The 288358-nt window shown below is 41.5% G+C and overlaps 1 protein-coding gene across 3 annotated transcripts; it reads left to right on the top strand.

The window, feature by feature from the left end:
• The first annotated feature begins 92151 nt into the window (after positions 1-92151).
• Positions 92152-205139, top strand: LOC126266990 (carboxypeptidase B-like). Of its 3 annotated transcripts, none has more exons than XM_049971731.1 (8): positions 92152-92418; positions 109262-109361; positions 125277-125486; positions 142957-143044; positions 161925-162070; positions 174540-174596; positions 177219-177303; positions 204841-205139. In XM_049971731.1, the coding sequence occupies exons 1-8, from the start codon at positions 92273-92275 to the stop codon at positions 205047-205049; spliced, it is 1041 nt and encodes a 346-aa protein (XP_049827688.1). In that variant the 5' UTR covers positions 92152-92272; the 3' UTR covers positions 205050-205139. The 3 variants fall into 3 exon arrangements, with proteins under 3 accessions (XP_049827688.1, XP_049827686.1, XP_049827687.1); XM_049971729.1 differs by having other exon boundaries at positions 125175-125486; XM_049971730.1 differs by lacking the exon at positions 174540-174596 and having other exon boundaries at positions 125175-125486.
• Positions 205140-288358: the final 83219 nt, after the last annotated feature.

Below are 288358 nucleotides of genomic sequence, written 5' to 3'. Positions count from 1 at the left end.
ATTTATTTGCTCTGCTCGAGGCTACTACTGCAACTTGTCAAGACAGAGCGTGAAATTTGCACCAGACCAATAAAATTTTCACGTCGCCACCTAGTATACGTCATCCTATTTGTACAGTTCTATATGAGCAATGAATTTGTTGAGATGGCTGACAGATTAGATCGTGAATACGAAACTTCATAATGATGTGGAACGTGTCAGCTTAATAAAAGGTGTCTTAACATGATATTACATTACACTAAATATTACAAGACACTTAATAGTTTTAATTTCTTGTGGGGGTTGTAGAAATTACCCACTTACTATATCCAAAAATTCATCTAATGAGTAGAAGCAGTTGCCGTGAAGAAATTCCTCTAATTTCCTTTTTAATTCTATATGGCTATCTGTCAGACTTGTGATGCTATTAGGTAAGTGACCAAAACCTTTTGTGGTAGCATAATTTACAATTTACCCCCATCTCTTCAAAAGTTAGATTTAACCTTGGGTAGTGAAGATCATCCTTTCTCCTAGTGTTGTAGCCATGTACACTGCTATTACTTTTGAATTCGTTTGAATTGTTAATAACACTTTTCATAAGTGAATAGAGGCTACAGTGAAGATCTCTAGCTATTTAAATAAGTGTCTGCAGAATGATCTTGGATGAGCTCCAGCAATTATTCTGATAACACGCTTTTGTGCAATGAACATTCTTTTACTCAATGATGAGTTCCCCTTAGAATATGATACCATACGAAAGCAGAGAATGGAACAAGGCGTGGTAAGCTAATTTACTGAGATGTATATCGCCAAAATTTGCAATGACCCTAATAGCATTATTAGCTGACATCAAACTTTGAGCAAATCCTCATTTGTTTTTTTTTTTTTCAGTTCAACCCCTCATCGTTGCATACACCTAGAAATTTTGAATATTCTACCTTAGCTACCGATATCTGATCTAAGTCTATATTTATTAATGGTGTCATTCCATTTACTGTACGGAAATCTATATAATGTGTTTTGTCCAAGTTTAATAAGAGCCCATTTGCAGAGAACCACTTAATGATTTTCTGAAAAACGTCATTACAGTTCTCACCAGTTAAATCTTGTCTGTTGGGTGTGATAGCTATACTTGTATCATCGGCAAAATGTACCAGCTTTGCATCTTCGTGAATATAGAATGGCAAGTCATTAATATATATTAAGAACAGCAGAGGACCCAAAACAGAACCTTGTGGCACGCCATTCTTGATTGTTCCTCAGTTTGAGAAATCACAGTTTTTTCCACATTATGGTAACTGCTTATTTTAACTTTCTGCTCTCTCCCAGTTAGGTATGATCTAAACCTTTCATACCACAGTACATGAGCTTATCTAGAAGTATTCCATGATTTACACAATCAAACGCCTTTGAGAGATCACAAAAAATCCCAACAGCTGACTTCTGGTTACTCAGAGCATTTAATATTTCATTAGTTCAAATGGCCCTAGAACTTAGAACTACTTAAACCTAACTAACCTAAGGACTTCACACACATCCATGCCCGAGACAGGATTCGAACGTTCGACCGCAGCGGTCGCGCGGTTCCAGACTGTAGCGCCTAGAACCGCTCGGCTACAATGGCCGGCATTTCCTTAGTGAAAGTATATATAGCATTTTTCGTTCTGGAAACCAAACTGACGTTTTTTTTAAACTTTATTTTTACAAAGGTGTGTAGCTACTCTACAATACAATACTTTTTAAAGAACTTTGGATAAGGCAGTCAGAAGAGAAATTGGGTGGTAGTTGTTAACATGAGACGTATCCCCTTTCCAATGCAGTGATTTAACAATGGCATACTTCAGTCTATCTGGGAAAATGCCCTGCTTCAGGGAGCTACTATATATGTGGCTAAGAATCCCCTTTATTTCTTGGGAACAAGCTTTTATTATCGTGCTGGAAATGACATCAATTCCATGTGAGATTTTATTCTTGAAAGAGTTTATTATCTTCCTAATTTCAGAAGGAGAGATGGGTGGAATTTCAATTCTATCAAATGGTGTGGGTAAAGCCTCTGCCATTAACTGCCTTGCTTCTTCTAATGAACATTTAGATCCTATTTCCTCCACAACATTTAACAAATGACTATTCAAAATGTTTTAGATTTCCGGCTTGTTGTGTGCCAAGTTTCAATTCGCTTTGATGGTACTGCCATCATCTGTACTCTTGGTCCCCTGTCTCCCTTGTAATAATATTCCAAATTGTTTTGAATTTGTCAACAGAGGTATTAATCTCAGACATGATGCACTTGCTCCTGGACTTTTTAATAAACTTTCTTGATGTAACACAGTAGTTTTTATAATATTTGGCTGTTTGTGGGTCATTATTCTTTCTTGTTGTTAGATACAGTTCCCTTTTGCAGTAAGAAGAAATTTTTATTCCCTTAGTAAGCCAAGATTTTTTGCATGGTTTCTTATAATTACTACTTTCTGGGGGAAACAGTTTTGAAATTCTCTTACGACTCTATCATGAAGTAAATTATATTTTAAATTATCATCAGGTTCCTTGTACACCTCATCCCAGTCTAACTGCTGAAGATTTTCTCTGAAATTCATAATTGTTGAGGCATTAATTGAATGCACAACTTTGGAAAATAGTTTTGAATTACTGAATGGAGCTATGTCACATACTGTAACTAGCTGAGCACCATGATCAGAAAAGCCATTCTCAACAAGACAAGAATTTATGTTTTGAAACCTATCTTGGTCTATAAAAGTGTTATCTATAAATGTGCTACGGTCCTTTACTACCCGAGTAGGAAAATACTAACAGATGTCAGAATGAAATAACCGAGCAAGAGTTCCAGGTCATTATTCCTATTACATTCTTTCAGTGTATCCACATTTAAGCCCCCACAAATAATAATTGGCTTTCCCCTATCTGACAGATAGCACAACAAGGCATCCAAGCTTACCAGGAATAAATGAAAGTCTCCTGAAGGGGACCATATACTGTTACAATTATAAAAGAGCCCTCCTTGAGTTTAAGTTGACCGGCACATGCTTCTATATGTTGCTTAGACAAACCTTTCTTCTATCTAAGCTTTTTACGCTGTGATAACATTTGACATATATGGCAACTCCTACTCTCACCTTATTCTCTCTACTCATATGTGCAGCTACTTTATAACCACTGATATTTACCTTTTCCATATCAGACACAATGTGATGCTCAGACAGGCATAGTATACCTATTACATTATCAGATTCAATGTCATCTAAACAAACCAGGAGCTCATATACTTTATTCTTCAATCCCGGAATATTTTGGTGAAAAATGGTAACATTATTTTTTACTTTACTTTTGTGAGAATCTACTTTTTTCTTTAATCCAACAAAATATTTGCCGTATGTGGTAACATTATTATTTACATTCCTGTTGTGGTAATTTTGTGAGTTTTGGACCTCTTTAGCACCTGCCTGCCTAAACGTCTCATTGGACACTGATAATAGTCTAAAAAAGAGGTACATCCATGAGACTTAGTGTCCCCCCCCTACGGATTTTGCTAACAACACTGCCAGTTTACCCTTCCCTTTTCCTACTGAGGAGTAGGCGTGCCCTGTGAAATCCCCCTATCAATAGCCTCGACAGGAACCAATCCAATGTCAGACAGGGTGGCCTCCCTACTCAACTGATCCAACTCCATATTTCCCCTCTGACAGAGCGGTTCAACTGGGGTTGATCATACTGCACGAAAGCAGGTACCAGTCCCACATTGGTATGGGTGGTTGCCAAGGCTATTTTCACCAGGTCACACTCAATACTGTAGCCCTGATCCCAACAATAATGTTTCCCCCTCCACCCACTATCATCTCATGATCCTGCTCTGTGAAACTCTTGCACAAGGAACCTATATCCTCTACCACGTCGCTAAGACATGCACTTGGCTTGAAAAAGTTTGTGACCTGATATCTGTCACCTAATTTTTCCTGTAAAATCTGGCCCATACCTCTTCCATGGCTGCTACCTAGCAACAGAACTTTCTTCTTACTTTCTACTTTTATTAAACAGTTGGTTGTCTATTGAGATTCTGTTGCAGCTTAACTACATCTACTTCTACTGGAGCCTCTTCCTTACTTAACTGTAGTAGCAAGGCCAATATATTGGTTGTGCCAATTGGGAAATTGTCAGATACTGTCCACTTCCTGTGGCTTCTGTTCCCAGCTACCGTCTCCAACCGCTGTTTACCCTCCTCCCCCCTTAACCTCTTCGGTTCCTCCCTCGCTCTGTCCAAATCAGCCTGGAGGGCTCTAATTTTCTCCTCCACCTATAATCGTATCTCTTGAGCAAATCCTGCAAAAGAATGGAAGAGTCTCATTTGCTTCCCCAATTTCCACGCCGATACAGTTTCCCAATGAATCCACCTGTCACAACAGCTCCACAAAACTCCTGAACTACCTTTCCTACTGCAGCTCACAGCCTTAGTATCCAGGGTATTTTGGAAATTAGTCAAGGGATTTACTAAGTGATGCAGATAATATATTAAATACAGATGCAGATGGACACTAAATATGTTTTCGAAAGTAATATGTAAGTAAACTATTACCAAACGCTCTTAAATTAGTGGTATAACGCGAAATATGCAAGATAAAAAAATTAGGCCTAAACAGCCGAATGTAACGAAAACGAACTTTTTGCGATTAGTGGAAGAATACGTAAATAAAATAAAAACCTTTTGGCAAGCTTGAAGAGCACACTAATGAACGTATTTAATTAGTTAGTCTATATGAAATCCACTTAAGATTGCGGTATAACGCTAAGGATGCACACTCGGAAAGTAAGGCAAAACCGCGAAAACGAACTTTTCGCGAGTACTGGAACAGTACGCAAATAAAAGAAAACGCTTTAATGGTGAGTTTGAAAAGCACCCTAATTAACGTATTTAATCAGTTAAACTACAGCAAACGCACTTACCATTGCGGTATAATGCTAAATATGCACACTCTAAATATTAGTCCTAAGCAGCAGTAAGTAAACAAACGAACTTTTGGCGATTACTAGAACACTATAAAAATAAAACAAAAATTTTCAATGGCGAGCTTCAGAGTACACTAAAGAACGTATTTAATTAGTTAAAAGTCTTCAAATACAATTAATTACAACCAAAGTCAGTTATATTTCACGATAGCTCTGTCTCCGTACGTGCGGCCTCGTGCAGGGCTACCAACTGCTTCGTCAGTCAACATGCCGCGCCTACGCATACATCGCATATACAGATGGCGTCGCACTATCTACAACACCATTTTAGATTTTGAGATCAAATATAACATCAACGTTGGAGCTGCTAAGCTTATTGACGTTTTGCAAGGTCTAACAGTTTTTCGTGGTGGAGATTTTGACGTTGTTTTGACCGGTGTTCAAGTTGTTCTAGGACATGCTTTGTTAACTATTGGTCTTGATTGTGTTGAGTGAGCACTACAATCTAGTGCTATACGACAGCTGAGCTTCCTTTCTCGTGATTGTATGATTATCTGTAATACAAGCATGGATTAGAAAACGATCACCATTTCAGCACAATCACACAAAGATGTAGGAAGGCTACCATGTACATTCTGCACTTAATGGTTTTTTTTGTTCAGGAAACGCATTCGAATTTTAGTTGTTAGTGAGAAGGTCGTGTTCTGGCTCAATTTATTAGTGGTAACAGTTACCGGCACTGTCAGGAACTCAGAATTGTGGCCTATCGAGACGAAAGATTATTTTTGTGTGACACTGCTGCTCACATTGATTGAGCATCCTACGAATTCCATGTGAATATGGAATGTAAGGATTGAGCAGGATCGAACTAAATGTCATGTAGGGTATCAGCATGTCTATACGACTCGCACCTAAAACTAGAGTCTTGCCAAATAAATGCTACAATTACACGTTATGGTACTGTAAATGGCAGAAACAACTCGATGGTAGCACAAAGCACGATATCCTTTGCAGAAAGACTTGATTAGAAAAGGAAATCAAATTGCTTTATACCAAGAAATTCATGCTTATCAAAATATAATATTATTATGGTGTAAGACCTTCGGTACACACACCATCAGATTATTTGACTTCTCGTTCTGACGAAGTACCCGAGTGTCAGCAATATGTCTCGTGGTCTTATCGTGGCGTGTTTATCTTCTGCCGTTAGGTCAGAGGATAGAAATGCCACTTGCCCGCTAAGAATAGCAGATTGACGCTGACCCCCTTCAAACAGAACTTGATGAATTTTCACACACATTTATTAAAATAATAAAAATCGTAGATATTACGTAACTTGATTCTGGATGCTGTTTACAATTGACAATCTGAAGTTCCTTTGGTCTTCGTACGTTAATCTTATTCTCACATATTTCTGATACTTGAAAAAGTATCTTTACATTTCTCTTCATGGCTATGTACAGGAATATGATAATATTATTAGGCGCAGACTGAAACGTGACTACAGACTAATGCAGACTAACGCAGACTGACTAATCGGAAGTCTGTACACTTGTTATAATACCTCGAGCGTTCAGGTGTCATTGCGCGTGTGTGATCCGCGAGGAGAAAAGGTTCTACGTTAGCAACAATCTCATTGGCTGCGTTACATATTAATACGCGGATCGGCGGAAGCAGAATTTAGGTCGTCTCTAAGACGGCGCCATCTCGTAGTGCGGAGACGGACGAGCGCTGCACCTGCGCTGTTGTGCTTAGCGGGACGTGCTCTATTGGGAAAGTTGTGTACGCGCTGACTACACAGAACTATGTACACAACAATTATGCTCATCTTATCTGCATCTGTTAAGGATCCAAGGGTGATGATCAACATTATACAGAAAACAGAATACAGCAAGAACAATGCCATGTACATAGAACAAACAGAAACTAAAAATTAAGACCAGAAGAAACACAAAGTATACCACACCTACCATCACAAATTCCATCAAAAACTAATAAGCCACACAGATATGAATTAACAGAGACAGAAAGACATCTGTTATAAAAAGAGTTCAAACACAACATTGGTGCATAGACAGACAACCAATAAACAAAAAATGTCATTGTAGTAACAGAAATAATGCTAACAGATACAGCAAAACAAGAAAATAACACTGTAAATGCTGGACTAACATGGGAAATAGCGAAAATAGATAGAAACAGTGTATTTTCCATAGCAAGAATGAGCAAAGTGGGAAATTTCAAACGTAAAACAACAGCACTATGAAATCAGAAAAACTGCACGCAAATAATATCTTATTCACAATAGCTGACAAAGTGATTGGCACAGTACTGATCGATAAAAAACTTTATACAAAAAAAAACTCCTCTAGCAATACCATAAAACTGAAATCTGATTCAGCAGCGCATTTCGAAAACCACATACTACACAACCTGCAAGAAACAAAACACAATCACAAATAGACAAAAATAACACATCACACTGAATATCCTAAAAGCGCCAGCAATCAAGAGCCAAGCCAAAGTTCACAAACCACTTATTCCATTGAGGTCTGTAATTAATCTCAAGAACGCACCATTATACCATCTGGCAAAACAGATGAACCAAGTCATAATGCGAAACTATGAAATGAAAAACAGTGACAAAAGGAAAACACGTATAAATATTAATTCACTTATACACAATACAAGCACGAAACGAAAGATTAACTCACTCTAGCAGTTGCCACATTACCCACTCTGAACACACACACACATTCAACAGAAAGTTAAAAATGCGTGTAAAGTGCCATAATAAATGTGGAGTTGGTCCTCTAGAGTGTGGTGGGCCAGTAAACCCATCTCCAGAACCACACAAATGAACACCAAATAACACCAAATAATAAGTTAACTTCACAAAACGTGTGCTGCAAAAGTAGTTTCTTAGCCAAAGGGAAGATAATAATATAAGAAAAGGTAACATAGTAACATACTTGCAAGTACTACATAATATATATAAAAAACTGGTACAGGCATGTTTATTCAAATACAGAGATACGTGTGTAAACTGCACAATACTGCGCAGCGGTCGGCTACGCCTATAAAAAAAAAAAAAAAATACCAGATACATTACATATTTCGAAAAGAGATACCACCGCTATAGCAGTAATGTACGCAGTAATAAGTAACATTTCCTTCTGTTGTATATGGCACATACTAAATCTGTATGAGCGGGACAATGCATAAAATTCAGTGAAGCACCTAACAAACTGGTGTAGGCGCGGATATTCAAATGAAGAGATATGTAAACAGGCAGGGTACGGCGCTGAGGTAGGTAACGCCTAATAAGAAAACAAGTGCCTGGCGAATTTTTAGATCGGTTACTGCTGCTACAGTGGCAGGTTATCAAGATTAAAGTGAGTTTGAATGTGGTGTTATAATCGGTGCACAAGCGATGGGATACAGCATCTCCGAGGTAGTGATGAAGTGGGGATCTTCGCTTACGACCATTTCAAAGTGTACCGTGAACATCAGGAATCCGGTAAGACATCTAATCTCCGACATCGCTGCAGACGAAAGAAGATCCTGCAAGAACGGGACCAGCGACGACTGAAGAGAATCGTTTAACGTGACAGAAGTGGAACCCTTCCGCGAACTGCTGCAGATTTTAATACTGATCCATCGACAAGAGCCAGCGTGCGAATCATTCAACAAAACATCATTGATATGGGCTTTCGGAACCAAAGGCGCACTTGCATACCCTTGATGACTGCGTGCTACAAAACTTTAAGCCAAGCCTGGGCTCGTCAACAATGACATTTGGCTGCTGATGACAGGAAACATACTGCCTGGTCAGACGTGTCTCGTTTGAAATGGTATCTAGTGGATGGACATGTACTGGTATGGAGGCCTCATAAATCCTTGGAGCCTGCATATCAGCAAAAGACTCTTCAAGCTGGTGGAGGCTGTGAAACGGTGTGAGGTGTGTGCATTTGGAGTGATATGAGACCTCTGATACTTTTAGATATCGCATTGACAGGTGACACGTACGTAAGCTTCCTGCCTGATAGCATCCAATCATGTCCATTGTTCATTCAGAAGGACGGCAACTACAGCAGGACAATGTGACACCCCATACGTCCAGAATTGCTCCAGGAGCACTCTTCTGAGTTCAAACACTTACACTGGCCACCAGAGTCTCCAAACATGACCATTATTTGGGCATATATGTGATGACTTTCATGTGCTGTTCAGGAGAGATCTCCATCCCCTTGTACTCTTAAGGATTTATGGACAGCCCTACAGAATTCATGGTGTCAGTTCCTTCCAGCACTACTTGAGACATGCCACGTCGTGCTGCGGTACTTCTGCGTGCTCGCGGAATCCCTACACGAAATTAGGCAGGTGTACCAGTTGCTTTGGTGCTTCAGTGTAGTTCATACCTTCATGAACAGACATTTTGTTCACTCAGGGTCGTGCAGCCACGTCAAGAGCCCTAACTCAGTAAGTGAACAAGTTTATTGCAATACAAGTATCGGCACAGAGAGTTCAAGCACGTCTGTACCTTCATGAACTGACAGCACAGTGACCAGTGATGCCGCTTCGTTTTGTATGGCAGCAAAGCAAGGAGCGCTGAACTGAAGTGGGGCAACCTACCGTCCACACCAAACACAATGGTGTCACCATTTCGCAAGCCGCTGCGGCCGAGCGGATCTAGGCGCTTCAGTCCGGAACCACACTGCTGCTACGGTCGCAGGTTGGAATCCTGCCTCGGGCGTGGATCGGTGTGATGTCCTTAGTTAGGTTTAAGTAGTTCTAAGTTCTAGGGGACAGATGACCACAGCAGTTAAGTCCCATAGTGCTCTGAGCCATTTGAACCATTTTGTCATCACTTCGTCTTTTCAGGCGAGACCTAGTCAGCTGAACAGCATCACGGTGGACCTATTTTAACATGGAGGCTTCTTACAGAACGAATGGTGCTCGTCATTGTCATGTCCAGGTCCTGTCGCATTGGGTGCCACTGAATACGTAATACGATCACCTGAGTTTAGAATAGCCAGAAATTTGTACTGCAGCCACTATTTTTGTGACTTATTAATCTTGATTTCTTCGAGGTTACTGTGACCCTATCTTTTAACATTATAACAGAAGACTACAAGTTGCTCCTGCTGTCTCGAAAACGTCGATACACAAAGTATTAAATTATTGCCCCTGCCTGCACATTCTTTATGTCTGCCAGGGGCCGGCCGCGGTCGTCTCGCGGTTCTAGGCGCGCAGTCCGGAACCGTGCGACTGCTACGGTCGCAGGTTCGAATCCTGCCTCGGGCATGGATGTGTGTGATGTCCTTAGGTTAGTTAGGTTTAATTAGTTCTAAGTTCTAGGGGACTAATGACCACTGCAGTTGAGTCACATAGTGCTCAGAACCGTTTGAACCATTTGCCTGCCAGGGAAAACATCTACTGACGTACTGGCTCACCGCAACAAATAATGCAGTGCGACACAGAGCTGAGGCAGTGTGGAATCGTATGCCTCTAACTTTCATCGAAGTTCAGTTTAGAAGCGTTTTCTTGGTCAGAGGTGTGTACTCACAATTCACGAACAAATGTGTTCTCCCAAAGGTACTGTATACTTGCAATAAGCAAGATGTTATTTGCCAGCCTTCCAGTCTCAGCAAGTAAATCAGTGTCAAACGTCACTTAACGTGTTGGAACCACTGGTCATATTCGCCATCCACTTGGTACACCTAACTAATAAATTTATTCGATGTACGTAATCCTCGTTTTTGGCCTAATGAGAAACAGAGCCGGCCGTTGTGGCCGAGGGGTTCTAGGCGCTTCAGTTTGGAACCACGCGACCTCTACGGTCGCAGGTACGAATCCTGCCTCTGGCATGGACGTGTATGATGTCCTTAGGTTAGTTAGGTTTAAGGAGCTCTAAGTTCTAGGGGACTGATGACCTGAGATGTTATTGTTGTGGTTGGCAGGACAGCCAACACCGTATTGTTAAAGGAGGCCGAAATGCACGCGTCTCAGCTCACGCAGGCTGGCGTGAGATCTGGAACATGACAAAGGAAATAGAATTGATAAAAACGGACGTATCTGGTGGAATACTTAACTTTAATCCATTAATGATGAACGTCGCTCTTGACATTATATGATTCACAGTATCAATAGCAATGGCGCCTTGCTAGGTCGTAGAAAATAACGTAGCTGAAGGCTATGCTAACTATCGTCTCGGCAAATGACAGCGTATTTATTCAGTGAACCAACGCTAGCAAAGTCGGCTGTACAACTGCTGCGAGTGCTAGGAAGTCTCTCTAGAACAGCCGTGTGGTAGCGCTCGGTCTGCAATCACTGATAGTGGCGACACGCGGGTCCGACGTATACTACCGGACCGCGGCCGATTTGAAGGCTACCACCCAGCAAGTGTGGTGTCTGGCGGTGACACCACATTCCTCCCCCGCAAATCGGCGTTCGGTTGTGGCATAAGGCTTCCGCCTGCCATGGGGAGGACCCCATGTTGACGTATGCGACGAGGTGGGGAGCCTAACAACAGGCGAGGCTGTGCCACCCGCACTCTGCCATTCGGACCACGGGGAGCTAGGAAACGCCTGAAAACCTGCTCCTGGGTGCACGCCAACATGCGGTGTACGCGCCCGTAGAGAGACAGGAGGGGCCGAAGTGTCGACCTCCATCTAGCCGGGGCACCCGACGGGTGAAGACGACATATGGTCCGGAGCGGGCAAGAGTTCCATGTAGGAGGACAACTGGTCACGGGAAGCGATCGGCAGTGCGTGACCCAGGGAGGCGCCCGGCGGTTGCAGCGTCGCGTCCACTGCGGGCGTCGCCGGCGGGAAAACAGGCGGCGGTGACGATGGCGGCTGCGGCGCGTCGCCATGGGGCCAAATGGAAGGCAGTGTCGGCGAGCCAGTAGATGGGTCCCCAGGGCGCTGACCGGACGGCACCGTCGCTGAAAGCAGACGGCGAGCGGCAGATCCCGTGCGACGACAGAAGCACAGCTGATTGAGATGCCGATAGTAGACAACGTCGCCTGGAGCAAAAGCAGATGTCTGCCGCTGCACAGGAACCTGATGCGGCGGATGTAGCAAAGACATCAAGGTTCGATGATGGCGACCGTGGAGCAATTCAGCCGGCGAGCGACCATCTCGGGGCTGAGAGCGATACGAGGACAAAAAGAGCAATAACGCGTCCTCCCGAGAATGCGACTCAACTTCAACATCTGTGACTTGAAAGTCCTGACCAATCGTACAGCGGCACCGTTTGACTGTGGCGAAAACGGCGCAGACGTCAGATGTTGAATACCATTGGCCTCGAAGAATGAGTGAAATTTTGCCGACATGAATTGTGGGCCATTGTCGGAAACAAGAGTCTGTGGAAGACCTTAAATGCAAAAGATAGCGGATAACGCTTGGATGGTGGCAGATGACGTCGTGGAAGACATCCGGACAACAAAAGGAAAATTACTGAATGAATCTACCACAACCAACCATCGAGCATTCCAGAATGGACCTGCAAAATCGATGTGTAAGCGTTGCCAAGGAGAAGTGGCTTTTGGCCATGCAAAGAATTTCCGCGGTGGTGCTGACTGTTGTTCGGCACACACAATGCAAGAAGAGCACATATTCGTAATCGCGGCATCGATTCCGAACCAAGTACAGTGCTGACGAGCAAGGTGCTTCGTTCTCACTATACCCCAATGTCCTTTGTGGAGAATCTGTAAGACAGAGGACTGTAACGAACGTGGTACTACGACCCTGAACTGATCATTATCAGAACGCAACAGCAAAACACCACGTCGTACAAAAAGTCTCTCCTTGTGAGCAAAAACTCGGCGAACAAACGGGTCCCCGATCCGTGACTTTGACAAGGGCCATTGCGTAGCAACAAAAAGCAGAACGGGAGCAAGGACAGGGTCGGCAGCTGTGGCTGTAGCTACACGACGAAAATCAATCGGAAACGATTCGACCACGTCATCGGTTTCCGCATCTATGAACATGCAAGCAAGTTCGGAGGAATCGAATGCCCTATCCTCAGCAACAGGCAAGCGGGACAACGCATCGGCGTTTCCGTGCTTAGCAGTGGACCGATACAAGATATCGTAGTGGTACTGCGAGAGGAAAATAAACCAGCGAATGAATTTCTGCGCTGTACGTGGAGGTACAGGCTTGATCGGACGAAACAGCGATGTCAGTGGTTTTTGGTCTGTGGTTACGGTAAAGTGACGACCATACAAGAAATCATGAAACTTTGTAACACCAAATACGAGAGCCAACGCTTCTTTCTCGATCTGTAAATAATTTCTTTGAGCAGACGAGAGCAATTTGGACGCAAAGGCAATAGGGCGATCGTGCGATCCGTCTTTGTGCGCAAGCACAGCACCGATCCCGAAATCCGATGCATCCCCCATCAACAAAAGGGGCTTCTGGGGATCGAATGGCGTAAGGCAAGTATAGGAAGCAACGCCGATTTCAACTGGCGAAAGGCGCGTTCGCATTCCGTCGTCCAGACGAACGGAACACCTTTACGATGAAGTGGAGCTGAAATGGAAGAGGCATGCGGCACATATTTATGGTAATAGTTGATTTTTCCCAGCACACTCTGTAGCTGCTTCAAATTCTGCGGCGACGGTAAGTCTTGTATGGCACGAAGGTGCATGGGACTGGGATGTATGCCTTGGGCATTGAGTACATAGCCCAAGTATGGCAAGTCCCGAGCAAAAAACACACATTTGTCCTTCCGGAAGCAAAGACCATTTTGTCGCAAGACCTGAAATAATGTTGTGAGATTGGCCGAATGTTCTTCTTCCGTCTTTCCAGAGATCACAATATCGTCCAGATAATTAGCTGCAGTAGGGACCGACGCACAAACAGTTTGTAGATTTTGTTGAAACAATGCAGGGGCGGATGCACACCCGAATGGCAGTCGTTTGAATCGATACAAACCAAGATGCGTGTTAACCACCAAAACGCGCTGGGGTTCTTCGTCCACCGGTATTTGCAAGTACGCATCTGCGAGATCCTACTTCGAAAAATATTTACCCGGGCACAGTTTGTCAAAAAGATCTTCCGGGCGGGGTAAAGGAAAAGTTGCAATCACTAGTTATGGATTCACTGTTGCCTTGAAGTCCACACAAAGTCTCAATTTGCCGGAAGGTTTTGGCAAAATTACTAAGGGTGATGCCCAGAGAGAAGCCTGCACACGTTCAATTACACCTTGTGATTCCAAATCGTGTAATGTTTTTGCGACCTCATCACGCAGTGCGTGGGGAACATTGCGCGCTCTGAAAAATTTCGGTTGCACGTTTACTTTCATTTCCTAATGTGCTTTATAGTTCGTAGTGCAACCGAGGTCCGGTGCAAAAATGTCTGCAAATTCTTCACATAGACGAGAAACACTGTCTGAAGGCACAGTCTGGTTCACTGATAGGACCTGACTTACTGTAGACATGTTAAACGACTGAAATAAATCGAAACCAAACAAGTTCACTGCAGAAGAAGACCGAAGGACGTAAAATGACACAAGTTTTGTTTGTCTTTTGTATGTTGCAATAAGGCTGCACTGTCCTAACACAGGGATCGTTTGCCCTGCATAGCTAGTTAACATTTGCGGCACGCAACGGAGGTGTGCCCAGCACTTTGTAAGTGTCTTGATTGATCAGTGAAACTGCAGCTCCGGTATCGAGCTGGAATGGTATCACTTTGCCGTTAATGTCCAAGTCGACATAAAGTTTATTGTCCTGCTGACGACAAGAGCGACTGTCTCGTGCAATGTGAACTGACACTGGTACATAATCACTTGCGACTTGACGAGAGTTCCGGCGATGTCGACGCACACTATTTTTGGGACAAACACAGTCACTGTTAGAGAGAGTGGCACTGGGCGGAGTGGAATGAACTACATGAATTTCCATGGGTGAAGTTTCGCGAGCCTGAGTATCCTTGGTTCGATTCCCATTCCGCCGCGAAGCAAAGGGTCTGGAACGGTTTTGAGCTTCCGACCGGAGCATTTTCTGGCAAACACTGTGAACATGTCCTTTTTTATTACAATAAAAGCAAATAGCTTGGCGTGACGGGCAATTCTCATGCGAATGTTTAGTAGCACACCGCGGGCATGATTTGATCACTGCATTTGCTTGCCGTCTCGGCACACGTGGCTGAGAGCCTGGCGGCAGCGGCGCGGCCGGGCGCGAGGGCTGTTAACTGCTCCGTGCAGCTCTCCCGGCGGGCCGGTGAACCTGACACAATGCTGGCGAAGTTTCAAATGATTCCTGATCAAAGTGTGTCCTGTCGATCCAATATGTCCATCACTTGTTGAAGGGAGGGATTTAGTAGCTTCAAAATCTGTTCCCTTATACGAACATCAGAAACATTCTGTGCAATTGCATCACGTACCATAGTATCTGAATAAGGGAGTCCACATTGACACTAAAGAGCACAATCCCTAGTAAAGCCTTGCAAGGTTGCAACCCACTCCCGATTAGTCTAACTTGCCGTACGTTTTGTATGAAAGAAGGTATACGGTTTGGCAACGACATTGACTGATTCTTTGAAATATGCATCTAATGCAGACAATATTTCTTCGTAGGACAGAGTTGCTACGTCGCGTCGGGGAAATAATTTGACTATCACACGGTACGTGTTCACGCCGACCGACGACAACAAAAAAAAGGCTGCCGCTCGTTACCTTGAATTCTGTAGGCTACGAGATGGAATCCAAATTGGCGTGACCACTCCGTCCAGCTTTCCAGTGCAGCATCAAAAGTTCGAAAAGTGGGTGCAACAGCATGTTGTGGCTACGTTAGTGGTGAAGCGGCTGAAGCCGCATCGTTTTGCATCGCACGTTGACCCTGGACGAGCTGTCCAAATGCATCCAGTAAGGCCTGCGTCTGCTGATTCTGTAAGCGATAAAACTCGGACAGTACATCTGGAGATTGTGGCGAAGCCATTACACAAGTAAATCAGGGGAATTTAGATAAGAACACTTTTACTCTCTTCGCCAATGTTGTGGTTGGCAGGAGAGCCAACACCGTGTTGCCGGCCGCGGTGGTCTCGTGGTTCTAGGCGTGCAGTCCGGAACCGTGCGACTGCTACGGTCGCAGGTTGGAATCCTGCCTCGGGCATGGATGTGTGTGATGTTCTTAGGTTAGTTAGGTTTAAGAAGTTCTAAGTTCTAGGGGACTAATGACCACAGCAGTTGAGTCCCATAGTGCTCAGAGCCATTTGCACCATTTGCAACACCGTGTTATTAAAGGAGGCCGAAATGTACGCGTTTTAGCTCACGGAGGCTGGCGTGAGGTCTGGAACATGACAAGGGAATTAGAATTGAGAAAAATGGACGTAGCTGGTAGAATATTTAACTTTAATCCATTAATGACGAACGTCGCTCTTGACATTACATGATTCACAGTATCAATAGCAACAGATAATGGCGCCTTGCTAGGTCGTAGCAAATAACGTAGCTGAAGGCTATGCTAACTATCGTCTCGGCCGATTTAAAGGCTACCACCTAGCAAGTGTGGTGTCTGGCGGTGACACCACAGTTAAGTCCCATAGTGCTCAGAGCCATTTGAGCCCTTTTTGAGAAACAGACCAGTAAAGTACAGATTGGCCGTATGAAACATCAATCTGTTTCCCAATACGCCTTTAGTTGGTTCTTTCCACTCCTAGTTATTAACATGTACAGTTATAACATGTGTAAGACCGTTTCTGATCTATTTTCCTACCACAGCTACGCAAGGACGCTCTGTGAGTTTCTTAGGAATTTGGCGTTGAACCAAAGGCCTGCAAGGTATGAAGATACCATCTCACGCAAGCAGAGTTCAGTAGAGTGCAGCAGTACGGCCATTGATGAATTCAGACAATGGTCTCAATGTCAGTCCCACTACACTCCTTGCAAAAGAAAGGTTATCGCTAACAGAAATCAGTGTATGGGTTCAAGGGTAACTATTTGGTAGCAAGAAAATCTTAGATTTTCTTTATCATGGTTTACTTTTGTATCTAAGTATGACTTCATAATATCATAAGTATAATACGTACGGGGCGGTAAAATCTTGATATTGGGTTTTACCAACTGTGAAGCTAAATTCTTAACTATTCTATGGCTCTTTAATAGTAAGATGGTTGATGACCATGTCTGGGGTGGATAAAATACAAATTAAATACAATTGGGATCAAAGATATCCATTAAACTAAAATTGCACAATTAAAACAAAAAGTTAATGGATAGAGGTCGGTAAGGAACAATCAGAAAGAAGCACACAATCAAAACAATAAGTCAACTTATAAAGTACTCTACAGTGGCTGATCAATTCCTTTCGTTCAATCGGACATCTAGCGTTTATGCTTTAATTAAGCATGACAATCCCGAACTGCAGGGTATGGTTGATACACCAAAAAAAAAGGATAGACGGAGATGACCGCAGTTCTGAGAGTTAATTGAATATCACTTGCTAGCGTAGCGTGAGCGCACTTTCACCTTTCGTCGGCGACGGCAATGGCGGCTGTCGGCGCGAGATGTAAACCTGAGAATCTATTCTAAATTTCTCTGACTGTTAATCCCCAGGACTGCGCAGTGGCTCTGGCACCTCCCTGTCTACTAGATGACCCGCTCTGCGGGTTTCGGCCTAACATTGGGACTGACGTTGTTATCATAAAATTTTCCTTCCCTCAGAACTGCGTCTGATAGCTGAGGTATGGGAAATTACTTGTGTGGAATTACGAGTGTGGGTGTTAGTGGTTCATATTCGCGAAGTGCTGGCTTGTTTATTCACTTTCTCTATGAATAATTTACACATTTTATGTAACTATACCATGTGACATGTCAATTTTACCAGAATTGTTACAGGAATTCAATTTAATGTGTGTTATTTATTTGACACCTTACACAGTATACAAATCTTACTAAACTTTTCAATGGTTGCCCTTCAGTTACCGGTGTGCTGTTTTCGAACCTACATGTTGTTGTTGTTGTGGTCTTCAGTCCTGAGACTGGTTTGATGCAGCTCTCCATGCTACTCTATCCTGTGCAAGCTTTTTCTTCTCCCAGTACTTACTGCAACCTACATCCTTCTGAATCTGCTTAGTGTATTCATTTCTTGGTCTCCCTCTACGATTTTTACCCTCCACGCTGCCCTCCAATGCTAAATTTGTGATCCCTTGACGCCTCAAAACATGTCCTACCAACCGGTCCCTTCTTATTGTCAAGATGTGCCACAAACTCCTCTTCTTCTCAACTCTATTCAATACCTCCTCATTAGTTATGTGATCTACCCATCTAATCTTCAGCATTCTTCTGTAACACCACATTTCGAAAGTTTCTATTCTCTTCTTGTCCAAACTAGTTATCGTCCATCTTTCACTTCCATACATGGCTACGCTCCATACAAATACTTTCAGAAACGACTTCGTGACACTTAAATCTATACTCGATGTTAACAAAGTTCTCTTCTTCAGAAACGCTTTCCTTGCCATTGTCAGTCTACATTTTATATCCTCTCTACTTCGACCACCGTCAGTTATTTTACTCCCTAAATAGCAAAACTCCATTACTACTTTAAGTGTCTCATTTCCTAATCTAATTCCCTCAGCATCACCCTATTTAATTTGACTGCATTCCATTATCCTCGTTTTGCTTTTGTTGATGTTCATCTTATATCCTCCTTTCAAGGTACTGTCCATTCCGTTCAACTGCTCTTCCAAGTCCTTTGCTGTCTCTGACAGAATTACAATGTCACCGGCGAACCTCAAAGTTTTTATTTCTTTCCATGAATTTTAATACCTACTCCGAACTTTACTTTTGTTTCCTTTACTGCTTGTTCAATATACAGATTGAATAACATCGGGGACAAGCTACAACCCGGTCTCACTCCCTTCCCAATCACTGCTTCCCTTTCATGCCCCTCGACTCTTATAACTGCCATCTGGTTTCTGTACAAATTGTAAATAGCCTTTCGCTCTCGGTATTTTACACCTGCCACCTTCAGAATTTGAAAGAGAGTATTCCAGTTAACATTGTCAAAAGCTTTCTCTAAGTCTACAAATGCTAGAAACGTTGGTTTGCCTTTTCTTAATCTTTCTTCTAAGATAAGTCGTAAAGTTAGTATTGCCTCACGTGTTCCAACATTTCTACGGAATCCAAACTGATCTTCCCCGAGGTCTGCTTCTACTAGTTTTTCCATTCGTCTGTAAAGAATTCGCGTTAGTATTTTGCACCTGTGACTTATTATTTTCACATCTGTCAACATCTGCTTTCTTTGGGATTGGAATTATTATATTCTTCCTGAAGCCATAGGGTATTTCGCCTGTCTCATACATCTTACTCACCAGATGGTAGTTTTGTCATAACTGGCTCTCCCAAGGCCGTAAGTAATTCTAATGGAATGTTGTCTACTCCCGGAGACTTGTTTCGACTCAGGTCTTTCAGTGCCCGGTCAAACTCTTGACGCAGTATCGTATGTCCCATTTCGTCTTCATCTACATCCTCTTCCATTTCCATAATATTGTCCTCAAGTACATCGCCCATGTATAAACCCTCCATATACTCCTTCCACCTTTCCGCCTTCCTTTCTTTGCTTAGAACTGGGTTTCCATCTGAGCTCTTGATTTTCATGCAAGGGGTTCTCTTCTCTCCAAAGGTCACTCTAATTTTTCTGTAGGCAGTATCTATCTTACGCCTAGTGAGATAAGCCTCTACATCCTTACATTTGTCCTCTAGCCATCCCTGCTTAGCCATTTTGCACTTCCTGTCGATCTCATTTTTGAGACGTTTGTATTCCTTTTGGCCTGCTTCGTTTACTGCGTTTTTATATTTTCTCCTTTCATCAATTAAATTCAATATTTCTTCTGTTACCCAAGGATTTCTATTAGCCCTCGTCTACATAACCTCGTCTCCCCTACCTACATAACATATCAAAACTTCAAAGTCTCACACTTACCCAAAGCCATTGACGAGATGGAGGCAGAGCCCGAAAATGCTAGACAGATACCTGGGAGTACCATTAGTGCCTGATTCGTATAAGTTTTCGGTGTCACTGTCAGATAACACACTAAGTTGCTGTAAAGCAAAATCCGGTTTTCAGTGAAAGTTAAATATAATGTGACCAGTACAGTTAATTCAATGATATTTATAATCCAACCTACAGTACTCACATTAAAGTTAATCATAGTTTACTACCTCGCATTTCCTAGACTACTGTTAAGTTCGTCTGTACTAATTCAATATAAGTACACACTAAAACAAAACTCCATCCAGATCAGCCTCGAATATCTCAACAGGATCGACTGACCGCCATATCGTCATTAGTGAACTAGTGTCATGGTGTGGAAATTGGGAGAGGTGTCGGGTCTTCACACCGCAGTACTGTCCATTGTCACTTTTATTTTTGTGTATCCATCCTCTACTTCAGATGGAGAGTGGGACAATGCCAAATGTGTAAATTAGAGGTGTCATCTTCAGCCATGTGTTCAAATCTTTTAATAAATTGGCAAACCGGTCACATGGTAAGAAGTATTACTATTAATTACCAGGTGTCAGTTTCGTGACCTGGAACCATTACTACTCGCTAATGTGTTTCCTCAATTGGGATCACAAGGCTCAGTGCACTCTGGCAGACCAACAGCGAATCGAGGCCTGGATGGTCACCCATCCAAGTGCCTATCTTGCCCAACGATGCTTAAATTCTATGATCTGACGATTACATGTGTATCTAGGGCGGCACGGTCACAGACATCCACTAACATTAATATACGGTGTTGCACACTAAAATGGCAACTCCTGAAAGACATCAAATAGTAAAATGTTTCTTATTGTAGATAGACAATGTAGTATGAAGAGTATATGATTACATACTTAGGTGATGTGAGAGTGTACGGGGTACGAAACGTAGTACACAGAGGTGACACCACTGGTACAAATAGCGGCCATAACCCATTAGGAATCAAGCTGAAGTAAGCTTTGAAAAGAGATATGGGAACGTCCTTCCATACTGCCTCAGCTCTGTACCAGTGTTCATGCATCCTAGCGGCCTTTGAGAGTTTCCCGTGACAGTCGCTCAGCAACCAATGACCAAGATCTGTTCAGCGTGTCTCTGATTAACAGAACTTGCTGGGCAGGCAAACTTTGGAATATTCATTGTTTGAAGATAGAACAACTCGAGCATCATGAAGTCTTGTGTTATCTTATTGGAAGGTATAGTGACATGTACCTTGAAGTTATGTTACGCTTTACGGGCTTATAAGTCAGAAAGTAATAGTTGCTTTCGAAATCAGCTGCTGTGCAAACCAGAGTGCATCGTGTGTGAAGCCCATGGCACTCGTTTACTGGACCTGTATGACACTGTTGAATGGTATCTGGCAATGCTCGTCCTCCTTGGTAACTTTACGCAAATGTAGGTCGATCTCGATGCTGTACTCAGAACCGGGGCAAGTCTGAAAAGGCGGCATGGTGCCACTGCTGTAGGTAGGGCGACGTTTGGCGCACCACTGACGTCATACCCAGGTTAAAGGCGAGAACTGTCAGCATGCTGACAGTCTGTGTAGCTCCACTCTTACCCGTACTGTACATGAGGATAATAGCTTGCAAACAAGCCCATTACCTGACTGAGGATACATAACGTGGCTGCTGGCTGCGGTGGTCTAGCCGTTCTAGGCGCTCAGTCACGAACCGCGCGACTGCTGCGGTCGCAGGTTCGACTCCTGCCTCGGGCATGGATGTGTGTGATGTTCTGAGGTTAGTTAGGTTTAAGTAGTTCTACGTTCTAGGGGACTTATGACCACAGATGTTGAGTCCCATAGTGCTCAGTGCCATTTTGAACATAACGTGGCTGCGTAATCTTACTGAGCATAGTGAAGAGTACCTCAGTCCTCTCATGCACTAGCGACTTGGGGCTGTTGATACCTTCCATGGTGCTGATTATAGCTTTCCTAAACGCATCGATCCCATATGCACACGAGAGTCATGAGATACCAACAACTGTGAGCATGTACGTTTGCGAAATATTAATCACAATCTCGACAGGCCACCATCCTGTAACTGTCAACACGTTGATAGACCTGCCTCCTTCTCACAAGGGACATGAGACGGTTTCCTACATTTCTCTGACTTCTGAATCAGAAACACATAATGTAATAATTCCACGTGCCAGATGCCTCAAACATTCTGGGTCAAATTGAAATAGGTGATGATGGTATAGAGAATCAATCGTCGAAACCGCATGTTTATTGTCTTATAGACATACACAAAGTACACCGCATTGCAACAACGTAGCTCATAGTAATTGTGAAAGTAATGACCGCCATTCTCAGTAAATGCATGGCAGTGGCGCATGAAGGTCTACTGCACTCTCTAAAGGATCCTTGGTGCCCATTGTTGCAGGAGACAGGCAGTTCGGACGCTAGCAGGCAGGTCTTCGTCCGTTCCTACGGGGGTTCCATGCATCAACGTCTTGACGTAACTCCAGGAGAAAAAATCCATAGATGTGAGAAACAGCGATCGGACAGGACCTCCCCTTCAAATGCAACGATGTGAGTAAGTGTTAATATAGTGCTCGTGGACATTAACATCGAAATGGGCTGGGGAATCTTCTTTCTGAAACCACGTCGTTTGGCAGTCAACAAGTGTTACAGTCTCCAGGAACTGTGGCAGCACACCTCGCAGAAACATCAAGTAACGAGGACCACTAAAAGTGGAGGCAGCAAATGATGTCCTGTTAGCTAATGTGGGACAATTCCCGACCACACATTGACAGAGAATCGTTGCTGGTGGACACCGATGTGGATGGGACTGGAGATTATCTTTATTCCAGATGTAGCCTTGTGGCTGTTGAACACACCATCGCAGGTGAATGAGGCATCCATCAGTAATATAAACTGTACGAAGTTGAGCACTCCATCACCATGGTAGACAATCAACTGAAAGAAGAGAACGCATGGCTGCATTGGCAGCAGTGGTTGCACACGTTCTTAATGATAGTGGAGAAATACCAGTTCCATCAACACTCTCCACACTATATCCTTCTAAGTGTACATTTCACAGGCAAGTTGATGCGTGCCGGTTCCTGGGCGGACGGTCACACGATCCAACATCATGTCCTTAAAGTCCAGTGTTCGAACATGTATTTGGCGTGAACCGTGGCCGGCTATCTGTGGCGTGAATGGCTACATCTCAGGTAAAGTGGTATCCACTGAAATAAATTTCTTCCAGTTAGGATGACGCCCTTTGGGATCACGTGACTTGTGGATCATGTGACAAATGTACAATGAGCACAGTACATCTCTGTTATGTACAGTATAACGATTTGGTGGTCAGGGGTGTACACTGTTTATCAACCATTCCTTTTCCAGTGTACAACTGACATCCTGGGTCTTTGCGAGAGCGGCAGAACTGCATGCGCAGTAGCAAGACATGCACTGAGATTGGTGGTCGTCGCTTTGAACAATTACTATGAGCTACGTAGTTAGTTGAGTGTACGATATGTATGGCCATAACACAATAAAAATGCATTTCCGACGACTGGTTCCCTATCTCAGTATAATCCTTTCTGGTTCAACCACCACCAATCTCAATATGACCCAAAATGTTTGAAACAATCTGTACACCTAATGGAGATGACATTATTCGTACTTGCTTCCTTCGTTCTCCTGATAACCAAATCTCTTGCATATCCAACCATGTGGTGCATTTCTGTCAGTAAGTACGTTACGTACCACTTTCATGCTGTTATAACGTCAGTGGAAAGCAGCCTGATTTAGACAATAATTGGAGGTTATATTAATACAGAAAGTAAGTAAAGCCAAAGGGCAACCAAAATACGTTTGATGAATACTTGTCAGAGGTAACCTGTGAATCTGTAAAGGCAATTAAGCACAAGACATTAGTGTGAACAGTCCAGGAGTGTTGCCCTATGTTTTGACTCCCAAGCAGACATAGCAGCAGACAGTGAAAGAATTCAGAGATACGTGGCAAGGCTCGTAACTAACTGTACAACACACAGAAAAGAACAAACGGAATGCCGATGGGGCTTAGCAAGTATCAGGTTTGCGTTGCTCTTGAAAATCCTTTTCGATAAATTTAGATCCAGTGTTACTCGAAGTCTGTGCGAAGATTCTGCAGTGAGCAGCAACATAAATGGGTCGTCACTCATATAAATACACTCCTGGAAATTGAAATAAGAACACCGTGAATTCAATGTCCCAGAAGGGGAAACTTTATTGACACATTCCTGGGGTCAGATACATCACATGATCACACTGACAGAACCACAGGCACATAGACACAGGCAACAGAGCATGCGCAATGTCGGCACTAGTACAGTGTATATCCACCTTTCGCAGCAATGCAGGCTGCTATTCTCCCATGGAGACGATCGTAGAGATGCTGGATGTAGTCCTGTGGAACGGCTTGTCATGCCATTTCCACCTGGCGCCTCAGTTGGACCAGCGTTCGTGCTGGACGTGCAGACCGCGTGAGACGACGCTTCATCCAGTCCCAAACATGCTCAATGGGGCACAGATCCAGAGATCTTGCTGGCCAGGGTAGTTGACTTACACCTTCTAGAGCACGTTGGGTGGCACGGGATACATGCGGACGTGCATTGTCTTGTTGGAACAGCAAGTTCCCTTGCCGGTCTAGGAATGGTAGAACGATGGGTTCGATGGCGGTTTGTATGTACCGTGCACTATTCAGTGTCCCCTCGGCGATCACCAGAGGTGTACGGCCAGTGTAGGAGATCGCTCCCCGCACCATGATGCGGGTGTTGGCCCTGTGTGCCTCGGTCGTATGCAGTCCTGATTGTGGCGCTCACCTGCACGGCGCCAAATACGCATACGACCATCATTGGCACCAAGGCAGAAGCGACTCTCATCGCTGAAGACTACACGTCTCCATTCGTTCCTCCATTCACGCCTGTCGCGACACCACTGGAGGCGGGCTGCACGATGTTGGGGCGTGAGCGGAAGACGGCCTAACGGTGTGCGGGACCGTAGCCCAGCTTCATGGAGACGGTTGCGAATGGTCCTCGCCGATACCCCAGGAGCAACAGTGTCCCTAATTTGCTGGGAAGTGGCGGTGCGGTCCCCTACGGCACTGCGTAGGATCCTACGGTCTTGGCGTGCATCCGTGCGTCGCTGGGGTCCAGTCCCAGGTCGACGGGCACGTGCACCTTCCGCCGACCACTGGCGACAACATCGATGTACTGTGGAGACCTCACGCCCCACGTGTTGAGCAATTCGGCGGTACGGCCACCGGGCCTCCCGCATGCCCACAATACGCCCTCGCTCAAAGTCCGTCAACTTCACATACGGTTCACGTCCACGCTGTCGGGGCATGCTACCAGTGTTAAAGACTGCGATGGAGCTCCGTATGCCACGGCAAACTGGCTGACACTGACGGCGGCGGTGCACAAATGCTGCGCAGCTTTCGCCATTCGACGGCCAACACCGCGGTTCCTGGTGTGTCCGCTTAGCCGTGCGTGTGATCATTGCTTGTACAGCCCTCTCGCTGTGTCCGGAGCAAGTATGGTGGGTCTGACACACCGGTGTCAATGTGTTCTTTTTTCCATTTCCAGGAGTGTATATTGACACTCTTGCTGTAGGGGACATCATTGTATCCCTGTGAAACTATTTTTAAAACTACTGATGCCACTAAATTACAGAATTGTGCTTGCGTTAGTAGAATGACTGCATTTGTGAGAAAAAGTGAGAGATAAAGGTAATATGGTCATGTTTGCCGACAATGAAAGAAATTTGAAATCTCTCAGTTCATAGGCCATTTTTGAAGTAGAGTGGGGAACACTCTCTATTCATTTACCTGCCACTCACGAAGCGATGCGCCACAAGGCCCACAACTCACCACATTATACATCTCCATATTTTAAAGACTTTCGTTAACACAACTTGCCACGGGTCTCTATCATCACATGCTCCTAGGGTATACAGAAGAGTAGAATAATAACAACTGCTACTCAGACGGTTAGCGCAGTTACTTCCGCATTTCTATGGGTGCGTTCCCCTGTGTTAATCTCGGGTGGTGATTCCCAGTGTCATTGACACTGGTCAGCGAACGTTCTACGACTGGGATACGTTTGGGTCGTTGAGCAGTGGTTCAAACGAAGCGGATTAAACAGGTCCTTATCGAGGTTAAGTGTGCGCACTAAAGCCAAGAGACTACTCGTACTGTTGTGGTTGGCAGGAAAACCAACACCGTGTTACTAGAGGAGGCCGAAAGGAGCGCGATTTAGCTCACGCAAGCTGGCGTGAGGTCTAGAACAGGACAAGGAAATTAGACTTCAGAAAAACTGACGTAGCTGGTGGAATGCTTAACTTTGATCCATTAATGATTAACTTCGGTCTTGACGGTACATGATTTACAATATCAATAGAAACTGATAATGGCGCCTTGCTAGGTCGTAGCAAATAACGTAGCTGAAGGCTATGCTAACTATCGTCTCGGCAAATGAGAGCGTATTTTGTCAGTGAACCATAGCTAGCAAAAACGGCTGTACAACTGGGGCGAGTGCTAGGAAGTCTCTCTAGACCTACCGTGTGGCGGCACTCGGTCTGCAATCACTGATAGTGGCGACACGCGGGTCCGACGTATACTACCGGACCGCGGCCGATTTAAAGGCTACCACCTAGCAAGTGTGGTGTCTGGCGGTGACACCACACGTACATCAAAAAGGAGCCCATGAGTGGCTTGATGTCATTACAAACTTGATTCACCTTTCCACGATTTTCAAGCCTTCAGGAGAAGACAAAGACCGTTTCCTGGAGTGAATAATGTCATTTTCCAATGAGGGGCAGTCATGTGGCTCTTTGCTGATTCTAATGCCGATCTGTTCCTGAGAACGTCATAGACACGGAGTAGCGTGTACAAAACGTTGATTAATTTATGAAGACATTTCTTTTCTTTTCTTTCTTTCTTTCTTTTGCTACAGGCTGTATCCCGGATTGTGCCCAGGGTCGGCAGGGTTAAGTACGGAGTTGTCATGGTGAATTTTAAGGGATGGCCGGATGCCCTTCCTGCCGCCACCCCATACCCCACTGGGACGAAATTAGTGTACCCCAGCTGTGTGTGTCTAGTGTTAATAGTGAAATAGTGTGAATGTGTTTCAAATGTTGCGAGTGATGTAACTGAGGCGGGACGTGGGGACCACCTAGGTATTCACCTAGATGGATGTGGAAAACCGCCTAAAAACCACATCCATGCTAGACGGCATACCGGCCGTCGTCGTTAATCCGCTGGGTGGACTCGATCGGGGCCGGCGCGCCTACACGAGACCAGGAATCAGCGCGTTAGTGCTCTCGGCTATCCCGGCGGGTGAATGAATGAGGGGATGATTAGAATTAAATTCCTAAACACGATTTACTGTTCCACAAAGACATGTAAGTATGGAAGGCTTCCACGAGACTTTCTGTGGGTGGTAGACAGTGCCCAAGTACTGTTTTAGTGCGCAGCGCGACGTTACAGTCTCTTTACCAGCCAGGGAACCATAGCGCAGCCACTGCTAGTGGTAACCAAAATTACGGGTTCTTTGATCCCAGAGACGTCCCTGAAAGCAAAGTGGTGATTTGTTTCAGCTGAGATTAAACATACAGCTGCTACAATGATACCACCTTGATATGATGGGGGGTGGTGTGTTGGTTGGGGGAGGGGGGGCTGTGGCGTCTGAGGCTTTTGACAACACTTTAGCACAAAAAAATGAATAATGGGATCCTACAGCTCTTCGCATGCGGAGGTAAGTTAATCTACGTAAACATTTTCAAATACAATGGAGAGATAACTTATGCTAAGTTTACATTCTTGTGTTTCAGAGTACTGTCGAAAAAGTGCATGTTAGTATAATGACGAAAAGTAATATTAGAAATACCTAGTTTCTTAAAGTAGCGCTCGTACTGATGTAACAATGTAATCTCTAAATTTGCAGATAATGTAGCAGCAGCCAGACAGAGGAATATGACTAACAGCCTTTCACAATTGTGATACATACTGTTATGATATTTCATCTTAAAGATCATCGTGACGTCACACATCATGATCCACGAGGTGAACATCGCTGGACTGACATGAGAACAACTCGTAGTAGGCTGAGTTATTGTTGTGCTAGAATTTGTAATAATTTTGGTGATACATTATGACCTTGTCGAGTTTATACTCATATGATACTGCTTTGTCATGAACAGACGTAGTGTTTCACCGGAAGAAAAAGAGAGGGAGAGAGATACATCAAACATCAATTTTCAGTTGTGGAACATATAATCAACATGTGGAATAGTTGTTGAAATGCTATTACAATAAAAGATAACTGTGCAAGGCAGCTAGCCTTGACGTTGACTTGATTAACAGAAAAAATAATTATCTGTGCATGTTCTGTTTTCCACAGCCTTCCCCCGCTTCCTCTCCCTCGTCCCCTCTCCGTTCCAGAGACGCCTTTATCCAGAGCCCGAGCGCTTAGAAAGCCGACTTCCTGCAGACATCTCAGACATTTCATTTCTTTTATCAAGTTATGAATTCTGATTGAGTACAGTAGGTGTATGAGAGCACCACAGGATGCCAGAAACATTTGCGCCTTGTATGATGGTAACGCCATTGGACAGAGCACGGCAGGAAAATGGTTTCTCATTTTAGGGAGGATCTTTTTGACATTAGTGACTATCCACTTTTGGGAAGACGTCGGCATATGATGAAAATCGTTCTATTGCGTTAATCCACTGTCATCCACTTTAGTGTACTCCAGATGGACTCCAGAAGAAGATGTGAAACAACGGTGGTCATACCACCATCATGCGACATTTAAATGCAACAGTGAAAGTAAAAATACCGGCTGTATTCAGCGCTACGTGCTCTAAGCCAAAATCACAAAAATCATCCTGTGACTAAATGTAATATCATGCGCCAAAGAATCCGAACGACCTGTATTGTGATCCGCCTGCTTTGCTTGCAACCAACACAACGTAGCTGTCTAGCGGGTCCTCTAATCGCTTTCCGGTACAGTCGTTCGGCTATGCAAACGGGATGTCAGGAGAGACACAAGACAACACTGTTCATTAAGACAATCAGTGCGATGTAACATCACACCATGATTCTGCAAAAACTAGAAAAACACGTAATTAGAGATGAGTTAATCCTTAACGGTTGTACAGGTTACAATGATTTTCAAAAGCGTTACCATCCCATTACAATTTAAACAACTAACTACGGCACATAAACAATGTCCGGACTAATTATTGTGTATGACAGTTCAAAGTATTTTCCCCTGTATAAGGGTTTGCCGCACCTGCTAAATGTCCCAGTGACGATTGGTTTTTCCATACATTGGTCGTTAAAGGAACTTGTTAAGAAAACGCGATAAACACCGAACGCTCTATGAAAACCGCAATACTAATGGAGTAGAATCAGTAACGTCACTGTACTAACTATTCATGAAGAATTATTTGCCCACATATTTGAACTATACATGACATGAATTATTTTGTTCTTTATCTGTACAGAAACCGAGCACTTGAAACGAATCGAGGAAATTGTTTCTACTACATAAAAATCACTATCGCCCTGTTAAGTAACGACGGTGCTGAAAATTGGAGTTCTATGATTTAAAATGTTGTGACGGGGTTTCCTACCGAGCACGTTATCGGATTATTAACTAAGTAAAATCAGATGTTAGAAATCGAATTTATTTACCAGCAGCGAGCCGTATCAATATGAGATGAGAGTAAAATTTGTTTTGCTTGCCCAGAAATCGAAGCCGGCGAGTACTGTCTCTGTTTCCCATCCATAAATAGACGTTAAGTATCAACTACTTGCTCACCAGTAGTGAGATGCTTGCATGTTTCACTAGAAATAACAGTACCTACTGTTATTGCTGACTATTCAGGAACAGACATAAAATATGCAAATTATTTTTCGGTGGTAGGTCAGTGTGCACATGCTAGGGCTTTAAATGAAATTATCAATATTTTTGAGCTGGACCAGGATTGCAACCCAGATACGTTCCATTCCTATAGATCCGAATTCGAATTCCAGTCGAGGACCAAAAATTGCAACGTCTCAAGTTAAAATTAAATTTGAACATTGTGAACGCAACAACCATTCCTAAATTAAATGAAATAAACTTTTTAGTGCTTGTTTACTGCCAGCAGAATTTGTGCTTTCGGCGGCTGCCGCCTTGGTTATGGCTGTTCGTAGTGAGGGGATATTGTGCTTAATGCGAATTCTGAACCACTGTGCGACCTAACATTGAGGACTTGGCGTTACCATAGGTGTATTATATCTTCCCGTGAATGTTAAAAAAGCACGCCACGAGAGAGAATCGAACATATCGAATGTATAGCCCGCAATTATCGAATTATGAACAACCGAGCAGACCAATGCCACTCACAGCTGCCAACTTCCTTATTGTGTTGTGTCCTACGATGCGCCTAGAAGGTGTGAAAAAATCCGGCTCTCTCGATTAAATGGTTCATTACCTGCTAGTTTCTCACGCGGGTATTATTCTAATCTCATGACTGCGTGATATAAGGACCATTCTAGTCTTCATAGCTCAGATTTGATGCCAATATGAAATTTTCTCTGTGACAACTAATGTTTTAGTTCGAGAAATACGAACATAGAGTGTGAGGTTACCAGATATTTCGATGATTACTGTCATGATTGCTATTCTTATCTTCGTTATACTCCCACTATACATGTGACTCAAGGAAAGGTATATGCTCTTTGTTCAATTTTAGAACCATCTGCCCAAATATAGTAATCATGTAGTTCCTTCCACGTATAGGGAATAGTTTTCGATTTAATTTCGGAAATTTCCAGGACATCGTTAATCACTTTAAAATTAAGTTAATTGCTGAAACCTTTACCGGTTCCTGCGAGATCACTGAAATTAAGCGCTGTCGGGCGTCGTCGGTCCTTGGAATGGTGACCATTCATGCCGCCATGCGCCGTTGCCAATTCTCGGGGTGCACTCAGCCTCGTAATGCCAATTGTGGAGCTAGTAGACCGAATAGTAGCGGCTTCGGTCAAGAAAACCATCATAACGACCGGTAGAGCGGTGTGCTGACCCTACGCACCTCCCATCCGCATCCTCCACTGAGGATGACACTGCGATCGGATGGTCCCGGTAAGCCACTCGTGGCCTGACGACGGAGTGCTGAAACTTTTATTTGAGAGTAGAAATCGTGTAGCTTTTCTTATTTATTTGTGTTTAGCAACGATGCTTGTAAAATGCGAAATCTGGACTTAAAACACTATTCAAAATGCCGGGATGTTAATGTCTGCCGTTAAATGTCAAATGTATTCTTTACAGATGACTTGGTCAGAATGTTGTGAATCATATGGGAGTTACATTGCTGCTCATTAATATCTCCCTTATTTTTTGTGTCGTGTTTACTAAACTACCGAAAAGGCCATATGAATCAGTATATAATATAGTGATAAAAATTAATTACAACTTATCATGATAACGGTACAAGAAGTCTGGCCACTTAAGGCAAAATACCCCAAATCATTCCAATTAGCAAGAGAAAGCTAAAAAATCATTCAGTGCCACACTTAAACGAACATTATTGACTGAAGCTTAAAAAAAGGGATTAAGATGTGTGCAATTCACTAAATGCTGTGTCTATACATCCATAGACTAAAGAATAGAGGCAGCGATATAATGGGCGACAGGTTTTCATTCGATGTCCTTACTTATTGTTGATCGCCCTTCGAGATTCTGTTTTACAGACGAGAAAACAGTATTGTCGTCACCAGAATTTGGACCGACAGCAAGCACAGTTTGCAATTTCATGTCCACACTTTTTACTCTTAAACTAGCAGCCATCTGCAACAAACTTTGCCTCCTTGTCTCTTCAATCGTAGATTCGTCAGATAAAAAGCTACGTAAATAGCAAAACCAGCTGTAGTTTCTGTTGAAACGAGTTTCCTGGAATCTAAAATATTAATCTGAAACCTTCTATATCATCATCTAAGGGAGAAACATTCAGGAAATGTAATGAGAATGGTAAGATAATGTGGGCGAGCGTTTCTAGGCGCTTAAGTCTGGACTGAGCGACCGCTACGGTCACATCTTAGAATCCTGCATCGGGCATGGGTGAATGTGATTAGGTTTGTTAGGTTTAAGTAGTTCTAAATTCTAGGGGACTGATGACCTTAAATGTTAAGTCCCATAGTGCTTAGAACCATTTGAACCACTTGATGAGATATTAGTGAGTAAATTTAGAAATAAACTTTTGCACTAGTCCAGGGACTATTTCAAAGGCCACACTGCTGCAAAATATATGCTGCAATATTGCCAATACTCCATTAGACTTGTGAGAGGCAGAAAACGCATGCTAACGCGAAAAGTCTCCTCAGCTTTTAACCACAGGACAAGCTCGTGCATCACAGACGTGGCAGGGGCTGTACGAGCAAGCGTCGGTTGCTACCACTTTGACGGGGACCTGAATTAGCAAACGTAAAGGCCAATTAGCTACCGATTTCAGCTTGTACATAAGATATAAATATCGGGGAATAATTAACGGGGCCCTCCTTTTAAGTATCTGTCGTAGCAATTTTTTATTACTTCTTCTAAGAACTGCAAACTAAAAATTTATTCTCCAGATGCGATTAGATTCTGAAGTATTACCTGACGCCGTTAACAGAATGAGTAAATAATATTCTTTTTGCTATTAAATACGTGAAAATAATTTTTGTTACGTGGGATTTATGTGGCGCTAGTGCTAACACATAATAAAACAGATGAAGACACCATGACACTGATTACAAAACGCGCACATCACAAAGACATTTCACAAACTGCGAATAACACATTGTTTCATCTACACTCCTGGAAATTGAAATAAGAACACCGTGAATTCATTGTCCCAGGAAGGGGAAATTTTATTGACACATTCCTGGGGTCGGATACATCACATGATCACACTGACAGAACCACAGGCACATAGACACAGGCAACAGAGCATGCACAATGTCGGTACTAGTACAGTGTATATCCACCTTTCGCAGCAATGCAGGCTGCTATTCTCCCATGGAGACGATCGTAGAGATGCTGGATGTAGTCCTGTGGAACGGCTTGTCATGCCATTTCCACCTGGCGCCTCAGTTGGACCAGCGTTCGTGCTGGACGTGCAGACCGCGTGAGACGACGCTTCATCCAGTCCCAAACATGCTCAATGGGGGGACAGATCCGGAAATCTTGCTGGCCAGGGTAGTTGACTTACACCTTCTAGAGCACGTTGGGTGGCACGGGATACATGCAGACGTGCAGTGTCCTGTTGGAACCGCAAGTTCCCTTGCCGGTCTAGGAATGGTAGAACGATGGGTTCGATGACGGTTTGGATGTACCGTGCACTATTCAGTGTCCCCTCGACGATCACCAGAGGTGTACGGCCAGTGTAGGAGATCGCTCCCCACATCATGATGCCGGGTGTTGAGCCTGTGTGCTTCGGTCGTATGCAGTCCTGATTGTGGCGCTCACCTGCACGGCGCCAAACACGCATACGACCATCATTGGCACCAAGACAGAAGCGACTCTCATCGCTGAAGACGACACGTCTCCATTCGTCCCTCCATTCACGCCTGTCGCGACGCCACTGGAGGCGGGCTGCACGATGTTGGGGCGTGAGCGGAAGACGGCTTAACGGTGTGCGGGACCGTAGCCCAGCTTCATGGAGACGGTTGCGAATGGTCCTCGCCGATACCCCAGGAGCAACAGTGTCCCTAATTTGCTGGGAAGTGGCGGTGCGGTCCTCTTTGGCACTGCGTAGGATCCTACGGTCTTGGCGTGCATCCGTGCGTCGCTGCGGTCCGTTCCCAGATCGACGGGCACGTGCACCTTCCGCCGACCACTGGCGACAACTTCGATGTACTGTGGAGACATCACGCCCCACGTGTTGAGCAATTTGGCGGTACGTCCACCCGGCCTCCCGCATGCCCACTATACGCCCTCGCTCAACTGCACATACGGTTCACGTTCACGCTGTCGCGGCATGCTACCAGTGTTAAAAACTGCGATGGAGCTCCGTATGCCACGGCAAACTGGCTGACACTGACGGCGGCGATGCACAAATGCTGCGCAGCTAGCGCGATTCGACGGCCAACACCGCGGTTCCTGGTGTGTCCGCTGTGCCGTGCGTGTGATCATTGCTTGTACGGCCCTCTCGCAGTGTCCGGAGCAAGTATGGTGGGTCTGACACACCGGTGTCAATGAGTTCTTTTTTCCATTTCCAGGAGTGTACATCTCACAAGCCGTAGTACGGTGTGTGATAGAGGACACTTTCTACATCACTATCACATCTCCAATAGTTTGCTCCAAGCACGAATATTTCGTGCATTCCAATCTCTCTTCTTTTATCTTCACGGTCTTTTTGTGAGATATAAATGGAAAGAAGCAATTTAATGCCCGACTATTCAAGTAACCTACGGTCTAGATGTTAAACAGTAGACCTTACCGCCGTTGAGGCTGCTTCTGTTGCAGCGTCTTCACCTGGAATTGAATGAAGCTTTCGTGCTTAGTAAATAAAACCAGTAACTAAAGGATTACTTGGATCTTCTCTATTTTGGCTATCCTACTTGGTACGGATCTCAGAATGATGAGCAGTATTTCAGTATTGGTCAAAAGTTTGTAAGAAATCAAGAGTGTAAGAAATCGAGGAACATAGCCTCTACCTGGTCACCTAAGTCTACTGTTTTCTGGAATCTCGTGGACGAACAGAGCGTTCTGAGTTGCACACGATCCTTGTTTACGAACATGGTGTTGATGCTTACAGAGTATATTTTGAAACTCCGAAACTTGTTTAATATGAAAGCATGAAACATATTACGAAGTTCTTCAACAAACCGACGTCAGAAATGTAGACCTACAGTTTTTTGCATCTTTCCGGTGACCTTTCATGAAAAAGAGAATAACCTGTGCTTTTTTTCCAATCATTAGGATAACTCATAAGGACATCTACGGTAAAATTATGTTAGGAAAGGAGCAAGTCCTTTTTCATACGTTGTGTATAATTCAGCTGGTATACTTGCAGGTGAAGTGCCCATTCTTCTGATGACTGGTTTCTGTAGCTTTACTATCCCGTGGTCACGTAGTTCTATATCTATTTTGTCGTTCATGGGACGATTTATAGGGGCACGATGTTTAGTGTACAGAAGTAAATAAAGTCCATATTCAGTATGCACTATACTCAGAAAAATTAAATACAACTCATCACGATAAAGGTACAAAAAACGTCTGTATGATTAATTCAAAGTACCCCAAGTCGCTAAGGATTATCAACAGATTATGTAAATTCGACCCCGGAATGCTCTTTGTCTATATTCAATCCACAGACATACAGGAGCGTCACAGAACTACGACAAAAGTGTGGAATTTTACAGTGTTTGCAGATACATAAAGTAATAAAGTACATGTAAAGGAATAAATCTGAAAATTGTTGATTTGTAATGATATGGCACGAAAAAGTAAATTTTCTTCACCATTTGTTATCCATTTGCCTCTCTTTCCGTCTGCTAAGACCTCTTGTTCTCAGAACATGTAAAGATATGAAGTAGAAATTTGTGCCACGTGGTAAGGTCAGCGGTCGCTCGGCTGTGTAAATAATTTTAATCTCCTAAGTTACTTCTCTCGAAAGAGATACTCGCAAACGTAATCTATAAAAGCTACAGACGACGGTTGGTTGGAAGTATTGGGGCTGCTGGTTTAGCGGTAAACTGCGCGTCTGCAATTAGGAAAGTCTCAGAATAGAATCTCGTTTATATCATGGATTTTTCAGTTTCATTTTAACCTCGTATTCACCTCTCAATGATGTAACGATTGGCCAGAAACAACGCGTGTTTCGGTTTACCCATTTAACTGTACTTAACTTCTCCCCGATTGGATGACTGGAGTAGTTTAGGGTGTGCTGTCCAATAAACAAAACTTGCACCAGCGCACTAAGAAAAATGAATTTCTGTTATCTATGTACGTGATTGTGTTTGTACAGAACTCACATTGTGCGACTCATAATCGCACTTTTCTGATTACTCGCTTTCGGTATTGTGTTTTCCACTCAATATTAAATAAAAATAATCTCTCTTTTATTCTCCCGTCGGTTCTGGAGTCCTGCCTGCACGAATAACTCCAAGTAGTGTACCTTCTTAATGACGTCAAACTAAATTAATTCTTTCGCTTTGATTGCCTCGTCGGATTTGACATCATTTGCAATGTGAAAAGAAAATATTGTTCCCGTAGTCGTCTTGATCTTCTTGATCAATGGTCACAAATAATTTAAAATCAATAGTCCCTTGAATGATTGAAAAATAGTGAAATAGGCTAATTGAGTTATGTGTATATTTTGTTCTTCTTCATTCAATTAAATGTCTTAGCTGGTGATGAACAACCGTTTTCTATTTAGTTATATTACACCATTTGAAAAAAGTTTAAGGCAAACACATCTTCCTTTCGTTCACAGTAACGTAAATGCTCAATAAGAGTAATCGAACAGTAAACAAACCGTTCTTTAGTCAAAGTTTTCTCCCAAACGACACAGTGGATTAAGTATCGTGTCCGGTTTCCATTCTCCTCTACAACAGCATTTAGCTGCCGGGGAACAGAGGAAACAAGTTTCCGGATGAACCTGTTTTTCTGCGACAGCTCTTCCCATGAATCAAGAACTGCTTCGGACAGCGATGTCTTGGTTGTTGGTGTAGGTCGTGAGATCGATGTCTCCATTCATTTGAAACCATTGTTTTACAAAATTCGCTGTACGAACTGGGGAACGATCACGTTGGAATATTACACTGGCTCCCGAAAACCTCTAACGAACAGAAGGAAGCATTATGTTCTCCAGTATCTGGCAGTAGTAATGACTAGCAAGTGGACGGTCCAGTTCCCACAAAACGACACAACCATCAGCTGATATCCATCCCCAAACTATGACAGCAGTTCGGCCGCGCTTTTGCCTCTGATGAACGTAGTTTTTGTCAAATCTCGCTCTACGTGGACGATATACAAAGACAGAACTATTTGGCGCAGAAGAAAAGACCTTCTCGTCCGTAAATATAACTTGCTCCAAGTATGAAAGTGACTTATTACCGTAATCCTGAGGGAAGTTTAACCTGGCAGCCCTATGTTGCTCTTTCAACATTTCCATAAACGCGGATTTTCGTCGATACCTTCCCTTCTCGTTGAGACGTCGTCGTATGGTCGACCTGCTCACGCTTAGCTGAAGGACTTTCCTTATTTCTGTTCTGGCCCTGAATGAGTCGTCATCACTGCATTGGAGTATATTATTGTCTTGATACTCCGTGGTAGTGCGTGGACGTACAGGGCGACGACGGCGGTTGACGTGGCCGTCATTCGGCATCCTCTACGCCCATAGAGAAATCGTAGATTTGCTGTATCCTAGGGGTAGCGTCTTTGATTCATAATCAAAACGTCTTCGGTCCCGGGTTCGATCCCCGCCACTGCCTGAATTTTGATAAATAATCAGCATCGGCGGCCGAGGACTTCCGGCATAAGAAGTCAGCCTCATTCTGCCAACGGCCTTGTCAAAGAGGGCATAGGAGCGGATAGAGGTTCAGGGCACTCTCTTATCCTAGGGAGGGGAAATTGCCCCTAAAGGCGGAAGAATCAGCAATGATCAACGACATGAGGATGCAGAAGGCAATGGAAACCACTGCATTAAAGACACGTAGCGTGTATCCACAGGACATGTGGCCTGTAGTTGAAGAAGTGTCATGATGATCTCTACATTGGCAAAAGATTCCGGAAAAGTCCCCCTTTTCGATCTCCGGGAAGGAACTGCCAAGGGGGAGGTTACCATGAGAAAAAGATTGAATAATCAACGAAAGGATAATGTTCTGCGAGGCGGGGCGTGGAATGTCAGAAGCTTGAACGTGGTAGGGAAACTAGAAAATCTGAAAAGGGAAATGCAAAAGCTCAATCTAGATATAGTAGGGGTCAGTGAAGTGAAGTGGAAGGAAGACAAGAATTTCTGGTCAGATGAGTGTCAACAGCAGCAGAAAATGGTATAACAGGTGTAGGATTCGTTATGAATAGGAAGGTAGGGCAGAGGTTCTGTTACTGTGAACAGTTCTGTGACCGGGTTGTTCTAATCAGAATCGACAGCAGACCAACAGCGACAACGATAGTTCAGGTATACATGCCGACGTCGCAAGCTGAAGATGAACAGATAGAGAAAGTGTATGAGGATATTGGAAAGGTAATGCAATATGTAAAGGGGGACGAAAATCTAATAGTCATGGGCGACTGGAATGCAGTTGTAGGGGAAGGAGTAGAACAATAGGTTACAGAAGATGCACTTGGGGCAAGGAATGAAAGAGGAGAAAGACTAATTGAGTTCTGTAACAAGTTTCAGCTAGTAATAACGAATACCCTGTTGAAGAATCACAAGAGGAGGAGGTATACTTGGAAAAGGCCGGGAGTTACGGGAAGATTTCAATTAGATTACATCATGGTCAGACAGAGATTCCGAAATCAGATACTGGATTGTAAGGCGTACCCAGGAGCAGATATAGACTCAGATCACAATATAGTAGTGATTGAAGAGTAGGCTGAAGTTCAAGACATTAGTCAGGAAGAATCAATACGCTAAGAAGTGGGATACGGAAGTTCTAAGGAATGACGAGATACGTTTGAAGTTCTCTAACGCTATTGATACAGCAATAAGAAATAGCGCAGTAGGCAACACAGTGGAAGAGGAATGGACGTCTCTAAAAAGGGCCATCACAGAAGTTGGGAAGGAAAACATAGGTACACACTAGGTAGCTGCGAAGAAACCATGGGTAACAGAAGAAATACTTCAGTTGATTGATGAAAGGAGGAAGTACAAACATGTTCGGGGAAAATAAGGATACAGAAATACAAGTCGCTGAGGAATGAAATAAATAGGAAGTGCAGGGAAGCTAAGACGAAATGGCTGCAGGAAAAATGTTAAGACATCGAAAAAGATATGATTGTCGGAAGGACAGACTCAGCACACAGGAAAGTCAAAACAACTTTTAGTGAGATTAAAAGCAACGGTGGTAACATTAAGAGTGCAACGGGAATTCCACTGTTAAATGCAGCGTAGTGAGCAGATAGGTGGAAAGAATACACTGAAAGCCTCTATGAGGGTGAAGATTTGTCTGATGTGATAGAAAAAGAAACAGGAGTCGATTTACAAGAGATAGGGGAACCAGTACTAGAATCGGAATTTAAAAGAGCTTTGGAGGACTTACGGTCAAATAAGGCAGAAGGGATAGATGGTGGTGGTGGTTAGTGTTTAACGTCCCGCCCACAACGAGGTCATTAGAGACGGAGCACAAGCTCGGGTTAGTGAAGGATTGGGAAGGAAATTGGCCGTGCCCTTTCAAAGGAACCATTCCGGCATTTGCCTGAAACGATTTAGGGAAATCACGGAAAACCTAAATCAGGATGTTATGGCAAAATAGGCATTTCTGGCCAAGAGAAGTCTACTAATATCAAATACCGGCCTTAATTTTGAGGAAGAAATTTCTGAGGATGTACGTCTGGAGTACAGCATTGTATGGTAGTGAAACATGGACTGTGGGAATACCGGAACAGAAGAGAATCGAAGCACTTGATATGTTGTGCTATAGACGAATGTTGAAAATTAGGTGGACTGATAAGGTAAGGAATGAGGAGGTTCTACGCACAATCGGAGAGGAAGGGAATATGTGGAAAACACTGATAAGGAGAAGGGACAGCATGATAGGACATTTGCTAAGACATGAGGGAATGACTTCCATGGTACTAGAAGGAGCTGTGGAGGGCGAAAGCTGTAGAGGAAGACAGAGATTGGAATAGCTCAAGCAAATAATTGAGGACGTAGGTTGCAAGTGCTACTCTGAGATGAAGAGGTTAGCACAGGAAAGGAATTCGTGGCGGACCGCATCAAACCAGTCAGTAGACTGATGACCAAAAAAAAAAGGGCACGGGAAATGTCGCAGATACAGTATCCATCTTCATAAAGCGCAATAATGCGACCTTTATCAAATTCCTTGAGCTGAGACACTGCAGATAAGAACTTAGTGACAAGGCAAGACGAATCAAAGGGCCATACAAGCGGGACAACAATTTCCTCCCCTCAGATGTCACATTAATTTCCGTCTTCATGCTACGAAAAATATTTCATAAATAAGTTCCTCTTAAGGATTACTTCGAGTATCATAGCAATTATTTTGTCTTTAATATTCATACACAGTAATAATGAAATCGTTTTCAGAGATTCAAAGCAACGTTTAGATACATGCAGTGATTAAGATCATGGTCCTTAGGCTAAAGCATGCCTTACTCGTCTGTAACAACACATTCAGTCAGTGAGGGGTTAGCAGTGTGGCTAAAGCGCTAGGTTTGAAAACTTAGAATGAGATACGAACCCTGCCGTTACAATTAAATTTTAATTTGATGTAAACAACGAGTTATTAGTTAAGATGGACAATGCTACTTTTATCGTTTACATTATTTGTAGTATTGTGAGGATACGCCTTCAAATGCTCTGTGGAGGAAATCAAGAACATTTCATCTCCAGTAGCTTCCGTATTATAAATGCGGCTCAATTTGAAGATGAACTCATCCTTCAGTATATACTACTTCTGTATTTCTAGCAGTACCTTACCTGATGGTGCTAAACGCTGCTTCAGCTGTAGCAGCTATACAAACACAACTTGTGCTCTCGCTTAGGATAAGTACTTCCGCAGTGCCTTCAGACGAAGAGATATACCAGAACCAGACTCTGGGGGCATTGATTTAAAACTCTTTCTGCGTCGGCAATGAGCATTTCATTATTAGGACATCAGAGAACGTTGTTGCTTAAGACTTATTAAGATGAAACTTCACGTACAACAACATTAAAACAGTGAGCTGTGGATCTATTACAGGGTACATTTTGTCGCGTTTCGGTGGCAGGAAGGAAGAGAGCTGACCTATAAGAAAGCAGATCTCCCATCAGGAATGGAGAAACGAAATTAAATCTCTCGCGTTGGGAGGTTATGTGATTTTATTTCAGTGATTACAGAATCAAGTGAAAAAAACAATGCAGTTTGCATCCCGAGCACACTGCTGGTGTATGATGTTGCACTGCCTGAACAGGAGTTGATGCAGAGCCTTAATTTCTTAAATTCTGCAAACAGTATATATCCATTGCACACGAAATTACTATTACAGTATAGTTGTGTATTCTCGTTTGATAATTGCGTGATATGGATTCGATTCTCACATAGGTCGTTCATCTTCAACACTCACCAAAGGATCTACTGCATCTCTAGTAAAGCAAAGTGAAGAATATTATGTCATACCTTAGTTCAGAATCCTCATTAACCCCATATCCCTTCAACAGCAACAGGGTCAGAGCCTGTTTAAATTGCGCCACAAGAAAGGCGGTAGTTGCTGAAGACAGAAATTCTGTTGGGCTAAACATGCACAACTTTTTTTTTCATTTAGTTACCCTAATGGGCATTACGTCCACAGGGCTCATATTTAATGTCAATTAGAGACGCAAAAAATTATGGTGATGGAGTGGTGATCGAATTTGGTTCCCTATAAATGGAACGTATTTGAGTTGGAATCCTAGTCCAGTACAAAAATATTTATAATTTCCTTGTAAGCCATAGTGTGTGCACAACGAAGTATCAGCGAAAAATAATTTTCATTTTCAATCTCCCTTCATGAACTGTTAACAACAACCATAGCTGCCATTATTTCTAGTCAAATATGTAAGCATTTTACTACTGACGAGCAAGCAGCTAATAGTTTATATCTGTTTATGGATGGATAAGGCCGGCAGTGGGTGCCGCGTTCGTTTCTTGGGCAGAAAATGAGTATATCGTTATTACATATCGATAAATATCCCTGCTGGTGAATTCGATTCTAAACATTTGATTTTACTTAGTTACCCATCCGACAACGTGCTGGCTACAGAAACCTGTCACGAAATTTTTCATCAGAACACTGCAATTTTCTACACGTGCTCACTTGGTTACCTGTGAAGGGAAGTATATTAAACGTCTTCCGTGGTTAGTTAACAGGAAGATAAGGATCTTGATTTAGCACATATAATTTCGTCGCTTAGTTTCAAGTTCAGCTGTGCTAACTGATAGCTTACATATCAATCGTTTGACAAATCCTTGAAGGCTACTCATCATTCTAAAAGCGAAACAAGAGCAACACCGTTAGTTACACGTTTATTTAGTAACCACGAAAGCTTCAGAGAGATTCATAGTCACTTTTAGTTGCAGCCGCTTCAACAGGGGGATCCCACATGGCGGCATGCACAGCTGTGTAATATCGAGAGCTTACGACACATGAATAGTCAGCTAATATATGAATTCCTCATACTTACATCACGCTGAAAGACCGTGGGGATAAAATTAGAGAGATTCTTGCGCACACAGAGGTTTACTAGCAATCGTACTTCCTACGAAATATTCGCGCCTGGAGTAAACAAATGGGGTCATGATAGTGGTATATAGTGCTCTGTATCACACACCTTAATGTGGGCTTTTAAAATATAGATGTAGATGAAGTAATGAGTTATTCGCAGTTTATGAAATGTCTTTGTTGATGTGCGCGTTTTGTAATCAGTGTCATGGTTTCATGTGCTTTATTATGTGTCAGTATTAGTGCCAAAGAAATCCTACTTAATAAAAGTTATTTTCACGTATTAGAACATTAGTAACTCATTCTATTAACGGCGTCAGGTGATACTACAGAACATAATCGCATCTGGAGAATAATGTTTCTTAGTTTGCAGTTCTTAGAAGACGTAATAAAATAATTGCTACGACGGCTATTTAAAAGGAGGGCCCCGTAAATTCTTCCCCCGATATTTATATCTGCTGTTAAAGTTGCAATCGGTAGCTAATTGGGCTTACGTTTGTTAATTCAGGTCCCCTTCAAATCGGTAGCAAACGGCGCTAGCACCAACGCCGGCCCTGCCACGTCTGTATTGCGCGAGTTTGTCCCATGTTTACAAGCTGAAGAAACTTTTGACGTAGCAGCAGTCTTCTGCCGCTCACCAGTCTAATGGAGAATTGGAAACATTGCCGCACACATTTGGCAGCTATGTGGCCTTCGAAATTCTTCCTGGACTGGTGAAAATGTTTCCTTCTCAATTCACTCACTAATATCTTATCATTCTCATTAAATATACTGAATGATTCTGTCTTAGAGGATGATATAGAAGGTATCAAATGAATAATATTGATTCCAGGAAGCTCGTTTCAACAGAAACTGCAGCTGGTTTCACTATTTACGTCGCTGTTTAGCTGACGAATCTACGACTGGGGCGACAAGGACGCCGAGATTGTGGCAGATGGCTGCTAGCATAGCGGTAAAGTGGAAACGAAATTGCAAATTTTATCTGTTGTCGGTCGAAATACTGGTGGCGACAATACTTTTTCTTCCTCTGTAAAATAGGATCTCCAAGGCATATCAACAATCAGTAGAGACATCGAATGAAAACCTCTCTGACATTATATCGCAAATTTTATTCTCTAGTACGTGGATGTACAGATATAACGGTTAAAGAATTGCACACATCTTAATCCCTTATTTCTGCTTCTGTCAATATTATTGGCTTAATTGTGGCACTGAAAGATTTTTTAATTTTCTCTTGCTAATTCTTAAGGATTTGGGGTATTTTACCTTATGTAGGCATCCTTTTAGAACCGTTCTCATGATAGGTTGTAATCAATTTTTATCAGTATATTGTATACTGACTGATATCGCCTTTTCCGTAGTTTGGTAAACACGACACAAAAAAATAATGGCGATATTAATCAGCAGAAATGTAACTCCCATATGATTCACAACACTGTGACCAAGTCATCTGTAAAGCATAAACTTGATATTCAACGGCAGACATTAACATACCTCCATTTTCAATAGTGTTTTACCTCCATATTTCACATTTTATAAACATCGTTGCTAAGCGCAAATAAATAAAGAAAAGCAACACGATTTCTGCTCTCAAATAAAGGATTCAGAATTAATTTAATTTTACAGTAATTTACGAAAAACTGGAGGCTTCCGACATTAAATCGAAAGGTATTCTCTGTACATGGAGGGAACTACATAATTACTATATTTGGACAGATGGTTCTTAAATGAACAAAGAGCATATACCTATCCTTTAGTCACATACGTAGTAGCACCATAATGAAGATAATGATAAAAATCATGATAGTAATCATCGAATTATCTGGTATCCTCACACGCTGTAATTCTATCTCTCGAATTAAAACATTAGTTGTCACAGAAAAAATTACATATTGGCATTAAATCGGAGCTATGAAGGCTAGAATGGTGCCTTATATCATGCAGTCATGAGATTACAATAATACTCGCATTTGAAACTAGGACATAATTAACAAGTTAATCGGGAGAGCCGGATTTTTTCACATCTTCTAGGCGCATCGTCGGACAGAACAACACAAACAGGAAGTTGCCGGCTGTGAGTTACAGATGTCTGCTCGATTGACCGTATTTTGATAATTTTTGGTTATATGTTTGATTCTCACTTATGTCGTGCATTTTTAACATTCACAAAAAGATCTAATTCACCTATGGTTACGACAAGTCCAAAATGTTAGGTCGCACAGTGGTTCAAAATCCACATTAAACACAATATCCCTTCATTACCAACAGCGGCAGAGCATGTTAAAATGGCGCCATAATAAAGGTGGCAGCCGCCGAAGGCACAAACTCTGTCGCCAGTAAACTACCACTAAAAAGTTTATTTCATTTAATGTTGGAATGATTATTTCGTTCACAGTGTTCATTTTTCATTTGAACTAGAGACGTTGCAATTTTTGATCTTCGACTGGAATTCGAATTCGTATCTCTAGGAATGGAACGTATCTGGGTTGCAGTACTAGTCCAGCACAAACGCATTCATAAATTCATTTTTCGCCCTAGAATGTGCACACTGACCCACCACCGAAAAATAATTTGCATTTTTAATGTCTGTTCATGATTAGTCAACAATAACGATAGGTACCGTTATATCTAGTGAAATATCCGATCATATTTATGGATGGGAAACAGCGACAGTACGCGCAGGGTTCGATTTCCAGGCAAGCAAAACATCTGATTTAACAATCCTATAACGTGCTGGGTAGAAAATCCCGTCACAACATTTTTAATCACAGCATTACAATTTTCAGCACATGCATACTTGGTCACTTGTGGTTATGTACAGTCAAGTCATATTGATACTGTAGTATATTACAACTCATGCGTATTCATGGCACCTGCTGAAATGTTAATTTATCGCGGAAATAGACGTTATCGGAGAGAACGCTTAGATGAGAAAGTGTTAATAAATAACGTAGCTAACTTAACTCCATAAATACGTAAAAGCTTTGCTAATACCGTTAGAAAGAGCTATGGTGACAGCAGTAGCTGCAGTACAATACTGCCCTTACATGGATTAAAGGTATTTTGTACACCTATTCTGTAGCATCTTGCTACGAAGACCCTAATGCTCTACACGTTAACTGTTAGATTATAAAACAAATTTAGTTTCCCCACATTAGTATGAAAATTATATAATAGCAAATCCAGTTCTGCGTTTGTTTCTTCTCTGTTTAGTTATTAGTTGGTGTACCGAACTCTCTATTTCATTTTCATTACTTACGCTTTCCCATAAATTCATGTATTAATAACGAACGTGTTTTTTTTATTTACTACACATTCAAGTTCTTAGATTATAAAACGACAGTTTAATATTAATTGTGAACGCATCTATGTAAAGGTACATATTAATTTCTGATATATGTCACCCTCGCTTCAATTTTTAGATCGTAACACAACTTTTCATTTTCATTTTCAACGGTTTCGTATAAAGAACATATTACAACTATATCTACATCCACACTCTGCAAGCCACCTGAGCGGAGGGTACCTTGAGTACCTCTATCGGTTCTCCCTTCTATTCCAGTCTCGTATTGTTCGTGGAAAGAAGGATTGTCGGTATGCCTCTGTGTGGGCTCTAATCTCTCTGATTTTATCCTCATGGTCTCTTCGCGACATATACATAGGAGAGAGCAAGAGAACGTATGACAAAAATCCGTTGTCTCCTACATACTCTATGAATTTTTCGGCTATAAAAGGAAATTTATTTTCCCTGTGTTCATTTCTATTGGTTTTCGACAGAAGAATGTATTAACAGAATGTAGTTTTAAGTTTGTCTTATCCGCTGCCGTACACCAAATATGGTTCAGGAACCATATTACATTTTATTGAGAGCAACTGTCGCCCTGTAATGTGAATGAAATCCCATCTTTTCCGGTTGCTTTCACGTTTACTTACAAGTGACTCACTACAATACACCCACTCCATTCGTCAACAACTGTTTTAAAATATCTGCTTGGCAACATTTGGCATTAATAGAGAATAACCCGAGATACGACAAAGTCGGTTATTACAGAGTACCATAATAGTACCTTTTTTAAAACATAACAGCAGTGTGGTTTAAGATTCCAGTAAATCAGTCTTCACGTAATCGGGATTGTTATCGTTTGGTTTGTTGACAATGGCTTTGTACGGCGCGAGAGCTTATATTGTAGACTGTAGGGGTGTTAGTACATTATAGTACAAAAAAGACCACCACTGACGGGGAGCATGGAGACAAAGATCTTCGCCGACGAAAAATTTACGCAGTTTTCAAATGTTGCGCCGTTACTGGATGCGGGTGGAACGCTGAAATACAATCTGAGAATTGCTTGTACACATATTTTCGAATTCCGAGTAGCTATGGATACTTTCATATATTCGTCATACGTTTGTCGTCATCGTCACAGGTGGATATTACTAGCACCTACTGACAAGAGCGAAAAGATGTTCATACAAAAAATAAGGAACACGAGAGTGTGTCTTCAGCCAGTTCCTGTAGTACATCAGCTAGATGTGTCACGAAACAGTCAGGCAGGTCATACAATGAAAGATTGAAAAATATATTTCTTTGGATAAAAAATTGGACAAAGTTTTCTGTAGAGTTCCAGATTAACGCACAAAATTTTACCTGTTTGTAACTATTCCTGTTGCTGTTTCTTTGGTAGAACTCTTACACTTGAAGCTCGTACTTGTAAAGAACTGTCTGTGTAATTCTATGTGCCAAGGCCTTCCATCACAGAATCTACGCTGTATGGTCCAGCTTCACTAGAGATCAAGGTGAGTACAGTGACGGTTTATAAGTACAAAACAATCAAACAACAGATAGAACTATTGGTCCATGCTTATTGATACTGACTGTAAATGTTTTGATATGTTTAATTTTAAATAACATTTACTGGTGTTAGTAATTTTTGGTTAATCCTAGAGTATAGTAAACGAATTACCTCGTTGTTCATATTACATCGGATTTTACATAACACCCCATTAAATTTCTGTACCTACCTGCTCTAATGAAAGTAACGTAGTTAATGATTTGTTATACATTTTATGTTAGCGGTCAGGATTTTTATTTTTGCAGGAGGGTCCGTACCTCTTACGTTACGCTTCTGGGCCTGTGGGCTGGTCCAGGTAGGGGAGAGTTGGCTACGAGTTCCGATTTTCATTTCATTTTGTCAGAATGTGGAAGCTGGTGGCTGAAATGTCACGGAAATAACGTCTACACCTGCCTACGTCTGCCCTGTCTACACCTACAATTTCTTGAGGCTCACCAGCTTCTAACTGAAGCAACAGGTCAAATCTATTTTTCACATTCACCACGAAGATGTCAGACAGATTTCTAGGCCTGTTCCTCCTGTTGCCTGTTGCCACTTCCCACCTCTCTTTACTCTTCTCCCTCCTTGTCTAACTCGGCATGAAGGGCGGCAACTTTCCCTGTTGTTCTAGTATCTTTGTATCTCTACTACATATCCTAAAACAACCACTGGTGAGTCTCATTTACTTCCCCTATTCCCACGCCACTACAGTCACTCACATGGAAAAAATTACAGCACCTAACAATTCTATGGCAAGTGAAGCACTTTACACTCATGATAAACGTAATAGTTTATTAAGAATCAGTCAGATAAATTACACAGCAATACGAAAATATTGTTCTACAAATTTCGATTATAGCCAACTGTGTAAACAAAACCAATAGTGCAAAGTTTGGGAAACAACAACTAAAACTTTACGCTACTTTCCGGAAATGTGAGTTAAATAATGAAGAGGTACGCTGCAGTTAAATTGCTGGAGAGACCAAGGTACAACTAAACGAAATTCTATAGATTTGCTGCAGCAAATCGTTAACAGAAAATACGACTGTACGATATTTTCGCGTTTTCTGCTATATTACGTAATGAAACGTTCAATGGTACGCTCATCAGGCACATTAATACACCCATTTACCACGCGATCAGTACTAAACTGCATGTTTTTTATAATCTAAAATGACTTATCTTTACGGGGACACCAAAACTCGCGCAGTCGCCTAGCTGCAGGGCGGCCAACTGTTGTCCTGGTTTTGTCCGTCTGCCAGAGATTTTGGTTGCTTCAGGATTTCACAGCTTCACCTTTCGACATTTTAGCTGTGTGAGTAAGTCGAATAGTTACTGTTCCGTCCGACTTAACTTTTGTGTGACACTTTGCACATGATTAACCTACATCTTTATCCACACTCCGCAAACCAGCCTACAATGAGTGGAGGAGGGCACCCTGTGTCAGTACTAATCCTGTACTTTTCTGTTCCACTCGCAGATATAGCTAGCTAAAATGGATTCTCTGTATGCCCCGGCATAAGCACTGATTTCTAGTATCTTATTTTCGTCGTCCTAACGTGTGACATGAGTTAGGACAGTGAGATCGTTTTCCATTCAGCTTCAAACCCCGGTTCTCAAAATGTTTTCAGTAATGTTCCTCGAAAAGAACCTTCCAGAGATTCCCATTTGTTTCCCCAGGCATCTCCGTACTCTTGCGTGCTGTTCGAACCCACCGGTAACAAATTTAGCAATTGTCCTCTCAGTTGCTTCTATGTCTTCCCTTAATTTTGAGCGGATCCCGAACTGTAGTCAAGAATAGGTCGCAGTAGAGTCCTATATGCTGTCTCCTGTCCTGATGACCCACACTTTCCTAAAATTTTCCCAATAAACCAAAGTTGACCATTCGCCACTCCTGCCACAACCTCCATTTCATATACCTCTGCAACGCTGCGCCCAGAAATTTAATCGACGTCCCTGCGTCAAGCAGGACAGTACTAACGCTGTATCCGAAGATTAAAGATTTGTTTTTCCTACTCAACCACATTAACTTACATATTCCTACATTCAGAGCCAGCTGCCAATCATCACACTAAGCAGACGGTCTGCCTAAGTCGTCTTATCCTACAGCCACTCATCTTCCACGCTATCCAGTACACCGCAGTAATATCATCACACAACCTCTGATTGTGAGATTTTAGCTTTTCCCGGCGGATACAATGTTCAAATACGGGAAGGCATCCAGGTGACTTCGTCGACAACCCTTATCGATAGTGCAATTGAAATTCAACAGGTGAGATAGCGTCAACTCTGTCCCTCTGTTTTTGGCAACTGCAATAGCAGGATTGCATGCAGAACTTAAAAAAAAAAAAAAAAAAAACACCTTATCTACTTACAAGGTTACTTGCTAAATTAATTTCAACAACTTCCTTAAGAACACTGTCCCAGTGGGTGCAAGAGTGTTAAAGAATCTCCGTATTGTTATATTTTATAGGATGCCCGGTGCCAAAACACTGTTCTGCAATAGCAGATTTGATCGGTTGCTGTAAGAGTGAGCGCTGCTTATACTCAGAACACCGGCCCTCCACAGTCCTGACACACTGACCAATATATGACATGCCACAACTGCAATGAATACGGTAGACAGCCGCCTTACTCAAACAAAGATGATTCTATGAGCATCCTAAAAGGACCGTGATCTTATATGGTGGTCGAAAAACTCGCATAACCTGATATTTCCGCAAAATAAGACCAATCCTCTTCAAAATGCTCCTTGTATAAGTCAAAAAGTCCTTAGTCTTGTGCCTCCTCGACATTATCATCGCTCACCCGGTGCGGAGTTACTCGATAACGCAGCGTCTAATCTGTTGACGACGGCACCTGGCTGCATCCCCTAAGTACTTCGAACATTGAATATGGCAGTGGAAACTAAGGTGTCACAATGCTTATTTCTATTGGTAAGGAATTATCGTTGCCGGTGGAGTGTAATATATCTGTTTCGATAGCTTAAATAAACTTACACTCGATAATCTAACCATTCAGGCTCATAAAAGCCATACAATTTGTGTAAAAATTCTTAGATCGACCGGAGCAGCGACCATCTCATATTTCAAACAATATCTTACGCGCCACAGCACAGAATACGAATTGTTCATCAGTTGTATCGATAGTGATATTTTGTGTTTCTTACTTTTTCGACAGCTGAATATTTGTAATCTTCTTCTGTTACCACATTTCTGATATATTTTTTAAAGACGGCGGACGCGTATGGGGTGGGGTCTGCAATCACTAACTAGTTATTATAAAATATTACTATTGTTCAGTGCTATGAAAAATTTGTGTGTGTAGCTAAGATGAAATATCGAAAATGTTAAAGGACTTTATTTAAAGAAACACCAAGCAAGATATAAAATTGAAATGTTACAGAGCCTATTGTTAGCAATACTGACTAAGGTAATTAAATTGGTTATTGTGCTCTCAAATGCTGTAGCACCTCTTTATTACTTGAAGTATTTCTGTGGTATCCATCTCCTATTAATGGCAACAGAAATAACGGTGGTTTTATAGTATTCATACAGCTACCAGGGATCGACTGCATGTCGGCAAACATGGTAGTTAAGGCAGTAGGCACATTGCCACATACCTTGTTTGTGATTGAAATCCAATTTCTTTTAACGTGTGGTATAGTATAGCAAAGAAAATTTCCAGCTGTGTATGGCCCCTTAGGTTAATCTGTTCGTAGTTGCTATGTCTCATATCCGGTCGTGGTCCAACATGATCACGATACAAATAAATTAAGTGGCAGTGCAAACTCTGTTCTCGATCTTGAGAACGCTACGCCTTCTTCAAACGATTTCAGGTGACATGTAAACTGTCACATACAGTACTTAGGTTTTTTGAAAAGTCTTTGCTCTTCCCGCCAAGAAGTGGTGCAAAATTCAAAACAGATTTCTGAATCTTCTCAAGAGAATAATAATTTAATCAAAATATAATTTTTTTAAAGAAAAAACACCACACTTAGCGTCCGAACAGGGACGCGACCGAAACAACGAAAATCAGTCCTCTTGTGTTTGCTACTAATGTAGATGTATCTAACAATACATTTATTTTTCATGTGCACGCTGCGCGCATCAAAAATTATGGACGAAAATTTCAAAGAGGAAAGACGAGCCGACGGCGGAAAACGGATAAATTTTATATCCAGTTGGCGACTTTCAAGACAAACGTAAGTTCCAAAAAAATTTTCATATGCAGTTACGACGTTTCAGTAGTACAGTTTTCTTTCGAGCTACATTACCATTCTTCCTTTTATTTCCACCTGCACATTTAAAAAATCAGCTTAAAATTATTTTTTACTCAAAATTTAGTAGGATTTGCAACGTAGTGTCTAAATTAAATTCTGGGACTCGCCAATTACAAAGAAAGACGCGATCATGATTTTGAAAACTTAATTGCCCATCTCTACAAGGGAGAAATTAGTTAACGTTTCCGAGGACGATAATGAAGCATTTCTTTCCTTGTTGGACTCACTGGATTTGATTGTCGAAGAGGAGGTAGCAAATGTTGGCAGCGCTCCCAATTACAGTAGAACCCCTCTAATCCGGCCTTGGATGGTCCGTCACTCCGGTTACTCCGACCATGCTGAGGCTCACGATCCTGTGCCGACTTGTCACTGACTGGACGCCTGTCGGGCCATTGTTGCGGTGTCTCTCGCTGTGCATATTGTTATACTTACGTTATTGTGCAGTTTTATCTATTGTTGCGATTAAACTTCGTTGTTTGCTTTATTCCGTGTTCTCTACCGTACTTATTACTGTACATTCACTGTGTGTACAGTTGTCTGTTTTTGAACATGCATGGATTCGAACGTAAACACTTTGCTCTTTCACTATATGAAAAATTAGCAGTGCTACAAAGACTGGACGACGGAGATTCGATCCAGAAAATTGCAAAGAATCTGAATGAAGATGTTACGACAATTGAGGATTGGAGGAAGAATCCGAAAGACATTGACTCCTATACAGTTACGATTGATGGTGAAAACACTCTGAAGAATCGCAAAACATTAAAAAAGCCTAAACTTGAACTACTTGATAACGCATTGTGGATATGGTTTTGTCAAGAAAGAAGTAAAGGAACTCCCACATCCGGGCCAATTCTCAAAGAAAAAGCGATAGTTTTGGGCAATAAACTGGAAGCCGAAAGTAAATTTGCTGCCAGTGAAGGCTGGATTGATCCTTGTAAAACTCGTCAATAATGCATACCTGACTTTTTTTCCAAGTAATTTGTATTCTCTTTTACTGTAAAAACAATGCATACAGTGTAATGATTTCTTAGTTTATACATACAGCAGTTTATTTCTTTGTAAAAAATTATATTTTATATATATAGTGCAATAAACAGTTTTTAGTTTACAGTATATATCTTTTATACGTTATTATGTACAATACAGTGCTGTAATTTGTGTGTCGTTTTTCCCTTTAAGACCAATATATACACTCCTGGAATTGAAATAAGAACACCGTGAATTCATTGTCCCAGGAAGGGGAAACTTTATTGACACATTCCTGGGGTCAGATACATCACATGATCACACTGACAGAACCACAGGCACATAGACACAGGAACAGAGTATGCACAATGTCGGTACTAGTACAGTGTATATCCACCTTTCGCAGCAATGCAGGCTGCTATTCTCCCATGGAGACGATCGTAGAGATGCTGGATGTAGTCCTGTGGAACGGCTTGCCAAGCCATTTCCACCTGGCGCCTCAGTTGGACCAGCGTTCGTGCTGGACGTGCAGACAGCGTGAGACGACGCTTCAACCAGTCCCAAACATGCTCAATGGGGGACAGATACGGAGATCTTGTTGGCCAGGGTAGTTGACTTACACCTTCTAGAGTACGTTGGGTGGCACGGGATACATGCGGACGTGCATTGTTCTGTTGGAACAGCAAGTTCTCCTGCCGGTCTAGGAATGGTACAACGATGGGTTCGATGACGGTTTGGATGTACCGTGCACTATTCAGTGTCCCCTCGACGATCACCAGAGGTGTACGGCCAGTGTAGGAGATCGCTCCCCACACCATGATGCCGGGTGTTGGCCCTGTTTGCCTCGGTCGTATGCAGTCCTGATTGTGGCGCTCACCTGCACGGCGCCAAACACGCATACGACCATCGTTGGCACCAAGGCAGAAGCGACTCTCATTGCTGAAGACGACACGTCTCCTTTCGTCCCTCCATTCACGCCTGTCGCGACACCACTGGAGGCGGGCTGCACGATGTTGGGGCATGAGCGGAAGGCGGCCTAACGGTGTGCGGGACCGTAGCCCAGCTTCATGGAGACGGTTGCGAATGGTCCTCGCCGATACCCCAGGAGCAACAGTGTCCCTAATTTGCTGGGAAGTGGCGGTGCGGTCCCCTTTGGCACTGCGTAGGATCCTACGGTCTTGGCGTGCATCCGTGCGTCGCTGCGGTCCGGTCCCAGGTCGACGGGCACGTGCACCTTCCGCCGACCACTGGCGACAACATCGATGTACTGTGGAGACCTCACGCCCCACGTGTTGAGCAATTCGGCGGTACGTCCACCAGGCCTCCCGCATGCCCACTATACGCCGTCGCTCAAAGTCCGTCAACTGCACATACGGTTCACGTCCACGCTGTCGCGGCATGCTACCAGTGTTAAAGACTGTGATAGAGCTCCGTATGCCACGGCAAACTGGCTGACACTGACGGCGGCGGTGCACAAATGCTGCGCAGCTAGCGCCATTCGACGGCCAACACCGCGGTTCCTGGTGTGTCCGCTGTGCTGTGCGTGTGATCATTGCTTGTACAGCCCTCTCGCAGTGTCCGGAGCAAGTACGGTGGGTCTGACACACCGGTGTCAATGTGTTCTTTTTTCCATTTCCCGGAGTGTATTATAGTGTGTGTAGACGTTTTTTAGTTAACATACTGTTTAACACTGCGTAAAAAACCTCTATTTATATTACTGTAGACATATTTTAGTTCTTAAATCGTTTAATTTTTTGTACTAAACCTCTTTTTATATTTTCTGCTATAAAAACTAAATTTTTCGGATAATCCGACCTTTTTCTCGTTCCGACCATAGTCCCGGTCCCGAAGGTGACGGATTAGAGGGGTTCTACTGTACGTGAGCAGGCGGAACAGTGGAGGTTACGCGGTCAACAAAGGAAATGAGGGACGAACCCGCGGTAGCGACGCTTACTGCCAACCGTCCGGCGCCTACAAAAATCAGCCGACCATAGTGGCCGAGCGGTTCTAAGCGCTACAGTCTGGAACCGCGCGACCGCTACGATCGCAGGTTTGAATCCTGCCTCGAGTATGGATGTGTCTGATGTCCTTAGGTTAGTTAGGTTTAAGTAGTCCTAAGATCTAGGGGACTGATGGCCTCAGATTTTAAGTCCCATAGTGCTCAGAGCCATTTTACAAAAAGCAACAGGTGTCGTACGGAAAAGGACAGTTTCGACCGAAGGATAAAAATTAACAACGGTGCAATCCAATGGAGAGTACACAACGGCCACAGTACGGAAACTCAACACACAATTATCCACAAAATCAGTACGGAAACAAACCACCACAGCAAGGAAATTATCAGAGAGGCCGAGCCTTTAACAGGACGCGTGAGTGGAAATCACATAAATGGCATGGGGCCAGTGTAGGACAACCACATTTCGATAATAATGACAACACAATAAACTATATGGCCCAGAATACATTCCGACCTCCTACAAATATAAATTTTCCGGTCACTCAAATGATTATGCAGGAAACACAAATCTACTATGCGCGAAGTGAATCGTACACGGGACCAGACCATTGTCCCCCACCCTTCGTGCCACAGTCACAACACCAACACGAAACGGAGGAGACGTTAAAAGCGATATCTATAACTGCTGTCACGTAATATTTGCTGCAGTTCCCAAAATACGTTGCTTGACGATATTTAGTGTAATTTTCAATCACCAAGAAGACACGCCACTTGGCCTGATTAAGACTTCTTTATTGATATTTTGCATGGCAGCTATCCCACAATCATCACATCTTTGCTACCAAAGAAAAAACAAAAAAAATTTTTAAAGATATTACATCATGTTACCAGTAATGAACTTTAACTATTAACGGTCTCAGCAGCTTCATAAAATATAAAAATTCCGTTTCGATTTCATCAATGTCGCCTTTACACTACTTCCCCATCAGTAACATGGTTACGAATTAATACACGGCGATTAAGGCATTTTCTTAAATAAATCAACACAACATTAACATAAAACAATAAAAAAATATTGGAATGACAAAAGATATTATACAAAATAATCATAAAAACTTTTTTCAATGTCTGGTGTGGTGTCACCGCCAGACGCCACACTTGCTACGTGGTAGCCTTTAAATCGGCCGCTGTCCGTTATTATACGTCGTACCTGCGTGTCCTGTCAGTGATTGCAGACAGAGCGCCGCCACACGGCGGGTCTAGAGAGACTTCCTAGCACTAGCCCCAGTTGTACAACTGACTTTGCTGGCGATGGTTCACTGACAAAATACGCTCATATTTGCCGAGACGATAGTTTAGCATAGCCTTCAGCTACGTCATTTGCTACGAACTAGCAAGGCGCCATATTCAGTTACTATTGATAGTGTGAATCATGTAACCGTCAAGAGCGACGTTCATCATTAATGGATTAGAGTGAAGTATTCCACCAGTTACGTCCGTTTTTCTAAATTCTAATTTGCTTGCCCTGTTCCAGACCTCACGCCAGCCTGCGTGAGCTAAAACGCGTACCTTTCGGCCTCCTCTAGTAACACGGTGTTGGCTCTCCTGCCAACCACAACATCTGGTATGATATTTGATTAATTCTCCGCAGAGACATCTGCTCATAGAGATGGGAACCTTATAATCCGTCCTGACTTCGATACTCTGATATTTGCAAATGGTTCCTCTGTGGGATATAGTGGTTCAGTGTCCTTGGAAAAGTTTGGAAGTTCCTTCTCTGAATCCAAATTTTCTTGCAAGAGATACGCTGGTTTAAGTCTGTCCACTGACACTTCCTTTTAATAGCGAAATATTTTTCGTGTCTTGAAATGACAGGAAAGTGACCATCATATGTAAGTTCTAAAGGTTTTCTAACCCTGTCACATCTCAGGAAGACATGGGAACAAGTTTGTAGATCAGATTCAGAAACTGATTCCCAAATACTGTATACATGTATGACTTACCACTATCAGAAACTATTTTTAATATGTACTGACTTTAAGTGTTCGGCCTTGTGCTGCTGAACAGACAATTACTTCACTACTGACCCTTTTTTTGTTGCAGTTTTATGTTCTGTATGTGACCTTTTTATTGTCATGCTTTTCATCACGTTGACTTTTAGGCATTTGGTTCAAATCGCTCTGAGCACTATGGGACTTAACATCTGAGGTCACCAGTCCCCTAGAGCTTAGAACTACTTAAACCTAACTAACCTAATGACATCACACGCATCCATGCCCGAGGCAGGATTCGAACTTGCCGAACGTAGCGGTCGCGCTGTTCCAGACTGTAGCGCCTAGAACCGCTCGGCCAACCAGGCTGGTGGGATTTTTATCATGACATGTCTAGGTGGAATGTGATTTTTATGCTTTGACTTCATGTATCATAACATTGCAGTTTTATAGCAAATTACAGAAGGTGCGTGGTATATTATGTATTTTTTATATCCGTCGTATGAATTGTAATCTCCTTCCGCCTCCCCCCCACTGCTTTTCCATTAGATCAGATGATGACAGCATAAGAATGTTGATACCGGTCATCTGGAGCAATAAATGTTTCTGCACCGCGACTGCGATCGCAGCTTATAAAGTGTGTTGATTGTCAACCATACCAACCGCCTCGCAACAAAGCTTGGCTACCTTTCAAAATGTAACGCTTCACGTCACTGCAGGTTCGCTGGACCAGCTGCTTGGACAGTGCTGTTCACGTTAAATGAACCGCTACAGCTGTTGTCCCGCATTATCGCTGATTCTATGTGCGCGTAACGCACAGCAAAAACGTATTCATAGCATCGTATTTATCGCATTTACAGAATAAAAATCGGTTTCAGTTGCGAGTAATTTTCATATGTCACGACCGATTTCGAAGCGTAAAGCTTCTTTATCTCCAGATGCCACCAACTGCGAACAAGAGGAGGGGCTACTAACCTACAAGCACTAATGGGCTGACACAGTCAATTGAAAGCCATAGTTGTTGAAAGTGGTGTACTCATATAATCATGAGAATGTCTGAGGGTCGGGTCAACCACAAAAAACGCATAGAGCATGGAACGAAAACGGTAACTGTTGGGAGTGTTCCGTACAAGAATAAATTCAATAATAAATAAATAAGCATCTCGACTCACGCCTAGGACCGTGAAGCTCAGCGTGTTGCTAGACTCGACGAGCGGGTTCTACTGGTCCATCCAGTCACCAAGTGTGGTTCACAAGACCGACACACACTGCTGCTACAGATTTACGAATAAAAAGTAATACAAACTTTGGACAATCGGCAACATCTCCTAAAAGACGACGTGACATTATATCAGAATAAAGACGTATAAGACAAAAGCACAACTGAAACGAAGGTACGAATGACATAAAAAATATATCTAGAAATTAAGCAATGAGGCAATTATAGGTGAGGTGCGGTAGGAGAATGTTGCAAACTGCTAGTATCGGAACCCACGTATAGACCCTTACAGAGCAAACTTCTTAGTATAAAGAGTTAGTTAGGCTTAAAATGATAAACGCAACAGGAATAAGAATGAACACATATAAGACAGCTTTTTACACGCACTCTTTGTCAGAGGGAGGAAAAATAATAGAGGAATAAAAGGGCTCTACTCTAGGACTAGGGAAACCAAGTAGAGAAATTAAACCTACATGGAGTGGATGGCATCCCAGTGCTTGTGGTACAACAGGATTAACGCAACGACAGAGAGTTTGAAATGAAATGACTAAACTAACTAACGGGAGCGTCATGTTTAAGGGCAAAAATGTGATAATACGTAACCACAAATGTACGGTGAAATGCCTAAAACCGGCCGGTGTGGCTGAGCGGTTCTAGGCCCTTCAGTCTGGAACCGCGCGACCGGTGCATTCGCAGGTTCCAATCCTGGCTCGGGCATGGATGTGTGTGATGTCCTTAGGTTAGTTAGGTTTAAGTAGTTCTAAGTTCTAGGGTACTGGTGACCTCAGATATTAAGTCCATTAGTGCTCAGAGCCATTTGAACCAAATGCCTAAAAGTCAACGTGATGAAATCATGCCAATAAAAAGGTCAAATACAGAACATCAAACTGCAAGAAAAACAGGGGCTACTGTTGATATGCTTAAAGCATGACCAAAAATGAGCCACAAGTGGACGACAGGTTAAGAGAGCTCAGTAAAAGACGGTAACAGCTAATATCGGTAATCATGTATTACCTCGTCTGTGAGAGCCATAAAAAAAAGTCTCTATATAAAAAGCTTAGTCATATAATACTTATATTAACAACAGGAAGTTCAGGGTATTCATATTAAACAGGACAGTACATCACGTGGCACCTGCCGTTACGAAACGATCATAGGGTAGAGGCTAAAGGGGCACTAGATTAAGACTAACGACAAATAGGTAGTATCGTGACGGTTACAGGGATTGGCAACCACAAGGCAGTTGCTACTAGGCTGAATACCGTAACACCCTCAACCATCAAAAAGAAACGCAAAGTACATCTATTTAAAAAAAGCTGATAAAATGCTCTTAACGTCTTTTTAAGAGACAGTCTCGAATCCTTCTGATCATGTAAGCGTAGAAAAGATGTGAATGATTTCAAAGAGATTGTACCGTCGGCAAAGTGATGGAACTGATCCCCATGGTACACGAAACGGGTCAGATCGATGTTGCAGAAGCAATTAAAAATATCCAAATTTAAAAGAACGCAAAATGTATGAGATTGGCAAAGTTCTGCAGAGGTTAGAAAGACAACGCGTAGTTCAGTGCGAGATGCTTATAATAATTTCCGCAACAAAACTCTGTCACCGAAGCTGGCAGAAAACCCAAAGATATTCTGGTCATACATAAAGCACACCAGTGGCAAGACGCAATCATTACCTTCACTGTTCGATAACAACGGTGAAGTCACTGATGAAAGTGCCACTAAAGCAGAGCTAATAAGAACAGTTTTCCGAAACTCTTTCACCAAAGAAGAGGAAGTAAATATTATTGAATTCTAATAAAGAACAACTGCCAAGATGAGGAACATGGAAGTAGATATCCTCGGTGAAGCAAAGCAGCTTAAATCACTTAATAAAGGCAAGGCTTCCGGACCAGATTGCATACCAGTCAGGCTCCTCTCAGAGTATGCTGATACAATAGCTCCATATTTAGCAATTTTATACAACCGCTCGCTCAGAGAAACATCCGTACCTAAAGACTGGAAAATTGCTCAAGTCACACCAATACGCAGAAAGGGAAGTAGGAATCATCCGTTGAATTACAGATACATATCACTAACGTCGATTTGCAGTGGGGTTTGGAACATATACTGTATTCGAACATTATGAAGTACCTCGAAGAAAACGATTTATTGATACATAGTCAGCACGGATTCAGAAAATATCGTTCTTGTGAAACACAACTAGCTCTTTATGCACATGAAGTAATGAGTGCTATCGACAGGGGATCTCAAATTGACTCCATATATTTAGTTTTCCAGAAGGTTTCAGACACCGCTCCTCACAAGCGTCCTCTAACTAAACTGCGTGCATATGGAACATTGTCTCTGTTGAGCGAACTGGATTGGTGCTTTCCTACCAGAAAAGTCACAGTTCATAGTAATAGACGGAAAGTCATCGAGTAAAACAGAAGTAATATCCGACATTCCCCAAGGAAGTGTAATAAGCCCTCTGTTGTTCCTGATCTATATCAACGACATATGAGACAATCTGAGTAGCCCTATAAGATTGTTTTGCAGATGATATTGTCATTTACCGCCTTGTAAAGTCCTGAGACGACCAAAAGGAATTGCAAAATGATTTAGGTAAAATATCTTTATTGTGTGAAAAGTGGCAATTGACCATAAAGAAAGAGAGGTATGAAGTTATTCAAAGAAGTACTAAAAGGAATCTGCTTAATTTCGATTACGCGATAAGTCACACAAATCAAAAAGCTGTAAATTTAGCTAAATACTTAGGGATTACAATTTCAAATAAACTAAATTGGAACGCTCACATACAAAATGTTGTGGGTAGGGTGAACCGAAGAACGTGATTCATTGGCAGAACTCATAAACGGTGCTTTCACCACCCTTGTCCGCCCTATTCTGGTGTACTGCTGTGAGTCGTGGGATCTGCATCAGGTGGGACTGACGTTTGATATCGAAAAAGTTCAAAGAATGGCAGCTCGTTTTGTATTATCGTGCAAATAGGGGAGATAGTGCCACAAACATGATACGTGAACTGGAGTGGCAATCATTAAAATAAAGGCGTTTTTCGTTAAGATGGGATCACATGAAATTTCAGTTACCCGTTTTCTCCTCCGATTGCGAAAACATTCTTTTACCACCCACCTACGTAGGGAGAAAAGATCATCACGATAAAATAAAAGCAATCAGGACTCGCACAGAAAAATTTAAGTGCTGGTTTTTCCGCGTGCCTTTTGAGAGTGGAACGGTAGAGATACGAAGGTGGTTCACTGAACCCAGTGCCATACACTTTATTGTGAATAACATAGAAATTACGTAGATTTAGAGCTAGATAGAAGGTAAGTGCTCAACGAAACTAGATTTACATCATAGTGGATAAAACATTAAAGGTCAGTTTCAGTAGGATCAGTGTCACAACAGACTTATTAAAATAAAGTAGCAGATACTATGGTTACATACATAGATATTTAAATGATAAAACAATTATCTTTTAATGTCCTTATCCATCCCCTGAAGACATAGTTTCGTTACAAGCATACCTTAGTTCTAGTTTAAGGCCTCCTTTGCCTCCGCCTTTTTTCTTCTTCAAATGGTCGGTCCCATGTGAAGCAAAGTTTTGTTTTATATGTCTGTATTGATCTTCCTGTTGTCTGTATCAGTGACGACCTAGTTTATGGCGCCTACAGACGAGGCCATGCAAGATTACCGATCTCAGCGGTTGTCACCCTTTTCTGGCTGCCCTTCAGCTGGCATCGTTTTTGGATATACTTTACATAGACAATCTTTACGGACTGTTTTTGCTGCAGTTTTAAGTTTTGCATTTTTCCTTTTTATTGCCATACGTTCCGTCACGTTGACTTTTAGGCATTTCCCCCAACATTTATGGTTATGTACGACAACATTTTGTTTCTTAGATGTAGTGCTTCTATGTAACTAAGTTAATATACATTATTTCATTTCTCGACGTGTTGCGTCTATCGCTTTAAGCCTAACGAAGTCGTTTGTGCTATGCTGTTGCTACTGTGTAAGGAGTAGTCTATACTTGGGTTCCGATTCTAGCAGTCTGCAGCATTCTCCTACCACATTTCGCCTCTCTTTGTCACAATGCTTCATTTTAGATTCATTTTTATATATCATCCGCATCCAAAATTTCGTTGCTTTATTATCTTATATCTGTTTCATTGTGATGTATTGTCCCTTGTGCGGATTTACTTCGGTTCCCCACCTCTTTTGCTGGTGTGTCAGTTGCTTCCGCCACCGCGTTCTCTTCTGTGTCGTGTTGTCCAGGGGGACGCTATGGTTGCTAACCCTATGCGTGGGGTAGGTCATTTATTTGCAGTAGCATTGTGTTCATTTCTGTCCTGAGCCCTCCAAAAAGTTAACGTTTTTAAGTCTCGTGTTTGTGTGTGTGTGTGTGTGTGTGTGTGTGTGTGTGTGTGTGTGTGTGTGTGATGTGTGTGTGTCGGCCGCTGTGGCCGACTGATTCTAGCCGCTTCAGTATGGAACCGCGCTTCTGGTACGGTCGCAGATTCGAATCCTGTTTCGGTCATGGATGTGTGTTCTGTCCTTAGGTTAGTTAGGTTGAAGTAACTCTAAGTCTATGGGACTGATGATCTCAGATGTTAAGTCCCATTTGAACCATTTGTGTGTGTGTGTGTGTGTGTGTGTGTGTAATCCCCCATGAGTGCATGGCGCGACAGCGACACTTCTATGTTCTCATAAATGTGTGAGTACACCACTTTCCGCAACTGCAGCTTTCAGTTTAGTATGCAATCCCACCTCTTGTTCGTAGTTGATGCCACCTCAACATGAACATTTAAGCTTCTAAACTATTCGTGGAATAAATTAAGAAAATTATTGGCATCTGAAGCGGATTTTTATTCTGTGAAGAAGTTGCTCAGGTGCGGATGTTCACCTGATCAAATACCTTACTATCGTACTTTGTACTCTAGACAGCTTGGCGTCCACTCCACGTGAAACGAAGCCCAGTGAGATTCTAGAAGATGCGGAAGGATACAGGTCGTAATGTTTATGTTAGGTTTGTTCGTATGTCAAATACAGTATACCTGTATGAGATACTGAAACAGATTTCACAGTTTATTTACAGCTGTTTGGGGGTGTTTAGAAGTTAATGTGTTTCAGAACGATCACAGGTTTCTACAAATGTAGTCCAGTCCGTTGAGGTTGTGCTCAGCGATAAGGCGAAACTTAGATGTGCACAGCATGTAACAACTAACATTTAATCAGTTTCACAACGAATATATAATAAAAGTTCTTCACTTGTTTTTATTCGACAAAGTTGATCTAATGATTAGCTGTAATTTGTCAGTTACCGGGTGCCAGTTACTGAATTACATGAAATAAACTCCTCATAACTTCTGAACAGTTTGGGTTAGAACGTTCAAACTGCGTGGTTGACTGTGGGGTTTGATTGGAATTAGTAGGCGCAGGCAAGATTTGGTTTAGCGGCGAAGCCCACTTTCATTTGTATCTGTTCATCAGTAAGCAAAATTGGCGAATTTGGGGGTATGAGAGTCCGTATTTCGCGATTGACAAGTCTCTTCACTCTCATTGGGTGACTTTGTGGTGTCAGTGCACAGTCACGGAATAATCGGTGCGATATGCCTTGATGGCGCGATGACTACCGAACCTAAGGTGAAGGTTTTTGAAGTGATTCCATCCCCATCTTCCTAAGTAACCATTATTTCGAAAAGATGTTCACGCAAGACGGAGCTAGACCCCATTGCAGTGTGAGTGCTTTTAATGTCCTGGAGGAGCACTTTTGAGACCGCATCCTGGCTCTGGGGTACCCACTGGCGTTGGCCTCGATTGTCCGACTTGTTTTCCACATATGAATACATACGACTCCTTTTTTGGGGCTATTCTGAAGGCAACATGTAGAACAATAACCCCAAAACCATTGCTGAACTGAGAAGAGCCTTCAGGAGGTCCCAACAACATTGATGTTCCGACACCAGCGCTCCGTAGTCTGTTACTAATTTACGTTTTTTTCATATAGTTCAATAATTATCACCATGTAGATGGCATGAAGATGCAAAACAAACAAATTTATTTCTATTCTACTAATATTCAGTAGGTAAGACTGGGTTCCTATTTTGAACAAACTATTGTACTCCACATCATATCACACAATGAAGCAGGTGGCTAACGACGGTCTACACCGTCATGCAACAAGTGTTAATTTCACTGACGGAATCAATATTTTCGCAATATTCTGATTAAAACGAGACGCGAAAACATTTCGATCTGTTAGCTGATAGAATCACACTCTCTTACAGAAAATTAACTAATGAGGGAGCTCACTCTCTTCAGCTGTTCCATACTCAGGTCGTCACTGAACGTCGTTATAACCCTCCACGATGTACGTAAGACTTTCAACACTATCTGCAGCCGGCATGTTGATGTAGCTGTACATATCTGTTTCGGTGTAACTGAATGAAACGGCTTATTCCTAACCGTAAGTGTTAGTACCAGCCACAACTACAGCAAAGAACTTTAGTGGTAAAACAAATGTTGGTCGGAGGTAGAGTCGCTAAATTATTTGCATAACAATAGCCCAAAAAACAGTTTAGCATTTTATAAGTGGCGCATTACACTTTACACAAAAACAGCGATGATATCTATCTTTACTTCTGTAGATTTCTGTAAATCAGTGCGGTAGTTGCTAGCATTATCCAGAAACTGCGTCTTACTAAACTAGATGACGTGATGACACCAGTTCATGCCAGTTCACTCATACCAATTAATTTCATCACTCCCCTTTTAGCAGTTTTCTTTATGGTACCCAACATATATCCATATCCAGTAATATCCGAAGTGATACGCTGCCGTCACTGAACGTGAGTATTCTGCGTTCCTTGTTGATATTTCGTTTTCGAATATTTAGTACTAGGTTTTTACACGTTGGTGTAACTCGTAATCATTGAAATGAAATTGCATTACTAACAGTTTTAAGGACTTTACTCCACACTTTTTTATAGTGTCTGTTTATGTACAGTACACCTTTTCTATCTGTTCGACTTTCATAATTAAAGCGTGCTGCAAGACTTTGGTAACGTGCACATATTGATTCGTTATAATCATTGTTGTTGGAACTATCACATAGATAATGTTGTGGGCAGAGAAAACGAAAGACAGCCATTCTTTGGCAGAACACTTAGAAGGTGCAGCAGATCTACTAAAGAGACTGCTTACACTAAACTTTCCCGCCGTGTTCTGGAATATTGCTTTGCGGTGTGGGATCCGCAATAGGTGGGACTGAAGGATGATACTGAAAAACCTCAAAGAAGGGCGGCTCGTTTTGTATTATCGCGAAATATGGGAGACAGGGCCACAGACATGATATGTGAATTGCAGTGGCAATCTTTAAAACAAAGGCGGTTTTCGTTCCGACGGGATCTTCTCATGAAATTTCAATCAACAGTTTTCTCCTCCAGTACTGCTGCTGCAGCAGCTGTTCTAAGGGCAGCTGTCCCTCCATATTCATGGAAGATTTGCACCACTGGAGAAAATTCACTCACTTCCTAGCAGTGAGTGCAACTGATATAACAAAATTAAAGTCCCTCTCAATATATGTTAACAGAGGGCCTTAGTGTGTCTTCTTCTTCCAGCAGGGTGAAACTTATCTATGTGCGGGGGATTTGCGACATTAAATCGATTCTTTACATTACATTTTGTACTGCCATTTATTATTGCAGCTATTGCAGCAATCCACTTATACTTTCTACATCAAACAGTACCTAAGATACAGACGTGCACAGCAAACAACTACTGTGGTCACCATAAGTAGGTCTGATAATCTAATAACTGTATTTTTTCCAGGAATGAGACATTAATGTTAGTAATGCATCACCATAACATACATACTATGCCTAGGAAGGTTTCTCTTCCTCAAGGCACACTTTGGTCAAAACATTATAAAAGCATTAAACTTTTGTATAGCAATCTCATTCAAATTCATGAATTTCCTTTCTCATCTAAACTCTGCATACACTATCTGATCAAATGTACCCAGTCATCCATTAGCAGACTTTAACATGAGCTTCATTTACCAACTGAACAGGCTGTTTCTCTTAAATTTAAAGATGTGCATTTTCTCTATAGCTTTGGTTGGTATTTTATGTTTCGATTGTACAATTTGTAACTACAATCATTACAAACAAATACTGCTCATTGCGTCTTTAATGCGCTGTCCATTGGCGATGTACAGCCTTTATTTGTTTCATATTACGAAAAATAATTGTGAAGCAGAATGTTACGTGGTAACTCAATAGAGTAATCCTAAATCAGTTTATTGTGATTTTCATTCAATCAATGTCTATTACCTCAGCCATTAAATCATGGTGAATAAGTTGTTCGATTGCATGGAGGAAATTTTGTGGTGTATGTTAAAGAATTAGCTTGATTGTCATTTTGATGCTAGGTGTCACTCCCAAGAGAATAATACATCCCAAACAGGCTAATGTGTTCTGAGCACAGGGTAAAGTGTTAACGCGTCTCATTCCAAAGTACAAATATTAACAGAGACATCAGAATGTGAAGAGTGTGCAGCACCACAGAAATCTAAAAATGTTTCAAATGGCTCTGAGCACTAAGGGACTTAACTGCTGAGGTCATCAGTCACCTAGAACTTAGAACTACTTAAACCTAACTAACCTAAGGACACCACACACATCATTGCCGGAGGCAGGATTCGAACCTGCGACTGTAGCGGTCACACAGTTCCAGGCTATAGCGCCTTGAACCGATCGGCTACATCGGCCGGCTACAGAAATCTAAATAGCGACTGCCACACAAGCTTAGATATTAATGATCCACATGACTAATCTACCCCAGTCAACTAAATACCTAATAAAATCAGGTGCATAACGTAGATTTATGTCATTCTGTGAACAGTATATCCTGATGTCACTGATGTATCATGTAGGATCTTACGTTAGTTACAGATCTGCATTGCTCAGTATAGTATCTGCATGATACCAGATTTCAACTAAGGTGGAGTATACCTCAATCCGCATGGACACTGCACAAATGCGGACTTGTCTCCCATTACGTGCATGATAATACGCTTCCTGCTCTTCATTATGTGTATGTTATCTGACCAAAAATACCTAGAAACCTTCTAGTGAATGTTAGTATTGTCTGCGTTTTCCAGTCGAAATACAGACCATATTTTCAGATTAAAACCTTAACTGATAATGTTTTCACAGTTGCACAGGTCGATCCAAACTACATCCACACTACAATTTCCGGGTCTAGTTTCTCATCTCTCCATTATAATTGCTATTATACACTTTTCCTATCATACTTGGCGATTCTGATCCTGCTGCAGTAGTACCATTTCATCATTTAACCCAAATCCTCTGCCTCTTGGCACTGGTGTCAAACAAGACATTAACATCTTGCGACAGACGTGGTTCTTCTTGATTTACAACACAAGCACAATGGCAATATTCATAGTACCTGTTCAGTTTGTATCTTCAGAGGCAGCACGCACAGTGAGGCTGTGCTCCCAGCTGCTGCTGGGAAGCAGGGGTGCGGCGGACGACACCCAGAGGGAGCTGCGGCTTCTGGCGCTGCAGGTGTCCGCTGCTCGACCCACGACCAGGCTGCTGGGGGTGCTCACTCTCGATCTGAGAGTCGTCTCAGGCTTCATTTCCGTCGTGACGACCTACACCACTCTGCTTCTCACATTTTTTCCATCAGGTATGACGACAGTGTTCGTAATTAGTGCCTTGATTTTCAAATTCCTTTACACTAAAGTACGAACTCACTGTGTTAGCGCGAAATTCGTTGTGTATCTGCGTTTGTCATTCATGTGACAGATTTATTTGCTCCGATCGAGGCTACTACTGTAACTCGTCAAGACAGCGAGTAAAATTTGCACCAGACCAATAAATTTTTAACGTCCGTACGTCGTATACGTCATTCTATTTGTACAGATCTGTATAAGTAATGAATCTGTTGAGTCGGCATTCAGATTAGATTAGTACTTGTTCCATACATTATGAATACGACACTCCGTAATGATGTGGAACATGTCAGGAGCAACAGTGTCCCTAATTTGCTGGGAAGTGGCGGTGCGGTCCCGTACGGCACTGCGTAGGATCCTACGGTCTTGGCGTGCATCCGTGCGTCGATGCGGTCCGGTCCCAGGTCGACGGGCACATGCACCTTCCGCCGACCACTGGCGACAACATCGATGTACTGTGGAGACCTCACGCCCCACGTGTTGAGCAATTCGGCGGCACGTCCACCCGGCCTCCCGCATGCCCACTATACGCCCTCGCTCAAAGTCCGTCAACTGCACATACGGTTCACGTCCACACTGTCGCGGCATGCTACCAGTGTTAAAGAGTGCGATGGAGCTCCGTATGCCACGGCAAACTGGCTGACACTGACGGCGGCGGTGCACAAATGCTGCGCAGCTAGCGCCATTCGACGGCCAACACCGCGGTTCCTGGAGTGTCCGCTGTGCCGTGCGTGTGATCATTGTTTGTACAGCCCTCTCGCAGTGTTCGGAGCATGTATGGTGCGTCTGACACACCGGTGTCAATGTGTTCTTTTTTCCATTTCCAGGAGTGTATATATACTGTGATTTGTCCAAGTTCAATGAGAGCCCATTTGCAGAGAACCAGTTAATGATTTCCTGATAAACATCGTTACAGTTTCACCAGTTAATTCTTGTCTGTTGGGTGTGATAGCTATACTTTCATCATCGGCAAAAAGTACCAGTTTCGAATATTTGTGAATATAGAATGGCAAGTCATTAATATGTATTAAGAAAAGCAGAGGACCCAAGACCGAATTTTGTGGCACCCCATTCTTGAGTGTTCCCCAGTTTGAGAATTCACCAGTTTTTTCATATTATGTGAACTGCTTATTTCAACTTTCTGTTCTCTTCTAGTTAGGTACAATTTAAACCAGATGAGCACTGTCCCATTCATACCATAGTACTTGAGCTTATATAGAAGTATTTCATGATTTACACAATCAAAAGCCTTTGAGAGATCACAAAAAAATCCCAATGGGTCACTTCTGGTTACTCAGAGCATTTAATATTTCATTAGTGAAAGTATATAGAGCATTTTCCGTTGAAAAACCCTTCTGGAAACCAAACTGACATTTTGTTAATACTTTATTTTTACAAAGGTGTGAAGCTACTCTACAATAAATTACTTTCTCAAGAATTTTGGATAAGGCAGTCAGAAGAGAGATTGGGCAGTAGTTGTTGACATGAGACGTATCCCTTTTCTATGCACTGGTTTAATAATGGAATACGTCAGTCTATCTGGTAAAATACCCTGCTTCAGAGAGCTATTACATATGTGACTAAGAATTCCATTTATTTCTTGGGAACAAGCTTTTATTATCGTACTGGAAATGGCATCAATTCTGCATGAGCTTTTATTCTTGAAAGAGTTAATTATCTTCCTAATTTCAGAAGGAGAGGTGGGTGGAATTTCAATTGTATCAAATGGTGTGGGTAAGGCCTTTTCCAGTAACTGCATGCTTCTTCTAATGAACATTTAGATCCGGTTTTCTCTACAACATTTAAAAAATGATTAATCAAAATGTTTTCGACTTCCGGCTTGTGTTTCAAATTTCAATTCGCTTTGGCTGTACTTCCATTATCCTGTACCCTTGTTTGCCCTGTCTCCATTGTAATAATATTCCAAATTGTTTTAATTTTGTTATCAGAGGTATTAATCTCAGAAATGATGCACATGCTTCTGGACTTTTAATGACCTTTCTTAATGTAGCACTGTAGTTTTTATCATATTTGGCTGTTTCTGGGCCATTATTCTTTCTTGTTGTTAGATACAGTTCCGATTTGTCGTTACGGGATATTTTTATCCTTTAGTAATCCAAGGTTTTTTGCATGGTTTCTTATAATTAGATTAACTACTTTCCTGGGGAAACAGTTTTGAAATTCTCTTACAAGTGTATCATGAAATAAGTTATATTTTAAAGTAGCTTCGGGTTCCTTGTACACCTCATCCCAGTCTAACTCCTGAAGATTTTATCTGAAATTTGTAATTGCAAAACTTTGGAGAGTAGTTTTGAATTACTGAATGGAACTATGTCATATACTATAACTATCTGAGCACCATGAGCAGAAAGGCAATTCTCAGCAAGACAAGAAATTATGGTTTGAAACCTATCTTGGTTCATAAAGGTGTTATCTATCAATGTGCGGCTGTCCTTTACTACCTGGGTAGGTAAATTAATGACAGATTTCAGATTGGAAGAACTGAGCAAGTCTTCCAGGTCATTCTTCCTATTACATACATTCAGTGAATCAACATGGAAGTCCCCACAAATATTAATATGCTTTCCTGTATCTGACAGATAGCACAACAAGGCATCCAAGCTTACCAGGAATAAATGAAAGTTTCCTGAAGGGGACCTATATACTGTTACAATTATAAAAGACCCCCTCCCTCAGTTTAAGTTGACAGGCAGATGATTTAGACAAAACTTTTTGTATGTAAGCTTTTTACAAAGTGAGAACATTTGACGTATGTGGCATCTCCTCCTCTCACCTTATTCTCTCTACTCATATAAGCAGCTAGTTGATAACTACTGATATTTACCATTTCCGTATCAGACACAATGTGATGCTCAGACAGTCATAGTATATCTATTACATTATCAGATTCAGTGTCATCTAATCAAACCAGGAGCTAATCTACTTTATTCTTCAATCCTGGAATATTTTGATGAAAAATGGTAACACTATTTTTTACTTTACACTTGTGAGAATCTACTTTTTTCTTTAATCGACCAGTATTTTGGATGAATGTGGTAACATTATTATTTACTTTACTGTTGTGAGAATCTTGTGAGTTTTGGACCTCTATAGCACCTGCCTGCCTGATCTTCTCATTAGTTTAAAAAAGAGGTATATCCATGAGTCTTAGTTTCCCCCTTATGTATTTCGCTAACAACCCTGCCAGTTTACGGTTCCCTTACCTGTTGAGGAGTTGGCCGTGCCTTATGAAATCCCCCCTGTCAATATCGTCGACAGGAACCAATCCCATATCTGACAGAGTGGCCTCCTTATGCAAGTGATCCAACTCCATATTTACCCTCCTGACAGAGCGGTTCAACTGGGGTTGATCATGTTGCACGAAAGCAGGCACCAGCCCAACATTGGTATGGCTCGTTGCCGAGGCTATTTTCACCAGGTCACACTCATTGCTGTAGCCCTGATTCCTATCAATACTGTTTCCCCCTCCACCCACTATCATCACATGATTCTGCTCTGTGAAACACTTGCACAAGGAACCTATATCCTCTACCACCTCGAAATGACATGCACTTGGCTTGAAAATGTTTGTGACCTGGTAACTGTCACCTAATTTTTCCTGCAAAATCTCTCCCATACCTCTTCCATCGTTGCTACCTAGTAACAGAACTTTCCTCTGACTCTGTACTTTTTTTTGTGAAACAGTTGGTTTCCTATTGAGATTCTGCTACATTTTAACTACATCTACTTCTACTGGAGCCTCTTCCGTACTAACTATAGTAGCAAGGCAAATCTATTAGTTTTGCCAATTGGGAAAATGTCAGATACTGTCGTCTTTCTGTGGACCCTGTTCCCAACTACCACCTCCCGACGCTGTTTACCATCCTCCACCATTAACCTCTTCAGTTCCTCTCTCGCTCTGACCAAATGAGCCTGAAGGGCTCTAATTTTCTCCACCTGTTCACCTATAATCCTATCTCTTGAGCAAATCCTGCAAAAGAATGGAAGAGTCTCGTTTGCTTTCCCAATTCCCACGCCGCTACATTTTTCCCAATGGAATCACCTGTACAACAGCTGCACAAAACTCCTTAAGTAACTCTCCTACTGCAGCTCACACACTTAGTATCCACGGTAGTTTGGAAATTAGTTATGAGATTTACTAAGTAATAAGGAAAATATATTAGATAGAGATTGAAAAGGACCCTAAATATGTTTCCGAAAGTAATATGTAAGTAAACTATTACCAATGTAGTGGTATAAAGCTAAATATGCAAGATCAAAAATTAGGCCTAAACAGCAGAATGAAACCAAAACGAATTTTTGCGACTACTGGAACAATATGCAAATAAAAGAAAAACTTTTAATGGTGAGCTTGAAAAGCACCCTAATTAAAGTATTTAGTCAGTTAAACTACAGCAAATGCACGTAAAATTGCGGTATAACGCTAAATATGCACACTCAAAAAATTAGGTCTAAGCAGCAGCAGCAGTAAGTAAACAGACGAAATTTGCGCGACTACTAGAACACTACGAAAATAAAAATAAAAACTTTTAATGGTGAGCTTGAGAGTACACTAAAGAACGTATTGAATTACTTAAATGTATTTTACTACAATTAATTACCAAATAAGTCACTTATCTTTCACGAGATCTCTGTCTTCGTACGTGGGGCCTTGTGCAGCTCTACCAACTGCTTCGTCATTCCACATGTCGCGCCTACGCGTACATCGCATCTACAGATGGCGCCGCACGATCTACAACACCCTTTTAGATTATGAGACGGAGTATAACATAAACGTTGAAGCTGCTAATTTTATTGACGTTTTGCAAGGTCTAACTGTTTATCGTGGTGGAAGTTTTGACCGGTGTTCAAGTTGTTCTAGGACATGCTTTGTTAACTAATGGGCTTGGCTGTGTTGATTGAGCACTACAATCTAGTGCTATACGACAGCTGAGCTTCCTTTCTCGTGATTGCATGATCATCTGTATTACAAGCATGGATCAGCAAACGATCACCGTTTCAGGACTATCACACAAAGAGGTGGAAAGGCCGCCATGTACAATTCTGCATGTAATGATTTTTGCGTTCAGAAATCGAATTCGAATTTTAGTTGTTTGTGAGAAGGTCGTGTTATGGCTCACGTAATTAGGGCTAACAGTTAGCGGCACTGTTAGGAACAGGATCGTGGCCTACCCAGACGAAGGATTATTTTTGTGTGACACTGGTGCTCACATTGGTTGAGCATCCCAAGAATGCCATGTGAATATGGAATGTAAGGATTGAGCAGAATCGTACTTAATGGCATGTAGGGTATCAGCATCCCTATGCGACTGGCACCTAAGAGAAGAGACTTGAAAAATAAATCATATAATTCCACGTTGTGGTAACGTAAATGGCATAAACATCTCTATGATAGCACAGAGAACGACATCGTTTGCAAAAATACTTGATTAGAAAAGGAAATCAAAACGATTTATACCAAGAAATTTATGATTATCAAAATGTAATATGATGCTCATCATGAGTTATCTGTATTTGTTACGTATCCAAGGGTGATGATTAACAGTATGCAGAAAACAAAATGCAGCAAGAACAATTCCATGTGCATAGAGAAAACAGAAACTAAAAATTAAAACCAGAAAGAAAAACACAAAGTATTCTACACTTATTATCACAAATTCCACCCAAAACTAATAAACTTCACATATAAGAATTAACAGAGACAGGAAGTCATCTATTATAAGAAGAGTTCAATTACAACATTAGTACATAGATAGACAATCAATAAACAAAAAATCTCACTGCAGTAACAGAAATAATGCTAATAGATAATGCAAAACGAGAAAATAACACTGTCAATGAGGGACTACCATGAGAACTAGTGAAGAAAAACAAAAAGTGTAATTGCCATATCAAGAATGAGCAATGTGGGAAATTTCAAACATAGAACAAGAGCACTAATAGACCAGAAAGACTGCACTCAAATAATATCTTATTCACAATAGCTGACAACGTTATTGACACAGTAATGATAGATAAAAAAAACTTTATACAAAGAAACCAAAGATTTCATCTCCATATACAGCAATATCATAAAACTGAAATCTGATTCTGCAGCACATTTCGAAAACCATGTAATAAACAAACTGCAAGACACAAAACATAATAATAAATAGACAAAAACAACACATCACACTTAGTATCCTAAAAGCACCAGAAATCCAGTCAAGCCAAAGTTCACAAACCACTTATTCCAGTGAGGCCTGTAATTCATCTCAAGAATGCTCCATTATACCATCTGGAAAAACAGATGAACAAAGTCAAAAGGCAACACTATGAAATGAATAATAGCGACAAATTGAAACCACATATAAATATTAATTAACACATACACAACACAAGCAAGAGACAAAAGATAACTCACTTTTGCAGTTGCCACATTACCCACTCTGAACACACACACACACACACGTTCAACAGAAAGTGAAAAATGCCTGTAAAGTGGAACGGTCTTCTAGAGTGTGGTGAACCAGTGAATCCTTCTCCAGAACCACACAAATGAACACTGAAATCGTAAATAACACCAAATAATAAGATAACATCTCAAAACGTGTGATGCAGAAGTAGTTTCTTAGCCAAAAGGAAGAGAATAATATAAGAAATGGTAACATAGTAACATATTAGCAAGTAATGGAGAATATATATAAAAAAACTGGTATAGGCATGCGTATTCAAATATAGAGATACGTGTGTAAACAGGCTAAATACTGCGCTGCGGTCGGCAACGCCTATAAAGAAATGCATCTCAGATACATTATTTCATGTTGAGACATATATTTCGAAAAGAGATACTACCGCTATAGCAGTAATATACGCACTAATAAGTAACATTTCCTTCTGTTGTATATGGCACATACTAAATCTGTCGAGCGGGGCAGTGCATAAGGTACAGTGAAGCACCTAACAAACCGGTGTAGGCGCGGATTTTCCAAAGAAAAGAGATATGTAAACAGACAGAGAACGGCGCTGTGGTAGGTAACGCGTAATAAGAAGACAAGAGTCTAGCGGATTTTTGAGATTGGTTACTGCTGCTACAGTGGTAGGTTATCAAGATTTAAGTGAGTTTGAACGTCATGTTGCAATCGGCACACGAGCGATGGGATGCAGCATCTCCAAGGTAGTGATGAATTGGGGGTCTTCACGTACGACCATTTCAAAGTGTACCGTGAACATCAGGCATCCGGTAAAATATCAAATCTCCGACATCGCCGCAGACGGAAGAAGATCCTGCAAGAAAGGCACCAACAACGACTGAAGAGAATATTTTTAACTGCAGAGTATGGTTGAATAAGAAAAAAAAAAACGTGAGACGGAGACGGCGGTAGTTCTGAGAGTTCATTGAATATCACTTCCTGGCGTAGCGTGATGGCACGTGTTTACATTTCGTCGGCGGCTGCAGTGGCGGCTGTCGGCGCGAGCTGTGAACCTGAGAATCTATTCTAAATTTCTCTCCACTGTTAATCCCTAGGCCTGCGCAGCGGCTCTGACATCTCGCTGTGTCTGCTAGATGTCCCGCTCAGTAGGTGTCGGCCTAACATTGGGACTGGCGTTGCCATCATAAAATTTTCCTTCCCTCAGAACTGCGTCTGATAGCTGAGGCGTGGGGAATTACTTGTGTGGATTTACTAGTGTGAGTGTTAGTGGTTTATATTCGTGAAGTGCTGGCTTGTTTATTCACTTTGTCTATGCCGTGGGGCCGGGTTGCCGTGAAGTCTTGCCGTCAGTCCCCGGCGACGCCTGTGACCAAGACCGTGCTGCGGCCGGTCCTGCTGGAAGTTCTCGCTGTAGTTAGTCAGCCATGGTGCTGACCAAACTCAGGCCGACCTCCAGAGCTGAAGTTGACACCTGACGGCGAACAAATAACTCCTGCGAGCTGGAACAGACTTCTGGAATCGTCACCTACGAAGATTGAACATTCGGACACTGACCAAGTCCGTCCTCAGATCCGAACTGCTCCTAATGGCTTCTGTCTGCCGCTGCCTACGCTCCCCTATTTATACCCGGCAGGAGGACGTTTTTTACCCTCGGTGGTAGCTTTTTGTTATTACTCCCACAGCATATTGCGGCATAACTTAGCGTGCTGGCCTCACGTCCTCTTAGTCAGCACTCTCCAGGCTTCGCTTGGCGCTCGGTCTGTGTGCGTGCTTGCGTCAGCCTGTTGATATACTGCTGGTGTTAGCAAGGCTATCTGTGCCTGCCTACTTCGCAACGCCTCGGTCACTGGCGTGCCTCTGTTTTGCCATTCTCCACTGTGTGATGCAACGCTTAGTGCATGTGGCCGCAACAGTACATAACGTGGCTGCGTAATCTTACTGAGCATAGTGAAGAGTACCTCAGTCCTCTCGTGCACTAGCGACTTGGGGCTGTTGATACCTTCCATGGTGCTAATTATAGCTTTCCTAAACGCATCGATTCCATATGCACAAGAGAGTCATGAGATACCAACAACTGTGAGCATGTACGTTTGCGAAATATAAATCACAATCTCGACAGGCCACCATCCTGTCACTGTCAACACGTTGGTAGACCTGCCTCCTTCTCACAAGGGACATGAGACACTTCTCTGACTTCTGAATCAGAAACACATAGTGTAATAATTCCACGTGCCAGATGTCTCAAACATTCTGGGTTAAATTGAAATAGGTGATGATGGTATAGGGAATCAATCGTCGAAACCGCATGTTTACTGTCTTATAGACATACACAACGTCCACCACATTACAACAACATAGCTCATAGTAATTATGAAAGTGATGACAGCCATTCTCAATACATGCATGGCAGCGGCTCATGAATGTCTGCTGCACTCTCTGAAGGATGCCTGGTGCCTGCTGTAGCAGGATACCGGCAGATTGGACCCTAGCAAGCAGGTCTTCATCCGTTGATACGGGGGTTCCATGCATCAACGTCTTGACGTAACCTTAGCACACCTCGCAGAAACACCAAGTTTCTGTCCTGTTAGCTAATAAGGGGCAATTCCCGACCTCACATTGACAGAGAATCGTTGCTGGTGGCCACCGATGTGGATGGGACTGGAGATTATCTTTATTGCAGACATAGCCTTTTGGCTGTTGAATACAGGTGAATGTGGCATCCATTAATAATATAAACTGAACGAAGTTCAGCACTCCATCACCGTAGTACACAATCAACTGACAGAAGTGAACGCATCGCTCAACATGTGTCGGCAACAGTGCTTGCACACGTTCATGATGATAGTGGAGAAATACCTGTTCTATCACCACTCTCCACACTGTATCCGTCAAGTGTGTATTCCACAGGCAAACTGATGGGTGCTTGTTGCTGGGTGGATGGCCACACGATCCAACACCAGGTCCTCGAAGTCCAGTGTTCGAACATGTCTTTGGTGGAAACCTTATCCGGCACTCTGTGGTATGAAGGGCTCCTTCTCAGGTAAGGTGGTATTCACTGAGGTAAACTTCCAGTTACGATGACGCACTTTGGGATCACGTGACTTGCGGTTGACGTAACACATGTTCGATGAGCCAAGTACTTCTGTGTTGTGTACAGGATGTGTGTCTGGTGGTCAGGGGTGTACACTGTTTGTCACCCATTGCCTGTTCCAGTGTACAACAGACATCCGGGATCTTTCCGAGAGCGGCAGAACTGCATGCACAGTTGCAAGACATGCATTGAGGTTTGTGGTCGTCGCTTTGAACAATTACTATTAGCTACGCTGTTAGTGCAGTGTACTCTATGTATGCCCATAACACAATAAAAATGCATTTCCGACAACTGGTTCCCTATCTCACTATGATCCTTTGTCGCACCACTATCACCTACTTTAATACGACCCAAAACGTTTGAGACAATCTGTACGCCGAATAGAGATAACATTATTAATACTTACTTTCCTCGTTTACCTGATAAGCAAATCTCTTGCATATCCAACCATGTAGTGCATTTCTGTCAGTAAGTACGTTACGTACAACTTTCATGCTGTTATAACTTCAGTGGAAAGCCGCGTGTTTGAAGATAATTCTAGGGAGCTGTATTAACACAGAAAATAAGTAAGGCCAAAGAGCACCTAAAATACGTAAGATGGATACTTGGCACAGGAACTCTGTGAACCTGTAAAGGCAGTTAAGCACAAGACACTACTGTAAACAGTCCTGGAGTATTGCATACCTTCAAAGAATGCAGAGACACCCGGCGAGGCTCGTAACTAACTGTACAATTAACAGGAAAATATAAACGGAATGCCCATGGAGCTTAGCAAGTATCAGGTTTGCGTTGTTCTTTCGAAATCCTGTTGGGTAAATTTAGAGATCCAGTGTTACTCGACGTATGTGTGAAGTTTCTGCAGCTCTTGCTGTAGGGTAGATCATTGTATCCCTGTGAGACTGTTTTTAAAACTACTGAAGCTAGTGAACTAAAGAATGTGCTTGCATGAATAGAATGACTGCAATTGTGAGAAAAGGTGAGAGATAAAGGTAATATGGTTACGTCTGACAATAATGAAAGCAATTTCAGATCTCTCACTTCATAGGCCATTTTTGAAGTGCGGGACGCTCTTGTTCATTTACCTGCCATGCACGAAGCCATGGTCCACAGGGCCCATAACTGGCATCTGATACATCTCCATATTTTAAAGACAGTGCACGATGAGTCAGTCATCACATGCTCCTGGGGTATACAGATGTATATAATAACAATAACTGCTACCCAAAAGCCCAGCGCAGTTACTTCCGCATTTCTATGGGTGCGTTCCCCTCTGTTAATCTCGCGAGCCGATTCCCAGCGTCACTGACACTGGTCAGATAACGTTCTGCGACTTGGATACGTTTGGTTCGTTGAGCAGTGCCTCAAACGAAGCAGATGAAACAGGTGCTTATCGAGGTTAAGTGTGCGCAGTAAGGCCAAGTGGTTGCTCGAACATCAGAGAGGCGCCCAAGAGTGGCTTGACTTCATTTTTTTTTTTTTTTTTGTCATCAGTCTACTGACTGGTTTGATGCGGCCCGCCACGATTTCCTTTCCTGTGCTAACCTCTTCATCTCAGAGTAGCACTTGCAACCTACGTCCTCATTTATTTGCTTGACGTATCCCAGTCTCTCTTCCTCTACAGTTTTTGCCCTCTACAGCTCCCTCTAGTACCATGGAAGTCATTCCCTCATGTTTTAGCAGATGTCATATCATCCTGTCCCTTCTCCTTATCAGTGTTTTCCACATATTCCTTTCCTCTCCGATTCTGCGTAGAACCTCCTCATTCCTTACCTTATCAGTCCACCTAATTTTCAACATTCGTCAACATCACCACATCACAAATGCTTCGATTCTCTTCTGTTCCGGTTTTCCCACAGTCCATCTTTCACTACCATACAACTCCAGACGTACATCCTCAGAAATTTATTCCTCAAATTAATGTCGGTATTTGATATTAGTAAACTTCTCTTGGCCAGAAATGCCTTTTTTGCCATAGCGAGTCTGCTTTTGATGTCTTCCTTGCTCCGTCCGTCATTGGTTATTTTACTGTCTAGGTAGCAGAATTCCTTAACTTCATTGACTTCGTGACCATCAATCCTGATGTTAAGTTTCTCGCTGTTCTCATTTCTACTACTTCTCATTACCTTCGTCTTTCGCCGATTTACTCTCAAATCATACTGTGTACTCATTTGACTGTTCATTCCGTTCAACTGATCATTTAATTCTTCTACACTTTCACTCAGGATAGCAATGTCATCAGCGAATCGTATCATTGATATCCTTTCACCTTATATTTTAATTCCACTCCTGAACCTTTCTTTTATTTGCATCATTGCTTCCTCGATGTGCAGATTGATGAGTAGGGGCGAAAGGCTACAGCCTTGTCTTACTCCCTTCTTAATACGGGCACTTCGTTCTTGATCGTCCACTCTTATTATTCCCTCTTGGTTCTTATACATATTGTATATGACCCGTCTCTTCCTATAGCTTACTCCTACTTCTTTCAGTATCTCGAACAGCTTGCACCATTTTATATTGTCGAACGCTTTTTTCCAGGTCGACAAATCCTATGAACGTGTCTCGATTTTTCTTTAGTCTTGCTTCCATTATTAGCCGTAACGTCAGAATTGCCTCTCTCGTGCCTTTACTTTTCCTAAAGCCAAACTGATCGCCACCTATCGCATTCTCAATTTTCTTTTCCATTCTTCTGCATATTATTCTTCTAAGCAGCTTCGATGCATGCGCTGTTAAGCTGATTGTGCGATAATTCTCGCACTTGTCAGCTCTTGCCGTCTTCGGAATTGTGTGGATGATGCTTTTCCGAAATTCAGATGGTATGTCGCCAGACTCATATATTCTACACACCAACGTGAATAGTCGTTTTTTGCCACTTCCCCTAATGATTTTATAAATTCTGACGGAATATTATCTATCCCTTCTGCCTTATTTGACCGTAAGTCCTCCAAAGCTCTTTTAAATTCCGATGCTAATACTCGATCCCCTATCTCTTCTAAATAGACTACTGTTTCTTCTTCTATCACATCAGACAAATCTTCACCCTCATAGAGGCTTTCAATATATTCTTTCCATATATCTGCTCTCTCCTCTGCATTTAACAGTGGAATTCCCGTTGCACTCTTAATGTTACCACCGTTGCTTTTAATGTCACCAAAGGTTGTTTTGACTTTCCTGTATGTTGAGTCTGTCCTTCCGACAATCATATCTTTTTCGATGTCTTCACATTTTTCCTGCAGCCATTACGTCTTAGCTTCCCTGCACTTCCTATTTATTTCATTCCTCAGCGACTTGTATTTCTGTATTCCTGATTTTCCCGGAACATGTTTGTACTTAATCCTTTCATCAATCAACTGAATTATTTCTTCTGTTACCCATGGTTTCTTCGCAGCTACCTTCTTTGTACCTATGTTTTCCTTCCCAACTTCTGTGATGGCCCTTTTTAGAGATGTCCATTCCTCTTCAACTGTGTTGCCTGCTGCGCTATTCCTTATTGCTGTATCTATAGCGTTAGAGAACTTGAAACGTATCTCGTCATTCCTTAGAACTTCCGTATCCCACTTCTTCGCGTATTGATTCTTCCTGACTAATGTCTTGAACTTCAGCCTACTCTTCATCACTACTATATTGTGGTCTGAGTCTATATCTGCTCCTGGGTACGTCTTACAATCCGGTATCTGATTTCGGAATCTCTGTCTGACCATGATTTAATCTAATTGAAATCTTCCTGTATCTCCCGGCCTTTTCCAAGTATACCTCCTCCTCTTGTGATTCTTGAACAGGGTATTCGCTTTTACTAGCTGAAACTTGTTACAGAACTCAATTAGTCTTTCTCCTCTTTCATTCCTTGTCCCAAGCCCATATTCTCCTGTAACCTTTTCTTCTACTCATTCCCCTACAACTGCATTCCAGTCGCCCATGACTATTAGATTTTCGTCCCCCTTTACATACTCTATTACCCTTTCAATATCCTCATACACTTCCTCTATCTGCTCATCTTCAGCTTGCGACGTCGGCATGTATACCTCAACTATCGTTGTCGGCGTTGGTCTGCTGTCCATTCTGATTAGAACAACCCGGTCACTGAACTGTTCACAGTAACACACCCACAGCCCTACCTTCCTATTCATAACGAATCCTACACCTGTTATACCATTTTCTGCTGCTGTTGATATTACCCGATACTCATTTGACCAGAAATCCTTGTCTTCCTTCCACTTCACTTCACTGACCCCTACTATATCTAGATTGAGGCTTTGCACTTCCCTCTTCAGATTTTCTAATTTCCCTACCACGTTCAAGCTTCTGACATTCCACGCCCCGACTCGCAGAACGTTATCCTTTCGTTGGTTATTCAATCTTTTTCTCATGGTAACCTCCCCCTTGGCAGTCCCCTCCCAGAGATCCGAATGGGGGACTATTCCGGAATCTTTTGCCAATGGAGAGATCATCATGACACTTCTTCAACTGCAGGCCATGTCGGTGATCATTGCTAATTCTTCCGCCTTTAGGGGCAATTTCCCATCGCTAGGACAAGAGAGTGCCCTGAACCTCTATCCGCTCCTCCGCCCTCTTTGACAAGGCCATTGGCAGAATGAGGCTGACTTCTTATGCCGGAAGTCTTTGGCCGCCAATGCTGTTTCTTTATCAAAATTTAGGCAGTGGCGGGGACCGAACCCGGGACCGAAAACGTTTTTTATTATGAATCAAAGACGCTACCCCTAGAACACGGGCACATTGGTTTCATTTCATTAGAAACATGATTCACCTTTTTACAAATTGCAAGCCTTCAGGACAGTTCAAAGACCGCTTCCTGGAGTGAATAATGTATTTTCCAGTAAGGAACAGTCATGTGGCTCTTTGTTGATTCTAATGCCGATCTGTTCCTGTGAACCTCATAGACACGGAGTAGCGAGTACAAAACGTTGACGAATGAATGAGGAGATTCCTTTTCTCTCTTTCTTTCTTTTGCTACAGCCTGTATCCCACAGTGTGCACAGGGTCGGCAGGGTTAACTGCGGATTTGTCATGCTTAATTTTAAGGGACGGCCGGATGCCCTTCCTCCTGCCACCCCATACCAGCCCCCTCCCCCCCTCCAGGAAGGAATTAGTGTACCCCAGCTGTCTCCGTCTAGTGTAAATCGTGAAATAGTGTGAGTGTGTTTCAAATGTCTGTGAGTCGTGTAAGTGAGGCGGAACATGTGGACCAGCCCGGTATTCACCTAGTGGGATGTGGAAAACCCTCTGAAAACAACATTCAGGCTGGCTGGCTGGCTGGCACACCAGCCGTGGTCCTTAATCCGACGGGCGGATTCGATCCGGGGCCGCCGAGCCTACCCGAATCAAGCAAGCAGCACGTTAGCGCTCTCGGGTGTCCCAGCGGGTGAATTAATGAGGAGATGATTAGAATTAAATCCCTAAACACGATTATCTGTTCCAAAAAGACATGTAAGTGTGGAAGGCTTCCACGAGGCTTTCTGTGTGAGGTGGACAGTGCCCAAATACTGTTGTAGTGCGCACTACGTTATAGTCTCTTTATCAGCCAGGTAAGCATACCGCAGCCACTGCAAGTGGTTACCATAATTAGGGGTTCTTTGATCCCAGAGATATTCCTGAGAGGAGCAAAGAGGTGATATGTTTCATCTGGGATGAAACGTACAGCTGCTACCACCTTGATATGATGGTAGTTGAGGAGGAGTGTTGGGGGCGGGGGTGGGGTGGGGGGGGGGGGGGGGGGAAGGGAGCTTTGACGTCTGCGGCTATTGACAACACCTTATCAACACAAAATGAATAATGGGATCCTACAGCTTTTCCTATGCGGAGCTACGTTAATCTGCGTAAACATTTTAAAATACAGTGGAGAGATAACTTATGCTAAGTTTACATTATTGTGTTTCAAAGTACTGTCGAGAAATTGCATGTTAGTATAATGATGAAAAGTAATAATAGAAATACCTAGTTCCTTAAAGTAGCGCTCGTATTGTTGTAATAATGTAATCTCTACATTTGCAGATAATGTAGCATCAGCCAGACAAAGGAATATGACTGAGCTCAACAGTCTTTCACAACTGTGACACATCGTGTTATGAAACTTCATCTTAAAGATCATCCTGACGTCACACATCCTGATCCACGAGGTCTACATCGCTGGACTGACATAAGAACAACTCGTAGTAGCCTTAGTTACTGTTATGCTAGAATTTGTCATAATTTTGTTATTACATTATGACCTTGTCGAGTTTATACTCATGTAATACAGCTTTGTGATACACAGACGTAGTGTTTCACCCGAAGAAAAAAGGAGGGAGAGAGAGTGATCAGAGATCAGTTTTGAGTTATGGAACATATAACCAACATGTGGAGTAGTTGTTGAAATGCTCTTACAAGGAAATATAACAGTGCCAAGGAGCTAGCCTTGACGTTAACTTGAATAACAGAAAAATAACTGTGCATGTTCTGTTTTCCACAGCCTTGCACCGCCTCTTCTCCCTCGTTTAAATGCGTTAAACCACTGTCATCCACTTCAGTGTGCTGGAGAGGCAGATGTGAAGCAACTCTGGTCATTCCAACATCTTGCGACATTTACATGCAACAGTGAAAGTTCAAATACCGGATGTATTCAGCACTACGTGCTCTACGTCAAAATCACAAAAATCTGCGGGTGACAAAATGAACTATCATGCGCAAAAGGATCCGAACTACCTGAATTTTGATCCGCCTGATTTGCTTGCTACCAACATCACGTTTCTCTCTAGCGGGTCCTCTAATCGCTTTGCGGTACAGTCGTTCAATTATACAAAATGGATACCAAGAGGACCACTAGACAACTCTGTTCTTTAAGGCAATTAGTGGGATGTACTATCACACCATGATACTGCAAAAACTAGAAAAACACGTAATTAGAGATGAGTTAGCCCCTAACACTTGTACAAAATTGTTCAAATGACTATGAGCACTGTGGGACTTAACTTAGAACTACTAATACCTAACTAACCTAAGGACATCACACACACACATGCCCGAGGCAGGATTCGAACCTGCGACCGTAGCGGTAGCGCGGTTCCAAACTGTAGAGCTTAAAACCGCCCGGCCACCCCCGCCGACAACGCTTGTACACGTTACAATGATTTTCAAAAGCGTTACCATCTCATTACTATCTGAAACAACTAACTATGGCACATAAACTATGTAGCAATCCTTAAACAAAGTAAATGATTGCATGAACAAGATATTCTGAGACAATGTCTGGACTAATAGTGGTCTATGACAGTTCGAAGTGTTTTGCCTGTGTATAAGGTTTACCCGAACCTTCCAAACGTCCCAGTGACGATTGCTTTTTGCATAAACTGGTCGTTATAGGAACTAGTTAAAGAAAACGCTATAAACAGCGGTAAACGCTCTACAGAAATCGCAATATTATTGGAGTATAATCTGTAACGTCACTGTACTAATTATTTATGAAGAATTATTTGCCTACATGTTTGAACTGTAAATGACATGACGCAATTTTTTGTTCTCGATCTGGTCGGAAACCGAGCAGACGTAGCCACTACTAACTAAAATACAATTTCGCACCTGCCCAGGACTTGATCAAGGCAACGATCATCAATGCTGACTAGCCGTAAAGAGACGTGAAATATAAAGGTTTCCACCAGTATTAGTTGCCACAACTGAAACTGTCCTCTTCACTCTCAGTCCTTTCACCACTCGTTTGTAAAACCTGTCGATTAACAGACTTCTCATTTCCTTTCCCTTTTCCATTTTCTTGTATTGTTTTACCTTTCCCTTTTTCTTTATTTTTTCTCACTTTTTCATTGTTGATGTTCACTTTTTTCCTTGCTTTGTCTTCTGCTAAGATTTGTTTTACTGGAGTATCGGTCAAAATAGTGGATTTTCTAAGACATCTCTTGTTTGTTCCAATCCTTGGCGGTGCCTTCGGAAAAGAACGCACTGCTTTTGGAGAGGAACAGACTTCATCTACAAGTTGTTCTTCTACGACACTAGAAAAGCAGACAGATTAGCCACCCCTGGCACATAAACGATTTGTCATGTATCTGTACTAATATTTCCATTTCAGAAGCATGAATTGGGGCTAGTTGTTCCGAGGTCACAACGTGCCCCCGAAAAACGGAACATCTAGCCTCAATCACACATGTTGAAATAAAAGCCAGATATTGGTTGCGTCACGAAACATAGGTAATTTACGCATTGTGTATCAAAACCGTAGATAAATGCTTACAGTAAAATACTGAAACATTAAAAGCTACTCGTTAAAATTGGTGAGATAGATATAAAATACCTAACACGAAAGTATTTACTTACGTGAACCAGCGATGCACTTGCTGTCGTCGTTCCATTGTTCCGAGGACCACTATCTTGTTATGATGGCTACCGTCGGTGCGCTGTGGCGTTTCATTTCGCTATGTGTTTACTTCATATTCATGTCTCTTTCCCTCGCGGAGTTATTTCAATCGGAACAATTTACCATGGTAACTTCTAGCCCACTCTCCCCTACGTTTGAACCCGAGTTTTATGTCATTTCTGTTGCTTTTAAGTCAGCTGTATTACAGACTGAGCCAGGGCACTCTTAACATAAGCTCATAGTACTGGTATACAGTACTTGGGTATGGATTGTAATAAGAGACATTATACTACAAACATGTGGACATCACATTTCACTGTAAGTTAGAAATAATAGGAAGCCCCCATGAAGGACAATGTAGTAATGAGAAAAAGAATGTCAGTGGTTGCATACATGGTGTCAGCATCACTAAACCAGCTAAAAAATAGGTTACACCAATTATGAATGTAGTCGGTATTATTCTGAAAATATGAGTGTCATGAAAAACTGTAGTGATCTGATATATTTAATTTGTTAATATGTATTGCTGACACAGGCAGGCCTACGATCATGCCAACGTTTTTCGAACGATATGAACTTCCACTTTAGTCTCGCGCACGGTTTTCTCAGCTGCTGGCAGTGTTCTGCGGTGGATCAATTTCTCAATAACTGATGAGGAGGTACTGAATAGGATTGGGGAGAAGAGGAGTTTGTGGCACAACTTGACTAGAAGAAGGGATCGGTTGGTAGGACATGTTCTGAGGCATCAGGGGATCACGAATTTAGTATTGGAGGGCAGTGTGAAGGGTAAAAATCGTAGAGGAAGACCAAGAGATGAATATAGTAAGCAGATTCAGAAGGATGTAGGCTGCAGTACGAACTGGGAGATGAAGAAGCCTGCACAGGATAGAGTAGCATGGAGAGCTGAATCAAACGAGTCTCAGGACGGAAGACCACAACAACAACAAGGCCATCAATCGCGAGTTACACACTGTCAGTTTGGCAAACCATAGGTGTGTAACCAGTATCTGGCACCCGCGCATCACTCCGCCTGAAAGACATGCTCGACATTATCATGATATTGCTCAGATGAAGAACTGCAAGAAAATACTTTGATAATTGTCCATTCCAGTCGTTCACTATTAAAAATACGATGGCTCATGGGGATTCCACAAAAATTGCAGCAGGATTGGTGGTTTATTTTTGTCTGAATTGCTAACCGTTTCTCATTCGAAGAAACATTATCGTTTACGAGTAACGGTTGCATATCTCTTGTTGACCGAATTAATTGTGCTTTTTTGCCAGAACACAGTACAATGGGAACAAACTTCCTTTGCAGTGGCTTTTGCGACAGAATTCTGGAACAATGTTTCATTATAGAAGCAACTGGCGACCAGAGAGGTCAATAGCTTCCGGAAAACGTTGTTTTATCCATTTACAGTAACACAAGAGGATAAATTTAATGTTTATTTTCGTACTAGGATATCCTCTTTTCAGTATCTATCGATGACTCTTAAAACTTACCGTACTGAATTTAAGCAAATAAAAGCTGTAGCTTCTGCTATATCGCTGTAGAGAAGAAAGTTCCGTGTGTTAACAATTTCTCAAGATACTTTCTTATTTCTATGCTATTATTCTCCAAAATCTCGCTTCGCTATCTCGACCAGTTTAAGCAATCTGGAGTTTACGTGGTACATACGATCCATTTTCTCAAGATCGAAGACAGATAGAGACCTCCTTCCAACTCCAAATAAAAATTCAGTATGTTAGCTAAATTTCATAAGCAGCAACATCAGCAGTAAACGCAAAATGATAGTGACCGCTAATTTTCATTGCAAACTTTTCCAACTTTGCATAGTGTCTTAAGTAACTGTATTTATCCCAATAAGTACGACCATTAGCGAGATTATGGTCACTTCACTATGAGGCTGACACACAAAATTACAACTAACGCAAAAATAAATATTGCTACTGAATTGTTCCTGTAAAATAGTTTGAAATAAGTTACAGAGTTTGTGCTTCGATTCAGTGAGCGCTGTGCGTCACCAACAGGTGCGGACACAGAAGGCTTCCCGCCTCAATATCCGCAGGATGTGCCGGCACGTGAAGGTGCGAGGTGCCGGGGCTAGCAGTGTATTCAGCACTAAATTCGTCTAGAATCTTCATATGGAAATGATGCTTCAAGCCCCCCCCCCCCTTTCTAACTACGACTTTTGCTGTTGCACATGGATTGCGAAGAAACGCGAACTGACCGATATCGACCCTGCAAGTGGAGTAGAAAAGAGTTTGGCACCTGGCCTAATTTAATTTGATAAAGGGAAGTTTCATTAACGTGGTGAGAAATGAAAGGGTTGCTCTACCGAACTACGGAATGAATGTTCTGTCCAAAGTAACAATTTTATTTACTATGGCGAAACTCAAAATAATAAACAAAACACATGAAACATTTACAATACGTCAAACTGAATTCTCAAATAAATGCTGTGAAGTTGTCCATAAACTAAACTCCTGGAAGTGGAAAAAAGAACACATTGACACCGGTGTGTCAGACCCACCATACTTGCTCCGGACACTGCGAGAGGGCTGTACAAGCAATGATCACACGCACGGCACAGCGGACACACCAGGAAACGCGGTGTTGGCCGTCGAATGGCGCTAGCTGCGCAGCATTTGTGCACCGCCGCCGTCAGTGCCAGCCAGTTTGCCGTGACATACGGAGCTCCATCGCAGTCTTTAACACTGGTAGCATGCCGCGACAGCGTGGACGTGAACCGTATGTGCAGTTGACGGACTTTGAGCGAGGGTGTATAGTGGGCATGCGGGAGGACAGGTGGACATACCGCCGAATTGCTCAACACGTGGGGCGTGAGGTCTCCACAGTACATCGATGTTGCCGCCAGTAGTCGGCGGATGGTGCACGTGCCCGTCGACCTGGGACCGGACCGCAGCGACGCACGGATGCACGCCAAGACCGTAGGATCCTACGCAGAGCCGTAGGGGACCGCACCGCCACTTCCCAGCAAATTAGGGACACTGTTGCTCCTGGGGTTATCGGCGAGGACCATTCGCAACCGTCTCCATGAAGCTGGGCTACGGTCCCGCACACCGTTAGGCCGTCTTCCGCTCACGCCCCAACATCGTGCAGCCCGCCTCCAGTGGTGTCGCGACAGGCGTGAATGGAGGGACGAATGGAGACGTGTCGTCTTCAGCGATGAGAGTCGCTTCTGCCTTGGTGCAAATGATGGACGTACACCTCTGGTGGTCGTCGAGGGGACACTGAATAGTGCACGGTACATCCAAACCGTCATCGAACCCATCGTTCTACCATTCCTAGACCGGCAAGGGAACTTGCTGTTCCAACAGGACAATGCACGTCCGCATGTATCCCGTGCCACCCAACGTGCTCTAGAAGGTGTAAGTCAACTACCCTGGCCAGCAAGATCTCCGGATCTGTCCCCCATTGAGCATGTTTGGGACTGGATGAAGCGTCGTCTCACGCGGTCTGCACGTCCAGCACGAACGCTGGTACAACTGAGGCGCCAGGTGGAAATGGCATGGCAAGCAGTTCCACAGGACTACATCCAGCATCTCTACGATCGTCTCCATGGGAGAACAGCAGCCTGCATTGCTGCGAAAGGTGGATATACACTGTACTAGTGCCGACATTGTGCATGCTCTGTTGCCTGTGTCTATGTGCCTATGGTTCTGTCAGTGTGATCATGTGATGTATCTGACCCCAGGAATGTGTCAATAAAGTTTCCCCTTCCTGGGACAATGAATTCACGGTGTTCTTATTTCAATTTCCAGGAGTGTAGCTTGTGACATTTATGTCGAAGTGGTATGCGGAGACAATTCCTGGCAACTCATATATTAAACACCCAGCCAACCCAACATTAATTTCTGTTACAGTAGTGAGAACTCAGACAATGAACACCCAAGGCAGAAACAAGTTAGAAATGTCGGGAACAGGTGCGCACTGCTGAGCTCTGATTTAAACATAGCAAAATTCCCTAATCTGCCGAAGTTGCGGACATAAATAAACAAAACACATGAAACATTTACAATACGTCAAACTGAATTCTCAAATAGATGCTGTGAAGTTGAAGTTGTCCATAAACTAGCTTGTGACATTTATGTCGAAGTGGTATGCGGAGCCAACCTGACTTCTGAACTGCAAGCACACTATCTGGAGGCAATGGCTGGTTGCTTCGACGTCCCGTCGTGGTGATGATAATGTCGCGAGTACAGCCTGAAACAAATTATCCTGGTGTGGTTGTTCCAGTCTAAAGACTTCCTAGCAATACAAATGCGTCTCTGAGGGAGACGTAGAAGGCTCACCACACAATCACTGACGGTACAGTGATTAATTTTAACAAGCGAAGTCACACAGTAACTCCGATACAGTCAACTTTAGCCAAAACTGCTCAAGATAGTCAACATAGGCCACTTGTACGCTGAACACTCAATTGCCAACTGTACTCGAAAAGTTACGTTGAAGTCGAAAGTTCAGCAACCTCCTCAAACAGTAACAATTAAAATGAAATTATATTACACAGCCAACGAAAGGCAGGCTGTCCAGAGCAGCGTGAGCTCAGTGTTGGAAGTCACTCAGACCGAAAGGCGAGAGCCAACTCTCTCAAGAATACACATACAGCTAAACACAGAACATTAGAGCCACCACAACAATGGCCGTGCTTAAACGTGCCATTCAGCAACTCGAAAACAAGCGTAAAATTCCACTCTAGTGCCCAAGCACTGCTATTCCACCAGTGGATATACTTGGCGACAATTTCTGCGCCGATTTTGCTACGTCACGGAGCTATCCCCTGCACAAGCCAATCACAGTTAGGATTTTGCAGAAAACGTGGAAATTTGACCGCCAAGACTGCCTGGGAACACAAGTCATTCCCAAGCCTCGCTGGTAGCCCGTCAGAAAGTGTTGTCACTAAATTTCTGCGAAGTAACGGAATCTCTAACGCCAGCTACTCCTTCAGGCCCCTGTGGGCGTGTCGCCCCGATCTCATGACAATGTCGGCGTCTGGACAGCATCCAATCGACTCCCTCGCACCCGTCACCATAACCCTTTCAAGATCAGTTGAACCCGCCTGTCACCAGACCACCCGGGTGACGAGAGACGCTGCATGGGAAGTCCATGTGTGAAGGAATAGCAACTTTTCGCCGCACGCAATTACAGAGGAAAATATTCATATATTCAGAGTTCTCAATACTAGCATTGTAGCGACCTTACTCGGCTATACTTCCCCAAATCGAATTACTCAGAGTTAGATGTAAATATGAGAGGGGGCATGTCACTGTGTGCATCATAAAGGCATGCCACCACACAGTCGAATGTGCGCATCATGCTGCAGAGTCGTGTCATTTCACACGTGCTATACGCTTCACAGTCTATGCTTAGCCTAAAGCCATCGGCACAGGGACCGTGCTCCCGAACGTTAACGTTGAGCACGCTAAGTTCAACGTGCTGCTGAACTCTCAAGAATGATGCGACTTGGGCATACGGTACGTGGGTCTCAACGTGGTATACGCCATTGGCAGTTGAGGGGTGTTTCTTGTTCGTAAATCACATTGTTTACTCATTGGGCGGGCCTAAAATTCCCACGTTAGCTCTATTAAAACGCACGTTTCGTCCATCGTCCAAGGAAAGTACCATGTCAAATCAATAAGGACACAGACATATAAAAGTTCCATTACAAACAGTGCGGTACAAATTTGGAATACTTCTGCACATAAGGTAAACATTATTTCAGCATTCCCACATTTCAGTAAAACCCCAAGGTCAGTCAGTCTTCCTTATTCACTGTTCCTACCCAGTAGCAGTGTCTTTGCAACATGTGAATTACGAAGCGTAAAAGAAAAAGGAGCAAAGTATCTTTATACAAGTAGCGCAAGCTGTCCTGTAGATGAAGCCAATTGAACAAAGTCACCTCTAAAAAAATAGTGAACTTATATTTACATAACATCAAATATTATAGCATATACTTATATTAAACTAATAATAAAGTATTAGAACCCAATAAAAACGCGAGTGTTAGGGAATAAAATTTAGGAGTGTCATGACACGAACCTTCCCCCCCCCCCCCCCCCACCCTCCCCCCGGGGGAAATCAATATAAGACGAAGAAGTAACATTTTTTTAAATTTCATTTCGTTTGCTTGCCTTCATTTCATCTGCTCGGTGCGGACGTCGTAAGACATCCATTTCAGTTCGATGTTGACCAGTTAACTCAGATTTTTATTACAGAGGGCAACTAACCCTGCGACTGAACACGCTGAGCTACCGTACCGGGATTACGCTAAACCAACAAGTTGCAAGTAATCAAAGTACGTTACCCGTTGCAGAAAACTGTATCGTAGATATGTTACTAATTGAAATGTAATTATACCAAATAGCACCAAGAACATGACTCTCATAATACGCAAGTTACAATAATTCTTTTGCCATGAATATCATGTTTCTCTTTATTGGAACAACCCCACAGTTAACAACGGGTTTTCCAGTGATTCTGAATTTGCTATTGCTCAGAAACGGCATATATACATATAAGCTTGAAATTAATGCGAATACGGCACCTCGCAACTCTGTACTGAAGGGAGACAGCGTGCATGTAACGTAGGTGGCGTTGTGCCATCTCATTGGTTAACACTCAGACGCACACTCAGCATATCTGACATGCCAGATATCGCTCTCCACGTTCAGAAAGATTCCCCAACGTGCTATTCCACGCTATGACGTCAGAAACTCGGCACGCTCAAGGCTCAACGTTCGGATTCACAGTACGTGTGCTGACGGCTTAAGGGTCGTTGGCTGATGTCGAATACACGACTGGAGGAAGATTTAGAAGCGCGGCGCCTTGCTTCTGCGTTGCACGTTCTGTGCTGATAGGGCCGACTATAAATACCGTCAAGTGTCGGCACATGAGGGAACGTGAGCGTCGCGCTGCCGAGTCATGTCATTTCACACGTGCTATATGCGTCTTACTCTGCGCTTAGCCTAAGGGTCGTTGTCTGAAGTCGAGTACACGACTGGCGGAAGATTTAGGAGCGCGACGCCTTCATTCTGCGTTGCGCGCTCTGTGATGATAGGGTCGACTATAAATACCGCCATATGTCGCCAACAGCGCCATAGACACACACAGCAGACTGCGATGCACGGTTCTGGACTGCACCTTCTTCCGCTGGCGGCGCTGCTGGCATCGGCAGCGGCCGCCTTCTCCTACAGGGGGTGAGTCTCGTGACGCTTAAGCCGTCGGCACACGGCACACTGTGCATAAGAACCTTGAGCGTTGAGCGTGCCGAGTTACTGACGTCATAGCGTGTAATAGCACGTTCGGGAGTCTTTCCGAACGTGCAGAGCAATATCTGGCATGCCAGACACACTGAGCGTGCGTCTGAGCGTTGGCCAATGAGATGGCACAACGCCATCTACGTCACAAGCGCGCCGTCTCCCTTCTATTCAGAGTTGAGAGGCGCCATATTGGCATTTATTTCAAGCCTATATGTACAGGGTGTTTCAAAAATGAGCGGTATATTTGAAACGGCAATAAAAACTAAACGAGCAGCGATAGAAATACACCGTTTGTTGCAATATGCTTGCGACAACAGTACATTTTCAGGTGGACAAACCTTCGAAATTACAGTCGTTACAATTTTCAACAACAGATGGCGCTGCAAGTGATGTGAAAGATATAGAAGACAACACAGTCTATGGGTGCGCCATTCTTTACGTCGTCTTTCTGCTGTAAGCGTGTGCTGTACACAATGTGCAAGTGTGCTGTGAACAACATGGTTTATTCCTTAGAACAGAGGATTTTTCTGGTGTCGGAATTCCACCGCCTAGAACACAGTGTTGTTGCAACAAGACGAAGTTTTCAACGGAGGTTTAATGAAACCAAAGGACCGAAAAGCGATACAATAAAGGATCTGTTTGAAAAATTTCAACGGACTGGGAATGTGACGGATGAATGTGCTGGAAAGGTAGGGCGACCGCGTACGGCAACCACAGAGGGCAACGCGCAGCTAGTGCAGCAGGTGATCCAACAGCGGTCCAAATGACGCCAATGTCCACGTATCGTCTCATGCGCCAGAGTTTACACCTCTATCCATACAAAATTCAAACGCGGCAACCCCTCAGCGCCACTATCATTGCTGCACTAGAGGCATTCGCTAACGATATGGTGCACAGGGTTGATGACGGCGATATGCATGTGGGCAACATTTGGTTTACTGACGAAGCTTATTTTTACCTGGACGGCTTCGTCAATAAACAGAACTTGCGCATATGGGGAACCGAAAAGCCCCATGTTGCAGTCCTATCGTCCCTGCATCCTCAAAAAGTACTAGACTGGGCCGCCATTTCTTCCAAAGGAATCATTGGCCCATTTTTCAGATCCGAAACGATTACTGCATCACGCTATCTGGACATTCTTCGTGAATTTGTGGCGGTACGAACTGCCTTAGACGACACTGCGGACACCTCGGGGTTTATGCAAGATGGTGCCGGCCACATCGCACGGTTTCGGGTAATTTCATTCAGAGACTACGCCATATTATTGCTACGCATGGTGGATATGTGGAAAATATCGTACTATACAGTTTCCCAGACCGCAGCGCCATCTGTTGTTGACAATTGTAACTACTGTAATTTCGAAAGTTTCTCTGCCTGGAAATATACTGTTGTCCCAAGCATATTGCAACAAATGGTGTATTTCTATCGCTGCTTGTTTAGTTTGCATTGCCGTTTCAAATATACTGGTCATTTTTGAAACACCCTGTATATATACCGTTTCTGAGTACCAGCAAATTGAGAATAACTGGAAAACCCGTTGTCAGTTGTGTGATTCCTTCCAATAAAATAACGAGAAACATTCGTGGCAAAAGAATTATTGTATATAATTTCAATTAGTAACATAATTATCTACAATTAACGTTTTTATCAAGGGGTAAAAAAATATGATTAAGTATAAGAAGCGTGTTGGTTTAGCGTAATGAGTATTTGTTGGGGTTGTGGTTCACATCTCAACAATTCTTTTTTCCCCTAACATCCGCGTTTTTTTAGGTTCTGATACTTTATTATTACTTTAATATAACTATATGCTATAACATTTGATGTTATGTAAATTTAAGTTCACCTTTCTTGAGGGGTGAGTTTGTTGGATTGGCTTAATCTACAGGACAGCTTGCGCTACTTTTATAAAGATATTTTGCTCCTTTTTCTTTTACGCTTCGTAATTCACATGTTGTAAAGATTCTGCTACTGGGTAGGAACAGTGATGAAGTAGGACTGACCTTGGAGTTTTACTAATATTTGGGAGCCGCGTGGGATTAGCCGAGCGGTCTCAGGCACTGCAGTCATGGACTGAGCGGCTGGTCCGAGCAGAGGTTCGAGTCCTCCCTCAGGCATAGGTGTGTGTGTGTTTGTCCTTACTATAATTTAGGTTAAGTTGTGTGTAAGCTTAGGGACTGATGGCCTTAGCAGTTAAGTGTTTAGAAGATTTCACACACATTTGAACATCTTTTTTTTAATGTGGAAATGATGAAATAATGTTTATCTTATGCAGAGAAGTATTCCAAATTTGTACCGCACTGTTTGTAATGGAACTTTTATAAGCCTATGTCCTTATTGATTGGGTTTGGTACTTTCCTTTTCGTGGACGATGCAGGAAATGTGCGTTTTAATATAGCTAACGTGGGACTTTTACGTGCGTCCGTTGAGTAAGCAGGGTGATTTACGAACTACAAACATACCTCAACCGCCGCTGGAGTTCGCTGCGATCGCGTACACCACGTTGGGGCCCACGTACCGTATGCACGAGTCACATCGTTCCTGAGCGTTCAGCAGCACTTTGAACTTGGCACGCTCAAAGTTACCGTTAGACAGCAGGGTCAGTGTGGCTTTGCTGGGAGGTGGCTTCAGTGTCAGCGTACATAGACTAGAAAGGTATGCCATTCCGGAGGTTACGCCCTAATTTGTCACAGGCGCGTTACATCACTTGACAACCAGCGCTCGCGCAGTCACGCAAGGCTGATGGGATTCTCACACATTCGATTTTTAGTCTCTCATTGGTGGTGTTAAAGGTGAATCAAAAGAATTGGTACTTGGAATATTCGAAAGGATGTTTGAAGCTGCAAAACCAGTCATGACAACATTTCTCAATACCCAAAGTTAGTTGCAGATTAATGTCACTAATGCTTCCAGCTTAAGAACATGGCTAAGGTGAACGTTTTATAGTTTTCTTAAAAACTACTTTAGTTAAGACACATTTCGAGAATATTACGATAGAGATGACAAATATTACCATGTGATGTTGATGGAGAAAATTATGCTCGAATTCGCTGAAGACGACGGAGTCCAGAGAGCATATCTTTTCGCCGAAACCCTCTTCATTGCATCTCATTTGGCTCTGTTATACAAAAAACTGATGCGGACGATAGTTCTCGTTCTTACTCACAAGTCAATGACTTTCTATTCGATCGTGTGAAATACTGATTATACTAGTGCTGCTAATAATTCTATGATGAGTGTGCAAAGTGAAATATTTGTCTCTTGAAAAGATGCAAAAATAATCTCTAGATATACTGTAGCAAACTATTCGGGCGATGGAGAAATAAGCCTTCTTAGGAAAGGACGCTTATCCAATGTTATTTAGCTGTTAACTTTGCACCAACAAGTCATTTTGCTACTGGAATGAAATGTCGGTGCTCTTGTACTTGAATGTGATGTATCCCTCCAAGTACTTTAAAACATCGTGAGTGTCGTCTTCACTGGAGCTCACTTCATCACTATGATCGCAACCTGCAGGTAAGTCTTCTTCAAACAAAATATCGTCATGTGACATGTTACCTACTATTTTAATACTCGATAGAAATAAAATTCTCGATTTGCCCCAATGTTCCTTTTGTAGAATTTTAATATTTGTTTTGTGCAGTGGAAGCACCAAGGGACAAAGCTATACACGTCGCATTGCCACCAGGTATTAGTAGGGTTACTCTGCTATTCACATCGAAGTGCGTGGGATTTTAAAATGCACCAAGCCCACGAATCCTGGAACAGAAATTCTCGAGGGAATCTTGATTCAGGCTGGCAGTTCTTCCAGGATTCTTTTCACATCCCGGAAAAGTTCAGAACATGAATTTATTGATGTAATAAATCCTTTTTAAAACAGGAGGAGACTTTCTTTTCTGTACTCTCATACTCGAGCAAATTTCCAAAAACCTCTTCAGAGAATTTTCTTGGCTTGTTAGGTTGAAGCCATAACCACTTCTCAGAGGTGCTTTCTAATCTAGCATGTACCTACAGTTCAACACATCGAAAACATCGTTTATCAGTTCGATGAAGCTTCCTTCGTGTCTTTATGGAGTACACCTCACAGCTTGGGCAGTGTGACATGAAAACAAGCTGTGCAGCCATTCTGACGTTTTGACGTGCACGTCGTCCGCTCACATTCGTGTGAACTTACAATAAGTGATATATGATTGAAAGATAACTTGTTTGGTGTCGCAGATGATCTATTGCAGTATTTGGAAATACGGTACCATTAGGCAGGCCAACGTCTTTGCCACAGTGGTAACACCGGTTCCCGTCAGTTCGCCAAAGTTAAGCGCCATCGGACGGGGCTAGCACTTGGATGGGTGACCGTCCGGTCTGCCGAGCGCTGTTGGCAAGCGGGGTGCATGCAGCCCTTGAGAGGCAAACTGAGGAGCTACTTGATTGAGAAGTAGCGGCTGCGGTCTCGTAAACTGACAAACGGCCGTGAGAGCGGTGTGCTGACCAGCTGACCATATGCTTCTCCGTATCCGCATCCAGGGACGCTTGTGAGCTGAAGATCACACGCGGACGGTCGGTACCGTTGGGCCTTCATGCCCTGTTCGGAGGGAGGTTTTTTTTTTCTTACTCTTATGGGACTTAACTGTTAAGGCCATCAGTCCCTAAGCTTCCACACTACTTAACCTAAATTATCCTAAGGACAAACACACATACCCATGCCCGAGGGAGGACTCGAAACTCCGCCGGGATCAGCCGCACAGCCCATGACTGCAGCGCCCTTAGACCGCTCGGCTAACCCAGCGCGGCGGACCGTGCTGTGAAAGGCAGTTATTCAGGCTTCAAACAGGTGGTCACATTAGTGTAACTGGACAGTCTATATTCTCTGGTTGGCACTGACCAGTGTGTGGTGGAGGTACACCTTACCAATATCAGAGCTTCTGCGTTATTCCATTCATGCACTGTCTCTCTGTTACTTATTTACACGTCAAGTTCCGTCGGATTAAATTAAGCAGCATAACTCCAAGGTCATGGAACGTGTCAGTACATGAAATTACAACATAAAAGTCATAATAGATAAAAATAAAATGTTTATGAACCCGAAAAATTCGATCCATAAGTTTAAGTAATCGCACTCAACAACACAACAAGAACCGGCTTAATTTTTCAAGGAACTCCTCGACGCGAACCATGAGGAAACTCTTCAGCTTCGTTTTGAAAGCGCGTTGCTTACTGCTAAGATTTTTGAATTCGAGTGGTAGTTTATTGAAAATGGATGCAGCAGTGTACTGCACACCTTTCAGTAGAAGAGTTAAAGAAGTCCGATCCAAATGCAGGTTTGATTTCTGTCGAGTATTAACTGAGTGAAAATCGCTTATTCTTGGGAATAAGCTAATACTGTTAACAAGAAATGACAGTAAGGAGTACATACAGAGGGGTCCAAAAAGTGTGTCCACTGTTTAAAAGTCCATAACTAGTAAGATAATCCGACGATCAAATCAAATTACAAAATGATGTAGAGAGAATTTCTGTATGGTGCGAAAGTGGCAACTGCCACTAAGCAAAGAAAAGTGCGAAGTCATCCACATGGGTACTAAAAGAAATCCGATAAATTTAGGGTATACGATGAATCGCAGAAATCTAAGGGCTGTCAGTTCGACTAAATATCTAGGAATTACAGTTACGAGCAACTTAAATTGGAAAGACCACATAGATAATATTGCGGGGTAGGCGTAACAAAGACTCTTCGTTGGCAGAACACTTAGAAAATGCGACAAACCCACTAAAGATACAGGCTCCATTAGACTTGTCCGTCCTCTACTGGAATATTGCTGCGCGGTGTGGTATCCTTACCAGGTAGGATTGACGGAGGACATCGAAAAAGTGCAAAGAAGGGCACCTCGTTTCTTGTTATTGCGCTATAGGGGTGAGAGTGTCTCTGATATGATACGCGATTTGGGGTGGCAGTCACTGAAACAAAGGCGGTCTTCTTTGCGGCGAGACCTATTTAAGAAATTTCAATCACCAACTTTCTCTTCCGAATGTGAAAGTATTTTGTTGACACCCCCCTGTGTAGGCAGAAATCAGAGCTCTAACGTAAAGATTTAGGTGTTCCTTTTTCCCACACGCCATTCGAGAGTGGAAAGGTAGAGAAATAGTATGAAAATAGCTCGATGAGCCCTCCGCCAGGCACTTAAGTGTGAATTGCAGAGTAACCATGTAGATATAGATGTAGATGTACGGTTCTCTACCCATCTCAAACTTTTGTTGCCTGATTCGTCGCTAAGTGACGTGAAAAATCATAACTTGACTATATATCTACCCACGTTTTCATGTGTGGCTTGTGTACTTTCAAGCCTCTAGAAATAACAAACACAATCCAGGAAAATTAATGGAACTTCTCAATCTAAAACAGATCTGTGGAAACATTGTAAGTGTTAATTGACCTGTTGCAATAATGACAAAAAATATGTATGTCGTTTTATTAATTTCCAACAGCGAGTGATGGATCTAAGAGAAACTAATATTCGCTAGTGTTATAGCAAGTCTAAATGTAAAAGAAAATTATCCTCTCATTCTTAGATTCGATAGATTCATAATTTTTAATATGTTTGTTATATTCGCTTAAGTTCGTGATGGATCTGGTTTTTAGTATTGTACAGAGTCACAAGTCAGCAGTGCAAACGAGATGGAGACTTGGGCAAGGAGCGAGGAGAAAAGGGCCCATGTGTTTGCTGCTGTCATGAAAACAGCTGCTAGTGGGGCATTAGATTGACAGATAGGAACCGATTACAGCGGCTTGTTTACTTTCACTGCCAACTGATAAATGAAAGGAATAACAATAGGACGCTGGCTCATCTGGTGGATAGTCCCAGTGATCTGGAGAAGAAGAACTGCAGAACGGAATGGAGGCTTCACCGTCAACTTGACTGCACAATGACAGTGAGGTGCTAGTAGCTTCATTGAGAGCTGAAAAGTTTTGAGTTGTGGAATAGCGTGAACAGATGGATTCTTGCTGTCCATGGGTTTAGACTGAAGAGAGTAGTCTGATCAGTACGGGCTGCTACGGATGATAGCTTCTGGATATTCTCCCTAGGAGAGAAAATTATTGTAAACAAACAATGGACCTATATCACAGTACAGACAAGTGGTACGAACTGGCTATACTGGAAAAGTCTCACCTGGAGGAACGGTGTATCAGTTCATTTTAATGTAGTCCCTTGTGTGTGAGATAAGCTGTAGGAAAAATGTTCATTTCCTACTGCCCAGAGAGCCAACACGACTGGCAATCTCGTCGCTTAGCACATGAGGTTGCAAGTGTAAACATCAACACCTGTGGTGTCCTGAGGTATGGCACAACCGTGTTTCGACGGTGAAGCCTCCATTCCGTTCTGTATTTCTCCTTCTCCAGACCACTGGGAGTATCCACCAGATGAGCTAGGACCCTACTGTTCTTCCTTTCATTCTTCAGTTGGCAGTGAATATAAATGAGCCTCTGTAACCGGTTCCTATCTGTCAACCAACTTCCCCACTACCAGCTGTGTTCATGACTGCCGCAAACACCTGGGCCCTTTCCTCCTCGCTCCTTGCCCAAGTATCCATCTCGTCTGCACTCCTCGGTTGTGACTCTGTACAACACTAGAAACCATATCCATCACGAAACTAACATAAGAATTATCACAACAAATTTTAAAATCTCCACAGTTACTTTACGTACCTGAACACCTTTGTGTACTCCAAAAAGGTTTATAAAGGAAAGAAACATCTCCTTGCTCCCTTGCAGAAGTGCTTTAGAGACATTCAGGAAAATGAAGTCACACAGCCTTGCAAAATGCTACCATTGAGAAAATCCAACGGAGAGCAGCGCGCTTCGTTACAGGATCACTTAGTAATCGCGAAAGCGTTACGGAGATGATAAGCTCCAGTGGAAGACTTTGCTCGAGAGACGCTCACTAGCTCGGTACAGGCTTTTTTGAAGTTTAGAGAACATACCTTCACCGAGGAGTCAAGCATCATTGTAAATTCTCAAAGTATTGTTAATTATCTTAGTGCAAAAAAATTCATTAATACAATTTGCTTGAATAGTTGTCTAGCCATCTTAGGAAGTAGGTTTCCTAGGCACTCCATATTCCACGAGTAGGCAGGACGCAACACATTCTGCCTTAATAATGTCACCTACGAATCCTACCTAGTTTGCCCCAAAATAGAATATGTAATCGCCATTTTTTCAGTCTTTCTCTCCCACTTCTCCTTCATGAAGATGTAGAACTGTTAAGTTTGCTGAAGTAGTAGTAGTAATAGTAGTAGTAGCTTTATTGATCCTTAGATCTCTTTTTACAAGGCTAAAGACCATGTCAAAGTATTTACAAATTTAGATCAATTTAAAATAAGCTACTTCGTATACAATATATTTACAGACCTCTAGTTAGAGACAATCATTAGATTTACTACTGGTATGCACTACTTTTCTTACAAATAACTTATTAAATAATGTAATGCCACACTGTTCACTCATATCGCACTATCAGTCACTGCAGACACTACTCCCTTTTTGTTCATAAAACCGCACTCACAACACACACACACACCCACACATAAACACACACACTGGTGATCTCTGGGCCATTTTCTGCACCGCAACTTCCCATTTGCTATCCTGAAAAACTGAGTCAGCATCCCTCCGTAATGAGTGCGATGTTGAGCTCAGAAAGAGGAAGAGGTGATATAGTATTGCGTTATGCATAGCTTGGGGGTAAGTATCTCTAGAAAGGGAAAAAAGAAGGAAAAACCATAAAGTGAAGGCATGCGGAATGTTGGACTTTTTATAATCATTATTATTATTTTTATCATTTATTTGTATAACATTTTTTTATCAAACCCGTACTCTGTTATATCTAAGTAATTCTTGAATGTATAAAATATATTGTATAACAGGTACTTTTTAGCTGCCTTTTGAATAAGAGTATCTTTTCAATTTCTTTAATCTCTTTTGGTAATTTATTGTACAGATTTATTCCTTGGTAGAAAATGTTGTTTTGAGTTTTATGTTTATTTTTTCTTAGTAAATTTAAGTTGAGTCTATCTCTTGTTGCATGGTCATGGACAGAGCTGTTTGTGCAGTAGTTACCAATATTATTTTTGATGTGCACAACTGACTGGTAAATGTATTCATATGAAGCAGTTAAAATCCCTAGCGTTTTGAACTGATCTTTACAATGATCTCGGATAGTATTTTTGGGTTTTATTCTTCTGGCTCTTTTCTGTAGCTTGAAAATTGTGTTCATATTTTGTGCGTTTGTTCCCTCCCAAAAAAATACCATAGGTAAGAACTGAGTGTACATATGAATAATATGTAACTAAAAGACACTGCATGTTACACACTGATGATACGATTCTAAGGGCATAACATGAGGGTGACATTCTGTTTGGAAGTACCTTTGTGTGATCACACCACTTCAACTTACAATCAATATTCATTTCTATAAACACAAGAAAGAATTCCAGTTTTAAATTTTGTGTAATAGATAATCTGCTATACATTCATTTTGTCCTAGAACCTCAAATACCTGTTTGTGTGTGTGTGCGTGTCTTTGTTTATGTGTGTGCGTCTGTGTGTGGACATGGTTATTTTCAACACACTTTGGGCAGAGGTAACAAGTTGCTGACAACCAAATATATCTTTCTGATATTGATTTTATTACAATTGAATCAATTTCATCCTTTGTATCCCTGAGAATATATATTTGAGTTAATTCACAGTTTAAGCAGTTAATAAAACTACAGTAAGTTTTGTTTCAAGAGTAAATAATAACCCAGAAACAATTACTTCATTTGTACTCGATGTAGTGCAGCATGAAAGACAAGTATGTGGGATTGTGTGTAGCTCAGTTCACGGACGACTAGTTGCCTCTGTCCAGCCTGATGTGAGCAAAGTGCTGCATCTCTAGCCTGCCATACTTAAAACCAACATCTCCATTGGTCGCAGTCACTTCCAGGCGGCTGTGGAATACTGTTCAACTCATCGTTAACCTGGTTGTAGTATTTACTGTAAAGGATCCCTTGCTATCTTGTGCAGCACTTGGTTGCACCGAAAGGTGTGTGAAAGCAAGTAATATTGCGTTACAAACATAAGACTGTTTCAAGAATACAAAACAATGCGAAGAAATTTTTTCAGATGAATCCAGTGAATTTACAGTCTGAAGGTAGGAATGATGTCGTTACCAAGGAGATGAGAATGTTCTTCTGTTTGAGAGAATCTATTTATGTCTAAATACTACGAACTGAATGATAAGCATAAAATGAAAAAGTCTAGGATCACATGTAAGTTGTTAAAATTTACTATTTATTAATCAGGTGTCCAGTTTCGATCATAGCACCATCATCATCAGACCTTTAAAAGTCTGTGAAAAGAGTAATAGAAAGGACAATACTTAGGTATAAAAGTAAACAATGTAATTTATGTAAAATCCGATTTCACATCTACCCATGATGATGGCTAGAGAATGTAGCGAGGAGTGACTGACAGTAAACATGCCTGACTAACACACTTCCACTTGAGGTTAAGTAGTGGAGGTTCCGCCCACTGTTTCCCACTTGACGTAATTTACAGCGATTGCTTACAGCGTATGACATAATTTCGTAATAATATTGCAGTAAAGTGTGATTATTATATCTATAATATATATATAATAGCAAAAAATATATAAATACAAGACGATATGTAACTTATGCAACGATAAGAAATTTGGTTAACGGTGTGGGTTCCTGTAGGCATGTCCTAGTTCATAAACCACAGGCAACCTATGAGTTTCCAAGTAAGTGGTCCCGACAGTCGGGATACCAGTTACTTTGTAATAAGGCAGGGCATCTCGGACATATTTTGAGTCGTGGTAACCTTTGTGCTCATACGGCAAAGACTACCAAATCCACCGGTCAGTCCCTCAACCGTTAGGGGTAATACCCAATGGGACTCAGGGCAAAAAAGGCTAGCAACCTGCTTCCCTGGTACTTTAAATATGATGCTGGCAACAATCAGAGCAAAATGCCTCAGACCTTTGGAGGTGACGCAGTTCCAGCTCTAAGTGACAAACCAGGGACTCCTAAGATACGACTTGGCAAACAAATGGTAATGAGATGGGGAGCTATTAATATCAATGGGGGCTACTCTGTGAAGAAGGTAGAGCTGGCAGAGGCTGCAAGTAAGATGGGGATGGACGTTTTAGCTGTTAGTGACATTCGGGCAAGAGGTGAGAAAGAAGAGGAAGTGAGAGAATATAAGATCTACCTGTCAGGAGTCAAAGCAGGAATAGCACAATGGGGTGTAGGGCTTTACATCAGGACAGAAATGGAATCCAGCGTAGTTTCAATAAGGTATGTAAACGAACGACTGATGTGGATAGATTTGACAGAGTCTAGCAAAGAAAATTAGGATTGTGTCAGTATATTCGCATTGTGAAGGGACAGATCAAGATAAGATGGATAGTTTTTATGAGACACTCAGTGATGTAGTTTTTAGAGTAAAGGACAAGGACAGTGTTCTGCTCATGGGTGATTTTAACGCCAGGATTGGAAATCGAACAGAAGGGTATGAAAAGGTTAGAGGTAAATTTGGAGAGGATATGGAGGCCAACAGGCACTGGAAACAACTCTTGGATTTCTGTGCCAGTATGGGCTTAGTAATCACAAATTCCTATTTTAAACCTAAGAACATTCACCAGTATACTTGGGAAGGCACGGGCACCAGATCTGTCATTGACTATATAATAACAGATCAGGAATTCAGGAAGGCTGTGAGGGACACACGTGTATTCAGGGGATTCTTTGATGACACTGATCATTATTTAATCTGCAGTGAAATTGGGATTGTGAGTTCCGAACGTGCAGGTGGTCAGGTCCGTATGTTGGAGGATAAGAGTGCAGAAACTTCAGGATAAGGAAATCAGGCACAAGTACATAAAAGTGCTATCAGAAAGGTACCAGTTAGTTGAATGTGGTCAATTACAGTCATTGGAAAAGGAATGGACAAGGTACAGGGACACAGTACTAGAAGTGGCTAAAGAATGTCTTGGAACAGTAGTGTGTAAAAGCAGGAAGAAGCAAACAGCTTGGTGGAATGACACAGTCAAGGCAGCTTGTAAAAGGAAAAAGAAGGCGTATCAAAAATGGCTACATATTAGAACTCAGGTGGACAGAGAAAGTTATGTTGAAGAAAGAAACAAAGCCAAACAGATAATTGCAGCATCCAAGAAGAAATCTTGAGAAGACTTTGGAAACAGGTTGCAGACCATGGGTCAAGCTGCTGGAAACCATTCTGGAGTATAATTAGCAGTCTTCGAAAGGGAGGTAAGAACGAAATGACAAGAATTTTGGACAGGTCAGGAAAACTGCTGGTGAATCCTGTGGATGCCTTGGGCAGATGGAGGTAATATTTTGAAGAGTTGCTCAATGGAGATGAAAATACGATCAGTCATGTTTCAGATTTCGAGGTAGAATGGGATAGGAATGACGATGGAAGTAGGATCACATTTGAGGAAGTGGAACAAATGGTCAGTAGATTACAGTGCAATAGAGCAGATGGGGTTGATGAAATTAAGTCGGAACTCATCAAATACAGTGGAATGTTAGGTCTTAAATGGCTACACAGGATAATTGAAATGGCCTGGGCGTCGGGACAGGTTCCATCAGACTGGACAAAAGCAGTAATCACACCAATCTTTAAACATGGAAACAGAAAAGATTGTAACAACTACAGAGGTAGCTCTTTAATCAGCGTTGTGGGTAAAATCTTCTCAGATATTGTTGAAAGGAAAGTGCGAGTATTAGTTGAGGACCAATTGGATGAAAATCAGTGTGGGTTTAGGCCTCTTAGGTGTTGTCAGGACCAGATCTTTAGCTTACGGCAAACAATGGAGAAGTGTCATGAGCGGAACTGGGAATTGTATCTATGCTTTATAGATCTAGGAAAGGCATATGACCGGATTCCTAGGAGGAAGTTATTGTCTGTTCTACGAGATTATGGAATAAGACGCAAACTTTTGCAAGCAATTAAACGTCTTTACATGGATAGTCAGGCAGCAGTTAGAGTTGATGTTAATTGAGTTCATGATTCAGAGTAGTTTCAGGGGTAAGACAAGGATGCAACCTGTCTCCACTGTTGTTCATATTATTCATGGATCATATGCTGAAAACAATAGACTGGCGGGGTGAGATTAAGATATGTGAACACAAAATAAGCAGTCTTGCATATGCGGATGACTTAGTTGTGATGGCAGATTCGATTGAAAGTTTGCAAAGTAATTTTACAGAGCTAGATCAGAAATGTAAGGACTATGGTATGAAGAGTAACATCTCCAAAACGAAAGTAATGTCAGTGGGAAAGAAATATAAACAGATTGAGTGCCAAATAGGAGGAACAAAGTTAGAACAGGTGGACGGTTTCAAGTACTTAGGATGCATATTCTCATAGGATGGCAACATAGTGAAAAAACTGGAAGCGAGGTGAAACAAAGCTAATGCAGTGAGTGCTCAGCTACGATCTATTCTCTTCTGCAAGAAGGAAGTCAGTACCAAGACTAAGTTATCTGTGCACCGTTCAGTCTTTCGACCAACTTTGCTGTATGGGAGCGGAAACTGGGTAGATTCAGGTTACCTTATCAAGAAGGTTCAGGTTACGGATATGAAAGTAGTTAGGATGATTGCAGGTACTAGTAGATGGGAACAATGGCAGGAGGGTGTCTACAATGAGGAGATCAAAGAAAAACTGGGAATGAACTCTATGGATGTAGCAGTCAGGGCGAACAGTCTTAGATGTTGGGGTCATGTTACAGGCATAGGAGAAGCAAGGATACCCAAGAGACTCATGGGTTCAGCAGTGGAGGGTAGGAGGAGTCGGGGAAGACAAAGGAGAAGGTACCTGGATTCGGTTAAGAATGATTTTGAAGTAATAGGTTTAACATCAGAAGAGGCACCAATGTTAGCACTGAATAGGAGATCGTGGAGGAATTTTATGAGGGGGCTATGCTCCAGACTGAATACTCAAAACATAATCAGTCGTAAATGATGATTATGATGGAGAATCGAGTAATATTCCATACCATAACGTATTTCAGCGTGGTCTGCTCTCAGTAGGAGGTTGTAATAGCTACACATAGTCCAAAGATGTTTGACTGGACGCAAAGTGGTTATCTAGGAGATGAAAACTGAATCGATGCATACTGTTATTGTCTAACCGGACCTGACAGATAGCGACAGATGTTTTTTTTATAGAAATGCAATAAAACATTTGACATGCGTTGAAGAGAAAAATCTAATACTTCCTGTCAAAACAGCCGTGCTAGCAGTGCAAGCTAAGCGAATTGCAGTGCAAGAAATACAGAAATTAACTGGAGAACTGTAATTCCGTTGCCTGCAAAAAGAAAAAAAGTGTCAGTACAGTATACTTTAAGAAGGTGCTGACCCACAGGTCGTAAAATTATTCACTGAGTAAAAGGCTATTTGTTACTGTTGCAGCTGGCCATATGTAAAAACGATGACTGTCACCTTAATTTTGAAGAAATTAGGTTAACTGCTAAAGTAACACAACTCGTTTTATTCTTAAAGTCAGAACTTTATTTCAGGTACACATGATAGAAAGAGTATACGCTTGCTCCACTTTGCGCATCAACTCTGCTGTCTGGCCCCTGTCGCTTGACTCGGTGCAAGTGCAGTCTAGGTTACTTATGGTCAAACGGAAAGAGCACCTGTCAATCGGATTTTTTTAATTGTTTTATTTATGACACGTGAAGTTCAGAACTTAAATATCAGTCTCTGCAAGCAGTTCTTTCAACGCCCAAAAATTCTCGAAAAAATCGACTTTGAAGATTCCACAGAAACTTTAGTTAAGGAGATATAAGACCATTTGCATAACGCACCTCACACTTCAAGTTAGAAGGCTAAAGGACTGACACCACAAATGCGCACGTCATTGGCACTAAAGACCCGCTAATGAAGGTGACATGAAGGTGATGGTATTATGAAGAAGAACTGTCTACTGTGTTGATGGTTTCAGGAAAAACTAGAAAAACAGTTTGGTAGTTGAAGACAGTTTCCTTCAAATTATTCAATGTCAAAACTGTAAATTACTGCAGCGCTTGGTAGTAAATAGAGGTTGAGTTAACGATTATTTATAAGGCTTTAATAGCATTTATTTCACCGAAAGTTATGACCTGTAATGTGGAAGTAACACAATGCGTAAAGCAACAAACCTGACATTGAATTTAAAAAATACAATTCGCCAAAGTAAAAAGAAACTCGTTAGTTTCGTGAATAGTAACAAGGTTAGCAGTGGACTGCTGATTTGAATCACACTATAGTCTTCCTTCCGTTCAGTTTTTTCGTTAAATTCGAATACCATAATTTAGAAAAAAAGTCATCAAATATATGTCAATTAACACATATCTATCTTTTGATATAAAATTTGGTGTCTTCTTGTCTGTAATTACATAAAACACACATTGCAAATATTAATTCTTAATTATCAATATTTTGCAAGAAACCGTTAACGAAGTTCGTCTGAATTAAAAATACGTTACAAATGAATTAACCATGTTTTATAAAATATCGATAATTAAGATTTTTTATTTGCAATTAAAACTGGAATTTTGTGTTCAGTATGTAATTAAAAACAGGAAGACAAGCATTTTTCATACAAAACCATGATTAATTAATTAGCACATATTTGATGATTTTTAAATGTAAATGTTGCAAATTGCAGGAAAAAAAGAACTAAGGCCATAAGGAGACTCGAATCACAGGTGCACTTATCACCGATTACTATTTTCTGACGTTTGTGAGTGATCCACATGACGAATTGTAAAAATCACCTTAACTTTACTAAAATAAACATCTTCAGAAAATTTCGAAGTCCATTTTTTAAAAAACTTTTGTTAGTTACACGGATCTGGTTTGGCAGACTGATATTTGAGTTCTGACTTTCGCGTACCATAAATATTAAAAATTATAATGCTCCGACTGCAGTGTCGTCTCCTGATAACACGAGCACAGACTCGCTCCATCAGACGCCGCTTGCTGGCTGTCTGCCCTACTGCATCTCTCAGTGAGCAGTGTGAGAGACAACGGCGGCGAGCTGGCGGACGAGTCCGCATGCTGACGTCACAGGATCATCCCACAAGGAGAAGTGTTTGTCATCACTCGGGGATGTCGAACAATGGAACGTCGCTGGCTTGGTAGAAATGTACGCAGTAGCTGGTCCACAGTTACAGCAGGTGTCCAAACGCCACAGATAACATTCTGAAGAGCTAGATTAACGATGTAACCTTATGATAAGTGGTGCAAAAATGGCGTTAAATATGTCAAGGTTTTCTTGATAAACAAATGGTAATAGCTTCCGAAAATATCATCATATTATTCTAACAGTCAAAAATCCGGGATTGAATGTAACAATATTATGAGGAGGAAAGTTGCTACGCACCATATAGTGGAGATTAAGAGTCGCAGATAGGCTCAACAAAAAGACTCTCACAATTGTAGCTTTCGGCCGTTGAAAGCAGTCTCAGGCAACTGAAAACACCAGTTTCAGTTGAGTTGCCTGAGACTGCAGGCATGTGTGTGATTTGCGTTTACGTGTGTGTGTGTGTGTGTGTGTGTGTGTGTGTGTGTGTGTGTGTGTGTGTGTGTGTACGTGTGTGTGTGTGTGTGTGTGTCTTGTCATAATATCGTTTCATTGCATCGTATTATTCTCTTACACAAAGTTGTTTTGCAGACAGTTTGCCTGTGTTGCAAATGCCAGCATTGCTTTTCGTTCCAGTGTCCTCCAGAAAGAGCTGAACCACCAGCAGGTGAAGACTGGGACTGCTGTTGGTGGCCAATCAGGGATATCATTCACGGAATACCACCGCTACGACGAGGTACCCATCTCTGTTAACCATGTTATGAGAAATGACAAAAAATGCTAAATAATGCTACCCTTCGCGGGAATGCAGGCTTTTTCAGATAATTTCACTGATGAATGCTTCTGTGCTTATCAGCTCAGTCCTGGGAACATGATGCTACGCTTCGATGACTTTTCGTACTTATAATCTTGGTGTGAAGTTGTGGGAGCATGTCCCATCGTTCCTTTACAGCTTACACCTGCTGGACTGCAGACTCTTCACGGAGAGGGAGCTTACTAGTATCGATCACAGATCTTAATCTGACGGAGCAAGGTATGATACGAAAACGAATCATGGGCTGTGGAGAAATCTGGAAACAAGACTACCTAATTGTTTGAGATGTTGTGTTACGGAAGGGTTCTGAAGTTTGCCCCCTCCTTCCTGCTCCCCCTCACCCCCCCCCCCCCCTCCCCGTGTGTAGGATCACCTTGGAACGAAATATTCGGATAACACTAACTAGAAGAGGTGATGGTCTGCTATTTATTTGTTTTACTTATTGGACCTGTTCAAATGACGAACTTCAGCCAGTCTCTTACTCAGCACCAGTGTTACATTTAGTTACTTGGCAAATCACAATAATTTTATTGTGATAAAATCAAAGCTTGTAACAGAATTAAAAATGATTTGAAATAACAATAATGAGAAACAACTACCAGTGTTAGTACTAGTGGTACAACTACTAATGTTGCTAGTCCATTAAATTTGGGGCTTGCAGCCGAGTAAATAAAATTTCTTGCACTGATATTTCGGCCGCATATCGTCTCACTCTGAGGATAGACGGACGATACGTGGCCGAAATACCAGTGGAAGAAATTTTATTCGCGCTGCTGCATGCCTGAAATTTAAGGGATTGTTCATTACGCCGCAAAAAGTTTAAAATGCACATGACTAATGTTGCTGTTACTACTGCTAGTAATAATAACGATAATAATAATAAAAACAATACCAATTAATAATAGTAACTGATACAAAATGTATTTATAGATGTACAAAAGTTACATTCTCTGAAACAGCGAATTCTGAGGGAGAGAAATTATAAAATGAGCAAAATTTGATTGGATAAAAGGAAACTTACAAGGAAACATTCCCAGATGTAAAAAAACGATTTTAGTGTAACTTATCTTATCTGTAGAGGTGTGAAAGTAATGCCATACAAATTTTTGTTTTTACCAAATTAAGGTGTAAAACAAGCCCCAAAATATAATTTGGAATATCATGTTTCAGGAGAATATCTTCTAAATCATGTAGTGTTTCACATAAAAGCGAAATGTAATTAACATTATTGAAAACTGTATAATCAACTTTTCTAATAATTTAGAATTTTTCAAAATGCCCAATCACCATGAATTAATTTTGAAAATTGAAAACTTTTATTACAACATAAATTAAAGAAGATTGCACATCATATACATCCATGAGCAATAAAGTTGGTTTCTCAAATATCATTTTTGGGAAATAAGCTGTACGTCCTACACAGTGTGCTGAAAGAGAATTTCCCAAATGCAGAAATAAATTGTCTAAAAATTCAATATTATTCTGATGTTTTTTTTGTTTCATCTTTGAAATTGTTGTTTTATGTTTTACATCCTGTTGATTTTTATTTTTCGCTTACCTTTCCACACATGTACTTTATAACTGAAAATAGCAATAAATCATTACTATGGTAGAAAAGCATGGGAACAGTAATAATCTGGAAAGATAAGTTTGATACATAACTTTTTTAACACCATGCAAATAAAATAAAACGTAATTTCCCTCACATGAATGGCATGATGGACAACACAATATAAAACTAGATTCAGTAGGATTCTCAAATTTTAGTTGGTGTTCCCCTAAAAATCATGATTTGTATGAGACATTTTTCAGTGCAGTGGAAAAACTTGGTGAAGGGAATTACGTATGTACTAGTGACTTTCAAGTGGAGTTAACATCATAATCATTCTGTAGAACAGGATCGGAAAATCTTCTCAACAACAATGAATGTCGTATAGATTCAATTGTTGTACCCATCTCATCCAGACTTCTGGGATTGGCCGATGAACAGTTTCCTTGACCACAGATATGATCTTTGGTTATAGATAAAATAAAGGTGGTTGCACGCCACATACATCCATGCACATTAAAGCTGGTTTTGAAACATAGTGTAAAAGAAATTGTTGAAGAGTTTTACTCAGAATCCAAAAGTCTCTTTTTGAATCCCGAAATGTTTTTGCCACATAAGCAAAATGTGGTAACCTAACGTCTGTACACGTGAAAAGAGATTTCAGAGAGGTTTTCTTACCCAGACTGTTTTATCGTTAGATTCTTGTGATGACCTGTATGAAAGAAAGCACAATGTGTGCAGCTTACTTTCCAAAAATTATGTTTCAGAAACCACCTCCATTGCACATGGATGTATGTGACGTGCAAAAACTCTTTTTTTATCTATAACGAAAGATAATTTTTATTTATTATGATTTAAACGGTATTCCCTCTGAACATAACATTCGAAATTACATTTTGGAGTGCGTTTTATCCCTTAAAAGTGAAACTGGACAAAAATGAAACAATATGTATTGCATTATTTCGACCCTTCTACACACCCACTAGATTTTATTAAGATTGTTGGTTTATATCTGGGAATGTTTCTTTGTCAGTTGCAATTTGGTAAAGAGTGAGTACAGGAATAGAAGTATACGCTGCTGTTGCTTTATCATATATGTCATGAACCATCTTTGGAATCTGCAGTTGTCTGATATAATGAGAGAAATCATTCAAGAGTCTGAATCCTGCTACTCAAAAAGTGTGGTAGGATATGTCTTATTGGGGAATAACTCCCACAGACTGAAACACACTGAGGTGATGAAAGTCGTGGGATGAACGTATAAAGGAATATCACGTACACAGGATATAAAATGGTAGTGCATTGGCAGAGATGTCATTTGTACTCACGTGATTCATGTGAGAAGGCTTCCGACGTGATCAAGGCTGCACAACAGGAATTAACAGCCTTTGAATGCGGAAATCGTTAGAGTATTCAATATGCCGATATCCACAGTGTCAAGAATGTGCCGAGAATACCAAATTTCAGTTGTTACATTTCACCGTAGACAACACAGTGGCTAACGGCCTTCACTTAACGACCAAGTGTGGCGAGGCACGTCTATCCACCAATACATTTCTCCACAGCCATCGTTCACCCCTGTCATCTATGGCCTCGGTGCCCCACACTTGCCTCAGCCTCGGTTCTGAATAGTGTCATTTAGCTATGTGTTGTGTACTTCAACCATGGTGATAAGTGAACAGTTTCCAAACTTAGTTGTTTCGGAACTGCTTCCATCCTTGGCCCGAAAGCCAATAATCATACCCTTCTGGACGTCAAATATTCCCAAATTACAACAACTGGACTGTTTTCTGTGGCCCCCAACACATGTTATATACCCTCCAATGCTGGTGCTGCCACCTGCCGTCTGTGAGTAGATATGGAACATTGACATCTATCATAGGCAATGGTCACATTAATGCGACTTGACCACGTACAAGTAGTTGTAAAGTTTTAGTTTGAAATAGACGTTATTTACGAGTTAATTGCCATACTCTTTACCATTTGCATGTCGTATTATAAGACACACTATCCATGAAAGCTGTATGGGTGCAATGAAACAAGTAGTGTTTATTTGTTGTTGTTGTTTGTTTGTATATTATTTAATTTGTCACTTACGGCTCAGACAAAAACATTTTTATAAAACACACATTGCTTCAAATTCCAAGGTGAATGATATTAGTTTTGCCATCATAAAATTAGTTGAAATTTAGCGTGTTTGGCAACTGCACTTTGACGCTGATGGTGACGTTATCATGCCTGCACTGTGCATTGCTGCTGCGCTGGCAAGTTACGCTGAGTGAGACCAGCTAATCTCACAATAAATTCGTGCTTGTTGGCTTGTTATCTAAACCCAATGACTCAAGCCGCGCTCATCAATCTCCAGTGGCTAATGCAATGACCCACTGTACCTTCTCGGAAACTATACTCCTAATCTGGCAGCGGGGCTACATTACCCCTTCAATGGAGAAGGCTTGACCTTTCCAGTCTTCCTTAAGCTTGGTTTCCCGCGGTGTGCTGCATATGAAACTCGGGTTCACCTTACAAAACACCTGGTGGTACAACTTTTGCTGTTCACAGTGAGCATTTCTCTTCAACCCTAACATGTTAATGCCTCCTTTGCTGTTTAGTTGTTTCTTCCCAACTTAACAGACCATTGGTTGCTCTAGAAATTTCATCAATTTGTGTCTTTCTTAAATTCTGTCAAAACATATGTGCTTTATAGTCTGCAAACGTTTGCTACGTACTCTGTGGCTTTATATCCTCTAAAATCAGATACTATAGTTTTACACCACCTTCACAGGCATGTTCTAGGAATCAAGTCTACCAGAGTCTGTATTATAGGTGGATTGGTCTGCTGGGTGAACCCCCCCCCCCCCCTCCTCCATCTGAAATAAATGAAGGCTGTGCAAAGCACAGATTGAGTCACTTCGGCGCTAGTTATTGCAACATTCAAGATCACGGTTACTCTTCGTCACCCTTCCTGATATTGTTTAACATGCTGCATTTATTGTTCCACAGATTCGCCCGCCTTTTGCGGCTATTAATTGGTTCAGGGAATGTACCAGGTCTGTTTTCCATGTATGTTTCTGAAACAGGTACTGCTTAGGGAGTATCTCCAATGGCTTATCCGGCCAGTAAATCCGCAATAGTGTTATCTTCAGCTGAACATCCCAGCTCAGTGTGGCTGTTAGATGGAAATGGCCCTGTTACGTTGCATTCTGTCTCGTTTATCGACAATCCACTATCTTTCAGTTCCAGTTGTCTTGCCCATGAGCCTTCCTTGCCCATAGCAACTCGCTACTGCTACCACAGTATCACATACGGAATAAATCCAATGCAGACCTGCTTTCTGGAAATACGATCTACGTTCCATGATTTTCCTCAGACAATGTGACACCCTGTTCGGCCTATGAATAACTGCACTGTGCATCCATTCACGCTCATCTGAGTCACATGAGCTATACATAGTGTACATTTCTGTCTTTGAAGTTGTTGCAGTTCTTCCTCTGTTGTCACTGCATGACTCCTTTCCCTTCAGATATCAGCAATACACGACCTGTCCTCACCTGCGCAACTTTTCCTATGGTTCCCAGTTTCATAACATACGAGTGTGTGATGTGCCGCTTAAAATGCGCATGTCTGGCTGACACTGGAACCATAACTAGCAGTCTGCATCTTTCAGAGCATGAGACTGAATAACCCTTATTCTAATAAAAAATACATACTTTCACTATTAACATACTACTTCCGGTGACACACACATAATATCCTGAACCATCATCAAAAACAAAATATAAATTCACTTTCTACTTCCTTGCCCTCAAAGCGATTGGTGGTCCTTGTAGAGGGTCATTTACACTTCCCCATGTACTGCCCCACTTTTTCCTTTTTGCTTTCTCCTTTGGTTTCACTCTTACTGTCCTTGGGATCGACTCTGGGGCACTTCTGAACAGTGGCAGATGTCTAACATGCACGCTAAATGTACGAGGGTCACTCCAAAAGAAATGCAAACTATTTTTCTAAAAATACAATTTTCATTCGGCATCTGTGAAAGTCTTACAGTGTGTAGATACATCCTTCTCGTTTGCTTTCAAACTTAGTTCAAATTGTCCCCGTGAGTGGCGCTTTCACAGCATGTCTTCAAGATGGCTGCTACACTTGACGTTCGTCAGAAGCAACGTGCTGTCATAGAATTCCTGTGCTGTGAAAATGCGTCAGCGGGAAACATCCACAAGAGGTTGAAAAAGGTTTATGGAGATGCTGCTGTCGATAACAGTGCAGTTAGAGGGTGGGCAAGCAGGTTACATGATAAAAGCGGACATGGCAATATTGAGGATTGTCCTCCCAGCGGCAGGCCTCGTACTGCACACACTCCAGACAATGTGCAGAGAGTTAATGAATTGGTGATGCTGACAGTCGCATCACAGTGAACGAATTGTCACGCTACGTTGAGATAGGGGAAGGAAGTGTTTGCAGAATACTGAAAGTGTTGACGTTAAAAACGGTTTGTGCCAGGTGGGTTCCCTGGATGTTGACGGTGGCTCACAAAGAAACAAGAAAAACGGTATGCAGCGAACTTTTGGAACAGAGCAAGAATGGTGGAGATGAATTTCTTGGAAGAATTGTGAAAGATGATGAAACGTGGCTCCATCGTTTCTCACCAGAGACGCAGAGGCAATCAAAGGAGTGTCATCATGCAAATTCACCCAAGAAAAAATAAATTCAAAATTGCACCTTGTGCTGGAAAAGTTATGGCTACAGTGTTTTTCGATTCCGAAGTACTCTAGCTTGTGGACATCATGCCAAGTGGAACCACCATAAATTCTGATGCATATGTGACGACACTGAAGAAGCTTCGACTACATCGGCAAAAGCAGGATGTTTTGTTGTTGCGCGACAATGCACGGCCACATGTCAGTCAAAAAACCATGGAAGCTATCACAAAACTCGGATGGACAACACTGAAACACTCGCCTTACAGTCCTGACCTGGCGCCATGGGACTATCATCTCTTCGGGAAACTGAAAGACTCTATGTGAAACAGGGTTTGAAGATGATGACTCCCTTGTGCACACCGCCAAGTGACTCCATCAGGTTGGTCCAGAATTTTACCATGCGGGTATACAGGCGCTGGTTCCAAGATGACGCAAGGCAGTTCAGAGGGATGGAAATTATCTAGAGAAATGAAAATATTGTTCCTAAAGGATGTGTCTACACACTGTAAAACTTTAAAACATGTAGAATAAAAGATGGATTTTCTAAAAATTATTGTGCATTTCTTTTGGAGTGACCCTCGTAACATAACACTGAGTGACAACACGGTTTGTATTACCTCGTACCTCGCCACAGATTTATTTGTCTTGCATTTTCGTGTATACGGACCAAACAACATCAACACTGCCACCCTCCATAGTGCAGTAACCTTCACACACATTTGACAGCTTCCTCCTCTATCTCAAATACCTTGATGTTCATCTTATATTCACTTCTACACCATTCAAACAGTTTTTGTGAACTCATGGACTGATTCCCCATCCTTGCCCCGTTTTGTCTTAATCATATCAAATGGTAATGGCATTTTTCTCCCATGCACAACATCATACAGTAACAACCCTGTATTGATGTGGACCTTTCAAGTGTATGCGCACAATAAAAATGCAAGCTATGTGCCCTAATCATTGTAGTGATAGTACACATAGTAACTCAGCATCCTCCTGACCATCCAATGCACCTGTTCTGTCCTTTCATTCGACTAAGGGCTAGGAGAACTAGTTCATAATTTATTCACATGTAACAAACAATGTGAGTCATTTATCAAGTCTCACATGAAGTTTGTCCTCTTATCTGTATGCATCGTTTCTGGTACTACTTACTTCAGTATTTACGTATCGACCATCACCTGTGTGACTTAACTGTGTACTGGCTTGTCATAGACGTCATCTCGATATAGCAAGATAAATGATCTATCACTGTCTACAGAAAACAGTTCTCTGCTAGAGTCCAGTTAAATGGTCCTAACACATCCACCCCCAAAAATCGCAAACAGTCTTGACGAATCTAGCAATCTCTGTAATGGAACATGCTTATGACTCAATTCCACATACAACACTCACTACCCACAATTCTTCACTTACTGATACACATCTCCTTTTCTTCCATTCCACTGTTATTCTTCTACTATCCTACAGTTTGTTGCTCTGCATCCTCCACGTTCAGACAACACATAATCATGTACACCCATTAGAACTTCTTCTTTCCTCTTTGCTGATGCCACTACTTGAGCCTTGTGTGGCTCGTGTTCGTGCCATATCTCATTTGACATCTTGTTTTTACTGTACTACCACCTTGTTAATTTCAATACTAGTGTCAATGAGATGCTGCCCTGCCTGCCCATTAGTGGCAGCAGCGGTGCTTATCGATATAAGTCCCGGCTTGTTATCTTTGCTGACTGCTATTACTGCCGGTGGTCATGTGTTCAGAGTGTGTTCGGATCTGGCAGTGAGTTGGGAGGCATTAGCAGTGAAGTTCGGACCTTGCAGTATTTGACTTAGGATGTGGCAAAAGTTCATTAGAGGCGCGGTTGCAGTGAGATCCGGACAGCCATGACTCGCCCAATGGTTGTCAAACTATCACTTGAGTGCAGACCACCTTCGTCAGTCGTCCAACAGTAGCCTTGTTGGACAACGTGTATGTTTGCCGGTGATCGCTTATAGGTTACATGCATATGCTGACTCTTAATTCATCCTTGTCAATCCACAGTCACTGCCATTATCACTGTATAGTCCTTTGTTCAAGTGTTCATGAAACTGTGTGTAGCTTGTCGACTGTTCGATTGCTTTAGTGCTGTCTCTGTGCTGATGTGTGGCAATTGGTCGGTTGGTGTGGATCAGCCAGAAAATCTCCATGCAGCACAGTGGGCCAGGCCTGCTGGTGGTCTATATGCAGTGTCAGAGTGTGTTGGAGCTGTTCCAGTTGCTACGGGGCTCGTGGCTCACTTACCAGGACATCAAAGTTGAGTGTGATTTAATTACCCAAGCCTGACTGTTCACATTGTGCCATTGGTTTTCATGGTCGGCTGATGGGGGTATTCCTATCAGCAACAGCGAGTATTTAAGTTGGCGAAAGTTTGGCCACCATCTGGTGGAGTTTAACTGTATTTTGGTTATTTGAAGTCCAAGTGCATCAGTGGAATTTTCTGCCTTGTGGCCATTAGTATTCTGGTTACCTGCCCTGGCCCCTGACGTAAAATTTAGGCAGTGTCCTTCCCTCACCGTGTTGTCACTGTCCACCACGTGTGTATACATTTTATAGTTTATGTATACTAGGTTGTGGGCAGCTATGCCTTTTACGTTTTGGCTTTGGAGTTGCTTGTGCACTAGTCAGGTGGAAAGCAGGTCGTCTTGTCGGTGGGTCCGTTGACTATCTCTTGGTTGGGTTGTCAGTGGATTGGATATAGTTGGGCCGACTACCTGCCTCCCCTCAGTGAACGTCAATATTACAAGTGCAGACCGATCCCCAGAAACTTCTGTGCACTGCTGGCTGTACTACCTTATTGGTGTTTCATTGTGTATTTTAATGGCTTACAGCCGATAGTTTCAATTTGTATACTTTTAGTTGGGTTTTAAATAAAGTGCCTTCAGCTGCTTTAAAATTGACAGTTCCTTACTTGTTAAGTTTTGCATTGTTTGGGACTTCAGCCGCTCTTAAAATATTTTTTGGATAAATCTTTGGGCCTTCTGCCTTTTCAAAATTTATTGTAGTTGTGTTTTTCAATAATGGGCCATCAGCCGCTTTAAAATTTAAATTCCTTACTTGTTAAATATTAGATTGTTTGGGCCTTCAGCCTGTGGAAAATATTGTTTAAAGGTAAGGCTTTGGGCCTTCTACCTACTAAAAATGGCCTTCAGCCATTTTTAAGTTAAAGTTCTTGTCTTTCAAATATCAGACTGTGTGGGGCCTTCAGCCTAATTAAGATAAGACCTTCTGCCCTGTGTTTTTAAAAATAAATTTTACCTGCTGTCTTAAATCATGGGCCTTCAGCCGTCTTTAAATTAAACTTGATTGCTTTTCAAGTGTTAAATATGTTGGGCCTTCAGCCAAGTTATAGAACTTACTTATGTGAGGCCTTCTGCCTTCTAAATATTCTGTTTTGTGTCTGAATTTTAAGTTAAAGGCTTTCAACCGTTTTTAATGCAAGTGCTTGTGCCCTTAGGCACAAGATAGTGTGGCCTATTGACCCGATAACTAAGCTCAAAAAATTTTGCTATATTGTTTGGACAACTAAATAAAGTTATATCTATTTGAGTGTAACTGACAACCCCTTTTTGGCCCCTTTCCACAATTTCAACTTCCTATTCTGTCCTGCGGATTTTCACCTTACACAACAGACTGTCACAAATGCTCAATTGTGGTTTCATCCTGTATTGTTGGCATTCGCTGTCAGCATTCTGCACCACTTCATAGTGAAACTCGCTGAGTCTTAGCACCCATCTTGTTAGTTTGCTGGATGCGTCCTTTAACATAAAAAATTGTTTTGGAGCAGCATAATCAGTCATCACCTTAAATTTCACTTCCTCCTGTAAAGGTAACACGAAAAATACCTTACTACGTATATAAAGTGAAGCTTTCTCTCTGCATGTTCGAATAATTACTCAGGTTATATGAGTATTATCTTGTCTTGATGCTAAAGCAATTGCGTGTACCTCGCTGATGATCTTATGACTCAGAACACACGCCAGAGCATGATTTTTGCATCACAGGACATGTCTCTGAAAATTTTGGGACACCAACACCGGACTCAATTTCAAAACATTTTTCAGCTCTTAAAATCATCCCCTTTGATTGCACCACCTGCACAAATGTCATACCCTTTTTTAACAGATGCAAGAGTTACCACACTATATCAGTGAATCCATTTACAAATTTTCTATAATAAAACTGACAGTAGCTCTTTACTTGTCTTTGGCACTGGTAAATCTTGCACTGCCTGTTTCAGTCTTGCATCCATTCTGACCTCATCTCTAGTAATCACATGGGTTAAGTAACTTGCTTCCTCTAACATAATGACATTTCTCTATACCTAATGTCAGATATGCAGTTTACAACCTCTTAAATATCTCCCTCAGACGTTGTCTGTGTTCTTCTATGTCCCTTGAGAACAGTTATATTGCTGACGCTGGTGAAGCTTCAACCCAAACAAATGTTCAATAAACTCATCCAGAGTCTGTCGCAAATGGCGAGGTATTTTGTATCGTTTGTGGTACGCTAGTGCTTCATTTCCTGTCTGAATTCTGTATAGTGTAACAGGCGTTGCAGGCAATGGATTATGAGGAAAAAAGAAATCCTCATATTCCAGCTATAGCTCCTCTATCAGTGTTTTCTGCACCTCCTTTATATGCTCCACCCTCACATGTAATGCAATCTTGGCGGCGTTCTGTAGCTGTTTTGGCTTACAGCTTCTGTGCATCAGTCTCCCTCGCCAAAATGTGCAGGTTTTCTCTCAACGTCTCCTTCTGTCAACTTTACTTATTTGGCACCATAACTGTGAATATTTATAGTATTCCCACTCTCCTTCTCCCACGTACATACAATACTCCATTCAACCAAGCAGCTCACTGCATCTAATACATTATCCCATCGATGGGTCTATTATGCACAACTTAACGAGTGGCAGGTCCGGCTATACGCTCACCCAAAATGCCTTCCTGTTACTACATGTGAATCAAGCTTTAATAGATTTGTAAGCTGTTAAGTCACATTGCCGACTACTATGGATACACCTCAAGACAGATCTACATTGCCAACGACTTTCCGTAGGTGCAATGTTGATGCAAATAGCGTAATCTCTGGATCACGCTGTAACCCTTGCTCACATGAGGCACTACTTCCACTCACTGCTTAAGCCTGACTGCTTAAACCCAACGCCCTTATACCATTATCCCCCACACAAAACATGGTGGGTTCCATCACCTCCGACCCACAGAGCCCTACTGGCTGCTGATATTTGCGCCAATGTGTCTAATAGAAACTTTTATTTCGCTCCCTTCACCGCTTCCACTATTGCATATTCCACTTTGCATAAGTACGTGTTTCATCTAATTTTAACGGGAAAACCTTAAGAAGGACTACGGATTCCCTCTTGCATTTATTAGCTGCTTGTTTCCCTCCTGTCCACACCTACTATCATTACTATAATGCTGTTGATAAATTATATCACCCCTTCAGAATGAATTCTTCACTCTGCAGCGGAGTGTGTGCTTATATGAAACTTCCTGGTAGATTAAAACTGTTTGCCGGACCGAGAATCGATCTCGGAAACCTTGCCTTTCGCAGGCAAGTGCTTTACCAACTCAGCTACCCAAGCACGAGTCACGCCCCGTCCTCCCGAGTTCGTGTCTCGGTCCGGCGCACAGTTTTAATCTGTGAGGAAGTTTCATATCAGCGCACACTCCGCTGCAGAGTGAAAATCTCATTGTGAAAACATCCCCCAGGCTGTGGCTAAGCCATGTCACTGCAATATCCTTTCTTTCAGGAGTGCTAGTTGTGCAAGGTTCACAGGAGAGATTCTGCAAAGTTTGGAAGGTAGGAGACGAGGTACTGGCAGAAGTAAAGCTGTGAGGACGGGGTGTGAGTCGTGCTTGGGTAGGTCAGTTGGTAGAGCACTTGCCCGCAAAAGGCAAAGGTCCCGAGTTCGAGTCTCAGTCCGACACACAGTTTTAATCTACCAGGAAGTTTTATATCACCCGTTTTCCACCATCATTGGTGGCATTGTTGAACATGTCCACAATTGTAAGACTTCAAATTTGCAGAGAATACACCACACTTAATCTTAATACCTATCTACACATCAGTCTCCTCACACTCCATTGCTGATCTCACAGCCGAATGAAGATCCTTCGGCGCCCCTGTGTGCAATAAATCCCATATGAAAGCATCAATGCGTCCTCTGTTCGGCCTCCGGCAGTAAAACGTTATTTTTCACTCTGAGTCAGTTCATACGTTTGTACATACACTTTGTTCATTCTGTCAGCAAAATCTTGGACAAGTTCATCTTGCATTTTTGTAATATCGTTCATCTGTTCCCAAAAGCGTCGCTATTCTGCTTCTTATACCTCTGCAGAAGCCCCTTTCTGAATTTCTCAACCGTCTCTTCATTGTTCAACTCTTCTGTGCATCTCCTATTAAAAGAAGCTTTGGTAGATAGTTGTCGGACCAACCCCTAATACTCGCTGATGTTATCAGATTCTCCATGAACACCACATCCTCAGACGACCGTATTTTCCCTTTCCATTTCGCTACCTCATTAGCCAATGTCTGAACTGCCTCCAGACCAACACCCTGCGTCTTTGACTCTGCATTGCAACAAGTTTATCCTTCATTCATACACAATACAAGTACACATAAGTATCAACTGAATAAAGAAACCAGTTAGACTGTGGGCCTTATCATCAACCATCTAGATTCTCTACACTGCTTCAGAACATGTCCAAAATGATGGCACATGAAACAAGTTACAGATAAAGACTGTGTGAAATGCCCAAGCCGACTACACTGTGAACATCTCACAGGTTTTAAATACTGCTCTTAGCCGTTGCCACGAAATTCAGACACATCAAACCCGTTCGTCTGCTCTATGCAAAATAACCCACGAGTCTTGATGATACTCCTTCTTAGATCCCGTGCCTGCCACACACATATAAAGTAACTGTTGGTTCACTCACCCTGTGACGCACAAATGGGTCAAATGGCTCTGAGCACTATGGAACTTAACTGCTGACGTCATCAGTCCCCATGAACTTAGAACTACTTAAACCTAACTCACCTAAGGACATTACACACATCCACGCCCGAGGCAGGATTCGAACCTTCTACATTAGCGGTTGCGTGGTTCCAGACTGTAGTTCCTATAACCGCTCGGCCACCCCGGCCGGCCTGATACTGCAGATCGTGGTCCACAATGTGGGGAGGATGCGCCCACTGCCGCCCAGTGAAAGTGACATTGGTACATCTGACACCACTATTTCTGAGCACACGGGGAGGCTATGTTGTGAGAGGGCTGGCTGACTAAGGAGTGAGACTGGATGGCAGTCCAGTGAGGCCCAGGAAAAAGCGGCTGTCTTAGACAGCTTATACACTGGTTCTGCGGTGTTGTGGGGAGGCGTTCATTCTCATGCCCCGCCAGAGTGGGCGGTCAGCAGGTCAGCAGGGGGCTAGCGTCCATCCACCTGGCAGAAAGACATGCTGGCACCCTGGTTCACTGACGTCTGCATTCGACAACAGGCCCACGGTTATGCTGCATGTGCCTCAATACCGATATCAGCGGTGCCTACGAGAATCTTGCAGGCGTTCTCCTTCTTCAATGAATTATTGTACCCAAGTGGCCAAGGAGAGTGGCAAGAGATATGTTGACCACATTGTCAGAGAAGGTGGTGGCTGTATCCGGGATACGACCCACTGCCTAGTCCGTCTGCCGCAGGAGTGGATCACAAGGACGGCTGCTCTGTTGGCCACAACTGCAGTGCAGGAAGCTGCTACCCCACTGGGAATTCGAACCTGCGACTGTGGCTGGTGGCTCTGCGTCGCTTTTTTGGCTGGCGAGGCTCCTGCGTCATGGACTGTGATACAGAATCAAGATTTATTTATCTTATCAGGTCACAGTGCACTTGTTGTCTCAGTGCGCCGATCCTGGTCATGTACTCAGCAAAACCACTGGAAACCTGATAATGGAGGCATAACCTGTCCTGCAGCGTGCAATAGCACTACACATTAAGTTATACCATTAAAAGCTAGCCTGCCTCACAATACTTTCGCATGGTCATTGTCTTTACCCACATGTCGACATATCGCACTCAGCCGGCCGGGGTGGCCGAGCGGTTCTAGGCGCTACAGTCTGGAACCGCGCGACCGCTAAGGTCGCAAGTTCGAATCCTGCCTCGGGGGATGTGTGTCATATCCTTAGGTTAGTTAGGTTTAATTAGTTCTAAGTTCTAGGGGACTGATGACCTTAGAAGTTAAGCCCCATAGTGGTCAGAGCCATTTTGAGCCATTGCACTCACTGGCCACTGGCTGCTAATGCAATGTTCCATCGCACTTTCCCATAAATTTTGCTCTAACAAAACAACAAAATTTACTATTAAATGGTACCTGTTTTAGGGCGTATATGTATGCAGTAGGATTTTGTCAAAGGAGTACACTTTGAAAGTTACAGACGTATTTGTGTTCCCATTTTTATTAATTAATATTGAGTAAAGCAGTGTAACAATGTTGCAAAGATGTTGAGACGAAGACAGGTACAACAAAAAGGCTGTCACAAATAAAGCTCTCAGCCACTAAGACCCTTGTCGACAATAGACGTACACACACACACACACACACACACACACACACACACACACAAACGCGGCTGCAGTATCAGGCAACTGAAACCACACTGCCATATTGTTACATTCCACCCTGGATTTTCCATTGTTTGATTTGAGTAAAGCATTGTATTTTATGTGCTACAAGTTGACTGAATCGACACACACACACACACACACACACACACACACACACACACACACACAAAGAAGGATGACGGCAGTATCAAGCAACTGAAACCACACTGCCATATTGTTACATTCTATCCTCGTTTTTACACTGTTTGATTTGAGTAAATCATTGTATTTTATGTGCTACTAGTTGACTGAATCGACGAAATATGAGCTTCTCGTTCGACTGTGATAACTGAAATGCCAAAACTCTGTTTTTTTAAGTGTCAAAAACAGTGGAGCTGGTTTGGAGAAATTAGCTCATAGAATATGATACCACCCTCCTCCCCGCCCTCCTCTCCAGGAAAGCAATAATCTCACCACGAGTGAAAGCTGTTTCTGATTTTCTACGAAATTTAGTAGGCCCCTGACGCTAAACGTAAATTCTCAAAATGAAACAAACATCAATAATTTGAGTCACTTGGTGACTAATACAGGCAAAACTGTTCGTTTCTAGTAATCTGATGTCATAGACATAACTATCTGTAAAATTACGTCAGAATTAACTTGTACTATGTGAAAATTTTGGGTATCATAGTCAAAGGGCTTTCAGTCTGAAACATTGGAATCCATGTCAATCGATTTTTTAAATCGATCTTTGGTCGATGTGAAATGAATGGCGACTCAAAGGGAATTATATTTTCCCCCCCAAAATGCCCCAGTGTGCTCTTACAGATCCGGCGGTACCTCTCAGACTTGGCATCGAACTATCCCAGCTTGGTGACGGTGCAGTCCATAGGCCAGACTTACGAGGGTCGGCCCATCGATATGATCCAGGTGTCGTCTGGAAATGGTGCCAACAGCTCCGCACCAGTCATCCTGGTGGACGCGGGCATCCACGCCCGCGAGTGGATCGCGCCTGCAGCAGCTCTCTACGTCATCCAGCAGCTGGTCGAGAATGCGACGCAGAGCGCTCTTGCAGACAGCATCGACTGGCACGTCATACCGGTGCTCAACCCTGATGGATATGAGTACACCTTCACAACGGTAGTGTACCGCTAGGGCCGGTGTAGCTCTCTGTTTAACAGTCATCATGAACACACACTGCCTGACAGAAAATTATAGTGAACTACGTAGAACGGGTAGACGAGGTGGAAATGAACTTATTTTGTATTGATCTAAACTTGTAAATACTTTGACATATCCTACATCCCTGTAAAAAGAGATTTACAGATGATTAAGCTACTACTACTACTACTACTACTGCTTCATTGCCTTGCAAAATTCTTGAAAAGTTGTTGTGGAGGGTGATGGGGGACATTTTTGAGAAAATCTCCAGCGACAGTAGAAGTGCGGTTTAACAGTGATCTGAAGTGCACTTTTCAACGATTTAAGATGTCCTGACTTTCAGTAAGAATGATGGAGTTGTCAGCAGCTTTCAGTGTTCCTGATCAGGAGCGGATAGGTCCATACAGCTCTTTAATACCAGCGTAGAAGCCACGCAGGTTCCTTGCAGCGGAAAGGTTTTGGAGTTCTGTGGCTTTCTGTTGCAACCATTTGTTCTTGATTGCTCGTATTTCACTTTGACATTTCTGCTTGAGTTCTTGAAAGTGTGCTTTCTTTTCTGCGCAGAACGGATCTTGAGTAAGGGATACGTAAGCATCCCGCTTTACATTGATGATGGCTTGGATTTCTCCTTGGGTGTCATCAAACCAGTCACTTCTTTTCCGTGCACTAAAACCAACGACATTCTCAGCGGTTTCTTTTATGATGTTCTTTAATGTGCTCCATTCTTGTTCGACATCATCTATGGTTGCTGGAGCTTTGTTAAGTTGTTTAGACAGTATGTCGTGGAAGTGTGAGCGAACTTTTTTGTTGTTCAGGCTGCTTATGTTGAATTTTCTGCGTGGTGGGTTTGAAACCTGGGAAGGCTCCTGGACCTGACAGCATCCTGATGGAGCTTATTGAGGGTGGCGACTTGCCTCTAAAAACTAGACTCTTCTCACTCGTTCTATTAATGTGGGAAACCCGCAAGGTACCAGCTGACTTGAAGAACTCCACAATTGTCACCATCTTCAAGAAGGGCGACAGAAGCGTCTGTGGTAACTACTGGGGAATATCTCTACTCTCTGTGACTGGCAAAATTTTTGCTAGAATCCTTTTAAATCGCCTCCAGACACTTTCAGAGACTATACTACCTGAGTCTCAATGCGGGTTTCGACCATCAAGAGGGACAATTGACATGATTTTTTTGTGCACGACAACTACAGGAGAAGTGCAGAGAACAGCAAAAGCCTTTACTACATGTTTTCTACGATCTAGGAAAGGCCTTTGACACAGTTCGCAGAGAAGCCATGTGGATGGTTTTAAACGCTTCGGCTGCCCTGAACATTTTGTTGACTTCATTGAAGCTCTCCACGATGGTATGACTGAACAGGTCCTCTGCCAGAATGAAACAACTGGTGAATTCCCAATAACAAGTGGGCTTAAACAAGAATGCGTTATGGCACCTACATTATTTGCATTGTATCTGGCACCTATGCTTTACGAGGCGTCCGTAAACATTGCAGGAATAGAAGTACAGGTTCGATAGGGAATTAATCAACCAGTCCAGACTCCATTCAAAAAGGTTCACTAGTATCACTCGTGTGACAGAGCTGCAGTACGCTGATGACAATGCTTCTCCAGCTCATTTACCTGCAGAGATGCAGCTGTCAGATGATTCCTTCAGCAGGGCGTACGAACGATTTGGTCTCTCTATCAATATTCCAAAGACAACGGTGATGGAGCAGCCCACTCCTGGGTCCTCCGTTCCTGATTTCAGCATATCCATTTATGATACACCCTTGGAACAAGTGGACCATTTCCTCTACCTAGTAAGTATACTGTCATCTTACTGCTCATCTGGAAAAGATGTGGAGAATAGATTACGTGCTGCCCATGTATCATTTGGACGTCTTACAAAGCGTGTCTTCCTCAATAAAGACCTAACACTGTACACCAAACTGATGGTGTACAAAGCTGTAGTCATTTCCCCCCTGTTATATGGTAGCGAAACTTGGACGTTATATTGCTGTGAAATGAAGAAACTACAACGCTTTAACCAACAGAAGCTAAGATGTATCATGAACCTGAAATGGGATGACTTCATATTCAACAAGGCTGTTCTTGAGAAAGCAAAAATGTATAACATGGAAGCTCTTATCATTGGGCATCCACTTCCACGCCAAATGCTATACAGCGAAATGATCACAGCTAAAAGGCCACGAGGTGCCCCTCTCAAACGTTATAAGGATCAGTACAAGAAAAATCTGACAAACTTGAACATCGATCCGAGTAACTGGTCCACAATAGCAGAATATCGAAGTCGTTGGCGCTCAGTTACCTCAAATGCTCTTAAATACTTGGAGCTGGAACGTCGAAGAATGGGAAATGACAAACGCCGGAGACGTAAACTCCTCCAGGCTCAGCCACGTCCTCCATCTTCCATCAACTGTACTGTCTGTGGCCGCCTGTTCCACGCTAGAATTGGATTGCTAAGCCATCAACGACACTTCCACGCCTGGACCGTGACAAAGCGGATCTCGGGAGAGAAATGAAAACTCGGATACGAGTATCAGCCGACTACTGCTACTACTACTACTACTACGTATTGAGATGGACTGTGGTATTACTTCAGTGATTATGAAATCGAGTCAGATTTGCAAAGAAGTTGAGTAGTATGAACCCACTTATCAGTGGAGAGGGAGGCCGTTGCTTACGGCCTGGATGCGTGCCCAAGTGCGACTGCTACGGTCGCAGGTTCGAATCCTGCCTCGGACATGGATGTGTGTGATGTCCTTAGGTTAGGTTTAAGTAGTTCTAAGTTCTAGGGGACTGATGACCACAGCAGTTGAGTCCCATAGTGCTCAGAGCCTTTTTTTGCGTGCCCGATTCGGTTGGGAAGGGCGTCATGAAGCGGTTATTTGCCCTTCTGTCCCACAACTGTTGTAAGTGGTCATTGGTATCCTGGTCGCTGGTACTGGGACTGAGCTGGTGCCATACATGCTCTACCGCGGATGTCACTAACCACTAGTGTGCCCCAACATCACATAGCCATACTGTGGGGCCAGGAAAAAAATGGTTCAAATGGCTCTGAGCACTAAACATCTGTCGTCATCAGTCCCATACAACTCTGAACTACTTAAACCTAAGTAACCTAAGGACATCACACAGATCCATGCCTGAGGCAGGATTCGAACCTGCAACCACAGCGGTCACGCGGTTCCAGAATGAAGCGACTAAAACCGCACAGCCATATTGGCAGAGTCGTGTATGAATGAACATTGTTCAGCTGCGAAATGGTATCACGATAATTTCGCGTGAGAGAAAGCACATGAGGATGAAACGGGGTGTCACAATTATTTTTGTTTTTATTAATCTGATCTATTGCTTCTTATTGTTGTTTGACTGTCGCCTAATCTCATTATGACACATCGAAACCCACCTTTTAGTATATCTAAGGTGCACTACCTTATATATATGATGTTTACAAATGCGAGATGGGACCTATCACTTATACATTGGTGGAGAAATAAAATTCAACACCAAGGGGGAGCTATGAGACATAAACCATAGTTGGCACGTGTGTTTCTATTTGGGAAATATGATGTCTTTTCACATTTGGCACCAGTCGCATGAGGGTGGCGCTAGCAGTGCCACTAAGAGGATGCAAATCAGGTTGGCTAAGAAAGAAACTCAGTAACGGCAGTGAACATTAATTACCTTTGAGAGTGGATGCTGTGAGTTGATGTTAGTCAAGAATGCCTTTGTTGTTGTTGTTGTTGTTGTGGTCTTCAGTCCTGAGACTGGTTTGATGTAGCTCTCCATGCTACTCTATCCTGTGCAAGCTTCTTCATCTCCTAGTACCTTCTGAATCTGCTTAGTGTATTCATTTCTTCGTCTCCCTCTACGATTTTTACCCTCCACGGTGCCCTCCAGTACTAAATTGGTGATCCCTTGATGCCACAGAGCATGTCCTACCAACCGATACCTTCTTCTAGTCAAGTTGTGCCACACATTCCTCTTCTCCCCAATTCTGCTCAATACCTCCTCATTAGTTATGCGATCTGCCCATCCAATCTTCAGCATTCTTCTGCGGCACAACTGAGAAGGAAGTCCGTCGTGTTCAGCGTGTGGCTCTGGTGCATCGTACTGCAACTGCAGCAATAATTTGTGCAGTAGCTGGTACCACAGTGAGATACAAGTCGGTTACTGTAAGGACAGCTCTCAGCTGACACCCTTTAGCTTGCATTCCACTGACCACAAACCACCGCCATTTACGACCCGAGTAGTGTCAAGAGAGCCCAGTGGAGGGCATAGTCGGGGGCTGTTGTGTTTTCTCATGAAAACTGGTTTTGCATCGGTGTTGGTTGCAAGGAAGCCAGTTGAGGGCCTAAAATCTACCTGATTGCTTGCTTGCTTGCTACACACACTGGACCTACACCTGAACTTACGGTCTGGACTGCGTTTGCGTACAACAGCAGGGGTACCCTCGTGGTTGCACCACACACTCTGGTTGCAACTGTGTATGTCAGTCTCGTGATTCTCCCTGTTGTGCTGCCGTTCATAAACAGCTTTCCAGGGAGTGTTTTCCAACAAAATACCGCTCGCCCACATACCTTTGGTGCAACCCAACATGCTTTACAGAGAGTCGACTTATTGCCTTGGCCTGCTCGATCATCGGCTCTTCTCCAGTCGAGGGCATATAGGACACCACTGGACGACAACCACATCCAGCATCATCCACAACCAGCATTAACCGTCTCTGTATTGACCGACCAAGTGCAACAAGCATGGAACTCCACAAACTGACATCCGGTACCTGTACAACACAATGCAACACGTTTGTATGCTTGCATTCAGTATTCTGTCGGTCACACCAGCCATTAATAGACGAGCATTTCGCGTTACAATGGCTTATTTCGAGTTCATATTCACCTGGGATCTTGCAGTTCTAACAACCCTACCACAACAAAGCTCAGCATTTAATAGCGATTGTGGTGTTGCTAACGCTGCTAAATACTGCGTTTTCGGGCAGCAACAATCATATTATGTGGCAGGTGTCATTAGAGCAGAGTTAATAAAGTCATTTCATATAATAATCAAAAAACTACGCACTCATCTTTTTGTGTTTCCCACGCTGGTCTCGTCGTAAAATCATGGTACGTCGTTATGCACCTCCTGTATGTATATGTCTGAATATTGGTGTAGCTATACATATGGCAGTTAATACCCAAACCTAGTTCTTGTAAACTGTTCTCTTTTTCTTTCTATATTATAGTTATAGACCTGCACAAATATTCAATTATCTATCTGAAGCTTTTTAAACCATTCTTGCAAGGACATTTCAGAGTTGATTTAGACTCATAGTCATTAACATGAACTGACTTGGGAATATCCCAAATGTGTACCAATGGCAATTTATCGTTTCTGTTTGAGTTACCAGTAAGATTTTTATAGCCTACTAACTGTGTGTATTCTGTGTTTCATTTTCGTCTTGTTTACTCGTTTCAGTATACTGTGCCCGTAAAATTTGTTTTCTGTAGGAATCTGTCCTTTGTTAGGGTTATGTAAATTTATGCCAGCGTACGACTTGAGCAAACGTATTCTCTGAATCGTCAATCGACCTGTAATATAACATTAGTGTTGAGATGGCTGCATGGGAACATTGTGAACGGCAATAAAAATAACAGTGAACCAATTTTGGAATGCATGGGAACTTAAGGGCAGCCACTCTCGTCGTCAACGTTGTGGTCGATCGCGTCTGGTCACAGCAACAGATGAGTGCTGAATTGTGCACCGCGCACATCAAAACCACTAAACATCTGTGTCTCACATCCCAGAACACGTAATCCATTTTGGACAGGTAAGGCCGCTGTTTTCGAACTACGTACCTGCCACTCTCGCTTCTGTCAGATGCAGACCCTGCAGAATCGACGTTGTTGTCGAAATTACTATAGCTCATAACTGATAAATACTTCAGGAGCCAATTTTATTTCGAAATCATTACATTCTTTATGCATGCGTATGGAATGCAGTAGGAAGAATGCCCACAGCCATCAACAGTGACCGTTGCTCCACTGCTCAGTGCTGGAAAAACTACACTAATTTGCTAGTTCGTTTTTCGCAACTTGTGTCATTTTATTCAAATACTGAAGCGAAATAACACGTCAATAATTGAAAGGATACTTTTCCCCTTTCACTTTTGTTCACTTGGGGTAGACTGCCCCCCGTTTATCTTCTTATAACAATCATGGTTTCTGGGAATAATTGTAACAGTAATCTATTTAACACAGATGTATGAACTGTCTTATGTTATTTTTCGTTAGACATCACATCCTTTTCCTAAAGTGTCGTCGTTGCATGAGTGATCTTATTTATTTGATTTATTTTTGTCTACTTCTGCTGTTTGATTTGGAAGTTTGAATGGCATGGAGTGCGTCATCCGCTCAGATGTTTGAGAAGACTTTACTACACTCATGCTCATAAATTAAGGATAATGCTGATACTTGGTAAAACAACGCTCTGGTGGGCCGTTTACGGGATTAAATGACCTCGGGGTATGACCATGCAGAGCATTTGACCTGTGGTCATTGCACCGCGGAGCTGGCAGCAGTCTACATATGCAGAGGTGTGTTGGTGCATATCAGAGTACAGTGCAGCGAGTATGTGTGCAGACATTTTCAGGCGTGCTAATGGTGACTGTGTGTTGAAATTGGATCAAAGAACACATATTGATGAAGTTATGACGAGTAGAATACTATGGCGACTGGAGGCTGGTCAAACACAGCCGGTCGTAGCACTTGCCCTCTGTGTGCCATAGTGTGATCTCAAGGTTATGGGAATGATTCCAGCAGACAGGAAACGTGTCCATGCGCTAGAGTATGGGACGTCCACAGTATAGAACACCACAAGAAGGCCGATATCTAACCATAGTGTCCACAGTTGCCGCAGAGTACAGTAGATAGCCTTGCTCGGGACCTTACCACAGCCACTGGAACACTTGGCTCCAGGCACACAGTCTACAGACGACTGAACAGGCATGGTTTATTCGCCTGGAGACGTCCAAGATGCATATCACTGACTCCTACTCACAGGAGAGCCTATAAAGCCTGGTGTCAAGAACACAGTACATGGTCGTTGGAACAGTGGTCCCAGCTTACGTTCACAGACGAGTCCAGGTATAGTCTGAACAGAGTTTCTCGCCGGGTTTTCATCTGGAGTGAACCAGGAACCAAACCCCTTAATGTCTTGAAAGGGATCTGTATGGGGGTCGTGGTTTGATCGTGTGGGGTGGGATTATGATTGGTGCGCTACCCTTTGTGTGTTTCTGAAAGAGGAACTGTAACTGGTCAGGTGTATCGTGATGTCATTTAGCACCAATATGTCTGCCTTTTTCAGGGAAGAAACGGGTCCCACCTTCCTCCTGATGGATGATAATGCACGGCCACATCGAGCTGCCATCGTGATGGAGTATCTTGAAACAGAAGATATCAGGCGAATGGAGATGCCTGCCAGTTCTCCAGACCTAAACTCCATCCAGCACGTCCGAGATGCTCTCGGTTGACTTATCGCTGCACGTGTTCAAACCCCTATGACACTTCAGGAGCTCCGACAAGCACTGGTGCAAGAATGGGAGGCTATACCCCAGCAGCTGCTCAACCACCTGATCCAGAGTATGCCAACCCGTTGTGCGGCCTGTGTACGTGTGCTTGGTGATCATATTCCATATTGATGTCGGGGTACATCCGCAGGGTACAGTGGTGTTTTATAGTACATGTATTTCGGGACGGTTTTCTCAACTTATCACCAATACCGTGGAATTACAGATATGTCGTGGTGTTCCCTATGTGGCTATGCTATTAGCGCCAGTTTTGTGTAATACCGCGTTGCGTGGCACCACATTCTGCAATTATCCTTAATTTATGAGCATGAGTGTAGATACCGCATGTTCAATCTCAAGCTATTGACAACTTAATTTTTCTTCCCTGGGTAGAAAAGTAGGCATGAGGGGTTTCCAAGAAGTGAGATTTGGTCTTTGGTATCGCCACATTAAGCTCTCGGAAGCTGATGGTTCACTTCTGTATGTGCTCCTTGAATTACAACCACCAAAAACGTACTGTCGGCGAAATACTTAGCTTCAAGTACGCACTTCCCATTCCTTTTCAGGTGATATATGTTGTTTCAGACTAGGAGGAGTTTTGTTTTCCGTTGATTTAGTTAATTAAATTGGGTAGACCACTTGATTACACCATGTCCCTTTGTCTTCTGCATTAGATATTTGCGTGTGGTGCCTTAAGTTGAGATATCCCCGCGTGTACTAGGTTAAGTTGAGAATACATATGTGTGACTTGTGCAACTGAGATCACACGCTTTTGAATTCTTTTGCATGCACAAGGAAGCACCGTGTGCAAATAGATTGATCAACCACTATCGCCAGCGATCCTAGAAAGACAATAAGGAGAAAATGTGCTTGATCCGATTTCAGTTCAGGTGAGGCACTGTGTTAATATATCTAGCCTGTGACTTGTCTGCATTTCTTGTAGATCTTATTTTGGAGGGGAAACTGATGCACCGCATTTCTTTTCTTCAACAATCTTTATTGAACATAATGAGAATTACACACATCAAAGAATGGTGTTTAATCTACACGCACTATTCCGTTGTACAGCCGTGCACCAGCGCGAAACAAGATGTAATACATTGATTATTCCTTGCTGCTGTAGTGTTATCTTGAAGCTGTGAGAAAGGAGGACAGGATTTCCAAGGCGCGGAAGCAGGTACGATGCTGAGGGCAGACGAAACTAGGAAAGATATTGTTACATGAAGTACACCGTAATGGAAGAGCCTTGACCGAATGCACATTATCATCATTTGTTTGCTGGTGAAAAGCTACCAGTACATGAAAATGTACAAATGGTCCTGCATAATTAATTAAGGTAATGATAAAAAATAAACAAAACCTGCCTCGAGGCTAAATTTTTGTACAATAGTTATCATTTAAAAATGTTCACATTTCACAGATTTGAATAAATGAACTCACTGAAACATGTTTGGAGCATATGAAAAAACAGTTTTGTTTAACAGGAGGACTTAGTATGCAATAATTTTAACAGTGGACACGGAAAATGCGAGGAAATCATATCCAAATGAATATAAACTAAAAAAGAAACAGTTCATTGGTGAAGTTGGGATTGTGTCAGAAATTATAAAATTTGGCGATCAACCTCTAATTAGTGAAATACATGGCATATGGATAAATGAAAGCATACTAAGGGACTAGAAAACTTGAATAATATGCCCATTCTGGAAATGGCATTATACCTACTAAAGCGGAAGTATTCAGCACTGAGATACATGTAAGTGATTTTGAAGACTGTGGGACTAGAGAGAATCACCCTGACACGAAGATGACGTTGATACAAACGGCAGTTTTATTTTGGTTCATTGGTGTAGGTGCCGTAATAATATAACTAAAGTTCCCAGTCACTCCGACAAACATTTTTGTTTGTAAGTTTCGTTCTTATGGGCGGGTCGAAAACTGATAAAATTCTTTGCTAAAATTTCAACTACAATTCTCCCAAATTTGGGAATGAATTATCAAGAGACTGATAATAATTTTCAGCTGTTAAGAAGTGGGGTGCTGTGGTCAAGTGTAGTTGTTCTTTTCGTGAACATGGTCAAGGTGTGAACAATATAACCGCGAATGGAAATTCAGTATCTGCAGTTGACAGAGAGAGATACATCCTCCCATTTTAGGTATCCAGAAAGCAAAGACACACAGTGAGTATTATACCGGGTGCTGGGCTATACATATAGATATTTTCCTTTCCGGTACCTTAATATGTACACGCATCAGTGTGCTGGTTGCTTTTGTCTCTACATTGAGTACTCTTCCCACAAAGGGCCACAAACTTTTTGACCTGATGCTTTTCGCATGATTAAAACTGCACCACAAAATTGATTACGCCTGTCAGTATAGACTAGCCGTTTTGCGTCCATACGTCAGCTCTTCAACACTTGACATACTGCCCATGGAAGAATAAGTATTAATGGTTGATCTAGTCACATGTACTTGGAGTACTAACCAACCTGAAAACATACGATTTGCAGTTGCTACAATTATTAGTCTGTAAATAACATAAATTCAGATGTAATATTGTTCAGGACACTGTTTTCAGTCACCAATAGAATTATCTGCACTTATGTCTGTTACATCCTTGTACACACAATCTAATGATCCCAGCTCGACATAAGTTGTGCAGCACAGCCTAAATCTAGACCAGAAAGCAAGCGCACAACAGCCGTTTTGTGAGACTAACATTCGTAAACAGTCAGTTTCCCCAACATAGGCACTGTCTCTGCTGTAAAAGCAGAATCAAGTTTTAAAAGAAATTCTTTTGGGAACCAAACTCTTCAAGCATCTACAGGGTGGAGAAAAACTGTGCCATGAAATTTTAAGTCTGGCTAGCTGATGCCAGTAGGAACCAAAATTACTTATGTTGTGTAGGTCGTTTGTTCGCAGTATTGCCCTGTTGCCGGATGTTCTGGACAACGCGTGACCGTGAATGATTTGCCTGCCAGAGATAGCGATGTATCCAAGGTGGCCTGCACGCTAGGTGGTAGCGCGCCAGGCTTCAAATCTGGGGGTCTTGGGGTGAATCCGACTGAGTTCCGACACATTTATTGCAGTTTCATGATAAGGTATACCGGGAACAAACCCGTCAACAGCTGTTAGTTCGCGTACAGAAAGTCTTTTACAAAATGTGTCAGCCCTAAACTGGTCTTTTTTATAGCTAGAACATCGTTTACTTAAAGCAGGTGATCGAACTGGTGACCCTCTGACGCGACACAAGCTTGGGAACGTCGAACGGTGTTTCGCCTAACTCTTTCAAAGATTCCTAGCGTTGCCCTGATGTCATTCATGGCAGGTTGAATGCGATCCATTAATTCCTCTTCGTGTAAATACCTCTCGCGTGAGGTGGGGATAAATAGCAAGACCTGTTCGACACTGTGCGTATCAAGTTGGGGCAGCGATGGGGCGACGAATGTTTTTATGTGTGAAGCGACAACCGTAGCGCTCCCCGTCAACCGACAGATGTCAACAGGGCAATCTCATGGCCAATCGGAGCGTGCGGCGGCAAGATTGCGTAGTTTAAAAATGATGTATTGTCGACATACACAACGTTAGTAATTTTGGTTCCTACTGGCATCAGCTACCAACAATTTTTCTCCATCCCGTATATCTACACCTACATCCTGAGTTGTTTCTTAGATATTTTACATCCTATGTCCTCCCCCATCGTTTTCTACGTCCTCAGCTACGTATAGTGACACGGAAGATATTCACTTATGTCTTAATAAATGTCCTATCATGTTATTCCATCTTCTAGTCTAGTCTAGTCGAAACAAGGCCCCAGGAGTAGATATCATTCCATTAGAATTACTGATAGCCTTGGGAGAGCCATTCCTGACAAAACTCTATCATCTGATTAGCAAGATGTATGAGACAGGCGAAATTCCCTCAGACTTCAAGAAGATATAGTAATTCCAATCCCAAAGAAATCAGACGTTGACAGATGTGAAAATTACCGAACTATCAGTTTAATAAGTCACAGCTGCAAAATACTAATGCGAATTTCTTACAGACGAATGGAAAAACTGGTAGAAGCCGACCTCGGGGAAGATCAGTTTGAATTCCGTAGAAATGGTGGAACACGTGAGGCAATACTGACCCTACGACTTATCTTAGAAGAAAGATTAAGGAAAGGCAAACCTACATTTCTAGTATTTGTAGACTTAGACAAAGCTTTTGACAATGTTGACTGGAATACTCTCTTTCAAATTCTGAAGGTGGCAGGGGTCAAATACAGGGAGCAAAAGGCTATTTACAATTTGTACAGAAACCAGATGGCAGTTATAAGAGTCGATGGACATGAAAGGAAAGCAGTGGTTGGGAAGTGAGTGAGACAGGGTTATAGCCTCTCCCCAACGTTATTCAACTGTTCATTGAGCAAGCAGTAAAGGAAACAAAAGAAAAGTTCAGAGTAGGTATAAAAATCCATGGAGAAGAAATAAAAACTTTGAGGTTCACAGATGACATTGTAATTCTGTCAGATACAGCAAAGGACTTGCAAGAGCAGTTGAACGGAATGGACAGTGTCTTGAAAGGAGGTTATAAGATGAACATCAACAAAAGCAAAAGGAGGATAATGGAATGTAGTCGAATTAAGTTGACTGATGCTGAGGGAATTAGATTAGGAAACGAGACACTTAAAATAGTAAAGGAGTTTTGCTACTTGGGGAGAAAGATAACTGATGATGGTCGAAGTATAGAGGATATAAAATGTAGACTGGCAATGGCAAGGAAAGCGTTTCTGAAGAAGATAAATTTGTTGACATCGAGTATTAATTTAAGTGTCAGGAAGCTGTTTCTGAAAGTATTTGTATGGAGTGTAGCAATGTATGGAAGTGAAACATGGACGATAAATGGTTTAGAGAGGAAGAGAATAGAAGCTCTCGAAATGTGGTGCTACAGAAGAATGCTGAAGATTAGATTCGTAGATCACATAACTAATGAGGAGGTATTGAATAGAATTGGGGAGAAGAGGAGTTAGTGGCACAACTTGACTAGAAGAAGGGATCGGTTGGTAGGACATGTTCTGAAGCATCGAGGGATCACCAATTTAGTACTGGAGGGCAGGGTGGAGGGTAAAATTCGTAGAGGAAGACCAAGAGATGAATATACTAAGCAGATTCAGAAGGATGTAGGCTTCAGTAGGTACTGGGAGATGAAGAAGCTTGCACAGGATAGAGTAGCATGGAGAGCTGCATCAAACCAGTCTCAGGACTGAAGATCACAACAGCAATAAGAACAGTCATTGTTTGCAGATATTTCTTTCCCCGTCGATTCTGTGGAGGAACTTCTTATTTCTTATATTATTAGCCCACTTAACTTTCAGTATCTTCTACAACATCACATCTCTGATAATTGGATTCTTATATTTATGGATTTTGCCACAGTCAGTGACACACTTCCAGAGAATGCTGTCTTGCAAACGAACATGCTAAGAAATTTCTTCCTCAAAATAAGGCCTTTTTTTGATAATAGCTGACTTCTCTTGGTGATGAATGACCTCTCCACCTGTGCTGGTCCACTTCTTATAATATCTTCCTGCCTTCATTCATCTGGTGTTATTCGGCTTCCAAGGTAGGGGCAGTCCTTCACTTCCTCTACCTCTTGATACTCAGTACTGAAGTAAAGTTTATCACTTATCTAATATTTGCTATCTCCCATTACTGTTTTCTTGCTTTCGCCTACTCTTGATCTGCATTCTGTGCACAGTACATTATTCATTGTATTTAAAGGATCGCGTAATACTTCTTCAGTTTCAGTGAGAAAAAGGCAACTTCAGGAAATCGTACCACTGACATACTTTCACCCTGAATTTTAACCTCACACTTGAACCTCTCTTTTATTTCCATCATTGCCTCTTCGATATACAAACTGAGCAGGAGGGGCCTTTCCGCCATACGCACTTACTAATCCGAGGACTTCTCTCTCTATTTTCCATTTATGTTGTGCCCCCACGGTTAGAATTTCAAACATTTAGCAGCACATTATAATTTACACTTGTTCTACGTCGACAAACTCTATGAAATTGTCTTTTTTCCTGAACTTTTGCCTCCATTGGTCAGCGCAACGTCAAAATTGTTTCACTGGTGCCTTAATATTTCCCAGAGCGAAACAACTCTTAAATTTTCTTTTCCATTCACTCTTTTCAGTTATTTGGATGCATGAGCTATTAATCTGATTGTGCGATAGTTCTCGCACCTATGTGTCCTCAATGTCTTACATATTGCGTTGATGATATTCTTCCTTGGGCATGCCCCTAATCTCATACAATCTGCACACATACGTATATAATTATTTCCACAGCGATTTTATAAATTCGTAGCCGATGTTATCTGTCCTTTCTGACTTGTCTGAGTGTAAGCCTTCCAGAACTCGGTCAGCCTCTAGTACTGGATTACCTGTCTCTTCAAAATCAATATACACCACTTCTATTATGTCCACAGAGAGTTCGTAAACCTTGTGGAGGATCTCAGTGTTCTCTTTCCATCCATCCGCTCCATCCTCTGCATTCAACAGCGGAATTCCTTTTGCACTCTTAGGGTTGGTTCAAATGGCTCTAAGCACTATGGAACTGAAGCGCCTAGAACCGCTCAGCCATATTGGCCGGCCCTCTTAGAGTTGAAGCCAATGCTTTTAAATTCGTCGATTCGTCGACAGTTATTACAAGTTGAAGCTCCGCTTCTGAAAAACATTTCTTTTTTTATTGTTTCACATTTTTTCTGCTGGCACTTCTCTTTATATTCCCTACATTTATTACACTACTAGCCATTAAAATTGGCACACCACGAAGATGACGTGCTACAGACGCAAAATTCAACCGAAAGGAAGAAGATGCTGTCATATGCAAATAATTAGCTTTTCAGAGCATTCACACAAGGTTGGTACCGGTGGCGACGCCTACAACGTGCTGACAAGAGGAAAGTTTCCAACGAATTTCTCATATACAAACAGCAGTTGACCGGCGTTGCCTGGTGAAACGTTGTTGTAATGCCTCGTGTAAGAAGGAGAAATGCGTACCATCACGTTTCCGACTTTGATAAATGTCGGATTGTGGCCTATCGCGATTGCGGTTTATCGTATCGCGACATTTCCGCTCGCGTTGGTCGAGATCCAATAACTGTTAGCAGACTATGGAATCGGTGGTTTCCGGAGGGTAATACGGAACGCCGTGATCGATCCCAACGGCCTCGTATCACCAGCAGTCGAGATGACGGGCATCTTATCCGCATGGCTGTAACGGATCTTGCAGCCACATCTCAATAACTGAGTCAACAGATGGGGACATTTGCAAGACAACAACCATCTGCAGAACAGTTCGACGACGTTTGCAGCAGCATGGTCTATCAGCTCGGAGACCATGGCTGCGGATACCCTTGCCACTGCATCACAGACAGGAGCGCCAGCGATGGTGTACTCAAAGAAGAACCTGGGTGCACGAATGGTAAAACGTAATGTTTTCGGATGAATCCAGATTCTGTTTACAGCATTATGACGGTCGCACCCGTGTTTGGCGACACTGCGGTGAAGGTACAGTGGAAGCGTGTATTCGTCATCTCCATACAAGCGTATCACCCGGCGTAATGGTATGGGGTGCCATTTGTTACACGTCTCGGTCACCTCTTGTTCGCATTGACGGCACTTTGAACAGTGGATGTGTTACGACCCGTGGCTCTACCTTTCATTCGATCCCAGTGAAACCCTACATTTCAGCAGGATAATGCACAACCGCATGTTGCAGGTTCTGTAGGGGTCTTTCTGGATACAGAAAATGTTCAACTGCTGCCCTGGCCAGTACATTCGCCAGATATCTCACCAACTGAAAACATCTGGTCAATGGTGGCCGAGCAATTGGATCGTCACAATACGCCAGTCACTACTCTTGAAGAACTGTGGTACCGTGTTGAAGCTGCATGAGCAGCTGTGCCTGTACACGCCATCCAATCTCTGTCTGACTCAATGCCGAGGCGTATCAAGGCCGTTATTACGGCCAGAGGTGGTTGTTCTGGGTACTGATTTCTCTGGATCTATGCACCCTAATTGGGTGAAAATGTAATCACACGTCAGTTCTAGTATAATATATTTGTCCAATGAATACCCGTTTATCATATGCATTTCTTCTTGGTGTAGCAATTTTAATATCCAGTAGTGTATTAATTTCGTTCCTAAGTTACGTACGCTGCTGCAGTCATGCATTTTCCTAAATGTTTTCCTAAATATTTCTGTAGTTTCTTTATTCGTCAATCAGTGGAAGTATTTCATCTTTAATCCTAGTTTTATCTATATTTGTCCATCCTTTTATGACTGTTCTTTTTATCTACAGCCTCAGAGTATTGCAGACCCAAAGTACCTCACTAACCCACTTTATTACACAGCGAGTCTTCCTGAAGACTGTCTTAAACTTTAGCCTACTCTTCATCATCACTAGGTTACAAATCTGTTGTCGACGTTGCATCATAACTTTGGGTGATACACTGCATAGTCACTCGTTAGCTAAGATAGGCCATACCAGAATGCTGTTTGTCAGCATGTTAAAGACAGAACACAATACTGAAGCTGCTTATTGCTGATGGACCTACACCATTGACGAGAAGTATTGGGTCCCTTGGTAGCTTTGAGAGTTGTCAAAAATAAGAGTATCAAGAAAATAGAAACAATTTGTTACAGTTTGTAATGTTTATTAGTAACAGTAAATCAATATTTCTGGGGCCACCTGTTACCCTTATTCCAGCAGAAATTATTTTTGGTACAGATGACACTAGTCCTTTACAATCTTCGTCACTTATGGCACTACACTCAAGGCGCAGACAGTCTTTTAGTTCTTCTTAATTGTGTGCCGCCTGCCCTTCCGGTTCAATAAACCCAATAAATTCTCATTGAGCAGACCAGTCCAGAAGCTCGATGATATTTTCCCGGAGCCAAGTCATTCTGCGGACAGATTTACAGCAGGTTGGATTATGGTGCTGGAATTTAACACGGTCCATATCTGTGTCGCCAAAAAGGGTTGAAAAAGAGGGCAGTGAAACAGGTTCTAGAACGTCTATGTACTTCGGGAAATCCACGCGGCCTTCACACATAACCTTTCGTCCCACTTCTGCAGTGCTCATGCAGCCTCAGATCACAACGTCCTTGCCCATCCGGCAATGGACATAGGTCACACAAAAATCTGAAATGTGAATAAATATTGTAGAGAATTCTTTCCTGAATTTTGAAATTAATACACTTTGTTTGTTCTGGGCCAATTAAAATGTTATTCGAACATGGTGAGTTGCTCAGTAGTACATTGTACAAATGGGTAGGAACACTCATAGGTTTCGAAATCTCCACCTGCGATTTCCTTTGCTCTTGCAAAAGCTTTATCTGCACTCTTTTTTCTAAACTAAGTTCGTTTCCTTTCGGCACAATGCAGCAGTACGATTGATGTCACAGATCTAATCAGGAAAGAGCACTAGGTTAGTGATACGTGCCCACAAGAAGCGAATGTAACGAACTGATTAGTACACAGAGAAACATCCAGATGCCAAAGTTTATTACACTACATATTTTATTCATGACTTAGAGGTGGGTCATTGTTTTCGGCCTTATTTGATGCCGCCAAACAACGTTTTAAAGAAATGGTTTTGTTTCCTGTAACTTATATTGAACACGTGCACAATTTATAGGGTTCTCAATAATTTCGGCCAATGGTATAGAAATCAAATGAAGTAACAGAACCTGTTGGGATCAATGACTGATACAAATACTCCAGTTTACAGCATATGGATCGCTGCATCCTCATTTTGACTGTCTCATACGCGATCACCTCCGTATTCTCACCAATTATCGTCCTTCAAAATGTTACAGGAGCGACTGTGGAGAAAGACGCGATCTCCAACATCTGGTGAATGCGTAGGAGTGGATGCGAACAGGAACTTTGACTTCCATTGGATGGGTAAGTGTTTATAGATATTATTCATCTAGTGTTGATTTACTTTAACGTTTCTCCATCTGACTGACATTTCGTAATTAGCACATTCGAAGGCATTCCAGAAATTAATTTCTTATTGTGCCATTTCTAATAAATCTTTAATAAGACTTTGATTATGTTGTTTCCCAAATTTTATGGAATACTTTGTCACGTATACAGCCCCAAACACAGAAGAAGACAGCTAGAAACATCAAAGTTATGTTAGTAATGTGAAATGAAAATGCAGTTGGGAATAACAGGCATGCAAGGTTCTCCTCAGGAAAGTTGCCGGTGGGTGGAACTGGTGATGAACGCCTGCTTTCCGTGTGTCTGTGGCGTTCTAATCTTATTTCTCCATCTTATGCGCAGCTATCTTGACTACGTGCAGACAGGCTCAGAGATTTCCATACTCTCTGCCTCCTTTACCGAGTCATCAAAGTACACTTTTCCTCATATCTCTCCTCGATCTTAAGGTTCCTAACTGAACAACACAGCAGAAATATTCGTTGCCATCAAAAGAAAATCGTTTCTGTCCCGTTCTATCATTCATTCAGTATCTCAAATGCCTTCTCGTAATATGATACCGACTCTGGAATCACCTCGCTTATTATGTCAGAGAACTGAATAATAGCTTAAGCTTCAAAAGATTGTGAATGAAATATCCAGTAAAGTAGCAAAAATGTCTACCTTTGTCGTTGTACGCACTCGTTACTCCAACCGGCTCTTCACTGTTTCACAGAGCTCTTAATTTCTAAACTGCTGTAGTACACTGAGGTGACAAAAGTCATGGGATAGCGAGATGCACACATACACATGGCGGTAGTATCGCGTACATAAGGTATATAAAAGGTCAGTGCACTGTCGAAGCCGTCATTTGTACTTAGGTGATTGGTGTGAAAAGGTTTCCAGCATGTTAATGGCCACACGACGGAAATTAACAGACTTTGAACGCCTACCTACACTTAATGACCAACAGCAGTGGCGTTCGCATAGAGTTTTCAGTGCTAGCAGACAAGCAACACTGCCTTAAATAATTGCAGAATTCAATGTGAAACGAACGACGAACGTATCTGTTTAGACAGTGATGAGAAGTGTGGCGTTAGTGGGCTACGGCAGCAGACTACCGACGAGAGTGCCTTTGGTAACAACAAGCGCTATAGATTTACACCATTTTGATAAAATTAGTTTTATTATTCTACGAAAATCGAAAATACTTCATTATTTATGTAGTTAATTAAAATGGACTGGGCAATTACTGTTGGAAATTACGATTACAGATATGAAGAGCCGAAGCAAATAAATTTCTTAATTCAAAGAAAAGCTGAGGAACAACGCATTGGTACAGAGCTGACTGAAATTTTACTTGTCTTATGATGGTACGGTAATTCAGCTGTCACTTTGAACTAAAGGAATAAATTCTTTTTGCGTCTTTTTAAACCAGTCATTCTGTCTGTCTTTCGTTCAATTACCTGCCTTGAATGGTTCAAATGGCTCTGAGCACTGTGGGACTTAACATCTGAGGTCATCAGTCCCCTAGAACTTAGAACTACGTAAACCTAAGGACATCACAAACATTTATGCCTTAGGCAGGATTCGAACCTGCGGCCGTAGTGGTCACGCGGTTCCAGACTGAAGCGCCTAGAACCGCTCGGCCACTCCGGCCCTCCCTGCTTTGAAAATCACACCTTTAACTAATTCCTTGTCCTGAGTGGCAAACTGAATATGGTAATTCATCCATTACTTATTTATTTACTAGAGTCAGAAGAATACACAGAAGATTCTATAAATTTACAATTTCAGGTAATAGAATGAAATGAATTTATAAACTGATAAGCTAAAGAAATTGGTATATCTGCCTTATATCGTGTAGGGCCTCGCGAGCACGCAGAGGTGCAGCAACAGGACTAATGTTTGAAGTAGTGCTGGAGGTAATAGAGATCGTGAATTCGCCAGGGCTGTCTGTAAGTCCGCAAGAGTACAAGAATTTTGAAATCTCTTTTGAACAGCACTTGGTGCAAAGCATCCCAGATTTGCTCAGTAATGTTCATGCCTGGAAAATTTTGTGGCCAGTGAAGGTGTTTAAACTCAGAAGAGTGTCCCTGGAGTCACTCTGTAGCAATTCTGGTCGTGTGGTGTGTCGTATGGTCCTGCTGAAATTGCCCAAGTTCGTCTGAATGCACAATGGACATGAATGGATACAGGTGACCAGCAAGATGCTTACGTACGAGTCACCTGACAGAGTAGTGTCTAGACCTATCAGGGGTCCCATATCACTACAACTGCACACGCCCCACATCATTACAGAGCCGCCACCAGCTTGAACAGTCCCCTGCTGACAGGCAGGGTACATGGTTTTATGAGGTTGTCTCAATACCCGTACACGTCTATCCGCTCGATACAATTTGAAACGAGACTCGTCCAACCACGCAACATTTTTCCAATCATCAACATTCCAATGTCTGTGTTGACGAGCCCAGGCGAAGCGAAAACTTCGTGTTGTGCAGTCATCAAGGGAAGACGAGTGGACCTTCGGCTCCGAAAGCCCATATCGATGATGTTTCGTTGAATGGTTCGTACGCTGACACTTGTTGATTGCCCAGAATTAAAATCTATAGCAATTTTCGGAAGGGTTGCAGTTTTGTGACATTGAACGATTGTCTTCGGTCGTCGTCCGTCCCGTTCTTGCAGCATCTTTTTCCAGCCACAGCGACGTCGGAAATTTGATGTTTTACCGGATTCCTGATATCAAAGTGCACTCTTAAAGTGGTCGTACGGGACAATCCCCACTTCATCGCTACCTTGCATATGCTGTGTCTAATCGCTCGTGCTCGCCGACTACAACACCACGTTCAATCTCAGTTAAATCTTGATGACCTGCTATTGTAGCAGCAGTAACCAATCTAACAACTGCGCCAGACACTTGTTGTCTTGGATGGGCGTTCCCGAGCAAAATACTGCCTGTTTACATATCTCCATATTTGAATACGAATGCATATACCAGTTTCTTGGAGCTTCAGTGTTGATATTCACACGTATAAAATTGAAATAACCTAATCTTTGCCCAGAAACGAGCGGCAGCTACATCATTTTTTTCTGCCTTGAACAACTCCTCTTCGTTGCAAGAAGCAGGGCAACATAAACATTACCACAGATGTTCCATTGTGTGTTTTCTCGAGATTCACATAGTATTGTAACTACATCAGTTTCATTAGATTGTCCTTAGATTTTCCAACGTCCGTCCGTAGCTTCTTCAGTGATCACCATGTGGCCCAGTTCAAGTTGTGTGTGGCGGGTAAGCATTCTAATGGCTTAAGCCCTGCCCATAGCTCTGGTTTTCTTGTCTGATGCATTCAGTGCAGATGTTGACTGTAGAAAGCTCGTCTTAGACTTCAACCTAGGTCTCGTTGGGGTATGTCCATGCTGTGGGTGTAACTCATTTTCTTCCTTTCGGAATTTGCGAGGGGAGGATTAGTGCCTGCAGCACCGTACAGTTTATCAATAGGTGTTGGTTTCGGGCATCCAGTAATTGACCCTGCAGTTTGACTGGGGGCTACGACTACTTTTTTCGAGTAAGCGGATTTATACCGCACTGGGCAGGCATGTTCACCAGCGGAGAGAGTGCCACAGCAGGCGTACGGGCCACCTGCGGTTGGCCTCCCAAGTCACTACCAACAAGCTTCCGGATGAGGTTTGGTTTCCACGCTGTGCCGTTAGTAACTGATGGATCTGCATAAGGTAACTCCAAGGCATTTAAACGTGAAACTGTGCTGCAGCTCGACGCCTTTCGAAATCATTTTTAGTTTTGTTCCTGCCTGTTTGTTTCGTAGGACAAAGGCGCAGGTCTGAGCTTTGTGTCGGTATGGATCCAGATAATTATTGTCATGGTAATCAGCAAACGCTCCCAAAGCTCTCGTCACCACCAGTTCTACTTCCTCCAAGTCATTTGCCTGTTCTGTGAAACCAGGTCGTCCACTGTTGCTGAAGATGTTCGAGGGGTCTAGTGAGACAATTTCAATAGCTGGAGCGGGTTGTCGATTTCGTATGTGCTTATCTCGGAGATTATCAACGTGAATATTACCACAAAACTGCAGACACGGGCGAAACTGACGAAAAAGTCCACAGTGATGTCAGACGATTGATAATAGAGGAAAAATGTTTCTATCGGAGCACAAAAAAGCTCCTGTTTATTAAAGGACTCAGACTGAAGTGTGTGGCACTAGCTACCTTATTCTATGTTCCTGAGCGCCCCTAAAAATTTCCCCAAATGTTTTGGTATACGAACATAGAGCACTTTTTTTTAACATGCAACTCGCCTCTTACTCCCACAAGTTTCCCTAACTGTAACTCGCTCACACCCACTAGTCCATCATTGTAAGTCGCTCACACCCATCCGTTACCACTTATGCTTTCTCACTCTCATTCGGCCTAACTCATTGTCATTTTTGTCTCTGTCACTATCCATTGTGTCACAGCGACAGTCCCGTAAGTTCTATCCTACAAATGCTGTTTCCTTTCACTGTAACAGTTTCCCTCTTGCTATCTCTTACTGCTACTGTCTCGTTCATTCCTTCCACTACTGCTGTCTCTTCTCACTGTCAATCTCTCCTCCTCGGTGTCAATCTCATAGACTCTCACTATCACTGTCTCTCACCCACTTGCACTTTTTCCTTCTCTCCATTCCTCTCCTCCAGCCGCGGTGGCGGAACGGTTCTAGGCGCTCAGTCCGGAACCGCGAGACTGCTACGGTCGCAGGTTCGAATCCTGCCTCGGGCATGGATGTGAGTGATATCCTTAGGTTAGTGAAAGTAGTTCTGTCTAGGGGACTGAAGACCTCAGATTTTAAGTCCCATAGCAATTAGAGCCATTTTAACCATTTGTTCAAGGTTGATATTTAAAATATATCGTCAAACGTCCAGCAATTTTCTATACATAGGCGGCTTGGAATCCGCGGCTCTGTATTGGTACCCGCAAAACCATGTTTTTCAAGTATTATCAAGAATCGGCCTTGAACTTAATGTACCTCCGCAAGCCCGTCAAGATTCACCAGAGACTACATACTGTGCCAACAGAAGCAACCGATTTGCTCCATTTACCCGAGATGTAGGTAATGTGTACTATTCAAACTTTGTACCTGTACTGTAGAACAGGTACAGCAAGGTGATCCTTCTGTTCGGTATACAGGTGATCTCTACCCCAAGCGCTATCGAAAACACTTGACCATGCATTTCTGTTATCAATAGAACCCGAGGTTGTGAGCCCCAGAAAATGCAGTTTTAAGGCGCGTCGTTTTGGAACATATTAGGTGCCGTATGATGCCGCATGCTTACTATGTTTTTCTCTTTTTGTGGAGTGTGCAACTTTACTTTAGCAAACATTTAAAGCAAGCCGCTGATCTTTGCATGTCTTTGAAATCTTATCAGTATCTGATAGAATGATTGTGCTAATGTTTTGAAACAGCACTTCATTATAATCAACTGTATCACCTGCGAAATGTCTGAGGTAACTAAAAATATTGTTTGCTATATCACTAATAAAAACGTGAATAGCAGTGCTGCCAACAAACCCCCTGTGGTACAACTGATGTTGCGTCTACATCCATCCATTCCTCTCCATGTAACAAGGAGTCCACCCAGCAATCGCATTTTTGTAATTTTTTTATATATGCTTTGAAGTTCAGCACTCAAATATAAAATCGACCTCAGCAGTTGAAGGCAGCCGTAAAAAATTCTCCAAAAAATTGACTTTGATGTTTTCTGAGTATTTTTACCTTTGTACAAGATAGATTAAGTTTCCAGTGTGCTGCCTGTCTTTGTAGCACAATTCTTGCTTGCCATGTGTGTGACCTGGACTCTGTTCACGGTTGCTGCCGAGTTTTTCACCAAAGATGCATGTTCTATGAGCGTTTCTGTGAAGCGTAGAAATCACAAACATGAAAAAAGTCTATAGCGCTCGGGACTGGCAATCATTGGGTCCCTGGTTCAAGTCTCTTTTTGGGCATTATTTTTTTCGCGATTTTCCCTGTTCAGTTAGCACACTTCAATCATTTAAATACAAAATTCATCAAGCATAAGCTTAGTAACACGTATCTGTCGCTTTTATTAAAAACGATACGCAATTAGAAATTAGAGAAGACAAGCACTTTTATTAAAAAGTGTTTGTGTTCTAATTGTTATTTCATATTGTATACAAAATTCCAGTTTTCATTGCAAATATAAATGCTGAGTTAAAGATATGTTACAAAAACTGTCAATAAAGGTTTATAAATTTAAAAAAAAATATAATGGAAGTATAGCTGCTACTTACCATATAGCAGAATGGCACACAAAACGACTGTCAGAGATTTGCTTTCGGCCAACAAAGCCTTTGTCAAAAAATAGACAATATACACACATGCACACACTCACACAAACACAAATGGCTCTGAGCACTATGGGACTCAACTGCTGTGGTCATTAGTCCCCTAGAACTTAGAACTACTTAAACCTAACTAACCTAAGGACATCACACATATCCATGCTCGAGGCAGGATTCACACCTGCGACCGTAGCAGTCCCACGGTTCCGGACTGCGCGCCTAGGACCGCGAGACCACCGCGGCCGGCACACAAACACACACATGACTACAATCTCTGACAGCTGGAGCCAGAGTTTGGCTCATGACTGTAGGTAGCTTGATAACTGTGGTTGGGCAGATGTGTCCCACTTGTAGTTGAAGAGAGCTGGGGTTCGAGTGTGGTTCAGACCTCACAAAACCACTGACTAAAGCTGTCGACAAGGCACTGTGCTAGCTGGGGGTGGCTCCATAATGGAATGCGATGTGGTTACATGGAATGGATTGGGTCTTCTGGGTCCTCTGGTCCAACTGAACTGATCCTTGACTGGAAATGTTTACTTTCGACTACTTGTTGAGCATTTGCAGCCATACATGGACTTCATGTTGCCAAACAATGATTGAACTTCTATGGATGTAGTGTCTGTAGTAGTTCATTCTATGCCATTTTATTAGTGCAGGTGGTGTGCATTCAGGGGAAAACTTGTTTGATTTATGCCCCCCCCCCCCCCCCCGTTCACCTTAACCTAGGAGTCTCCTAAGTGGTTTGTGACCCTGAGAGTTCATTTATGACCTTCTGTGGATAACCTGTCCTTCTGTGAAACCATCACCCCTTTCCCTTCCTCCCCACCACACCCCTCAGAAAAATACCTAACCCTCTCCCCTCCCCATTGTCCAACGAAGCACAGTTACGATATCAAATTAATTGACTAATTAATTAAATCGATCAATTAATGGATAAATCCTCCTCTGGGAAATCCTCCAGACCTCACCTCCCACCCCCCACTTAACCCCCACCCCCCACTCATATCGAAATTTGTGCTTGTGAGAATGAATATTATGTTACGAAATTGAAGTCTATGTCAATTACACAGCAGATGGTATACTCTGTATTTGAAAAATTAAATAATCAACAGTTGGATCTCTTTATTTGGCGGGAAAAAGATCATATCCAACAACTACATGTCCTAATTGCATAATTGCAGTACTGCAGATTGGAAGTCTTGACGTGTTGTAAAATTTTCATGGTGTGTGTTCACATTGACATGCAGAGATAGACTGAGCTAGTCCACAGTGCCAACGCCAGAGGATGCTCCCGCTCCACCCCTCATCTCCTCCCTCACCACTCCTCTCAGAAAATGTTGGTTGATGAAGACTCACTCTGAACTGGAGTGGTGGGATCTCAAATCAATGTCAATAATATATTGGTGCATATTATCTATTTAATCAGTTAGCAGAAGACAGGACTCCCTCACTTCGATACAGCTCAATCTGCATCCCCAGCCCACTTCCTACGACATTATAACTGTAAGCACCGAGGAATGGAATGAAGTGCAGTATAGCAGCCACTGTTGGGGATGTCCCACGCATGTGTCTGCTGCCCAGGTGCAACCATGGAGGTCAAAATCCATGCAATGTCCTAGTTACAGATCACAATACTAAAAGCCACCTAAAACGGAACGCATGTCCTTTGCACTTGCGACCCCTAACATTGCATTAGGTGGTGGCACCTCTTTTATACTGATACCTGAGAAATTGCTATCAAAACACGTGCTTTCTCTCTCTCTCTCTCTTCTCTCTCTCTCTCTCTCTCTCTCTCTATCTCTCTTTCTCTCTCAAGCTCTTAAATGACTACTTCCCGCCCAGTGAGCATCTGCCATGTGCCACACTAACTCCTCTTGTCATGAACATAGCAGTGCCATGTGCCACACTAACTCCTCTTGTCATGAACATAGCAGTGGATACCTGCTAAATCACCAGCGATACTAGGACTGGTATACTTGGCAGCATGCGAACACACATGCGCTTGGCTTTCAAACCCTTCTAGGCTTTTGTTCCCTTGCCTCCTACTGGTGTTACTAGCACAGTTACATCGTTTGGTAGGAAGTCTATTAGTTGGAAGTACCAAAGAAATTCAAATTTTAGCTTAATCACATGTATGTCCTTAAACTATCCACACAGTATTTGGATTGGTGTGTTTTCTGGCAGTACCACTATTTGAAACAATAAATTGACCTATTGGGAATTTTATATCTCGATGTAAGTGGTGCAGTATAAAATGATAGTTGGAATTTCAAATTTCGGCGTAAATTTATACAGTCATGGTTGTGGAATTACTCACCGCTGCTGGAAAAATCACATGGATAAAGCTGCAGGGAGAGTGAGATAGAGACTGAGGAACAATTACAAGATGCTGAGAGACTCTCTACAACCATGCTGGAGTTTTTCTGTACAGTATCATTAGCAGATAGGTTCGAAAAAGGTGACTCATTTTGAGGTGTGAGAGTGCCACTAACATGATCCACCAGCGGATGTAATCATTAATAGTCATCTCCATAGGGCCCATCGGAAGTGTGTGGTTGAATAGAAAGACTTCATTCCAAATCTTAGACAGAATTTATGTCAGAAAGCGTAACACTAGATCTGAAATGTCAATGTATTGGTTATAGGACTTTATACATTTCTTACGACTTCAATCTAGTGTTGCATTTCTTAAGTGAATCCTCATGTAGCACACCATCTACTATATGTAATCATTCCAAATCAGCAATGATCCTCCCTTGTGGATATATCACAGAATCTTTGTTACGCTGCCTACATGGCATCAATTAGAATGAGTTACAAATACTGTTTGTTAGAGTGGAAAATATCGAGCAGCAACATGAGGAAGTTGGAAATATTGGCTTAATACCACGTTTCCTGCCAAATCACTTTCTAAATTCGATGATAAGGGTAGAATTTATCCCCAGCTTGGAAGACTACTTCATTTAGAAGGAATACCATACCTCGATTTATGAAGCATGCACAGTTGTTGAAATGGATATCATTAGCGATGCTTCTGTGTGCCTGTAGAGCTAAGAACGCTCTTTATGCAGGGTGACGTTAACATGGTAGTTGCAATCCTGTTTTCAAAAGCTGTTCGCTTATAAGACGATTATTCTCTCTTCCTGAGACATACTGGTACTACTCGCTAGAAAAAGAAATGTGTCATGGCTGTCCATCACGGATTTTTGCTCAGTGTTGGTTGGTGCCACCGGCATTCTCTTATTGGCGAAGTATTACACTTAGTAGGAGATGTGTGATAGGCATGCTTATAAAGTGTGTGTTAGGGTGTTAAGTTACTGTAGTCAGGGTTACAACATGGATTTAACACATCAGCAGCCACAGGTAGCATGGTCACTATCTCAGATGACCCCTGAATGTTGAGTTGAGCACATGGCTAAACATTTTCTGACAAAATAACACCTCCAGTTAGCAGCAGTGCAATTACATAATTAGGAGATGTAGTGGCTGGGTTTGAGCTTTTCCAGCCAAATGAAGAGATTCAACACCTAAATGCTGAATTTTATACGTAAACAGTATGTCCTCTGCTATATAACAGACGTGATTTCAGTTTCATATCATGAGATCTTCCCTCTCCAGCACAGACAGAGTCCTTTTCCCGACAGTTTTAAGATAACGAGGGAAGGGGGGGTGGGGAATCTGAGGGGAAAGCTATTTCCCAGAGGGGAATAGTTAATTAATTGACGTATTTAATTAATTTTTCAATTAATTTGATATCAAATGTGTGCCATTATGGGTGAGGGAGAAGGGAGAGTTTTGGGGTTTCCCTAGGGGGGGGGGGAGGAAGGGGGGGTTGATCAGAAGGATGGATTATCCCCAGAGGGGACCCTCAGAGGTCATAAATCACTTAGAAAAGTAATAGATTAAGGGGAGGGTGCGGGGGTCGTAAATCAGTCAAGTCTGCCCGTGATTATACGCAACTCATGCTAACAAAATAGCGTAGAACGACGTTTACCCTTCTACTTGCTCCATGCCACTGGGACACAGTCGTTTGCTATTGTTTTGTAGAATATATTGGACAAACTGGGCAAATGATTTGGCCGTCCTTATTGCCTGACACGAATCCTCTCAGACACTGACGGGACATAATCGAGAGGTGAGTTCATGCACAAAACCCTCCACTGGCAACACTTTTGCAGTTGTGGATGGCAGGGCTCAATATTTCTGCAGGCAACTTCTAATGACTTGTTGAGTCGATTCCACATCGAATTGCTGAACTACAAGGGGCAAATGTAAATCCAACACAGTATTATGAGGTATCCCATGATTTTTGTCCCCTCAGTGTAAATACATAGTCCAGCCAAAGATTTCGTTTTATACCCGTATAATCGAACTTTAGGAAATAAGCATTTGTGTGATAATGAGTCAAATGCTTTCTGTGAAAGAGCCGAGAGAATCACAGCTGAGGCTGACGGCGACTCAACCCTGAGCAAAACTTCAGACCATTCTTTAGTGGACTCACAGTTGGCATGACACGATGTTCATTCAGCCAAGCTCTGCCACTCAGTTGAATGTATGAAGGGAGGTCTGTGTAATGGCAGACTGCCTCCAAGTGGTGAATACGACAGATACCGGATGAACTGTGTGGCTACAGTCTTCAAGGGGACGTTAGTGAAATTAACCGAAATTGTCAATTTTCAATTTCTTCTAATTTTTTAGTAGAGCTCATAGACAATAAGTTCCTGAAAGGTAATGTAGGAAATTTCCCTCACGACATATTGAGAAAAATAGATTTGCAGTGCGTCTCTGCAGCTGAAAAGTAAACGGAAGGCCAGGTAAAGGAAATACAGCAGAAAATAAGAAACCCGCACAGAAGCCTTGTATGGAAACGGGATACTGAGTACAAATCTGCGGCCTACTGAAGAGGTGACACAAGAAAAAACGTAAAGTTGAACTTTAAACAGCATTTCCTGAAAAGTATGTTCTTTAAAGTTTGTGTACCTCTCATAATCTATGAAGGCTAGATTTACGAAGTTTTGTAATCTTATTTCCTTAAACCCAATAATGTTATCTGAAGGGTACAAGAAGGGGGGCAGATTCTTTCGTGTACTCTGTGTAAAATCGAACTGGTATCCCGTCAGGTGCAGCGGCCTTTCCTCTTTTCAGCGATTTTAATTGTTTTTCTATCCCTCTGTCATCTGTTTCGATACCTACCATTTTGTCATCAGTGCGACAATCTAGAGTTGGAACTACAGTGCAGTCTTTCTCTGTGAAACAACTTTGGAAAAAGACATTTAGTATTTCGGCCTTTAGTCTGTCATCCTCTGTTTCAGTACCATTTTGGTCACAGAGCGTCTGGGCATTTTGTTTTCATCCACCTGCCGCTTTGACATAAGACAAAAATTTCTCAGGATTTTCTTCCAAGTCAGTACACAGAACTGTACTTTCGAATTCGTTGAACGCCTCTCATAAGCCCTCCTCACACTACATTTCGCTTCGTGTAATTTTTGTTTGTCTGCAAGTCTTTGGCTGTGTTTATGTTTGCTGTGACGTCCTCTCATGAAAGAATTATATTCCCTTAGGATCTCTCCATAAATCTCAGCTTGGCCTTAGCTCATCCCGTAAATAGTATTACAAAGTCTGTGTACTTCAGGTGCATTCGTACGACTTACGCGGCAGTTCCTGCTACCAGCGATATCTCTTTCACAAATACTATGGGAGGCAACCAAAAAGTTTTTGTTCTAAGGCTGTAATTTCCAGAATCCATATGCCAATCAGGCAAAATCACAGCGAACATTGAAGCGACATACCAGTTGGAGATACCCTTTTCTGAAAACGCCGTGTCCTGCTGACTGAAGAAGTCCGTAACTGCCTGCTACACATACTGATCCGACAGGGATCATCTACACTTCCACGGCAGGGGGTGAGATCAGGTCTATAGGGCGGGTGCTCGAGCGCTTCCCACTTGAATTGGCGTAACCTCTGTGCTACGACGATTTCAATAAGAGGACGTGCGTTATCATGAAGCACCAGTGCCGCTCGTAGCAGTCGGTTCTCGACAGACACGCTGCTCCATACGCGTCCTTCATTCTCCGATGGATGTCTGTCGGTGTGTGTCCTTAGGCAGCCAAGAAAAGAATCACAACTCGTTGGTCCTGTTTGGACTCATCTCGTAATAACATCGTGTGGCGGAACCGGTTTATAGTATTTTGTAACTTTTATTACTTATAAATGACATTTCAGGTAGATAAAAAAAAATGAAACCAGTTACCTATTGTCAGTGTAACAATTCGTTTGATCTCAGAAATGACTATCCCGGTTGATATTTGTCACTGTGCTAAAGAAATCTCTACTTAAAGTTGTGTAGAAATGTTGTCTGTAAAGTTGTGTGAGTGGCACTAAATTGCGCATCATTTATCAGATTTGACACAACTGTCACTTATGATGGAAGCAATTTTCTCTAGCAAACGGAATATTTAGAAACAAAATACTACCCGCGCACAACACTGACGCATGACTCCTATTAAAATATTTCATGTAAATCGTCCGAAACAATTTGGCTTCACACATCAGCAAATAAGAAATTGGTATTACGTAATATGCTCTGAGCACTATTTTTACAGATTTTAGTAGATTCGGGACGACCGGTGTACATTTATTTCCGTTCATTTATATTTAACTACATTTATGTGTCTAAGAATTCTCGATTCAAAAGCCGCGGAGATATTTTTGCTAAGATGGCGGCGGACAGACGATAGTCAATTTGTCTATTGGTATTCTCGATTCCTTTTATATCAAGTTAATATATTCAGATACAAGTCTTTAAGCTTTTCGTTCTCTCTTCTTTAGCATTTAAAATTATTCTCAATGAAAAATTTTTCATATTTTTTATACGAGCTACTAGTAAACACCGCTGTAAGTTACTAGCGCTAGCGCTAATGACTGCGCTCCTAATTGCGGAGATGAAAATTAACACTTTAAAACAGATGAGAGAGCAGAATTGGACGCTCCGCACAACTCAACGGACTTCTAACGTGGTCAGGTGATCGGATGTCATTTGTGTCATACTTCTGTACGGGAGTTTTCCACTCTCCTAAACATCCCTACGTCCACTGTTTGCGATTTGATAGTGAAGTGGAAACGTGAAGGGACACGTACAACACAAAAGCGTACAGGCCGACCTCGTCTGTTGACTGACAGAGACTGCCGACAGTTGAAGATGGTCCATCACACAGGAATTCCAAACTGAATCAGGGTTCACTGCAAGTACTATGACAGTTTAGGTGGAAGGTGAGAAAACTTGGAGTTCATGGTCGAGCGGCTGCTCACAAGCCACACATCACGCCGGTAAATGCCAAACTATGCCTCGCTTGGTGTAAGGAGAGTAAACATTGGACGAGTCAACAGTGGGAAAACGTTGTGTGGAGTGACGAATCACGGTACACAATGTGGTGATCGGATGGCAGGGCGTGGGTATGCCGAATGCCCAGTGAGCGTCGTCTTCCAGCGTGTGTAGTGTTAACAGTAAAATTCGGAGGTGGTGTTCCGGTGTGTTTGTGTTTTTCATGCAGGTATAGTCCCTCTAAGAAAGACCCACTGAAGTCTGTCTGCTAGGAAGTCTCGAATTTAGTTACAATGTTGCTCCAGTATTCCACAGGCTTGTATTCTGGTTCTGATTTACAGGGTGGAACGGAGTCTAATGCTTTTCATAAACCAAGGAACGCGGCTTCGGCGTGAACGCCGTCATCTACAGTAGTCTGGATGTAATGGAGGAAAAGATGGAGCTGATTTTCACAAGATATGTGCTTCTAGAAACCACTTGCATTATAGGGGAGATATTCGCATACCAAACAAATCATAATACAGTGGCATAAATGTGTTCCTCAGCGCTGCAGCGGTCTGACATGAGCTATATAAGGCCATAATGAACGCAGCAGTCGACGACCTATCTCAACAAGTACTTTGATCAATGCGTCTGTCCGCAGCGACTGTTTCACGCACATTATGCTGTCTGTTACTGCCATCTTGTAGTGTCACACATATTTTCATGTTATCTCGTCACAGCATCCCCATGATGTAGTTTACCGGGTAATTACATGGTCCAGTCATATGTGGCTCTCTCCTATGTTCGGCATCACCCTGCAATAACCACTCGTAGACGACATGTGGCAGTGGTATGATCATTGGCTTTAGGGTCAAGAGCGAAAGCATTTTCGAAAGACTAAGTTTGTAAAGTGTTCGGGTCGCTTAGTGGTTAAAGTTACCCGTCCATGGTAAAGCAACACTGAGCCGTAGTTGTGTCGGGCTCTTCGAAGAAAGGGCCAGGCGAAGTGCTTTCGTTTCGCGTCTAGTGTTTGCGATGGCCCTTTCGGTTTGGCGCGCTGTTTGGATCGCTGCCGCCCTCTGGCGGGAGGTGGAGCAACTATACGGTCGCGTCACAATTGAGGAGTACGTACTGGGCGGTGACCGAGAGAGGTGGTGGTCATTGAAATCACTGGCAGCGGTTGGCTCTGACGAGCCTTTGGAAGTGCGATGTGTTCCCGGCGCTGGGGTGGAGTGTGAGAAGTTGAGCACTGTTTTATGTAACAGAGTTAGTCATGAGGTTTTCAAGTGCTAGTGAAGTGTATGAGTTTCTTCACCAGTGGTTTTGTTGGGGTCCTCCACCTCAATTTTCGTTTGCCTGTCCACGGGAAAGTGGTAATTGCTTCTTGGTCGGGCCGTTTCCATTCAAACCTCGATTGGGTGATTTAGGGTCGGTGTCGCGGATCTCCGTCGTTCGGAGTCTGTACAGGCACCGCCCTTCCTACATCTTCTGATTTTCAGTAACTCGAGGAGGTGGCGGCTCGTAATGGAAGTTTTGGGGCTAATCTGCTATGGCCCTGTAGACCACCAGTAACCATTCCGCCTATTGTCATTTGCGCCCCCTTACCCGTGTCACTCCCCCACATAGCTAAGGATTTTTTTTTTTTGGAACTGCCTTTAATGTTAAGGTTTGTGTGATGGCTTATTCACATTTATCTAGTAAAAAATATAAGTTATGCATCTGGCGAGAGACAACTATTTTTGCTTAGCTACTTAAAGTTTTTGGAATTGTTCCCTTATCGATATAACAAGTTTAAAATCTTCTTGTTGTTAATGTCAAACCTTCGAATATCCTTTACATAGAGCTATTTTTAAAAGAGTTTTTTTTAACTGTTGTCTTATATATATATATATATATATATATATATATATATATATATATATATATATATATCGAGTTGAAATTATTGGCAAGTTGTTAATGTCACACCTGGTAATCTCCTTTTCATGATGAAAATTGTAAATCTATTTGAAAAAGTGTTGAAATTTTTTAAAATAAGTGCCATACTTAAAAATTTATTACTGAGAAAGCCTTCTAAAATAAAAGATAACCTTAGCAGTTCATGTTTCCTTACCAGCACCTCCTGGCCCCTACTTCCACGATAACGTTTTTGGAATAACATGTGCACTTAGGTTGTTGTTTGTGAATCGCTCTAATTGACGGTTGAAACACGGTCCAGAAACGGTGCTGAGGCAAGTAGATGCACCATACGTCATAGACGTCGAGGATGAACGACAGCTGTGGAGATGTGTGCGAGCGCACTGACGTACATATATTGAGCTGCTGACCATCCAAATAAATCAAAGAGCTACCAATACAGTGTCTCCTCAATGACAATTCAGTGAACGTTGCTGTGTATTGATCTCTGCAGCCATGAAGGCTCCACTATTGTATCTGGACTACCACTAAGTGGCGCCAGGTGGCTTTTCAGATGACTCACATTTTATTCCCCAGGTGACACATGGTCGTTGGCCTGTACGACGAGAAAAGCATAAAAGCAAAGGTTCCAGGGAGTAGAATGGAGCGTTACAGGCTGGGAAATTTTTCGTGGCATTTCTTGGATGGCACAATGGATCAAAACAAGTATGCATCTATCCTTTAGGTCCACGCCCACTCCTACATGCAGTTTTTTTCTCGGCACGATGGCATCTAGCAGCAGGACAATGGAATGCGTCACACAGTTCACAATGTACGTAAGTCGACTGAAGAGCACCGTGATCAGTTTTTCGTACTGCCTGGCCACCAAACTTCCCAGATATAAACCCAACCTCGAATCTGTGGAACCATATCGATCGGGCTGTCCGCGCCTCAACCGATAAGCCTAGAGCAGCTGTCCGTACGGCAAAAGGCTACTGATGTGTGGTCACATTGATGTGACTGAACAGTGTATGATATCCATGAAACATAACAAAAGAAAACGGTACAGGTAATGGCACAGAACAACTTAACGAATGTTACAGTATGTTAAAGACAAACTCTCAAAGTTTTTGTACAATGTTTACAAATGGCCTATGTGTCCAATCTTTGTCACACGGCGCATACCTAATCGATGATTCATTTCTGCCCATTCAGGACGTAGCACATCAGGAGTGACGGCAAGGACACCTGCAGTAATGTGGTGTCGCAACTCTTCGAGATTCTGTAGTGGAGGTGTAACACGAACGCTGTTAACGAAATCGTGTGCGAATTTGGACTGGTGTATGTAGGTGAGATTGGGCGTCAAATAAACACAAGCTTAACTGAACACGAGAGATATATCCGCCTCAAACAATACAACAAATCAGTGGTGGCAGAACATCACGAGCAGTGCAGGATGAAGATCGAATTTCGAGAGGACCGCGTACTGGTGAAACAGCCGTTTAGTTTGAGGAGGAAGGCGCCAGCCGCGGTGACCGTGAGGTTCTAGGCACTTCAGTCCGGAACCCCGCGACTGCTACGGTTGAGGGTTCGAATCCTGCCTCGGGCATGGATGTGTGTGAGGTTAGTTAGGTTTAAGTGGTTCTAAGTTCTAGGGGACTGATGATCTCAGATGTTAAGTCCCATAGTGCTCACAGCCATTTGAACCATTTGAGGAGTAAGATTAGAGAGGCTATAGAAATAGCCAAGCGACCCAACAATATGAATAGAGAAGAGGGGTACCGACTTCCAGCGTCCTGTCTGCCAGCAGTGACACCTTTGCGGAACGACACCTCTAGGAAAATCAACAGGTGCCTGGTACGCCACAGCGGCGGAGGGTACACAGATTTCTGACACGCGCTAGGCGATACTAGGCAGTTAGTAAACAGCGCTACGCTGCAGTCGCCGCTCAGTTTCCTATTCGCCGATTTCCACTAATTTCAACAATAAAGGAAATTCCAAGGGAAAACACCTATTTACGCCAATAGCAACACGCAATGCAAAGACAATAAAACGAACTCCTGATACCCTTCCTCCTCACCCTCATATCCAATGACAGCACTCCTCCATAGTATGTAAGTAACCAAAGTAGAGCTCATTCAGCAGTTAGCAATACACCCTGAGGAAGGCACCTTACAACAGTCACCGAAACGTCAGAATTTTAAAGCTGACAATGCGGCCTCAAACCCAGAAGAATTTTATTGGGCTTCTTCTCTCTGCTTTGACTAAAAGCTTTAAAAGATATCAAGAGTTGTATTTACAAGTGTTTTAATGCAACTTCTAAATGAATAGTTGACAAATGATTCTACTTTTCATCGGAGAAACTAGGAAATAAATACAATAAGTATCATCTAATTTCATATAAACGTGTTACACGTAACATGATTTAACTGTGTAAGTTGAATGTTACATGTGAAGAAACCTCCCAGATACATTGTAACATGTAACATGCTGAAGTAGTTTTTGTTGTTGTGGTAGGGTTTCTGCGAAATTTGAGGCCAATTACATGGGTACTTAACCGAAGTCTTAAACCTGGTGCCCCTAGCGACCGTAGTGTCTCTTCGGCCATAAATGGCCCTTCTCGTCTCCCACACGGTCCATTGTCTGATCAGACACGGCCTGTCGGCACGAAAGTTTGCATCGCAAAGACAGCAATCCTTCCTAAATTTCTTGTACGACTTCTCTACGCTGTTATAAACTTTCTGTTGGTGAAACTGGTAATCTCTTTGCACACTTGCTAGCGACTGGTAAGCACATGAAATGCTTTGTCTGTCTGGTTCGCCGCCATCTTCAGCTACTATGACCAGTGCGACCCTATCGGCGGTTATCCAAACTAACTTTCCGGTGCCGTGTTCAAAGAAAGGCTTTGAGATATTATCTGTTACGGATGTATCATTTTAAATGTTACAGCCGGCCGCTGTGGTCGAACGGTTCTTGGCGCTTCAGTCCGGAACCACGCGGCTGATACGGTCACTGGCTGGAATCCTGCCTCTTGCATGGATATGTGTGATGCCCTTATTTTAGTTTAAGTAGTTGTAAGTCTAGAGGCCTGATGACCTCAGATGTTAAGTCTCATAGTGCTTAGACCATTTGAACCATTTTTGATACGTTATTTGTAGCCAGTTACCTATTTTCATGGGTCTCAGAAATCCCGTAACTTACGGACGTTAGTGAATGTGACCTTTGTAGATGAATGTCAACATAAAACGATTGGGGGTTTTCAATCAAGTATTTCCAAACTAAAGCTTTCGTTTACGTCTGTGTCTGTTCCAGAGGTAGGTGCTAGTGACGACCCGTGTTCGACTACCTACGCAGGTGCTGAAGTTTTTTCCGAGCCCGAAACGAGGGCTCTGAGGGATTACATTCTGGCGAACGCCGATCGCATCAAGCTTTATCTGACGTTCCACAGCTATGGACCTGTAAGTACTGGCTGAGCAGATGCATGTGCCTCTCCTCGTACATTGCTTGCTCACTGTTTAACACTTCTAACTTTAACACTTCAGTAAGGTAGAAGATCAACTTATACAAGTAAGAGTGGTATACCAATAATCTGTCACTCATTCTGATTAAGTATACCTGTGCTGTCCTTAAATCACTTTACTCGAAATCCTCCCACAGAACGACCATCGAATCGATCCAAAATACACTCCTGGAAATAGAAATAAGAACACCATGAATTCATTGTCCCAGGAAGGGGAAACTTTATTGACACATTCCTGGGGTCAGATACATCACATGATCACACTGACAGAACCACAGGCACATAGACACAGGCAACAGAGCATGCACAATGTCGGCACTAGTACAGTGTATATCCATCTTTCGCAGCAATGCAGGCTGCTATTCTCCCATGGAGACGATCGTAGAGATGCTGGATATAGTCCTGTGGAACGGCTTGCCATGCCATTTCCACCTGGCGCCTCAGTTGGACCAGCGTTCGTGCTGGGCATGCAGACCGCGTGAGACGACGCTTCATCCAGTCCCAAACATGCTCAATGGGGGACAGATCCGGAGATGTTGCTGGCCAGGGTAGTTGACTTACACCTTCTAGAGCACGTAGGGTGGCACGGGATACATGCGGACGTGCATTGTCCTGTTGGAACAGCAAGTTTCCTTGCCGGTCTAGGAATGGTAGAACGATGGGTTCGATGACAGTTTGGATGTACCATGCCCTATTCAGTGTCCCCTCGAAGATCACCAAAGGTGTACGGCCAGTGTAGGAGATCGCTCCCCACACCATGATGCCGGGTGTTGGCCCTGTGTGCCTCGGTCGTATGCAGTCCTGATTGTGGCGCCCACCTGCACGGCGCCAAACACGCATACGACCATCATTGGCACCAAGGCAGAAGCGACTCTCATCGCTGAAGACGACACGTCTCCATTCGTCCCTCCATTCACGCCTGTCTCTACACCACTGGAGGCGGGCTGCACGATGTTGAGGCGTGAGCGGAAGACGGCCTAACGGTGTGCGGGACCGTAGCCCAGCTTCATGGAGACGGTTGCGAATGGTCCTCGATGATACCCCAGGAGCAACAGTGTCCCTAATTTGCTGGGAAGTGGCGGTGCGGTCCCCTACGGCACTGCGTAGGATCCTACGGTCTTGGCGTGCATCCGTGCGTCGCTGCGGTCCGGTCCCAGGTCGACGGGCATGTGCACCTTCCGCCGACCACTGGCGACAACATCGATGTACCGTGGAGACCTCACGCCCCACGTGTTGAGCAATTCGGCGGTACGTCCACCCGGCCTCCCGCATGCCCACTATACGCCCTCTCTCAAAGTTCGTCAACTGCACATACGGTTCACGTCCACGCTGTCGCGGCATGCTACCAGTGTTAAAGACTGCGATGGAGCTCCGTATGCCACGGCAAACTGGCTGACACTGACGGCGGCGGTGCACAAATGCTGCGCAGCTAGCGCCATTCGACGGCCAACACCGCGGTTCCTGGTGTGTCCGCTGTGCCGTGCGTGTGATCATTGCTTGTACAGCCCTCTCGCAGTGTCCGGAGCAAGTATGGTGGGTCTGACACACCGGTGACAATGTGTTCTTTTTTCCATTTCCAGGAGTGTAGTTACTCAACTGAGCTGCCGTGAAGTCGTTAATAGCCGCGGTGTCGTCGTCGACACGATGGTTCGTACAGGTACTCCTACTTTCCTTATTCCCGTGCATGTCAGGATGGTAGCAGGTGAGCATCCGCGGTGTTTTTCCTACACGTAAAATGATAAATGCCAGGATTCAGCGAAAAAATGGGTTTTATTCTCAAGAACTACCACACAATGTTCATGAAAACTGGCTACGGCGGCGGCTTGAACCGCACTTGGTACGGAAAGGGCACTTTGCCCTCAATGGGAAGGACTGGTGGACACGTCCAGGGGTAAGGAAGCTGGCAGGCTAGAGAGAGACCCGCTGCTGGGGCAGCTACCTCGCCGACCCTCGGGCGTATCTCACGTGACGGCTCCCTGTCCTCCCATCGGCGGATTTGGGGCATAAATTTGGCGTCTCTCACTCAGCAATAGCATTTTGGCGTCCCTAGCTCAGCGTAACAGCGTGGCAGCCGACTACACATACTGCGGAATGGTTTACGTAACTGCTCGTGCCACTGCCTGAAGCTAAGTCAAAACGATGGAAGTAGAATACAATAAAATGTTTTAGCATTATTACCCGTTACCATGTACATCCATTTTCTTTGAATGAGTCGATAGAAAGGTCAAATATATGAGCATAATAGCAATGGAAACATCGGACACAGAGAAAACTCCTCTAATTTTGAAGAATCATTTACTAACATTATTAGTTAAAGACAATCTTGGTTGCAATTTTAGTTTTTTAGTTTTTTTTTTTTTTTTTTTTTTCAACGACGCGTTTCGCCTTATTTAGGTCTCTTCAGGTTATCTTTTCTAGATGGGCGAGAGAGGCACCAAGATCTGCATAACGCGTTCCCGTTCACAGGAGCGTGTAACAGAATAAGATTGGGGCTCAGTTATATTATGCTTACTATCTGAGCCCTCACCTTACTCTGTTAGACGCTCCTGTGAACGGGAACGCGTTATGCAGATCTTGGTACCTCTCGCGTCCATCTAGAAAAGATAACCTGAAGATACCTAAATAAGGCGAAACGCGTCGTTGGAAAATAAAAAGAAACTAAAATTGCAACCAAGACTATGTAATATTGTTAAGCACTGGTTTGCTGTATGCCACATATGGATTGGAAGAATTTCTATTTACTAATATTGTTCTGCAGCATGTTTCTGTGGCCTTCAATCCGAAGACCGGTTTGTCGCAGCTGTCTACGCTGTTCTATCCTGCAGCAACGTTCTCAGCTCTTTATAGCTACTGACACTACGTCCATCTGAATCTCCTCACTGTATTCATCCCTTGTTCTCCCTCTGTAATTTGTATCCAATACAGACTCCTCCCCTACCAATCTGACAATTCTTTCATGCCTCAGAATGTACCCTTTCAATCCATCTTTTTTTGGTCAAGTTGATCCATAAATTTCTATTTTCCTGAATTAGATGCAATACCATTTATTAGTTCCGCAATCTACCCGTCTAATGTTCAGAATTCGTCTGTAGCACCACATTTGAAGTGTCCGTATTCCTTTCTTGTCTAAACCATTTATCGTCCTTGTTTCACTTCCATACATGGCTACACTCCAGATAAACACTTTCAGCAAAGGCATCATAACAAATCTACATTCGATGTCAGCAAATTTCTCTTCTTGAGAAACTCTTTTCTCGCCATTGCCAATTTACATTTTATATCCTCTCTACTTCGAACATCATTATCAATTATTCTTTTGTCCAAATAGCAAAACTCATCCACTACTTTTAGTGTCTCGTTTCATAGTCTAATTCTGTCCGCATCACATGACTTATTTCCTCTACATTACGTTATCCTCGTTTGGTTTTTGTCAGTGCTTCACCTCATATCCACCTTTCAAGACGCTAATCATTCCGTTCAACAGAATTACCATGTCGTCTGGAAACCTTAAACTTTTTATTGTTTCTCCATGAACTTCCTGCACTAAATTTTCCTTTGATTTCCTTTGCTGCTTGCTCAACGTACGGTTTGAATAACATCATCTCACTCTCTTCTCAACCACTGCTTCCCTTTCATGCCCCTATACTCTTATATAACTCTTGTATGATACCTGTATAGTGCGGCTGGTCCCGGCGGTGGTTCGAGTCCTCCCTTGGGCATGGGTGTGTCTGTTTGTCCTTAGGACAATTTAGGTTAAGTAGTGTGTAAGCTTAGGCACTGATGACCTTAGCAGTTTAGTCCCATAAGATTTCACACGCATTCGAACATCTTTTTGTACTTGTATAAGTTGTAAATACCCATTGGCTCCTTGTATTTTACTCTGGCCACATTCATAATTTGAAAGAGGGTAGTCCAGTTAACGTTGTCAAAAGCTTTCTGTAAGTCCACATACACCACAAACATAGGTTGGCCTTTCCTTAAGCTATCTTATAAGTTACAGGGTCAGTATTGCCTCGCATGTTCCTACATTTCCTCAGAACCTAAACTGATCTTGCACCAGGTGAGGTGCTTCCAGCTTTTCCATTCTTCTAAGAAAATTTGTATTATTACTTTGCAAGCATGCCTAATTTACCTGGTAATTCTTTTATATTTAGATCTGTAGCACTTTCCTTCTTTGGAATTGGGATTATTACATCCTTCCTGCAGTCAGAGGGTATTTCGCCTACATCATATATCTTACACACCAAGTACGACAGTTTTGCCATGGCTGGGTCTCCGAAGCAGCTCAAAAATTCTGAGCGAATGTAATCTATTCCAGGGACTTTGTTTCGTCTTACGTCTTTCAGTACTCTGTCAAATTCCTCTCGCAGTTATGATACCTTCCAACCCATTTTCAAGTACTTTCTCCTCTCCTTCTATAATACGGTCTCCAAGCTGTAGAGCCTGCATAAATATTCCTTCCAGTTTTCTGACTTCCCTAATTTTGTTGGTACTGCTTTGCCATCTGGCCTCTTTACACTCATACAGCTGTTTCTATTCTCTCCGAGGTTCTTTTAATTTTCTTATAGGAGGTCTTTCCATTAGTTGCTCATACTTCTACATACCCACTATTCTCATACAGCCATCCCTGCAATGCCATTTTGAACTACCTGCCAATCTTAGTTTTTGGTGTCTGCAATTCCTTTCATTAGCTGCATGTTTATACTTTCTCTTTTGTAGCATAGCGAGGTGTACGTTATTAATTGCTATTGATCTGGTGTAATATTTTCCTGGAGACCCATTGAGTCTCAGGGGCTGAAGTAATGAATTAACATTTTTGCTAAGGTTGGGACTTGAACCTGGGCCTCCTGCTTTCTAGGGAGATAGTAAGCAGGAGACCTGGGTTCAATCCCGGTCCTTGACACAAATTTTACTACATTGCTTCAGCTTCTATCCTTATCGAAGATGAAGTTGAGACACAATATGTCTCCACAAAAATGTCGACATCTACATCTACATTTATACTCCGCAAGCCACCCAACGGTGTGTGGAGGAGGTCACTTTACGTGCCACTGTCATTACCTCCTTTTCCTGTTCCAGTCGCGTATGGTTCACGGAAAGAACGAGTGCAGGAAAGCCTCCGTGCGCGCTCGAATCTCTCTGATCTTACATTCGTTATTTCCTCGGGAGGTATAAGTAGGGGGAAACAGTATATTCGATATCTCATCCAGAAACGCTCCCTCTCGAAACCTGGACAGCAAGCTACACTGCGATGCAGAGCGCCTCTCTTGCAGAGTCTGCCACTTGAATTTGCTAAACATCTCCGTAACGCTATCACGCTTACCAAATAACCCTGTGATGAAACGCACCGCTCTTCTTTGGATCTTCTCGATCTCCTCTGTCAACCTGACCTGTTACGGATCCCACACTGATGAGCAGTACTCAAGTATAGGTCGAACGAGTGTTCTGTAAGCCACCACCTTTGTTGATGGACTACATTTTCTAAGGACTCTACCAATGAATCTCAACCTGTCACCCACCTTACCAATAATTAATTTTACATGATCATTCCACTTCAAATCGTTCCGTACACATACTCCCAGATATTTTACAGATGCAACTGCTACCAGTGTTTGTCCCGCTATCATATAATCATACACTAAAAGATCCTTTTTTTCTATGTATTCAAAATACTATACATTTGTCTATGTGAAGAGTGAGTTGCCATTCCCTGCACCAAGAGCCTATCTGCTGCAGATCTTCCTACATTTCGCTGCAATTTTCTAATGCTGCAAATTCTCTGTATACTACAGCATCATCTGCGAAAGGCCGCATGGAACTTCCGAAACTATCTACTAGGTCATTTATACATATTGTGAAAATCAATAGTCCCATAACACTCTCCTGTTGAACGCCAGAGGTTACTTTAACGTCTGTAGACGTCTCTCCATTGAGAGCAACATTCTGTGTTCTGTTTGCTAAAAACTCTTCAATCCAGCCACACAGCTGGTCTGATATTCCGTAGGCTCTTGCTTTGTTTATCAGGCGACAGTGCGGAACTGTACCAAACGCGTTCCGGAAGTCAAGGAAAATGGCATCTACCTGGGAGCCTGTATCTAATATCTTCTGGGTCTCATGAACAAATAAAGCGAGTTGTGTCTCACACGATCGCTGTTTCCGGAATCCATGTTGATTTCTACAGAGTAGATTCTGGGTTTTCAGAAATGACATAATACGCGAGCAAAAAACATGTTCTAAAATTCTACAACGATGTCAGTGATATAGGCCTATAGTTTTGCGCATCTGCTCGACGACCCTTCTTGAAAAGTGGAACTACCTGAGCTCTTTTCCAATCATTTGGAACCTTTCGTTCCTCTAGAGACTTACGGTACACGGCTGTTAGAAGGTGGGGGGGGGGGGGGGGGGGGAGTTCTTTCGCGTATATGAAATTATATCAGATCAATAGACCACCTACACCTGAGGTAAAGGGAAAATTTCCCCGTTACTTAAAAAGCTGGGGTGCTATTCCAGTATCGGAGAGCCTCGCCAATACTGAAGGTTTCTTTCGTCTTCTCACACGAGACAACTTGACAGGGAATGACGGGAGGTACAGTGTGACTAACAATCAATTTGCCCCTCTAGCAGTTAGAAAAGTCTGCAGAGATATACACAGATTCTGACCATATGTACTTCTTGTGCTCATGTTGCATTCCATGTAGTGTTGAAGCATTTTGGGTAAAATAAATATACCCTAGGCATGTCCCCACACTGCACCGCCAGTGATTCGTAAAACCACTGTGGTGCGTCGGAATAATATTGAGAGATACCCTGTATTTGTTTTTTGTGACTTAGTGGGTTAGGGACAGTGAGAATCACTTTCTGTTTGTAGAGGTATGGAGCAGGGTAGTGCGTGAACATAATTCAGCGACGTACATTCCCACGCTCTTTTTACCCCCTCCCCCCCCCCCTCTTTCGTTCTGTTACAACCCTGCAATGCAGTCTATCTCTTAATATGGATCTACTGCACTTAGACATCGTACACACCTTTAATATTTGTTTTCACCTACTCAATTTTAAGATGAACATTAATTTAAAACAATATTTAGAATAATCTGCGATTTTTCCCTCCTATGCCATGCGGAAACCGTGAGTCCTGGAAAAAAAATTAATTGCCTCTTTTTCGTAGGAAATGTAGTTTGATTTTGTACTGGGAAACATTTTCCCTGGTAGCCGCGGTTTTAAAGATATTCGGGAAAACACGAAAAAAGTGACGTTTATACGCCACCCTCTCGCAACGCTCAGGGCGTAGCGGTCAGGAATTTCACTTTCTTTTTCATGATGTTCCCCCCCTCACCCCTCTAACACTGTACACAAATATACTACTGGCCATTAAAATTGCTACACCAAGAAGAAATGCAGATGATAACCGGGTATTCATTGGACAAATACATTATACTAGAACTGACATATGCTTAGATCCTGAGAAATCAGTACCCAGGACAACCACCTCTGGCAGTAATAACGGCCTTGATACGTCTGGGCATTGAGTCAAACAGAGCTTGGATGGCGTGTACAGGTGCAGCTGCCCACGCAGTTTCAACACGATACCACAGTTCATCAAGAGTAGTGACTGGCGTATTGTACGAGCCAGTTACTCGGCCACCATTGACCAGACGTTTTCAATTGGTGATACACCTGGAGAATGTGCTGGCCAGGGCAGCAGTCTAATATTTTCTGTATCCAGAAAGGCCCGTACAGGACCTGCAACACGCGGTCGTGCATTATCGTGCTGAAATGTAGGGTTTCACAGGGATCGAATGAAGGGAAGAGCCACGGGTCGTAACACATCTGAAATATAACGTCCACTGTAAAAAGTGCCGTCAATGTGAACGAGAGGTGACCGCGACGTGTATCCAATGGCACCCCATACCATCCCGCCGTGTGATACGCCAGTATGGCGATGACGAATACACACTTTTAACGTGCGTTCACACCGATGTAACCAAACACGGATGTGACCATCATGATGCTGTAAACAGAACCTGGATTCATCCGAAAAAATGACGTTCTGCCATTCGTGTACCCAGATTCGTCGTTGAGTACATCATGGCAGGCGCTCCTGTCTGTGATGCAGCGTCAAGGGTAACCGCAGCCATGGTCTCCAAACTGATACTCCGTGCTGCTGCAAACGTCGTCGATCTGTTAGTGCTGATGGTTGTTGTCTTGCAAACGTCCCCATCTGTTGACTCTGGGATCGAGACGTGGCTGCACGATCCGTTACAGCCATGCGAATAAGATTCCGGTCATGTCGACTGCTGGTGATACGAGGCCGTTGGGATCCAACACGGCGTTCCGTATTACCCTCCTAAATCCACCGATTCCATATTCTGCTAACAGTCATTGGAACTCGACCAACGCGAGCAGCAATATCGCGATATGATAAACCGAAATCGAAATACGCCACAATCCGACCTTTATCAAAGTCGGAAACCAGATGGTACGCATATCTCCTGCTTACACGAGGCATCACAACAACGTTTCACCAGGCAACGTCGGTCAACTGCTGTTTGTGTATGAGAAATCGGTTGGAAACATTCCTCATGTCAGCACGTTTTAGGTGTCGCCACCGGCCCCAACCTTGTGTGAATGATCTGAAAAGCTAATCATTTGCATATCACAGCATCTTCTTCCTGTCGGTTAAATGTCGCTTTTGTAGCACGTCATCTTCGTTATGTAGCTGTTTTAATGGCCAGTAGTGTATGTGACTACGCGATCTTTTCCTCCTAACCGTCCCTTTTTGGTCTTGGTTGATTGGGCTATTAATGAAAGCTAAATTACGTGCATGACGTGTTCTGACAAGTACGGAAGGGCTAATTGATATGAAGAACGACAGCGCTAAAAAACTGAAAAAGATGTATATAGAGACCACAACCAGAATGAGAGTAATAAATTTCACAGGCACGCCGAGCTTCAACCAGAAAACTTGGAAAAGTAATGCAGTTGTTCTTTTGAGTCTAATAAATATTTAAACACTTGAAGTAATTTTTCGTTAGAGATAATATACGTTCCAAACTTTTTTCTTTCATATAGGTAGTAACATCCGTGCTCGAGGGAGTGGAATTCTGAGAGACATGGCCTTTTACTTTGCTTTTTAATGGTTCCGACTGATATGAAGAAGCCTGTCACAATATATTCTGTTATGGCACGTAGAGTGACACTTCGCGCGACTTCCATAGCTATTTGTTCTGTATGCCGTAATAATACACTGACTGAAACATCTTGTTTCTGTGGCTGTGAGCAACCATATTTTAGCGATGTATCACTTCCTTTACTTATTTTTATACCTTACATTCGTCTCCTCGCGTTATTCTGCAGAGAAACTCCTCATTCCTTACGCCATCTTTCTACTTAGCTTTCACTAGTAATTTCTGACACCACATATTGAACACTTAAATTCTCTTCTTTTGAGGTTGTAACATAGGCCTTGATTCACTTCCATGTTATGATGTACTAAATATTTTCAGATGTTTCGTCCTCAAATTTAGTGCTATGTTTGATACAAATATGCTTCTTTCAGCAAAGGAGTGCCCTCTTCGCCTGTGCCAGTCTTCTCATTTTATCCTACTTGCTTCATCCATCACGCGTTGTTTGCTTCCAAGGTAGCAGAATTCCTTCACTACTACATGTTTTCACTTTTGATATTTATTTTGCTGCTAATTTGGTTACTACTACTCCTCACTACTTTCGTCTTTGCTTGACTTACTCCCAGTCGATATTCTGTGCTCATTTGGCTGTTTCTTCCATTGAGTTTCACTGAGGAAAGCAAGAACGCATCTTATCATTCAGTCGTTTCACAATGAGCTTTTATCATACTTCTGAATATTTCTTTTAATTCCTTCATTACTTCTTTGATAAAAAAAATTGAACAGTAATGCAGAACGACTGCATTCTTGTCTCTATCATTCTTAGTATACCGCATCATTCTTTTTGTGTACTCTTGGTTCTGGTCCGTTTTAACATTACCCGTCTTTCCCTGCATGTTTTACCTAAATTTTAGGTCATCAAACGTGTTGCACCTGTTTACGTATTCAAATGCATTTTCTAGTTCGACAGATTCAATGAGACTGTCTTGCCTCCTCAAGATTTGAATTCCATTATAAAGGGAAGATCAAAACGGCCTCTGTGGCACCTTTACCTTTCCTGAAGCCAGACAGAACGTGATCTAAGATATGCGAAGTCTTTTTCTATTCTCCTGTGTATTATTCATGTCAGAAACTTGGAATCATGAGGATCAAACTGATTGTGCAATAGTTCTTTCTTTCTTTACCCCTTAATATCAGCTGAATTGTTTGGATGATTTTGTTACAAAAGTCGGACGGCTTAGTTTGAATGTCACAGCCTCTACACACTAACTGGAGTAATCGTTTAGCTTCCACTTTCAGGAATGATTTTACAATGTGAGGAAGTATATTATTAATTCTGTCTGCGTTGTTTTATAGAAAGTTTTGCAAAGCCATGTAAATTTCTGGTTATAATACTTCACTATCATATTTTTCCAAATCGGACTCATTTCTTCTTGTATTACCCGACCAGAAAATTCATCGCCTTCGTGGAGGCCTTCAATGTACTTGCCCACTGTATAGACCATCTGCTCTGAATTTAAAAGTGGAATTAATTTTGCTCTCTTGAGATTAAGGCCTTTTCGTTTAACTCTTCTTAAAGGTATTTGCACTTTCCCATATGCTGATTCTGTACTTCCGTCGACGATCGTTCTATTGCAGATCATGTGCTCTCCCGTGGTTCAGACCTTTAAAATGACTTAATCGTATTCAGTTGTAGGGGGACTTATAGTTTAAAACAGGCTTCGAGGCACTGTGCTACTTGGCTTTGTTCACACACACGAAGCATTGACAGACGCAAGAACAAAGTAAAGAAATTGTATGACCCATTGAGGATGACGCCTCAGATTTATTTGAGGATGACGTCTCAGGTTTATTGAGTCTCGTACATCAGCGTCTACATAAAAAACAATAAGTGTAGGGCAGAGGGTTCTTTTGGTAATAGTAGTAGGTTATTTTATGGCTAATTAATGGAGGAAAGCGTAGGAGTTTCATACAGTAGAGAGGAATCAAGTCTGTGGTCTAAAAGAATACAACTATGCACTGACGAATCATTTGAGTCTTCATAGTCTCGTGGTGAACTATAGGTATCTACCTGAAGAATACGCATTATTTTCACCATGACAGTCTATTTTTGTAGTTATTCAAGTAGGTTATTGAAGGAGGGGTGGATCACATAACTAATGAGGAAGTATTGAATAGGATTGTGGAGAAGAGAAGTTTGTGGCACAACTTGACCAGAAGAAGGGATCGGTTGGTAGGACATGTTCTGGGGCATCAAGGGATCACCAATTTAGTATTGGAGGGCAGCGTGGAGGGTAAAAATCGTAGAGGGAGACCTAGAGATGACTACACTACGCAGATTCAGAAGGATGTAGGTTGCAGTGTGTACTGGGAGATGAAGAGGCCTGCACAGGATAGAGTAGCATGGAGAGCTGTATCAAACCAGTCTCAGGACTGAAGACCACAACAACAACATTGAAGGATATTAGGCATCTTTCCTCGATGTAATCATCAGCATTTACGTGTGATTCTTTCACAGAAGTAAACGTGTTCACGCCATTCTCACTGATCTTAATGCATATTCTGAATTTTACGAACTAATCAGACCTGACATTGCCTCTACATGGTGAACGTTGTTGCATTATACACCGTACGAATATTTTTTACGCTACCTCTTTCGTGGTGAGGCTCCAGTTTCCAAAAATTTCTCACTACACTACAAACAAAACGTAGTTTTAATTTTAATATGCCTGTAACAGAGATTATGTCACTGTTCTACTTCAGATCCCGCACATTGCAGCTCGCAGGTATTGCTAAGATCTGATGAAGTCTGATTTCGAGACATTCAGCATGCCGTCCAAAGCTACTTCATATTTCACGGAATGCACAGCTCTACAGCCGAACGGTCTAAGACGCTGCAGTCATTTACTGTGCGGCTGGTGGCTGCGGAGGTTCGAGTGCTCCCTCGGGCATGGGTGTGTGTGTTTGTCCTTGGGGTAATTTAGGTTAAGTAGTGTGTAAGCTCAGGGACTGATGACCTCCAATAAGATTTCACACACATTTTCACACACACGCAGCTCTACATCTGCCTTCATTAGCAGCTGGTTGTCCGCCTGTAACTTAGATTGATATTTACTGAACACCTGACTGAAAATTACTACCAATGTTTGGTAACACTCTATCCTCTTCTTTCCTTCTCTTTCAGCAGTAAGCATTTCAACGGTTCTGAGCTCATTTTAACTTTTTGCACCTTATGCCAGTTTGTTGTTTGTGGAAAATATAAAGACCGTGTAATTTCTATTGCAGCTGATACTTTACCCGTGGGGATACACCACCGAGCCGCCTGAAGACTGGGAAACACTGGTAAGCTGCTGTCTGATCCCTCTTAATATGAGCGGGGTGATAATAAATATTAGTAAAGTGCAGCTACTCGTGGGGGTCCAGCGTGGGCTTTAAGTATCGTATGGCAACGAAATTTGACACATGTGTTAATGGGTCATTTTGGAATGGATTTAAGCTGAAAAAATGGTTCCAATTTTAGCTACTAGATGCACACTTGGCGCTGTTCAGAATCTCGTTGGCGTCTTTGGTGCTCTTATTGAACAACTGTGTAAATGGGGATTAAAACACTACTGGCCTTCATTAGCAGCTCGTTGTCCTCCTGTAACTTAGATTGATATTTACTGAACACGAAGATGACGTGCTACATACGTAAAATTTAACCGACAGGAAGAAGATGCTGTATATGCAAATGATTAGCTTTTCAGAGCATTCACACAAGGCTGGCGCCGGTGCCGACACTTACAACGTGCTGACATGAGGAAAGATTCCAACCGATTTCTCATACACAAACAGCAGTCGACGGGCGTTGCCTGATGAAACCTTGTTGTGATGAACCGTGTAAGGAGGAGAAATGCGTACCATCACGTTTCCGACTTCGATAAATGTCGGATTGTAGTCCATCGCGATTGCGGTTTATCGTATCGCGACATTGCTGTTCACGTTGGTCGAGATCGAATGAATGTCGGCAGAGTATGGAATAGGTGGGTTCAGGAGGGAATAGGAACGCCGTGTTGGATCCCAACGGCCTCGTATCATTAACAGTCGAGATGACAAGCATCTTATTTGCATGGCTGTAACGGATCGTGCAGCCACGTCTCGATCCCTGAGTCAACAGATGGGGACGTTTGCAGGACAAAAACCATGTGCACAAACAGTTCGACAACGTTTGCAGCAGCATGGACTATCAGCTCGCAGGCCTTTGCTGTGGTTATCCTTGACGCTGCATCACAGACAGGAGCGCCTGCCATGATGTACTCAACGACGAACCTGGGTGCACGAATGGCAAAACGTCATTTTTACGGATGAATCAGGGTTCTGTTTACAGCATCATGATCGTCGCATCCGTGTTTGGTGACATCACGGTGAACGCACTTTGGAAACGTGTATTCGTCATCGCTATACTGGTGTATCACCCGCCGTGATGGTATGGGGTGCCATTCGTTACACGTCTCGGTCACCTCTTGTTCCCGTTCATGGCACTTTGAACAGTGGACGTTACATTTCAGATGTGTTACGACCCGTGGCTCTACCCTTCATTCTATCACTTCGAAACCCTACGTTTCAGCAGGATAATGCACGACCGCATGTTGCACGTCCTGTGCCGGCCTTTCTAAATGCAGAAAATGTTCGACTGCTGCCCTGACCAGCACATTCTGCAGATCTCTCACCAATTGAAAACGTTTGGTCAATAGTGGCCGTTCGCTACTCTCGATGAACTGTGGTATCCTGTTGAAGCTACATGGAGAGCTGCACCTCTACACGCCATCCAAGCTCTGTTTGACTCAAGGCCCAGGCGTATCAAGGCCGTTATTACTGCCAGAGGTGGTTGTTCTGGGTACTGATTTCTCAGGATCTATGCACCCAAATTGCGTGAAAATGTAATCACATTTAAGTTCTAGTATAATATATTTGTCCAAGGAATACCCGTTTATCAACTGCATTTCTTCTTGGTGTAACAATTTTAATAGCCATTACTGTAATAAAATTAACATTATGCTTTTCTGATTGTCTAAACTTCCCTGTCCACACCGCGTTCCTAATCCATTATATATGAAATAATTACTATACATGTTTCTTGCATTCACCTCGCCAGATTTCCACCTGGTGGCCAAGACTGGAATTCTCGTTTTCTCAGCGAAAATCGGTTCCACATTAACATATTAGCGTATCTATCAGGTTTTGCTGTCTTACGATAATTACGATCCCCACTGGGACCTCTGAGACTTCCTGCACTTCAATTGTAGGCACATAGTATCAAATGCATCAAATATTCACTAGCTTACATTTCCCTATAGACAACGCCTTATGCTGTCATCATTATCATCACCTTCACATGTTATTTTCCCTGCAGACCTGTTATTTGCTACCCTCTTTGTTTTCCCATAATTGTTTCCTCTCTTTATACTGTCCACCGTCCACTGGTATCTTCTACGTCCTCTCCTTCTCCTTCAACGTTTCTTCTATAGCATCCATCAGTAAACAATAGGTTATCAGCCAGCGCCCAATCCAAGTATATTTCCTCTTCCAAATTAAAACAATCTGTTCTCATCCGGTAGCCAAGGCAACTGTGTTTCCTCTTCCGGATTACCTTCCAAATTTATCTCTCTTCTCCCACTCTTCCCAACACCTTCTCGTTTCTCACCTTTTCCGCCTATTTTGTGCCTGCCAACCTCCTCCAAATCCGTATCTCCAATGTTTCTATTATTCTTTTTTTCCTCTGTCGTCAGCGTCCACATTGCTGCTCCGTGTCATGCCACGCTCCATATGAAGCACTTCGCCAGTATCTTCCTCAGGACACCGTCCATGCTTCCACATAGAACCTCCTCTTCTTGTTGAATGTTTCCGTGGTAATTGTTATAAGTATTTTCACGACGTTATTGCGTCTCATGTCGTCCTTATGCCAGAGTGATTTTAATTCCGCAGGACGCGCTGGGGAGACTCGCCAACGCCGCGCAGGTAGCAGCCGGAGCTCCCAACTACACAGTGGGGACTTTCGCGGGCGCCATGTGTACGTACCGGTTTATAATATGTGTTTTCGTGTCAGTACAAGCTCCCGCAGCTGTAAGTTTCTTTATGTGTACAGTAACGTAAATGTGTGCTTACAAGATTACAAGCTCACGAGAAAAATTAGTAGCCATCGCGCTAACGCTTTAAGCATACCGTCAGTCCCGTTGGACTGATAGTATACTATTCGATTGGACGCAGTCGTGGAGAGTCACAGAGCACTTTTCGTGCGGAGGATGTCAGTGCATAGGAAAGGCAGTGTCAACGTTGGAAAACAAATGTCGTGTGAAAAAAGTCAGATGGAAATCGAACACCAGAAACAACGGGACCATTCAACGGTTCCATAGACACAGTAATTGCCACATGCATTAAAGGGGGGTAGGACGTCAAACGGGCCGACTTGGAGCAGGAGAGGCGCCAAAGGACATTTTAATTTCCATTTTCTATACTTTTACAAATAAATTCATAAAATTCTGTTAGCATGACCAGGAAGGATTCGGGATTATCATTCATAGCAGTGGAAGTTTAAAAACATAACAAAATAAAATTTTTTCCATGTGAAATTTCATCATTTTTTCACTAACTATTGGCTGCATTTGTTGCTATAGGTACACTTTTCTTCGATGAATTTTGCACAGCATACTAACCATACTTACAGGTCTATTAAACTACAATTTTCCAAATCTATTAAAATTTGTGGTAAAAATTGATATAACTCAACTGTAATATTTCAGTTTTTTTCTAAATATGAAGTTTAAAATATAACAGCACATTCATTTTTCATTAATTAAATAAATTCTAGAGTTTCTTACGCCTGTAGGTATGGTTTGTAGGCTGTGCAAAATTCATCTCTCTTACCTATTAAGAAAAGTGTACCTGTAGTAACAAATGCAGCCCATAGTAAGTGATTAAATGATGAAATTTCGCACGCAAAAAATGTAATTTGTTATGTTTTATAACTTCCATTGCTATGAGTGTGAATCCTGAGTCCTTCCTGGTCATGCTGACAAAGTTTTATGAATGTATTTGTAAAAGTATAGACAGTGTCCTGTGGTGCCTCTCCTGCTCCGAGGAGGCCGGTTTGACGTCCTACCCTCTAAAGACATCTGTCCAACTTCGAGACGAGATAGTCAGTTCATACTCCTTAAAACGCGGTCGCCTGTTGACAGTTTGACAACCGCACCCGCTCTTGCACTTCCTCGTCCGACTGAACCCAACGTCCACGCATGTCTTTCGTCTCGCCAAAGACTCGGAAATCACACGGTGAAAGGTCCAGGCCCGTACGGAGAATGTTTGCAGCGTTTCCCGACCAAACAGCTGAAGCGTAGCCTTCGTCCGATTGGCACCGCTGGATGAGGGGGTGAAGGGGGGCGGGTGCTAGGTGTTCAGCTCTGCTCGTCGAATCCCTCGAATGCCGAATCACAACCAATGCGCGCCCGGCGCTACGAAGACACTATGCAGAAACCGTGACGTGTCGTGAAGTCAAAATGTCCAGGAATGCTGTCGGACGAAGTCGCCCTGTTGTGCGATAAGGGCCGCTCCCACACTGATCTTTCACCTTGTGATTTTCACATCTTTGGCGGCCTGAAGAAAGGCACACGAGAGCGCCGCTTTCAGTCGGACGGCAGGTGTAATAGTGTGGCGGTTGTCCGCGTTTTGCAAAATAGGAATTGATCGTTTCATCACACAGTGGGATAAATGTCTTAATACGTGTGGCGATTGTCTTTGTGTGGAGCCATTCTATGGACCCGTTGTGGCGGGAGTTAGGTTCTCATTTGACTGTCCCTTACAATTGTAATGAAGTTCATTAAAATGTTTAGTACAGAGATGGGGTTTAGACTTCTGCATATTACAATAGGTAAGTAACTGCCTGTTTAGATAACTTTCTAACTGTTGTGCGCCCGCATGGCTTTATGTCTGTCTTTTAAAATTCACAACAATATCCTCTTATTTTGTGCGCCTTCCTTCCTTTTTTTTCCAACCAGTGTTTCATTCTACTTGTTTCGATCCTGACTACAGTTCTGTCTTCTGAGTCTCGTGTCAGCGCATCTATCAACTGTGTCCGAAATATTGTGATTTACATTTTCCATCCCCTCGCATCTTGGAATACAGGTAACACATTCCAAAACAGATAGAATGCTGGTTTTCGATACCATTTCACTGTCTCCCTCGATGGAGCGCAATATGCACTCATCTGATCAGTAAGAGCAACAGGAAGAAAGGAATTTTGGATTAATGTCCCGTAGGCATCGAGATGATTAGCGACGGAACACAAGCTCGGATTGTGTCAAAAGTATACGGAAGGAAATCGAGCGTGCCCTTTCAAAGGAATCCTACCGTCTTTCGCCTGGAACGATTTAGGAAAAGCACGGAAAACCTAAATCTGAATAAGCGGACACGGGTTTGAACCGTCGTCAGTAAGGTCAACAGCGTTTCCCATATTACAGGCAATAACAATTTTTGGATTTCCATAAATCCGTCTTCTGGATGTCACTTTTTCCATTTACCTCGAATTCCTGGTGGAAAGAACCAAAGCGCGTATTTTCTGTTTCATTTCAGGACCACAGTTCCTTGGACTGTTCTCTTTCACAATCACTTCCGGCCATTTCGGTTTGTTCACAACTATTTCTTTGGGAATTCCATTGCGATTTAGACGAAGAGTACCAACCACATGCGTACTCTTTGTCATAAGTTTGCTAGCCCAATCTCTACTGGTATACCACTTATCGGTTTAAAGGGTACCTGGTGGCGAGGTAAAACTAATCCCCTGATTTGAGTAAAACATGTAACTCACAGTTGCAAAGATAGAAACCATCTCTAGGAAGTCCCATTCTCCCTACTCTGCGCAACGATGCGAAAGAATCCGTTTGGCTCTGTTTTTAATGGGATTGACCCCTTTACATTACCTACAACAAACTGAATAATCTCCCCCAGAAATTCATATTAAATGCAGGATTTTCTAATGATGTTATATAATTACTGACATAATTGCGAAGTTTAGGGTCAGGATGAGATTTATTAATTTCAGGAACAAATAAATCCAATACTCGAATATTACGACAATACATGGCAAGTAGAACAATTTTCCGTGAATGATTAGTTGGCAAAGTTGAAGTGGGAGCCTATCAAATCGTTTTAGCTTCCTTGTGAGTGGGATGTTTATCCAAACAGATTTCTATCTCGCTAACTTGGGGACCAGTGGTCCGGTAACATAACTCATCTAGGAAATCCCATAAGGACATCGGTTCCGCCTTGAGCGCAGTGCGTGGAGGTACGGTGCTTGCGTCGTCAGAAGACTTTTGAGAAGGTAATGTATTCTAGAATAGTATCTCACCATGGCAACAATAATATCCTCAGCAAATCACAGTTTTCGTTTCAGAAAGGTTGCTCTACTGAGAATGCCTTTTACATGTTCACACACCAGATATTACAAGCATTAAATAACAAAATAACATCGGTAGGTATTTTCTGTGACCTATCGAAGGCATTTCTTCGTGTGAATCATAGTATAGTCCTAGATAAATTGAAGTTTTATTTGACTGGTGGTATATGGATCACGTCACATCTAACCAAAAGAATGCAGAAAGTTGTACTTAATAGTAATTCAACCAACACGGTCCAGGGACATAATTCTGACTGGGGAGAAATCACGTATAGGTTTCCCCAAGGCTCAATCTTAGGTACGCTACTGTTTCTCGTATGTAAATGATCTACCGTCTAATTTACAACAGCCATATTTATTTATTTTTGCATATGACACCAGTATTGTAATCACTTCCAGTATACAAAGAGAAATGGAAGAAATGGTTAACAAAATTTTCAAAGGCGTCATTGACTGGTTTTCTGCGAATGGTCTCACCCTGGATTTCACAAAGACTCGTCATATTCAGCACTGCACCTCTAGAGGTACTACACCAGTGATAAGTGTAGCACATGGTGATGAAATAATACATACGGTGGAAACTTCAAAATTCTTAGGTGTCCATATTGATAACAATTTTAATTAAAAAAAACACATTTTTGAACTCCCAAAACAATTGAGTTCAGCTACATTTGCACCTAGAATCATAGCAAATTTTGGGGAGAGAGATATCACTAAGTTGACATGTTTTGCTAATTTTGATTCTGTAACGTTCTGGGTTAACTCATATTTAAGAAAGGTCTCCATTGCCAAAAAACGTGCTGCAAGAATAATATGTGGTGCTCACACGCGATCATATCGTAGACATCTGTTTAAGAAGTTGGGATTTCTGACTACAGCCTCACAGTACGTTTTTCCCTCATGAAGTTTGTTGTAAATAATCCACATCAGTTCAAAAGGAACAATGAGGTGAATAATTAGAATACTAGAAGAAAAAATGACCTTCATTACTCAACATTACGGTTGTCTTTAGCACAGAAAGGTGTGCACAACGTTGCAACAAAATTTTTTGACCACTTACCTAGTGATATAAAACGTCTTACAGACAGCAAGGTAAAATTTTTAAATTGAAGAACTTTCTCGTTGAGAACTCCTTCTATTCCGTAGAAGGATTTCTATGTTTGTAATGTTTAAAAGGTGGTTGGTAGGAAATGCTAACTCAATCTGTATACTTGTTTTCATTTCGACGGAAAAAGTAATTATATGGTGATGTTTAGAGTACGAACAGATGTACAAGTTAATTTGCACTTTTGACTCGTTTCGCATCATGACGATTTATCGTGTAAAATGATCCATGGAAGATGAAAGTCCCTAGTTTCCAGTAGCTGTCAAATACTTAAGCAAACGTCTGTCTCAGTTCGTCCGAACTCAGTTATCGGCGATGGGGACCATTGCAGACTGTAGTCAAGATCGTTACCTGCCCGACGAGCTGCAGCCGTGGAGATGTTCCGGTAAGTTACGACACTGAAAGCGAGCTATACGGACCGGCACACCGGATCAGCACCTACAAAACTCCGTCCGGGCTACCGAGATAGTGAAAACTCTCATCTCGATGTCGAATCTCTGTTGTAAGCCTTCTCTCACAGCTGGCCCTGTATAGAATCCCCCTGGACAATTCTGTCTCTGCATAAACTCTGAAACATTAAGATACACCGAACCCACCGAGCCAGATAACTGCCAATAGTGGCCAGTCGAGGATACAAACAGCCGTGCAACCAGTCCTGCAGATCACTATGAAAAATCCTACTTCAATTGAGAGGTTTGCCGCCCACCCCCAGAGTCGTGGCGCCTTCTTATGTTGGCAAGTGTAGACAGCTGTCAGCCAGTTAGCTTGCTCTTCGAAATCATGGACCTACGACTCATTTGTATGCAGTCTTATGAAAGTTACAGTTTCATCAGTATCCCCACCAAGCTGGAAGAAGAAAATAAACAACATGATTGCACATTCTAAAAGAAAAGTTGATATAGTCTCAATAAGCACTTTTTCTAGCATTCAGACTAATGACTGAAAATTTTAGGAAGCTTTACTTATCACCAAATATCTAACTACCATGATTAAATGTAATAGCTAAGTACTGTGCTTAGTGCACCCTCCATCTCGATGATGCACCTGAAGGTTTCCTGCACGCCGTCCTGTGAATACTGCGAAACTTAATGCGACAGAGTAATAAGCGTATATATTTTCCGAGGTTGAACCAAAGATACGACAGAGGAAATTGTTAGTGATACACACACTCTTGGAAGGTCCGATGTCAGTTACCATAAGCTGATTTCTTTTCTCCGCGTGAGCTGACGTCCTGGTGAGGTGTCGCGCAGCAGTAACCAATCTAACAACTGCGACAGACAGTAGTGTCGACAGAAGGTAGTCGGGTGTCAAGGGATTTAACTACTCTTTGCTCGGATTAAATCGGTTGGTGAGACTTCCTTATTTTACTATATTTTCGAAGGTCTGTTGATTGACATTCTGTGTAGGAGAGAAGCGCAGAACGTAGCAGCCGTGTGCGACTGCCTCCACCAAGTTCCAAGATGGTTGAGCCTAAGTTACTATGGCGGTAGTCGGGGGCTGTCTCTTTCGAAGGCGTCCTTGGTAGCCGGGTAACCCCTGCCTATAACCGCACGGCTACACCGGCCGGCCTTTTAGGTTAGAGAACCCCTGCCTTGGGATCAAAGGCAATTTGCCTGTTAGATCAGCCACAGTGACCTCAGAGAATCTTAGTCCTCACATATCATAGGTAGAAAAGATTAACACGATTTTAGTAAACTGCAGGAGCATCCAGGGAAAGGTTATTGGCTCTGAATCGTCTTCTCCCTTCCAAACGACAATTACCGAAAACTACGGATATCCATTAGGCTTACACAAAATATCACACTCTCTCCCTAGTACCTTTGGGGTGAATTTACGAAAAGACCACGTTTTGTGTGCGCCTCTTACTTAATTGACCTCGACTTGTCGAGGAGTTTCAGGTCATAAACCCCGACATCAACTGTACAGTGCTACTCTGTCGAATACGTATGTCCACAATCGTGGTAATTTTGTAAGAACTTCACAGCCTCCGTGAGGATGGACCCAACGTTACACACACTTGGTCTTGATCAGTGGCCTCCTTATCAGCATATTCTCAAAAAATAGCGGCACAACCCCACACAGGCGTGGCGAGACCCGTGAGAAAATCTCTCGAAAATGGGCGCAAAGCAGCTGAGGCGTGCCTATTCTCTCTCGAATGAGGTCATGAAGGACTAAGAGTCACCCAAGATTCGACACACAATAAAACACCTCTGAAATCGTCATACTTGGATAAGATGGCACCTCTGCCACATAACGGTGAGCCATTTTTGTGAGTGATAAGTATTCCACGGACGCCTCTACATACCCCGTCACTGACGACTTCAAAGTCATGAAGAACAGCACTCTGGGATGGCCGTTGTACTCGGCCGTTCAAACAGAAAAATAAATGTAATTCTTCAGGCTTTCCCGGCAAGGCGTTGTCATGTTGATTAATCGGGTTTCTACCGGTTATTCGCGCCTTTCCAGCACGATATTCCAACTGCGTGACTCGCAGTCTTCTTCAGGTGCTGTACGATACTGCCGGACAGCACCTGCGAGTCACGCAATTGAAATATCGTGCAGGAAAGACGCGAATAACTGGCAGAAACCCGATTAACCAACAGAAAAAAATATGGCTAACGTAAAAATGTAGTAACGTTCAAAAGAGGGCAGCTCGTTTTGTACTATCGCGAAATAGGGGAGATAGCGCCACAGACATGATACGTGAACTGGAATGGCAATCATTAAAACAAAGGCGGCGGTATCTTGTCATGAAATTTCAATCACCAGTTTTCTCCACCGATTGCGAAAACATTCTGTTCGCACCCACCTACGAAGAGAGAAATGATCATCACGATAAAATAAGAGAAACCAGGGCTCGCACAGAAAAATGTAAGTGCTCGTTGTCCCTGATCGCCGTTAGAGAGTGGAGCAGTAGAGAGACAGCTTGAAGGTGGTTCACTGAACCCTTTGCTAGGCACTTTATTGTGAATAGCAGAGTATTCAATTAGATGTAGATGTAGACTTCACTATTATGTAGACCTACTTGCAAAACTAATTAGTCTAATCCAAATACATCTGGGCTCGAGAAAAAGAAATTGTTATTCTGTGACATTTTGTATGAGATGTTTAGTGGGAAACAACTGACTTCCAGGTCTTCGCCGACCAGAGATTCGGATATGGGTTGATCTGACACCCGTTCCGTGCGCCTCTTATTTACTAGTCACACATTGCTATTGCCTGGAGAAACGATGAAAACATCGTCCCTTGTCACGTCCACGAACATACTCCAGTCTCGCCTCGTGTCCTGGTTCTGTCTGCTATAATCTCGTCCTCCAACATCGCACCGTCGTGGTGGGGTGGAACTGTGTTTCTGATCGCTGTCGGTTCCGCTTCTTTGCGGTGAATGCGCGTGCGTCGATCCTCCCAATCCTGACAATTCTGTGCGCAGCTCAGGTCACATTTGAACGCAACTCCCCATCTATTCCAGTCGCTGCAAGGTCCTAGCAACTGAACTCTATGCTAGGATTTGTCATCTTCTTGTGTTCCTGCCTGCAAAGCGTTTCGTCAGCCTGCCTCGCTTATTTGTAGCCATTGTTAGCCTCGTGCCATCTTTCGCTTCCATCCCGGCTCTGCTAGCCTCCTTTTTTGCCTCCAGTGCACTCTGTATGAGCTCGCTGTTAAGCTTTCCTAGTCCCTCCATCAGTTCTCTTATCTTGCTTAGACACTCCGTCATTTGTCCTTCCGACTTACTGAATGCATTTTCCACCCTGTAGGCCAGTTTTTTTCGCTCCTAGTTCCCTCTTCACTTGTTTTACTTGTTTTCGTTTCCAATTCTGTCGTTTCCTGTTCTCTCTTCCGTTCCTCCTCTTCTCTCTTCAATACGGCCTGCTCCCGTTTCCTTTCTAATAATTTCATTTCCTGTTCTTGTTTCCTTTTCGATTCATTCATTTCCTTCAATATTTGAAGCAGTACACTCAGCACCTACTCTCACTTCGTCAATTCACTCACCTAGTTGAATCTCTTACCAGTTTCAAACGTGCCGCTTATGGTAGATTCTCCTGCCCCCATAATCTTATTGATATCTAGTCAATTTCTACTTGTTCTGACCTCGACGTCTTCTTCCTTTCTTATTTTGCTATTGTCCCTGCTGTCTATCTATGTCTCATATGGCTCATCGTGGGTTCCAGTTGCGTTGTTACATACGACACTGGTGGCATCCATATGTCGTAAAGATGTTCCGTCTTCTTCTTGAGCGATTTTACGTTCGCCACTTTTTGAGGTGCTATGCACACTAGTACTGTCTTCCCCATTCCTGATGTGTCTTTCACAGCTCACATCGCGTCTTCCCGAAAAGTGTTTAGCACAAGTCCTGGTCTATGACATTCTAGAATTGAAGTTCCTGCTCTTTTTTTATGTCTTTCGCTACATCTGTCTTGACTGACATAACTGGGCTAATCCTCTTTAACAACGGTGATCATAAGTCTCTGACGGTTAGTTTCCATATGAAATATTCCAACGTTAGAATGCGTAATTCTGGACGCTAATGAATATGTCACAGTTTGACGCACTCAGACGCCACATGTCCGTCCACTTGAATTCATACTCTCGATTATAATGGTGTTAGAAGAGCCCCAATGTTTACTCAGAAGAAAAATGTTGTCCCTTAGATAGAAAGTATGACTTCAAAGACTGGTTTTATTTCCACAACAGGAAAGAGGAAGAAGAAAGGGAAAAGAAAACAAAACAAAAACGAACATTGTTGGTCGTTTCTACCCGACGCAGTTCAGTGAAAATTCACTTTGGCACTTTCTTCTCTTAGCAATCCACATACAGCTTGTGCAGTTCCGTGGCGTGTGACCAAGGCATTTGCCAGTGTCTCAGACCGCATACACTCCGTGATTGAGCTGAGCTCGGTGTCCCATTAGATTACATTGTGAACATCGAATAACATACAGACCCGCGTTAGCTTCATAGGAATGTCCTCTAGACTGAATTTATTCTACCTCCATACATCCTGCCTCCAAAGTAACTTTAGGATTACTCAAGATGGTTCATTTCAGTGCGAAACAGTTACTAGATAACGCCTTGCTCACTACACTTTATCGAAATTATTAACTGGTCAAAATACGGGGAAGGGGTGCATACATACATATTCCATCCAGAATCATCTACAATACTGGTATCAACGCCGACAGTCAGCAGAATATAGTATATGGTGCGGCAACCACAAAACAGTCACGCTGGCTGTACATAAAATCAGCTAAATGACAATGAAAGATACGTGTAAGTTAGTATAACAGTGCTTTCAGAGCGTTCTATCATGGAATTATCTATCACAGGGTCCCCATATTATGTCCCGGGTGCCTGGTGGTAATGTGAAGCTAGTGCCGTGGCATGAGTAACACCAGTATTGGGACAACAGTAGTTCTTGTGCACTCTCTATTGGTGCCAGATGTATCCAAAATGGCTGCGATGACGTCATCCAAGATGGTAGCGTGAAGACTTGGCAGCACCACATGACGTCATCCAAGATGTTGGCCATGACATCAATCAGAAGGGCGGATTTTGTCAGGGAGTTTGAAAATTGGCAGGAAAGTGCCTCGCCACCCTCCCCAGAAAAATGGCGGGAAGTTCGTATTCCAACAGGCTAATGCACCACATCACAGTTATCTCTACTAAGCTAAGAAAATCGCAGGAAGAAAGGCCACGTTAGCTAACCTAAGTCACCCGACCGCCACTTCTTCCTATGACCTGGCGCCAAGTTTGAATTTTGTTAGTAAACAAAAGACCAATTCACGTATCTCTTCTAAGCTAAGAAAATGGCGTGAAAGAAAGGGCACTTGAACCAACCTCAGTCACCAAAGCACCACCACCTCCTAAGGATTCATAGGAAAAGGACTCGGACATAGGTCTTTATTTAATCATTTTCATGCAGTACAGACATCCAGTGTGTTCACCACGAGTTCCGGACTCCAACTGACTTAGTACACATCACCACCACCAGAAGGCGCTCTTGTCTCTGACGTAATCCAAGATTATGGCAAACATTGCATTCACCATGAGGTCTGGACCTAGTGTCCGGTACCAGCACCAGACGGCGCTGTTGTGACGTCAGCTGATGACGCAAGTACTGCTATCCAAGATGGCGGCATAAAATGTGTTTACCAAGTGCTACATACTCTACCTGGCTTAAAACACAGTGCCACCACCAGAGAGTGCTCTCGTCTGTGATATAATCCAAGATGACAGCATACATTGTGTTCACCAAGAGCTCCAGACTCCGACTGACTTAGTATAGAGTACCGGCACCAGAGGACATTGCAATTCGTCACATTGTCTGATGATACGATTACTGTTATTCAAGATGATGGCAAACATTGTATTCATCACGAGGCCTGGTACATATTGACACCATCAGAGAGCACTACCGATGACTTGGAATGAATTTTCTTGAATGCCACACACACCAGAACTTGGAAGGAAATAGTTATAGCCTCCACCACGATAATCAACCGATCGCCACGTCCCCCTACCAGCCCATGCTGTCTGGCTAACGTGCACTAACGTGTACTAACATGTACTAATGTGCACAGTGCATGATGTAATCCGAGATGATGGGAGCAAATTGAGGGAAAACGATTCTGCCTACGATAGATATAAGATTTTATTTTGTAAGCAATGTCTTCACCACAAGAGCTAGACACCAACGGACCTAGTATACATTGCTGCCACTAGAGGGTACTGTCATCCCTCCTGTGACCTTGTCCCAGATGGGGGTCTGCAGTGGGAAAATGGCCCGAAAATGACTCAGGCTGGACTGGGCTGCTGGGAAGAGCAGGGAAGGAGTGCATTCTATTTAGTTTGGAACATTTTACTTACAAAATACTCGTCATGATGTGCTTGGGGTCACAATACAGTCTACAGACACTCACACATCTCCAAATTTTCCGAAATCATTTCAGTACAGATATGGACATTCCTCCTAAATAATGCAGTACACAGATGTACAGACACGAAATCAAATTGTAAACTTCCAATAATGCACAGCATATCTTACAGACCTCCGAGCAAAATAATACAACACCGACATTCACAAGCTCTGTCCGCCACCCTAAGGCCAGTAGAGCACACAGGAGGTTAGCGGACACCCCCACCAGGTGACGCGGCCATCAGCTGTCAATTTACACAGGTGCCCTCAGGCGTGAGGTGGAAACATCGCTTTCGTACTTGACACCAGACAAATTCCTCTCGCAATACATGTTTACCTAAACACTAGTGCTGACGTGACAAGTCGGGAGTGCACCTGCGAGCTGCCGCCGGATGCAGCTGAAAGTTGCCTCTATTTTCGAGTATACATCCACTGTTATACTGATATCACAGAACTCCTAGGTGTCGCTCCCATGTGCGAGACTTCTCCCAACAGTACTTGTTTTTACCGTTGATGACATAGTATCACAGGGTGCATTGCTCCTACCGTGACATGGCACACCCGTTTTCCCATGCTTAACAGCCCAGCATGTCTGACACCTCGCCACAAAGATTTCATGCGGCGACTTGCCATCATAATCGTTCTCAAACTTATACTCATGTCATGTGACTACACAAAAATCAAGAACTCAGTCGACCTCATGGAAATTCTATAGTGTCGCACAATTACTTAATGTGCACTTTTGTAGGAGTTTTCGTGATGTCTCAGCTTGTAAGCCAGGAAATTCTTGCCTTAACAGAACCTGTTTATAGAAGTAGCACAGAATGTACTCTTCTTCACGGACCTAACGTGATACCCCAGTCCATCACAGTTTACCCTTCCTGCTTTCGACACACCCAAACGTTCCCACCGCTATGTAGAGGCATAAAGGATGTGAATTAATCAAGCATTATGATTGGCTCTTATTGATTTTACCTGTCGATTTACTGATGCCATCGGTATCGAAGCACCATCCACCTTTTCTTTCTGGGACTTTCAGGTGTAAAATTATTTTGCACAGATCGCTAAATTGCATTGGCAGTTAAACCCACAAAGTTGTTTACACATGATCAAATACGTACAAAACTCACAAGAATATTGGAAGGTAGGAGTATATTTACCAGTGTTACTACAATGAAATATTAAAATTTCTACTACAGTCTGACACTGATCGATGTACAGGTAATCTCTCCTCTTGACGGCTGTGGTTCTGGAACAAATTTCAGTATTTATAACACACATAATATTCCACATAAAAAATCTTCATGCTAATCGATGTGCTGAATCTATGTCCCACATGATAGCAAACATAGTCAACCACCCTAGTTATGCCACAACATAAACAATGCAGTATATACACATATTACACAACATAAGCCACAGTAACATTACACATAAACAGTGCAGTTATCTTTTATATCTGCACAGCATGTGAGAAAATTACTATATGCCTACACTCACACTGACTTATGTCATAATGCTCCTCAATCCAAGGGAAGCACTGTCCACCTTTTATTTCTTTCTACAGGTGTGAAATTCAGCGGCAATAAGCTATTTTACACTGATCATCAAATTGAAGCGACAACTAAACCTCACAAAGTGCCATAAATATCGTCAAATACGGAACTACTCTTACTCAATTACACTGCTCTCCCACTGGAGACAGGAGCTTGAATATTAGAGCATGAATCCAATCTCCACCTCAGCTATATATCAGGTCATACCATACCGATGTAGTAAGCATAATATTCGTATCCTACGCCATACAAAGTCACACCTTTTACATCAGAAAGCCCACAGTGAAACGAAGTCACTCTAAGAGCTGATGTGCAAAGACAGGCTCGTCCCCCCTCCCCCCCCCCCCCCCCCCTCGGTACAAATGCTCTACTGTTTCTGGTCCAGACCTGCATGCTTGCTTGCGTTTCTTCACTTATCTCTAGACTCTTGGATTACACTAACAAAAGTTTTTCCGCATCCTTTGCCATAATATTATGCCATTTACGATGTACTTCTAGATATTAAGCACACAGCAGTAGCCTCCCGATCGCTCACGCAACATAATTTCCAAGATATAGGCTGAAAATTATTTCTCTACAAACATGATACTTTAGCCAAGTGGAGTATGCTCTAGACCACTGAGTAAAGACAAACAAACACAGGAAACTGATACTTCCACTCTCGGATAATGAAGTCCGTGATGTAACAGACTGCAAATCATACCTATATTTTACAAGCCAGCTAAGGTTCCTCCCCTGTCTAGAGAACAAGGTAACACCTCTTTCACCTGCTAGATGCACACCCCATAATCGATCTTCTCTCAATTAAATAAAGGCGCGGAGTGTGCAGAAGCACTGAAATGGACAACTTACGATGTACTATGCATTTCCATACACAATCTTCTCAAATTTCCACTTGATCACGAAAGCCGGCCAACACATACTAAGTATTAGTCTGGTATTCGATCGTCTTGATGATGCCAAAGTTAATTCAGATTCATTCCTACGCTCGAACAGGCATCTGCATTTGAACGGCTGCTGCCATTAATAGGAAACGTGAATCATTCCCACCACAGGCCATGCCTCCACGAAATCATTCTAGAAACCCTGTCACATACCGGTATATGTTTTATCGTTACACTTACAGTTAAATGTTATGAATTGAAATGCATTCGACAATGAGCAAAGTATCAGAAATACACCATGCTCAAGGCTGCGGCTCTGGAAATGGAAATATATGTACTTTCTTTACTTTACACAAACACATACTTTATAGACCTGATGCTGAAATGCGAACATATCACACACCCACCACTACCACTAAGTATAATACTTCATCAGTAACTGATTGCCTATGACACGAAATAGTACTAACCAAAAATAAACGATGGGTGTGCATGTCTCTTAGATCTCTTCCTGTGAGTGCTACCACTGTGTCTTACAAAGAGAGATGTAATCGACAGACGTTGAAAACACCCGATCGCAGTAACTATTGCATGATACTGTCACAAGCGATCTTGGATCTACAAGTGCACACAAGTATCCATGTTAAAAGCTATGCCCACTTTACGAATTGAGGCACGATATTACCTCTGAATAATGTGGTTTCTGCCTAACAGATCGTAGGAATGTGTATCGTCAGACCACAATGCAACCTTGTGATAAAATTACCACATTTTGAAAGTGATTCAGCTAAGGATCGTAGTATATAAGCGGTATTTGCGAGTCCCTCAAATCGATAATTGTATAGTATTTGTAGCGCATTCTGTCTCGAGACCATACCAGACGTTGCGCGATATATCTACTGAGTTATAGGCAATGAATAATTGAGAAGGAACACAAACAATAGTAGTGTTGTGTACATAGTTCCGCGTAGTCAGCGCGCACACAACTTTCCCACTAGAGCTCGCCCCGCTAAGCACAACAGCGCATTCGCAGCGCTCGTCCGTCTCGTCACTACGAGATAGCACTGTCTTAGACACGGACCAAATTCTGCTTCCGCCGATCCTCGTATTAATTTGTAACGCAGCCAATGGGATTGCTGCTAACGTAGAACCTTTTCTCATTGCGGACCACACTCGCGCAGTGATACCTGAACGCTCGAGGTATTATAACGAGTGTACAGACCTCCAATTAGTTAGTCTGCATTAGTTTGCCTCAGTCTGCATTAGTCTGCATTTATCTGCACCTGTCTGTACCAGTCTACAGTCAAGTTTCAGTCTGCGCTTAATAAGATTACCATATTCCAGTACATAGCCATGAAGATAAATTTGTGTAGACACATTGTCAAGTATCAGAGATATGTGAGAATAAGATTAATCTAACAAGACCAAAGAAACTTCAGATTGTCAACTGTAAATAGCATCCAGAATCAAGTTAAGTAATTTTATTATTTTAATATATGTGTGTATAAACTAATCAAGTTCTGTTTAAAGTTGGTCACCGTCAATATGCTACACGAAGCGTGCAAGTGGCATTTCTATCGTCTAGCCTAACGGCAGAAGATAAACACGCCACGATATGACCACGAGACATATTGCTGACACTCGCCTACTTCGTTAGAGCAACATGTCAAATAATCTATCTGATGGTGTGTGTACTGAAGGTCTTACAGTACGCATACCACAAGTAGTAGATGATATGTCGCTTGAGGCAGTAAGAAAACGTACACTAGCTTCCCTGATCTCTAGTGTTACGCTATCCGCTAGAAATTATGTCCATGATTTGAATCTAGTCTTTCCATTCAATCACATACCTGCGTAGGATCCTATTGACAATTCGTTTAATGCTTGTTTGAGTTGGAGAGAAAGTTTTGATAGTGGACAGCACCTTCTGGGGTGGATAGCACCGAAAAACTGATCGCATACCTGAGTGCAATATGAGGAATCAGTCGAGACGAAAAGTTAAGTTATCAGCTATTCCATCCATGTGAGACATGAGTCTAAATGTATAACTTGTGAATCACATTCGGACTGTAGTTTGGATACTCTACACAACGCAAGCAAACATTTCCTGTTTCCTTAATTTGTAAGTGTCTTTTATTTAAAATCAGCTGATGTGTTGGGTGTTATGGTATCCACTGTAAAAACATGATTTACACTGTGCAAGGTCTAGTTTCCTGCGAAACGCTGTGGATAATGTTAGGCCTCAAAGTCATGGCAGAAAAACAACGTGTTTGGAATTGCACGAAAGCATGTTAGAAAACAGTGTTTCAAACAACTAAACATGACCAGAGGGACCGTCTTTTGCGACTTAGTGTAGTTAGTAGGATACAATTCGCCTAGAGAATAGATGATCAAACTTTAAAGTGGCCTCTGCAGTGCCTGTATAATTAATAGGATCGTGCCACACTGGAGCCAGTAGCAGCAGCAGCGTAAGGTGTAAATTTGCATAGAGACTGTGTAATACCGTCAGGAATGCCTGGGTGGCTGCATGCTGCGCTATTCTGGGGAGTATTGTCAAATTACTTTCATCACACTGGAGCCCCACCGCAGCATTACATCAATGTGCCAGCACTGATGCCTAGGTGGCTTCAGTAACAAAAAAATGGCTTAAATGGCTCTCAGTACTATGGGAGTTAACATCTATGGTCATCAGTCCCTTAGAACTTAGAACTATTTAAACCTAACTAACCTAAGGACAACACACTGTTTGGTCAGTATTATTTCGTGTCATGGGCAATCAGTAATTGACGAAGTATTATATTTAGTAGTAGTGGTGGGACCGTGATACGTTCACATTTGAGCATCAGGTATACAAAGTAAGTTGTAAGGAAGGTACATATATTTCCGTTTACAGAGCCACAGCCTTCAGCATGGTGTACTTCCGATACTTCGCTCAATTTCGAATGCATTTCAATTGATACCGCGATCGTAACATTTAATGGTAAGTATAATAATAAAACATATATATATGACCAGCTTTCTAGAATGATTCCGTGTAGGAATGGCCTGTGGTGGGAATGATTCACGTTTCCCACTAACGGCAGCAGCCGTCCAAATGCAGAGGCCTATTTTTGAGAAGATTGTGTATGAACGTGCGTTTGCACTGGACTGTTATTTCCTCCCATGTAAATTGTTCGGTTGACTGCTTCTGCACATTTCGCGCCTTTATTTAGTTGAGAGAAGATAGATTCTGGACTGTGCATTTAGCAGGTGAAAGAGACGTTACCTTGTTCTCTAGACATGGGAAAGACCTTAGTTGGCTTGTAAATTATATGGATGATTTGCAATCTGTTACATCACGATCTTCAGTATTCGAGAGTGGAAATACCAGTTTCCTCTGTTTTTTTGTAGTTATTCAGTGGTCTCGAACACGCTCCACTTAGCTAAAGTACCATGTTTGTAGAGAAATAATTTCCAGTCTATATCTTCGGAATTACGTTGCGTGAGCGACTGGGAGCTGTGTGCATGAAATCTAGAAGTAGAGTGAAAATGGCATAACATTATGACAAAGGATGCGGAAATACTTGTGTTCGTGTAATCCCAGAGTCTGGAGATAAGTGCAGAAATGCAAGCAAGCATGCCAGTCCGGACCAGAAACAGTAGCACGTGTATACCATGGGGGGTAATGCGCCAGTCATTGCACATCACTTCTGAGAGTAACTTCGATTCACTGAGGGCTTTATAATGTAAAAGGGGTGATTGTTTATGGCGTATGATACTAAATGTATGTTTACTACATCGATACGGTTTGTTGTTGTTGCGGTCTTCAGTCCTGAGACTGGTTTGATGCAGCTCTCCATACTACTCTATCCTGTGCAAGCTTCTTCATCTCCCAGTACTTACTGCAACCTACATCTTTCTGAATCTGCTTAGTGTATTCATCTCTTGGTCTCCCTCTACGACTCTTACCCTCCACGTTGCCTTCCAACAGTAAATTGGTGATCCCATGATGCCTCAGAATATGCCCTGCAAACCGGTCCCTTCCGCTACTCAAGTTGTCCACAAATTTCTCTACTCTCGAATTCTGTTCAGTACCTCCTCATTAGTTATGCGATCAACCCATCTAATCCACAGCATTCTTCTGTAGCACCACATTTCGAAAGCTTCTATTCTCTTCTTGTCTCTTCTTGTGCAAACTATTTATCGTCCATGTTTCACTTCCATACATTGATACACTCGATATAAATACTTTCAGAAACGACTTCCTGACCCTAAAATCTACACTCGTTGTTAACAAATTTCTCCTCTTCAGAAACGCTTTCCTTGCCATTGCCAGCCTACATTTTATATCCTCTCTACTTCGACCATCATGAGTTATTTTACTCCCTAAATAGCATAACTCCGTTACTACTTTAAGTGTCTCATTTCCTAATCTAATTCCCTCAGCATTACCCTACTTAAATCGACTGCATTCCATTATCCTCGTTTTGCTTTCATTGATGTTCATCTTGGTATCCTCTTTTCAAGACACTGTCCAATCCATTCAACTGCTCTTCCAAGTCCTTTGCTGTCTCTGATAGAATTACAATGTAATCGGCGAACCTCAAAGTTTTTATTTCTTCTCCATGGATTTCAACACCTACTCCGAATTTTTCTTTTCTTTCCTTTATTGCTTGCTCAATATACACATTGAATAACATCGGGGACAGGCTACAAACCTGTCTCTCACCCTTCTCAATCACTGCTTCCCTCTCATGTCCCTCCACTCTTATAACTTCCATCTGGTTTCTGTACAAGTTGTAAATATCCTTTCGCTCCCTGTATTTTACCCCTGCCGTCTTCAGAATTTCAAAGAGAGTATCCCAGTCAACATTGTCAAAAGATTACTCTAATTCTACAAAGGCTAGAAAAGTAGGTTTGCCTCTCCTTAATATTTTTCTAAGATAAGGCGTAGGGTCAGTATTCCCCGTTCCAACACTTCTACGGAATCCAAACTCATCTTCCCCGACGTCGGCTTATACCAGTTTTTCCATACGTCTGTAAACAATTCGTGTTAGTATCTTATGCGTACAGGTGTGGCTTATTAAACTGATAGATCGGTAATTTTCATATTTGTCAACACCTGCTTCCTTTGGGATTGAAATTATTATATTCTTCTTGAAATCTGAGGGTATTTCGCCTTTCTCAAACATCTTGTTCACCAGATGGTAAAGTTTTGTGAGGGCTGGCTCTCCCAAGGCTGTCAGTACTTCTAATGGAATTTTACCCACTTCTTGGGGCCTTGTTTCTACTTAGGTTTTTCAGTGCTCTGTCAAACTCTTCAAGCAGAATCATATATCCCATTTCATCTTCGTCTACATCCTCTTTCATTTCCATAATATTGTCCTCAAGAACATCGCCCTTGTATAGACCCTCTATGTACTCCTTCTTTGCTTAGAACTGGTTTTCCATCTGAGCTCTTCATATTCATGCAACTGGTTCTCTTTCCTCCAAAGGTCTCTTTAATTTTCCTGTAGGTTGTGTCTATCTTTCCCTAGTGATATACGCATCTACATCCTTACTTTGTCCTCTAGCCATCCCTGCTTGGCCATTTTACACTTCCTATCAATCTCATTTTTGAGACGTTTATGCTCCTTTTTGCCCACTTCATTTACTGCATTTTTGTATTTTCTTCGTTCACAAATTCAATATCTCTTGTGCTATCCAAGGATTTCTATTAGCCTCGTCCCTTTACCTACTTGATCCTCTGCTGCCTTTACTATTTCATCTCTAAAAGCTACCCATTCTTCTTCTACTGTATTTGTTTCCCCCATTCCTGTCAATCATTCCCTAATGCTCTCCCTGAAACTCTCTACAACCTCTGGTTCTGTCGGTTTATCCAGGTCCCATCTCCTTAAATTCCCACCTTTTTCAGGTTCTTCAGTTTTAATCTACATAAGCAATAGATTGTGGTCAGAGTCCACATCTGTCCCTGAATATGTCTTACAATTTAAAACCTGGTTCCTGAATCTCTGTCTTACCATTATATAATCTATCTGAAACCTTCTAGTATCTCCAGGCTTCTTCCATGTACACAACTTTTTTTCATAATTCTTGAACCGAGTGTTAGCTATGATTAAGATACGCTCTGCGCAAAATTCTACCAGGCGGCTCCCTCTTTCATCCCTACTCCTATTCCATATTCACCTATTACGTTTCCTTGTCTTCCTTTTCCTACTATCGAATTCCAGTCACCCATGACTATTAAATTGGCGTCTCCCTTCACTACCTGAATAGTTTCTTTTATCTCATCATACATTTCTTCCATCTCTTCGTCATCTACATAGCTAGTTGGCATATAAACTTGCACTACTTTGGTAGGCGTGGGCTTTGTATCTATCTTGGCCACAATAATGCATTCACTATGCTGTTTGTAGTAGCTTACCCGTATTCCTATTTTTATTCATTATTAAATCTATTCCTGCTCTACCCTTGTTTGACTTTGAATTTCTAATCCTGTATTCACCTGACCAGAAGTCTTGTTTCTCTTGCTACCGAACTTCACTAATTCCCACTATATCTAACCCTAACCTATCAATTTCCCTTTTTAAATTTGTAACCTACCTGCCCGATTAAGGGATCTGACATGCCACCCTCCGACTCGTAGAACGCCGGTTTTCTCTCTCCTGATAATGACGTCCTCCTGAGTAGTCCCCGACCGGAGATCCGAATGTGGGACTATTTTACCTCCAGAATATTTCACCCAAGATGACGCCATCATCATTTAACCATACAGTAAAGCTGCATGCCCTCGGGAAAAATTACAGCTGTAGTTTCCCCTTGCTTTCGACCGATCGCTGTACCAGCACAGCAAGTCTGTTTTGGTTAGTGTTACAAGGCCAGATCAGTCATCATCCAGACTCTTGCTCCTGCAACTACTGAAAAGGATGCTGCCCCTCTTCAGGAACAACACGTTTGTCTGGCCACTTAGCAGATACCCCTCCGTTGTGGTTGCACCTATGGTACGGCTATCTGTGTCGTTGAGGCACGCAAGCCTCCCCGTCAAATAAAAAGTATATATAAGTGTATCATTTTTCTTTTAGTGTGACTAATGAAAGTGAGTTTGGTGGCAGAAATGGTGACTTAGATGAGCATCGAAATCGAATCCATAAAAGAACTGACCAAAAGTTATTAAACATTATGCTGCAAGACGAAATGATTTTATTTCGAAGTCGGGGAGATATGCCATTACAATGTTGGGCCTCCTGTACTCGGGAAAGCACATAACTTGAAGAAAATTACCAGTCCTGCACAACACATGTTGAATGTGGTCGGTTAAAGTTTTCTTACATCTGTCACTGCGAGAAATATCTAGAAGGTACAGATATCTCTCGAAGGTAAATGAAAATATATAATATTCCAGTTGGTTTAGACACTTGTCATACTAAGGCCTCATGGGCTGAGAGTTTTGCTGCATCATTACAACGACAGTAGGTTGTTGCGGGAAACGGCTCTGAAACAATTTTATCTGCCGCATTGGGGTCATAGCAGGCGGCGTCACTGGTATAGCTTCCAGAATGACAGCATGGTCTGCGAAAACTCACATTTACTGAGCTGCTCATTAAGGGAAGGTTTACTATCTTTGGCCAGAAAAAACATGTTCTTTCAGAATTTTTTTCTCGGGATATGTCATAGATATCAATGTCAAATTTTATCAAAATGTTTATTGATATTTCCTCTGCAAACTGGAATTTTTTAGACCGGAAATGTCAAAGAGCAAAGGCGGATGTGCCGTAGGAACGAAACAAAATTTCGATGTAGATCTTAAGGTGCGGTATGTCACAGGTCAGCCGGCTCGTCTGAAATCAAAATTGAGTTCATGTCAGCGAATTATATAAGATTCTTTTGGAAGTGAACCTCGCCTAAGTTATATGGACCATAGGAAACAAAATGGCGACCATTTGAAAAAGTAGGGTTTTTTGCCATCGATTTTTCGACCTTGTCGGACAAGTAAATATAGTTATAGTTCATGGATCGGAATAAAAGTGGTACAGCTGCTAGGCAATTTAGTTAGCTTCGTCGGAAACAAAGAATCATGCCAATCGGTTCAGTAGATTTGAAGTTACCATACCGCGCGATAAAAAGTCATTTCGAGAAAAACGCGTTTGAAGTTTTGACCACATATAAATGTAATATTATGCTACTTATGTTCAATCTGCTATTCCGGGTCCATAAACTAGTCCTTCCTCTTCCTCACAGAGGGCGTTCTGCTCGATCTGGGCCATCCTGCGCTGCTCCAGAGCCGCTCGTACGGCCGATGACAAGCGGTTTTCGGCCACTCGAATCCGGTGGTCGTCCGAATCCTTGGCGAACTGCGTCGAATAGAGTCCAAGGGTGACGTTCACCGTTGTCATGGTCTTCAGCATTGCTGAATACCCTTCGTTGAAGCTGCTCACTGCCAGGAAAGTCGCAATTTCCACAGTCTTCGCACCAAAATGCAAATGTTTGGGGACTAACTTCCAAACACAGGCGTTCATTTGAATTTTGTGTTTCCTCCCAAGCACCGGTACAATAACTCGTCCTCCGAAAGAAAAAATAAACTGGTGCGTGAAAAAGGTCGATTTCAGGCAGGTGCATTTTTTCGTTCAACCACGAATAACAAACGTTTCCCTTCCGTGTTCGGGGAAACCGTTTTAGGGGTGGATTCTAAACACTTTTACGGATCCAAAAATACAGTTAAAAACCGATTTTTTGTATCAAAAGATAGTAAACCTCCCCTTGACAATCAGTTTTACATATAATATAACATGTATAGAGTAGAAGATCATTTTAGACTAAAACTACAACGCACTGAACTTCAGTGACGTCATATTTTTAGAAGGTCCATTGACATATATGTGACCACCGCCTACATTCTAGGTCAGCGTGCAATAACCACTCACAGATGTCAGGTGCCAACACTAACAGTGGAGGTTATATCAAGCTTGTCGGGGAGGACGCGGTAAACGGTGCAGTTGTCGTCGTAAAGTGGATCTATCTGGAGTTCTAAAGTGCATGAATATTGTCGTTCGGTCAAAGGGTGGAAGCATCTCCGAAAAGGGTACGTTTGTCAATTATGTGTGTGCCGCCGTGGTTAAAGTAAACTGAAGCACCAAAGGAACTGGTATAGGCATGCGTTTCAAATACAGAGATATGTAAACAGGCAGAATACGGAAGTGTGGTCGGCAACGCCTCTATCAGACAACAAGAGTTGGCAGCAGTTGCTAGATCGATTACTGGTGCTACAATGGCAGGTTATAAAGATTTAAGTGAGTTTGAACGTGGTGTTATAGACGGGCACGAGCGATAGGACCCATTATCTCCGAGGTAGCGATAAAGTGGGGATTTTCCGTACGATATTTTACGAGTGTACCCTACCAGAAATCCGATAAACAACAAATCTTTGACATCGCTGCGACCGGGAAAAGATCCTGCAAGAACGAAACGAACGACGACTAAAGACGTTCAACGTGACAGAAGTGCAACCCTTCCGCAAATTTCTGCAGTTTTCAATGCTGGGCCATCAACAAGTGTTAGCGTGCGAATCATTCAACGAAACATCATCGATATGGGCTTTCAGAGCCGCAGGCTTGCTCTTGTGCTCTTAATGAGTGCACGACGCAGAGCTGCACTGTCGATGACTGGAAACATGTAGTCTGCAAAATTATATTGAGTGGATGGACGTGTACGGTAACGGAGACAACCTCATGAATCCATGAACCCTTCATGTCGGCAGGGCACTGTTCAAACTGGTAGAGGCTGTGTAATGCTGTGGAGCGTGTGCAGTCGGAGTGATAAGGGACCCATGACACGTCTAGATACGACACTGACAAGTGACACTTACGTAAGCATCCTACCTGATCACCTGCATCAATTCATGTCCATTGCGCATTCAGACGGACTTGGGCAAATCCATTAGGACAATGCGATATCCGACACCTCCAGAATTCCTACAGAGTGGCTACAGGAACACATTTCTGAGTTTAAACACTTCCGCTGCCCATCAGACTCCCCAGACATGAACATTATTCAGCCTATCGGGGATGCCTTACAACGTGCTGTTCTCTTCCGCCTCGTACTCTTACGGATTTATGGACAGCCCTGTTGGATTAATGGTGTTAGTTACTTCCAACACTACTTCAGACAACAGTCGAGTCCATGCCGCGTCGTTTTGCTGCACTTCTGCTTGCTCGTGGGGGCGCTAGGCAGTTGTACCAGTTTCTTTCCCTCTTCAGTGTATGTCGTGCATGCCAAAATGGAGCTATCCAAACCTGGCGCTGGGGCAAATGTTGTGCACCACTGGTTGTAGATGACAGGGGTGGAATAGCCTTTAGCAACTGTCCTCTGAGAGGAATCCAGGGGCTAGCAAAAGCGTCTCTACAATGACCGTTCAGCGAACATTGCTGTGTATTGGCCTCAACGGCCGTGGAAGAACTATCGGCGAATTTTAAACAAATTTGAAATCATGCATTGGAGAAGTATGTGCCGAAAAAGTGGGTTACGGACGGAAAAAACCCACAGTGGTTTAACAGCGCAATTCGGAGAATGCGCAGGAATCAAAGACAGTTGCACTCGCGGTACAAGAAAGTTCGGGAGATTCAAATGGTTCTGAGCACTATGGGACTTAACACCTGAGGTCATCAGTCCCCTAGAACTTAGAGCTACCTAAACCTAACTAACCCAAGGACATCACACACATCCATGCCAGAGGCAGAATTCGAACCTGCGACCGTAGCGGTTGCGCGGTTCCAGACTGAAGCCCCAGAACCGGTCGACCGCATCGGCTGGCAATGTTCGAGAGAATGAGGACAGGCAAAAGTTAGTAGAGATTCTGGCTGCTGTAAAAAGAGCGATGCGCGAAGCATACAACTACTACTACCGTCATACCTTAGCAAAAGATCTTGCTGAAAACCCAGGGAAATTCTTGTCTTACGTAAAATCGTTAAGCGGGTCGAAGGCTTCCATCTAGTCACTCACTGATCAGTCTGGCCTGGCAACGGAAGACAGCAATTCGAAAGCTGAAATTTTAAATTTAGTATTTGAGAAATCTTTCATGCAGGAGGATCATACAAACATACCGGCATTTGAGTCTCGTACAGATTCCCGTATGGAGGACATAGTGATAGACATCCCTTGAGCTGTGGAGCAGCTGCATGGGTTAAAAATAAATAAATCGCCAGGTCCTGATGGGATTCCAATTCGGTTACTACTGCATTGGCTCCTTACTTAGCTTGCATTTATCGCGAATCTCGTGCCCAACGTAAAGTACCGAGCGATTGGAAAAAAGCGCAGGTGACGCCTGTATATAAGAAGGGTAGATGCTCAAAATTACAGACCAATACCCTTAACATCGGTTTGTTGCAGGATTCTTGAACATATTCTCACTTCGAATATAATGAATTTCCTTGAGACAGAGAAGTTGCTGTCCATGCATCAGCACGGCTTTAGAAAGCATCGCTCCTGCGAAACGCAACTCGCCCTTTCTTCACATGATATCTTGCAAACCATGTATGAAGGGTATCAGACGGATGCCATATTCCTTGACTTCCGGAAAGCATTTGACTCGGTGCCGCACTGCAGACTCCTAGCTAAGGTACGAGCATATGGGATTGGTTCCCAAATATGGGAGTGGCTTGAAGACTTCTTAAGTAATAGAACCCAGTACGCTGTCCTCGATGGTGAGTGTTCATCGGAGGTGAGGGTACCATCTGGAATGCCCCAGGGAAGTGTGGTAGGTCCGCTGTTGTTTTCTATCTACATAAATGACCTTTTGGACAGGATGGATAGCAATGTGCTGCTGTTTGCTGATGATGATGTGGTATACGGGAAGGTGTCGTCGTTGAGTGGCTGTAGGAGGATACAAGATGGCTTGGACAGGATTTTTGATTGGTGTAAAGAATGGCAGCTAACTCTAAATGCAGATAAATGTAAATTAATGCAGATGAATAGGTAAAAGAATCCTGTAATGTTTGGATACTCCATTAGTAGTGTAGCGCTTGACACAGTCATGTAAATTAAATAGTTAGGCGTAACATTGCAGAGCGATATGAAGTGGGACAAGCATGTAATGGGAGTTGTGGGGAAGGCGGATAGTCGTCTTTGGTTCATTGGTAAAATTTTGGGAAGATGTGATTCATCTGTAAAGGAGACCGCTTATAAAGGTCTAATACGACCTATTCTTGAGTACTGCCCGAGTGTCTGGGATCCCTATCAGGTCGGATTGAGGGAGGACATAGAAGCAATTCAAAGGAGAGCTGCTGTATTTGTTTCTGGTAGGTTTGATCATCACGCAAGTGTTACGGAAATGCTTCAGGAACTCGGGTGGGAGTTTCTAGAGGAAAGAAGGCGTTCTTTTCGTGAATCGCTACTGAGGAAATTTAGAGAACCAGCATTTGAGGCTGACTGCAGTACAATTTTACTGCCGCCAACTTATATTTCGCGGAAAGACCACAAAGATAAGGTAAGAGAGGTTAGGGCTCGTACAGAGGCATATAGCCAGTCATTTTTCCACCTTTGGGAGTGGAACAGGGAGAGAAGATGCTAGTTGTGGTACGAGGTACCCTGAGACACGCACCGTATGGTGGATTGCGGAGTATGTATGTAGATGTAGATGTAGAACAGCAGGTCCTTAGTTGATGCAGCCACGCTGACTGCTGTTCGTCGGTGACCTCAACTCGACGTCCACTGAGTGGAGACGTAGGGCCTTTTCAGCTGAATCACGCACTATGATCCATCAGCGTGAAACGCCGGAAAGCTAACACTGTGTAACAATCATCGGAGGGATCCAGGCCACAAGAGGGAGGGTTATGGGGGAATGTTTTCATGACATCCCCTAGATTATTTCGTCATTCTGGAAGGCACAATGGATCAATACTAGTCGCACCTGTCCTCCAGTGCAGTTCCTTTCCCACAGCACCATGGCATTCACAAGCAGGATAGTACAATGTGTCACGCATCTCACGGTGTACGTGCTTGAGCACCAGGATAAATTGACCGTACTCCCTTGCCAGCTAAACTTGTCGGATTTCATCCCAGTCGAGAATCTGTGGGACCACCTGCATGAGGTTGTTCGCACCACAGATCCTCATCCGAGAAAAGAAAATGGTTCAAATGGCTCTGAACACTATGGGGCACAACGTCTGAGGTCATCAGTCCCCTAGAACTTAGAAATACTTAAACCTAGCTAACCTAAGGACCTCACACACATCCATGCCCGAGGCAGGATTCGAACCTGCGACCGTAGCTATCGCGCGGCTTCAGACTGTTGCCCCTAGAACCACTCCGCCACCACGTCCGGCCATCCGAGAAAGCTAGCGCAGTTGGGAACGGCACTGAAGCCGGCGTGGCTGCATATCCCTATTGGTATCTTCCAGAACCTCACAGACTCTCTTCCTGCATGTCTGCACTCCAAAAGTTAGTCAGTCAGACGTTTGAAACAGGTGGCGTCTGGACTGTTTAATACAGCTAGGGATTTTAATGTTAGAGCAATCCTGTAACTGTTTTGTTCCATTGCTGTACTGGTTGGGACGTAGGTCGCACCGTAAAACACTAATTTCGTGATTAATGTGCACTGATTCCTTAAATCAGCAACTTGTATACATGAAAGGCTCATTTCTTGACGAATGCAATGCATGCATTAACAGTTCTTATACACGATTGCGGTGCATTCTGTAGATCTTGATAAGTTGACGATTTTTATTTTTCCAGACGCAGCCGCCGGCACCAGCGCTGACTGGGCGAAAGCGGTGGGGGGTGTGGCGCTGTCGTACACACTGGAGCTTCCAGAGGGCGGCGACGCCGGCTTCGACCCCCCCGCGTCCGACATCGTTGGCATCGTGACGCCCTTCTTCGAAGCGGTCCGAGCTTTTGGTCAGTACGTCGCCGACAACTTCGGGAGGAGCCGCTTGAGTGCTTGACTGAACAGCTCCGTGTGGTGCAGGTGTTCTCCCCTACAAGTTGCACAAAAATTTGCCAATAAATATAATAAATATATGTGATATAAAAAAACGAACAACCTACATGCATTTTCATTGAATGCTACCCCTTTGATTCTCCTACTGCTGTGTACCAAAAAGTAGCTGTGACTATAGCTTAATAAAAGTATTAAGTTCGAAGCTGAACCCTTGCACTGTCGCAAACATTACACACACGTCGGTGACGAAACAAAAACATTATTGTACTGTGGTTTGCGGATTGGACGTAATTTTCAGCAAACTCCTTCGCAAACATGCAGTTATACAGAGTGAGTCACCTAACATTACTTCTGGATATATTTCGAAAACCACATCAAATATCGACGAACCGATTCCACAGACTGAACGTGAGGAGAGGGGCTAGTGCAATTGGTTAATAAAAACCATAGAAAAATGCACGGAAGTACGTTTTTTAACACAAACCTACGTTTTTTAAATGGAACCCCGTTAGTTTTGTTAGCACATCTGCACATATAAACAAATACGTAATCAGTGCCGTTTGTTCCATTGTAAAATGTTAATTACATCCGGAGATTTTGTAACCTAAAGTTGACGCTTGAGTACCACTCCTCCGCTGTTCGGTCGTGTGTATCGGAGATCACCGAATTACGTAGGGATCCAAAGGGAACGGTAATGGACCTTAGGTACAGAAGAGACTGGAACAGCACATTACGTCCACATGCTAACACCTTTTTATTGGTCTTTTTCACTGGCGCACATGTACATTACCATGAGGGGTGAGGTACACGTACACACGTGGTTTCCGTTTTCAATTACGGAGTGGAATAGAGTGTGTCCCGACATGTCAAGCCGGTAGATGTCCAATGTGGTGGCCATCATTTGCTGCTCACAATTGCAATCTCTGGGGTAATGAATGTCGTACACGCCGCAGTACATCTGGTGTAATGTCGCCGCAGACTGCCACAATACGTTGTTTCATATCCTCTGGGGTGGTAGGCATATCACGGTACACATTCTCCTTTAACGTACCCCACAGAAAGAAGCCCAGAGGTGCAAGATCAGGAGAACGGGCTGGCCAATTTTAGCGTCCTCCACGTTCTATGAAACGCCCGTCGAACATCCTGTCAAGGGTCAGCCTAGTGTTAATTGCGGAATGTGCAGGTGCACCATCATGCCGATACCACATACGTCGACGCGTTTATAGTGGGACATTTTCGAGCAACGTTGGCAGATCATTCTGTTGAAACGCTATGTATGTAGCAGCTGTTTGGGCCCCTGCATGGAAGTGAGGACCAATGAGGTGGTCGCCAATGATTCCGCACGATAAATTTACAGTCCACGGTCGCTGTCGTTCTACCTGTCTGAGCCAGTGAGGATTGTCCACGGACCAGTAATGCATGTTCCGTAGATTCACTGCCCCGTGGTTTGTGAAACCCACTTCATCGGTAAACAGGTATAACTGCAACGCATTCTCTGTTAATGCCCATTGACAGAATTGCACTCGATGATTAAAGTCATCAGCATGTAATTAATGATGTAGCGACACATGAAACGGGTGAAAGCGGGGACGATGCAGTATGCGCATGACACTACTTTGACTCAGTCCACCGGCTCTCGCAATGTCCCGTGCACTCATCTGTGGGTTCATGGCAACAGCAGCTAACGCACCAACTGCACCCGCTTCTCCTGTGACGGGCCTGTTACGGACCCGTTTGCGTGCTTCGACCATACCTGTTGCATACAGTTGGCGGTAGATGTTTTGCAATGTGCGGCACGTTGGATGCTCTTTGTCCGGGTACCGTTCTGCATACACCCTGCACGCTTCAGCTGCATTTCGTCGACACTCGCCATAGATTAGTATCATCTCCGCCTTTTCGGAGTTCGAATACACTATGGTCACAGTTCCTACAACACTACACTATCACAGACGTCTGGTAACACGGTGTACCACAGTTGGTCTGCGTGCGGAGACGAATGCAGAATAACAATAGCAGCAAGCGCTACATGCTGACACTGCGACAGCTAGACCAAACCATAACAGTGCACTATAGCCACACTCGTAAACACGCTCGTCATAGTAAACATGTCCCTGCAGATGCTGCTCGCCGACCGTAGCCCGTGTTTGTTACAACACGCACCTGAACGTCGGAGGTTTCAAGCGTCAACTTTAGGTTACATTATCTCCGGGTGTAATTAACATTTTACAGTGCAACAAACGGCACTGATTACGTATCTGTTTATATGTTCAGATGTGCTAACAAAACTAACGTGGTCGCCTTTAAAAAAACGTAGGTTTGTGTTAAAAAACATGCTTCCGTGCATTGTTGTATGGTTTGTATTAAACAATTACACTAGCCCATCTCCTCACTTTCGGTCTGTGGAATCGGTTCGTCAGTATTTGATATGGTTTACGAAATACATCCAACGGTAAAGTTAGGTGACTCACCCTGTGTATGGCACTCAGCACTATGGGACTTAACATGTGAGGTCATCAGTCCCCTAGAACTTAGAACTACTTAAACCTAACGAACCTAAGGACATCACACACATCCATGGTCGAGGCAGGATTCGAACCTGCGACCGTAGAGGTGGCGCTGTTCTAGACTGTAGCGTCTAGAACCGCTCGGCCACTCCGACCGGCTGCAGTTATAAAAATTCCGTTAGTAAGAATATACCACTTTATCTGTGTGGTACATGATCAAATGAAATAAGGCATACTCAAGCAAAACTATTATAAGAAAAATGGTTTTATCTTTCATTTATTTCATTTTCTTTTTCTTTATGAGCTGAAAATTACTAGAAGCTTTCTCCTTTTGTAAACAAAAATCGTCTCTGTGCAATCACGTACTGGGTCACAGTACGATCCTTAACTTTTTTTAATAATGCAATAGAAGACAATAAAAAGTGCATAGTGTCAATTTAAACATTTAGTTTAAAAAAAACTGAAACGAAAAACTGTGTGTTTCTGAGCAAGCCGGGACTGCACAGACCCACGTTTAAAAATATATACTCCATATATAAATTCACATTCTATTGAACTTAGAATATTCATCATTTCACAGTGCAGTTTTACTGATATCCATTAAGCAGATCCTTACAAGCAAACACTCAATACATATTCTTACGGACACTGCCATGTTTTTACCTCTATCCAGCCTTAGATCAATGTGTTGAGCCAGTTACATTTCATTGCTGCAGTCCCAAAAAATGTTGTCCACTTGATACCATTTTAATGGTATTTACAACACACACTCTTCAATTCATTTTATATATTTTTCAACACATTTTCCTTTCTCAATAAAACGAACATTCACTCAGATACGTTATTGAGTCATATATTTTCGTTTCTGTGAGCTTGATCCCTTTAAATACTAGTCTGGACGAAACTATTAAAATCATCTGTTCTCCACACACTGAATTCTGTAGGCCCGTGGCATAAGTCCACATCGTGTCCCGTCTCCATTATCAGCTTTGATAGTGCGCTTCTCTCCCATGTGTGGTCCCACGTCACGAGACATGAATAAAAATTCAGTACATTGAGGTATTACACGCTAATCTGTACTTAATGAAAAATACAGCAAGAGAAATAAAAATGATTTGAATGTTTAGCTCTACTGTTGTATTTATCATATAATTTATTTGTCCGTAGCGCCTTTTTCACCGGTTATTTTGAAACCTTACAGAAAAGTGACACTTTTGCTCAATTACAGAACTTGGTAATTACACCATACAATACATAATTAGCAAATGGTCCTTGCTGTAAAATACTATATCTCACAACCCGAAACAATATTTTTGAAATTCGAAATTCCAAGAAAACTTAGCCAGATAAATTTTAAATGTGCGGAATTGTCTAATAGTCTAATAACGATAACATATTCACGGTGCAGAGTGAAATAACCAGTGCGAGTTCTGAAGGCGCTTTGCAGCTTGTATGAAGTGACGGGTACAGAAAAAGGAGGCGGTGCTAAAGATATCTTGAGCTGCCCTTACGTTTACCGTTATAGAAAATAATCAAGTAACATGCAAAGTTTAAGAAAGTTTTATTTAAACTTATTATACCATATTTACAAGACAATGCCCTCTTATGATATTAAAAATGTTACAAATGTGGTTCTCTTCCTTAAATGATGAACTCTGTGCTTCTATTCTTCTTGGCAAATTGGTTAATTACATCGTGAATAGGACAATCAATGTCAGGATGAGGGTTCAGCAGAGCTAATCCATTAAGGCGACCCTCCTTCATTGTCAACCTCAGCCATGTCTTTGTACGCCGCAATGTTGAGAAACATCTTTCTACTGTAGCAATAGATGCAGGTAGACAAGCAAATATTTTGTACATCATGTGCAAAGTAGGATAGTCAGATCTAGGACAAAAAGACAGCGTTTACATAACAGAATCACGATCATCAAGGGCACCTATGCTCGATTGTTTGTATTGAGGAATTTCTCGCATTAGTCTCTTTTTCATCACAAAACAGTGGAATATTTGCAACTTTCCTCCAACGAATGCCAGACAGATTAACGTATCGAGATCACTAGAATGGCCGCGACTTTTCTCGTAGGTATGTGTGTGTGAGGCATCTTGGAGCATAATGTGCCCGACAGAAACGTATAAAATACGATGACGAGGACACGCGTGCTACAGAGGGAACTACAACACCTGATGTGTGGTAAAGAGCGACGTCACTGGACAGAGAATGACTTGAAACGAGTGCTTTGGAGGGATGAACCACGCCATACACTGAGGTAATCCGATGGGAGGGTTTGGGTTTGGCAAATGCCTCGAGAACGTTACCCACCATCATGTGTAGTGGCAACAGTGAAGTACAGAGGAGCTAATGTTCGGTTCAGATGTGGACTTCGTGGGTAGTGTATGGTCCCCTTATTCCGCTTTAGAAAACGCTAAATGCGGAGGGATGTGAACAAATTCTAAGCATTCTGTGCTGCATGCAGTGGAGAAACTGTTTCAAGATGATGATTGTTTCTTTCACCATGATAGTGCATCCTGTCACAAGGCAGCGTCAGTGTGACAACTGTTTGTGGGTAATAACATTCCTGAAATGGGCTGGCCTGCCAAAATTCACAGCCTAAAGCCAATGAGACAGCTTTGGATGAGCTATAATGCTTACTTCTCTCCAGATCCCAGCGTTCAACATCACTACCTCCTTTAATTTCGGCTCTTAAGGTAGAAAGGGCTACCAGACATTGGGACGCCTCGTTGAAGAGCGTCCAGCAGAATTCAAGCCATAGTAAAGGCCAATTGTGGACACACTCCATAACAGTGTCCACTAGGAAGCGTCCAGACACTTTTTGATCAGGTGCCATACGAACTATTTCTATTGAATTAACACCTAATGACGTGTCGTTCCTGCAATGGGATTTCGAACACCTTTTCCTGGTTCTTTAAATAATGTGGCTTTAGTTATTAGAAACGAACTGATATAGCACACAGGTTCCATTGGGGTCAGATCTAGAGATATCCCTGCGCTCAGGAGTACATCACGCAGACAGTTCATAGCGAGTCGAGACATTTTTAGAAGAGAATTATCATGTTGAAAGCTATAAAAGTGAAGAAAGATGCAAAAAAACAATGGGACTTAACAGGAAGGCAGGAGGATAGGGAAGCCTACAAGACTGCGAAAAAGATGTCAAAAAGGGCAGTGGCAAAAGCAAAGGCTGAGGCAATGGAAGAGGCGTATGAAGAGCTGGAAAGAAGACAAAACGGCAGGCAACTCCGACGGACTGCTAAAGCAAGATATAAGGTGACCAAGGACATAACATCAATTAGCTGGATAAAAGATGAATCAGGTGTAGTATTACACGACCTTGAGAAAATCCTGAATAGGTGGTGGAAATACTTTGAAAGGCTATTGAATAAGGAAAACGTACGATAGAAGTATGAGGATGGAGATATAAATGAAGGAATGGCCCAAAGTAGGGAAGAACTCGAACACACAATGAAAGGCTATTGAATGAGGAAAATGTACGATATAAGTATGAGGATGGAGATATAAATGAAGGAATGGCCCAAAGTAGGCAAGAACTCGAACACACGATGAAGAAAATGAAAAATAGGAAGTCCCTAGGAGCAGACCAGATCCCAACAGAAACATGGAAAAGTTTGGGAGAACAGCGTATTGGTATTCCCTGGGATCTAATGCAGAAGATCTGGAAAGTAGAAAGAATGCTGCATGCGTGGAGAAGCAGTATACTGGTTCCCAAATGTATGGGGAAAGGGGATATCCGAAACTGTGGCAATTATAGAAGGTAAAACTGATGTCCCACACAATGAAAATCTGGGAAAGGATAATTGCGAAGAGGTTGTGTCTAGAAACTGAAGTAAATAAACAACAGTTTTGGTTTACGCCGGGAAGAGGAACAACCGACACAATATTTGCACTAAGGCAAGTGATGAGAGGCACAGAGAAGTACAAGCTGAACTGCATATGGCTTATATTGATCTTGAGAAGTCATATGACAGAGTGCCGACGCAAGAGGTATGGAGATGTCTGAGAAATAAATGTCTGCCAGAAAAATATATCAGGGTAGTGGAAGACATGTATGATGGTGCAATGACATAAGTCAGGAGGAGTGCAGGTGCAACAAAGGCATTTCCCGTGAGAGTAGGACTACATCAGGGGTCTGCTCTCAGACCACATCTCTTTGACCTTGACATGGTTGTAGTAGTCAAAGATGTAAAAAAAAGAGGCATCTTGGAGCATAATGTTTGCCAATGATCAGTGAACCCACCCAGGAAGCAGTTCAAGACAAGCGTTAACAGTGGAGAAATGCTCTAAAGGAAAGGGGAATGGGAATTAGCACGGTGAAAACAGAGTTCATGTGTACAAATGATGCCAAAGATCTATATATTAACCTGCAGGTAGAACTGACGCTGGTCAAGAAATTAAATACCTAGGCTCTTACATCCAAAGTGATGGAAGACTGGAGGCTGAAGCACAGCACAGGAAAAATAGTGGATGGATGTGCTGGAGGAAACTGAGAGGAGTACTGTGTGATAAGGAGGTTAGCTGCAGAATGAAAGGAAAGCCTTACAAGTCTGAGGTGAGGCCTGCAATGCTGTATAGTGCAGAAACTTGGTCAGTTACAAAAGCCCAAGAAAAAAGATGGAAGTGGCAGAAATGAGTATGTTAAGGTGGATGAGTGGGGTGGTACGAAAGCATAGACTAAGGAATGAGTACATAAGGGAAACAGTGAAAGTAGGGCACATAGGGAGGAAGATCCAAGAAAGTAGGCTTAGATGATATGGACATGTGCAGAGAACAAGGGAGTACTACATGAGGAGAAGAGCTGAAGACCTAGAAATTGAAGGCTCAAGGAGAAGAGGAAGGCCGAAACTGAGATTGAAAGACAAGACAGCAGGGAACCTACAGGAGAAAGGATGGTTCAGAGAAGAAGCACTGGATAGGTATTTATGGAAGGATCTAGCAAGCAACGCCGACCGCATATGACGTAGGAAGAGGCTGAGATGATAATGATGACGATGATGATGATGATGATGATGATTGTCAAAATGAAAACGTCCATCAAAGGAAATACGTATCTATGCAGGATGTGCATGACATAGGATCGTGCCATCAGAATTCTCTCTGTCAGCACTAGACACGACGTGAAGTCATTTACAATGGATCCTCACACCATTACATCAGGAAGACGCTGGTGTGTCTCCTCCAAACACTGGGGCACCATATTCGTAAATGATGTTTTCACAGGGTAGTGCAGAACTGCGATTAACGGCTGAACACCATGCGACGCATTCATTACTAATCCACGCTTCCTTCTCACGCCCCCACTACCAATGAAGCCGTTTGTGTTGTGGTGTTAATGGCAGCCTACGCACAGGTTCGATATTTTTCGATCTGACTGATGCTCGTCTGACCAATGGCGTGAGATGGCAGGCAGTCCATTACTTCTTCTCAGACGGCAGGTACAGATGTGAACTCAGAACGATGAGCTGGGTGCACACTACAGCGATCCTCCCTTGTGGTGGTCAGGTGTGGTCGTCCAGATCCTCGACATCATGTATGCTTGCACTCACATTCCCGTGTAGTTAGACATTGGGTCACTGTCACATCCTAATGTTCCACAAATCTCGATATTACAAGATTAGACCAGCTGGTGAAAGCCCATTTCCAACCTCTGACAAGTGCTGATAACGTTGACCCAGACGAGTACACGGCATCTACGTATCCTTCATAGTGACCACTCAAAATGTGTCTCTGTTGACGTCCCTTATATGTCCTAACAAAACGAAACTGTACACGAACAACACTAATGCACGCTGTTGCCCATCTACTTGTCACAGGTAATTGCATCTATAATCGTTTGCATGTCCATAGCCAGTGTGTACGTGTACAAAGTCATGTTGACTTAATGACCATTTCTTCTGGGTGCATCATTTCCTTGTCAGGCCGTGCAGTATACCTGAAGAAACTTTTGGACTCTCTTCGCTGTCGAACTGAGGCCACGAAGAAGGCTGGACGGCATTGGACGGTATTAGTGTACTGTGTCCTCGAGTGACTAATGTCGTGGAATCGACAACTAATGACACCAGGATGTCGCAGCACCTCTTCCTGCCTCTTTAAATACACTCCTAACGTACCGCTCACAGTTTGATTCTCTCAGGCGTTATCACTCGGATTCCAGTGTCGTACCCAACGGCAAAGTGAACTATCAGATTAGGCATTAGCTCCCAGTTGCTTCTGGGCAATACGGTTTGGCGAGCTTGTAGTCAGGACGGGAGTGTCTAACATAGTGTCTTCTATGGTTTCTGAGGTAATTTACTCTGACTAAGATACCCCCAGCATAGTTCAAGAACTATTTTTGGGTTAATAAAGAAGTAAACTTCCCATTTTAAGGAGATGAAGGATAAATAAAATTTACTCAAGAGTCAAACAAATAATACTAACCGGAATTAAGCGTATTTATTAAACCAAGTAGTTGTCTTTGAGACGGTCGGAAGCACCGATTTCTATCTTCTTTACACTCCGTTTACGTCGACGAATGTACATGCAGAAGTTCTTCACTAGACTCACAGATCATCGCTCTTTTTTTCATTGTTCCTTTCACGTCAGTAGGTTGTGACGAATGTAAGTTATTCACAATAGTTTTTTCCGATAATAATGGATACCGATCCTTTGCAAAAATGTTCCCAAGTCTTTATTTAACGAAAACTTGTTTCAGTTTGTTCTCTTCGTAGGGGCCAAGAGAGTGCTCATAGACTGCAGACACTTGCTTATCGATCTTCCAAGTAAGAAAACAGAATTTATTACAGAAGACGAGAGTAAACTATCTAAATAGGGTGCACAGCTATTAGCAAATGAAAAACTTCATAAATGAAAATGCCCTGGGCTACTTCCGTATAGGATTTTGAAACCAAGTTTCCGAAGAGTCAGAAATAAAAGGGAAGTGTTACCAGTTTTGACTCACGAATGAGGTGACATTCAAAAAATGAGGTGTTCAGACATCAATGGAGAGATACAGTGTTAGAAATTATTGGAAGAGACAGGAAACAAAGAAATTCTGCACAGGATAGAGAGGAGTGAAATACATAATCATTACTGCAACGAAAATGATGTGTAATTGGTAGGCAAGTGGATGGTGGTTTGACCAATAAAACTCTTTATTATCGTGCAAGTGATAGCGGAAGATTGACACCTAATTGGTGGAAAGTGGATGACGTTAAGAAAAAAATGCAACAGTGATACGGTCATGTAATGCTGAACACAGCACCACATAGGAAAGGCGAGATGAGACTTTTATCCAACAGTGCATATCAAATATCGGACTATGATGATGATCTCACAAATGTGAAAGTATTACTAAATAGTAACAACGGAAGTTATTCTCTTAAGATATTTTTGATTCATGACTAAATACAATTGAAACATTTTTGTCCTCCCCCCTCCCTCTCAACCCAATAATATCACTTAATCCCCTGGGTACAAGTGTCTCAAGCTGAGAACTACTGACCTAGTACATATTCTATCTTGTCTGTGGCACTCCGTGTAGTAGGTCTGTTTCATATTAAAAATCGTATTTTGCCCTTCAGTGTGTCAGTGAATAATATGACACGTTTCTTCAAGTGTGGGGCTTTGTATCATGACACTGGAGTCAAATACAGCGTCCTAAGCTCTACCAATCTGGCGCACACTCGTCACGCATAACTGCCGACGCAAACTGGTGCCCGCTCGTGGCGCTTTTGCATCTTGCAGCTACCGCTGTGGGCATAGTCGCGGGTTTGGTTACAGTGTGCGATGCGGACTATATGGGGTTCTTCCACTGCTGTACCCACGCTCACGGTCCAGTATGGCACCGTCTTCACACACAGTCCTCACACATACATCCCTTTCGTAAAAATTGTGTCCCGTGCCAGCAGCAAAATCGAGGCACCAGAATACTTGCTAATCATTCTGCCCCGCGACAACCCAGTCACATACCATTATTAATTACCTTTTGACGTTAATGAGACACACTGGCTGTTCTTTTGTCTTTTTTGACTTCGCTGCCGGCTTTTCATTGGCGGACTTTAGTGTAACTCCCTTGCGGGGCCACCCGCGCCGCCCCCGCCAGTCAGCCTGCACGCTATTCGTTCGTAGCACTTACTACAGAGACTTTGGCTTATGAGCAGCTGCTACACCATTATGGATCATTCTTTTTAACTCTCTACTCGCAGGAGATAGTTGGCCTGCTGGTAGCAGTTTGAAAACTCATGAGTGATGCGTTATCTGCCCATAAATAAATCACGTCTACCAGGCCTTCTTTCAGTTACTGATGTTCCTTCACATTTCGACTTCGCAATCCCATCACGGCAGTCGGCTTGGACAGCTTTAGAACGGTTGTAATGTCCCTGATGAATTTATTACTCACGCGACAAAGAAAGACTACTCCACGTTCCATGTCACTGAGACTTCCTGACTGGCCCACTCTGCTGTTTCTACTTCTCTACTGACAACACAATTCCTCCTTCCGCATTTTATACTGGCGGGTTCGCCTCTCATGACACCTAGAAGTCAATTCCACATTACGTAGGAATACCCATATCAGATAGTACATCTAAGCACACTAAAACAATCACATTCAACACATGACGCAGATACTGGGCAGCGCCGCTTAGAGACTTGTCAGTGGCATCAGTTCGCTGAAGAAGAGAGTTCACAAGTTACTAGGCCCTATATCCAGCTGACGTCCAAACTGATGACTGGATCCTACGGAGCTACTACTCAGTGCCATTTTGTATGGGGCTAAGGCCGGGTGCTATAGCAGGCCATTCGAGATTTGATAGTGTGTCCGACTGTTCATCATAGCAGGAACGCTTGCCTTACGCCTATGATCATGGCTGTTGCCATCTCAGAAGATGAGAGAGTCCAGAAGATACCAAATGTAGAAGACAGAGTAACATCCTAGTTCCCCTTCATGCTCACTTGAATAAGTTCACTCCAATCATAATACCAAAACAAGCCCAAAATATCATAGCCACACCCCTTGCCTCTTCTAGATAAGGTGGCTTACTTGCCTAATTGGGCTGTCGGTGAACTTGATGCCGTTGATCCTTTCAAAAGAGCCAAAATTATACCTAGTGTGTCCAGACAAGCCTCCAGCAAACTATCGTCCAATTTGTGTGTCATGTGGCCTGATGCAGACTTTCTGGCCACTGTGGGTAGTGCCGTTGCGTCAGGTACATGGCTCCAAATGTGCATTTCACACAGGCCGGGCAACCTTTGCTCGAAAACTGGTTAACATGGACCTGTATTCACTACCAGTAGCAGTTTGTGCTGGATCTGAGAATCACTGCCATTGAGAAGGTATTGAGGACCTTTTCATGACCACTCTGCTTACGCCATGCTACATGGCTGTGAATGCTACATGGCTGTGAATGCTACATCATTCCTTGTAGACACATCGGCAGTCCGTGTTGATAGATCAGCAATTCAGATATCTTTATTCCCTGTATGGTCACGGGCATGTCCAGATATAACAACTGCTCGCTGTTATTCTGTCACGTCTTCACGTCGACCGACTTTTCTCCACTGATTTCACACAACCGACAGGCACGTTCACAGTACTTCTGCGTGCTGATTTATGATTTACGTCTGTGGTAGTGGGTCGTGTGACCACATGGTACGAGTTCTACATCGCTTACGGCCATTAACCACTGTGATTTTCTAATAGAGTGGCTCATACTTTTTTCGGCGAGATTATCATCGAGACAAGCGTCACATGCTATACAGCTGAACTTGATGCATACTTTGCTATCTGTCATAGCCTTTTAGTACACAAGAGAAAGAGAACAAGCTCGACAACAGCCAACTGTGTTGCTCTTGTTATTACTGTAAATCGATTTTACAGAAGGGAAACGATTAAAGTCAATATCTCTCATATTGCCTAATTTTAAATTTATTGTTAAATTATTCTGCTGTCTGAGCATAGACAGGTGACTGTAACTCTGCGGATGCCTCTTTCCTCAGGCATGTTTCTGTACCTGTCAGAATCTGGACATTACTATAGCGAAACCAGAGCATTTTGCTTACCTTTGTGACATCACTTAAAAGAGGTCACTGATCTACCGATGACGTCGTTAGTCAGGCTTTCTTTATCAGTCAAGTCATCACTTTTATTAGTAATGTAGCATCTTTGTCGAGTCATTTACCATTCAACCTGCCCTACCCCTTTCCAGCGAGTTACAGACTACCATTAAAACGAAACAACCAACCAAAATCCAAGATGGCAGAACTAGCTCAGCTGTGCACTGTACCCCTCCACCACTACTTCAGCTGCTCAGAATCCCCGATGGCGGAATTAGCTCAATAATTCTGCTTTATACTTCACAACTCCTCGCTGTCTCTAGCCAATCAGAGTATAGTACCAAAATGAGGTGTAATAATGATGCCAAGATACATTATTTCTGTGATATTAATGTAAACATAAACAACTCTGTATCTGATCAGTATAATATTAAAGTGAGACACATATATAACCCTGCACTTAATCGGTGGCATATTAAAATGTTGTCAGAAAGTGATGCAAAGTTCAGAGATATGAATTATTTTTGTGAAAATCAAAAATACTTACATACACTTTCATAGCTCCACATTTAATCAGTGTAGTACTAAAACAATGCTTACTTGTGAGAGCTAATGATGATCAATAAACAGTTGGTGAGTTATGGTCAATGGAGAATTGTGGCCAGTGGAGAATTATGATAGTGGAGAACTGTGATCAGTGGAGAGAATTATGTTCAGTGGAGAGAATAAGGCTCACTGGAGAATTCTGGTCAGTGGAGATAATTATGGTCAATCAAGAATTATGGTCAATGGAGAGTGATGGTCAAGGAAGAATTATGGTCAACAGAGAATGATGGTCGTAGAAAAAATGGTGGTCAGCAGAGAATTAGGGTTAGTGGAGAATGATGGCCAGTGAAGAATAACAATCAGTAGAGAATGATGGTCCATGGAGAGGTATGGTTAGTGGAGTATGATGATAAGAAAAATTGTAACAAATCCCTCAAAACTCTAAAAATTGGCAGGACTCGGAAAATAACAGTCAAAATTTGAATGATTATTTTTGCACTGCATCTTCTGTTCTTCAGGCCTCCTTAAAATGAAAAAGCCAGTGAAAATCCAAGATGGCAGAACTAGCTCAATCGCTCTTCTCTCCACTCCCTGCTTTCTCCTCCCCTTTGCCTTGACAGGATTACAATTAATTATCTATCATTGTAACCAGTCAGTGACTCAGTGCATATTTCCTGGCAGACTTAAGTATTCTCTAGCCACATTCATATAGAAAACATTAGATAAATTACATCACGCTTGCCAGTCTTTGCGATAGTCTTTGAGGAAGTGACCAATGATGGAGTACTGACTCATTTAACTGAGTAGAATGTGTTAATTGCCTCTTACTTTGGCATTCATAAACGATTGTCTATAGAGAGAGCAACACAAGACCTCACATCATCCTGTTGGTATATTGTGAGACCTTGCCAAAGCCTTTGAGTGGATCATAGAAGATGTCCAAAATCTATTGAGTTCCAGAATTCTGGGAATTTAACTAATAGTAGAATGGGAAAGTGTTTATGTTGGAATAAACTTAACAGTTATAATAAAAATTATTGCCTCTCATGTTATGTAGTTTCAAAAGTGGACAAAATAAATAACTGCAAAAGCAGAAAAAAACATTATAGTCAGTTTAAGTGTATAACAACCACATCTTATCATGATTAGACCCATAATATTACAGTTAAACTATTGTTGATGCGGAAAATGAGCAGCAAAAGGAATTATGTGCTTTAAATGCAAAGTAACATATCAATATAGTCGTGTAAACACTATACAAAAATAGAAAATAAGGGTATTTACATAATGTGATGTTCATTTAGACCAAAAACACATGCAGAAAGATGACATAAATGAGAAGATCACTTGGTTAATAGATGAATTCATTTATTTAAGGAATAATAATGCTCATTTTAAGAGTGCACTTATAACATGCTGTGGAAACAATTTACAGCAAGCCATCAGTGAACATATTGTGAACACCAAACCCACAGAAAACCAGTGCATTATATGTATAAAATGGATTTTGTTTGAGTATTTTGAAATCAGAAACTAACATCTGGGAAACATTGTGACCGAAACATTCCAGAAAGGATGAATAATGAGCTTGCTTACAAAAAGTGTGTTATTTATGGGACATCAAATATGCGGCATACTAACAAAGCGCCAGTCTGTTTCCCACTAACAAAGAATTTGTTTATTGCCCAACTGATATAAACACTGTGCATGTTGGAAAATAGTTTTCAGAAAAATTTTAGAGCATGTATTATGCTCATCAGTCAGCAATGATATTGGTATTCTTGAGTTTCTCCCAGCGTATTTGATGATCAAAATATCCACGGGTGTACTGCTGGTCTATAGTGTCCAAAGGGCTCAATATTTCAGCGATCAAACATGTCGCCATCATCAGGTGAACTGACGGACTGAGCTCTCCACATCTGCCAGCACAACAGTGGTCCCACAACAAAGCGGATGTTGAAGCAAGAAGATGGATAAACTTATTGCAGTTACTGGGGGACAAGACAATCAACTCAATATGATAGCAAGCTTTTAATCATTGTGCATAATACAGACCTTGGCATCAGAGAACTATGCAACTTTGGATTCACCTTCAAACCAGCATATGTCAAGTGCTTGCAGTGCTGTAGTACCTTGTGAATTAATCAGTGGTAAACTCTCATCTCCAAAACCATATTTGATTCATAAAAACAACTGTTTTGTGGATAATTACATCACTCATTACTACTTTCAATATAGCTATGAAAGGTAGCACAGAAAATGTTGGAATATTGCATCTAGTGGCAGCTGTCAAGCTTGTTCTTTGCTTGGTTGGTTGGATGCTTAAAGAGACCGATTACCAGGTCATCATCCCATTCATCCTCAAACATACAAGTTTATATGGCTGTCGATCAGAGATAGCCTACTGCACAGAACCCAGGGGAAGAAAACCCGAGGTCTACAATGCCAGCGAAGCTGAGGAAAGGGGAAAAGAAGAAAGGGAGACAGAGGAGGAAAGGCAAGCAACTTGCATGCACAGCTCAAGAGAAGCACAGAGAGATAAAAGATGAACAAGTCTGACAGACCACACAAGACAGGGGGAGAGTGGGGCGGAAGAGCGGGAAGAGCAAGGATCGGGATGAACCACCAAGCCCACTCAGCTGCAGTCCGGTCTCGTTAGAGGAGGAGAGGAGGAAACAGGGGGTTCTGCCAACCCCTCAGTGGGGCAATAAGGTTAAGTGTGCCCCCCCCCCCCCCCTTAGAGAGAATCTTAAAAGCCTGTTTCATGAATAAAATGTAAAACTAAGTCAGCTACTGGGGCAATGTTACTTAATACCTGGGGAAGCGAGTTATATTACCAGTCTGCTGCAGGCTGGCTAGGTTACAACAGTCCAGTAAAATGTGGATCATAGTCAAACAGCCTTGGCTGGCCGCTGGTGGCCTAGTGGTTCTAGGCGCTTCAGTCTGGAACCGCGCGATGCTATGGTCGCAGGTTTGAATCCCCCTTGGGCATGGATGTGTGTGATGTCCTTAGGTTACTTAAGTTTAAGTAGTTCTAAGTTCTAGGGGACTGATGACCTCAGATGTTAAGTCCCATAGTGCTCAGAGCCATTTGAACCATTTTTCTAATAGCCTTGACAACACTTTGATGGCTCTTGCTATGGAGGAGATGACTATGAGTCAATGAAGTATGGCCAAAGTGTATCAGCAAAGAATGGTAGAGTCCTTGTGAGAGGCCAGCACAGAGGATCTCCACAGATTCATAGTGTGTATGGTGAAGTCAGAATAAGCCATTCCATATTCTGTGCACTATTCCAGGCACTTTAAACTTCACAGTGCAATATTGACTGGATGTCTGTTCCCAGAATATTGATCCCAAGAGTCAGTATACTAGAGCCTATTTGGCCAGGCCATCAGTGAGCTCATTCCCCAGGATCTCAACATAGACAAGGGTCCAGATGAAGGTCATTGAGCATCCACACTGTTCAAGGATGTACAGGGAATCTTGGATAGCAGTGACTAACAGATGACAAGGGTAGCACTGGTTGATGGTTTGCAAACTGCTCAAGACTCACTGCAGATGAGAAAGGAAACCCCCCCCCCCCCCATCCCTTCCCCCACCATTGCAGGAAAGGATATGCTCAAGATCACAAGAGATGGCCACCACCTCAGCAGTGGAGACACTGCAGTCATCCAGCAAGTAAGTCAGTTCAGTATGTCCTGCATGAGTATAAGAACAGCCTACATGACAGGCTACTGTCAGTATAGACGACTTCTGAACCCTTGATGTGCCAAGCATGGATAAAATTTGGCGGCGTAGGGCCTCAGGATGAACCGAGTCTTTTGGACTTTGTGCCAGGTCAAGGTGAAGATGTGGCTAAGGGATGCACCATCGAAGTGTACAGGGGTAGTTCCAGAGGAGGGGAGTTCAGAGAAGACAGACCAGATGCAGCTTTTGATCATAATCCCTGATTGTGGCCGCCATTGTAGGAAATGGATTACTGTGTTCTGGAAGAGGAGACAGACCTCTGAGTGCTTAATTGAGCTGCAGATGTGTGTAGCACAACTGACAAGCTGTCTTTGGTACTTGATCCACAATAGAGGGATCCCAGCCTCCCTGAGCAAGCTGTTCACAGGGCTAGGTCGAATGTCTCCTGACTTCCACAATGAAGGTGGATTGTACGAGGGCATTATAAAGTGGCAGAAGGGTTGTGTAGTCTGCCCCCCAGCTGGCGTTACTCAAGCAGTGAAGAGTATTGAGGTGCAGGCAGTACTTTCGTGAAGCAGACAAAGATGGGGAATCTATGTCAACTGAGAATAGAAGACTACTGATGAACTCTTTCTCTTGTGGTCAGCTGAGTGGTGGTGTCGTCTTGTCACAGCATTTCGATGACTTTGTACTCTTGATCCTCAAGTATGGTGCCAGGATGCTATGCCACACATATCTATATAGTCACTTGACGGTTCTGAAGGTGGTAGCATCTACGGACAGAATGGGCAGTGACCAGGACTTAACGCCCATACCAGAGCTGTTCTGTGATCCCCCACCACCAGCCACGCTGCTTGGCAAGTAACTATATAGATATGTGCAACATAGCACCCCAATACCTTGCTTGAGAATGATGGGTATAAAATTCATCAAAACATTGTGAGGAGATGACGCCATCACTTGACTGACCACATGAGAAGAGTTCATCACTAGAACACAATGAGAAAGCCTGCAACCACAATGAAATGTTAGTCCTAAAAATTGGTCACTGAGGTAAAGTTCTGGTTGTGGGTGAATGGTACGACATTGACAAAAGTGCATGACACGAGTCTTGGTGATGGAAAATCTAAAGTCAGTAAGGGAGGGCCTAAGCCTGTGCCTTTCGCATGGTGTCTTGCAGCTGACTTTCACCGACACCCATACAAAAAGAGCAAAAGTAGAGGCAAAAGTTGTCAGCATACAGGGAGGGTGATACTAAAGAACCCACAGCTACTGCTAGAACATAGATGGCTATCAGAAAGAGAATGACACTTAGTACAGAGCCCTGTGGGACCACATTCTCTTGCATGTAGCGGGTACTGTGGGAAGCACCAACTTTAACCCAAAATGTACACTGCAACAGGAGGTTCTGGTGGAAAATGGAGAACAGACCACGCAGACCTCACTCGTGTAAGGTAGCAAGGATATGATATCACCATTTGCAGATTGAAGAAGACAGCTATAAGCTATTGAGACTGGGCAAATGCTGTTCCGATAGCAGACTCCAGGTAAACCAGATAACAGTAGAGGGACAATATTGGTGAAAACCACCTAGGGAAAGAACCAGAAGACGACAAGACTCATGTAGCCAAAACAGCTGCCAACTCACCATGCATTCAAGTGACTTACAAAGAACATAGGTGAGACTTAGTGGGTGATAACTGTTCATCACTGGAGAGTGCTTACCAGGTTTCAATATTTGGGCAATGATGCTTTCTTGCTGTTGCAATGGGAACTTGCCCTTCATCCAGATGCTTTTAAAGATGGAAAGGATATGATGCTGACACCCCAGCACTAAGTGTTTCATCATTTGCTTGTGGATACAGTCTTGGCATGAGGCTGTATCAGGATAATGAGAGAGGACACTAACAAATTCCCACTCACTGAATGGAGCATTATATTTCTCTATGTGGTGTGTGGTAATAAGTAATGCTTTCACTCCAATATATGATTTGGATACGAAAGGCAGGCTGATAATGCTCAGATGCTGTAGCTTGAGCACAGTGCAGAGAAAATATTTGACTATGACACCTATGTCAGTGTAGACAGTACCATCCAAAGTAATACCTGGTATACCTGCAACAGTCTGGTATGGAAAGATATGCCTGATCCTAGCGCAAAATCTCTGAAGGAGATGGGTCTGGGCATGGAGTCGCTTGAGACAATGTGGTGCTCCAGTGAAGAGTGCTGCTTATGGGCTTGGAGAGCCTGCTACAATCTTGAAGCCTCCTGCGATTTTCCCTGGCCACCAAGGTATTGTCTTCCATCAGGGTGGGTCCGAGGAACAGGGGATTTCTAAATAAGTTGCTTAAAGAATGATCGTTTTTTTATTCAGGACTGCCTCATCATTATCACCATACAGCAGAGAGCCAAGGTCAACAGGAGAGACCAAAACATCCCAGTCAGCACTAGTGAGAGCCCATCATGGCAGGCATGCAGTGGAATGACACTAAGGGAGGGGCAGGAAGATCGGGAAGTGGTCACTACCACACAAGAAATTGTGCATCCTCCAGTGGCTGGATGGGAGAAGGTAAGAGGTGCAAATGGAAAGATATATGAAGAGAACATTCCATGTGCCTCGTTGAAGTGTGTGGAGCAAAGGTCAAGTTGAGCAGCAAATTTTCAATCTCTTCACCATGACCAGTGACCACAGTGCCACCCCACAAAGGGTTATGGACATTGAAGTCACGCAAGTTTAGGAGTTGTGGGGGAAGGTGAAAAACCAATGCAAACAGTATGTTCTGAGACACTTCACCATCATAAAGAATGTAAACATCTCTGATGGTAATATCCTGAAATGCCCTAACGCGAACAGCCACAACCTAAAAATGAATATTTGGAGGCACTATTTCAGTATGTTGAGTGTCCAGAAAATATGTGCATACTCTGCCTGGCATACCATCACAGGAAGCACAATTCTTATAATATTGCCAGTATCCATGATGAGCTGGTGTCTGCATTGTTAGAAACCAAGTCACCTGAAGGGCAGTGCCAAAGGCATGTGATATTCTTGAAAGCTGCCAGAGCTTAGCCTGGTGGTGTAAAAAACCACAAAATTTCCATTGGAGAATAATGTTGTCATGTACGGTGGAGCCGTGGAAGGACCAAGGGTTAAGTTTATACCTTATGGTTGTAATAAAACTGTAAATAAGTCTTGATATGTATTTTATTATGTTCTTTCATGAGGAGTGATTGGTTAATTTTTTGAACAGTGTTATTTGTAAATAAATAGAGCAAGCTTGAAGTACAAGTCTCAATTGATTCCTGAGCATTCATACAGGAGTCAAGATAGTTTTGTTTGTTGTATATAATATGTTGAATTTCATAATGCTGGTTTTGGAATGTGTAACATGGTACCAAGGAAATGAATGATATGCTACTGTCATAATGCTTCTGTAAGGTAAGTTTATTGTTATTGATGATGTTTAGCAGTGAATCATAAAATGACAATATTTTTTGAGAAGTGAGAATTAATGAAACTGTCTTATTGTTTTATGGTGAGGATAATTATAATAATGATGATTATGTTGATGTACGATGGAGAACTATGTTGCAGAAGCAATAGACTAGAGACGTTTTATTATGTATGGTGTAATTTATATATAAAATATTATTGCTAAGTATCTGTAGTTAGAGAAGATAGTTAATGGAGGAATCTAAGACAAGAGTTATAGTAAAATGTTTGCTAAGTTTTGGGGAAGTAATGACCAACTATGGTATGTAAGGAAAGACATCGAAGCAAAGTAGAAACAAAACAATGTACGCAGGTTGTACTCTAGAGTGAAATGATATAGAGAGATGAGGCCACTACTACCTGAGATGTGGAAAATTTTCTACTATGTCGAAATTGATTATCTGATTTACTATTTTTGCTTGTGAATATTGCTTTATCACTTTGAATTTCTATGCCGCAAGGTTTGTGTTTAACTTACCCATTCACCTTTTTATAATTACATTATGCTATGTATTTGTCTTCAACTATCTCATTATAGCGGAATGACTTGAAGGCAGGTTCTCCAATATAATAGTACTTTCAAAAGAGCATATGTGCATTTAAAACTAATAATAAATTAAACATTTTTTACTTAAATGAGTCAGATGGAGAAAATATTACAATAGTCAACCAGTGTTAGCAATGCCTAAACATCTAGTGGTCTATTGAATAAAAATGATTATGTAAGAAATTTATTGTGGTATCTTTGTGAGGGGAAAAGCATAATGGAGAATCTGGTTTTTCAGGCATATGTGTAGTTAATGATTAAAATATTTTTCTTGCTTTGTAACACATGTTGTACTACTGTGAATGGAATACAAGAACTATAATACAGATCAGTTTTTCTCTTTGAGACATGTTCATGGTGATATGAGGTTTTGTGAAATATTTTGTGCTTATCATGAGGTTTATGTTCAGATGAAGCACTATGAGATATGGGCATTTATTGTATTGTGAACTATAATGAATTTGTGAAGTTAATGAGGTTTATAATGATGTTAGGGAACTGAAATACTAGGGATTTATTGGTGCTCTGTTTTGTAATGCATTGAGCTTTTGTTTCTGATGGTATGCTATAGAAAATTCTGAGAAATGACTATAAGCAAGTTCGAAAAAATGATGTTGGGCAGTAATCTTTGATTGTATGATTGATGTTCAGGGAAGCTTGACTCGGATCTGATTTATTGAAAATGTCTGCATTTTATTTAACAGCTATATGATTACATAGCATTGGCATGAGAAAGAGTTTCTATTAGTAGGAAATAATTTACATGTACTAAATATCTTGTTGCTAACTACAAATCATTAAGACCTTGTAAATTAATTTCCATGTTAATTTTGATCATGATATTTGTGGTAAGAAAAAGACTCTGGAAGTTGAAAAATCACCATTAGAGCAGCATATTTTGCTGCTAAGTGTTATTGGTCACCCATGAAACTTTGACATTTCTTGTGTACTAGTTTTGGGAATTTGTATGGAAGATAGTACACCATTTCTCACAATATAACTGGATTTTCTTGTACTGTATGTAATTTGCTTATGTTTACTATGATAGATATCTTTTTATGTTTAATATTGATTTGTGTATGTTTTGGACTTTCATGTTGCCCCACTGAATCAGTGTACTTTATGTAGATGTGACAGAAAAATTGTAAATATAGCAGTGACAAATAGTGAATGAACAGTGCTTTAAAACAGTTTTCAGTGTTTTTAATACATTTGCTGCTATTATGGCTCATATTTTCTAGAAAAGTAACAAAATAATTCAGTTTTCAAGAAAAAAAGTAAGAATGAGCTAGTTATCTCATCCTGTGACATAATTCGAAAGACTTCAAAAGTAATTTGTCATATGTTATTGGATACCATAATCTATTATGTCACATGAAGATTAATGAATGTGAAATTTTTGTAACAATTAAAGACCAAACGACTACATGAGTGATAAAACAGATAATTTAGTAGAAAAAAATAGGTAGGGGATCACCACATGACAAATTGTGTCTTCCCTAGCTTGGTTTATCCATTCTTAATGTCTGATGCACTCTATTCTAATTCTTTCCTATCTGGGTTCTGTCCCCACTGTGCTCTTCAATTTTGTTTTTACTCTTTCCTGTCTGGGGTCTATCCTATTTATGTCACCACAATTTTTTTGATGATTCTATATAACAAAATTAATTTTTTGCTCTATTTTGCAAGATATTTTTTGTTGTAGCATACATTTCTGTACTGAGGGTTCAATGTAAGATAAATTTAGAAGTAAAACATTATAAAATGTGGTCACAAAGACATTTCATTGGTGTTATGAGGAAAGTGACAAGTTCTTAATTAAGTGCATTAATTCTGGCCTGTAATCTAAAGTATTTTTCTACATTTTCTTTGTAAACACATCAAATAAGTCAGTATGGACTACGGTGTTTTCTTTTGATCATAGGGCATTAACAATCAATGATATTTCACCTATTAAACACTGATGTATAAATATTTATATGCAGACATTGTCATGAAATACAAATTCTACTGTCATGCTAAAATGATAAAATCACTGTTATCTATACCATCCGTTTGCTTATCCCATACATGTTATATGATATTTGGTAATAATTTGAGAGTGACAGAATAGGTGAAATGTCACATTTTGAAAATATTTTTTGAAAATTTGTGAGAAAAGAACTCAGCAAAATGAAACTCAGTCCTTGATCTAATTTGAATGAAGTGGTAATGCTTTTGTGTGCATGTGCCCTACCAACTGAACTACTAAAGCGCAACTCATGACCCATCTTCACACCTTTAATTCTGCCAGTAATGCTTTTGTGGGCAAGTGCCCTACCAACTGAACTACTAAAGCACAACTCATGACCCATCCTCACACTTTTAATTCTACCAGTACCTTGTCTCCTACCTTCCAAACTTCAAGGGAGCTCTCCTGCAATCCCAGATAGGAGATGACTTACTGGCAGAATTAAAAGATGTGAGGGTGGGTCCTGAGTTGTGCTTGGTATCTGAGTCAGTAAAGCACATACTTGCGAAAGGCAAAGGAGCTGAATTTGAGTCTCAGTCTCGCACACAGTTTTAATCTGCCAGAAAGTGTAATTTCAATGCACACTCAACTACAGAGTGAAAATTTCATTCTGGGAACATTCCCCAGACTGTGGCTAAGCCACGTGTCTGCAGTGTCATTTCTTCCAGGAGTGCTAGTACTGCAATGTTTCCAAGAGAGCTTCTATGAAGTTAGGAAGGTAGGCGACAAGTTACTGGCAGAATTAAAGGTGTGAGGATAGGTCATGAGTCATCATTTGGTAGCTCAGTTGGTATAGCACTTGTCCATGAAAGGTAGAATTCCTGAGTTTGAGTCTTGGTCTGGCACACAGTTCTAATCTGCCAGGAAGTTCCTATGTGAAAATATTTAATTGTCAATGTTTATAAATACTTAATGTAATTACAGTGATGATTATGGACTTCTAAAAAAAGATAGACAATTAAGTGTATTTTATTTATGAAATGTAGGTCCCAAAAATTATTTGGCATAAATAGATCAATATATGATAGCAATTTCTTGATGCATGTTGTTAGAGGAAAATCTTTATTCTTATGAGTAGTTGGTTGTACACGTCTGAAGTTCAAGGATGGAAAATGAGCTACATGTCTTTCATTGATTTGTATTGTAAAATGAAATGACTGAAAATATATGCATAACTCTGCAGAAAATCCACCAGATTTTACATTGTTATTGAAGTAGTATCCTGACCATCCTCTAGACAACTGCAGAAAAATGAACCACAGAAAGGAACAGAACAATGAGAGAATAACATACAACAAAGAAGAGCAACAAAAAGATGGGTGGTTTTATTATTAACAGAACCGGTTATAAAAATTCAGCTGTCCCTGTCACTGAATTGTGTCAGTATCTCAGTGTGGACAGTGCTGTGAAAATGTGACCAGCCACCCAAATTATAACTTACTCCAAACATCACTAAGTTCACCATTGGGCAACAAGAGGGTGGGAACATCAGATGGTCTCCTTCTGCCACTGATTGAGGGGCTGTGGCATCAACAAACATAGGTGCTAGATTGTGTGGTGTGAACCAGTACCTCAGGGGCTGCTAAAATCTCCACCTTGGCCCAGGAGTGGAACAGGCAGGATCTGGTGGCTTGGGGGCCACCACAATGTTCTTCTTCTTAGATGCCTTTTTCTTATCTTTCCTCACCTTAGAGGATTCTAATGATTGTGAGGGATTCTCTAAATCAGTATCAGGTAAAAAGGTTGATCATAAAGCTATGCTACCAGAAGCCTGTGGCTCCTTGAACCATTGGCTGCTGTCCAGTTGTAAACTAGCATTATCCTTGGTAAATGTGTCCGTAGGGACCCCTTCCTGGCAAATGAAGATGTAGAATGTTGGTTTGTCTCTCCCTGACAGGTAGGAAGCCATTTTCCCAATGTAGGTGTGGGGGAAGCAGCAAGAGGGGAAGAGGTAAGCCCCCAACCATCATGGGGGCAGGTGTAGTTTAGCAGTCCTGAGGGCCCACTGTAGGAGGTGTAATGGGCAGGAGTGCTGTGAACAAAGGGGGTGATGTCACCACAGCTGTGGCATATGACATTAGTTGACATGCTGGGTGCAACCACTCGTAGTTCTTTTTGGCCTCTTGGTAAGCAAGGAGAATGATGCTTTCACAGCTGATGCAGGTGAGTGGAGATGCACAGGGCGTATTCTCATGCAGTGATTGTCCATAATCTCTACAGATGGAGCTAACATTGGAATGTAAACACGTGTGCTCAGATCTCTAGCACTTGAAGCAGCAAATAGGGGGAGGTACATATGGTTTGACATTCCTTTGGTGTTCCGTCACCCTCAAAGGCCAAGACTAAGGTACTAGTAGCAACTCTATTGTCCTTCATGTATATGATGGACAAAATGTACACCTTGCCACCCCAACTTTGTGCATAGCTCACCATCAGATTGTAAGAGCAGGGGTCTGTGCAAAATGATGCCCCGAACTATACTTACACTGTTATGGGTAGTAACAGTTACCGGTATGTCACCCTGCTTGTTATAAGCAAATAGTGCCTGTGGCTTAGCAGGGCATGCCATTTTCATCAGAATTGACCAATTGTTCAGTTTAGAGATGGTTTCCACTTCTCCAAACTTATCTTCTAAGGTCTCCACAAAGAACGAGGGCTTTGTGGCCAGGATGGAATCACTATCAGTCCTACAAACCAAGTATTGTAGGGAGTATTTCTCTGCTTGCCACTTACCCCTCTGTTCCTCTCACAGTATAGCAAGGGAAGGGAAAATTTTAGAGTCATACCTCTTTGCTTTGACTGAGAGAGGGTCTCCTTTCATAGAGACTGCAGGCGCCATATGGTCACCATGGAGTTACCTGAGCAGTGTTCCATTTCTCAGAGTCCCCATGCCTCAATCACAATGAACACATACTCCTTGGCTTGCATGGGGAGTTTTCAGCTCAGACACAAACAGTCAAATCCCTGTGTTGTCAGGTGGCTACGCCATGCATGTAGCTGGTGACCCCCCCCCCCCCCCCTCCCACAATAGATGGCTACCTTGCTGGGCTGTTGGTGTGTTACTGTATTAAAGGGAAGGGTGCACAGATGGAATGGCACAAGGGTGGAGCACATACTGCAGCATTGGATGACCTTCCCTGTATGATCGATACTTCTGGGAAATTTTGGTGGCCGATCAAACCCAAAAATGGGGACCATGTGCTTATTTAATGAAAAGATGTAGATTAAGCTGGAAGTGGAAGCTTGAGACCCAGGTTCTAACAGAGTTGGCAACAAGAAAACCATCTCATGAAGGGGCAGAGTGAGCAAGGAATACTTGAAGTATAAGCATGCAGCACAAAAAAGAAGTAATGCTGCAAAGGCTAGGGCCCTGTGTAAGCCAAGCACATACTTACAAAGAGTTGTGAGCAGCCAGGGGTTAGGGGGAGGGGGACAAGCTTGTGTTCATCTAAAATTCCAAATGTAAGAGTGCCTTATAAATTTTATATCAGTGTGAAGAAGTAGTGTCAGAACTGAACTTGAGCAGATAATTTGTTACTTGAAACTCCAGTTTTTTCCACTCATCAATTAGATGCCTGTATACTAAGCCATGTAATAACTCATCAAGGTACAATTTGTGATGTTGATATAAAAATAACTAAAGAAGAATTGCTGCACATAGTTGCTTTATCTGTCCTCTACTCTCTGAGTGAGATACATGAAAGAAGTCCATTACTGTTGTTTATTCATACACACCAAAGAAGAACTAGAAAAGTATGTTTGCAGATATTTATGTCATACAGCAGCTTACAATTTTTTTTAAAGTCAGAATTTATATTATTTATGACTGGGAATACTTTTATTTTTTTTCTCTTTGTGTTAAAGAAAACATTTTTCTTAATTATTTCTAGTCTGTTTACTATCTATGTATTGTGCAATTTGTTTCACAGTCTTAAATTATTTGTAATCCTTATAAATTAAGTGTGAAAGTTACATTAGTTTATAATTATTTTTCTAATCTGAAAGTCACAAAGACCAATTAGATAAGTAAATAAATAATTAAATAGTAAAGTATAAGGACTTTACCTGTTTTAGCACTGAGTATCGTACTACAGGTAAGACCATTATAACATATTTTAAAAATAAATGAACTCAACCTATCCTTGTAGTGAAAGGTGAACAATACACCAATAACTTGTTTCTATTCTGTATTCTTATATCTCTCAGTAACACTACTATTGACATGCACTGTGATAAGACACAATGTACCTATCATGTTCTCTTATTACTACATAAATTTGCTGAATAATGATGAAATTGAGTCTGTGCTTCAATGTGAAATCCATATCCTCTTTAATTACCACCTAACTTTCACAAATCATAGATTTATTAAGTTACTTTTACATTAATATATCTATGATTTATTACTCATTAAGTTATTTTTACATTCCCCCCCTCCCATGAACCATGGACCTTGCCGTTGGTGGGGAGGCTTGCGTGCCTCAGCAATACAGATAGCCGTAGCGTAGGTGCAATCACAAGGGAGGGGTATCTGTTGAGAGGCCAGACAAACATGTGGTTCCTGAAGAGGGGCAGCAGCATTTTCAGTAGTTGCAAGGGCAACAGTCTGGATGATTGACTGGTCTGGCCTTGTAACACTAACCAAAACGGCCTTGCTGTGCTGGTACTGTGAGCGGCTGAGAGCAAGGGGAAACTACAGCCGTAGTTTTTCCCGAGGGCATGCAGATTTGCTGTATGGTTAAACGATGATGGCGTCCTCTGGGCTAAAATAGTCCCCCATTTGGATCTCTGGGTGGGGACTACTCAAGAGGATGTCGTTATCAGGAGAAAAAAACTGGCATTCTACGGATCAGAGTGTGGAATGTCAGATCCCTTAATTGGGCAGGTAGGTTAGAAAATTTTAAAAGGGAAATGGATAGGTTAAAGTTAGATGTAGTGGGAATTAGTGAAGTTCGGTGGCAGGAGGAACAAGACTTCTGGTCAGGTGACTACAGGGTTATAAACACAAAATCAAATAGGGGTAATGCAGGAGTAGGTTTAATAGTGAATAAAAAAATAGGAGTGCGGGTAAGCTACTACAAACAGCATAGTGAACACATTATTGTTGCAAAGATAGATATGAAGCCCATGCCTACTACAGTAGTACAAGTTTCTATGCCAACTAGTTCTGCAGATGACGAAGAAATTGAAGAAATTTATGATGAAATAAAAGAAATTATTCAGGTAGTGAAGGATGATGAACATTTAATAGTCATGGGTGACTGGAATTCGTCAGTAGAAAAAGGGAGAGAAGGAAACGTAGTAGGTGATTATGGATTGGGGCTAGGAAATGAAAGAGGAAACCACCTGGTAGAATTTTGCACAGAGCGTAAGTTAATCATAGCTAACACTTGGTTCAAGAACCATAAAAGAAGATTGTATACATGGAAGAATCCTGGGGATACTAAAAGGTATCAGATAGATTATATAATGGTAAGACAGAGATTTAGGAAGCAGGTTTTAAATTGTAAGTTATTTCCAGGAGCAGATGTGGACTCTGACCACAATCTGTTGGTTATGATCTGTAGATTAAAACTGAAGAAACTGCAGAATCGTGGGAATTTAAGGAGATGGGACCTGGATAAACTGACTAAACAAGAGGTTGTACAGAGTTTCAAGGAGAGCATAAGGGAACAATTGACAGGAATAAGGGAAAGAAATACAGTAGAAGAAGAATGGGCAGCTTTGAGGGATGAAGTAGTGAAGGCAGCAGAGGATCAAGTAGGTAAAAACAGGAGGGCTAGTAGAAATCCTTGGGTAACAGAAGATATATTGAATTTAATTCATGAAAGGAGAAAATATAAAAATGCAGTAAATGAAGCAGGAAAAAAGGAATACAAACGTCTCAAAAATGAGATCAACAGAAAGTGCAAAATTGCTAAGCAGGGATGGCTAGAGGACAAATGTAAGGATGTAGAAGCGAGTATCACTAGGGGTAAGATAGATACTGCCTACAGGAACATTAAAGATACCTTTGGAGATAAGAGAACCACTTGCATGTATATCAAGGGCTCTGATGGAAACCAGTTCTAAGCAAAGATGGGAAAGCAGGAAGGTGGAAGGAATATATAGAGGGTCTATACAAGGGCGATGCCCTTGAGGACAATATTATGAAAATGGAAGAGGATGTAGATGAAGACGAAATGGGAGATACGATACTGCGTGAAGAGTTTGACAGAGCACTGAAAGACCTGATTCCAAACAAGGCCCCTGAAGTAGACAGTAATCCATTAGAACTACTGACGGACTTGGAAGAACCACTCTTGACAAAACTCTACCATCTGGTGAGCAAGATGTATGAAACAGGCAAAATACCCTCAGACTTCATGAAGAATATAATAATTCCAATTCCAAATAAAGCAGGTGTTGACAGATGTGAAAATTACCGGACTATAAGTTTAATAAGTCACAGCTCCAAAATACTGACACGAATTCTTTACAGATGAATGGAAAAACTAGTAGAAGCCGACCTCGGGGAAGATCGGTTTGGATTTCGTAGAAATGTGGAACACGTGAGGCAATACTGACCCTATGACTTATCTTAGAAGCTAGATTCCTAGCATTTGTAGACTTAGAGAAAGCTTTTGACAATGTTGACTGCAATACCCTCTTTCAAATTCTGAAGGTGGCAGAGGTAAAATACAGGGAGTGAAAGGCTATTTATAATTTGTACAGAAACCAAATGGCAGTTATAAGGGTCGAGGGGTATGAAAAGGAAGCAGTGGTTGGGAAGGGAGTGAGACAGGGTTGTAGTCTCTCCCCGATGTAATTCAATCTGTATATTGAGCAAGCAGTGAAGGAAACAAAAGAAAAATTTGGAGTAGGTCTTAAAATCCATGGAGAAGAAATAAAAAAAATGAGGTTTGCCGATGTCATTGTAATTCTGCCTGAGACAGAAAAGGACTTGGAAGAGCAGTTGAATGGAATTGATAGTGTTTTGAAAGGAGGATATAAGACAAACATGAACAATAGCGAAACGAGGATAATGGAATGTAGTCAAACTAAATCTCGTGATGCTGAGGGAATTAGATTAGGACATGAGACACTTAAAGTAGTAAAGGAATTTTGCTATTTGGGGAGCAAAATAACTGATGATGGTCAAAGTAGAGAGGATATAAAATGTTGACTGGCAATGGCAAGGAAAGAGTTTCTGAAGAAGAGAAATCTGTTAACATTGAGTATAGATTTAAGGGGCAGGAAATCATTTCTGAAAGTATTTGTGTGGATTGTAGCCATGTATGGAAGTGAAACATGGACGATAAATAGTTTGGACAAGAAGAGAATAGAGGCTTTTGAAATGTGGTGCTACAGAAGAATGCTGAAGATTAAATTAGTAGATCGCATAACTAATGAGGAAGTATTGAATAGGATTGGGGAGAAGAGAAATTTGTGGCACAGCTTGACTAGAAGAAGGGACCGGTTGGTAGGACATGTTCTGAGGCATCAAGGGATCACCAATTTAGTATTGGAGGGCAGCATGGAGGGTAAAATTCGTAGAGGAAGACCAAGAGATGAATACACTAAGCAGAATCAGAAGGATGGGGGTTGCGTTAGGTACTGGGAGATGAAGAAGCGTCCACAGGACAGAGTAGCATGGAGAGCTGCATCAAACCAGTCTCTGGACTGAAGACCACAACAACAACATCTTTCACATCAGAGATAAGCTAGCCTAAAAACCTGAGTCAGCATCCCTCAATAATGAGATTTTGAGCTCAGAAAGAGATTAGGTTACTGATGTTATACACTACTTTGCCTTGAGTATAAGGTTCCCCAGAAGAGCAAAAGAAGAAGATGAAAAATAATACAGGGTGTGAAACTGTTGTGTGAAATGATAAGACGTTTTATGAATATTATAGTTTCTTTTCACTTGTGCTACAATTTTTAACAAACTCTTACTCAATATTACCTAGGTAATCATTCGCTGTATACAATGTATTGCATAACACGTACTTTTTAACTGCCTTTTTAACACTTACACAAGTGAATTTTTTCCAACAACTCAGTGAAATTACTTTTTTGGTTTCATTTTACAGTTGTGGTCAACTGTTATATTTATTTCAGATCATTTTATTTTTCTGATTTATGACCAAACACTGTCATGCTCTTTAAGTCTCCCATCACCTTTTGTGAGCTGCACATGAAAAAATAAAAAACAGTATTTTGTGTTCTTTTTTATTTAACTACTTATCATGCAATAAACAGATGAGCTGATATAGGTCACAATAACATTTGTACTCTGTAAATGAAGCAATTTGTTCTGACTTTACAAGTAACAACAGTAGAGACCTCATGACAAACAGAAACTGATTGTTGTGGCACCTAGAACAGTATCACACACAACCATCAACAGTAAGACATATTCCTATGATAATTGTACAGTGACTAAGTTAGTAGTAATATAACAAAGAAAACATTGAATTATTGCCAAAATTATTGAACTGGATAGATAAAAAAATCTACTCACCAAGTGGCAGCAGAAAACACATGTGAAAGACTGTTGTAATTGGCAAGATTTCTTTCATTCTCGTCCCTATGGTAGATTTGCTATGGAAAAAAATTCATCTCAATAGTATGACACTAACCCATACTGATTTACAGTGAGAAATTTATTTATTGGGAAATCCAGGGTTTGATACTTTTAGTCAATGTAAAAGTTATTGAGAACAGCATAATATCAAAATTAAATATCATGCTTGCTTTTTAGGATATGTTTACAGTTCTTGAGAATATTTTCTCTTCCTTGTGATCCAGGTACAATCTATGAAACACAAGACCAATTCCTTTTGTTCCTCATCTACACTCAGCAGTCTATGAAAACCTTGCATTAAATTAACACAACTTTCTTCGAAGTCATTAAAAGCCTTTAATTAATTAACTTTCCTTTTAATGTCTGAATATGAAGTTCTGGTTGTCTATGTTCAAGGACAATGTTGAAAAAAAAGAAAAAGCTATTAGCCACAAACTTCAGATAAGAGAACAGATCTTTGCTGTTGCTTGACATAAACTCAGCAAATTCTTCTTTGAAATGAAGATGACACTGATTTAGGAGATGTAAATTAATTAATTAAAATCAATAAAAGATGTAAACAGAATAAGCTTAAACTTTCCGTATAAAGTTCCATCTGCTTCTCAATAGAAAGAAATATTCTCTTTTAAATTTGTACCTTCCCATTGTCCAAATTTTCTACCATTTTTACTTTGGTTTGCGTGTTCACTTCACCATCGAAGAGTGGTAAGAGAGCAAATTGTTTGGCTAAATACTACAAATGATGACTAAATTTCCTTAAAATTGCTCTTGAAATTATGAAATCTATTTTTCCTTATGATTTAAGATCTCTTAAGGAGCAGAAATCCAGATAAGAAGGTTTTACAGAGCCGCTGCACTGAAGTCACGAGTTGACATGAACACTTATGATAAAAAATAGAGAGATTTCTCAATGCATTTTTATTTTCATTGGGTAGTTTGTGATCTCAGTAGAAACATTTTATATAATAAATTGCTCTTGGCATCCATCTTGATTGATAAATTGCTCCTGTAGAGTATATTATCAGTTGTTTTCAAAGTCTCTTCCCAAAAATATTACACGGAGCTGTTTGTGTTCACAGTATCACATCTCATTATTGGTTTATGTAATTTGCTTTCATAAAAGAAAAATGTATCCTTAATTCCTGAGTCATTAAATAACAAAACCACAATCTTTTTGCCAGTATGAAAATTTCTGACTGATTAAAAGGCAAACTACAGTCACTTTGCCCATGTGAAAATAATTGACTCTGATACTTTCTTAAATTTTCTCTCAATTGTTGGAAAACTGGTAGGTCAGGTAAATTTGTTAGACCATGTTACTTTACATTTACTTTTTAAAGTAATGTTATATATGTGACGGCAGTATGAGAATTACAACTCCCTGTACTGTTTCTGTTCTTGTAAGATGTATGCCTCCTTAAGACAACCAGTGTTTGAGGCCGTGAAGTGTTGCAGAGAATTTGTACACTGTGGTTGTTACACCAGTATCGCAATGCATCCAAAATTCATTCACTTGTATTTTACAGTAATGATTCTGTAATTTTGGAATTCCAATGACCTTTTCACTATGCCCAAATGTAACATTGATTGTATGTTTTCTTATTTTGGGAGCCTGACAATCTGTGCTGGAAACAGCTTACCATACCAATTAACACTAAGAACTGCAGGGATATTGTTCTTCAAGGCTGATTTTATTCTTTCAGATTCTGCCCCTTTATTCTTGCAGTGTCTGATTCTATGAAGAGGTGATCCATTAATACACAGTATTGTGACCAGGTGCCACTGACATAGCTTTAAGAACATCCATACAGAATCTCCTACACTCAGCTGTTGTCTATCCAAGGCAGCCACTAATTTTTCAAGAATAAAATCTTTGGCACCTAGCCTTGCTGCATTCTATGAAGAACTACTGTCAGAAGTATGTACTAAAAACTCATGACCTCCAACATCAACTTCTTCTCAACTTCAATATTTATTATATGACTCCTCAGATGATGAAGAAGGAAGCAGGCCGAAAGATGTAGAAGTAGATGTTGTGCACTTCAGTTTCTCCAGTCATTTCTCTTCTTCCAGTCTTCTCTGCCTTGCTCTTTCTTCTTTATCTGCAAGTATTTAGTCTAATCCTGCAAGGTAAGCTTTTTGCCAAGACTTATTCTCTCGAAGTAAAAAGATCATGTCTTCTTCCAACTTGATTGTTTGTAGAGCACTGGCGAGTGTGATACCAAATAAATTGTCCAGATTGCTCCCAAATGAATCTTCTTAAACATATCTTGATCCTTTTTGTGTTTTTTGCAATTTTCTACACTCAGAATGTAAGTTAATAATTTCTTGTATACAGTACTGAACAGCTTTTGCTTTGTCCTAAAATATAATACACTCTTGAACCACAAGATTAGCCCTTTTACTAATGGTTAATTTTATTTCTGATATAAAACTTCTGGCATTTCTCTGTTTGATGTTAATTTGTGTCCAGTTATCTGGTGTTTTATATCTTCTTCTAGAAACACATGTCCTTTGGCATTGCATTCATTAAATTCTCAAATCTATTTGTACCTCAGACCAGCAGCATTGCCCGTATCTTTCATCACATGGTGAACTGAAAAAAAAGACAAATACCCATATTGGGGCAGTTTTATACTTCCATACAGTACAAAGCTGTTTTTCAGCCTTTGCCCTTCTTGTGTGGGATGATGCTAATAATGAGAATTTATTTTGGTTAGCCACAATCAAATATTCTGTTCTTTCTTTCTGTCAAAGTGCGTCTGGTGTTTGATCAAGTTCCATTCCATCAACTGGAGGTACTCTGTTTGGAATATTTCTCACTGTTTTCAGAAGGTTTAGGGTGGGCTACTGATTTCATGGCTCACATTACAATGAAACTGGTGGTGAATTCCTGTTCTTTTTTTTTTTTTTTTTTTTTTTTTTTTTTTTTTTTTTTTTTTTTTTTTTTTTTTTTTTTTTACCTTGTGTGTCTACTTTCTGTAGCTTTACAGAGCAAATCAGATTGGAGATAGATCCCTTATATCTTTGGGTGCTACTCACATGTCTCCAACTGTCCCCACTAGGGAATGGTCTACTTCACTGATAATTGTCAAAAAGCATGATGGGAAGCTTTCACTCTGTGGTGATTTTAAAATGTCTGTAAATTCATGGTCTGTTATTTATTCCTATTTGTTATCCTGTTCAGATGAACTCTTAGCATGGTTTTACAGTGCCCAATCTTTTTCCAAAGTATACTTCTCAGAAACCCACTTACAACTGACTCTGAATGGCTACTGCAAATGTGTCTTTATGGTGAACACCCCCATTGGGTTGGTTAATACCAGTGCATGCCATGTGGCATGTCTTGTGCCTCTGCCATTTTACAATGATTTCTGAAACAACTCTAGGCCTTTGTGCTGGGGTGCATTGACTTCATGAATAATGTTGTGGTCTCAGGCTGATCAATTTCGATAATAAGGAAAAAGGTACAGGTTGGTGCACAAAATGTATTACCAACGGTTTCTTTCTCTATTTATGGCGCACATTAGGTATCCCACTCTAATCTCTACAGCAGTAGCAGCAGAGCTTGGAAAAACAAATGAGTTATGAAATGATGCGTAATTCATGATACTACCACTAGGAGACTAGTAAGCAGCAATGGCTGACAATGGAAGACTGACGGCACAGCAACGATTAGCAATTGTGTTACTTTCTCATGAAATGAAAAGCCTTATTGTGACTCAGAGGCTTTTTCAACAACAGTTTAACACACAATGGGTTCCTTGCAAGAAGACCAGCCACAAGTTGTAGGATAAATTTGTACGGGAAGAAACAGTATTGGAAGCGAAGTGACCTCGGCCTAAGAATGTCTGTTTGCCGGAGAATATTGAAGCAGTATGATTGATGTACAGAGAAGACCCGGGAAATCATGTGGAAAGGCAACAGTGCAACTGGGAATATCCTGACACTCTGTTCAACACGTTCTTAAAAGTGACCTCCATATGTACCCATACAAGATGACCTGTGCACAGAAGCTCACTGAAGAGCACAAGCAGCAGAGACTACTGTTTGCTCAGTGGGCAGAAGATAGGCAAAAGACTGTCAACAATGTTTGGTTTTCAGATGAGGCGCATTTTCATTTAGACGGTGTGGTTAACAAACAAAATTTATGCTTTTCGGCCACTGAAAACCCACAAGTGCTTCATGAATGGCAACGTTATGCTCCGAGGATTACAGCGTTGGGCAGCAATTTCCAGTCACAGACTTATTGGACTCTTTTTCTTTGAAGAAACTGTGAACAGCGAGCATTATTTGAGCATGCTTCGCAATAGCTTCATTCCACAGCATCTTGCTACTGCCTTGCCCTTCAACACATAGTGGTTTATGCAAGATGGAGCATGGCCACATACGGCAAACACTGTGTTGGAATTTTCACACGAGCATTTCGACATGCGGATCATTCCACTCAGGTTTCCAGGTCGCTTCAATGATGGACAAAATTGGCCCCCAATAGTCCAGACCTCAATCCACATGACTTTTTTCTTTGAGGGTATCTAAACGAAAAGAATTTCCCAAAACGTCCATGTGATTTAATGGAGCTCAGAAGACTTATTCTTCAAGCTTGCAGTGAAATTGCAGAAGACATGTGCCGTAGGGTAATCACTAACTTCAGTGTTCAGTGTTCAGGGAGTTAGGAAACAAAATGGTGGACATCTTAAGCATGTGCTGAATTAGAACAAATCTCCATGGACAGCTCTTCATTGTAGTATACGTTCCTTTCAGATTGTATCAATAATCAATTTTATATTCAAAAACAAAATGGTAACACATTTTGTGCACCACCCTGTATGTGGGTAAGCTACTATGAACGGCATAGTGTACACATTACCATAACAAAGATAAACATGGAGTCCACACAAAGCATTGTAGAACTAGTTTACATGCCAACTAGCCCTACAAGTGATGAAAAGACTGAAAAAAATTATCATGAAATAAAAGAATTTCTTTGGATAGTTATAGGAGATGAAAATTTAATTGTATTGGAGGACTGCAATTTGATAATAGGAAAAGTGAGGGAAGAAAAAATTACAGGCGATTGTCAATTGGGAAAATGAATGAAAAAGGACATTGCCTGGTAGAATGTTACAGAGCATAGTTTCATCATTGGTAACACTTTGTTTAAGAATTGTGAAAGAAGATTGTATATATCAAAGAGATCTGGAGGCACCATAAGGATTCAGACTGATTATATATAACGGTAAGACCAAGATTTAGGAACCAAATTTTAAAGTGTAAGATATTTCTAGGGGCAAATGTAGACTCTGACCACAGCTTACTGATAGTGAACTGTAGATTAAAACTAAAGAAATTGTAGAAAGATAGGAAATTAAAAGATGGAACCTGGATAATCTGAAAGAGCCAGAGGTTGTTGAAAGTTTCAGAGACAAAACCGGGCAATGACTGAGTAGAACTGGGCAAATTATTATGATAGAAGATGAATGGGTAGTTTGGAGAGATAAAATAGTGAAGGCAGCTGTGGCTCAAATAGGAAAAATGAGAAAGCATAGTAGGAACCCTTGGATAACACAACAGATATTGAATTTAACTGAAAAAAGGGGAAATTACAAACATGCAGGAAATGAAGGATATGAAAGGGAATACTAACATCTAAAAAATGAGACTGACAAGAAATGCAAAGTGGCTAAGCAGGAATGGCTAGAGGACAAATGTAAGTATTTTGAAGCATATAGCACTAGAGGAAAGATAGATGCTGCCTGTAGGAAACTAAAGAGGCCTTTCAAGAAAAGAGAAGCAGTTGCATGAACATTAAGTCTTCAGATGGAAAACCAGTCCTAAGCAAATAAGGAAAAGCAGAAAGGTGATAGGAGTATATAGAGGATCTATACAAGGGAGATGAGCTTGCAGGCAATATTACAGAAATTGAAAAGGACATAGATGAAGAGGATGTGGGAGGCATCATACTGCAAGAAGAATGTGACAGCTCACTGAAAGACCTGTCTGACTGAGGCCCTGGAAGTACACTACATTCCAACAAACCAACTGATAGCTTTGGGAGAGCCAGCCATGACTTAAGTTTTCCATTTGATGTGCAAGAAGTATGAGATAGTCAAAATGTCCCACACTTCAAGAAGAACATAATAATTCCAATTCCATGGAAAACAGGTGCTGACAGGTGTGAATGTTACTGAACTGCCTGTTTTATAAGTCATGGTTGTAAAATACCAGCACCAATTCTTGGATAAGAATGGAAAAAGGTGAAGATCTGTTTGGATTCCAGAGTAATGGGGGCACACTATCTTAGACCTATCTTAGAAGACAAAGTCAAACCTTTGTTTGTAGCATTTGTAGACTTAGAGAAAGCTTTTCACAGTGTTGACTGGACTCATTTAGAAATTCTGAAGGTAGGTGGGTAAAATGCAAGGACCGAAAAGATATTTACAGCTTGTACAGAAACCATATGCCAGTTACGAGAGTTGAGGGGCCCAAAAATGAAGCACTGGCTGAGAAGGGAATAAGGCAGTGTTGTAACCTGTTCCTAGTGTTATTCAGTCTGTACATTAAGTAAACAGTGAAGGAAACCAAAGAAAAATTTGGAGAAGGAATTAAAGTTCAGGGAGAAGAAATAAACCCATGAGGTTTGTCAATGACATTGTAATTCTGCTGGAAACAGCAAAGGTTCTGGAAGAGCAGCTGAACAGAAGACACTGTCCTGAACCGAGGATATAACATAAACATCAACAAAATCAAAACAAAGTTAATGGAGTCTGTTGAATTAAATCAGGTGACGTTGAGGGAGTTAGATGAGGAAATGAGACAGTTGCAGTAGTAGATGTGCTTTGCTATTTGGGCTGTAAAGTATTTGATGATGGATGAAGTAGAGGCGACATAGAATTTAGACTGGCAATGACAAGAAAAGTGTTTCTGAAGAACATAAAGGTGTTAAGGTCAAATATAGATTCATGTGTTGGGAAGTCTTTTCTGAGAGTATTTTATGGAATGTACCCATGTACAGAAGTGAATCATGGAAGATAAACAGTTTACACAAGAAGAAAATGAAAGCTTTTGAAATGTGGTGCTACAGAAGAACATTGAAGGGTATATAGATAGATTATCAAATTAAAGAGCAGATACTAAACAGAATTGAGGAGAAAAGAAATTTGCGACACAATCTGACCAGATGAACTGATCATTTGGTAGGACACAGGCTGAGATATCAAGAGCTCATCAGGTTAGTATTTATGGGAAATGTGGGCAGTTTCAGTCACAGGTGGAGACAAAGATATGAATACAGAAAGCAGACTTGGAAGGTTGTAAGTTGTAGTACTTATTTGGATATGAAGCAGCTTGCACAGGACAGAGTAGCAAGGAGAGCTGCATCAAACCAGTGTTCACAGAGAAGACCACAATAACGAGACATGTTTTCATGTCTTTATTTTACTGAAATTCTTGATAATATAATTGAAATACATTTGATACTTCTCTTTTGATTGATGAAATTGGCAGATTGCCTAGTCTTTCTTGATTCATCATAGGGCAAACATAATTTTTTATTGGTTTCAATTGAGAAAAACTTCTCTCACATTATATAACTGAGACACAAATGTGCAATAAGTATTGGATTATACATGACGTACAAGGTAATGAATCACTAAAGTCCATTTTCATATTTAATTGAAGCATTTTTTGGGCTTCCCATCTAGCAGCAACATCCACATTCCTGTTGCTTCCATGTATGCTCATGATACATTTTGTTTCTTTTAGCAATTTGCTCCTTATCAATATCACTGTAAAGTTCTACCATATTATCCAGTGCTATAGCCAGAGTGTTGTACAAAGATTCAAGCATAAATTTTGTTCAACAACTTCAAATTTTTAGTAATTTCCTACACATTATTTATCATTCTTACAGTTGTCATGGTAATCAGTCTATCAATTCAAACATTGACACATGAACTACTTCTTAAATTGATAATCGAGCATCATGAGCTAATTCACCCAGCATTGATTTACTTACACTCCTCCTTCCTTGTCAGTCGATGTTGATGTCTATATCACTGTATTTTTTTTAGTGCCAGAAGTGCTATGTCTATAATTGTAGTTTGTTCGGTCACTAAAATCTCATTTATGGGTTTGCATTTCATGAGTCCGTTTTGCAAAATTGTGTTTGGAGACTATAGATATTGTTGGACAATTTACTTCCTCCAGTAAATGCTGATGTAAAAATGGGGTTACTTTGCCTTTTAAGGGGGTATCATTGCACCAGTTCTGAGAAAAGATTCTTTAATGCTAAAGACACTAAATATTTTCATAGAATTTTCTTTCTAGAAAATCTTTCAACAAAACCAGAATATCCATAAACTTTGAAATGTAAAGACTGTCTCGTGATAAATTCACATATCATGGATCCACTTGAACAGACATGGGAAGGAGCAAGTAAGCAATAGACAGTCTTCATTAATTAAAATTAACAACTGTACAAACCAGATGCAGTTATCTCTGAATCGACCAGTCTACCTGAAGACATCAGTGTTTCACCAAAATAAATACAATGTGAAAACTAGAGCAATAGAAGAATTTCTACTTGACAAGTGGATTACCATTAGAAGCACAACAGAACTTGAAAGGCAGGGCCCAGAATCCAGGGAACCAGCTAGCAAGAAGACACCACCCACACCTCAACACAAGGATTGTTTACAGCTAACAATACCACATGTACAAAAGAGGTAAGTGGTCAAACAAGACACAATATGGTCCCTGCTGCATACTTTAAATTGTTCTATCAGAATATTCAGTCTCTTTCGAATGAGCTGGATGAAATACAAATCTTGTTAAATGATATGAGTGATATTTCTGTTTTATGCTTTACTGAGCACTGGTTAAATAAAGACATGATAGAACTAGAACACCTATCTCAGTTTAAATTAGCTGTGCACATTTTGTACAGAAGTACTCAGGCATGGTGGTAGCAGCATAAATGTTCAAGAAGATATAGACTTCACTAACATAACCAAATCTGACAGCTTATCTAAATAAAGAGACATAGAACTCTCAATATTAGAACTGCCAACTACAAAATCAGTAATCATCTGTGTATATAGGTCACCAGATGATTATAAAAAGCTTTTTATACACATATGGAAGAGCTGTTAGAGGATTTCAACACCCTCAACAAAATATTATCATAGTTGGAGATTTCAATAATGATATCTCCAAACCACATAAATTTAAAGATAAAATCAAAGATTTACTGAAGTCCTCTAACCTAAAACCAAGTATAACTAACCCAACTCACATAACCACTATTTCTGCAACAACCATAGATCAGGTGTTTGTAAATACAGATAAATATACTTGCAACACACGGGATGCAATCACTGGTTTTAGTGATCACAATGCCCAAATACTAACAATTGCTATTCCAGGAAATACAAAAGCCCAGGAGTACACAGAGTACACAAAGGAACTTGCCCCCCTTCTTGCAGCAGTGTACCATAGGTCTCTAGAAGAGCGAAGCGTTCCAAAGGATTGGAAAAGGGGACAGGTCATCCCCATTTTCAAGAAGGGGCATCGAACAGATGTGCAGAACTATAGACCTATATCTCTAACGTTGATCAGTTGTAGAATTTTGGAACATGTATTATGTCCGAGTATAATGGCTTTTTCTGGAGACTAGAAATCTACTCTGTAGGAATCAGCATGGGTTTCGAAAAAGACGGTCGTGTGAAACCCAGCTCGCGCTATTCGTCCACGAGACTCAGAGGGCCATAGACACAGGTTCACAGGTAGATGCCATGTTTCTTGACTTCCGCAAGGTGTTTGACACAGTTCCCCACAGTCATTTAATTAACAAAGTAAGAGCATACGGACTATCAAACCAATTGTGTGCTTGGATTGAGGAGTTCCTAGATAACAGAACGCAGAATGTCATTCTCAATGGAGAGAAGTCTTCCAAAGTAAGAGTGATTTCAGGTGTGCCGCAGGGGAGTGTCATAGGACCGTTGCTATTCACAATATACATAAATGACCTGGTGGATGACATCGGAAGTTCACTGAGGCTTTTTGCAGATGATGCTGTGGTGTATCGAGAGGTTGCAACAATGAACAACTGTACTGAAATGCAGCAGAATCTGCAGCGAATTGACTCATGGTGCAGGGAATGGCAATTGAATCTCAATGTAGACAAGTGTAATGTGCTGCGAATACATAGAAAGATAGATCCCTTATCATTTAGCTACAAAATAGCAGGTCAGCAACTGGAAGCAGTTAAATCCATAAATTATCTGAGAGTAAGAATTAGGAGTGATTTAAAATGGAATGATCATATAAAGTTGATCGTCTGTAAAACAGATGCCAGACTGAGATTCATTGGAAGAATCCTAAGGAAATGCAATCCGAAAACAAAGGAAGTAGGTTACGCTTGTTTGCCCACTGTTTGAATACTGCTCAACATTGTGGGATCCGTACCAGATAGGGTTGATGGAAGAGATAGAGAAGATCCAATGGAGAGCAGCGCGCTTCATTACAAGATCATTTAGTAATCGCGAAAGCATTACGGAAATGATAGATAAACGCCAGTGGAAGACTCTGCAGGAGAGATGCTCAGTAGCTCGGTACGGGCTTTTGTTAAAGTCTCGAGAACATACCGTCACCGAAGAGTCACGCAGTATATTGCTCCCTCCTACGTATATCTCGCAAAGAGACCATGAGGATAAAATCAGAGAGATTAGAGCCCACACAGAAGCATACCGACAATCCTTCTTTACATGAACAATACGAGACTGGAATAGAAGGGAGAACCGGTAGAGATACTCAGGGTACCCTGCACCACACACCGTCAGGTGGCTTGTGGAGTATGGATGTAGATGTAGAGTAGATGTAGAAACTAGAACTATTGTCAGGAAGTTTAATAATGAAAACAAAGATTACTTTTGTTCTCTCTTGAGAAGAGTATTCTGGACTGATGTTTATAGCTCAAACAACACAGATGACACATTTGATAAATTTATGGCCATGTACAAACACTTTTTTGAAATAACCATTCCTATGCAAACATCTCTTATAATTTCTGTGCATGAACCAAGTAAATGGATCACAACAGTAATAAAAATATCATGCCAAAATAAAAGGAACTTATTTGAATACTCAAAGCAAACCACAAATCACGTATTTATCAACTACATTAAATCATATAAACATATATTTAGACATGTTATAACAAAAGCAATGAAAATGGGAAATGACAAGCAAATAAAAAAATTCCAGGAATAAGACTAAAGCAACCTGGAGTATCATAAAAAGAGAAACAGGTACTACATCATTAGCCCACAAAAATATAGAACTTCATGAAAACAACAATAAAATAATCAGCCCCACAGTAGTGTCTAATAAATTTAACAACTACTTTTCTAATGTAGCACACCACCTGATTACCAAACATTACAGTTCACAACCAGGCAGCAATACACTCCAGTCAGATACAAAAATTCTTACAAGAACCCTATTTATGTCTCCTACATCACCTGAGGAATTATCTGCCATTATAAAAAGGTTACCCAATAAGTATTCAGCAGGTACTGATGAAATACCAGATATTATCATCAAAACAAGAGTAACATCTATCGTAGAACCATTAATGGATATTTTCAATTCATCAGTTATGAGTGGTATATTCCTGAAAAATCTGAAAACGCCAAAACTGACACCACTGTACAAGATAGGGGACAAACATGAAGCTGCAAGCTATAGACCTGTATCAGTATTGTCAGGCTTTTGTAAAATTCTTGAAAAACTATTCTTAGAAAGCTGACAGCCCTTCTAAATAAAGAAAACATAATAAGTGATCCGCAACACAGATTCAGAACTGGCAGATCAACACAGTCAGCTATTTATACATTATTAAATGAAATTCTAACTGTAGTAGACAATGAGCAACATGTGTCTGGCATATTTCTTGACCTTAGTAAAGCCTTTGATGTAATTGATCATAATACTCTTTTGCAGAAGCTAGGTAATTATGAAATACGAGGCCTGCCAAACAAGTGGATACATTCCTACCTTCATGACCGTCAACAGATCACTCAAATAAAATACAAAGAAATAAAAACACAAAAAAATTGTATTTTTTACAGTAATGCACAAAACATTACGTCAGTGACCACAATGTACCATGGCAGGATTCAGTCACTGCTGTTGTATGGCATTATCTCTTGGACGAACTCTGTAGGTACAAACAAAACATTTAGGCTACAGAAAAACATTGTTAGAATAATCAAACATGCTATGTACAGAGACTCCTGTAGGCCAATATTTAAAAATATCAATACACTGCCTCTTCCTTGTTTATACATGTATGAAATACTAAATTTTACAAAACAAAGTATTTTAAAAGATGGAAATATCTTCAAGTATAACTGTAATTTCCACCCTCATGCTACTAGGCAGAAGCATTATTTGCATTTCAGTACAATAAGTACAAAGATTTGTAAGAGAAGAGTGTATCATACAAGCATAATGCTTTACATTCACATGCCATCCTATTTGAAACAGATAAAAAATTTACAAAAGTTTAAAGTGAAACTGAAAGAGTATTCGCTTGACCACTGCTACTATTCTGCTTCCAAGTTTTTAGATTACCAGAAAAGTATAGTGTAACTGCCCAAATATTCTTAACCAACTTATCATTTTATTTCATTGTATTAATTTTGTCATCAATATTCAACATGTATTGAATAATTTTTAAGTATTTATCTTTCCAAAATAACAATGTGTGTGAAGTTATATACACTGTATCAACCTCATTTGTCCTATATTGTTTGTGAAAATATGTACCTAAACATGATTTACAGGACCAATAAAAAATACAAATAAAAATATGAATAATTTTCACTGTTAAGTAGGTGGTGCAAAATAGTCCGACAGTATTTCATTTTCTTCATTTTAAATATTAATTAGCATAAAATCTTCAGAAACTGAATTTGGAAAACAGATTAGTGTTTTTTTTTAGCATGGGACTTGTGCGTAAACTGAAACTTGGAGCATGGAGATATGCAGATTACATGCCTGCACATCTGGAAGAATGTCTGAAGTCCATTAGAAATGTAACATTTTCCCAACGCAAAGCTACAAAACATTATAAAATTCCCAGGAAACCTATAAACAATAAATTGAAATTACATAATGTTAGGAAGCCTGGCAGGCCACAAGTGTTCTTGAGAGAGGAAGAATCCTTTGTTTCACATATTCAGGCTATGAGTGACTTTGGTTTTCCATTGATGCAAAAGGATCTCATCTGTATGATAAGTAGTTACCTGAACAAAATTGATAGGTGAGTGAAGTTTTTTTACAAATAATACTCCTGGAGTCAACTGGGTGAAATCATTTATGTCACGTTACCCCATATTGAAGGAACGATTTTTGTCAAATATAAAGCGTAGCAGAGCCACACTAGATGAAGGTACAGTGATAGCCTATATGGAAAATTTGAAGGATGTGGTGAAAGATGTGCCTTCATAGAACATTTGGAACCTGGATGAGACTAACTTAATTGATGATCCGGAAAAGATCGAAGTTATATCTCGTCGTGGAACCAAATACCGCGAAAAGATCTGCAATTTTTCTGAACCCAGCACTTCATTAATGGTGTGTGGAAGTGCAGCTGGGGAAGTACTGCCCCCATTTGTGGTATATAAAGCCACCGAACTGTGGAATTCCTGGGTGGAAGGATGACCAAAGCAGTGGCACTACCAAACCTCTAAATCAGGTTGGTTTGATACATGTGCTTTCAGTGACTGGTTTGAAAGACTCATGTTGCCAAGACTGAAAAAACCAGATTGAAAAAAGATTCTCATTGCTGACAATCCGTCAGTGCATTTGAACGTTAACATTTTTCAGAAGTGTAGAGATGAAAATATTGCATTTTTATGTCTACCCCCAACAGCACATATCTAACTCAACCATTTTAGGCCCACAAAAGTGGCATGGAGGAAGATTCTGAAGAATGGAATAGGACACCTGAGGGTATGAGTTGTTCTGTCTTACCCAAAAAATCATTTTTCACACCTACTCAAAAATCTTCTTGGAACTCTTGAGCAAACTTTCAAACAAAATCTCCAAAGTGGCTTCAGGAAATGTGGAATTTGTCCTTGTGATGTCCAACAATTACTGGACAAAATTTCCAATAAACAAACTGAACCATCAGCTATATTCTCAGCTTTCTTGTATGTACTTAAGTGTACAAAAGATGCATGTGCAGTAATTTCAAGGGTTCCAAGGAAGAGGAAGACTAACCTAGCTGCAGAAAAGACTCTTTCTCATGAAAAACTGGTGCAGAAACAGGAAGTTAATAATGAATCATTGCCTAATACTAGGAAACCTCCAAGAAGATGAATCCTGGATGTTCCTAAAAATTCTTCTGATGAGGATCTATCAGAAGAACCAACAATTGTGGAATCAATTTCTGATGAAGACTTGGAATCCTCCAGTCAGAAATATATTGAAGAGGATTGTAGCACAACAAAATTTCAACATTAAATTAAACCACTTGCTAAGCAGATTGGTGAATTTGTTGTAATACAATATGATAACACATACTATCCAGGAATAATAGAGGATTTCAATGAAGAGGGGCCACAGTGAATACTATGATACCATCTTCAACAATTGGAGATGGCCCACAGTTTTAGACACACTATTTTATAAATGGGAGGACATAGTTGGGGGTATAAACTCAAATTCAGTTTGACATTCAGATTCTTTACTGGTCATTCAGAATTATTACATGCAATAGACTTCATCAGCTCACTTAACCAAATAATTTTAAAAAACATTTACATATTTAAGTTGATATTGGGCATTTGTGAAAATTCTTCTAATGAGTAGAATGGATTAGTTAACAAGAAGTTATGTACATTATTAACCAAGAGAGGTATTTTTCTGTTCCTGAGTTGGGTGAAAATGTGCATATATAAATAAGTACGTATATTACCATGTAAATATTATATTTTCACACATAAAGGTGAAATTCTCATTACATTTCATGTGAAAATTAGATTTAATTATGCAAAATGTATTTCATACTTTTTAAAAATTTTCATGTAAAATAAAAAAATTGCATTCTTCATTATTTTTCATTTTTTCCTTACAGTTATTTAGAAAATTTAACTTATGTTTGTTTCCTGTGGTGCTGCATAGTACAATAATAAATTTCTAAATGGGTAACTTTACTCACAGATATTATTCTACTTTACAATAATATATATATTTAGTGGTTCAAAGTTACCCTCTCATATGTTATACTTTACACCAGTTTTCCAAAAAGCATAAAAATTCAACGGACTACTGAAGAGTGCGATACCACCCTTATAGTCGCATCTGCCCTTGCAGGGTCAGTGCTCCAATTTCGTTTCTATGATTTTTTTTGTTTAGCATTATTGTATGTAGTATTTAGTTTTGACCAAATCTTTTTTATTATATTATTTTATAATGTGAACTTTATTTGTTTATTTCTGGAGAATACGTTGGCACCAGTGTGAGCCAAAGACATTCATGTGTGAAAGGTAGAGAGTCGGACACTGTTAAGGAGACTGTAGGAGTGAGTTAGTTGGACTGTTGTGGGGAGAGCGGGGTTTTGTGAGGTGGACTGTTGATGGGGGTATGGAAGGAAGTCTGTCGTCTTATATAGAGAGTATCTATAAATAGTATGTGATATGAAGATGGAAATTATTGTGAAAAATTTAAATTAATAAAAATGAAGAATCAATAGTAAAACAAAAAGCGAGTACCAGTTTTCATTAGCACACAAAGACCCGGACCTAATATTAACAATGTTAGATGGATGGAACGCACCATGGCGAGAATCAACACAATGAGACCAAATTCAGCATCTAAAGGTAAGGTATTTTAATTAGTTTTAGTATTCTGTGATGTATCATTCTTTTGTCTAAATATTAAGCTTAACATCGTCTGTTGTACAGACCACCCAAGCTGGCGGGGTGTCGTCAATTGATCATCATAATATCAGTGTTTGAAATAGCATTTAAATGAATTGAAAGTTTGTCGCTTGATATTTGATTTTCACCCCGGACGAAAGAGGGTACATTACAATTAGGGGCTCTTGTCCGGGATCCATTGCATTATTGGACTGATACTCGTTTTATGTTAACAGGTATAGACTAATAATGTATTAGAAAGAAGAGGAGAACGATCTAAATGAAAGGGAATATAATCTACTGACAAATGGAAGTAACAACCCAACAAGAATAAGAAAAGTAAATAATAACGGACGTGGGGCCACGCGGAAAAACGAGATAAGTACACCTATTAAGTTATTTGTATTGTTGACATTTTGGGCGTTTTGTCGGAGCAAGAGTTTCTTAATTCGATTAAAAATGACCGTGACAGACGAGTTGGAACAAAATCACCAGGGGGATAAAAAGTCTATCGAAAGTGCTCAAGCAAGTGCTAGTACAGAAATGGCGGGTAAAAAATCGGGAGGAAAGGTTGAAGAATTAGATACGTCCGCTATGTTGCAATTACTGTTAACACAGAATGCTGAACAATTCGATACTTTGAACAAACAGTTTAGTTGTTTGAATAAGCAATGTTCTGAACAGTTTAGTTTCTTGAATAATGTAATTACAGAAAACGCGAAAAGTATGGAAAAGAAATTGTCTGATTTAGAAGAGAAGCTTTTAAAAGAAAATAGCCAATTGGCTAAGGAATTCTTTAATGAATGTTCAACTATCAGATCGGAAATGAAAGAGACGAAACCAGTTTGGAGGAGCGAACAGACGAAATTGAAGATAGGGTAGACAATGTGGAAGATAAACTCAATAAAGTCGAATTAACAGTCAGACGGAAAGTGGAAGAAACCGCGAAGTATTTTGAATCATTTTCGATTGAGAGAAAAATTAAAGATAGGGAAATGATTACCAGAATTGACTTACATACGAAAAAAGTCGATGACAAATTGTCATTGTTCGAAAACAAGGTAACAGAGAAAGTGATAATTATTGAACATAATGTAGATTCTTATAACAATGTAATTAAAGACAATGAGCATGAGGTAGTTCCACTACAGAAACAAATAAATGAAATTCGGGATAATTTAGCTATGAAATCGGTAGCGACTTTATTTAACGGGTTTTGGCCAGGTACAAACGTGCGTAATTTATCGGGAGATGGAAAATTACACCCAGTTGATTTCATTATGAACTGTCGTGACAATTTTTCGTTCGAAATGAGTGACACTGTAAAGATAAAATTCGTTAAAAAATTCTTAGATGGAGAAGCATTGTCGCGGGCTAATCTAACCGCCAGTTCTGATTTAACCTATAGTCAATTTGAAAAAAGTTTTTTGAACAAATTTTTCTCAGCGTCTGTTCAGGCCAAAATCAAAAGCGATTTTCTTAATGGGGCTAATTATAAAGAATGTGATGGTACAATGAGGGAATTTTGCGAGAAACAGGTAAGAAAGATGGCGCATTTAGACAGACCTTTTGATGAACTAACGCTAATAGACGCTCTAAAAAGGAGGTTACCAAATAGAGCTCAGTGGGACTTGGTATATGGGCCAGATGATTCAGTTGAACAATTTTTGAATTACATGGAGAAATTGTATCGTGCATTAGAAAGAAGCAAAAGATTTAATGGGCATCATTATGAACAAAATCATGGTGGGTGGAACCAAAATTCTAATAACAGGAATAATGGTAGGCGAAATAATCATAATGGGAATAATCTGCAGGATCGTCAAGGTAATTTTCTGGGCGATTTCAGTAGAGGAGAGAATAGCAACTGACATCAACATGAGAATAAGGGAGGTAATTATTATGGTGGGGACAGAAATAGACAATGGGAAAATCCAGATAGAAGACAAGATGGGAATGGGCAAGGCCGGTTAAACTAAGAGCCGTCCAAATGAGGGCCTGTCAGTTTGGGACGAACAGATATAATTCTAGAGATCAGGCAAAGTGGAATCAGAATAGGTATGGGCAAAATGATTACAGATAAAGACATAGTAATAACATGACAAGAGCACCGGAAATTGATAAGAGACCATTTGATAAACAGTTTTGGCAGCAAGTCAGTGAGAAGGCTATGAGCACAGATAATTCTAGACACATTAGTAATGAAGATTCAGAGATTAGTGGGGAGATAATGAATAATTTGTTTAGGCAGGAAGAAAGTGATGTTAAGGGGGGATGTAGGTGGTTGTTCCTATGTTAATAGTAGTTATGATACCTTCGGAATAAATGCATCAATGTATTCTGATGAAATTGCAGTAAATCGAGATCTGAGTGATGTAAAAAGTTCTGTGGGTGAGAATGTCAACCAAGAACTGAATAATAAGGTTGTAGAATTAGAAGAAGTAGAGTGTGATGTTGATGTGAGAAGTCGTGCTGAAGTAGCTAAGGTTAGGGAAGTTGAGTCAAATGGTGAGATGTTAAATGATGATGAGGAAGAGGCAGTTGATGATATGGAATATAGAAGTGAGAAAAGAGTATTTGTTGTGATTAAGAATGATGCAGATGAAGTTATGAAGGAGGAGGGTAATAGTGTTAGAGAAAATAATCATTCAATACAAGAGGATGAGGCTGCAGTCACGTGGGTTAATACATCACCAGTAATCGAGGGGATAGACAGAGATGACATTAAAATTGCGAATGAAGAGAAGGTAATTATTAACTTAGGAAACCAGGGACAAGAGTTCATTGGTAGATTGTGGGACAGCCTTAACGAGGCTAATAAACATTAATATGTTTTGGATACAATTGTTATCCATCTGCGAGAAGGTATATCCTATTTGGTGGGAAAAAGCAAAAACAGGTATAAAATGTAAAGAATTGCCTATGATTACTGATAATAATAATGTGTCTAATTATGTTTGTGTTGAGAATCCTAGTTGGCTTCTGCACAATGTGCAGACTGAAAATAGTTTAGCTTATGTCAAACAAAATGAAGATCTCAATTTTAAAAGCGTAAAAGATGACTTGATGCATGAAGATGTTGGTGAGCAGGAGAGTGAAATTGTAGGAAGCCCATACATGCAAATTTGTGTTAATTATTAGACAGGTTATTGTTTGATTGATACTGGAAGCCCGATATCAGGAACCAGTGAAAAATTGAGGGATAGGATAAATAAAAACCATGAATTTGCAGAATTACCAGTAGTTGGGGTTAAAATTAGGGGAGCGACAGGAAGATTCAGTAAAACAGTAAAATGTCAAATTCTTTTGTCTTTCAAAGTTGGAGATGTGGTCTTTGATCAGGGTTGTCTTGTCATTCCGGACCTGAGTGAGGACATAATTCTAGGTATGAATTGGATAGTAAAAGTGGATATGGGATTTAATTGGAAAAACAAAACCGTCAAATTTAGGGAACCAAGAGATAAAAATAAGTTGTATACAGAGAGCTTCATTGAGAAGAATAGTAATAGTCATAATCAGATCAGGGAGGTGGGTTATTTAGATGATGGGAGATGCACTGATCCTTTTGAAAAACAGACTTCTATCGATGACAAAGATTATCAAAGCATAGTAGAAACTAAGATTGCTGAAGCAGAGAGTTTAACTAGGGAACAACAATCTGATCTCATGGAACTTTTATGGGAATATTCTGATGTATTTAGTGACAGACCAGGTAGAGTGAAAGGGTATGAATGTAAACTTGTACTCAAACCGCATGATCCGTTTTTAATTAAACCTTATGGGATTCCATTATACAGGAGGAAAGCTGTAGAGAGGGAGTTGGAAAAGATGCAGACTTGGGGGGTTATTCAGAGGTGTAATAGCGAATATAATAATCCTGTCATAGCCATTGCCAAGAAGGATAATAGTGTAAGACTTGTCCTAGATTCTAGGTTCCTCAATAAATTATTATGTAGAGAAACTGATCATCCTGAAAACATTGATGAATTACTACACAAGTTTGAACATGTAAAGTTTATGTCTAGCCTCGATCTGACCTATGGATTTCATCAAATACCATTAGCAAGGGAATCTCATAAATACACAGCATTCTTATATAATGGAAAATGTTATACCTTTAGTGTAGTACCATTTGGGCTGAATGTATCTGTTGCAGAGTTTATCAGATCCTTAGATTATGTGTTGGGAAAGGAATTGTTACATAAATTAACTATATATGTAGATGATATTTTGGTATCCAGTAAAAGTTGGGAAGAACACTTAGGGTTACTTAAGGAAATTTGTGAGGAGTTTAGAAAAGGAGGAATGTCACTGAAGTTATCGAAATGTAAATTTGCAGTGAAACAATTAAAATTTTTTGGGGCACATTATATCTGACAATGGAATTTGCCAGATGATGAGAAAATTGAAGCAATTGCAAAGTTTGCACCACCTAGGAATAAGAAACAGCTAAAGTCATTTCTCGGATTGTGTGGATTCTGTAGGAAGTATTGTGCTACTCAGGCTCTTAATGCACCTTGTTTAGGGAATTTGCTTAAAAAGAATACCATATGGGATTGGAATAAAGATTGTCAGATTGCTTTTGAAGAGATTAAACACCAGTTGGTAAATAGTAAAATCTTATGTAGGCCAGATTTTGGGTTGCCTTTCTGTATTATGACTGACAGTAGTAACTATGGTTTAGGGGCACACGTTTTCCAAGTGAGAAGTCAGAATGGGGTGGAAGAACATAGATCTATTGCTTTTGCCAGCAGGACATTGCAGAAACACGAGAGGCAGTACACCATTACAGAAAAGGAACTATTAGGTGTTCATTGAGCTTTCTCCAAATTTAAGAATTATTTATTGGGTCATGAAGTGATAGTCTTTTCAGATCATAAAGCACTATCCTACTTACAAGAATGTAAATTATACCATAGTAGAATCACGAGATGGGCACTTTTTCTTCTACACCATCAAATATATTAAAGGTGATGAAAATTGCATAGCAGATGCTGTTTCAAGGCATCCTTTGGGAGAACCTATTGGTGACAATGGTGATGAAGGAGGGAATGAATTTAAAATTATGTATTTAAAAGGGATAAATGAGGAGAAAGATGTCGTGAAAATCTGCAGTGAAATTAGACCGTTTCAGAATCATGATGAAGAGTGGAAACTGGTGAAAAGTTATATTGGAAAGAAGGGAAAAGAAAAAGTAGGGCAGTATTACAAAGTTCATAGTGGAATATTATTTCGGAGGATGAAGGAAGATAGTGAGGTATGGAAGTTATGTTGCCCATATGAATTTGTCAAATTACTTGTAAATATACCCATGAAAGTTATGGTCAATGTGGGGCAGCAAAATGTATACAAAAGAGTCAAGAAAACATTTACTTTCACAATATGGCGAGGACTGTGAGGAAAATCTTGTCCACTTGTGACTTGTGTCAGAGAGTCAAGGTAACCAATCAAATGAGTAGAGGTCAGGTGCAAAATATACTTCCGAAACAGCAGCTTGATGTTGTAGCAATTGACTTGTATGGGTGACTGCCAACCACTAGAGGAGGGTTTATGTATGTTTTTGTTGTGGTGGACTTATTTTCCAAATTTATTAAGTTGTACCCATTGAGGAACACTACTAGCAAAACCATTAATTCATGTTTTACCCATGACTATTTTGAATGTGTAGGTGTACCCAAGGCAATTCATAGTGACAACAGTCACAGTTTACATCCAAAAGTTGGGAAACATTTATATATAGAGAGGAGATCAACCACGTACTTATTTCAACTTATCATCCATCCAGCAACCCAGCCGAAAGATACATGTGTGAAATTGGGAGATTATTTAGGACTTACTTTAATACTGACCACAACACTTGGATACATTACATTAGCAAACTTGAAGATGTGATGAATAGCTTACAGCACAGTTCAACAGGATTCTCTCCACATGAGATACTTTATGATAAAAAGCCACCAAATCTTATTAGTGAAATGATTGAGTTTCCAGCATGTAACAGCTTGTCAAAAGAAGAAAGAGAGGAGATTGTAAGGAAGAACATGAAAAAGCAAGAGGAAATTAGGAAAAGTAGATATGATAAGAGGGGGAAGATGTGCGAGTTTAATGTGGGAGATTTAGTCCTAGTGAAAACAGTAGAAAAGTCAAATCATTGTGTGGGGAACTTAAGAAATTCTTTGATATTTATATAGGACCATTTGTGATATCTGAGAACCCACATCCAAATGCCTATAGGTTGATCTATCCTGAATCTAGGAAACTTTGTGGTCTACGTAACATCACGGAGTTGAAGGATTATAAAAGTCCAAGCTAAGTTTACAGTGTCACAATTTTGAAAACTTGGGACTCTGTCTTGATCTGTATTTTTGCTGTTTAATCTAGCATTTTGCTTTGTATATATTTATGGTTATTACAATGAATATCTTATGCTCTTGCCTTGCACAATGAGTGCAAAACTTAAATGTTTCTTTATACTCATGTGATATGAAAATATAAATTTTTAATCTTAGTATCATTGTGTTAGTGTAAGTTGATGAGGCCATACTTCATCTGTTTGAATATGGCTATTTTGTGCTCAAAAGAGCTTATTCATTTAGACATTATGCTTAATATCTTTGTTATTGATATTTATTATACACAGTGTAAACTGTTTGTAACATTTTGTTACTGAAGACCCTTTATGAATCAGACTTTATGAATAACTGACCAACACACTCTTATGCTAAGTATTTTTGTTGGGGAGAAAAGTTTTCATGTTTCTATTCTTGTTTATGTTTATGGAGTTTTAACTTTTGTATTATCATTTTTATTACATAACTTTGTCTTGTCCAATAATTATGGACTTTGAATGCAGTATTGGGCCATGTTGCTTCAAGACAGATCACTAGTCTTATCTTGTTTGAAAACATGTGCACTGTGCACATAAATAGATACATGGACAGGCATTTACTCTTGAACAAGTGAAACAATTATCATTTCTGTGAGAAACTTACCTGAACTATAGTTGTAGAACACTTATATATGCTATACATTGTTTTTCAAGTTGAGGCATAACTCACAAAATATGAGTACTTAAGTATAATAATTTGTACCATTACCTGTTGTGAGGCTTATCTACTATTACCTCAAGTATACATGGATTAAATAGGATACCCTACCCTTTAGAAATGTACATTTTGATTTACTGATACCTAACATAAAAACACAATGATACGACTGGAGAGAAATAACAGTAGATGAGATTTTTCAATGGTAAACTTTTATTCGTGAATCCTTTTTATTATTATTATTATTATTAGTCGTAAAGCTCCCATGTGGAAGACGCTAAGTAAAGCTGGTTCACTTCTTTCCGTTCTTCTTGGTCTTCTGGTTCTTTTTATTTGCCCACCAGTTTTTCATTGTTTGTGAAAATTTAGTTCTTCTTTCTTCAATCCATTTTGCTCCGGTTCTCGGTGCTTTTGTCTCTGGTTTAACCTCCCACTTTTCAACTTTTATTCTAAAATTGTTCCTTGCAGCTATTTCTTCTTTAGTAATTTTTGCTAATTCCAAATCTTTTTTAACTTTTTGTATCCATTCTCCTCCATTAACAAGAGAATCTACGTATTTTACAATTCTTTTTGTTAATCTGTGTTCAGGAAGTCTCATTATTTGGCCATAGAATTTAAGGCGTCTTTTCCTCAAGTCTATCTCTATGTTAGAATATTCTTCAATTTTTGATGTTTTCTGTAATCTATATCCATTCTCGGTCCATCTTGGTCCCAAAATTTTTCTAATTATTTTTCTTTCTTCTTTCTTTAGATTTTGTAGATCAGTTTTCCTGTTTAGTGCCAAGGTTTCGCTGGCATATAACATTGATGGTTTAATGACTGTATTGTAATGCCTAATTTTTGCATTTAAAGATAAACATTTTTTATTATAGAGGTTTTGCACTAATCCTAAACCTTTACGAGCTTTTTGCATTCTTTCTTGTTGTGCAAATTTTTCCGAGATAATTTCTCCAAGATATTTGAAGTATGGTACTCTGTTGATTTCTCCGTATTTTGTTTGTAATTTGGAAATTTCTAAATTTGTTGTTGTAAACACTGTCTTTTCAAATGATATCTGTAGGCCGACTTTTTCTGCACATTCTTTTAGAATCCTTTTTATGTAATATTTGAATTTCTTTATGCCTTGCATTATTACTTTGTCAAAATTCTGGAGGTGTGACATTTGTTCTGTACCACTGAGACATCTCATTCGAAACTTACCTTGCCACTGACAATGTTGTGTCTGTAATACACAAACACTTAGGTAATTCCGTCAAGATTTGATTCTGAGATCTATGAAATAACTGTGAAAGCAGTCTACATATGATAAAACTGTACACTCTAAATGACATTAGAAATCTGGAATTAATCACTTACTGAAGATATACATTGAAACTGCAGATATCAAAATGCTGACTATTTCACTTACTTATGCACAAAGCTATGAAACTTTGGTTTTGTTGTGTGGTCAGCTCAGTAGGGGTTAATGAAATGGGGAGTAGACATCATGTCTTATGACATAGGCAACTACACTAACCCCAAATTTACACTTGTGAAGTGACTTATATTCTACAATATGGATATGTGACTGCGAGAAGATATGAGCAGAGTAACCTGTCTTTACTACAAACTATGTGAGTTTGAAGTATGAGGATGAAAAACTGCAATTAATCTTCAGTGAACCAGCTTTCATACTCTAATAGTGATGGTGATCCTGTTTTGCCACAGTTGTGTATACTATATGGTTCTCATGGAGACACTTAGACACTGTGCACCGTGGTACTGGTTGGACTTCTGCATACTGTTTAGTCTTGCCTCCTGTGCATATGGCCAAGATTGATTGAAGGCTGAGTATTGGTGGCAGAAGGTCGGTGATTCTGCAATATAATTAACTAATGTACATGTTTTATATGGCAAAGGAACTGGGTATGGAGAGAGGACTACACACTGTACATAGATGTACACTGTACATAATTACACATTGCCTATGCCATGAGTAGAGGGAATTTTCATATATATGTATTTATATTTTCTTTGAATTTTAGTGTGTTTGCTATTTTATTATCTTATATTGAAAAACTGACTTGATCAACCACTTGCTAGCTTCTGTTCTGATCAGTTGAGAAAACAACAACACTTTTATGTGGATGGAGCTCTGTATCTCAGCAGATTTATGTTTTACTGACTAACTCTGAAAGAAATTGATCTTGTATAGACACAGAATATGAGATAAGGGTAGGTTGGATGAGTGTCAGCATGGAGTCGATTAGGATTAGAGGATAAAGTACATGCAGGAACTGACAAACACAAAACTTTGTGTAGTATTTACATGTATTCACTTTATTACTATTTAATTTATATTTGTGAGAAAAGTATTTTCCCACTACATTTGACGGGGTTTACAGATTCCCATTGCAATGCCACCTCTGAATTTATACATTTGAATTATTTTATACATATGTACAAGTGAAGCATGATACCACTGATGATGGCTGGGTTAACATGATCCCATTGCACTGCCATTTCTAAACTCTCACTTTTTAGCTATTTTACATTACATTATGGAAAACTTATTGATATGAGGACGCTGAGATGCTTATTTAACTGAGATTGTTCAAATGATACTCTCTACATAAAAAGAGAAATATTAGCCACATATTTCTCAGTAGATGTCTGAACTAAATTGAAAATAACCTTTCTAGCAGATGTTAAAACCAAGTCGATATAAAACCACATTTATCTCTTTTATGTCTTACTTTTAGTGTCTAATATATTTGTACAATCATTACATAAAAATGTAAGTGAACTCTGGTAATCAAACCCAGTATGGTAGGGAAGAGGCGTCCTGGGTGAGATACCAATGTATTTATATGTGACTAATTAAGTGTTGTATGATTTCAGGAAAATTACCATGATATAATTTGAGAGATGAGGCGATTAAGGGGACAAATTCAAGAGGAGAAGACCAGCAGAAAGAGACGAGAAGACAACTATTGGAGATTACATTAATTACAACAACAACAAAAATAACATTGGTTCGTTGCTTTGCATATCTGTCGAGATCTCTAGCAAAATACTTTTGCATGAAATCTCGAGGGTTGTGTGTAATGTAACGGACTACTGAAGAGTGCGATACCACCCTTATAGTCGCATCTGCCCTTGCAGGGTCAGTGCTCCAATTTCATTTCTATAATTTTTTTAAATTTAATATTATTGTATGTAGTATTTAATTTTGCCCAAATCTATTTTATTATATTGTTCTGTAATGTGAACTTTATTTGTTTATTTCTGGAGAATATGATGGCACCAGTGTGAGCCAAAGACATTCGTGTGTGAAAGGTAGAGAGTCGGACATTGTTAAGGTGACTGTTGGAGTGAGTTAGTTGGACTGTTGTGGGGAGAGCGTGGTTTTGTGAGGTGGACTGTTGATGGGAGTACGGAAGAAAGTGTGTCGTCTTATATAGAGATTATCTATAAATAGTATGTGATATGAAGATGGAAATTATTGTGAAAAAGTTAAATTAATAAAAATGAAGAATCAATAGTAAAACAAAAAGCGAGTACCAGTTTTCATTAGCACACAAAGACCCGGACCTAATATTAACAATGTTAGATGGGTGGAACGCACCATGGCGAGAATCAAGACAATGAGACCAAATTCAGCACCTAAGGGTAAGGTATTTTAATTAGTTTTAGTATTCTGTGATGTATGATTCTTTTGTCTAAATATTAAGCTTAACATCGTCTGTTGTAGATACAGACCACCCAAGCTGGCAGGGTGTCGTCAATTGATCATCATAACCTCAGGGTTTGAAATAGCATTTAAAAGAATTGAAAGTTTGTCGCGTGATATTTAATTTCACCCCAGACGAAAGAGGGTACATTGCAAACGATAGATGTCTAGTGTCTTCTTGTAGTATTAGACTGTTGTAGTATGATTTTAGAATACATTACGCCCATTTCCGAAAGCTATTTTTTTTTAAATTACTATGCCTTGCATGATTCTGTTTTAAAAAGTGTCAAAAAATGGGATAAAGTAACCCTGTTTTACAGTAGGTCAAAAAGGCAAAAACACTTATAGCAGGAAGGAGCAGCCTGATGCTAGTCTGTTATCAAGATTTGCCTTTGAATGATCTTGTGTATCATACAAAGTGCTTACAATTGTTTCTACTTTTCTTCTATAACTCTAAATGAATTGTAATGAGCACTCCTATGAGTATCAGACAAACTTTTCCCTGTTTCTTCTACAAGTAATTCCCATCTGCATATAGAAGATGAGATGAATGAATACAAATTTTTCTCTGGAGTTCCAAAACAGGTGTCACTAGATGGAACACATGAGAATACATGCACTCCTTGAATATTTAAGGGATGATTAACACAGAGACTGAACAGAGTTTCTGGTTTGACTTTTCGAAATTTTTGTTCTACTTCTCTTCTTACACATGGTAGTGGCATGGGATTGTTATAACCTTGATCCCTGAACAATGCAACATGCAGCCCATCTTTTCCAGCTATTGTTGAATACCTTTTGACATACTCTTGAGTTCATCTAGTTGGATTTTCATGTCCTTATAACAAAATGCATAACAATTACATATACTTCTGAAAAAGTAGTTTTTGCTTTGTAATACTTTATTTAAAAGATTAATAAGTCAGTTGTATCAACTTCACTATACTTATGCACATATTTTTAAGTTTATTTCTAGTACATCTATGTAAATGGCCTAGGTATCAAAAAAAGTTTCATGTACAATAATAGCATCTTACAGACAACTGCTTTTCATTATACAGTCTCTGAGATTTATGTAACTTTTTTCAATAATTCTGTAATTCTGAACATGCACATTGACAATTGTGATGACCAGATAATTGGTAAATAGGTAACTATACTTACATTTTGCATATGTATTGGGTTTCAAACTTCAAATTCTCTCTTGTTTACTGAACATATTTTGGTCTTGTATGTATGGGATTTGATGGAAAATAGTCTGGTCCTGGGAGGCTTCCAACTCTCAAGGTCATTTAGATTTGGAGCCCCCCCCCCCATGACCAGAGGGGAGGGGTAGGCCTCACCCTATACCGCCTTCTTAGTCCATGACTGAAATGAAGTCAAGAAATTTACAGCTTGAGAGAAGTTTGTGCAGCAGTGCATAATCAGCAGTGCCCATTCTTTGAGATATACACATAACATGTGTTGACAGGTCCAGCATGACAACAACATTAATCGGGTCTACTGCCAGATGTTTGTGTCGGTCTGGAACAATATTTTGCCTGCTTCAGGTGCTACGTGAGACAATCTGAGGTAGCACCTGAAGAAGGCAATGACTAACGGGTCCGAAATATTGTGCCAGAGTGACACAAACATGCGGCAGTATACCTGGTTATTCCACATGTCAAGATCTCGCCGGGAAAGCCTGAAGAGTTACAACATCATTCCATCCATTTCTCATTGTTCTGAGAAAACAATGTGATGCAAGCATTAAGTGATGAATTTAGTTGATAATATTATGAAAAGGATAGCTGCTACTCATCACATAGTGGAGATGCTGAGTTGCAGATAGGCACAATAAAAAGACTGTCAAAAAGTGAGCTTTGGCCAACAAGGCCTTTGAAAATAGACAACATAAACACACAAACACAACTCACACACACATGACCACAGTGTCTTGCTGCTAAAGCCAGACTGCAAGAAGCAGTGCATGATGGGTGAGGCAATCTAGTTATGGCGGCAAGGAAGAGAGGGGAGGAAGAGGGGGTGGTGGTGGAGAGGGATAGCAGGGTAGGGATGTGGAACAGTGAAGTGCTGCTTGTGGGATCATACAGGGTCAAGGCGTGTGTGAGTAGGGCAGCCATGTGCAACCAGGAGGTTAGACAGACAGCAAGAGGAGGATTAACAGAAAAGGAGAGAGGTGTGGGCACTGGTTATATAGAGGATAGTATAGTGCTGGAATGGGAACATGGAAGACACTAGAGGGTAAGGATAAAGGCTGACGACGGAGACTGAAGGCAAGAGGAACACGAGAATGTAGGGTATGAAGTCATGCCCACATAAAATGCAGCACATTGGTTGCTGCTTAGCTTGTAGATCACATGACTGGTTTCACAGGTAGTCCTATCTTTGATGGGGTAGGTGATGCTGGTGACCGTACTGGAGTATGTGGCAGTGAGAGTGTGTATTGGATGGGTCTTACATCCAGGTATATTACAGGGACATGAGCCATGAGGCAAGGGGTTGGGAGCAGGAGTTGTGTAGTGACGGGTGAGAATACTGTGTGGGTTTGGTGGACAGCAAAATAGCAGAGTGAGAGAGGAGGGAAGGATAGAGGATAAGACATTCCTCACTTCAGCACTATGATAGGTAGTCAGAACCCTGGCAGAGAATATGATTCAGTTGCTCCAGTCTTTGGTGGTAATGATTCACAATGGGAATGCTCCTCTGTGGGCAGATGGTAGAAATTTTGGGTATGTTGGGTGACTGGAGGGATAAGCTATTCGGCAAGATAACTGTGGTCTGTGAAGGCATCAGTGAGATCCTTGGTGTATTTTGAGGGGGTCTACTCATCACTACAGATGCGACAACCACTGTTCACTTGGGTGTATGGAAGGGACTTCTTTGTATAGAATGGATGCAGTTATCACAGTGGAGATACTACTGGTAGTTGGTAGGTTTGGTATGGACAAAGGTACTGATGTAGACATCTTTAACACTGTGGTTAATATTGAGGAAGATAGCTTCTTAGGTTGAGTAGGACCAGGTGAAGTGAATGGGGGAGAATGTGTTGAAGTTCAGGAGCAATATGGTTAGGGAGGCAAACTCTATCCAGATCATTAACATGTCATCAGTGAATCTGAAGGAGGAGAGGGGTTCAGGATTCTGGGTGTTTAGGAAGGATTCCTCTAGAAGGGTGATGAATTGGTTGGCATAAGATGGTTTCATGAGAGTGCCCATGGCTGTACCCCTGATTTGTTTGTAGGTAATGCCTTCAAAGGAACTGATTGTTGGGAGGATATAATTGCTCATGGTTATCAAGAAGGAGATTGTAGGTTTGGAATCTGTCAGTTGTTGGCAAATGGTGGTTCTAGGCACTTCAGCCCAGAACCGCGGGACTGCTACAGTCGCAGGTACGAATGTTGCCTCGGGCATGGATGTGTGTGATGTCCTTAGGTTAGTTAGATTTAAGTAGTTCTAAGTTCTAGAGTACTGATGAGCTAAGATGTTAAGTCCCATAGTGCTAAGAGTCATTTGAACCATTTTTTGGTTGGGAAAGGTAGTCTTCAGTAGTGGCAACGGTATGAGCATTATGGATGTTTGAGTAACATTCTTTGTTAGGGTTTGGACTACTTCTCGTAATGCACTGAAATGAGTAATGTCCTATCCACTATCCTTCCCACCACTCCCAAAGTGGCTTCTGCCACCCACTGATTTTACACATAATTCTTGTCCACCCCTACATTACTCTTGCTCCCAACACCTTGCTTCATGACTCACATTCCTGTAATATACGTAGATGCAAAAACTATCTCATACATACTCCCACCACCACCTACTCCTGTCAATAACAAGCATTACCTACCCCATCAGAGGCAGGGCTACCAGTCATGTGATTTACAAGCTAAGCTGCAGCCACTGTGCTCCATTCTAAGCAGGCATGACAACTAATAAGCTATTGAATGGCCACTGACAAACTGTGTGGTCAACAAACAGTTGGACCATCCCACTGCTGAACCACTTTTTTCATTTCAATGACTGCTTCACAGCCTGTGCCATCTGTATTCTTCCCACCCACATCAGTTTTTCGGAATTATGCAAGTGGTAACACTCCATGTAATATATCCTACATTCCTAACCTTCCTGCCCTCAACCTTCATTATTCTTGGTCTGTACCTTGTAGCCCCTTCCATGTTCCAATTCCAACAGTCCTCTATTCCATCAAGACATCAATAGAGTTTTTATCTCTCTCCTTATCTGCTAACCCTCTTCCCCCTCCTCACTCTGTCTAACTCCTGACCGCAACTAGCTGCTCTGCACTCTCTGCACCTCATCCATAATGCTCCCACAAGCAGCACTTACCATCCCTGATATCCCTCTCTCCTCCCCCCTTACTTCTTACTGCTCCTCTTCCCCACTCCAGCCTCCTCCTTTCTCCCACCACCTGGTTGCATCTCCCATTACACACAGCTGCTCTCAGTATGGCCTCAGCACCCTGAGACTACAGTCATGTGTGTGAGGGTAGCATTTGTATGAGCATGTGTGTATGTATGTCCTATCTCCAATGAAGGCCTTGTTGGCCAAAAGCACATTTCCTGACAGTCTTTTTGTTGTGCATCTATTTAGTTCAACATCTCTGCTATATGGTGAGGAGCAATTATTTTCATAGTATTGTTACATTTCATCCTGGATTTTCCATTGTTGAATTTAGTGGATAATGATGTAAAGATACAGACAGTGTGACATTTGCGCGTTTGGGCTGGTCCAGGGAGCTTCTGCTTACAATAAGGGGGAAATTTAAGTTTGAGGTTCAGCCTGGCAAAAAGTCTTGTACATCACTATTTGGTTCCAGATGTACATCTAATAGGCTGAAGTCAAGAAATTCACTGTTAGCATACTAATTCAAAGTATTTTGAATAGCTGTGGATGGGCAGCAGTGTCAGTTAACTGAGACATGCATGTAAATATAATTAAAGTAAATGGCTCTGCTACAATAACGGTGTTGATATGATCCTTCATTGTCTCCATTTGATGTTGGGAGCATTAAGAGATGACTTTAGTAGATAACATTATAAGGATGTATCCTGAGTGACATATGGAAGTTTGCGTTGGACATAGGAGCGTGCACACATAGCCAGAGTGGTTAAAACTTCTGCTTGCAGTAAGGGGGAAATCTGTGTTGGTGTCCCAGCACAGCACAAAGTTTCACACATCACTACTGGGTAGCATATCTCAACCTAACACAGTTTAATCTGAGAACCTCACAGTCAGCAAATTAATTTGGAGTATTTTGTAGACTTGTAGACAGTCAACACTGTCTAGTTTGCTAATCATAGCCCAGGTTTTGTATAATCCTGTCTTTGTACATAGTAGTTGTTCTCTACTAAATGGGTGTTGGCATGCATACGACTTTAAGCCATTAAAAGGGTATTGAGATAACGAGTGTTATATAAAATGTGGTTCTGGTTTCTCATATTAATATAGTGCTGTGCATAATAGTGGTCTTGTAAGATGGATAACTGAGATCTGCTTCTTCACTGAAGCACTGGAACTTCTTCTTGGTTGGTTTTTTTTTTTTTTTTGTCCCCTGGAGCAACAATCAGACAATCGTTAAAGGTGACATTGCTAACGAGTTCCTTTATTTCACTTAACTATTGATGATGTGTCCTTATTTCTCACAGGTACACTATCTTTCATAAACAACTTTGAACAATATATCTAAAAACTAAGATGCTGTAACTTACCAAACGAAAGCATTGGTATGTAGATAGAGACAATAAACACACAAACACACACACAAAATTCAAGCTTTTGCAACCCAAGGTTGCTTCACCAGGAAAGAGGGAACGCAGGGAAAGACATATGGATTTGGGTTTTAAGGGAGAGGGTAAGAAGTCATTCCAATGCCAGGAGCGGAAAAACTTACCTTAGGGGGAAAAAGGGACAGGTATACTCTTGCACACACACACACATATCTATTTGCACATATACAGACACAGGCAGACATATATGCCATTACATATGTCTGCTTGACACACAAACAAACACACACACAAAATTCAAGCTTTCGCAACCAATGGTTGCTTCATCAGGAAAGAGGGAAGGAGAGGGAAAGACGAAAGGATGTGGGTTTTAAGGGAGAGGGTAAGGAGTCATTCCAATCCCAGGAGCAGAAAGACTTACCTTAGGGGGAAAAAAGGACAGGTATACACTCGTGCACACACACACACATATATCCATCCGCACATAGACAGACAGAAGCAGACATTTGTAAAGGCAAAGAGTTTGGGCAAAGATGTCAGTTGAGGCGGAAGTACAGAGGAAAATATGTTGTTGAAAGACAGGTGAGTCTTTCTGCTTGTGTCTGTATATGTGTGTGTGTGACTGTATACCTGTCCTTTTTTCCCCTTAAGGTAAGTCTTTCCGCTCCAGGGATTGGAATGACTCCTTACCCTCGCCCTTAAAACCCACATCCTTTCATCTTTCCCTCTCCTTCCCTCTTTCCTGACGAGGTAAGCGTTGGTTGCGAAAGCTTGAAATTCTGGGTGTGTGTTTGTGTGTTTTTTATTGTGTCTATCTACCAGCACTTTCCCGTTTGGTAAGTCATGGAATCTGTGTTTTTAATATATTTTTGCCTTGTGGAATGTTTCTTTCTATTTTATTTGTATCATTAATTTGAACCCAACAATTACGTTTGTTATTGTCACTGTTGCACTTCGAAATCTTTTCTGTCATCTTAATTTCTCGTTTTGTTTGTACAAGAAGTTTCACTTTGTATTCATCTTCCTTTTTTCCGTAATCTACCATACATTTTATACTGCCTATATATACTCAATAATACGTAATTTACTTCCAAACCATAACATAAACATTTATAACGCTTTCAACATTACCGCTGCTATTATATCAACTGTTCCCAGTTTACAAACATTTCGTGTAACCTCGTGAATACTATTTCAAAGCTTCAGTTCCTTTCACCCATTAAACAACCATTTCAGCTATTTCAAACAACTTTCGTTTTATGTATTCCCATTCCCGTTTTTTCCCACATAACCGATCATTTTTAGCAGCTTCCCACAGGTTCAAACGTTATTATTTCTTCGTCAGACAACTGTTAGCCTCATTTTCATAATCTGCCAGTACATAACCAGTCCTTTGAATACATTTACACGCAGTTTTTTCGAAATTTTCCTGTGTTTCTCCACCCTTTAACGTGTTTTGGAGGCAACACAACTACCTAACCTTTGTACTCATCGTTGTTCACCAACCTAAGTTCAGCACAGGATCAACATAGCTCATCTCAAACCAACACTTTTTCGACTTTTTTCACACCTTTATCTCTCCCTATATATTTTTAATTTCACTTTAGCCTCATGTTACCCTTTCCACCTTCTAATACCATGTCACCCTCACAACATCCCTACAACGACCCCATTAAATTTTATTTACATTCGCTCTGCAAACATGCCTTCACCCTAGCAGGATTACGCTCCCATATTTTATTTACTCAGGTTTGTCTGACATTTGGCGTTACTCCCAAAGGCCTCACACTTAAAGTTCCCATCTCTGGCTGTAATCCTTCTTTCCATCAGTCCCTATACCAGTTCCAAACTGCACAATTCATAGCCCTCACCCGCCTAATTATTCACCTACACATCGACTCAGCCAATGAACACACCCGTCAACTCCTATTCCTAATCAAAGTCCTCAATCTTTCCTCTCCCACATCCACACCGGCTGTTCAGAGCATCCTCCTACAGGCCAACCGCAAATTAGAACAGCATGCCACCCTCCACCTCAAAAAACTATCCAATCTCCTGGTTTCCCACCTCCAGAAAGGCAGCTCACTCACCCTCCACAACCTTTCCAACAAACCTTAACCTACTCTCGTTGCACACAGATCCAGTCTCTCCCATCTACTCAATCTCCCACCTCCAGCTCCACTCCCCCCAACACCTCAAAATTCTAGTCAACACAATCTGGAACCACAACACCCCAATTCAGTGGTTAACCTTTCCTCCAAATCTCTCTCCCAATCTGAAACCTCTGTCCTATCCAAAGGCCTCACATTCAGCCCCACTCCCACATTCAACCAAACTGCCCTTGTCAAAGATTTCTGGTCCTACACTCATAGTCTATGCTGGAAATATCACTTTGCCATGAAGAAAAATAATCCTGATCCCACTCCTAATGATCCAACTCCCCAAGACACTATCCAAATTGAACCCAGCGTGGAACAGTTCCATCCTCCATCACAGCAGGACCCACCTCCTCTTCCTCAAAATCACCCTCTCCAAACCTTCCAGGAATTTCTCACTTCCAGCCCTGCCTCTCAATCTTTCTTGAAAAACCTTAATCTTACACCCAACATCACCACACCCGAAGCCCAGGCTATCCATGATCTGAAAGCTGACCGATCCATCATCATTCTTCCGGTTGACAAGTGTTCCAGGACCGTGGTATTTGATAGTCGGGAGTATGTGGCTGAGGGACTGCGTCAGCTTTCAGACAACACTACATACAAAGTTTGCCAAGGTAATCCAATTCTTTATGTCCAGGCAGAGCTTTAAGGAATCCTCAGAACCTTAGGCGCCCTACAAAATCTTTCACCTGACTCCATCAACCTCCTGACCCCACCGACACCTCGCACTCCCAAAAAAACGGCTCTGAGCACTATGGGACTTAACATCTGTGGTCATCAGTCCCCTAGAACTTAGAACTACTTAAACCTAACTAACGTAAGGACATCACACACATCCATGCCCGAGGCAGGATTCGAACCTGCGAACGTAGCAGTCGCACGGTTCCGGACTGAGCACCTGAACCGCTAGACCACCGCGGCCGGCTCGCACTCCCACCTTCTACCTACTTCCTAAAATTCACAAACTCAAACATCGTGGTCGCCCCATTGTAGCTGGTTACCAAGCACCCACAGAACGTATCTTTGCCTATGTAGATCAACACCTTCAAGCCATTACATGCAGTCTCCCATCCTTCATCAAAGACACCAACCACTTTCTCGAACGCCTGGTATCCTTACCCAGTCTGTTACCCCCGGAAACCATCCTTGTAACCACTGATGCCACTTCCCTATACACAAATATCCCACACATCCAGGGCCTCGCTGCAATGGAGCACTTCTTTTCACGCCGATCACCTGCCACCCTACCTAAAACCTCTTTCCTCATCACCTTAGCCAGCTTCATCCTGACTCACAACTTCTTCCCTTTTGAAGGCCAGGCATACCAACAATTAAAGGAAACAGCCATGGGCACCAGGAAGGCGCCCTCATATGCCAACCTATTTATGGGTCGCTTAGAGGAAGCCTTCTTGGATACCCAGGCCTGCCAACCCAAAGTTTGGTACAGATTTATTGATGACATCTCAATGATCTGGACTCACAGTGAAGCAGAACTCCAGAATTTCCTCTCCAACCTCAACTCCCTTGGTTCCATTAGATTCACCTGGTCCTACTCCAAATCCCATGCCACTTTCCTTTATGTTGACCTCCATCTGTCCAATGGCCAGCTTCACACATCCGTCCACCTCAAACCCACCAACAAGCAACAGTACCTCCATTATGACAGCTGCCACCCATTCCATATCAAATGGTCCCTTCCCTACAGCCTAGGCCTTCGTGGCAAATGAATCTGCTCCAGTCCTGAATCACTGAACCATTACACCAACAACCTGAAAACAGCTTTCACATCCCGCAACTACCCTCCTGACCTGGTACAGAAGCAAATAACCAGAGCCCCTTCTCATCCCCTCAAACCCAGAACCTCTCACAGAAGAACCCCAAAAGTGCCCCACTTGTGACAGGATACTTCCCGGGACTGAATCAGACTCTGAATGTGGCTCTCCAGCAGGGATATGACTTTCTCAAATTCTGCCCCGAAATGAGATCCATCCTTCATGATATCCTCCCCACTCCACCAAGAGTGTCTTTTCGCCATCCACCTACCCTTCGTAATCTCTTGGTTCATCCCTTTGAAATCCCCAAACCACCTTCCCTACCCTCTGGCTCCTACCCTTGTAACTGCCCCCGGTGTAAAACCTTTCCCATGCACTCTCCCACCACCACCTACTCCAGTCCTGTAACCTGGAAGGTGTACACGATCAAAGGCAGAGCCACGTGTGACAGCACCCACGTGATTTACCAACTGACCTGCCTACACTGTGACGCTTTCTATGTGGGAATGACCAGCAACAAACTGTCCATTTGCATGAATGGACACAGGCAGACAGTGTTTGTTGGTAATGAGGATCACCCTGTGGCTTAACATGCCTTGGTGCATGGCCAGCACATCTTGGCACAGTGTTACACCATCCGCGTAATCTGGATACTTCTCACTAACACCAACCTGTCAGAACTCCGGAGATGGGAACTTGCCCTTCAATACATCTTCTCTTCCTGTTATCCACCAGGCCTCAACCTCCGCTAATTTCAAGTTGCCGCCACTCATACCTCACCTGTCATTCAACAACATCTTTGCCTCTGCAATTCATCCTCGACTGACATCTCTGCCCAAACTCTTTGCCTTTTAATATGCCTACTTGTGTCTGTATATGTGTGGATGGATATGTGTGTATGTGTGAGTGTATACCTGTCCTTTTTCCCCCTAAGGTAAGTCTTTCCGCTCCCGGGATTATAATGACTCCTTACCCTCTCCCTTAAAACCCACATCCTTTCGTCTTTCCCTCTCCTTCACTATATCAAGAGATAAACAGCTACTGTACACTGAAAAAAGCCAGTAATTCTCCTTCTCTTCTTACACCTTTTGGCTGCTGTTTTATCTTGCTAATGATAATCTAAAATTAAATAATGATACATGAAGAGGCATATCAGTACAAACTATAGAATACTCAGTATTGTAGAACACTCAGTATAATGTCGTTTATTGAAACTGAACTACACTTCTTGAACAATCATTCTATACACAGAAAAACAAATAACTTGTAGACGACCATTCATCAAGAGAGTTGGTGAGGTCTGTCGGAGCTGGTCCTAGCTTGGCGAGGCCCTGCTGTACTGCTGATGAGTTGGCCTTATAAATCTGGCGGAGGCCGGCGGAGTACTCCAACTTCCCTGCATCTGTTAAGTGACCTTTGCAGAAAAAGGCTCGCATTAGACTCTAGCAAGTTCTGTTTGTTTTGAGGAATTGTTTTCCTCTTGGTTGCACGTGCAAGTGCTTTTTTATGTTATATGGTACACAGGGGTCTCTTGAGTGCAGTCTGCCTGGCAGGGGTCGTCTGTAGCAGACGTAACACAAACTGTAGATACTAAGTTCTCTAGATTCCAGAAACTGTTTAATTTTTGAGGAGTCATTTACAAAATTAGGCACTTTTTCAGCAGCACTTCAGGAAAATAAATGGATAATGGTGGGTATTGGAAAGTCATCCCAGACACTGATATTTCTCATATCTTTAGAAAAGCACTACACCAAGTTACATTTCCAAGGCCACTACTATCACAGGTGTAGAAAGTGTACAAAAGGATACAGCTTGCTAGGGAGAAGGAAAATGACTCAGTGACAAAAGAATATGTAATGCTGAAAAAGAAAAGAAGACAACATGGAAAAAAAGGGGTTAAGTCCAAATCTCATGAAAATATGTTAGTGGTATCATTATGGCATTTATCAGATGCATTTTCAGTTGGATGAACTTAAATGAATGTGATAGGTATAGTCAGCATATTAAAATATGGTATACAGGGAGAAAATAGGTCAAGTCCATCCAATACATGGACAGAAAGGGTGTAGTCCAGCAGGTGCAGATTTCTGAGCTGTATTAATTTTTTTTCTGCTTTTAATGAGGTCTCACTGTTGATATTGTTAAATGCAGTGTCATTGTTGATCTTTCTTATGTATTGTAGAAGCTAACATGGAGCAGATTTGACACTAGTTTTGTGCTGTGGCTGAATTGAATTTTGTGCCATGATTTGTGCTAACACAGAGCAGTCTTGACTATTGCTTGACTATAGAATTGAATTTTATGTAAAATCCAACTGAGCACAGTGTTTCAACTTGTGATGGAATATCCACAATCAGGCTGCAGTGGTAAGTCTAGAAAAAGACAGAGCTGTGGTAGACAATCTGAAGTATCTGAAAAGCTAAGAACAATGTCCCATGAAATAGGAAAGCATTGTAACTGTAAGAAGAATTGTACTGATTTCCTAACTGATGCAGAAAAGTCTCCATTAATATCTAATTTCAATTTGCTGAAGGACTGGAATGAGCAAAGTTGCCATCTGACAGGACTGATTTCTGTTGACAATGTGCAATGCCAAAGGTCTCACAGAGATGAGACAATAGCTACTTCGTGTGTTCATACGTTTCATTGTAAGGTCAGAATAATGAGAGACAATACTGTGATAGAATTGTCTGTTTGTCAAAAGGCCTTTATATCACTGCATGGTATTTCATAGAAAAGATTAGAAACTATCAGGAATTCCTTAAAAAATGGCATGGTGTCAGTTGAGAAATGAGGGAAACACAGAAGACATGCTCTTAAACTTTCAACAGAAACAGAGCAAAATATCAGCACTAGCATGAAGTCATTTAAAGGATTCTCCAGTCATTAGAGAATAAATAAAGCTCAGAAGCTATATTTTCCAGAAGGACTCACAGTCAAGAAGATGTTCAACATGTTTCAAGAGACACATTCTTCTTGTTCTGTGTCATATGAAACTTATAATAAAACATTTAATACAAAATTTAATATCTCATTTGGATTCTCTTGAAGTGATACATGCACTACTTGCGATAAGTTTTCTGTAACCTTCTAAGCTCTAGAGGCACAACTCACTCATGCAACAGATGGAAAGGTAAGATCAGACATCTAAAGTAATATTAAGAGAGAGAAAATTGAATATGAACTGCACTGCTCTAAAGCTGGTGCATTCTATCAGTGTAAAAGACCATCTCAACAGAGAAGTAGAAAGTTTACAAACACAGAATTGATATGTATGGATTTCCAACGAAATCTTCCATGTCCAAACATCAACACCAACATTGTCTATTATAAGCTGTAGCTTTCACTATATCCATTTAATGTACATTGACTCTCAGACTGAAACACAGTGTTTTATGTTTATCCTGAATCTATAGGCAAGAAAGGTTCAAATGAAGTAGTTTCTTTCCTGCATCATAATGATGCATTATGTTGCTTCGTTTCTGGATCCTGAGGTTAAAAATTTGTAAATCTTCTCTGAATCATGTGGTGAGAAAAAAAACGAAAACTTCACTCTTCAGGTTCATCCATTATCTTGATTCAATTTGTGTGACATTCCCAGTAAGAGGACATTCATAGCTGAAAAGTGACAATGACATGGGGCCTCATCAGATGTAAAACAAAAGCTGAGTTCCCAAAGAATCAGACAGACATAATTAAAGACATGAGAGTGAAACATACTCCTTTTCAAGTTGTTGAACTTAATGGCTTAATGATATGAGACTGGACTGATTCCTTGCAACCAAGGTATCAACCAAAATGTCCATTCCCATTGCGAATTATTAAGGAGATGAAGACAGAATTTCATCATTCCAGGCTTTTCACCCATCATGACACAACGGATCTTAGATCACATCAGTTGTTACTGCTTCAGCTGGATAAGTGGAATAGGAACTAGAACTTGCAGAAGGAGAGTTTTTGTTCCTTCCACCCTGTTTCAATGGTAGGCTGGTAAAGACTTTAGTCGCAGTAATTAAATAAAACTAGAGCATATCAGTGTGTGAAATAGCAGGTCCTGCTTTATTATAACAAACCTATTGAGGTACTGTGCTAATAAGAGGTTGCATGTCCAATGTTTCAGGACTGCTACCTATCACCAAGGAAAAGTATCATGATTTGCAAGAACTGAAGGTGTTGTGTGACACAGGGGCCCAAGACTACTATACAAATATTTATTTCTGGCAGTGAATTTACCAACATGTTTTGTGTTATTTGTTTGTAATAAGCTAAAAGGGAGAAATGAAGACTGTGAGCTATAAAAACTGTGATACATGCTATCAACTATATATTTTTAATGTATGTGCTGTAACCATTTATTGAATAATTGTTTGTAGTCGTATACCAGATGATTTAAAGATACAAAAGCTGAGACATGGGCTTATTAATCATTATAATTTACATTAGTTCAGTGAAAATAAAGACAGAATATCGATAAACAATATTGCTCCTAAAACCTGATTAGTCATGAACATCCTGTACAATAATGGTTAGACACAAAGATGGAAAGATCTTAGTCAAGGGAGTTGCAGGGAAGTTTTATAGTGAAGTATCATCCCAATATCGTATTACATTCTCATTTTCACAATCGTATTAGTGCATTATACAAAGAAATTAAAAAAATAGACATACAGATAAAAAGATACAGGGTCCAATTTTTAATTTTTTTTTTCCACTCCTAAGAATCCTAAAGAAACGGTCACCTAATGTACAGTATAAATTATAAAAGTATATTTCAATAACCAATGAAATTGTAACATTTTAAACTTTAAAATTGCTCTCCTGAAAAATCTATAAAATGGACTGAACCCCATCTTTCCATGTGGCCTCCAAATGGAAATAGTTGAGGATGTCATGAAATGAGAAACTGAAAAGGCAGACCCAAGTATAATAGTATACAAATCGAAGATGGGGGTAAAATAACAGAAAATCCTCAGGAGCTGGCAAGTTTTGTAAACGAATATTTTCCTGGTTTCCTGTAGAAGTTGCAGAAAAATCTTCCTGAAACATATGTTGCACCCACAGTGACTTACACAGCAAGCACAAAGACATTGTTTCCCACAACATAGCTTTAGGTCAAGAAGACAATAGAAAAGTTACAGAATAAAAAGTAAGCAGGTAGAGATGAGGCTGCAGTCTCTGTTCTGAAAGGATGCATAGACATCATACAAGTCTCATTAACAAAAATAATAAATGAGTCCTTCAGTTCACCTGTTTTTACAGGCTACACATACCTATAGCATGCACCCCAAGAAAGAGTATCATTTGTGGCATGCACATGGTTTTTTTTTAGGCTAGGCAGTAGTGAAAGGTGTCCTGATGAACTCTCACCAGTCGACATGCAGGCAGGGAAATCAGGATGGGCTCAGTGTAAAGACACTTCAGCTCTCAAGATATTAGCAGTAAATTTTCAAAGTGTTCGGAATAAAGTTCCTGAATTTACTGCCCTCCAGGAAGCGTGTGGGATGCAAATTATTCTTGGGACTAAGACCTGGCTGAACCCTGAGATAGGAGGTTCTGAAATATTTAGTGAGGGTTGGAATGTGTATCGGAAAGACATATTAGACACCATAGGAGGTGTTGACAAAAATGTGTCTACTGAGATCAAAGTAGAGTGTGATTGTGAAGTTATCTGGACATGTTTAACAGGGCTAGGCGAAATACAGACAAGCCATTGTGTGAATTACTTTTGAACATATTTTCTGAAAACTGTCTTTAGCAGCTAAATCGACAGAAACGTGTAATAGAAATATTTTAGATCTGGTAGCCACGAACAGACCAGACCTCATCAAGGGTATCAGTGTTGAGACAGGGATTAGGGATCATGATGTTGTCATTATGATTATGGTTATGAAAGTTAAAAAGTCAGTCAAGAAGGCTAGGAGAGTATTCTTACTAGAAAGAGCAGATAAGCAATTGTTAGCACCCCACTTAGTAAATGAATCGACTTCATTTACTTCCGGTACGATGGACATGGAAGAATTATGGGCAAATTTTAAACATTGTAAATCATGCAGTGGAGAAGTATGTGCTGAAAAAGTGGGTTACAGATGAGAAAGACCCACTGTGGTTTAACAGCAGAATTCAGAGAATGTTCAGGAAATAAAGACAGTTGCACTCGCGGTACAAGAAAGATCGGGAGAATGAGGACAGGCAAAAGTTAGTAGAGATTTGTGCTGCTGTAAAAAGAGTGATGCACAAAGCATACAACCACTACCTACGTCATACCTTAGCAAAAGATCTTGCTGAAAACCCAAGGAAATTCTGGTCCTACATAAAATCAGTAAGCAGGTCCAAGGCTTCCATTGAGTTACTCACTGATCAGTCTGACCTGGCAATGGAAGACAGCAAAACAAAAGCTGAAATTTTAAATTTAGCATTTGAGAAATCTTTCATGCAGGAGGATCATACAAACATACCGGCATTTGAGTCTTGTACAGATTTCCATATGGAGGACACAGTGATAGATATCCCTGGGGTCGTGAAGCAGCTGAGTGGGTTGAAAATAAATAAATCACCAGGTCCTGATGGGATTCCAATTCGGTCTTACAGAGAGTACTCTACTGCATTGGCTCCTTACTTAGCTTGCATTTATCGTGAATCTCTTGCCCAACATAAAGTCCTGAGTGACTGGAAACAAGTGCAGGTTATGCCTGTCTATAAGAAGAGTAGAAGGATGGATCTTCAAAATTACAGACCAATATCCTTAACATCAGTTTGTTGCACGAATCTCAAACATATTCTCAGCTTGAATATAATCAATTTCCTTGAGATAGTGAAGTTGCTGTCCATGCATCAGCATGGCTTTAGAAAGAATCGCTCCTTCGAAATGTGACTCGCTCTTGCGAACCATGGATGGAGGGTATCAGATGGATGCTATATTCCTTGACTTGGTGCCACACTGCAGACTTCTAACTAAGGTACGAGCATATGGGATTGGTTCCCAAATATGTGAGTGGCTCGAAGAGTTCTTAAGTAATAGAACCCAGTACAGTGTCCTCGATGGTGAGTGTTCATCGGAGGTGAGGGTACCATCTGGAGTGCCCCAGGGAATTGTGGTAGGTCTGCTGTTGTTTTCAGTCTACATAAATGATCTTTTGGATAGGGTAGATAGCAATGTGCGGCTGTTTGCTGACGATGCTGTGGTGTACGGGAAGGTGTCATCGTTGAGTGACTGTAGGAGGATACAATATGACTTGGACAGGATTTGTGATTGATGTAATGAATGGCAGCTAACTCTAAATATAGATACATGTAAATTAATGTAGATGAATAGGGAAAATAATCCCATAATGTTTGACTACTCCATTAGTAGTGCAGAGCTTGACACAGTCACATCGATTAAATATTTGGGCGTAACATTGCACAGCAATATGAAGTGGGACATGCATGTAATGGCAGTTGTGGGGAAGGTGGATAGTCGTTTTCAGTTCATTGGTAGAATAATGGAAAGATGTGGTTCATCTGTAAAGGAGACCGCTTATAAAACACTTATACCACCTTTTCTTGAGTACTGCTTGAGCGTTGGGGATCCCTATCAGGTCGGACTGAGAGAGAACATAGAAGCAATTCAGATGTGGGCTGCTAGATTTGTTACTGGTAGGTTTGATCATCATGTGAGTGTTACAGAAATGCTTCCGGAACTCAGGTGGGAGTCTCTGGTGGAAAAGAGGTATTCTTTTCATGAATCGCTACTGAGCAAATTTAGAGAACCCGCATTTGACGCTGACTGCAGTACAATTTTACTGCCGCCAACTAGTATTTAGTGGAAAGATCACAAAGATAAGACCAGAGAGATTAGGACTTGTACAGAGGCATATAGGCAGTCATTTTTCCCTCGTTCTACTTGGGAATGGAACAGGGAGAGAAGATGCTAGTTGTGGTGTGAGGTACCCTCCACCATACACCATATGGTGGATTGTGGAGTATGTATGTAGATGTAGATGTACAGTAAGAATCAGAATCAGAATTTTTTATCATCCCGTAACATATAAAGTTAAATCACAGATCTGATGTAATAACATTTCTCCACTAGTAACTTGTGCAGCTTTGGTTTCAGTTGCCCTAGCTCCACGCTGTTTATTTGTTTCTTTTTTAGCATGTTGTAGATTTTCATGCCCATATATTATGGGTTTTGTGCATATAACTTTAAACTGTGAGTAGGAAGCATGAAGTTTGTCTTATTCCTAGTGCAGTATTGATGCTTAAAATTGTTGTCTGTGAATAATGTAGGGTTACCTTATACAAAAATAATCAGTTCATTTATGTACAAAGAGGGGGCACTTAATATTTTTAGATTTCTTAACAATGGGTGAGAAGATTCTTTTGGTCTTTTGTTGCACATATTTCTAACAATTGATTTTTGTTTTTTAATATTCTAATGATTTTGCAACTATTACCCCAAAAGATAATGCCATTCCTCATAAGAGCTTCAAACTAGCTGTGATTAACTACTTTTCTTATCACCATGCTAGTTGAATATGACAAAATCTTCATAGCAAAGGTCAGGCTGTTTAATTTATTTGCTAAGTATTCTATATGAGAAGACCAGGATAAATTTTGGTCCAAATGTATTCCTGGTTTCCGCAGGTAATACACATTTCATTTATCTCAGAGATTTTAGTTTTAAACTGCAGTAAATGTGTTTTTCCAATATTCAATATTAACCCATTTAGTTGGGACCAGTTTTCTAAACTGTCTAATAGATTTGTGGCAGGAGAGGAATTTGTTCTGAGTGATTGCTTTTGATGAGGGCAGACATATTAACAGTGAATAAAACTGAATGTGAATTTATGTTTAGAGGCAAGTCATTTATGTAAAGGAAGAATAAAATTGGACCCAGAATTGAGCCTTGTGGAACTCCTTGTGAAATAATAATCCATTCAATGAAGAAATTTCCCTTGCTTGATGATATAATTACTCTTCGTTTTCTCTTTGTGCGGTATGACGTGGACCACTCTAAAACCCGGCCTCCAATTCTGTATTTTTCCATTTTATACAGGAGTATTTGATGGTTTACACAATCAAATGCGTTTGTGAGGTCACAGTACAATCCTGTAACTTTGCTGTACTTGTCTAAGGCAGAAGAAATTTTTTTCACAAACTCATTTAATGCGTCTATGGTGTTTTTGCCTTTCTGAAAGCCGTATTGATTATCTGACAGTAGGTTTTGTTTGATTTTTCTATAAATTTTTTGATTTGCATTACTACCACTTTTTCAAATATTTTTGAGAAAATTGGGAGAATAGAGTTTGGGCTGTATTTCCCCATATCTTGTCTTGAGCGTTTTTGGACAAAAGTTTTACCTCTGCGTGCTTCAGGGCGGTCAGAAAGTGGCCTTCTTCGAGTGATTTATTGATTATTGAGCAAAGGAGGGTGAGCTATTATCCTGGCAGCTGATTTAACTACTTTAGTAGGTATTCCATCCCACCCTGCAGAATTTTTGTTTTTGAGCTCTAATATAGTGTTCTCTACATCTTTGGCTGATTTTTTTTTGTAAATTTGTTAAAGCATTCTTCTGCCTTCTGACCTAATTGTACTTTTCTGGTAAAACCGTCTATATCTGTAACTGATTTTGATACATTTATAAAAAAACTATCAAAAGATTTTGAAATCAGAGCAGGATTTGTTATAATTTTATTTCCCATCTTATTTTGGAGATAACTTTGCTTTTAGTTCTCTTCCTCAGACCAGACTGCCTTAGATTTGTTTTTATGAGCCAAGATGTATTTATTATGTATCATTTCTTTTGCAGCTTTCACTACCCTTTTAAATAAGTCTTTATACCATTTGACATAATTTAGGAAAACAGGGTCTTTGTTGTGCAGTAGTCCTTTCTTCCAACTTGATATTTTTATTCCAGGGGTGATACAATTTTACTTATTTGACATCCTTGTGTGGAATACTCTAAGTGGAAATATTTCATTAAATACATTTAAGAAACTTCCTAGAAACACGTTAAATTGTACAGGAAGACAATGTGGAAAGCATTAAAAACCACGGATGAGTTTTACTGCTGTCTTTATTCTCAAAAATTATAGAATGGTTCATGAAAGATAGACTAATGAGTTCCATGAATAGGTACAATCTTTTTAATGAAGTAATGTTTGGTTTCCCAAAAAGGGAGGTGTACTTTATCAGCCATCAAAGTGTTTAAAAATTTCGTACTTGATGCTCGTGACACAAATGACTGTGTTGCAGGTGTAACCTTAGACATGTCTAAGGCTTTTGCCGCTGTCAGACATAAAATATTAATAAACTAGCTTGAAGTGTAATGTGTAAGTTCCAGTCATACCTGGAAAACTGGTGTAAAGGGTAGGAATAGTTCACACATCTGGTGGTGAATTTTTATTCAAACAATTATCAGAAAGGAAACATGTAGACATACACTATGTGATCAAAAGTACCTGGACACCTGACTGAAAATGACTTACAAGTTCATGGTGCCCTCCATCAGTAATGCTGGAATGAAATATGGTGTTAGCCCACCCTTAGCCTTAATGACAGGTTCCACTCTCATAGACCTATGTTCAATCAGGTGCTGGAAGGTTTCTTGGGGAATGACAGCCCATATTCACAAGGTGCTGCACTGAGGAGAGGTATCAATATTGGTCGGTGAGTCCTGGCACAAAACCCGCATTCCGAAACATCCCAAAGGTGTTCTGTAGGTTTCAGGTCAGGACCCTTTGCAGGCCAGTCCATTACAGGGATGTTATTGTCATTTAACCATTCTGCCACAGGCTGTGCATTATGAATAGGTGCTCGATCTTGTTGAAAGATGCAGTCGCTATCCCGAAATTGCTCTTCAACAGTGGGAAGCAAGGAGGTGCTCAAAACACCAATGTAGGCCTGTGCTGTGATAGTACCATGAAAAACAACTAGGGGCACAAGCTGCCTCCATGAAAAACATGACCACACCATCAGACCACTGCTACTGAATTTTGCTGTTGGCACTATACACGCTGGCAGATGACATTCACTGGGCATTTGCCATACTTACATCCCGTCATCACATCACCACAGTGTGTACCATGATTTGTCACATTTTTGCACTCTTCTATCATCCAATGTTTAAGCTTCTTACACCTAGCGAGGCACCGTTTGGCATTTACTGGCATGCTGTGTGGATTATGAGCAGTTGCTCGACCATGAAATCCTACTTTTCTCACCTCTCACCTACCTGTCATAGTACTTGATCCTGATGCAGTTTGGAATTCCTGTGTAATTGTGTGGATAGATGTCTGCCTATCACACATTACGACCTTCCTCAACTATCGGCAGTCTCTGTCAGTCAACAGACGAGGTCGGCCTGTATGATTTTGTGCTGTACATGTCCCTTGATGTTTCCACTTGACTATCACATCAGAAACAGTGGATCTAGGGATGTTTAGGAGTGTGGAAATCACACATACAGACATATGGCACAAGTGATATCCAATCACCTGACCATGTTAGAAGTCTGTGAGTTCCACGCAGAGCGCCTCATTCTGCTCTCTCGTGATGTCTAATGACTATTGAGGCTGCTGATATGGATTACCTGGCAGCAGGTGGTAGCACAATGCACCTAATATGAAAAAATATGTTTTTGAGGGTATCTGGATACTTTTGATCACATAGTGTAGGTCTTCATCAGGATAGTGTATTGGGTCCAGTTTGGTTCTTAGCATATATCAATTCTTTCCAGGTAGTATAATACATGGAGAAAATGTTATCTTCCCTGAGGATAGCAATTTCATAGTCACTCGTAAAACATGAAACATTGGGGAAAGCAAATAATGATCTCAGGAATGTTTATGATTGGGCAGTACATAATAAATCAACATCAGTCATTAAGAATGAAAACAGTATGCATTTAAACATAAAGAAGATGAACTGTCACATTAAGAATAGAAGATAAATCTATAGATTGTGTAACAAACACAAAGTTTTTAGGGATCAACATTGACTGTCAATTAACATCAAATGAACACACGAAGATACTGAGTGTCATCAGTATGTTATGCTCTTATGGTTTTATCATCAGTTTCTAAGAGCCCATCTCCTGTAGTGACATACTATTCAAATGCATACTTGATTCTTAGCTATGGGTTTCTTTTCTGGGGACTGAGGGCGCAAAACATACCATTTTTAAACTGCGGAAAAGGGACATGAGAATAGCAACTGGTAACTGTAGGGCTCATTGTAAAGTGCTGTTAAAAAAAAAATAAAAAAAATTACTCATATTCACTGCACCAGGCGAGTACATCTACCAATCTGTGGTGCACAATGGGGAAAACATTACTAAGTATTTCATTAATAGTTCTGTGCATATTCTTTGGACCATTAATAGTTCTGTACATAATCTTGGGAAATGAGTTAGCCTGAACTTAATTTGACAAGGGAGGAAAAAGTAAACAAAATTCAAAACAGAATTTCATATTAGGGAATAGAATTTAGAATAAATTGCCCAAGGAAATGAAAGATATACATGAAATATCTCTGTTCAAAAGGGTAGCTGAAACAATTTTCATAATTAATGCACAGTAGATTATAAAAGATTACTTTGAGTGTTCATAGAAGCAGTTAATAATGAAAGGGTTAAATACAACTCACTGTCACATTTTACGCAAGGTCACAGTTTACTGTTTTTACAAGAAAACTGTGTTTCAAGATCCAAAGTCCATAGCAGTAATGACTTGTCATTTTTGTGAGTACAACATCTCAGTAATGCTGGCAGGATGCTTTGTTAGTTTTGTATTTGGACAGACAGAAGGACAGGAAGGCTTAAATGGAGCCCAGTTGAGTGTTTGAACAGCTTTCAGCTAGTGCAAGGGGCCTCAGAGATATGATGAGATGATCCTCATCCATAGCAGAACTGCCAAACCTGCCACCCTCTCCCCCACTGCAAAAATACTGCAACTACACAATTTTTTCTACATAGGTTTAGCTATTATTTGTTTTTGGAAGTAGGTTCAGTAAAAGTAAAGCATTATTGAAAAATATTACTTAACTGAACCATGCTGTTGTTGCGGTCTTCAGTCCAGAGACTGGTTTGATGCAGCTCTCTATGCTGGTCTATCCTGTGCAAGCTTCTTCATCTCCCATTACCTACTGCAACCTACATACTTCAGAATCTGTTTAGTGTATTCATCTCTTGATCTCCCTCTACGATTTTTACCCTCCACACTGCCCTCCAATACTAAATTGGTGATCCCTTGATGCCTCAGAATATGCCCTACCAACCGATCCCTTCTTCTAGTCAAGTTGTGTCACAAATTTCTCTTCTCCTCAATTCTGTTCAATTTGTCCTCATTACTTATGTGATCTACCCATCTAATTTTTAGCATTCTTCTGTAACACCACATTTCAAAAGCTTCTATTCTCTTCTTTTCTAAACTATTTGTCATCAACGTTTCAATTCCATACATGGCTACACTCCACACAAGTACTTTCAGAAACGACTTCCTGACACTTAAATCTATACTCAATGTTAACAAATTTCTCTTCTTCAGAAAGGCTTTCCTTGCCATTGCCAGTTTACATTTTATATCCTCTCTACTTTGACCATCATCAGTTATTTTGCTCCCCAAATAGCAAAACTCATTTACTTCTTTAACCATGTCATTTCCTAATATAATTCCCACAGCATCACCTGTTTTAATTTGATTGCATTCCATTATATTGGTTTTGCTTTTGTTGATGTTCATCCTATATCATCCTTTCAAGACACTGTCTATTCCGTTCAGCTGCTCTTCCAGGTCCTTTGCTGTCTCTGACAGAATTACAATGTCATCGGCGAACCTCAAAGTTTTTATTTCTTCTCCATGGATTTTAATTCCTACTCTGATTTTTTCTTTTGTTTCCTTTACTGCTTGCTCAATATACAGATTGAATAACATTGGGGATAGGCTACAACCCTGTCTCACTTCCTTCCCAACCACTGCTTCCCTTTCATGCCCCTTCACTCTTATAACTGCCGTCTGGTTTCTGTACAAATTGTAAATAGCCTTTCGCTCCCTGTATTTTACCCCTGCCACCTTAAGAATATGAAAGAGAGTGTTCCAATCAACGTTGTCAAAAGCTTTTCCTAAGTCTACAAATGCTAGAAACGTAGGCTTGCCTTTCCTAAATCTATTCTCTAAGACAAGTCGTAGGGTCAGTATTGTCTCACATGTTCCAACATTTCTACGAAATCCAAACTGAACTTCCCTGAGGTTGGCTTCTGAATTCAACCATATTGGACAAAATCTTGCAGGCAATAAATAAAATGTATCATTGTAGCATATAAATCAGAAGTAGTACAAATTTTCTGAAAAAATTAAACAAAAGCGTTATTGTATTGTTTACTGAGCTACATTGTGTATAATAATAAACAGATACAAGAATCCTAGTATGCAATTTCATCATACATCTTGACAAAGCAGTAGTACACCAAAAACTACTTGCAATTTCCTAGTAAATAAATTCACCAACAACAATAGGGCCAGATTTATTGCACCACAAGCTTGTCAGATACTAAGTAAGCCCATGTATAGAACAGATCTTCAATGTAAAAAAAGTACTGAAATATAAGGCATCCCGAAACAGTTCAGTCATTTACATTTTTGCAAACTTCAAGAACACATGACTTCTTTGATTGATCATTTCTGTTTGATGTCCTAGAAGATCAAGGACTAGACCCATAAACAGTAAATCTCACTAAACAAATACTGACACAAAGTCTAAAATAAAGTTTGAGGAGGATATATCAGGACCCTTGACATTAAAGAAGGTGGAGATGGACTGTCACTATTCACCTTTAGTGTCATTTTAGATAAAGTCATTATGGAATGAAGAAAAGAATCAATAAACGACAACTATTGGAAACTGATTCAGCTCAGATGAACAGAAGATAATGTTAATATCTTTTACTTAGCTTTCACAAACAATTTAGCAATGCTAGCTGACAATGAAATCATGGCAAGTTTTCAGCCAATGTGATAAAAAAGCTGGTCTAAAAATCACCTTCTTTAAAGAAACGTTGTTGACCTGTACTAAATTGAACACTGGAAATAAATATTATATACAGAAAGCTGGTTAAAACCTGAAGTTGGCAGGGTAGGGAAATGAGAACTGGAGATGGTGTATTTGTCACAGCTGATATGAAACTCAAATCCACTGATGTGGAAACTGAAACTGCATGTGAGACTGTTTGGGAATGACTCAATATCAATGGTGGTCAAATTGTAGTAGGGTTCTTCTGTCTACTACTTAACGTTCCTGGTGAAATTGAAAACTTTAGAGAAAACCTCAGTTTACTTGTGCATAAGCTCTCAAATCATACTGCATTCATTGGATGATACTTTAATCACCCAACAATCAACTGGGATAATTATGATTTTGCTAGTAGTGGTAACAATATTGTGAAAAGAAAAGTTGCTACTCACCATATAGTGGAGATGCTGAGTCACATGTAGGCACAACAAACAACTGTCACAAATATAGCTTTTGGATAGTAAGGCCTTTCTCAAAATTAGATGACA

Source organism: Schistocerca gregaria, chromosome 4, assembly GCF_023897955.1.
Source record: "Schistocerca gregaria isolate iqSchGreg1 chromosome 4, iqSchGreg1.2, whole genome shotgun sequence".
Taxonomy (NCBI): domain Eukaryota; kingdom Metazoa; phylum Arthropoda; class Insecta; order Orthoptera; family Acrididae; genus Schistocerca; species Schistocerca gregaria.
The sequence above is the reverse complement of the archived record's forward strand: the minus strand, read 5'-3'. Positions and strand labels throughout refer to the sequence as shown.

Bases quoted from the DNA above. Each gene is read 5' to 3' on its own strand.
- LOC126266990 (XM_049971729.1), top strand. From the start codon at position 92,273: ATGATAGGGTCGACTATAAATACCGCCATATGTCGCCAACAGCGCCAT. The intron at 92,419-109,261 runs GTGAGTCTCGTG...TTTTCGTTCCAG, and splicing joins GCCGCCTTCTCCTACAGGGG to TGTCCTCCAGAAAGAGCTGA. The intron at 143,045-161,924 runs GTAAGTGTTTAT...TGTCTGTTCCAG, and splicing joins CTTTGACTTCCATTGGATGG to AGGTAGGTGCTAGTGACGAC.